Source organism: Pseudonaja textilis, chromosome 3 (assembly GCF_049901715.1).
Source record: "Pseudonaja textilis isolate UNSWEBS1 chromosome 3, rPseTex1.2, whole genome shotgun sequence".
NCBI classification, from domain to species: domain Eukaryota; kingdom Metazoa; phylum Chordata; class Lepidosauria; order Squamata; family Elapidae; genus Pseudonaja; species Pseudonaja textilis.
In genome coordinates this window covers 86571591-86808140 of record NC_141992.1, presented here as the reverse complement: position 1 = coordinate 86808140, position 236550 = coordinate 86571591, and the positions used below count along the sequence as shown (strand labels likewise).

At 36.1% G+C, this 236550-nt stretch overlaps 8 protein-coding genes across 25 annotated transcripts; 5 read left to right on the top strand and 3 right to left on the bottom strand.

The window, feature by feature from the left end:
* Nucleotides 1-9763: 9763 nt before the first annotated feature.
* WDR47 (WD repeat domain 47) lies at nucleotides 9764-57487 on the top strand. 4 transcript variants are annotated; one of them, XM_026700436.2, is made up of 16 exons: nucleotides 9840-10260; nucleotides 23277-23442; nucleotides 24856-24939; nucleotides 25760-25844; nucleotides 27144-27946; nucleotides 32419-32545; nucleotides 33890-34065; nucleotides 34258-34488; nucleotides 37288-37363; nucleotides 45128-45288; nucleotides 48346-48426; nucleotides 50836-51005; nucleotides 52146-52316; nucleotides 53423-53554; nucleotides 54554-54772; nucleotides 56029-57487. In XM_026700436.2, the coding sequence occupies exons 2-16, from the start codon at nucleotides 23285-23287 to the stop codon at nucleotides 56169-56171; spliced, it is 2817 nt and encodes a 938-aa protein (XP_026556221.1). In that variant the 5' UTR covers nucleotides 9840-10260; nucleotides 23277-23284; the 3' UTR covers nucleotides 56172-57487. The 4 variants fall into 4 exon arrangements, with proteins under 4 accessions (XP_026556222.1, XP_026556221.1, XP_087786426.1 ...); XM_087930299.1 differs by lacking the exon at nucleotides 9840-10260 and adding an exon at nucleotides 10511-10630; XM_026700437.2 differs by lacking the exon at nucleotides 48346-48426 and having other exon boundaries at nucleotides 9764-10260.
* A 2201-nt stretch (nucleotides 57488-59688) lies between these two features.
* Nucleotides 59689-83554, top strand: CLCC1 (chloride channel CLIC like 1). The gene is made up of 12 exons (XM_026700442.2): nucleotides 59689-59919; nucleotides 62422-62556; nucleotides 63257-63370; nucleotides 64697-64807; nucleotides 65855-66076; nucleotides 66897-67037; nucleotides 71038-71131; nucleotides 77893-77990; nucleotides 78081-78227; nucleotides 80134-80475; nucleotides 81343-81609; nucleotides 83285-83554. Exons 2-12 carry the CDS (start codon nucleotides 62425-62427, stop codon nucleotides 83312-83314), a joined length of 1698 nt encoding a protein of 565 aa, XP_026556227.1. The 5' UTR covers nucleotides 59689-59919; nucleotides 62422-62424; the 3' UTR covers nucleotides 83315-83554.
* Nucleotides 83555-96116: 12562 nt separating this feature from the next.
* GPSM2 (G protein signaling modulator 2) lies at nucleotides 96117-123664 on the bottom strand. 9 transcript variants are annotated; one of them, XM_087930287.1, is made up of 16 exons: nucleotides 123339-123511; nucleotides 116170-116453; nucleotides 111977-112055; nucleotides 110958-111179; nucleotides 109873-110008; nucleotides 109143-109285; nucleotides 108538-108661; nucleotides 107361-107476; nucleotides 105839-105994; nucleotides 104740-104848; nucleotides 104359-104488; nucleotides 102217-102287; nucleotides 100918-101091; nucleotides 100175-100328; nucleotides 99827-100044; nucleotides 96117-97850 (listed from the first exon to the last, which is right to left on the bottom strand). In XM_087930287.1, the coding sequence occupies exons 4-16, from the start codon at nucleotides 111176-111178 to the stop codon at nucleotides 97683-97685; spliced, it is 1920 nt and encodes a 639-aa protein (XP_087786413.1). In that variant the 5' UTR covers nucleotide 111179; nucleotides 111977-112055; nucleotides 116170-116453; nucleotides 123339-123511; the 3' UTR covers nucleotides 96117-97682. The 9 variants fall into 9 exon arrangements, with proteins under 9 accessions (XP_087786413.1, XP_026556225.1, XP_087786414.1 ...); XM_026700440.2 differs by having other exon boundaries at nucleotides 123296-123499; XM_087930288.1 differs by lacking the exon at nucleotides 123339-123511 and adding an exon at nucleotides 123101-123149.
* A 6137-nt stretch (nucleotides 123665-129801) lies between these two features.
* AKNAD1 (AKNA domain containing 1) lies at nucleotides 129802-144135 on the top strand. The gene is made up of 16 exons (XM_087930373.1): nucleotides 129802-130802; nucleotides 132098-132157; nucleotides 133333-133558; nucleotides 133653-133795; nucleotides 133897-133956; nucleotides 135172-135305; nucleotides 136011-136161; nucleotides 138335-138504; nucleotides 139225-139312; nucleotides 139485-139561; nucleotides 139843-139937; nucleotides 140042-140165; nucleotides 140481-140581; nucleotides 142805-142886; nucleotides 143154-143301; nucleotides 143808-144135. Exons 1-16 carry the CDS (start codon nucleotides 129879-129881, stop codon nucleotides 143949-143951), a joined length of 2727 nt encoding a protein of 908 aa, XP_087786499.1. The 5' UTR covers nucleotides 129802-129878; the 3' UTR covers nucleotides 143952-144135.
* An 802-nt stretch (nucleotides 144136-144937) lies between these two features.
* STXBP3 (syntaxin binding protein 3) lies at nucleotides 144938-180439 on the bottom strand. Its single transcript, XM_026700434.2, has 19 exons — nucleotides 180266-180439; nucleotides 175692-175741; nucleotides 168895-168976; nucleotides 167217-167293; nucleotides 164729-164804; nucleotides 163653-163753; nucleotides 161664-161812; nucleotides 159406-159496; nucleotides 158652-158776; nucleotides 155002-155106; nucleotides 154360-154417; nucleotides 153905-153970; nucleotides 152578-152658; nucleotides 150667-150805; nucleotides 149931-150037; nucleotides 149164-149259; nucleotides 148262-148347; nucleotides 148028-148176; nucleotides 144938-145808 (listed from the first exon to the last, which is right to left on the bottom strand). Exons 1-19 carry the CDS (start codon nucleotides 180321-180323, stop codon nucleotides 145711-145713), a joined length of 1794 nt encoding a protein of 597 aa, XP_026556219.1. The 5' UTR covers nucleotides 180324-180439; the 3' UTR covers nucleotides 144938-145710.
* On the top strand, nucleotides 180376-203887 carry FNDC7 (fibronectin type III domain containing 7). Of its 6 annotated transcripts, XM_087930295.1 has the most exons (14): nucleotides 180376-180638; nucleotides 188240-188258; nucleotides 188434-188691; nucleotides 189019-189128; nucleotides 190813-191067; nucleotides 194446-194706; nucleotides 195322-195579; nucleotides 195891-196145; nucleotides 196744-197001; nucleotides 197828-198082; nucleotides 198882-199136; nucleotides 201230-201493; nucleotides 202294-202323; nucleotides 203182-203887. In XM_087930295.1, the coding sequence occupies exons 5-14, from the start codon at nucleotides 190929-190931 to the stop codon at nucleotides 203247-203249; spliced, it is 2043 nt and encodes a 680-aa protein (XP_087786421.1). In that variant the 5' UTR covers nucleotides 180376-180638; nucleotides 188240-188258; nucleotides 188434-188691; nucleotides 189019-189128; nucleotides 190813-190928; the 3' UTR covers nucleotides 203250-203887. The 6 variants fall into 6 exon arrangements, with proteins under 6 accessions (XP_087786421.1, XP_087786418.1, XP_087786422.1 ...); XM_087930292.1 differs by lacking the exon at nucleotides 189019-189128; XM_026700100.2 differs by lacking the exons at nucleotides 180376-180638; nucleotides 189019-189128 and adding an exon at nucleotides 186807-186920.
* Nucleotides 203888-204556: 669 nt separating this feature from the next.
* On the bottom strand, nucleotides 204557-218305 carry PRPF38B (pre-mRNA processing factor 38B). The gene is made up of 6 exons (XM_026700433.2): nucleotides 217833-218305; nucleotides 211809-211877; nucleotides 209897-210048; nucleotides 209752-209812; nucleotides 207753-207976; nucleotides 204557-205766 (listed from the first exon to the last, which is right to left on the bottom strand). Exons 1-6 carry the CDS (start codon nucleotides 218166-218168, stop codon nucleotides 204923-204925), a joined length of 1686 nt encoding a protein of 561 aa, XP_026556218.1. The 5' UTR covers nucleotides 218169-218305; the 3' UTR covers nucleotides 204557-204922.
* Nucleotides 218306-218360: 55 nt separating this feature from the next.
* Nucleotides 218361-234371, top strand: HENMT1 (HEN methyltransferase 1). Of its 2 annotated transcripts, none has more exons than XM_026700131.2 (7): nucleotides 218361-218511; nucleotides 221383-221507; nucleotides 223558-223670; nucleotides 224468-224602; nucleotides 225457-225636; nucleotides 227143-227317; nucleotides 233313-234371. In XM_026700131.2, exons 2-7 carry the CDS (start codon nucleotides 221391-221393, stop codon nucleotides 233742-233744), a joined length of 1152 nt encoding a protein of 383 aa, XP_026555916.1. In that variant the 5' UTR covers nucleotides 218361-218511; nucleotides 221383-221390; the 3' UTR covers nucleotides 233745-234371. The 2 variants fall into 2 exon arrangements, with proteins under 2 accessions (XP_026555916.1, XP_087786424.1); XM_087930298.1 differs by having other exon boundaries at nucleotides 218376-218795.
* Nucleotides 234372-236550: the final 2179 nt, after the last annotated feature.

Genomic DNA, 236550 nt, shown 5'->3' with positions numbered 1-236550 from the left:
AGCACAAACTGCTCCTTTACTTCTTCACAGACTCCTCAAACTGTCCACCATGACTGCTGCTAGCATTAGATCACACCATATCCCATTTCCCTCAATATGTCGAAAAGTTAAATCGTAATAACCAAAGAATATTTCATTACTTATCCACGTAACTTTTTCAGTCAAATGAAAAATTTTTGGTTAGGCATAGAGTGAGAATCGTTGGAATGAACTAACTCTTCTCCCCCAAATTAAATGCAATATGTAAATGTAGACTCAATCATCCAGGCCAAAAGCATGTAAAAGAAGTTAAATCATGGCAATTTCCCTCAGTACGTTCCCAGAAATCTTCCCAGTGCTACCTCTAGTCTTCCCATCAGTTAATTAAATCAATTAAACCTAATTAAACTAAATAAAGCCAGGAATGCTTTACAAGGTGACACTCGAGCACCTTTCCAGAAAAATAAAACCTTGTTTTAACTGATTTATTTCATTAATTTAATTGATTTATTTAATTGATTTATTTCAACTCAAATTTTGCCTTTTGCATCCCAAGACTCAAAAGTTTTACTGTCAATCCATGAATGTATCTGCTTTTTGAGATCCATTGAGATTGGGCTTTTGCAGTTTGGCAACTTTAGGATGTGTGAACTTCAATTCCCAGAATTCCCCTGCCAATATCTGTCCATGTCCACATATCATAAAGTTGCCAAGTTTGAAAAACATTAAACTTATGCTATGATTAAAACTATAACCATGTCAATGTTTCTGATTAACGTAAAATATTTATAAATGGGACTCAATTACAGGTAGTCTTTGACTTACAATCATTTGTTTAGTGAGCATTTGATGTTACACCAGCACAAAAAAAAAAGTGACTTATAACCATTTTTCACACTTACAATCGTTGCAGCATCTCCATGGTCACATGATCAAAATTCAGATCCTTGGCAGTTGGAATGTACTTATGACAGTTACAGTGTCCTGGGGTCAGGTGACCACTTTTTGCAACCTTTTGACAAGTAAAGTCAACAGGGAAGCCAGATTCATTTAACCATGTTACAATTCAGTGATTCCCTTAATGACTGGGCAAGAAAAGTCATCAAGTGGAGCAAACTCACTTAACAACTACCTTGCTTAGCAATGGAAAATTTTGGCTCAATTGTCTTAAGTCAGGCATTGCTTGTATAAAATATTGCTGTGTATTCAGAGACTCTGTAGTATCTCAATTGGTGGCTGAGTAACTTGACTCAGGATCAGGTTTTCCACCTAAACAGCACCTGAGAATTCTGTGTTGGGAGAGGAATACATTCTAGTTTCTTCAAAAGGAAGACAGTTTCCTCCATGCCTGCTTCTCAAGTACTCTTCATGTCAGCCCTTGTAGCACTTTGAAAACTAACTGCATTCTTTGGTTAGAAGCAGAATAATTCAGTGTTAAACCTTTTCAGTGCTGCCATATCTTGTGAAATATATTAATTGCATTCCTGAAATTTTAATACTACTAATTTACCATGATTGAATGATTAAAAATTATTAATATCATTTTTATATTGGCAATACTCTAACGACCTTAGTATTTATCATTGCATCACTTGTCTTACCACATCAGCAAATTTACTGAGGTAACAAGACCTGGCAAGATCCTCTGAATATAAACATGTTTATGAAAGTAACCAAACGTGCATTATGATTTCTTTGAATCACTATTTTTTTTAAAAAAAACATACTTTAAAACTCATTGTACAAGAAATTGGATAAGCAAATCCAAAAGTCTTGTGTAGATATTACTCACATATTTCCAGATGTTGTTTACTATAATTCCCATCATCCTCAGTTTGGAATGTAGGAAACTATTAAAAATACCCCAAGGGCAATAATATGACATTTCTTCTATGTATGGTCCTCTTAAAAAAACAGACTTCCTTCACTATGACAGCTCCCAACCACACCTCAAATTGACTAAGATATGTCTTCATAAATTATTCTCCAACTCCCAGGCAAGGAATGCTTTGATATACTATAATAAAAGAGGGTAAAAATTCTCTCAGGTATAAATACGTTCTTAGAGCCCAACCCTGATTGAAAAACCTGATATGAGGTTTCTGTATCTCAGTTTTTAGTTCCCAGAAGATGAGAAGAAATGCTTTTTTATTTTTTTTATCTTTTATCAATGAGAAAAATAGGTAATAATATAAAGCTAGTTCAAATCAATATATTAACATTATTAAATATGGATTATGTATGTATATATTGTCAGGTACAAAATACCAGATCCACACAAGAAGGTCCAGTTAAACTGATTTATTGATAAACAGTCTATGCACAGGAATTTTCTCAATTAACGGTTAGCATCTACTTGGAGTTAGATAAGGGTCAATGGAATTCAAAGAGGTTGGATTGCTTGTGGAGATGTAGGGATTCTAGGCTGATCCCTCTTTTAATTCTGCCCCTGATTCTGACATTTCTTCTCCTACATCATATAGACGTTTTAAAAATTGATAAATATATCTCTTGAACCTACTCTTTAACATCAGGAGTATAAATATATTTCCCTCCTCGTGTAAATTTTTGAGCCCTAGACTCAAATCCAGAATTCTTCATAAAATGTCAGACACCATATTTTGAAAGTAATAAAGCTTTTCCATGCACATATCCCTACTACAGATAGATCTATAAAATAGGCTCTGCCCCAACCTTGAAAAAGAAATTAAAAATATTTCTACTTTATTTTTGTGACACTTGATCTAAGACATTTATGAAGCTATCTCATTATCATAATTATTGATAAATATATTTCTTTCTCTTGGTCTCCTCCAAGAAAGGGTAGCCTGGTCAACTTCCAGAATTTTGAGATCAAGCGATGGCTAGCATCTTCTTCAAAGCAGGTGGCATCACCCTTTTATTCATAGATACATTTACCATAGTCCAAACCCATATCCTAGTCATGTGACTGAAGACTTTCTTCAATAAGGAAGGAAAGGATGAAACATTTAAAATAATTAAAAATGTAAAACAATCCAGACTACAGCTGGAAAGCTGATGAGATATAGAACCTTCTCTGCTTCCTCAGAATTCATAGTTTAAGATGCCGTTTTGGATGGCATTTTGCAAGTGCCATAAAAATGAAAAAAAATGTTGACATTCTGGTGCTCTGAGTACCATTTAGGCCTGAACACATCTTCTCTCTGATTCATTCTTTGTCTTACATCAACAATGCTCTAGACATCTCCTGATTCACTTTACCTTCTAAAGCTCTTAATTAAATCAAGAAGTATCTCTCAATTGCTAAACTAAAAGAGGGCATTTAGGCGGAATCCCATCAAGAGCCACTGTCACCTCTTTATTTCTACAGGTTAAATGAACATTCAGCAAAATTGCTCATCATAACTCTCACCACACTCTGGAAACAAAGTAATTTTATTACATAGGTACATCCATCCTCCCTATCAACTCCATATCACAAAGCATTCTTACTATAATAAGAGACAGATAATCATTCCTCTATTCTCAAATATTGCACCAGTGCTAAGATAAAAACCAGATATCAGACCTCCAATATGATTCAGGCTATGGATGTGTCAGTCCTTTGACTTAGTCCAGATCAAGAAATCAAAATTATGAGTACTTGTACTACTTTTCTACTTTTTTTTCTTAGTTTCAGCAACAGAATCCTGTGATTCTGAATTAACTTCTCCACTCCTCATCTTTTGTTTCCAGAGAATTAGGGAGGGTCAATTCTGATATGCTTTCTCTAATTATATTCTTGCTTTGGACTCAGATTTCATTTACAAGACCATTACCTAGTCTGTAACAACTGCTCCTTCTGTTCCTCAAGGTTATTCTTACAGCCCATTACAGGATGAGACCAGACCAGCATGAAGTTATGGGTTGCCTCTCATCCTTCTTCAAAGGAAAATGTTAAAATATTACAGTTCCATAGCCTAGAGAATTCTACTGCCAATCCATTGATGAAGTCAAGCAGCCCATATAGAGGTGCCACTCAGAAATATATTTAGCAATCCCCACTTGTTCTAAAGCCTAACTTCTCAATCTATAAATTCAAATATCTGCAGACCAGTGAGTCTACATTCCTACTTAATTGATCTCCATTCTTTGCTTCAATTCTCCTATTATATACTCAGATCCCCAACCTCCAGAATATATTTGGGGTTCTAATTGTTCATCCATTCTATTATCCAATCTTATTTGTATTCAATTTAGCCATCTCTTGCACTCAGTCAAATTCCTGCCAACCATAGTCCTACTGATTGGCTGCACTCGAGAAGATCATTCTTCCCTTTCAAGACATTGTCCTACAAAGTCAGTTGGTAACTCTCCAATTTTTTTTCCTGAAATCTAAACTTCTCTTCATCAGAATTCATTCTTATATCCCACCTCTCTCCAAAACCAAACAGAAAATTTAGCTCTTTACTTTTGTTTTTAACTCTCTTACCAGTTTCTCTTTCTCACCTCAATTTCCTCACCAACAGGTACAAGCATCAATCAATGTCTTTCCACAAAACCCTGTTTGTTTCTAAAGCTATAATTAGTAATATCAATGGGCAATGTCTAACAATACAATGGTGGCCAATCTGGTGAATACACTTTGCCATGGCAGCTGCAGGCTCAGGTAGACAAACCACCTCTCTCTAGGAGTCCAATCCTGCTCCTGTCTGTGATCCTCTGCCATAGCATAGCTTGGCCCAGAACAACAAACCCAAACTGGTCTTTTTAAAAGACCTTTGTTAATGAAGTAAATGTTGGATCATTGCAACATATTTAAAGAAATTAGTTTCATTCGTAATGGGAGTGTCTGTTATATAATTATAAGTACATGATCTTGTTTAAGGCAAACCAGATTTCTTCAGCAGTAGAATATGTGAGAAAAGTTTCAAAACTGGAAATAAGAAGCTTTCAGATGGCAATTTCATGTACTGGCAAATAAGCCATCTTTCATAGCAAAAACAGAACAAAACAGAACAGAATAAACAGAGTTGGAAGGGACCTTGTAGATCATCTAGTTCAACCACCTGCTCAAGCAGAAGATCCTGTACCATTTTTGACAGATGGCTGTCCAGTTTCTTCTTGAAAGCTTCCAGTAATGAAGCATCTACACTTCTAAAGGCAAGCTGTTCCATTGGTTGATTGTTCTCACTGTCAGAAAATTTCTCCTTATTTCTAGGCTGAACCTCTTCTTGATCAGTTTCCATCCGTTATTTTTTGTCTGGCCTTCAGGTGCTTTGGAAAATGGGTTGCCCCTTCCTCTATGACAGTCCCTCAAATATTGGAACACTGCTATCATGTCACCCTGGTCCTCTTCACTAGACTAGCAATGCCCAGTTCCTGCAACCATTGTTCATATATTTTAGCCTCCAGTCCCTAATCATCCTTATTGCTCTTCTCTGTACTATTTCTAGAGTCTCAACATCTTTTCTTTAGTGTGGTGACCAAAACCGGATGTAGTATTCTATGTGTGGTCTTAATAAGGCTTTATAGAGTGGTACTAGTACCTCACGTGATCTTGATTGAATCCTCTCTTAATGCAGTTTAGGATTGCGTTGGCTTTTTTGGCTGCCCCCCCCCCAAAATAAAATAATAGAAAATACTACTTTGATTATAGCTTTTAATGTAAGGTCCTGCTTATTAAAGTATTAAATGTCTGACTATGGCCAATTAAAAATTATTTAAAAATCCAAGAGGTCAGCACTGCTGATGATGTTCATCCATTGTTTTTTAAGAGAACCTTGACATGTAGTGAGTAATGGACTGTCCATGGTGTGTTGGCAAACGGCTGATAAGGCCAATACAGGCATGAAAAGTTCTGCCCCATGTCACTGCCAGAGACGAGCTGAATGGCAAAATGGGACATCTCTTAGATTAAATTTTATTGTCTTGTATAAATTTGTGGATGATAGTTCTTTCATGGCCCACTTCTTCAAACTGCATACTTAAGTTGATTTCCATATATTTCTAGAATTCCCTTTGTGTTTTATCAGTATTTTAAGGCATATTCACTATGATAGCATAGATAAGTTTTCTCCCATGAACATATCCTATAATAAGAAGCCTCTCTGAATAATTGCCAATTATATTTACATCCCATTCTTTCAAAGAGTCCAAACCAGAATAGTGTAGAGATTTTCCTGAATTTAATTATAGTACATATTTGATCTGGATTAAACTGAGGCAGTTAATTGGGATAGGTCTGCACTTATAAATCTACTGCATACACACACACATGTGCTATTGTATCATAAATTACCATATACTGATAATCCTTGTTTAGCAACAACCTTGTTTAGCTACTATTTGCAATTATGATGATGATGATGATGAAAAAGCAACTTTCCAACCAATCCTCATATTCATGACATTTGTAGGGATATACATTAAAGAAAAGCTGAAGATCATAAGCATAGTCATGATTTAATTTAGTGACCATATCACTTAATGACCAAGTTGCCAGTCCAAATTGTGGTCACTAAACAAAGGTTACTATGGATATGATTTCAGAAGAGTTTTGTCTTCTAGCATGACACAAAACACATTTATGACAATTGTGTGATCCATGTCGAAGTGTAGTAAGGATGTTTATGAAAATTTTTGGACATACTGTAATTGTTCATTTGAGAAAGTATCAAGGTGGTTAATAGTAGTCATCAATGTGTGTGTGCGTGTGTGTGTGGTTTAAATTTATGGGATGTTTTTTTCAATTATAATTTTTCAATACAGTAAAAGTATACCAAACAAAAAGAGTCAGAAAGTAAGAAGAGCAAGTGAAGATGAATGAAAAGAAAAAAATAGTTATGCTTTCTGCCCTTCCTAAATTTATGGGAAAACGTTAAGATTCAGTAATATAATGCCAGTTCTCAAGAAAATTTAACAGATTCAGCAAAAAAAAAAACCCACCCAATTTATTTACAAGAAGAAATTGTGTTATGGAGCAAAAGGAAAGTGTGCATACTAAACATTAAACTAATTTACAGGTTCTAAAATTAATTGCTTGTGCCATTTTCTTAAAAATAAATACTCTCGCCTGTTTTTCCTGTAGTATCACGGAGGATACCTTTGGGACTTACTTCAATTACCAGTATGACTACACATAGTTTAAGAGCACATCTTGAAACACACCCACAGAATTACTAGTTGTCACAACTATTGAGGCACATTCATATTTATCTATTTGACATTCTCCAGAATAAATCAGTTGATGAAGACAACCTTGCATTTTACCATTAAAAGCAGGACACATTCATACTATCTGTAAATCATCTGAGCCTTTTCCATTGACAACTACTGTGATAAGACAAAGCTGAGACATTTTTGTTCCTGATGTTTAATATAAGAAACTTTATTCTTGAAAATATACCATAAAGCATTCATTAATTTTATTTTAAAAAATCAGTAGAAAAATTCAGGCACCAAAAGCACATATTTCCAATAAGGATGAGATATAAATCAAACAAAGTATTTTAAATACTGCCTATATTTTTTCAGTCTTCAGCATCTGAACACAATTGATGATGCTCCAGTTATCTCATACATCTATACAATTTGCGGAATACAGTGCCAAAAAAATTACTTTAAAAATATTCAAAACTCCAATTTAAAAAAGAAAGTATAAAAAGTCATCTTAATTAAAACTATCCTTTTTAAAAAGATATTTTCAGCATTAATTTAAATTAGTTTGATAGACAAACACAAAATAAACCCTAGACCTGAGTGTGTCGTGAATAGGAATTTCCAGAAGAATCCTTGAGTTTTTACAAGCCATATGCATTTAACAATAGCTGATAATACAGTCATAGAAAGGAGAGGAAACGGAAAGATCATACCCAGGATGAGAAAATAGCTTATATGAAGTAAAGAGCACCCAAGTCTCAGATACCAACCCCTTAGATAGGAACAAAACATTGACCTGTAAGCTTATACACTACAATAAACTGCTAAAGACTCATTAACTGTGACTTTTTAAATTTCATTTGACCAACTTGTTTCCACAAAATATCCTATAGGCATATTTTTAATCAGAAACAAAAAGCTGTCAGAAACTCAAAGTACCTCAGATTTTCAGATAAGGGAAAAGTACTTTAGAGAGGAAAACAGAGCAGTTCCACTGTCTGTGAGATAATGTATACATCTGTCCTCAATAATTTTATGTCAGATTTACCTTTAAAGGATACAATACCTACAGTATGTCTGTTTACTACAATCTCTAAAAGATGCTCAGATTTTAAGGCTTGTACCAGATCAGCTATTTTGCAGGACATTTTAAAGTCTGTGTGAAGAGGAACTATTTAGCTATCAGTTTTATACATCTTTCTTATATATGACTTTGCTAGTCACATGCACAAAAGAATTAGCAGACCTACAAATATTTAGTAAAATATCTCAAAGGATGGGAAATTCTAAAATATCCTGATAGGAATTGAACACATGTAGTGGGCATGGCATGGAAGGCTACCTTACCTTTCAAAGCATAGGAAACACAGTTAAATGGAATGCAACATCTTAAGAAAAGACACTCTTGATTGAATAGGATAGTTTAAAGTGAAACTGCAATGGATTTGGGGGTTTGGGTTCCCCCCCCCCCCAAGTTCCAAATTTCCATGTAATTCACATGAAAATTGGTCCCTTTTTTTTTGAGGCCAAATGCATAATTTTACACAACTAAGGGAAAAATGTCAGGTATGGATTCTAAAAAAGGCAACAACTCCCCCCTCCCCCCCCAAAACCCATCCCAAAACAAATACAAGTAATATCCACACCACTCCATACCCCCATGTTTAAAATGTTCTGTCCCCCAAACCACAGATAAACACAGGTTAGGAAGAAAAAACTGTAATCCAGCCAAAATACTATGGATGAGGGGTGGGTTGGTAAAGTTAATAAAATGGCAATGGCTGTGTTTTGTGCATCTCTGCAGCTTTTCCTTTTAAACTGTTTTGAAGCTTTACTAGAGTCTATATAATTACAGATGTACGGCCCTTCTTTTACAAAAACTAACTTCAAATGGAAATTTTTTTTAATAAAGAAGGGGTTGTGTGGGAAGAAACAAGAGGTGTGTCATCTTTGCTGCCTAGTTTCCCCAAGCCTGTTTGCTTCCCACTAACAAAGTTTGCAAAATCGAGTTCTAAGAGATTGCTTTGCTATCCTAAACTTAGGGTACGGAAGGATCAAAAGCATCACCTTTTTTTTTTAACCAGCCATGTCAACTATCCTCTACCCTGTGGTTCTGCATCCTTTAACCAGATCTGAGGTATCGGAAGCAAAACCTCTTTAAAAGTGGCGCCGCGCCTCGTAAATGAGATTTGTTTCACATAATCTGACTTTTTTTTTTAACCCTCCCTCCTCCATAGCAGGAGAAACTCGGTTTAGCACGGCGGTTAGATTGCCTAGTGCCCACTTCGGTGGCACATCACCCATTTCGTTTTTAACCCACGGATATTTCTTGCATGAGGACCCAGATAGTTTTAGGGGCAATAGGCTGACTCTGTAAACCGCTAGAGAGGGCTGTAAAGCACCGTGAAGCTGTATATAAGTCTAAGTGCTATTGCTATTCGCATTCACGCAAGCTTCCCCCGGGGTCTTTTGGAGAACGGCTAAGAAATACCCTAAATAAATCAAGATTCCTGCAGTGGGGAGCCTTCCCAAGCGACACGTTCCAGCCGGCCCAGATCTCTTTCGCACCTTTCTGGGGGGAAGGGGCCGAAAACAGATCCGTGGCAAGGGATAAAAGCAACGAACTGGAGCTGCTCTTTTATTGGACTGTTCCCATGAAGCCGCGTCCTGCCTGCCTCCCAACCCAATCCCTGCCGCCGCCGCCGCCCCATCCACTGTTCTGCCTAGACTTGGGCTCCGGTCCAGCCACCACCAACGCCTGGGAAACGCCGCTCCTTGGAGCTCTTCTATGCAGTCCTCGGCCGCCCTTGCCGCCCCTTTCGTCGCTTTTCCATTCAGGCGGCTGCGCTGTCACCCCGCCCAAGCCTCGTCGCCGGGCCCCACGGAACCGCTTTTCCCGGGCAGCGATTGGCGAAGCCGCTTGACAACCACACAGCCGGCCCGCCGCCACTCGGGTCTTTAGGAAGCGAGCAGAGCAACCCGCCGGCCACGGGCCCGCGTTTGTGGGCGCCTGTGGCCGCAAGCCGCGGACGGGCTCTTCTTCCTCCTCCTCCTCCTCTCCCACACCCCTGGGAAGCTCCTGCCGCCATTTTGTGCGTCTCCCTCCCTCACCCCGATTTTCTTTCAGAGTCGGCGGCTTGGGAAAGGCCCGCCCTGTAGGTGAGTCTCTCCTTTGGTGTGAGGCGATTCCCGGCAGCCGGCGGGTCTTTTTGCTGGCCGCCGAGGCAGGGCTTCGCTGAGGTGGCGGCGCTGAAGAAGCGGTTTGGGAAAGCCGTGCAGGAGGAGTTAGGGGGATGCAGAAGGCCCGAGGGAGGCCTTTGGGGATCGGACGTCGGGGCGGGTGGGAAATCTTGAAGGAGTGGGTGGGAGAAGGGACTGGCGCCAGTGGAGGAAGCGACGCGACGGGGAGGAGAAAGGCAGCCTCGGTGGGGCTGCGTGGATGCTGAACGGGCGGAAGGACGAGGCTCTTTAACTCTCCTAGTGACCTTGCCTGCCTTCTCGCGTCGGCCCCTGCCGTCCTGCCTTCCAGGTCAGAGGGGGTGTGTTTGTGTTTTGTGTGTGTGTGTGTGTGTGTCAGTGTGCCGTTGCTGCCCAACTTGTGACCGACGTTGATTGCGCATCTGAGACCTACTTCTTCTTCTCTCGCCCTTGTGCGCCTCTTTGCATTCTTTTGTTATTGCAGCATCTACACAGGAGCAAAAAATCTCCCTGGGTTTTAACAGCACCTGCTGCTCTTTGGCTATTCCCTACGGTTAGGTTACTACTTCGGTGATGATCTTGCAGGCTGGATAGGAAGGGGTTTGTGTTCGTTCGTTTTAGCAGGAAGGCTGGATATAAATAGGGTATATAAAGTTAAGTGATTTAAATGTGGGTTTGCCTTGTCACTGAAAGGGGGAGAAAGATGCAGTGTTTTGCCTCTGAGCTCTGCTTGTTCTTGGGTTTTCAATCTTGATTTTTCTAAGAAAGCAATCTATGGCTGCTATTGTCCACTTTGTTTCTTGTGAGTATTAAGAATTACGTGCCTGCAGTTTTATAGCAAAGATTGGCATCGTGTCAGATCAGGGCGGTTGTTCCAATCTATAGTATTGTAGCAGGAGTTCAAAATCACTTAAGAGATTCAGGCAGTCAATTCCATCACATGCTTTCAATAATCCTTTGTTTGCATGATAGAACTGCAGTAAAAAAAAAAGGGAGAGATGTATTAATGAGAATGCACATATGCTAAATTCAGGTATGTTTATTGTATACAAATAAAAATTGGCATTATGGTTATATGAAACTTTGAACTCGACAGCCTGTGAACAGATAGTTGGAAATGTTGTAGTGGTTGTGATAACACATTGATTTAATGGAATATCTTGTTCTTTGTTTATTCAGACTGATTGAAAATCTTACAGATGCTATGAATATAAAATTGTGCCACAACCCTTACGGAATATAATGTGCCACGGGTATATTTAGAATTATAGAAAACTAAATGCTACTGGTTATCCATATGAGTCTGTTTACTTTGGTACTGCAGTATACACACACACACACACACACTAAATTCATATAAACAAAAGATGATGTGCTTGTAATTTATTTTTCCCCTTCAGTGTCTACTAATTGTTGCAGATAAATAATATATCACCTTATACTGGTTCCTGTCCTGTCCATCTGTTGAACTTTAAATATTCAGGAGCTTCCAACCCTTTTGGGGCCATGGGCACAGAAGGCATTTTGAGAAAATATTAAAATGCAATTGCAGGAATTGGACATTCACAAAATTGCTGACATAGTAGACACGCCCAGTCATGAAACACTTCAGTCACAAAAAAAATCTATTGCTTTATCTTGTTTGAGATTACTTCCAGCAGTCTTGGTCACTCCCACCCCAGGACATAAAGATGCATCCATGCCATTGTGTTACTACTTATATTCTTATATTATTTCAGGAGCATCTTTCCCAAACATATACTATAATACATAGTTTTTACTTCTCTCATGCCCCCATGCAATCTAAATCACTCTTGGTCACCATGTTTCTTTCATCCCCTTGTCACATGCCCTGACTCCTATGCCTTCCTTACCCTAACTCAACCTTCTTGTTTCCTTTCATACTCTGTTGGGTTTTGCTGAACATGTCCCTTTACTCGGTGTTTCATTATTATCCTATTATGCTTAATAATAGCTTGTTCCACTGAATCACTTGCAGCTTAGTGCCAGTTTGGCCACTTCTATCCCTAAGCCACCTATGAAGATGTTTTATCTTATCTATCATTTCCTTCCTTTTGTTGAACTTGCTGTATAGAAGTGGTTCACAATAAAACACTGGTATTCAAGTTTCTCTCTTTAAAAATTCCCAAGGTTGTCTCTAAGACCAAGTGAAGTAGGGGAGCGGACAGATGGAACAGCAGTCCAACCCTATTGTTGAGTAGGAACTGTAGAACCAAAGCTGTTCGGGTAATTCTTTTAAAAGACCACTGAATGCGTATGAAAATACTCTCCATTGAGTAGACATTGCAGTGTCCAATCTGTAGAGGTGCAAGTTTATTGTAAGACAAAAGAGCAACTTTTTGGAGGAATGCAGTGAAATATATTTTTTTCAATCACCACTCTGTAGACTTTTTCTTGGGAGAACTGGCACCAGAAGACCCTCCTCTTCCCCTGCCATCTACAGTTTGGGAAAAGAAATGGGAGAGGTACAGTGAAAAAGTATGACTCTCCCACTGCCAAAGGCAAATTGTTGAAAAATTAAGCACCCAGAAAACAGGGGAATGTATGCGCCTTCAGTGGATCAGATACCTGATAAGATCAGAGTAGGCTCATGCCCTAACCATGCCTCTTTATGATATGTCATTTATCGATTATTCAGCAGCCTCTTTTGAAAATTGAAGCAAAAAGAATGAGTTCAGGCTGATTGCTGGGTGGGTCAATGATGAATTAAATATGGTTCCTAAGGCATTTCCAGTCTGTGATTTGCAGGACATGTGCAGGAGTGTGCAAAAGCAAAATATTACTTTATTTCATGGAGGAAAATATAGATGTTTCCTATGTCCAGTGTTGGTAAAGGAATTGGAACAAATTCCAGAAGTAATAACTTACAGACTTCTTTACTTTCATTATTCTTTCTTTTCCAACAAAAGGATGGAAAGAAATAATATGAAAGGATAAGGCTTGTTCTCAGAATGATAACTCTGAAAACTAAACAGAATTGGGACCACGTTTGGTATTTGGGAAGAAGCTAAAGAAAATGTGTTGAATCTTGCTCCGAACTCAAAACATTGCATGTATTGCTATTGCTGCCCTTATCTTTGTTTTGCTATAAATACCAACAGTTACATTCCAAAACCAAGTTTCTTTTTATTTATTACTAGCATTTTTGTCCTGCTCTTTACTTTAAAAAAAGGCTCTAAGTATTTTTTTTACAGTCAGAGGTAAGATAAACATAACACTGGGACAACATTATAAAAGACAGAAAGAAAAAGAGATGAATACACAAAACAAAAGGATTGGAGAGGAAAGGGGGAAACAAATCATTTTAACATCTTGGCAAGTAGTCAAGCTGAAAAAAAACATTATTTGTTCAAGGATTTACATGGTGACTGAATAGAACATTATCTACAAAGCTGAAAAAGATTGTAGAAGTTATATACTAGATTATAGATTGACTAAAAGATCCTAGCAATTAAATTATAATTGTCTGAAGAATTGTTAGTAAGATTTTATTCCTCTGTTTAGTTAGATGCTAGGATCTTTCAAGAGGGAAAGGAGAAGTGATAACTAAATCTAATTATGTCTGCCTTCTTTGAACTATTGGGTTATGTAGAGTCAGCTGAGCAGCTCCATTGGCCATGGATTCTAGCTGTCACATATTAATAAGGTAAAATCAAGTGAATTCAGATTCTGGTTCTTCAGTGCCCCTATTGATGTCAGCCCTACTACAAAGACCAGACTTTGAAATCAACTCCACAGAATATCTAAAACTATTTTTATTGAGATTGAATAGATAAAATTTTTCAAGCCTGTCTACCTGAGCCACTTCTGAATGTTATCAGGATACTGTGGGCTTAAAACCGCTCTAGCCTTGTTGCCTTGGCAGTAGAATCTGTATATCTCCATCAGGGTCATTTTCTTTACCCTCTACACTTAATAACAGATTTTTTTCAGTATATATTGTCTGAAGTAGTTGTATTTACTTTCTGTACAAATATTTTTTAAATTAATGGAGCAATCTCCAGATTCTTTAAAAGTCACTTGGAAGGAGGAATATTATAAATAGTTGGGTGCATCAGTTTCGTGTTGTTCTTATTATGGTGCATTTAAACATGATTTATTTAAATGAAGCAAGGATGCAAGCAGTCATATCATTTGTCGTTAGTGGTTTGTTCTCCAAGCTTGCTGTGTAGCTTCCGAATGTTTTGTCACCAGGCTACGTGACATCCTCAGAGGAACTTTTTCAGTTCTTCACCACTTTTATTAATATCAAATGTCATGTGGGTTGTGTGACTGGTAGGTCAGGCCATGTGACCTATTGTGTGATCAGCTGGTCATTTTGGGTGACCTGTCATGCTGTGTGACCTGTTGTGTGACTGGCTGGTCATGCCATGTCATCTATCCAGAAGTGGGCTGCACTTACATTACCAACCGTGTGAGTGCGTGCCCCTTTGGGAATGAAACAGAGCTTCAAACATGCAGCTAATCAGCAGAGGCAACATGGAACTCAGCTGGGCAGCATGGGCGGGGGGAACAAGCCAGAAAGTTAGTTATATATGGAAAGGATTGTGCAGGGGCAGGTGGGTGGGTGGTCAGAACTGCGGGTTCGCCCGAACCTGTGTGACCAGGCAGCAGCCCACCACTGCATCTATCATGTGACCGGCTGGTCAGTTTGCGTGAAGGTCACCCAGTGAAGAAGTGATTGGTGCCATCAGTTGGTCACACGATTTATATGGGTTTGAAGGCTGACTCCAAATCAACATGTTTATTAATAGATAGATTGGTTGAATATCAGGCTTCAATGAATTCATCAAATTCGAAAGTTAAACAGCAAGCTCAGAGAACAAACTACCACCAACATCTACCACCGGAGCTACAAATATTTTCTATCATTTTTAAATCAGAGCATTTGTTGTCTTCATTTCTATATAAGTATTCTGTATGACTTTGAAAGCATATTGGTGTTTCCATGGTGTCTACAGTGTTGGACAGATGATCTGATTTATTTCTGACTCAACTGTAGTATATATGAAACAACTACAAATTGATACTTTGGGATTCTATGGCTCCTTTTTCACATTAGAAGGAAAATATGCCTCAACCTTCTCAGGTGTCTGAGCTTCAATTCCTGAAACTGCAATGATAATCTGAGGGCTTTATAGCTCTTCCTCTGTAGTCCAGACAAAAGAGCTGAACTGAAGCTGAGTAGAGCTGTTGTCTATTTTACCTTCTGAAGCTATAAAAAGTGCCAGGCATCTTTCCCCTTTCTTTTTGTTCTGGGCATTGGAGTTGAAGGATTTTTATTGTAGTGCAACCTGCCTAACTAGGGCAGATGGGAGCAGTAACTTTATTCCTTGTTCTCAACTGTTCACTTTAGCAGAAATGAATATAGGTCATAATTTGTCTTTAGACAGAAGGTTTGTGGAATAAAAACAGTGGCAGTGTGAAAGTTTTTGTAATCCTTCTTGAGTAATCCAAATACCTGAAAAGTTTATTTTGGAATGTATTTTTTGTAAGTTTTCTGTGTTGTCCTGTTCCATATGCCTAAATTGTTAAAATATATTGCCCTATATTTATAACATAATAATATATCCCCTAATATATTGCCTTATATTAGGGGATACCCATAGTGAAGAACAAATATTTTATTTATAAGGAATGCAACAGTTTTATACACCCTTGTTAATCCAACTAGTCTGGGAGGCATACTTAAGATTGTGTAGGACTTTTCTTCTTGGTCCAGCTAGTTGAGTACTACCAATTAGGAAAGCAACAAATATGAAGGAGCTATTTTCCTTTAATAATTTATAACTATTTTTACAGCTTCTTCAATATATCTGTCTTCCTTTGATAATTTTATAAAGGTGCATATAAACTAAAAATATTTCGAATTCCCTTTAATTTCAGTTAAAGACCTAACTAAATGTGCAAATACTTTATATAAACTGAGCAAATGGAATCCTCCTATAATTGTGGTATGAAGAAGGCAGTGTCCAGTATACCAAACATGATAACATGATCCGCACTAAAGTTTGTTATATATTGAGTACCAAATATATGTGATCTGCATCCAAATTCACATTTTATGCACATCAAATTTAGAAGCCACTAATCTAGTAAGTGATCTGTGTCAGAAAGCTGTTTCAAAGGTTTAGATCAAGTCATAAATATTTAGATGACTCTTCTTATTTAATCCTGATTATATAAAAAGAGTAAAAGACAAATATTGGCTCAGTTATGATTGTATGTCTATTTAATCTACCTAGCAATAGAGTTCTCTAGAAGATAAGATAACTCTATTAAAAAAATAAATGAAAAAAGCACGGGCAGCAACAAACTAAATAGAAGAAAAAGGAATACATATAAAAAAATCACAATCCCAAATAGTGTTAAGTACTTGAATAGAAACTTCCTGCTTCCACAGTAAACATTTAATTATTGTAAATATTTAATTATTCCATCAAAATGTGAAACCTGACATTAGTAACTGAGTTTTAAGTAAACATAATAGTTAAAACACTTTAACATCTGCTATTCTAAAAGAAAAATCACATTGAAGGTACTCTAAGGCAGTGGCCCCCAACCTTTTTTGTGCCACGGCCCGGTACCAGCATCACAAAATGATCCGCGGCCCGGTACCAGCATCAGCACGCATGACAAGGCAAGGCAAGCCGAGCGACCGGCCAGCCAGCCGTCCCACACTTCTCCCCGCCACCTTCAACTCTTCCTTTGTACCTTTGTCGATGGGCTTCGCTTCGGGACGACTTCAGGACGGTCGCTCAGCTCCCTTGCCTTGCGTGCTGAAAGAATCCTCGCACCTTAGTTTCGTACGAAGCCCCCCCCCCCTTCGATGAAACTAAGGCGCGAGGATTCCTTCAGGACCCAAATGCCGCTTTCCAACCGGAAAAGCTCACCTGGAAGCACTTTCTCATCAAACAAGATGGCAGCGCCCACCGTCGCAACCCCCCCCCCCCAGCCGGCAATAACCCCCTTCTCTCAAGACGGTGCAGCAGTGGTCTTTTATGGCCGCCATAAAGAAGCCGGCAACTGGATAAAGAATGCACAGGAGGAAGAAGGAGTTTTTTTTTTTAAAGAAAGTTTTTTCTTGGTCAAACTGGGACCTTAAGGACATATTTAACACCTGGGAAAGTAATGACTTGGAAGCTATAATGTTCCCGATTGATGTTTTCAGCTGCGAAGAAAAGTGACGAAAAGGGGAAGTCACTCTCCCTCCCTTATGGAATTAACAAATTGACAAGGGAAACTAGCCTTTTGGTAGAAGGTAAAACAAACTCCTTTGTTATAAGTGGGAAGGGAGAGGCTTGGGAAAACAAATCTTTACTCTAAGATTTTGCTGGAGGAGATGCCTTGAAGATAAAGAGAATAGAAATTAATTCTAAGAAAGATTTAAAGCACAGATTGGACGTTTCTTCTTTCCCTAATTTGACTTCACTCCTAGAAGAGAAACTGTAAAAAGAAGAAGCTTGTACTCTGCCTGGACTGTTTGATGACTGTGGGACTTTGGGACTTTTGGGAACTGTTTTAAGTTTGGAAATAATTGATTGGCTTAATAATAAGAAGAGGATACAGAAAAAGAAGAAACAGTTTAAAATGGCTCTATCTCTTGATGAACTAAAAAAAACAATATTTAAAAATAAAGAAAGAAGGCAAAGATGTTATGGGAGAAGCCCTTTGTTTTCTAGATATGGCGCTTGTCATGTGTCAGCAAATTAAACAACAGCTGGAAGAAGCCGAGGAAGAAGAAGCCATTTTTAATGAACTAAACGGTGTGACTAAGAAAGAAAGGAGAAAGAGAGGAGCGAAAAGGAAGGACTTAAGAAATAAAAAAATGTTTATGAAAGAGAAAAAGAAGATGCAAAAACAACAGAATGCTAGAAAGCAAAAGGAAAGAGGAATGCAACAGAAAGGGGAAATCAAGAAGGCAGAGGTTTGGAGAGGAGGGGGTAAAAAGTTTAGGCGGGCTAAGAAGGAAAGGGAAAAGGGGGAAAAAGTTACAAAGATATAAGACAAGATGGAGAAAAGGAAATTTTTTTTAGGGATAATGGGTAATATATGGGATTTTTTTTTTTAAAAAAAGGGGGGATTCTGCAAAGTACACATGAGTATTGTAATAGTGGTATTTGTATTATAAGTAGATAATCAGAACTTTTTAAGATCTAATAAAAGACTAAAATATCAAGACATAACTTTAAAAGGTTTAATAATGAATGATAATAAGTTTTAATAAAATACTAAAGGGAATGTTTAAAATATTAGTTTGAATATAGAGTTTAATGGATTAATGTGTTGATTGTTATGGATTTATTATTGTAGTATTGGTTTCTGAAATAGTAGAATGTACTAAGCAGAATCTGATTGGGATTTAGGTGTTATTTTAAATTTTAATTTAGGGGAATGATAGAAAGGCATCATACTCTGATTAGTGATTCCAGGGGAAACTATTCTTTCTTAAATTGGAAATGAGACAGATGTAAATGGAGAAATGGACAAAAGATATAAAAATATTTTTCTTTAAAGCAAGATTAAATATATAAAACAGAATTAAGATGAGGCAAAAGTGGAGAGGAGTTATATAATAGATATAGAATGGTAAATAAGATGGGTAATGGTATATAAGAAGAGCATGAATTCAATTGAAGTCCATACAAAAAGAGGTAATCTGGGGCCAAGTTACTTTCTAGAAGAAAGTTTTATGTTTTTATGTCTATGTCTTATGTGTGTGTGTTTAATTAAGAATTAAATAATAAAATCTCGGAGGAAGATTAGATGAGAATAATTATAAACAAGCCAATTTGATGACTGAATAGCAGATAAATCAGAAAGGAAACATGATTGAATAATGATTAAAGAGAAACAATGTGGAATTTGGTAAAGGGAATTTACGTGTTTATATGGAAATGGGATAAATTATAAGTACGTGATATAAAGCAATATGTTACCTGCCTTGTAAAGATCTACAATGGAAAGAGGTTTTATGTTTTTAATGTTTAATGATGTTTTGTTTTGTTTGTTTGTTTGTAAAATCAATAAAACTTGTTTAAAAAAAAAAAAAGATGGCGGCGCCCAGCAAACCGGCGACCCGGTAGGAAATGTTCCACGGACCGGTACCGGTCCGTGGCCCAGTGGTTGGGGACCCCTGCACTAAGGAGCCTATCTAAATAAATTAAATCCTTTATTTATTACATGGTATGGGTGCAAGTACAGGATGTGTGTTGAAAATTTTGCATACTGAATAGCTGTGTTTCTTCAAAGTATAAATGAGACTAATTACCTGGCAGAAGAGATCTCTTGATCATTAATTACCAGATAGTTACAGGTTACCAAGGAATAAGATGTTATTTTGTTGTACTAATAATATTCTGCAAATATTTTTATTGCTTGCGAAATATTGTTGTAGTGGTTTTATAACATTTGAGTTTGCTAGCTTTTAAATATTTGTGGGAAAGATTATTGTCATGTAATTTCCATAGTACAAACTACCTATGTCAGGTAATTGTTGTGACTCAAACTTGTAAATATAATTTTTGCATCTTGAATTCTAATCCACAATTGTGTAAGATTCTTTAATCTCTACACTGTAGCAGTGAATTATTAATTAAGCAAAAAGCTGAAACTATTGTTTCTAATAGAAATCCAGTCTTCCATAGCTCCTAACCTTATGGAAGAATTTTACCACACACCTAATACAGTCTAATATTAGGGAAAATGTAAATGTACTTCATGTCTGTGGCTGGAACCCACTGCCAAATGGAGTGAATTTACTGTCTTGTGAAAAATGGCAGTTACACATTTTGTATGAAGACTGCTTTAGCTAGTTGTCAGTGAATTGATTAAAATTAGACTAGGTGCATGACAAGACATAGTTCCTTTACCTTTAATGACAATTATTTTATAGATGAGGTAATTCAAATTGTCATCTTTTTATTCCATTTAAGAAAGGTATAAATATCCTTTTTTGTCCTTTATGCATCTTTTGGCACTACTGCTAAAGTTGTTATTAAGTGTAACTATGGTATATTCTAGGTTGTGTGTTGTGTTAATTTCTGCCCAAAAGCATGTATGCATATTTAATAAAATAAGGTGTGTTAATTGCATTTCTTCACCTTAAAATTCAGTTAATTGGTCATATTTCACATCTGTAATATTTTCATTTTAAGAACGCCTTGAATATTTAAATGTGTCAGATTTCCATACAATTATTATTCAGCTACCAAAAAATCAGATTAAATTTTGGATCCACCAATGCTCATGGGTAATGTAGTGGGATGAAGAGATAGAAGAAATATAAGAAGCTCTATTTAAAGATCTCTTAGTTTTGAGTGCTAAAGGACTGTCAGATTGTTCTTCTGAGATTCCTATTCTAGACAGGAATATTTCCAGGGATCATATTGTTGGAAGAAAAATCTGATCCAGTTCCAAGCCAAGAGAAAGGCGCTGGAAATAAAATGGAAGCAAGCTGGAGGAAAGGAATTCTCTGTTTATTTCGTAGCCAGAAACTAGTGACAGCAACATGTTTCTGGGTGGCTGACAAAATGGGGTTGAGAGTCGGTGGGTTTTTATACATTCTTTGGGGCTTTGTGATTGAGATACCTGTTTTTGTGTAAGAATGTGTCCTTTAATATTTCAGTGGCTGTTGCCAGATTCCTATGGGGTCATGCAGGGGTCATGGTTGGTTCTACAGGCAAAAGGGAAATGCATATTCTACGTCAGTGATGGCTAACCTTTTTGAGCTTCTGTGCCAAAAATTGCGCGGGCGCCAGTGCGCATGCACTCGCGTGCCAGCACCCAGAATGCAATGCGGGGGCACCCTCCCCACGCCCCCTGCGCATGCACGCGCAATCCCCCTGCCACCCCCTTACCTGCACTGTGCCTCACAGATGATTTTTTGGCTGGTTTGAGGCCTTTTTAAGCCATAGGTTCGCTATCACGTTCCTAGCTGTTTATCTGAGCTAATCTTGTCAGCTTTGGCTTGCCTAATTATGTTGCTTATTTGGAGTCTCTTTGCTTATGAATAGATTGGCCCTGTCTTTCTGAATAGATACAAAATCTCCACTCCTGTGGACCAGTCTCTTCAAGTTTCTGCTTGCAGCCAGTTTCCTGTGGCAGGGAGATTGGGGCTGTTTTCTACCTTCGTTATTTTTTTTTCCCTCTTCTCCTTTGGGGAAATATTCTATCCTGCCTCTTTTCAATATTAAGAATAAATAATATTTTATTCTGGGGTGGGGTGGTCTTCCTACAATATAAATGTACAACACAAATGTCCCAATTGCTAAATGGGAAGTGAAATAATTAGGAAAAAAAAATGCAAGCAGCTATTTTCAACAGAGGAAAGCATCTTATTTGTTCAGATTCTGTGTTTTGTCATGCACAATGATATATACTCAATTTTCTTTAAATAACACCTCTAAGCTAGCTGCCCTTTCCTTTTCCTTTTGCCAACATGAGTATAAAACAAATTTCTAAGTATGAATATTTATAATTATTATAATTTTCCATGCCTTTATATATGAATGCAAATCAAATTTATTAACTTCAAAAGAAACGGTTTTGTATTTTATTTCATTCAATGTCAACACATATTTGGCGGGATTTGAAATGCAACAAAATTAATATATAACACATTCAAAAGAATGCTGTATAAACAATGGGATATAATAGGCACGATACTAAGTAATAGGACTGTGCAATGTGCCAAAACAGGAGTTGTGCACAGTGCCTTAAAGTAAATAAAACATCTCCCTCGAAAGTAGTAATAATTTCAAGTGCTATATGTTTTGTAAATTTGGTACAGCTACTTTAAAATTTGATCTAGCTGTCTTTCCCTGTGTGTGTTTGTGTGTGTGTGTGTGTGTGTGTGTGTATTTAGACATCTATTTTGCAAAATGGAATCCTGGAAAAAATGCAGCTGTTTTAAGAAAATCAATTAAAACACATTTTCAACAATGTTTAAATATCACTTTTGCAGTCCCCCACCCAAATAATCTTTATTTTATTTTATTTTATTTATCAGCCAAGAAAGGAACAGATATGTGAACTATAATTTCTAAAACATATTAATTGAATTGCAGATTTTAGTTAAGGCTTCCCATAGTTGGTATTGTTTAAAACATTTCCTGTTTCTCCAGTGTTTAAAAGCAGCATTTTTATTAACAATTTTGTATTTTTTTTCTTGGCTCCAAGCAGTTAGCTAGTTAAGGACCATAGAGTTGGGAATAGTCCCTGCGGGTTGCAAGGGCAAATAGTATTGGACCTGCTTCTGTTAATAATTCATATTCCTTTCAAGGATATTCCATTAATCTCTTTGATTTAGTCAATTCATTTCATCCAGTATCTTCCTCTTACTCCAGTTACTTCAACCTTGCCAAGCATGGGTATTTCTTCTACTTCATCCCCCACTGATACCATATGCCCAAAGTCTGATCTACGTATATTATTTTGAATATTATATACTGACCAGCTCTTTGAGTTTGCAATGGAATATAAATAAGGAGAAAATGTTGAATCACATTAAACGTGTCATATTCCCTTAAATTGAGAAGACAGATTTAATAGAACAAATGTAGTACAAAGTATTCATTTGCAATAAATGTGTCTTCTTCTGTCATGTTAATAATTATATAAAGTTAAGAATTGTATGTGTATTAAAATCTGTATATATGTAGCTATAATATCAGGTAGAATTTCAGTTTTATTAATGTCTAAATATTCTTTAGACTTCTTAAAAAGTGTTTAATCTTGTTTGTGCTACTGAATCCTTGTAAATTGAAACATAGCTTAGTATGTTAGCATTACTCTCGGCAAAGACACCAAATGTGAATTGTTGTATAAATGATTTGAATATATTGAATGGCAGCAATTTTAATTTAAGTTTTTTGTGCTTGTTGAAATAAAACAATGCCAGATGGAATTTTCTTAGGTTGGATCTGATCTGATTTGTAATTTTCTTTGCTTTCCAGCCTACACAATGACAGCTGAAGAGACAGTTAACATCAAAGAAGCTGAAATAGTCAAACTAATACTGGACTTCTTGAATTCAAGAAAGCTTCATATCAGTATGTTGGCTCTAGAAAAAGAAAGTGGTGTAATTAATGGCCTATTCTCAGATGATATGCTTTTCTTAAGGTATAAATTATTACATTATTAAATATGCTGCAAAATAAAGTGAATATATTTAATTAAGATGCTTTAATCCCTGTCAGACCCAAGGCATTTCCACATGTTCTGTTTCTACTCTCCAATGTCTTTAAACTATTTTGTACAATCCTCTTCACAGCTGCAGAAACCAATACAAAGAACTGGCAAGGAACACTGGCATCTGCTGGTGTTCTTCACTGAGCTGACCAATAGGAGAGGGCAAAAAAATGTCATTTTCTTCATCCACTGCCCCAAATTATTGCTGTTTTAAGAACAAAATTTCTCCCACTTTCTGCAAAAAAGAATGAAAATAATTGCTAGCACATTTTACCTTCCATTTTCAGTGGGTACTGTATATATTACATTATATATATGTGAAAATAATAAAGGCAGGATATAAAAGAATAAATAAATAAAAATATGTTTGGTTGCTATCAATTTTTCTGTGGGCTGCTTCAGGTACCTTTGGGAATGGAGGGAATGAGAAGAATTCCACACTCTACATAAAAGGGAATAAAAGACCTTGCTTGCTGTAAGTCCCCATCCACAAGACCAAATTCTTTTCAAAGTTACATTATGGACTACAGTGCAAAAAGGTTACAAGATCTACAAGCAGATAAAATAACATAACTCAAATTTGGTTTGAAACAATTTTTAATAAAAAATATAATTAGATTAAATTTTCTCTTTTGATACATAATGTGTGCAAGTGTATCATCTTGTACTAATTATAATATGTTACAAGAAGGGAGATTTAATTGTCTAAAAAAAATATTTAAAGTAATTTTCTTGCCTGCCACCAGCACTTTATAGCATTATAAAAAGAAGATTTGCTGCATCCTTTGTTATTTTTGGACATCTCTTTCTTTTAGGTTTGAAAAAAAAATAAAACAGCTACTTAAAAAAAATTATATAGTGATATGCACTGGGGAGAAATTCTAATACATTATACAATGAAAATTTTGTATACAGTTTTATCTTTTCAACTATTTTAGCTGTTGCAATTCAACAATTTTAGTTGTTGGACTGTTCCATCCATTTGCCAAGAATTTATATTGCAATTACATATAAAGGGATGTTTATATCCCCCTTTCAGCACAATTTATGTCCAACAGAAAAATATATTTTAGTGAGCTATCTATTTATTATCCTACAGAATTGAAAAAAAAAATTCCAGAATGTATTAGTATTTACATTGATACTGAATTATTTTAGACAAATTTGTTAAATATTGAAAGAACAGAAATATTTACCATGTGTATTGGACCAGTCTGGAGAGCCTTAAAGATTACCTGCTTTTATTGACTGTTTGCAGAGTTTTTCATCCTGAAAGTTGGCTTACAGTTGCAGGAATGATTTGTTTGTTCCTTAAGTCTTAGTTCAATTTTCTTTTCTTTAAAGACAGTTGATACTTGAGGGCCAATGGGATGAAGTTCTTCAGTTCATCCAGCCTCTGGAGTGCATGGATAAATTTGATAAAAAAAGGTAATCAGTTTTTAATGTTTGTAATATCACTAACTATAGATTATACTGAGAAATAAAAAACACTTAGAATAACAGAAAGGCTAAGTATATTGATGCCAAGAAGATGGCAGGAATATAATAACCGGGATAATTTTTCTTATCATTACAGAATACCACAACTGCAACCCTGTTCATATGATTAATGCCAGAATATCATAAATACAAGTATATTTAACCCTGGCAGATTTTGCTGGTAAATGGCCTGCAAGCTATTTCAAAAAATGAACACTTTGTTTCTGAGATTAAGGAGTTTTTAGACAAACAATTATTTTTAGTGCTATATATCTAATTGCCTGGGATCATAAAGCCATCTGCTGTGAAGTATTGATAGTTTTTTCCCCCTAAAAACCCTGCCATTGTGCATAACCAAATTTGGAACTGCTGTACAAAAGAAAAAAATAATCAAAGGATATAAGTGCAAGAATGCAAACACAAATTTAATTTTGAGATCCACTTGCACTTAGACTTCATATTTCTTAAAAATGAATTGTAGAACTTATTTGATGTGTTAAGTTGTACTGCATTTTTCTTTGACTGCTTATCAGTTGAACTAATAACAGTTAACCTTTCTTTATGTAAATAGAAACAAAATAACAGTTAAGTAACTTGTCATTGTTTTTGACAGCTGTTTAATTTCCCCCCAAAATTGTAAGGCAACAACTGTTTAATATTTTTTATTTTGTTTTCAAAATTTTAATCTAAATGCTTTTTACATTAAAATTCATAGAAATTTCTCTTACTGCTCCTACTTAATTTGCATTTCTATTTTTTTGTTCTACAGATTTCGTTATATCATACTGAAACAGAAGTTTTTAGAAGCCTTATGTGTAAATAATGCAATGTCTGCAGAGGATGAGCCTCAACATGTAAGCTGTGAGACTTATACATAACATCCTCATAGAAGAACATAAAAATCATTAATATGTCTTGATTTTTAGTCTGAGCAAATTCAATCTTAGCTTACCTTTATAATTACATCTATTCTTACAGCAAAAACTAAGTTCCACTTAATACAAAAATCCCCAGACATAATTTTATCACAAGGATTGAAGTTGTCATGTTAAGCAAGCTATCATACTAAATTCCCTCAAGTCGGACTAAGAAAACCTTGCTGATAATATCTTCTTTCAGACTCTTATTTAAGCATCTCCATATACTGAAATAAGACATGCAGTGCTTTATAATGGGCTCTTTTTTTTCATGAGGCTCTTATTCTGAAATGTTCTCCCCAGAGAAGCTTGTGACATGAAATTGGATGTCTTTTTTCCCCTAGTTAAATTCCCTTTTTTACCCGAGATTTTTGAGGTATGATTTTAATATGATACAGAAGTTTGGAAATACTTCAATTTCTTATTTATAAGTGAGTTTAGTTCTTATTCTTTAATTTTGACTGAAAGGCAGAGTATTATTGTTATTATGGTTAATCACACAGTCGGCCAGATATTCAGACTGGATTTGGCATTTTTGTCCATCAAGTCCTTTCCAAGGACCTGGGATAGGCAAATATCAAAGTTTGATGGTGTTAGAGATATCACAGGATGTAAGCCATTCCAATTTTGTTTGTTTATCATATGGCGATGTTACATTAGCCAGGAGACTACAAATAACGACAGAGTAGTTACTTGCTTTCCTTATGACTATTAACCCATTTGTTTCACCCTTAACACTATCTATGATGTACCACAGGGGGTGACCTAGCTTCACACCAGGCTATTCCAAGTAAAGCTGCCTTCTGCAATTGACTGATTATGACTTTGTCAATGCTGATGGTGTTTAAGTGGTGCTTGGAATTGCACCCAAGGTGCCTATTACTGTCAATTCTTTGTTTATTTTTATAAATTGGATTTATGGACAACCATCTATGAGACATGTGGTCTGACTGAAAAAAGTAATGCTCTTTTGTATGAAAAAGTAATCCAGTTTTGATACCAGACATATAAAGTATGTCTATAAGAAGTTGCTTTAAACTTGGTCTAAAACATGTATATGAGAAAGAAATACCATTAGATTTCAAAGGGAAATAAAATGCACTATTTTGTATTGGTATGATCCGGTAAATATCTTTAGCAGAACAAATGGATTGCAACTACCATATGTTTAATTGCATTGTGATAAATTTACTTTATTCCCTTAAGTAAACAAAAATGCTTCCCCCTCCTCCGCAGTTGGAATTTACAATGCAGGAAGCTGTGCAGTGCCTACATGCTCTAGAAGAATATTGTCCTTGTAAAGAAGATTATAGCAAACTGTGTTTACTACTCACATTGCCTCGTCTGACTAACCATGCAGAATTCAAGGACTGGAATCCCAGCACTGCACGAGTTCACTGTTTTGAAGAGGCTTGTATCATGGTGGCAGAGTTTATTCCTGCTGATAGAAAACTAAGTGAGGCTGGATTTAAAGCAAGCAATAATCGCTTATTTCAGCTTCTGATGAAGGGGCTGTTATATGAATGTTGTGTTGAGTTCTGTCAGAGTAAAGCAACAGGAGAGGAAATTACAGAGAGTGAAGTGTTACTCGGAATTGACCTTTTATGTGGGAATGGATGTGATGATTTGGACCTTAGTTTGCTATCGTGGCTTCAGAATCTGCCCTCTACTGTTTTCTGTTGTGCTTTTGAACAAAAAATGCTTAACATTCATGTTGACAAACTTTTAAAACCTACAAAAGCTGCCTACGCTGATCTTTTGACACCCCTCATCAGCAAACTTTCTCCTTATCCGTCCTCTCCCATGAGGCGGCCTCAATCCGCTGATGCTTACATGAGCCGTTCCTTAAATCCTGCATTGGATGGACTCTCCTGTGGTTTAACAGGTCATGATAAACGTATCACTGACCTTGGGACAAAAACATCTCCTATGTCTCACTCCTTTGCTAACTTCCATTATCCAGGAGTACAGAATCTTACTCGTAGTTTAATGTTGGAAACTACTGATTGCCATAGCATTTGTGAAGAATCACCTGAACGGTAAGTTGTCCTCAACTTTATATATTTATGCAAAGAAACTTGATTTTGAAGTTGTTTTCCAGTATAAATATTAAAATTTCTTTTTCCCTACAAAATTGCATAAATGTTTAATAACTGTAATAGGAGACAATGCAATAGTGATCAGTAATTTATTGATTAAATAATTGTTTAGTTATTAAGCATTATCAGTGCCTGGAAATGTTTGCAGTTTAATAAAGAAAGCCATTCCGTATGTCCAAGAAAAAACACTATACAATTTTACAATCAAGGGACAACAGAGGTGAAGGTCACTGAAAGAAGATGGTAGGGGATAGAAATCAAAACAATTTAAAATCTGGAGAAAATGTGTTCAGTATATCTTGCAATAGTGTATAGAAACAATAATGCACATGGTTGGGATACTACATTTTATGCATGTTGTTATTGTTTCTATAATAACAACATGCATAAAATGTAGTATCCCAACCATGTGCATTTCAACAAGAATAGATAATTAACCATTGTCAGATCATAATGCTTTAATAACAATGTATAAAAATATGTGTACGTAGGCTGAATTAAGCTGGGAGTTTGCCATGCTAAGTTGTTTGATTTTTGGAGCATTCTTCAAATTAATCTTTCTCAGCTGTTTTTCATCCTTCTACAGAGGTTAATTTGAACTGTGATAAACTATTTCTCCAATACTAAGATTAAACAAGATGTCCACCTGTCTTCTGTTTAATAGCATGTTGAAACTGTCGTTGATAAACCTAGACACTTTTCCATAGAGACCAACCCTTTCACCTGGCAATCTGGCACTCCTAGTTCTTTCCCTAGTGGATATCAGTTAAGAGCATTCAAGTGGTGTATTTCTGGTACAGCAAGAGATTTTTCTTGGAAGGCTGTACATTTCAGGATTTGGATGTGGTTTCTTGTGTAGAGGGCACAGATTCCCAGGATCTTCACTTTTGCTCTCTTGCCAAGAGGAGTTGGGGAACCTGTAAGGAGAACCTGATGAGGTGATACTGGTTTTATGTACTACCACTGGCAACTTGTTGGTTTGGAGCTAGGAAGTCCAGTGTATGCCGGCGTGAGGTCAAAACTGGGATTATTCATGACCTTTGCTTGCGTTGAGAAAAAGTCTACAAATAATACACTGGTTTAGTTCTTCTTGGGTAAACTACCACCATCTATATAGTGCAAAACAAGAAACCTCTTTAGTCTCAATTTAAAATAGTATAGAAAACTTGATGACTGCATTGTATGTGAGACTAGTCCTCAATGCTAAGTGTAATACACCGTATTAATATACACTGTTAATAACATTACATTAAAAACATATAACATAAAAAATAGTATTACTGCCTTCCTTCTCCCCTATGGATATGTCTTACATTCCCCCTCAGTAATAATTCTCAGTTAGAAAACTTCTCAACCAGAGTTTAACTTGTTTTCTGGACATACTTCCCAGGCAGGCATTTCATACTTTTTACCTTGTGCTGCCTCTGTACTCTGGTGCTGAAAATCATCCTTGGCAAAATCCAGAGAAGAATTCTGAATTCTTAAGTAGAGAGACACTTGTATATGTACCTGGCCTCGCAGGTCCTCCCCCAAGGACCTGAGGTACCTCGCATTGCTTACCTTACCACTGATCATTTAGTGGAGAAGCTGTTGGGATTTTTATACTGTCTGGAAATTTGTTTTCCTTCCCTCAGACATTACTAGCTGGTAGGAAATATCAAACAATCACTCCCCTAATATCAGGAAACTAGGACTAAACAAGAGAGATAAGTCTTAGAGACTTGGTCTATATAAGTTGTGACAAATGGGTACACTAAGAGGATTAGCCATCCATCAAAGCTTATTCAACCTGCATGGTTCAGAGGATTTATAAATGTCTAATAGCTATCAGGAGGTATTGTGGGGTTGCCGAGTGAAGCAAAAGGGAGCAGACCCACTGCACAGTGCAAACTTTTGGTCACACCTACCATTATTGGTTAGCCTTCTTTCAGAACAGGACTAAATCTGTGCTCAAAAGTAGTTTGACTGACATTAGGCAGATGTATTGTGATTGGTGGATAGAGTGCTGTGCGATAGAAGTCGCCTTCCTCCCACTTCACCTTTTCAGTGCTTATCACCTGTTAGGGGATAGATCCCAATTTCAGGAGGATCTCTGAATCGGCGGTACAAGAGCCAGGTGTCTGAACTGAGGAAAGGCCAGTTTGACGGATCTGGAGTTTCTTGTCCAGACTAGATCAGGGGGCTGCTCATACCAGTAACATTTACCAATAGGAATTGGACCAATTCTGCCCCACAGAAATCACCAGACTATATCACTGAATTAAGTGTGAATGAGCGTGTCTCTGGTCAAAAAAAAAAAAATGGTTTGAAAATCTGAGGCGGTTATAACATGTTCAGGTATAGGCAGGGGAACTGAAGAAAGTGTTTTTATGAGAACCTGGAAGAAAATAACAATTGCCAAAGCATGTTTGTCCTGCAATTAACTCAGATGAGGAAAAGTTCAGAGTCATAGAAACACAAGAGCGCAGAAACAGTGAAGAAGAAAGAAAATAATATGTTTTTAAAAGACATAATTTTGCAGTAAACCCATAAAAATACTGAAAGCAAGTTCTAATCCTATATATAGTTTATGGAAGATCAATGGCTGGTAACTCTACAAATACATAGATAATTTACTGTCAAAAAGCTAATTTTAAAGCTCTGCTGTCCAGCCATCAATATCACATTGAAAGTAGGATTTCCTGGCCCGTAAAATCTGCCAGTTGGCATCTGAAGTAGGAAATTGAACCCCTGCGACATATTACATAGAAATGTTAATATGTACAGAAGAAAATTCACAAATAGTAACTAACCTGAGTATAAATTAAAAATGTTTGTTTCTTTGCCCTTGGTGTGGTATAGTGTGCTTTGATTTTGTAAATCCAAATAGGTGAACAGTTACAGAACCCTATTGAGAGACTGAAATTCTAGTGATATAAGGAAAGCTGATCTGGAAGAAGTATTCAAACTATTCTAGTTGGAACTGTACTTCCTCTTGAAAGACGAAATGTATACTGAGCAGTGCTCCTGAAAAAGATCTTGCTTGCTATAGATGAGTACATTCAGAAATGCTCTTTAATTTGATATGGCTGTTAGACTAAATTTAATCTTTTTTGAAGGAAGATAATATTGCCATAGATACAGGTAGTCCTCAATTTACCACCACAATTGAGCGTAACATTTCTGTTGCTAAGTGAGACAGTTGTTAAATGAGTTTTCCCCTTTTTACAACCTTTCTTGCCACAGTTGGTAAGTGAATCATTGCAGTTATTCATTTTGTAACATGGTTAAGTGAATCTGGCTTGCCCCCTTCACTTTGCTAGTCAAAAGGGTTGCAAAGAATGACCACATGACCCCGGGGCACTGCAGCTGTCATAAATATGAATCAATTGCCAAATGTCTGAATTTTGATCACGTGATCAGGAGATGCTGTAATAGTTGTAAGTGTGAAAAATGGTTATAAGTCACTTTTTTCTGTGCCGTGTAACTTTCAGTAACTGTGAACCGTCACTAAATGAACTGTTGTAAGTCGAGGTTTCCTGTATCTTGTTTGCTTCAGTAGTGGAATATTGCAAGAGAGTCATATCAGATGCAGGTGGAAGAGTGAACATGATTTTGTATGAAAATGATCTTTCTGGATTTATCTTGAAGGCTTTTCCTTCAAGGTTTCTGATTTTTTTTCTTAGTATGCCATTTTAAAATATTATTATAACGTGCTTAGAGTTTTTTGTAATGAAAGATGCAGAGAGAGAAATGCCTTTAAAAACAAAAATTTCACATATATCTACTTAAATAGGGCAAAACAAAGAATCCTTTATGTTAATCCAAGGTGTCAGTCCAGCTGATTACTAGAAGCATCATATTTTTGTGAAGGTGCAGTCTCTTCAAGATTCTCACCACTCTGAACATTTAACAATAAATTATGTAAAAAGCCTGTGGTTTGGGTATTTTAGAATAGCAGTCACTATATAATAAGAAATTATTAAAGGGTAATCAGAGAACACAGCTTCTAATCCAATATTTCTATATGTTAAATTATTATGGGCAGTTCTATGCCACAAGCCTTTATGTTAATCTAGCTCTCTGCTATTTTCTAGAGAAGAAAACCTTCTAATGGTTGTCCTAAGATATAATGCTATCCAGTTCCAACCTCACATTTTACATGCACATACTTTATGTAATTTGCACACTCTGTAGTGTAAAATTTTGAGTCATTTTAATTGTGTCTCATCTCAGATCAGCACAATACATGTCTAGAGGTAGAAGTAAGAAAATATTATTGTATTAAGCATTTTCTACCTGAAGTTTAGATGTTAGGGCTTGGGTTTTTGGCAAGTAGTCAATCTATTTATCTCAATACTTGAGCTATAGTTTAGAGAAAAAAAACTTTAAAAAAAACAAGAATATATTTCTCGTCTCTGTATTTATAAAAGGTGTGAAACTCCTGTGGATTCCCATAATTCATCTGGTAATGAGACGACACACCAGAATTCATTTCCAGAAAAAGAGCCAGCAAATGGAACACAGAATCAAGGACCAATCAAGCAAGAAAAAAATGAGGTATTTTTTAAAAAACTTTAAATAAAGGACTTCTGAATATTTTGGTCTATGCTGTATTGATGAAATTGGACTTGAATACTACATCCAGTTCTGATCACCACAATACAAGCCGTACATTGACGAACTAGGAAGTGCAGAGAAGAATAACAGATGGGGCTCAGAGTTAAATCTTATGACAAACTGTTAAAGTATGTTTAGCTTAAAGAAGAGGAAACTACAAAAAGGCACGATGGAGTTTTTTCATACTTGAAAGCTGTCACAAGGAAAAGAGGTGGATCTATTCTCCATAGCTCTTGAGGGTAAGAAACTCCACGAAGGGAGAACTGGAAATAAAGAGAAAATTCTTCCCCATGAGAGGTATGGGTGAAACAGCCTGGGTTCAACAGTCATGGGATCTCTATCACTGGAAGTATTTAAGGAAAGGTTGGATAGCCAATGTTTAGGGGATGATATGAGAATAAATGCATTTATTTATACATAGGCTCAATTTTATTCATTTATTTTTCCTTCCTTCAAGGTCATTCAAGGTACATCTGATCTTTGTTCCTTATTTTCTACAACACCATCTTGAAATGTTTGGGATGGTCTTCTGCCCTTAGAATCACATGAATCTACCAAACATAGAAGTCTGCAATAGAAAAGATATTTTTTTTAAAAAAAATCCTGACTATGTATCAAATCTCCCAAATAAAAAAGTATTTAGCCTAGTCTTTGCTGAAATAGAAACAAGGCCTTTTCTATAAAAATTTGAAAAGTGTACATTTATGTGAGTTAAGATTAGTTCAGCATTTGTGGCAAATGATAACATGAGGACAGCATGAAGATAACCAATTAGACAGATGCCCTCCTTTTTTTGAGGGCCAAACTGAAGGATAAAGAACACAAAATATAGAATCCAAAGTTGCTTTACAAGTTCATGCTAAACACTTTTCCCCTCACTTTGTACAGAGCATTTATATGGCGCAATTATGTTTTCCCCATTTTTAAATCTGTTTCTTAGCCAAAAATCCAGCTTAATAGCAGTAGCCCTATGCCTAGGGTCAAGAGAGTAGTGCTTAGGGCAGCATTATACATAAGTTACTCCTTTTGGCTTACAGGGCATGCGTAGCACAGCTTATGCTATATGCTTGCCTAATTTTGGAGGGAAGAAAGCGCCTATGAACTTAGAAGTAGGGAGGAACTTGTCCAATGGGAATATATAATAGAGTGGTTACCTGCCTTCCTTTCTGTGCTTATGAGGTGATGGTAATGTTTCGGGTAAATGTTTGTCACTATATTGTATACCTCTAATAAGAATATGGTGGATATGTTCAGCAACGCTTAATTTTATTTAATCTGTTTTAGCTTCGAGATTCAACAGAGCAGTTTCAAGAATATTACAGACAGCGGTTACGATATCAACAACACTTAGAGCAAAAGGAACAACAACGGCAATTGTATCAACAAATGTTATTAGAAGGAGGAGTTAATCAGGAAGATGGTTCAGAACAACAGAATCTTACAGAACAGTTTCTTAATAGGTTTGCTTTAGTGATTTTCTATTTCTGGGTTGCCAAGTAACAAAATGATAGCAAAAATGTTGACAATTCATTGAATAATGATAGTTGCAAAAAAACATATTTTAACCTGATTTTAATTTTCCTTCTGACTGGATTTACTTCTTGCAGTTTATGAGTTATGAGTAAATAAGATTTTTTTTATATGTCCTACAGGTCTATCCAAAAGTTGGGTGAATTAAACATGGGAATGGATAATCTGGGAAATGACGTGCAGACATTAAACCAGAAGTGCAATGGGACCAAGGGAAATGTATCCATTCCCCCAGATTCTAGTCAGAGAATAGCTGATGATAATACAAACATTAACACAAGTACACCTCAAAAATTTGGCTCCAGTAATCAGATACCATCTCTTGAAGAATCACCTGTCCATGGAAATCAGATGTAGGTAGACAAATATTTTTGTCAATACTGTGCTTTTTGAGGGGAGTGCCTTGGAGTCAGTTTTTGATTGCTGGGGGTTGCATGGTCAACTCCCTGTAGGTTTCTTGGCAAGATTTTAGAAGTGGTTTGCCATTGACTCCTTTCTAAGTCTGAGGGAGAGGAGAGGTTCTCCTTTCAAAGGACCCATTTAAAATGTGGAGATTTAGCCTAAATGTAAATTGACCCAGGCTGAGATCTGCAAAGTGTGTTTGTTTGTTTGTGTAATATTGTCTTCAAGGTTGGAAGAGAAAGGCATTTGGGTTTTGAGTAGAGAGTATTGTCATTAAGGCCCAATCTGTATTGAGGTGCCCTCCCACGTGGATTCATCAAAATTAGATCAGTGGCACATGTTTTCAGTTCAGTCCACAAGGATCTGATGTGGGATTTCTGTTTCATTGGAGACATAATAAGCATTTATTATCAGCAGACACCAAAGACACAAAAATCTCAATTCTGGATTAAATATAATTCTAGCTAAATAGCAAGATACCGTATATACTCGAGTATAAGTCGACCCGAATATAAGCCGAGGCACCTAATTTTGCCACAAAAAACTGGGAAAACTTATTGACTCGAGTATAAGCCGAGTTTTTCAGCACATTTTTTGTGCTGAAACACCCCCCCCCTCAGCTTATACTCAAGTGAGATTCCCTCTGAAAAAAAAAAAAATGGTGTGGAGCTCCGGAGCTGGGCAGCCGCTTCCCTGCTTCCGTGTTTCCTTTGCAACTTGTAAGCATGGGGGTAATTGGAAGCAGAAATGTTGTTGCATGAGGATGTATTGTTTTTTCTTTATTTAACTGTTTTTAGGGGGAGGAAAAGACCCACCGTCATGTGAGAATGCTCAGACACAAAATCTATCCGCCTGAAAATAAGTGTGTGTGTGTATGGGGGGGGGGGGATTTTAACAGAGGGAAGACATAGGGAGAAGGCAAAAGCGACGGAAGATCCTTCAGGGGAAACTGAGGGGGAGACTCACCCTTGGTCCAGATGAGCCCCCTTCCCCGTTCCTAAGGAAGCAGAGGCAGCCAGCAAGGGCAGGCAAGCCCCGCTTTGCGGACTCCGTCTGTCTTCGCTCCCACCCACCCACCCAAAGCCACGAAGTCCCCCAATTGCACAGCCCAGAATCGCCCTCCCTCAGGGGAAGCAACGACGCCCGGTGTTTCCTGAAACAAGAAGCTCCGCCGTGCAATGAAAGCGCCCTGTCTCTAGGCTCAGAAAACAACGCGAGCCGAGGTGGCTTCGCTTTCCTCAGCCCTAGCTGCTTTCAGTCCGCTCGGGGGAGGAGGAGGTGGTGAGTGGCTCGTGATCTCAGAAAACAACGCGAGCCGAGGTGGCTCGCTTTCCTCAGCCCTAGCTGCTTCAGTCCGCCGGGAGGAGGAGGGGAGGAGGTGGTGGCAGCAGCTCGCGTTTCTGCGATCTCAGAAAACAACGCGAGCCGCTGCCACCACCTCCTCCTCCCCTCCTCCTCCCGAGCGGACTGAAAGCAGCTAGGGCTGAGGAAACGGCCACCTCGGCTCGCGTTGTTTTCTGAGATCACGAGCCTAGAGCTCAGAAAATAACACAAGCTCCTGCCACCACCTCCTCCTCCCCCTCCTCCCCTCGAGCGGACTGAAAGCAGCTAGGGCTGAGGAAACGAAGCCACCTCGGCTCGCGTTGTTTTCTGAGCCTAGAGCCAGGGTGCTTTCATTGCACAGCGGAGCTTCTTGTTTCAGGAAACACCGGGCGTCGTTGCTGCCCCCTGAGGGGAGGGCGATTCTGGGCTGCACGATTGGGGGACTTCGTGGCTTTGGGTGGGTGGGTGGGAGCGAGGACGGACGGAGTCCGCGAAGCGGGGCTTGCCTGCCCTTGCTGGCTGCCTCTGCTTCCTTAGGGGCGGGGAAGGGGGCTCATCTGGACCAAGGGTGAGTCTCCCCCTCAGGATCTTCCGTCGCGTTTGCCTTCTCCCTATGTCTTCCCTCTGTTAAAATCCTCCCCACACACACACACACACTTATTTTCAGGCGGATAGATTTCGTGTCTGAGCATTCTTACATGACGGTAGGACTTTCCCCTCCCCTAAAAACAGTTAAATAAAGAAAAAACAATACATCCTCATGCAAGAACTTTTCTGCTTCCGATTACCCCCATGCTTACAAGTTGCAAAGGAAACACGGAAGCAGGGAAGCGGCTGCCCAGCTCCGGAGCTCCACACCATTTTTTTTTTTCAGAGGGAATCTGACTCGAGTATAAGCTGAGGGGTTTTTTTTCAGCACAAAAAATGTGCTGAAAAACTCGGCTTATACTCAAGTATATACAGTACTTCAAATTCCTGAAGGTTATCAAGCTATTCCTGCACACTTTTAGAATTCTAGATTACAAAGTTTGTTTTATTTTCAATTCAGAAAGAAAACCCTGTTTGCTCTAAAAAGAATTTGAGTTTACTGCTGAAAAATCATGATATGTAGTTTAAAACAAAAGCGCAAAAAAGAATGGAGGACAGCAGCAGAAAGCAAAGGAAGTCAGAACAAAAGAAGGGACTTCAATAGATGATTTTATTGAAATTGGTCTGCAGTAATTTGGGTGTAATAATGAAAGTTAATTTAAGAAATGTATGTTATTTCCCAAATGCAAATATTTGAAACAAATCTTCTGTCACTCTTCTAGTGTTCTCTTTACTTTCAATTATATCAGAATGGATCATGTTTCTGGTGTCTAAATTTTAAAAAGATAAAAATCTGTTTATCTCACTATATTGGATTTAATTTTGTGCATTTAAAACAGTGTGACAGACCAAGCTGCCATTCAGTCACAACATGAAGATTCTTCAGGAAGTACAAGAAAACCAGGAAGTGATGAGGTAGGATTTCACTGCCATTTGTCCCTCTCATTTAGTTCCATAATCCAGTCATCCAGTCATTTGTGGGCTATCCACAGTATTCTTAACAGTCTTCTCTATTACCAATAAAAGATAGAAATATTCTATCTTGTTTCTTCAAAATCCAACTTTTGCTTCTACAGAATGTCACAAGGAAATCTTTACCTGCATGATTCTGATCTTTGTAGGTATAGACATGTCACAGCATTTGAAAGTATTTTTTAAGTTATTTATTACTACTATTCCACACCAAGTGCTAGTCTATGACATATTTATTGGTTTTACTGTTGGTAATTGATTCTAAAAGGCAGAACTATACTATTTCAGTGTCTTCATCATTAGCTCTAATGCTGGTTACTATAGCTGCTGTCATTAACTTGGTCTTTATTTACTTAATTTTAATTAGTTTAATATTTAATTGTAGTTCTATATACTTCCATTTAGCTTCTGGATCATTTTCATTTTCAGCTATCAAAATAATGTCATCAGTATAGCATAGATTATTGATGTTTCTCTCTCCAGTGTTAAACCATGCTCATTTATCCTAATGCAACCTCGCTCAACATATATCCAGTGTATACGTTTAATAAATACAGAATTTACATCTTGTCATGTTTCTTTGCTAACACGAATCCAATGTTTTACAATGTTTTAGCTAGATTATATCTTCCTATCCTGTACATAGATTTCTCGTTAAGACAATAAGACACTCTAGGATTCATATTTTCCTAGGGACATTTTATAGTTTGACATGATTGACCTGTTATATAGAATAGAATAAATGAGCTGGAAGGGATCTTGGAGGTTGTCTAGTCCAGCCCCCCCGTTCAAGCAGGAAAACCTATACCATTTTAGATAAGTGACTGTCTGAACTCTTCTTAAAAACATCCAGTGATGGAGCGCCCATGATTTCTGGTGTCAAACGTTCCTCTGGTTAATTGTCCTCACTGTTAGAAAGTTTCTCCTCAATTCCAGGTTGCTTCTCTCTTTGATTAGTTTCCAACCATTGTTTCTTGTCCTTCCCTCTGGTGCTTTGTAGAATAATTTGACCCCCTCTCCTTTGTGGCAACCCCTCAAATACTGGAATACTGCTATAATGTTGCCCCTAATTCTTTTCTTTAGACCAGCTCATTTTCTTTAGAATATTAAAGGATTGTCTGTGAAATCTAATTGATAATATTTGATCATTGATTGCATTGTACCCAGGTATTGTCTCTGATATCTTCTTTCTTTTTTTTGTAAATTTTATTTGAGTTTTCACAAAGAGAAAAAAAATACAAATAAAACATCTTTTTTGAAAGTAGCGTAATCCCGGGTTACATTTCTTCGTACAGACACAAATTCAGGTTCATGCTCATTTTTATATTCTATTCCATATCTTATTACTATTTTACATTTTCTGCATAGCTTCTCCCTTCTTTTAATTTTCTCAATTTTATTTTAATTATCTCATCTCAATTCAAATCATTGTATTTATATTTTTTGTCTGTCCTGTTTCAATTATCTATGATCTTTTCTCATTAAACAAAATTTCTCCTGTAGTTACTGATTGGAGTATGATGCCTTTATATCTTTTCCCTAAAGTTGTAACATTCAATATAATACATAACTTCCATTCAGATTCTGCTTGGTACATTCTTAAAATACACACTGTATTCTTAAAAAAAGAAAAAAATATAAATGTATATAATTAAAACAACATTCCATTCCAATTCAAGTCTATCATTAATATTAATATTCATTAAAGTCTTAACATCTTTAATATTACTTTTCAATTAAATATCATACTTCTATGGGAACAATTATAAGCTTTCCATAGTTAATTCCCCCCCTTCACTTATATTTTATAAAACATTAACTAATTAAAATGTTCCCGTCCCTTCCTAATTCAATTTTCTCGTTTATTGTATTTCACTTATTTTATTCACAAACATTTCCCTAATCACACTAACTATTTTATCCCTCATTTTAATCATACGTTGTTTCCAATTTTCTAAAGTTATTTCTATTACTAATATAACAATACAATCTTATGTACCTTTACAGAATCCCTTTTTCAGTTAGATTTTCACCCATTATCTCTAAATAGGTCCTGTTTCTCTATATCTTGCTCCGGTCCTTTGTAACTTCTTTTCCTTTCCTTCTTTTCTCTCTTCTTCTCTCTCCCCTTTTTACCCCCTTGTCTCTCTACCTCTGTTTCTCTCTTCTGTATTCCCCTTTTCTGTTGCTTTCCAGTATTATACTTATTTTTTGAATTATTTTTCTTTTCTTTGGTTGTTTTTTTAAGTCTTAAATTCTCCATTCTCTTTCCCCCCTTTCCTTTTTTTTTTTTTTAATAAATTTTTATTATTTTTTTAACATAAAAACACAACAACAAAACATAAAAGTATCAGCTCCCCCATATTTTTGTACACACAGTAAGTCGGTTGGTCCATCGGTTTTGTGCATTCACCTCATAGTCACAATTACAATTACTTTATATAATACTCTTATCAATACAAATTTATAAATCCTAGTATCGCTATTAAAGAAAAAAAAATTGACTAAACTTTTATTCGGTCATGCCTTTATGAGATAACTATATTTTAAATATTTTATTCTAAAACAAATCTTATAATCATACCAATTCTATCCCAAATATGAAAAAGAAAGAAACAAAGAAAACTATTATATAGATATAGTATCAAAAACCAATAAAAGGAAAGGGAAAATAAAGTCATTATTATTCCTTATTATCTAACTTTTATATTTTAATATTTCATCATTCAACCATTGATAGAAAAGATCCCAAACTAAATAAAATTGTCTATCTTCTTGCTCTCTAATTTCAAAAGTCAATCTACTCATCTCAGCACATTCCAAAATTTTCTTTACAACTTCTTCTTGCAATGGAATTTTCTCATTTTTCCAATTCTTTGCAAATACAATCCTAGCAGCAGTCAATACATTTACAATCAAATATTTCAACTCTTTACTATAAGTATCTGGTAGTATTCCCAATAGAAAAACTCCGGTTTCAAGTCTATATGCTTCTTTGTCATTTTTTCCAGCCACATGTGGATTTTAGTCCAATATTTTCTAGCATCCTCACAAGTCCACCACATGTGATAGTATGAACCAGGTTTCTGATGACATTTCCAGCATTTTTCGGATTTGTTCTTGAACATTCTTGCTATCCTTGTCGGGGAAAATGCCACCTGTAAAACATCTTATACAAGTTTTCTTTATAGGCTGTAGACATTGTCATTTTATAATTTTAACTATAATTTCTGCCATTTCTCTAAATCAATCCCATATCCAAAATTCCTCCCCACGCAATCATAGTTTCTTTAACTTGTTCTTCCTCAAGCTTAATTTGCAATAAATAACCATACAATTTTTTAATCACCTTTTCATCAGTACCCATCAAAATCTTATCCAAGTCAGTTTGCTTATCATAAAATCCTCTGCTTTGGAATCCTCATAGTACTTTGAATGTATTTGCAAATATGAAAACCAATTCATCTGTATACCTTGTTCTTCCAATTTTTGCATCGATTTAAGTTCACCCTTTTCATCTAATAATTCCCCATAGTTAACTGTTTGTTCCTTTTTATAAATTATAGGATAAGAGAACGCTTCTATCGTCGATAACCAAACTGGAATTTTCAAATAACACTGTTTTTTTATCTTCTCCCAATTCAACCACAGAGACTCCCGTATATAATGTCTTCTAAAATACCCTGTGTTTTAGTTCCCTTATACCATAAAAAGCATGCCAGCCCAACAACAAATCATGACCTTCTAATGTCAACAATCTGGTTTTCCTTAATGTTATCCATTCTTTAACCCACGTCAAGCTTGCAGCTTGGTAGTACAACTCCCAATTAGGCAGACCAAACCCTCCTCTAAATCTAGCATCCTGTAAAAGCTTTAACTTTATTCTTGCTTTCTTGCCTTGCCATATATACTTCAAAACAATTTTACTTAAATCCTCAAAATATTCTTTTCCAAGCCTAATTGGTATTGTTTGAAACAAAAATAAGACTCTGGGTAAAATGTTCATCTTGATTGTTGAAATCCTTCCTATTAATGACAATTGTAAGTTCTCCCATTTTTTCAAATCTTGAGCTATCTGTTGTTTAAGTTTAATATAATTATTCTCCTTCAATGTACTACATCTTGATGTCAAATATATCCCCAGATACTTAACCTTGTTTGTAACTTGAATTTTTAACAGTTCTGCCAACTCTTCCCTTTGTTTCAGCAACATATTCTTTGACAAAATCTTTGTTTTATCTCTATTTATTTTCAAACCAGCCACCTCCCCATAGACCTCTATCTTTTCCAACAGTTTCGAGGCTGTTTCTATAGGGTCTTCCAAGATAAAGACTAGGTCATCTGCAAAGGCTTGTAGTTTAAATTCTTCCTTTTTAACTTTCATTCCTTTTATAGTTTTATCTTCTCTGATATTTCTATTCAACACTTCCAAAGTCAATACAAATATCAAGGGAGAAAGAGGACAACCTTGTCTTGTGCCTTTTCTTATATTAATAGAATCTGTAAATTCTCCCTCCATCATTACCTTAGCTGTTTGTTCATTATAAATTGCTTCTATTGCCTGAATAAATCTTCTAGCAAAGCCCATCTGTTCCATTAAAAGTAACATAAATCTCCAATTCACGTTATCAAATGCCTTTTAAGCATCTAAAAATATCAAAGCCATTTGCTTTTCAGGATGCGCCTCATAGTATTCCAGGGTGTCCAGAATTACTCTCATATTGTCTCTGATTTGTCGCTTTGGCAAAAACCCATTTTGGTCTGGGTGGATAAAGTTATTCAAGTACTTTTTAAGTCTTTCTGCTAAAAAAGAGGAGGCGGACCTACTGCAAATCAAGAATTATAGACCGATTTCTTTACTAAATGCAGATTATAAAATTTTTGCCCCCTTTCCTTTTTCTTCCCCACATAAAATTGCTTGTTCATTAAAGATGGCTTCTTCTTTGTCACAGTCTTCTTGTTTTGCAGTCGTTTCTTATTGTTTCTCATAGTTCCAAATCTCCATTTCTAAGAATTGAAAAATGAAGCCAAAAGAACCCTTCCCTTCTTGTGCATCTTCTTTGTACTTTTTAAGTTCCATTTTCAATTCATCCAGAAATGGTGCCATTGTATAAATTTTTAAACAACCACCCAATTGATTTTAGTCATTCAAATATAATAACCAAGAATCCAAAGATCACCAAATAATCCAAATACACGCAAGCTGTTTCTTTTTTGCTCTTTTTCTTCACTTTCTCTTCCTGGGGCTCTACTGTTTAGTTACAAAGTTTCAGTTAAAATGTATCTTTTAGAAGTCTCCTTGAAGTTTTACTGTAGATTCTTTTTAATTCCAGGCAGTCTCTTCCCTTTTCCAGATCCTGCCCTTATTCTTTTTTTCTCCCTTCCTGCTTATGAAAAAGAAAACTTTTAATGTCCAGAAATCTGTATTATCCCTTTGGCATTTTGTTTTATTTTCAGCTTAATTGCCTTTGATGTCAAAGCAGATTTTTCCAATTTCTTATTTAAGTCTCTTAGTTGTCAGTATAGGGAAGGAGACAGAAGAAAAAAAAAGCCAAACCTTTCCCTTTTCACTTTCCTTCGCTGCTTCCGACTCTTCTTTGGGAGCAATATTATTTTTTGTAAGTTTAAATTCCAGGGTACCTTAGTTGTTGCTTTTACAATTTAACCCGGTCAGCCAAAACTTTCACTTCTTATCTTCCTCCTGCACATTCTTTTCCGGTTGAGTTCTCCTTTGTGGTGGCCATTTCTGACCACCGCTGCAACCGCCTTCGGGAAAGGGAGTAATGGCCAGCTGAGGAGAGATGCGGCTCTCCTCAACCCTGCTGGTGGTATCCCCCCTCTTCACCACCTCTACGGGGTGGCTTAGCCCCGAAACCAGCCGGCTTGGGGTACTCCAGCGGCAAGCCCAGACAGAAACCACACACGATCGCGGATTTCTGTCTGTCGCCAAAGCCCTTCAAACTGGAAGTCGCTATATTCTTTCTAATTATGAAAACAATACTGCTCCTTCTTTTTTTTTCATGTCCTAAGTACAGTGAGATCTTTGGACTGAATGTGTCAAATTCCAATCCATTTCAATTAGGACTTAACCTAGTTGTATTATAAACACCATTAATATTCCGAAAGATATTTAGCTCTTCCTCAGTGACATGTTGAGCACTACCCAAAATAAGGGGGCCATGATTCCACATTATACTGTAAATCTCTTTATCTGGTCCAACCATGTGGTTTTAGTTGAACAGCTGGGATTATCTTTGTACTTTGGGTGATCGTACTGGGAATATACAGGTTGAGCAGTGTGCTTCATTCTTTACTCCAAAGAACACCCCAAACATGCTGAAAGAGCACAGCAGGATACAGTCTGAAATATTCTGTCATTTATTGTTATAATAGAGTGACATCTAGTGACAGTTGTAATTGTCAGAAAAAACGGGCCCAACTCTCTAGTATCATCTGATCAGATCATAAATTTATATAGTCATAGACACTGATGGAATAAACATCTATACTTTGTAGAATTCTACATCTGGTGTATCATACCAGATTATGCAAAAAAATATAGCAGTACAAGATCACATATATAACATGTTTGATATGTTATACAATATATGATATGATATTATTTGTACAATAATTTGGACCTTCAAATTATTACCTGGTTCATATGATGCATAGTTTGGTAAAGGTATCACTGAAAGATAAGTCTATTTAACATGGAACTTTAAATCAGTTACCATCATTCTGAATATTACAATCCAGCTTAGGTATTTCTATACTTGCAGCTAAACCATTTGTTTTACTGCTAATAGATGGATATAAAATGTTTCCCTGCTACTGTATTACTTTAGTATTGATGGTTAAAATGAATAGTTCATGTTCCAAAAATGGCTGAAAATGCAGTGACCAGGTTAAATCATTTTTTTCATATTTGATGGTTATATTGCAAAGCTTCATCATTTTGAAACATGATTTATAATAGAATGAAACTAATTCTAAAAGCTGAATTTATTTTTTAATCTTCTATTTTGATTAACCATTACAGCTATCATTGTATATAATAGCTGCTGCAAAGATACTTTATAGTTCTTATTACAAAATATGTATATTTTTATTAGAAAGTATGTACTTTTCCTTCTGCAAAAGAATTAGGAGGTATATAGAGTATTGATGTCCAAAATAACTTCATGTTTGAAAAACAAATAAAAAACAATTTAATTTAATTTGGAAGTCATTTTTATATTTTGATTCTATATATTAGTTTGTTTCACATCTAAAATTTAATTTCTCTGAACATAAATTTAATTATAATTTAGTCTAAACAGAAATATTTAATTTTGAATGATCTGTTAAATAACAATGAGTCTTTCCCTTTTCCAACAGAAATTAGTAGAACTTTTTATCTTCATGATTTATACAGTGTTAATTATTGCTACTAATATTTACACACTAACTGGATTTCCACAGTGACCTACAGTTTTAAAATGATACAAGTTACTCAGTTATATAAACTAATGAAATATTAAAGATTCTTATCTAATCATTTAATTCTGTGATATATAACATTTACTTGCATTTTATTTTTATGTCTCATTTGCCTTTTTTGCTTTCTGAAAAGTGTTTAATAAAAATATAATTTTAAAGGCATTAATTTTTATACTTGCTTCCTAATAAAAATAAAGTTCATATTTATATTGCTGTTTTATACAGCAGGATGACAAATCAAAGAAACAATTCATTTGTATCGATACTCTAGAAGATACACAAGCTGTTAGAGCTGTGGCTTTTCATCCAAGTGGCACCCTGTATGCTGTTGGCTCTAATTCCAAAACTCTGAGAGTCTGTGGCTATCCAGACTTCCCGGACTCAAGGTACGGATAATGTATTGGATTTTTCTCATCACTTGCCATGTAATATTTGCATCCATGTTTGCTCTCTTCTTTTTTGTTGCTCTTTTCTCCAAATTTTTTTAACTTATTGAAATAAAAAATACCACTACAATATTATCTGAAGTATTTTATGTATACAGGTTTACTTAGATTTATTTTTCACACTCAAGAAAACATCATTGGGTTCAATGTTTCCTTTTGGTAACAATCTGAAATTCCATTAAGCAAAAAAACAATTTTGTCCATTTTTCCTTGGGGGATTTTTATTAATGCATTGACTAGGCCAGTGTCCTTGAGTCATTGAAGAGAAAGTAGAACTAGAACTCCCCAGTTTTTAGCCTGCTGCCTTATCTACTCCACCAAACTGGCTTTCTAGATGACTTTAGTAGCAATTCATAATTTCTTAAGGTTATTGTTGATGCTAGATGAAGCAGACTAAAAGCAGGTCTTTTTTCTAGTTATATCTTTCTTTAGGTGATTAGCTCAACACCCACACTCGCACACAAACTTTCACTAAATTCCTAATTAGTTGAATACCTTTAGTATCCAGTAATAAATAACTGCAACCATCAAATCATACTTTATTGTAATAATATGATATAAATGACTTTTTAACATAATAGTCTAAATAACAATCCTGTGAGGTGATTTATATTAAACTTCAGTTATTAAGACAAGCAAAATTTAGCTTTATCAATAAAAGCACCTGAACATTTGATAATAGTAAGTATTCTTACTATTTAGTTGCATTGTTTCAAGCACGTCCCATCTTATTTCTATTTCAGTTTATATTTTATAAAAATTTCCTCAAAAATTGAAATACATTTTTGAGCACACTAAGATTCATATACATTTTTCTGTACTTTTTCTCTGTTATTTCAAGACATTTATCTATATATATAAAAGCGAAATACCACTCACGCATCATCACAAAATCTCCAGAACCATAAAGCCTACAAACTTGAAATTTGGCACGTATGTTCATCTTGGCTTCGAGGTGCTCACTAAGAAAGGATTTTTCAAAATGACCATCAGAGCATTAATATTTCGTATATTATTATTAACATGCTCTGATGCTAAGGAGTTCTACTTCCACTCCCCACCTGAAAAGAAATCTGTTCCAAATGCAAAACACAAGCAGAGGAGAGGAGTTTCAGTTTTAGTTTCACAGCACCAAGCAGCTTTAGTACAGAACAGTTGAGGTAAGCCACGCCCAGGCTCATTTCTGTCTCCTTGCTCACACAGCAAATAATGTTTCAGTTTCCAAACAGCCCTGAACTCTCTCACACACTGACAGGACGCTAGCCAGATGAATACCGATGGATGCTGGTAGGCAGAGGCACAATCCCCCCCCCTTATTTTCCTCCCCACCCCTTGCCCAATCACAGAGTTTCGTAGCAAAGCAAGGGTACCTTGTTAGTAAAATATATACCAAAAGGCATAGTCAATTTGTCTGCTGCCCATTACTTATTAATTCAGAAAGTAAGAATTTGATTGGTTCATTTTAAGACATAAATTGATTAACTATCTTATGGTAGGGATTAGGCAGTGGCACTTTCATGCAACAATTTTTGATTTTCAAATTAGAAAATAAGTAAGGAAACATGACAAATAAGATGTTCTAATACACCTTTGTTGGCATGGACAGGAACATAAAAAATGCATAGTACATTTCCACCTTGTACCTAACTGTGATAAAAATATACCCTGGCAAATCTTTTTTTTAATTGAACTCCTATAATGTTGCCTTCACTTTATCCCTATCCCAAGAGTGAAACTGGTTACATTTCTTGATTTTACTGGTGTTACAAAATAATTAATCCTCACTTATCAACTGCTGATTCAGCAACTGTTTGAAGTTATGACTGCGTTAAAAATGGAGCCTTATAATCAGTCCTCAAAATTGTGGCTGTTGCATCCCTGCTGTTACATATTGCAATTAGGACATTTGTGAACTACTGCACATTTATGAAGGTTGCAGCATCCTATGAATCAGAGGTGGTATTCAGCAGGTTCTGACCAGTTCTGGAGAACCGGTAGCAGAAATTTTGAGTAGTTTGGAGAACCGGCAAATACCACCTCTGACTGGCCCCTCCCCCATCTACTTTCTGCTTCCCAAGTCCCAGCTGATCAGCTGGGTCTTCTTTGGTTGCCCTGCACAGGAGAACAGAGCTGAAAAGCAGGTTAGTGGGGTGGGGAGGGAATGGAGATTTTACAGTATCCTTCCCCCTGCCATGCCCACCAAACCATGCCCACCAAGCCACACCACGCCCACCAAGCCACGCCCACAGAACCAGTAGTAAAATAAAATTGAATCCCATCACTGCTATGATCACATGATCGTCATATTTAGCCTTTATAACTGGCTTCCAACAAAATAAATGGGGAAGCCAGCAGGAAGTTGCAGGATGCAGTAACATGATATTTCACTTAATGACCTGCAATGATTCACTTAACAACTTCAGTGGAACCGATGTCGTAAGTCATTGCAGTCACATGACCTTTCACATTATAATAGTGTTTTGGTTATCCAATTGTGATCAGAAAATGAGGACTCCCTGCAGTATCTTTCCTCTAATTTTGATACCAGCAATCAAAATATCATGCACAAATGACCGATAGCAGGGCTTGCAATAACAAGTTGTTCCATTAAAGTCAATGACTACTGAAAACGCATTTGGAATCATGGTTCATTTCTCATTTGTATCTTTCTTTAAAGTAAGAAATTTAGAAAGTAAGAAATGTATTTCAACAATTCCATCATTCTTGCTGAGTTTCTTCAATCTCCATTGTCTTGTGTGGCTGCCAAGCATGGCAAAGGGACCCAGTATTGACTGTGCCTTAGATTACATGACTTGCTGCTTCTTCAGTTAGTTCGCTGTATAAAATATTGGCCCAGTGTGTGTTTTTGTGTGACCCATTACAAGTCCACTTTCACCATGTAAAACTGAAAAAGTCATAAGTGTATTAACTCACATAGGATATCTTGTGAAGTATGTTCTTAGTCTCTTTGTAACTATTTGCTTATATGTTGTTTAGCTCCTCCACTGCTGTTCCTCAAAAACTCGTATTTGACTTAGGCAGATCTGCGCTCTCTTCTTCTGTAAAGATGACAACAAAGTAACTAGTATATTTATTTCCTCTTACCTACACTTTGGAAATTTTAGTTCATTGGGTGTTGGCGGGGGGGTGTTTCTTTTGGCTTTTCCATTATGTGCTTTCCCACATCTAAATATTCTGCCTTCTCTATGTGTTTGGGCTGTTTTTTTCTCCACGTTTTATAACTTAATACACCAGGACACTTTTCAGCTTCTGTATCATTTTTTTTAAATGCTACTTTAAAAATGTCTTGATTATATTAGCTCTCTGTTGCCATATTAGCATCCTCTTTTATTTGCTTAGTTATACAACCGAGTAGTAACATTGCGTCATTATTTTTATATACATTGTTTACATATTTACATTTTACAGCTACCTGTAAATGATTGTCAAATGTCTCTTTTCTTGGAACTGTATTGGTTAATATGCTTGTATAGAAAAAGAAAATAATGCGAAGCATTATTACACTTTCATTGGCATTACAGTTATGAGCCATTGTATTTGCATATGGCTAAATTTGTTTTCTTATACATTAATTTGTTTTGGCGTATAACACGTTGCCTTTACTATCTCAAGTACTGTACATCAGAAGTGGCCTAAGAAAATAAATGTTAGTCTTTCTTTCCACTGTATAGACCATAAAAATTTTTGGGACAGTCCAATTGTATAAATTAACCTTCGCTCCTATAATGTTAGAAGTGGATATGTTCTGTTGCATATATTCTAACTATAAATAAGTAAATAAATTCATTGTTTTGTTCTCTGAATACGATGGTGGTAAATTATGCTGTTCAAGGAAAGGGCGGGTATAAAAAAGCTCTCTAAAAAAATTGAACTTGTGCATTCCAAAAAATCCCAGAAACAGCTTTCACAAAGCAGTATTAATATGGATTGCATTTGATAGCTAGGTAGTGGATTTTATTTCAAAGAGTAGAATCATTTAATTCCTAATTCAGCAAGTTGTTGTCTCAACGGAACAAAATGTAGAGGCAGAAAGTAAATCCGTTTTTATTGATTGAACTGTGGGTGAGATTGATTTACATTAGCAACACAGATTTACTCTATAAGACCTACTATTCTGCTTAGATGCAGACACTTTTGGATTCCTGGATGTTATATGTGGAAAGACTTATAAACCATTGGTTCCTGAACATTGGATTTGGAAGGTCAAAGAATTCCTGCCCTGCATTAGCCCAGTGTTCCAAGATTTGGGTTCCATAGAGCTTTTGGGGAAAAGCATCCTATTATTTTTTTAAAAATATGTAGACTGCAACAGGATATGCAATTGATTCAATAATGTTTTATATGAGAATGATATTTTGATACTCTAACATGGTTCTAATGTAGATATATTGAGGTGAAAATAAGGGTAATAAATTGGCAATGCTTTCGTTTAAAAGCCAGCCTAGATAAAATGTTAAACAGTTTTGAAGCATAACTAATAAATCCCAAATTGGGAAAGGACAAAGATCAATAATTTCTTGTCAAGATTCCCCTTTTCCTCTTTTTCTTTTGATGCAAATATATGAAGCCTTTTATTTGGAATTAATAGAAATTTCAGCAAATGAATTTAGATTGGACAAAAGTCAGGCACCAGCAACATGCTGTAATTTGGAATTACATCAGGGAAGCAATGAAATGCTCATCTTACATATTGCTTCCCCAATCATTTTAGCAGTGCCTCCCTTCCATTTATTGTAGATCTATAAGACACACAAAGACTGATGGATCTTGTAGCATAAAACAATTTTTATCCACAGGATAATTTTTTAAAAAAAATTTAAAAATACATTTAGTTAAGTTTGAAATGAAAATAATTTATAAACAGCTAAATTAGATTGCAGTCCCCTTTATTCATCACTGATCTTTTTGAGCTTTATTTCTGAATGGATGTGCATAGAACTGTATATTGTTGATTTAGATTATAGAATGTGAGAAAGAAATTGCAAATCGAACTGTTCTAATCCCATCATATTCTTTCATGACATACCCCCAAAAGCTAGATATCAATGATGATGCTTCGTTTGCATTCTTTTTTCTTTTTCTTTTTTAAAACAGATAGTTGGCACATACATTTAATAAATTATTACTATTATTTAGAGGTGCTTGCAATAGTCAGATCAATGTTTAAATGTGTAACTTTGTTTTCATATTCACTAAAAATTAACTAGTTTCAACTCAACCTTTATGATCAGATACATTTCTGCTATTTATTTTTATTTTATATTTAAGAATTTCTCTTTTTTTGTATTTCCTAATACCTTAAATGTATTTAAATCATTTAAAATTGTTTTGGTGAAAATAATTACTCTTTCCCAATATTATTAAGTCACAACTGTTGTAGTTGGCTTTATTTGTTCACCCATGTATGTTCATGCACATACAGACACAGAGTGAAGAATATAATAATAATTTTTCTAATATTTTTAGTGGTAATAGCACTCCTAAACAACCCGTCGTTCATTTCAAACGGAACAAACATCACAAGGGATCGATCTATTGTGTAGCATGGAGCCCCTGTGGACAGTTGCTGGCTACCGGTTCCAATGACAAATATGTTAAAGTGCTGCCTTTCAATGCAGATACCTGTAATGCCACTGGTAAGTGCAAGTAATTACAAATTTTAATAAATCTGAACATTGGCAATAGTTCTTGCAAATAACATAATTGAGTCAAAACTAGCTGTTCCTTTCAATCCGAAACATTTTCAGAGTAAGTCATAGATAAATCCTAATTCTGAATAGCATCTTTCTGTCTGAATTTCTCCTTTCCTAAATTAGAACAGAATCAATTTCTGTCTCTATTCCCTACCACATATATATTAGATATAAAATTAGATTATAAATAAATGTTGATGAATGGCAAAATATTAAGAATATTTATTGTATTATAGATGACCTGAAATATCTTTAGGTGTTTTGTGTATAAAATGTTTCAGTCAGGTTTTGTCCGTATTCACACAATATTGGCTCTGCCTCAAACAATGGATAGTACTCATTACTTTTTCCTCAAAAATGAGTATTCATTGTTAGATGATACTCCTTTTCTTTCAATTAGTGCAGAATAGAAAAAGTAAAATGCAGCAGCTCCCTTATCAGAATAAGATATTTTGGGTTATCCATTATTAATCATGGCAGTTTATAGGTGTTTACTGTAATTATTATTAGATAATAATTTGTGCAGAAGAATGCCTTTTAGGGCCATTTGCGGTTTATTAACTTCTTTAATCGATTAATGGGGACATAGTTTTCTCCATTAGTCCCCTAAACTGAAGTTTACTGTGATTTAGTTTTATATGGCAGCCTCAAGTTATTGACAGACTCCTTTGCTATTTTCTACAATTGCACTCTCTTAAAAAAACAATATAATTGGAGTTTGGTAAACTTCATTTTAATTACCTAGGATTTTATGTAAATTTTGCTCCAGTGCAACATAAAGTCCACAGTTGGGAAAGAAAATTATTTCTCCTACTAATTAAATGTTTATACAGATTCCTGCTATGCTGCCAGGTAAGCCTGACAGAGTCCTTTTCAAAACCACAGCCTGCCCTGGCTGAAGTTTGCTAAAACATAGTAACTATATAGTTTGAAAAATTTAGTAGGCCTATTTGTTTCTTAGATTTTCAAAACTAAGGTTTTGCTTATTTTTACATTGCATCATAAAATTCCTTAAATGGTTAGTAAATTTATTCTGTACTGAAAATGTATTTGTTTATATTTCTCCTGTTTTGATGCTTTTAGGACCAGATCTGGAATTTAGCATGCATGATGGAACTATTAGAGATCTAGCTTTTATGGAAGGTCCTGAAAGTGGTGGTGCCATTTTAATAAGTGCTGGAGCTGGTGATTGTAATATTTATACCACAGACTGCCAGCGAGGGCAAGGTCTCCATGCTTTGAGTGGCCATACTGGTATGTTATCAGTTCATCGGAATCATTAGCTTTAGGAGTTGACAGAATTGGATAAAATATTAACAGGAACAGAAGATAAGTTTATTAAAAGATTATATTGCTATTTACTAGGTGTTAAACTAGAAGAAGAACCAGTTAAAGAAACAATGATAGCATGGGCAACAATTTTTTGGATATGCTATAGAATTAGATAAATGGCAGAAGCTATGGGATAGGAATTATAAATTAACAATATTGACAACATACAAAGAAAACTTGTATGTTTTATAGATGGCATTTTGCACCAGTAAAATTAGCTAAGATGTTTAAAGATAAATCAGCTAAATGCTGGAAGTGTCACCAGGCACCTGGAAATATTACCATATGTGGTGGTCTTGTATAGAAGCTAAAAGATATTGGACAAAATACACACATGGTTGGAAAAAATGATAAAATACATATATTTGAAACTGAAATATTTTATATTAGGAAAGGTACCTGAAGATTACAGTAAAGAAAAAACATATTTAATTATACATTTGCAGCAGCCAGAATTGCATTTCCTGAGAATTGGAAAAGTGATAAGATACCGAGAGAGGGAAAAGTAATTGAGAAAATATTTGAATGTGCAGAGGTTAATATTGGTTAATATAAAATAAAAATAAAACAAATTAAAATGGACTAGATGAATATAGAGCAGTAAGCTAAGGTTGTTTAAAAAATAATAGATATATTAAATAATAGCTATAAGAAAATGTATTGTTATATTGGCAAGAAAGTATTAGTTATAATTGTATGCACAAGATATATGTACCCAGTCGACACACAGCTGAAATGAAATGGAATTACTGTAAAATATAAAATAAAAAAATAATCATTAACTTTACAATCTTGCTTTATGAAAAGTTTAATAAAGTTTAAAATGCATACTGCATGTTAAAAACATAAAAAATTACAAGTATCTCTTATAATCTCCCTTGCTGTGGCTTAAAAGTAACTATTTCTTAATTAGACCACTTAGAGGGCTGTAAAGCACTATGAAGTGGTATACAAGTCTAAGTGCTATTGCTATAGGTGTTAATAGCCTTTTAAAAATGCAGTGAATACAAAATATCTCTTATATGCAGGTCACATTTTAGCACTTTATACATGGAGTGGATGGATGATAGCATCTGGATCCCAAGACAAGACTGTGAGATTCTGGGATCTCCGAGTACCAAGTTGTGTTCGAGTTGTTGGAACAACATTTCATGGAACTGGTATGGACCTAAAAACACTTATTGTTGGTAGCTGTTCAAAATATTTGTGCAGAAAATGGAGATTGTCATGGTAAAGGAATAGCTTCTTCATAAATTTGAGTAAATACTGGGAATCTTTAATTAGACACCTAACGCTATTATTAGAGGGCCATTTCAAATAATTCTATGGAATGTTTATTTTGTAAATTGTGTATTTAATGGTCAGTATTCCAGTCTCGTAAGACACCTTTTTTTAATATGTAAAAGAACTTGTTTAAATTTTTTACTGGTGTTAAGAATAGAAGTCACCTAACAGCTATTTGGGTTGGAAATATATAAACCAGGATAGACATTTTAATACTGTCTCTTTAAGGGAATGCTAAAATTGTAATTGGGTGTGGTTACTCAAACGGCCATAAGATGGGAGCCAGAAATCTGGGTTGTTTAGTCTCAGGAAATCTCAGAAGAGAATGTGAGTGAATTTGTTTCCTTCTGTTGGAGAGAGTTGACTATTACTGATCATTGATGTAAGTCTGTTACTGAACTGTTTTGATACTGGACTTTGATATTGGAATTATCCCTGGATTGAACACTGACTGCTTTAACTGTGCATTGACTTGGACTGCTTGTTTGGACCGTGCTTGAACGTTTATTGGCAGTAAAAACCTACATTTACTGTACAGTGTGTCTGTATGCTATTTGTGTATTATTCAAACACTACTCTCACTACATCTCCCTGTATGCGCTCATTCTCCTAACGGGGAATTACCTCAACAAGTGATACATGCTTTTATTGACAAGCATGTTTAGCATTCTCAAATCAGTCAAATGTTCCTGGTTTTATCAAACTTGCAAAGACAGAATCAGATCTTTCATTATTGTACAGTTGACCCTATATTAACACCAATACGATTGTTAAATACATTGGATGTTGTTTTGACGAGTATTTTAGAGAATCTACATTAGAATCTTGATTTGAAATCAAGTACATAATTGAGTACATAATGGGTTTTCTTTCAGGCAGTGCTGTTGCATCTGTGGCTGTAGATCCTAGTGGTCGCCTTCTAGCTACTGGACAGGAAGATTCCAGCTGTATGCTTTATGATATTCGTGGTGGGCGGATGGTTCAAAGTTATCATCCTCATTCCAGTGATGTCCGTTCTGTTCGCTTCTCCCCTGGGGCTCATTATCTTCTCACAGGATCATACGACATGAAAATAAAAGTCACAGACCTGCAAGGTAATTTCACTTCTGAACAATTTCTAAATAGTACTAATACTCCTCATCTCTATCTTAAGGTCAATTTCATAAGTTTATTAATTAGATTTTTATCCCACCTTTAGTATTTTTTATAAATAAGTCAATGCAACGAACATGCCTAATACTCCTTTAACTTCCTATTTTCCACTTAGCAATCCTGGTGGGTTTGGCTGAGAAACAGTGAATCTCCCAGACAACTTTCATACCTTAAGCGGGACTTCTTTGTTTCTAGGCCAGCATCTTAACCACTATACCAAATATTTATCCAATTCTGATCCTTATATAAAATATGATGTGCCATTATAAACTATAGCTGTATCTTTTAATTTCTGGAACTCAATAGTAGAATTGCTAGTGATTTCCGAAAAGATTTGGTTACAGCTCATTGATTTTAGCAGAAATTCCTTTAAGTAGGTTGTAAGTGTGGACAGTTTCTGTAACAATTAAAATCTTAATTTGTATTTTCTCTTTTGTTCAGTACAACGCAGTGTAAAAAAATTACTTTATGTTTAAAACATTGTTAAACATTATACATTTTATTGAATTAACTATATATTATATAGTTTTAAATGTAATTTAATTGCAATCCATTATGTTTTTGATGATTTAGTGGTAACTTCTGGGATTGAAAAAAAAACCCATAAGTATATGTTTAGGTAGTATAGTTTATCACTTATTTTTAAAGACCAGATATAGAATTACCTGTTCTGTAATAAGTGAAATGAGTAGAAAGCAGGGGTGGAATGCTACCAGTTCTTCCCGGTTCCAGAGAGCCGGTAGCTCTGAAGAGCAGCAGACACAGAACCGGTTCTGTGTTTGCTGCTGTTTGGCCCACGCACCTGCCTGAGCTCTTACTTGTCCTTTATTTCCTGCTTTTTCAACCTCAGCTGCTTTGCGCAGCACAGCTGAGGTTGAAAAAGCAGGGAAAAAGAGGCTTTTTGAACGCTGCACACCTGCGCACAGTGCTTTTCAGCTGTCCGGGCGGCAGAGCCTAAAGTTATTTTACAGGCGCACAAAGCGCACATGTGCGCGCAAAACATAATCACCGAACCGGTAGTAACACTAGTTGAATCCCACCCCTGGTAGAAAGCATAATCCATCTGATCTGTTTCGGAGTGCAACTTTAATTAGCTTGAAGTAAACAGTATTAATAAAGTTTATGTGCAAAGATAAAGTAAATGGCAGTGCTATGCAGACATCCTTTAAGCAATATTTATTCTAATTATTTTTCATAGGTGATCTTACTAAGCAGCTACCAACTATGGTAGTAGGGGAACATAAGGACAAAGTGATTCAGTGCAGATGGCACACACAGGATCTTTCCTTCTTATCATCTTCTGCTGACAGAACTGTCAAACTCTGGAGTTATAATGGCTAAAGGCAATCTGTATGAATAAAGCATAGATCCACAAGACAACTGGAGTGTCTATAAGAAAAGCAGCACTTGAGCAAGAAGATGCATCCTACAGAAACTTGGTTGTTATGAGATGTTGGTGTGTTGGTGTGGATTATTATTTTTTAGTGCTTTCTATGTGATCTCATGCTGCTACGACCTACTGTAGTCTTGTTGCTGAGGTTTGTTACAAGAGCTCTTGCAAAGTCAATGTGCACTCCAAAAGTTAAATTTATTTATGTGTTTACATTTTGTGTTATTTGCATTCCCTGGTCTTTGTCTCAGTGACAATATTTTTTAAAAATTCAGAATGAATTACAGTTCAAGGAAATTCACATGCACTATCATAGCATCCACATAAGTAAGTTGTTATGCCATGCTGTACAATGTTTTGGACCACTTAATTAGTGGTCAAAAACCTTACCCATGAAAGTTTCATTTAATAGATATAATAATGAACTCTAAAGATGGTTAAAGAGGAGCTGACTCTTGATCATAGTAACTATCTAGAGATTGAGATATATGAAATAATTCTCAGTCTGAGGCTGTACTTTGTTAAATTATGTTCAAAATTCAAGCTTTTAGTAGAAAAAACATTGGTGTGAAGACACATTATCATTACTGAATGCGAATGCAACAAAATACCTCTATGTAATGTAGGAAAGCAGGCACACTATTAGGTGTGGTTGGTACAGTTATTTTGATATCAGTGGCTATAATCCTACAGAGGCACGTAAGTGAAAGTATTGTGGTATGCAGTTAAGAATTTTTCTGAAGTTGCTATAATTACTAATTGCATTGTTGATAAAAAGATAATATATTAAATTGCCCATTCCTCAGCATTGCAAAACAGTATAGTAAAATGTTTCAAAATATCCTCTGGTTACACACAGTTTTCTCCTGGGTATATATAGAATACCATACCAATTTTAAAGGCAATAGCATGGCTTGAAATGCTATGCCTGCATGATAATCTAAAACTAAATTATTTCCCAGTTCAGAAGTTTATTTGGAACTTTTAATTTCTTGCACTGACTATACAATATAGTTGCAATTTTATTTCTATATTTAGAGTATTATGTTCATGTATTGTTTTATATTTTCATATTGTACATTTATATTGCTTTTAAATTAAAATTTTAACTATTTGGATTATTTATTTGAAGTACAATTTAAGGCTTGGTTCTAATTAATATATGCTGTGCACTGTAGCAAGATCTTTTTGAACTGTCATTAAAAAAAAGTTGAGGTTACTATAGAAGTGTATATGTACTTAATTCAATAAAGAAAGTGAAGCTACATATTTTTCTTCCTTCATATGGTAACAACTACCATGTATTCTTGCATATAGAGAGGTGCATGAATAAGCTGACAATCAAATTTTTATCAAAATAACATGAGAAATGCATTACTTACAGATGGGGGTGTCACATTTTTCGTGCTACTTTGAATAAAAATTAAAAGGCTGCTTCTCCTTGGATAAAAAAAGACTTATCTGTGCATATATACTGGAAATATCCATACTTTTAAAAACTTTATTATATAAACTCACAGATAAACCCATCCCCAGCCCAGTTGAAAATTACAGACCAATCTCCTTATGCTGCGTCACCTGTAAAGTCATGGAATCAATTATTAACCAATCCATTATCCTCCACTTAGAGACAAACAACCTACTCTCTAATAAACAATTTGGTTTCAGAAAAAAACTATCCTGTAATCTGAAGCACACTGCAAAAACATATGGACTACACAACTCGATCAGGGCAAAGCAACAGACGCAATCTACATAGACTTCTGTAAAGCCTTTGATTCAGTGGTACACAACAAACTACTACTAAAACTAAAATCTTATGGTATCTCTGCATACCTGCATAACTGGATAGAAGCATTCCTGTCAAACAGACAAAAATGGTCAAAATTGGGAGCGTCCTATCAAATTCTGTACCTGTCAACAGTGGTGTCCCCCAAGGCAAATTACCTCTGTGATCATATTAAGAGCAACTGTGTTCTCTTCACTGATGTAAAGCTTTTCAACACTACAGACAATACTACCACCCTCCAAAAAGACCTTGACTATGTATCAGAATGGTCAAACAAATGGCAACTTCAAATCTCAACAAATAAATACATATTGGCAAAAAAAAAATCAGAAAATAAAATACAAGCCAAATAGTCAAGACCTTGTTGAGGATCCAAACTCTGTCAAGGACCTTGGAGTACTCATCTCTAATAATCTAAGTGCTAGAGCCCACTGTAACTACATAGCTAAAAAGGCATTAAGAGTTGTTAATTTATCCTACATAGCTTCTTCTCTGGTAATATCACACTATAATACAAAACATTTGCTAGAACTATACTTGAATACAGCTCATCAGTCTGGAACCCATATCATGTATCTGATATTAACACAATTGAAAAAGTCCAGAAATATTTCACAGGAAGAGTTCTCCGCTCCTCTACTCATTGCAGAATAACTTATGCCACCAGACTTGAAACTCTAGACCTAGAAAATCTAGAACTATGCCGCCTCCGGTCCGATCTAAATATAGTATATAAAATCATACATTGCAATGTCCTACCTGCAAATGAATACTTCAGCTTCAATCATAACAATACAAGAGCACACAATAGATATAAACTCAAGGTTAACCGCACCAAAATTGACAGCAGAAAATCTGACTTCAGCAACAGAGTGGTCAATGTCTAGAATACTCTGACTGTGGTTTCTTCCCCAAAACTTTAACCTTAGACTGTCTACAATTGACCTCACCCCCTTCCTAAGAGGCCTGTAGGAGGCGTGCATAAGCGCACCAATCGTGCCTGCCATCCCTGTCCTATTGTTTTTTATTTTTCTTATAAGTACCTCTCATGTATTCAAAACTATGTTTATTCTTGTACCTGTATCTTGTAAGCAATTGACAAATCAAATAAATACTACATAAATAGTAAAATGCAAATTTAGATATCAAATGCAAAATATCAGTAACCCTATCTTTTAAAAAACTCATTTTACAGCTAATATCAAAATGCCTGGTGAATAGAAAAGACCTTTTATCTGATACCAAAATGTCCAGAAAACACCCCCCCCCCAAAAAAAAAACTCCAAGGAAGATGTGATTTATTTGGCGCACCTTATCAAAACTTATTTTTATAGTTGCATACCAAACAAACACAATTCACTTTGAGTAGATACTTTAAAATAGACCCTAATTCCAGGTATGTACAGCATATATATATAGGACAGAACCTTTTAGCAAGCTTGGTTCTCAAAATGATTTCATCAATAAAGATTAAGGACTCCGTCGAACCCGGAATACGCTGTAATCCTAAAAGCCTCTTAAATTAAGAGACCCGTTCTAGCAAAAGCATAGGACTGTAAAAAAAAAGGGGGAATCCATTTTTCTCCCCTGATATTTAGCTTTCCCCAATGCCATCTTCCTAATAGCAGCGAAGTAGCAAAAGCGAGGTCGCAAAGCAGCCATCCTGTGATGATGTGGATAAGCAGTTCCTGTCTTATCTCGTTCAGTCACAACTTAGGACCCAGAGCAGAAGCATCCAGATAACTCCTGAAACTTTGCTCAGCAACTCCTCCTATCTCGGCAACCGGACATATTAGATTTCCCGAAGTGCAACGCTCGGCGTCTACATCATCATCGTCTGCCTTTCAGAGAACCCAGCAGGACGGGCGACGACGCTCCCGGGCGTCAACGCAGGGCAGAGGCGATTTTGGGTAAACGGGCGAGGAGAAACAGAAAAGGCGGCGAGGGAGCTGGGCGGGCTCAGGCCAGAGGCGGGGACGGGGGTGGGTGGTGGTCAGACGAGGGAGAAGCGGGGCGCTTTGCGCTCCCGGGGGTACGCCTCCCCGAGTGAGGTTGCCACTCCCTACCGCTTCCCCTCTTGAAGGAAAACATGTCCGGCTGGGCGCTGTCAGCACGTTTTCCCGCCCAGTAAAGGGGGCTTCGGCTTTTAAAACGGGCCTGCGCGTGTGGCGTGCAGCCAACTTTTCGGGGACTCGTAGGATTTTGTGTGGGGAAACGGACGGAGGTTTCTCTTTATTTGCAGCCAGGCATGCTGCATGCGTTTCCTGCGGTTCCTGCAACCTTGCCCCACAATTTCCTTTCCCCAATGCCATCATAAAAAGGAAAAGGACCGATGGTACATTTATTTGACGCATATTCATAATACAGGTAGCCCTCGACTTACAACAGTTCATTTAGTGACCCTTCAAAATTATACAATGGCACAGAAAAAAAAAAGTGACTTACCACCCTTAGGACCATTGCAGCATCCCCATGGTAATGAGATCAAAATTTGGCCACTTAGTAACTGCCTCATTTATGACGGTTGCAGTGTCCTTGGGGTCATGTGATCACTTTTTGCAACCTTCCAAGCAAAGGCAATGGGGAAGCCAGATTCACTTAACAACCTAGCTTAATAACTGCAGTGTTTCGCTTAACAACTGGCAAGAAAGGTTGTAAAATGGAGCAAAATGCACTTAAAACGTTTCGCTTAGCAACATAAATGTTTTGCTCAATTATGGTAAGTCAAGGACTACCTGTACTAGTTATTGACTCCACCAATTGAAAAGGATACAAAAGGGCATTGTTTATTTGTACTTAAGTCTCCTGAATGGTTGGTAAATATGTTCATCTATTCATCGAGTGACACCCAATGTAGAAGACCCAATAAAAGGTCTTCTACCTTTTATTTCGAAGTTCAAGGTAGTGCAGGGAGAGCCCCTTTCTCTTGTATCCTGTGACAACAACTTTGTGAGTAAGTGTGGCTGAGCAAGTGTGACTGGCAAGGTCACCCAGGGACATTCCGTGACTGACTTGAAACTGGCTATTTTATACAGGAAGTCCTCATTTAGAGCCTGACTCATTTAGCAACCGTTCAAGTTACACCAGTGATGAAAAAGAAACTTTACAACCTTTGCAGGTTTGTAAAGAGAAGGAAGACTTAAGTAAAACCATAAGCACAAGCATGGTTTCACTTAGTGACTGCTTAGCCTAATGACTGAGTTGCCAATTGTGATCATTAAATGAAAGTAACTATAGGCACATGAGGTTGCATTACGACTTCCTTTTTATTATTATCATTTATTAAACTTTTATGCCGCCCATGTCAGGGAGGTGACACTCCATTACTAATTTTTCCTCTTCATCCATCCTAACTTGAGGCTCTTCAAAGGAATAGAACTTCTATTACTTATTTTATTATTAAATTAAATTAAATATATTATTTAATTATTATCCCACCATTATTATTTTTATAAACAAGGCAGTGAAGGCAGTGAATATTCCTCTCTCCTCCTATTGTCCTTTAAAGATCTGGAAATCTGACAAGATTTCCAAGATTTTGTTCTTCCCAAGAATGTTTATTTGTGCAAATTCCCCCTTTTAAAGCAACAAAATATTTATATCAAATAACCATCCTCCGATTGTCCTCACAATAAAAGCACCGTGAGGTGAGATAGGCTAAAAGAGGATGACTGGCCTAAAGTCACTATTGAATAGCCAGGCTCATCTATACAACTTAACCAAGAAGAAAACACGTCAATGTTATTACTTCATCACCCAGAAAAAAATTAAGAGCTGGAACTTTGGTTCTAAAGTCCCCTACAATGTCTATTCTGAGAAGTTTATTTTGTAAGATTAATTACAGATAACGAAAGTGAAACAATAAACACAAATCTTACTTTTGTAAATGTATCCAGTCTACCAGACTGAAATTATTCTACTGATAGAATGTATTATTTATTTCCCGGGGTGGGGGCAAACTTTTTTCTGCTCTTTTCACTTGTAGTTGGCTTGTCTTTTCCTATGCACAATTGAAATAAAGAATGTATTCTACATTAAGCTCTTTCTAGATTTCTTTCATTCTAGATACTAAATCGTAGTGAAAATGAAAGCTGTTTAATTATTTCTCTTTCAATAGAGAAATCAAATATGGGATTGTGTGATGTTCACACAACAGCATTGTGGAAATGAATAAGGGTGGATTCTTCCCTGTTCAGCCTCGCATATTTGCCAAAAGGATGAAACCAATATTGTTTATGTTAATAAGTACACAAATAATATTCCTCTTTTGGGCAGAGGTTGGGTCATGCATTGCTATGAGATAGCTTGTAGCCAGACAATTCAATAATTTGGATAATATTGAGCACTAGATGGTTGAATTTGTCCTGAAACTCGTGCATTTTTAAAAAATCATCCAATGTGCTCCCTGACAGAGAATGCTACTTTATTTGCTCCTGTATCCAGTCCTTCTGATAGGGAGGAGTGAAGCTCAGAATGATGAATGGATTGATCCAACAGACATGTTGAATTATGATGCAGCATCAGGAACAATGAGAAAGCCTGACGAGGTAAACAGAGATATTGGAGTTGCTTTGGATAATAACACAAATATAATAAATATTCTTTCTTTATGATGCAAATTCAAAATCATCTCTTTAGTGTTGAGGTTAGGAGCTGTTTACCTTAGATATCAGGAATGCCTCCTTTCTTGGAGGCACAAAGTCATCAAATTCACAAACTTGAAGTTGAGCTTTAAAGCTTTGAAAACAATTTTAAGAATTCTAAGAATCCACAAAAGAGAGGTTGTGAAGAAACTAGAATTGAATTAATATTCAGGTCTTCCATTTCTGTTTTTTAAAAAATTAACTCCAATACCATAAATCATGTGTACATTAACCACTCACTCAAAAAAATCTATGTGGATAGAAACATTTTTGTATGTATTATCATTGTGAGCAGCCTTTCTGCATCTTAGTCACGCCCCATTCAAACGTATAGTTTTGACTACTATCAGGAGAAAAAACATTTCAAAGTTCCTGACTATGAAGAATTTTTTGATGAACATCTGTGAGCTGTGGACAATTGTCACCATAATCAGGCAGGAGAGACCTCAATATGATCATAATTGACGTTGTCCAATTTGCTGAAACTAGTATATACTTTTGTCGATCTCTACCTTTGATATATATCTAACTATATATTTTTTGTAGAAATTAGCAGAATGAAGCAGTTTCACTGTTCAATATTAACAAATGATTAAAATTTCAGCATGTGAATAAGGATGATTTTGAAAATAATAGATTACCATCAACAAAAGTGGCCGAAGAAAATCTAATTGAAATTTCCAGATGCCAAACAAAACTAGATGCTGTAACTCATAAGGTTAGTTTACATGCATGCCAGTTGACTATGCATATTTTAATAAAATATTGCTTACTTGTAAATTGAATAAATTCTGACCTTGTTAAAATATCTATTTTATATTGTTAGTAGATAATCTCCCATATTTTTAAAAATAACTGCTGTTAATATTCATTTAAAAATAACTGCTGTTAATGTTCATTTTCAGCTATAAACAGCTGAAATTTTTTAGTATACATTTTGTTAGACATTTTAAAATAACACATCAAAGAAAAAAACAAAGAAAAGGGATGGAAGACAAATACAAAAGAATAAACAAGAGATTTACAAATATAGAAGTTATAATTTTAAAGCATATCATTATTTAATTGTGAATAACTAAAGCTTAAAAATTGCTATTAAATCTAAAAAAAGATAAATATAAAGAACTGTGGTCAGCAAAATATAAACCACACAATTATGAATGAAAATGAATCCTATCTATCCATATTTTTTTACTAGTCATGTTAATGTATTTTTTGTCTTGTTTTCCTTGTTTATTTTATTCTTTTATTTTATTTTTGCTTTGTTGAAACTTCCTTTTTATTTTTGGGGTTTTTTTTATAGTTGTGAGCTGCCTAGAGTAGCCCCATGGAGAGATAGGTGGCAAATAAATGTAATATTAATAACAACAACAATAATAATAATATTCAACAGATCTGGAGGTTTTCTAGACTAGACAACAATTTCACCAGGATGTATAAGGACTCCTGCCTTGAGCAGGGAGGTTGACTAGATGACCTTATAGGTCCCTTCCAGCCTTGTGAATCTATTTTCTATATTACTAAAAATCGGCTCTGATTTTGAAATCCTATAAAATTGAAATATAGATTTTATGCATAAAGAAACCCACATTTTGGATGTGACACAAATCCATGTATTGTAATCTAGAAATGATTTTCAATTTGAATATATTCTGTGTTAGATTTACTTTTAAGATATGAAATTAGTCTGATATTAAGCATACTCCCATAACTTGGTTAGTTGTTCTTCCATAGACAGAATCAAATATCCTTTCTAAGGAAAGACATATACTATCCTTGCAGCAATTCCCACATATACAGCTAATTCAGTATACTTTGAAGGAATGTATGCTTTGTACGTTATACTATATGATTTACTAAAATATAATCAAAATATCTCGGGTTGAAATTTCAATTTTGAGATTTGTTTCATTCTGGTTTGAATTATTTTCCAAAACTTTTGAATTTACAGTATTACTATCAGATGTGAAAGAATAATCAGATCTGCTTGTTATATTTCCATCAATTTATACCAGAGATAATTTTGGAGGACTTTTTTTTCCAGCTTGATGAATATGAAAAAATATATAAAGTAAAATTACATGAAAGCTCCAGCATTCATGTTTTTAAAAGATACTTGAACAAGATTTTAAATGAAGTTGGAAGACTTGGACTAGTGAGTACCTAAGAATCAGTTAAGAATTTTGAGCACTTTTATTGATATGTGTATTCTCTCATTGCTAAGTACATGAGCTTGAGTGACTAACTGTCCACCTAAAAATAACTGGTCTATCTAACAAATTAAATGGCATACATCAGTCAAGAAGCAAGCGACAAAAGTACAGAGGAGTTGCTTGAAGAGGCCTTAGTTTGCCTGATTTACATGTTTAGCAATTTGAGATAGAATTGATCTTTCCTTAATATAATATTTGGGGCCTTCATAACTATGTATGAAAATCCCAGATTTCTTCCTCTTGTCATGTTAGCTCAGGGATTCTGGGAGTTGAAGTCCACAAGTCTTAAACTTGCCAAGTTTGAAGACTCTTGACTTAGGATGATGCTGAGGCCATTAAGTAGATGCAGAAAAGCTTTTTGGGTGATGGACACTTTTGGAATCCTCTGGTCACATTATGAGTAAACTCGCAAAGTACTTGCCAAGCAAAGGTACAAATATTTACAGATTGATGCTGCAGTGAGTTTACTGAGTCATGAAAATACTTGAAGGTGAACTCAAGTTTGTAACCTCACTGAAGATAATTATCTGAGTGACTGAGCTGAATTTACTCCTGATTTATTATCTAAGTTGCCCACAATGCCTGGGTGGAATCCAAAAGTAAATGTAAATGATTCAGAGGCTGGCACTTTGGTTGGCTTTATGGTAGTTTCTCATTTAATACTTTGCTTTAACAATATAAGAATACTTTAAAAGTTTTAATTGCTTTCAGGGCACACTTGACTGGTTCCTGCTACAACAACATCCAAACTATACTGTGATTGCGGATAGTAGTGTAGCATCTTTAATGTTCAGGGTATTTTGTAGCCAAACACACATTTTCTTTAATCCTCATTCTGGAGGGTAGTTTTTGATGACTATGCTTGACCCTTTGAAAGGCCACCCAGTTAGAATTTAGCATATGACTGACCAGCTGTGATCTCTTTGCATGTATTTATTCTGAAAAAGAGTTTTGGCTGATTTGGTTATTTTGTGTGTGTTTTATTTTAGCCCAATGATAATACCAGGGAAGTGCATTATGATGCAGAGATCATCCTCAACAGACAATCAGTTAATGAAATTAACAAGTTCCTTAAGGAAGAAGGCTGGAAATCTGCATCTCTAGATGAAGCTGTTAATAGTATCTTGATTGGTTGTAGACCTCATGATTATGAAGCATGGAAATGGAAGTTTGAAGACACATTTGGGGTTGATCTATATAATGTCTTCATGGTAAAGGAAGCTTTCTGAAATACAATGTCTTATGAATGGTAAATCTCATAGCATGAGTAACAAAATGGTTACTGTTCTTACCCCTACTGCTAAATTAGTTTTAACAATAGGAGTGTGGTGGCTCACATAGTTAGACCCTGGGCTGATGTTTGAGACCTGGTTGCTGCAGCAGGATGGGGTGAGCTCCCATCATTCGCTCCAGCTCCTGCTGACCCAGCAGTTCAGAAGTGGCAAACACAAGTAGATAGATACATTTCGGTGAGTACTTTAACAGGGACATGAAAGGAGCCCTCAAACAGATATCCCTTGGGCAATAGTGATGTCATACTTTCAATTAGCAATCTTTTTAGTGCTCCTGATATGACTATATAGTAGTTTTAATCATGAACAAGCTACAAGAGAAATGCACATCATGCTAAACAGAAATCAACAAACTACACACTAATATGAGAACAACTTAATTTTTTGTGATTTTTCTCAATAGTGATGAAGCGCCTCAATTTTTTGATTCATTTATTCAAAAATGACCAAAAGAAGAAGAATATGAGCTAGATAATTTTCTTGTCATAGTTTTCCACTGGAAGTTCAATAGAATTTGTGATTATTACACTGTCTATTTGAGAGTGCAAAAACTAAGTGAGACGAAGCATCTCCCAGTTCACAATGCATTATCACAAGTTATAAAAGATGGTAATAAATCATACTTATTAAATTCAGTTTATTCAGCATATTTTTAATCACAAGGTAGAATTGTGTCTATTGAAATTAATAGATTCTCACCAACTATATTCCTGTATTATTTGTTATTTTTCTCCAAAAGGTTCTTTTATGTTTAGCAAGCATCTCAGTCATTATTGCAACAGAATTATGGACACGTGTTAGTTGGTTGACTCAGATGAAACGTCTTATGATCATCAGTTTTCTCATCAGTTTTGGATGGAACTGGATGTACCTCTATAAGGTAAACAATTTTACAGAATTTATAGAGCCACGGTGACGCAGTAGTTAGAATGCAGTACTGCAGGCTACTTCTGCTGACTGCAGGATGCCTGCAATTTGGCAGTTCGAATCTCATTAGGCTCAAGGTTGACTCAGTCTTCCATCCTTCCGAGATTGGTAAAACGAGAACCCAGTTTGTTGGGGACAGTAGGCTGACTCTATAAACTGCTTAGAGAGGGCTGTAAAGCACTGTGAAGCGGTATATAAGTGCTATTGTTGTTATTGACGAAGTGTGATTGGACACACAAGGAATTTGTCTCTAATGCATAAGCTCTCAGTGTAAATTTATTTAAAAAAAGTACGGAGGAATACATATATATGTATATGTATGTATGTATGTATGTATGTGTGTGTGTGTATATATATATATATATTGTAGATTTTCACGGGTACAGGTATGTAGGTCTAGGTGTGTTCGGGTCTTTTCCCATGTAAGTTTAAGAGTATCTTGGCGACGTTTCGGCAAGGTCCCACTCACCATCCTCAGGCTGGTGCTTTCGGCTTCGTGCCAGTGCAAGCAGTGTGTGATCGGAGCTGCTGTCTCTCTATAAATACTGGTGGTGGGTGCTGGTGTTCTGGGCTGGTTGGCTGCACTGCTGCCTCTTGATTGGTTGATGGAGTTGATGTTGGTATAATGGGTTGTGTGATGGCCTTGTGAGTTTTGTTGTGGAGATATCCTGGATCTTGTGCTGTAATCTCCTGGGTCGTTTCTTTTGTAGTGATCTTTTTTCCATTAGCCTCTCATGTTTTAATGGCTTGGGTAATGGACTGTGTGATGGGCTTGCAAGTTCTTTTGTTGTGGTATCCTGGGTCCTGTGTTGTAATCTCCTGGGTCGTTTGTGTTTTGATCTCTTTTCCATTAGCCTCCTGTGTTGTAACGGCTTGGGTAATGGGTTGTGTGATGACCTTGTGAGATTTATTGCTGTAGTATCCTTGGTCTTGTGCTGTGATATCCTGGGTCATTTGCTGTGTTGCAACTTCTTGAGTTCTTGTGGTGTAATTTCCTGAGATTTCTGATGTGATATCCTGAGCGGGTGGCCGTGATGTAGCATTCTGGGTTTCAGTCTGGCTTCGAGTTTGGGGGCTGGGTCTGTGTTCTTGACGTGTGTCAGCTTGTTTGGTTTCGGGGTTGGGATGTGTGACAGCTGGCGAAGCAGCCATGGTCTGGTTAAACGCCTAGCTGACAAAGACCACCTGAGAACAGAACTACACACCCTCACTAACGTATTAATTTCCAACGGATTCCAAAGAAACACAATCACCAACCTAATCCGAAAAGAGATACCCCAAAAAAACCAAGACACAGAACAAGACAATGGTATCACACTCCTCCCCTACATCAAAGACACCACAGACAAAATCAGCAAAATTCTCCACAAACACAATATCAGGACAGCCTTTGGCACTGACCAAAAAATAGCCAACATCCTAAGAAACCCCAAAGACGAGATCCAACTAGAAAACCAAGGAGTTTATGAAATATCATGCATCAATTGCCCAGCCACATACATTGGACATACCAACAGGAGAATAATTGCACACATCGCAGAACACAAAAACGCAGTCAGAAGAGAAGAAAATACTTCCTCCCTCTTCCAGTACCTTAAAGCCACAGGACATGAAATTAATTTCGAAGGAACCGAATTAATATCCAACACTGAGCACTCCAGCAAGAGAATAATCAGGGAAGCCATCGGGATAGACGGGACGACCCCTCCCACCTACCAGACATCTGAAAGTTAGCCCTCACCAACAAACGAGTCCCAGCCACAAAAACCAACACCAGACCCGAAACAACACGGGACACCACCGTCAATCCTCATCATACCCAGGCCCAGGCCCATCCTATAAACGAAGGACAACCACCATCCAGAAACCAAACCATGGCTGCTTCGCCAGCTGTCACACACTGAAACGTCACCAAGATACTCTTAATCTTACATGGAAAAAGACCCGAACACACCTAGACCTACATCCCTGTACCCATGAAAATCTACGAAAACATATATATATATATATATATGTATATGTATATATATGTATGTATGTATGGTATTCAGCTTTGTTCGGGTATTTCAATACCCGCGAAAACTTAAGGATATATATATATATACACACACATATATATATATATATTTTCATTCATTCTTAAGTTTTCGTGGGTACTTACATGTATGGCATTCGGCTTTGTTCGGGTATTTTCCCACATCATTATAGTTGTGCTTTTAAAGTTGCAGCAACGTTTCAGCAGAATCTCATCTGCCATCATCAGGCTTCCGTATAGTGTTCGTCTGTGAGTCAGACTTTCACAGCCATTTCTGTTTATATATGTTTGGCCTCAAAAGAAAACTTGCACATTATGTTACCCGCTGTTTAATTGTATAGTCTCAGCAACATAGGTAGGTATCAGTTAGTGCTAATAATGAATAATGCATCCCACGTAATGGTTGCATTATTCAAACTTCCACTATTCACACTGATATTTCAATGGAAACAGAGCAATTGTCCAGCTTGATTGAAACATGCAATGAACTTTTAAAATATAAATGTTAATGTATATTAATGGAAAAAAGAATAAAAGATTAATAGAGTATACTTGCAACTTAAATTTATTTTTAACTAAGTCACATAATAGTTTATTCTTTTCTAATGGAAATTAAATTTCTTATATAAATCTCATAAATATGTAAGATAAATAAATCAAAAGGGGGAGGAATCCATAGCAAAAATGTACCTGTTATCTGATGTATTCTGCGGTAGTTCTTCCAAATGAACGTCATGTTCTTTGAGTTTTTCTTAAAGACTTTTCTTTTCTCCATTTTGCACACAAGGCAAGGGGTTTACATGATTAGCACATACAATTACTATCCTTGCATTAACTGAATTTTGGCTCACTTTAAATACGACCTGATACCAAATTATAATTTTCACTAAATCAAAAAATCACAGTGTTTGAACTCACATTAATCACAACCTATTTTTATTCTGAAATGATATATGTGTTTCAAACTGAGGAACTTGTTTTGCCACACACAGTTGGTTTTTTATTCCATAAGAGTGACAGGCAGTAGAGCAGGGCTGCTTCAAGATTTGACTGAACTGTGCTTACTTGTTATAATGTAGAATTTATATGTGTTTGGTTACCATGAAACATATTTCCCTACCCCAAAAATGGTAACTAAAGGCATAAATGGTTTAATAAAATGCCGCTCTTCCAAAATACATTAGTTTAGCAACACAGATATGATAATTTTGCTCTGCAAAGTAAGCTCGCTAGGTGACATTTGCCCAGTCAGTGTCAACCCAACCAATCTCATAGATTCTGGTATGAGGATTGGAGGAGGGAGTATTATCTACTCCATCCTGAATTCCTGAAAGAAAGACATGGGTTATAAGCCTAATCAAAAGATAAATGAAATAAATTCTTAGTAACTAGTAACCTAGCAAAATGGGATACTGATGTTGAGCCCATCACTGTGACGGTGGGTTGAGCTGCTGCCATGAATAGTTTTTGCTGATGTGGGAAAGGATACAGAATATGTAAGATAGAATCTTTCTTTAATAATTTTTTTCTTACGTTTCATCATGTTTATCTTTTTTTCACACCATTTAGTCTTAAAAGGTTAGAGGCTTTGAGATCCTTCTCCTTTATTCTTTGCACATGCCATTTCTAAAGAGAGCTATTCTCTTCCTAGGAGGGAGTGAAGAAAGACCTAGTTTGCATGATCTTATTGGTAGGTGGAAAAGAACAGACCTACCAATTCCAACATTCACTCCAAGCATTGCAGACATAGAACACAACTTCCACGTTCTCTTATTAGCCTCAACAGTGATGAATCTACATTGGATCCATTTTCTTTTTAAGGCACATTTTAAATGAAAGACTAAAAAAAAATAGATTCACTGATTTTATTCAAGAATTGTTGAATTCTTTAGGAGTTTTTTTGTTTTTTGTTTTGTAGAAGGCCTTTGCTCAACACCAGTCGGAAGTGGCCAAAATGGGAAATGTTGATAAAATATGTGTGGAGAAGATTCGATGGACGGACACCTTTTGGGGTAAGTAGCTTGTCCTCTCTGTTCTGCCATTGTAACCTTTTCTTGCCCAACTTCTTTTTGAAAATACACGTGTTTTTATCACTGTGTTGCTTTTTATTTCACAAAATTTCAAAGCACGTATATGAAAAGAAAAAAATCAGAACAGTAAGGCCACAAATAAAAAATAAGACAACAAAATGAACCAAAAGCTGGAGGGCAGAGTTGGTATTGTGGTGGTACGACTCGCGATCTGGAGGCCGTTGATATTTCCACTGTTGGAAGGTCCAACTGGACCTAAACCGTTTGGTAGAGATGGCGACTGAGAAGGGCACATCCTGTCGATCCCAGGGACACCGCAAAGTCCCTGGTAGATCCAGGAGAAGCCCTTTTTTCCGGCTGCAGAGAGGCAGCCATTTAAGCTGCTGAAGCTGGGACAGCTCCGGAATGGAAGAAAGTTTATTTATTTTTTATTCATTTATTTGGTTTGTCAATTGCTTACAAGATAATAGGTATAAGTAAAAACATAGTTATGAATACATGGATACATATAAGAAAAATAAAAAAAATGAAAGAAACAATAGGACAGGGACAGTAGGCATGTTGGTGCACTTATGCAAGCCCCCTACAGACCTCTTAGGAAAGGGGTGAGGTCAATAGTAGACAGTCTAAGTGTGCTGTCCAGCCAGTCTTTGGGAATTGGATAGTTAGTTAGCAATTGTGAGCTGTCCCCTTAAGGGAATGATCATGGTAAATGTAGTTAAGGTATCCTGGGAAATGTAGTCCATGTCACGAGACCACCTCTCTTATCCTGATTGGTCACTAAATTGACCCTTGATGGGTTGGAGGAGGTTTCTTCACTCTTGCCTGACTTCACGGGCTCATGGTAGCTGCTCTACTTCTACCGCTAGGAGATGGCAGGAAAGGGATAAGGAGATAACTATCTTTTTACCTAGAAGATAGATATGCAAAGGATTAGTCGTTAAAGAAGAACTTCATCACAAATGTGAGTTATGAGGATACCTATGAACCAATAATAAAGACTTTGTATGAATGTTTTGTTCAGTTTATCTATCTGGATCTGTACAGAAGACAAAATCTACCACTGTACAGAATACAGAACACTAAGGTTAAAGTTTTCGGGGTTTGGGGAAGAAACCACAGAGTCAGGTAGAGTATTCCAGACATTGATTACTCTGTTGCTGAAGTCATATTTCCTGCAATCAAGTTTGGTGCGATTAACCTTGAGTTTGTAACTATTCTTTGCTCTTGTATTGCTGTGGTTGAAGCTGAAGTATTCATTGACAGGTAGGACATTGCAATGTATGATTTTATATACTATATTTAGATCAGACTGAAGGCGGCGTAGTTCTAGGTTTTCTAGATCTAGAATTTCAAGTCTGGTGGCATAGGCTATTCTAGAACAAGTAGAGAAGTGGAGAACTCTTCTTGTGAAATATTTCTGGACTTTCTCAACTGTGTTAATATCAGATACGTAATGTGGGTTCCAGACTGATGAGCTGTATTTGAGTATTGGTCTAGCAAATGTTTTGTATGCTCTAGTTAGTAGTGTGATATTACCAGAGAAAAAGCTACGTAGGATTCGGGTAACAACTCTTAATGCCTTTTTGGCTATGTAGTTACAGTGGGCTCTAGCACTTAGATCATTAGAGATGAGTATGCCAAGGTTCTTTACAGAGCTTGGATCATCAACAAGATCTTGACTATTCAGCCTGTATTTTATTTTCTGAATTTTTTTGCCAATATGTAAGACAGAGCATTTATTTGTTGAGATTTGAAGTTGCCATTTGTTTGACCATTCTGATACATAGTCAAGATCTTTTTGAAGGGTAGCAGTATTGTCTATGGTATTGAATAGCTTTACATCATCATTGAAAAGAACGCAGTTGCTCTTAATATGATCACAGAGGTCATTTATGTAGAGTATGAAGAGATTTGGTCCTAGAACACTGCCTTGGGGTACACCGCTATTGACAGATACAGAATTTGATAGGACGCTCCCAATTTTGACCATTGTTGTCTGTTTGACAGGAATGCTTCTATCCAGTTATGCAGTTGTCCAGAGATACCATAAGATTTTATTTTTAGTAGTAGTTTGTCGTGTACCACTGAATCAAAGGCTTTACTGAAGTCTATGTAGATTGTGTCTATTTCTTTGCCCTGATCGAGTTGTGTCATCCATATGTTTTTGCAGTGTAAGAGTTTCAGATTACAGGATAGTTTTTTTCTGAAACCAAATTGTTTATTAGAGAGTAGGTTGTTTGTCTCTTAAGTGGAGGATAATGGATTGGTTAATAATTGATTCCATGACTTTACAGGTGATGCAGCATAAAGAGATTGGTCTGTAATTTTCAACTAGGCTGGGGTCTCCCTTTTTGAAGATGGGGATAACCATGACTTGTGACCATAGTTTTGGCAAGGAGTTGGAAAGAAAGTGTGTCAGTTTGGTGAGATAAATTTCTATTTTCTAGTTTTTTTGAAGAGAACACCCTAAAAGACTGAAAGTGAAATTAAAAGTGAAGATAAAAGTGGTTAAGTGGTGAGATTAAATACAAGTTAAAGGTTTTTTTCCCCTTTTTATTGGAACTGGGATTTTTGGTAAAAGCTTCTCAACTCTATACTAGACTGTTTTTTTCTTTTAACTCTTACTTTTTAAATAACTCCTTTGAAACTCTCTTTAATTAAAATATTTTTATTCTTTTCTTTTTTAATTATTCTACTTTTTTTTCCTTTATTCCTGGCTTGAATATTTGATGGGAAGTGAAAGTGAAGGGAAATAAGTAACACTACCATCTAGAGGCTTGGATATATTGTTTTTCTTTGTTTCTTACTTGTTGATACATCTGGCATTATGTTCAAGGACTCTGAGCTTTTATTGAAAAGATAGTGGGACGAGAATGGAGATTGTTTACACAGGTGCTTTTAATTGGAGTCTGGAATTGAAATGGAAAGAAGGAAAGATTGAAGTGACCTTGAAAAGAGAACTGGAAATTTTGTTTTGAACTAGTAAAGAGCCTTGGACATTTAGTGACAGTGTTTTGTTTTTTGACAGAATAGTGTTCTATTTCTCCCTTCTTTTTTTCCAATTCCCCTCCAGTTGAATTTTTAATGTTTGGACTTTAGCCTTTTGATACAAGAATTAGAATACATTTTTTCTCCCCCTCACTTCTTTTTGTTTTATTTTTTTCTAACAAGGGGAATATATAGACTTCTGGCTCTTAAATTTATTCTTTTTAAATTTTTTCTACTTTTTAAAAACCTTTTTACAGTTTTTTTCTCTTTTTTTTCTTCTTTATATAATTGGAACCAATTGGATTAAGGTATACATGTGCCTGGAGATTTTTTCCTTTCCCTTTTTTCCTTAAAATTTTCATTGGTGTGGCAGTTGTTTGCTCCTGTATTTTCCCCCTTTGTTCTTTTCTTCTATCAAGCATTGCAAGATGAGTAGAAAGATACCAGCACCAGCTTCTTCAATACCAACTTCTTCCTCTTTACCATCTGGAGGACAATGATCAATACAGATGATGTTGTAACATGAGAAGGAGAAGGAAGTGACACTGCAGATGATTATGCAAGGAATCCAAAAGATACAAGTAAAAACAGATAATATTGAAAAGAGAACAGAGAGCATTGAAAAGAGAACGGAGAATATCGAGCAGAGAACTGAAAAAACAGGTGAGAAAGTTGCAAATATCCAACAGATGATGATACAATATGATGACAGAATTAAGAAAATTGAAGAACAGGATGTACAAAGAGACAAGAAAATTGGAGATATGGATATTTGATTGAGTGAAGTTGAATGAGACAAGAGCAGGATGGGATGGGAAGTTGACAGGTCAGAATATTTCATAAACTAGAGAAACTAAAATTTGATATAATCTGCTTAGAAGAAGTGCATATTAAAAAACAACATGAATATAAATTAGAAATACAATTCCAGCAGAAGAAATATATACAGATGATGATGGAAGGATTTTGATGGTGAAGTTAATAGACAATAATGTAAAGACACTTTTAATAGCAATTTATGCTCCAAAGGATAATCAAGAAGATTTTTATAGGAAATTACATATGAAAATAATTGAACTGGACTATGTTAATATTTGTATGATGGGAAATTTTAATGGAATAATTAATGACAAATTGGATTATAAAACACAGAAAACAAATTGGATTATAAAACACAGAAAACAACAAAGAAAACTATAAAGACATTGCCAAAATCTTTCTTTCGAATGATAGATGAGATAAACTTAAAAGACGCATGGAGAGAAAGAAATGCGGAAAATAAACAATATACTTTCTATTCAAATAGAAATGCATCATGGTCTAGAATAGATATGATATGGATGTCAACATAATTGCTTTCCAACACACACGATATTGAAATAGAAACAAGTACTTGGGCAGATCATAATCCAATAACAGGAATATGGAAAGGACAGAAAAGGAGGACTTTAAGTAACACGATATTGAAGGAAAAAGACTAAACAGAAAATTGAGAGAGAATTGACTTTCTTCTTTAAAGAAAATAAAAATGAGGATACATCACTACAGAATCTCTGTGACACAGTGAAGGCCTACACAAGAGGCTTGATAATGGAATATACAAGAAAAAGAAATATAAAACAGAAAAAAACATTCAAAACATTGGAAGACGACTACAAGAGGCTGGAAAAAGAGTTACAGAAATTCCCACCAAAAAAGACATTAACAGAAGCTCTAAAAAAAACAAAACATTGGAAAAGCACCAGGTCCAGATGGATTGCCAATGGTGAGATATTGAATGAAAAGGGTGAACTTAAATCTATGCAAGCACTAGAAGAACAAAGTATAAAAATGAATTGGTTTTCATCTGCACAAATACAATCTAGATTTGATAAAAGATTTTAAAACAGAAGGTTTTTATGATAAATTGACTGGTTTAGATAAAATTTTGAAAGGTACTCATGAAAAGGTAATCAAAAAACTTTATGGACATTTGCTAGAGTTTAAATTAGAGGAAGAACAAGTTAAAGAAACGATGATTGCTTGGGGGAAAAATTTGGATATGGGATTGATTTAGAGAAATGGCAAAAATTGTGGTCTCAAAATTATAAAATGACAATGTCAACTGCTTATAAAGAAAATTTGTATAAGATGTTTTATAGATGGCATTTACCCCTGACGAGAATTGCGAGAATGTTCAAGAACAAATCGGACAAATGTTGGAAATGTCATCAGATACCTGGCTCATATTACCATATGTGGTGGACGTGCTTGGATGCAAAAAGATACTGGACTATAATCCACACATGGTTGGAAAAAATGATAAAACAACACATAGGCTTTAAACCAGAGATATTTTTATTGGGAATTACACCAGAAATATACAATAAAGAATTAAAATATTTGATTTTAAATGTTTTAACATTGGCTAGAATTGTATTTGCTAAGAACTGGAAAAATGAAAAAATATAATATAATCTTATAAAAAAATTAGAATAACTCGTGTAAAATGATGAACAATTGGTTAGTCAGATGAATGATTAATAATTGATAAATATATAAGCATATGTTAGGTTGACAACGTGAGAATTTATATGATTTGTGAGTAATGCCTAAAAAAGAATAGCACAAAAGAGTGTAACCAACTGACACACTGTTATGTATATAACGGAAAGATGGTTTTATGTTTTTTATGTTTTGTATGTATATGTCTGTCATAAAAAATAAAAAATTCTCATTAAAAAACAATGAACCAAAAGCTATAATTGAAAGAATTTCCAATTTTTAAAAAGTGATTTGAAAGGAAAGCTTTGGATGATGAAATGTCTAATAGCTTTGGGGTGAAGTGGGGGAATAGTTTTGGACAGATAATCTTCTGAAATACTTTTCAACACCCTGACAGAAAATTTAGGTAACTGGTTGTACTGATTTGAAACAAATTTATAGACCTCTAAGTGGATCTGAATAATACTTGGATCTCTTCAAACTCTGACGCCTTTTATTTCCAGTTACGCCTCAGTTGCCAGAGAAAAGGAACCCTTCCTCCAAGGGTCTTTTTTTAATAGGGTGACTCTTCTATTAGCTTGAGAACAGTCAGCCCTGCTAGGTAGTACAGATAAGAAACACAAAGCATGTGTTTGTTGGAGGTATTGGCCAGGGTGGGATTCAAAAATTACAGCAACGGGTTCGCTACCCAGTTGCTGGGTGGACGTGGCCATGGTGGGCATGGCCTACCAGAAATTCTTGTTTCCAGTTTCTGTTGGGCCTCCAGAGCCTGGAGGAGGCTGTTTTTGCCTTCCCGAGTGTCTGGAAGTTTCCCCCGGGCCTCTGGGGTGGGCGAAAAGAGCCTCCCCCAGGCTCTGGAGGCCCGCCAGAAGGCAGAAGCAGGCCTCTTTCCAGACTTCTGGAAGACCTGTTTTCCCCTCCCAGAGCCTCTGTGCGGACCCTGCAGTTACCTGCATTGAAAATGGGCCACATGGAGACTCCAGGGAGGGGAGAGGTGGGCAGGGAGGGGCCAGCCAATTGGTTGAAATACCAGTTCGGCGAACCAGATGTAACTTTAACATCTGGCTCACCCGAACTGGTCCGAACCGGTAGAATCCCACCCCTGGGAGTTGAAATCCATCCATCTTAAAATTTGCATGGTTGAGAAACAGTGCTGTAAAGTATTGCTAATGTAATTGCAAATGTAATTTTATTTTAAAGCAGTTTAATTTTTATCTTTAAAATTTAGTTTTGGTTTGACTGAATGATTTCTTGCCTTTTGACTACAGAGCTTTTTAGAACTTCATTTACATACCAAGATGATCCTTGCCAAAAGTACTATGAAACCCTCCTGGTAAATCCGATTTTGTTCGTTCCTCCAACAAAGGTATTTTTTTTTAGTTCTAGATGTTTTCCTTTTGTTCTGTAATGAAGCTTGTCAAAACATTCCAATATTTGTTATTGTCTCCTGTTTTAGGCCCTGGCTGTTACATTTACCAATTTTATAACAGAACCACTGAAGCACATAGGACAAGGAATTGGTGAATTTATTAGAGCTCTCATGAAAGAAATTCCAGTACTTCTACAGATTCCAGTGCTGATCATAATGGCAGGAGCAACATTGGTAAGTATTTGCATAAAGGGGATTCATCTGGAATCTTGGGCTCTGAAGTCCCACAGTACAAGCTATAAGCTCCCAGAGACCATTCAAGTCGACTTGAATGCTAGGAAAAAAACATCTTATTAGCAAGATCAGTTCGGTAGTGGAACTAATTATTAAATTGTGTTTAGTCCCCTTTGTTTGACATGTTCAGTTGGATTTCCAGGCCCATTCCAATTCTATGATCAGCATCTATCTTGTGTGTATGACCTACAATGGCCCCAATGAATTCAATATGAGGAAAATGGATGTAATTTATAGTGGAATTGGATACCTGATGTTGTTAAACCACCCCCACCCCCACCTGAATTTCTCATAGTGCCACTTATTACTCAAGAGGTTAGAGTGACAAATCATGTACAGAGGGCAGTTTGAAAGCCATTGTTTTTTGAAGAAAATCCACAATCATGTTCTAGGTAAATTATCCTGGACTGGGTGCCTAGTGGCTCACGTGAACATTGGGTTGGAATTTAGCAAGTCTTTGTTTGAGACCCAAGTGCTGCTGCATGAGCTCCCATCATTTGCTCCAGCTCCTTGACGAGGACATGAACCCCAAGGGCTGTCCCCCAGATGATGGTGATGTTACTGGCTAATCGTTTCAACCTGTAAGGCGCCTTAAATGGTGCCTCTAGCATGAATGGGATGGGATCCTGGACCAAAAACTGACGTAGTAATTAAAATTAATGCAGTATACCATGATAAAAAATGATTTGGTTGTTGAATCTACAGGGATTTTTCTAATATTGGTTTACAATTTATAATCTACAAGGTTCAGATAAATATAAAAAAGATTAAGAACTCTTAATCTTTTAAACAAATAAATGCCATTTAAATATTCTGGATAGTAAAGATTGAAAGCAAATATTTGAGAAAATAATATTTAATAAGAAATGTTAAAATATATAGTGTCCCTGTTTGGATACATGTGGATCATGTCCAACAGAGCCCTTCTATCAGCAGAAATTTGGTTGCTGGATCAAATTCTCCTTCTGCACCTTCAGGTCATGTCACCAATTTCTCTGGGATTTATCCAGTTTCTTTGGAGGGCCCTCTAAAAAGACTTTTGTGGCATAGCTGGGGAAGTGTGATGACCCAGGGCATGGCACAAAGGCAACACAGTCCCATAAGTAAGAAAAGTCCCTTTAATACTTCCAACTTTGCCCCAATGTCCAGTTACCTTTGGCTGGAGAAGAAACTTCCCAAGAACAGTCTTTAAGTGGAGGAAATTCAGTCCGAAAACAAAATACATATAAACTATAAATAAAAATCCACACAAACCACGCTGCAGCAATTAACTGGACAGGGCAGGATAAGGAATTGCAGACTTCAAAGGCCAACAAAACACACAGAGTTGGGAAGATGCCAGGAACCCAGATAAGCCTCATCAATAAAAGATAACTCACAATTTGCTTCCAACAAATTGCTGTATGCAATCTCCCTTTTTAAATACTGTGTTCCCAGCTGCAGCTAATGAAGGGAATCAGGGCCCTTTTCTCCCCTGTAAGCCATGTAACTCATGTTTCTCCCTTCTCCCCCTTCCTCCATTCCCCCCTAGGATGAAGAGGGGGTGGGCCTGGATCTTCCTCTGAATTCCCTCTGCCTTGCTCTACCTCTCCCCTGCTCTGCCCAGTTGGACTTTGCCCTTCCCCAGTTTCTTCCACAGGCACTGGAGCCACACTCCCATTCCCTGTCAGCTGCTTGGCCTCCCCCTCAGAATCAGATTCTGACAGGGAGGGTGCTGTAATATAAAAGACAGGAAAGTCACTACTGGATAATAGAAATCATTGCACATAACAATGCAAAGAGTTTAGTAAAAGTGAAGATTGGAATTGCAACATTTCGTTTGGGAGCTTAAACAATTCTTTTCTAGATTTTCTGCTATGGGGCAGGAAGATCTGTCACTGCTCTAAGAAGTTTACCATACCAGGAAAAGCCACAGCCTCCTGCTCTTCCCCCAAGGGATAGAAATCAATCACCACCAATGCTGCAGCTAAACCAGAATGGGGGAGATGGTAAGGCAGGTTACTTGACTGGAAACACAGAATCCATCCCAGGAGGTCCTTACGATAGAGGAGATGCATCAAGAAGAGAAACCAGAGAGACAGACAGACAAACCAAATCCGATGGCAACCATAAAAACAACATAGAGGTTGTGCGAGCTGGCAGTACACTAGATGTACCAGCAGAAGAGCATTCCAAGTTGGCAACTAAGGTAATCCGAAGAATGTCAGTTTTAATTCTAATTAAATTGGGTGTGTTTGTGCATTATATTTATCCACTAACCCAGGAGTCCCCAACCTCCAGGCTGCAGCCAAGTATCAGGCCATGGCCTATTCATAACCGGGCTGCATGAGCAGTGGCCTGGTTAGCATGCACATGCACATGCACACCAGTATGTCACTTACACAGCCCGGTTCCCCTCTTCCCTCCCTTCCAGCCAGGCCGCCGGGCCACCAAGCTGCAAAGTTGGAGACCACTGCATTAACCTACTGAGCTTAGACCACTGCACATCTCCAGACATTAAAAGACAACATCCATAAAGCACAATATAGTTAAAAGGAATGATGCTGCAATGTATTTTAGTTGACTTCAGAAAAATATTATTGACTATATATTAGGAAGAATGTAACCCAGTATATGTATATTTTGATGACAGTCTCACTAACTTCAGTGGGATCTGCTCCCCGATGAATTGTCTAGGAATACATCCTTACTCGGTTACTTATGTTGTGGATAAATATATGTTTGGGAAGAACAAAAATTGAACGCAAGCAAAGTGAATAATTTCTAATAAATCAATTTGGAATTTGTTTGGAGGGGAAAATATGCTTGTCTAAAATTAACTCCCTTTGAAAAATTTTAAGTAAGACAGTTTCTATATGGTTTATTGAAATATATAAAAGATGTGAATAATTGAGATTGAAATGTGTACGTGTCTGCATGCGTCTTACTCACTAGAAATTTTGAACCTTATAATTCATTAGACTCTTCATAATCATCTCTTTCAAGTGGCTGCTATTAGTTTATGTAATGTTGGTTGTTACTAAAGTAACTCATTGATACTAGAAATCTCTTACAGACTGAACTGAATCCAAAAGAAGAGAATCAGACTAATGATGTAATGGAGAAAACCAACACAGATTCAGACCTGGATAAAACAAATATTGTTGAACCTAGCCAAGTGCCAAAGCATTCAGAAAGTAATGGAAATGGAACAAAACATAGCAGCAGTGAAGATGGGATTGTGAAGCAAAATGCTCCAGAATTTCAGGGGAAAGAGAACAGCTCATGTGGATTGGAAGAATACACATTGGAAGAGAGGGTTATAGAAACCTTGAACCCATCTGTAAGTTTAAAATGGATTCACTCTTGTGTATCTTAAAGCCAATTTGGCCTCCCATAACAAGGAAATGGTAATGAGTAAATGTACAATTGTTCCTGTGTGCCTAGAATCTATTCCTATAGTGATAGGAAGACATGCATGGAAAGGCCAATAAAATTTTTTTTCTAGAGTAAGAGGAGATTGTAAGTTGTTTAATTTTAAATCTTTCAAAAGAGTTAAAAGAAGTGAATAGTTTGAATCTTTCCCTTATTTACATAGCTGTTCTCCAGCTGTCTTTAATGATTCACTAGGAGAAGAAACAAGTGGATCTGTTGATAAGTGCCATTTTTTGAACAAATTGTATGTGCTATAGTAGTTTACTCATAAAAAATATATAAATTCAATTTATTAATTAACTAGTCTAGGTAGAAATGCCATAGCAGTATTTTAACAATATTCATGGACTGATTTCAGGCTCCAGTTGTGGAATTGGGTGGTGTAATTAATTTAATAATAATTTAATAATATTTAATATTATTTAATAATAATTTCTGAGTTTCACTCCTTCATAATGAAAGAGTGGCGAGGTGGCTTTTTTCCAGTTTATACACTTTGGTGAGTTTCTACTTGAGATAATTAGGAAATATTTTAACAAGTGTGGAAAGTGGTTTTGGTGATTTGGGTGCGTGTGTGTGTATATGTGTGCGTGAAGACAAATTGGCAGAAATTAGTTTTCTCCCCCTTTCAGCCACTGTCATCTTCCCACTGTAGCACAGTCTTACATGATTTAAGTATTTGCTTTGAAAAGACAGCAGTGTGCTTGGTGCTCTCTGCATTTGGTTTTTACCAAACTAGGTATAATCAGCGTACAGATATTACCTAGTCTGGTAATTAAACTTCTGCAAGAAAACAACCAAGCTTATTTAGCACTAAGGACCCTACAATTCAACCCTGAGCTACAAATATTGTCTTCTACCAGTACAGTAAACACTTTTCCCTCTTGTGAAATTAATGATCTGACAATAGCAATTCTTATGAAATTTATGGACGTTCTAGACAATATGCTGTTTTCATACCATATTATGAAACATGTGGGGAAGATTTCCAAGACTTCAGGTGTTGTTTATTAATATACAATGACTTTCTGAATTTCTGGAAGAGTAGCTTGTAACTTAAAAAGTTGAGCAGTTACTTAGCCCTTCAGTGAGATTCACTTCTAAGTAATTCTCTGTAAAGATTAGAGGCTGACATTTTTAAATTGACATTTTTAAATGAAAAAATATGTTGTGTAACACTCAACTGTATCTAACAAGGACTTCACATGTTTGGAATATTTAACTTTCTGTGTCATATTTTTCTGGTTCAGTTTCCACTCCATTGCTCTCCCACTTGCGGGGGTGGAATCATTTATCTACAAAGGACTTAAGATACATCTTAAGCAGGAAAGAGAAATTATTGAAGAAGAAAGATCAGATTGGTAGCCATACTAGCCCTCTTCTGTGATAACAGATTTAAAAATAGATGACTAAAGAAACTATTCAAAACTTTAGTATAACCTTTTCCCCTTCTTTGGACTGTTGAGGGCAACAAATTCATATTGTGGATTAATGAATGCTTGACTCCCCAGTGCAATAGAGGTTGTGGCTTGTGAAGATATTTGGCAGAAGGCCTTTAAATAATTGAAATCTTCTCCTTACAGGAACAGTATCAGAGGAACACTGCTTCCTGACAGACCTTTACCACATAGAAGTTTTTTTAAAAAATAATCATAAAGAAATCATCATTCTGAAATGAGAAAATTATTCACTTCATAACCCCAGTGCATCTTGATTAATCAGGATGTTTTTCTCCTGACAGCTCCAAGGCATTTTGAAAGGATTTTATAGAATTATGTATTAAACGTATAAAACATGCAAGAATGTTGTACATATGGCTTGACAACAAAATAAAAGATTTACTATATATGGAACTTTAGTGTAATTTGTACTGTGTTCATAAATAGCCCAAGGAAGAGTTCATTTTAGTTACAATCCAAGAGCAATCATAAAAATGAAATTGGACCATAAATAGCTTAATCAAACTTAAGTTAAGTTTTGGGAAATAGTTGGGATTACTAATAAGAGTGAAAAATATTGTGTTCTTGTGAATGTCCTAGTCCATAGAATAGAATTTAATGAATACAAATACTCGAAATCTGGAGTACTGCATGGCATTCTACAGAAGTTTTTTGGGGGGACTTTTTGGGGTGTGAGGAGCCTGGAGAGCCAAGCAGAGAAGAGGGGAATCCCAGACGACAGAAAGGCGAAGAGCAATCGCCAGCCGGCACGAAGGGAAACCCCTGAAACCCGTAGTGAAAGTGCCTCTCATATGGTGGACCCGAATCCACAGCTGAACCGCAAATGAGGAGGAAGTAAGTTTTGAAATTATTTCTGAGAAAAGGGTGCTCCAGAGAAGGGGGATATCCCCATAGAACAAGCGGTGATTCAACAGAGTACAAGCTGTGAATCAGCAGCTTTATAGACAGAAAGAGATTGCCACTAAGAGAGGGACTTAAACTTGAAGTGAAAACTCTATGAAAGCTGGAAAAGGAGTGACTGAGCAATTTTTAGGAGGAAAGACCCAGCGCGACATTAAGGAGAGAGGAGAAGAAGATAATTTGACAGAGGCTGGTTTGGAGATCGGAAAGAGACGGTGAAAGAGGAGGTGAGAGAATTAGAGAAGAAAGGACTGGATTTATTGAGCGAGACTTGGCAGGAGCATTAAGAGAACATAGTGGGAGAGAGAAGAGAGCCCAACTGTTCAGATCGACACAGGACAGCAAGATCGGAGAGGAAAAGGGGAAAGTGGAGAACCAGAGCGGAACGTGTGATTGTAATTCTAAACAGCCACTAATTTTGGAAAACAAAGGAGACTCAAGGAGAATTGATAGTCTCCATTTAAAACACCCAGCTGATTAGTCAGCCTGCATTTAAATTCCCACTCAGCTGATTGGACAACCTCTACTAAACCCCCACCCAAATCTCACCCATTCCAAACTCCAAAGTAGATGATTGGTGAGCTCATTCAAATCTTCTCCATTCAAATCTATCAAGTAGCAACGCTTCCTCTTGAAAACAAAAACAAAACAAAGCCAAAAAATGTGGCTTTAAGGAAAAACAAAGGAACTTTACATTACAAACCTCCAATGTTTCACTACCTCCACTATTTAAGTACCTCAAGACCAAATATTTCTAGGTAATGCTTTGTCTAAAATAACTGATTTATCATATAATAGTATAACAATTGTTAAATGACCACTTTACTGATTCATTGAATTGATAGATATTTAATACTGTATCATTGATTATCTAGTTGATTGATTGACTCTTAGTAATAAGTTGATTGATTCATAGTAATAAGTATCCTTACTTTTGATTTGTTCTCTAATTTATCAATTAACATTTATTAATTACCAATATTCATTTAATAACTGTCTACCTAACACATTAATTAGCTATTGTAATTGTTTAGTGTACTATTGTCATTGACCATGCCGGCCAGAAACTCCACAAACTCCAAATCCTCCACTACCAAAGAACAAAAAAAAATATCTCTACCAATGACCTCCCAAATGTCTTAAAACCATCAATGAAAGCGAATATAACATCAAATGCTACCTATGGTGACAATCAAGCCCACCTGGCCTGCTAAAACTTAAACAAAAAAGTAGCTGATCTCCTAAAAGCATCATCAATTCCCTTGTCTATGTCCATCATGTTTTCCTTTTTTTTAAAAAAAATACTGGTTTTTAAAAACAAACATAAACAAACAAAACATAAAAACATGAACCCATCTTCCATATGTGTACATACAGTGTGCCGGTTGGTTTACAAATTGTTTTGTGCTTCTATTTCATAGTCTTCAATTACAATTACATTGCATATAATCTCGTATTTTCAATGAAAAATTAAATACCTTAGTATTATTAATCAATCATTTGACTATACTTTAATTCATTCATGTTTTACAAGATAATCATAGTTTACTTAATTTTATAACAGTTCATATTGTCACCTCAAATCTATCCTAAAATCATTTTGTAGATATAATAAGAAAGAAGTATATCTTTATGTATTATTTTCTAAAAGTCTACATATTTCATTACTGTATTTTATTATCTAACCATTGATAGAAAAAATCCCAAATTTTATAAAATTGTTTATCCTCTTGTTCTCTAATTTCAAATGTCAATCTACTCATTTCAGCACATTCCAATATTTTCTTAATGATTTCCTCCTGTGATGGTATTTTCTCATTTTTTCAGTTTTTAGCAAATACAATCCTAGCTGCTATCAACATGTTTACAATCAGGTATTTCAAGTCTTTACTATATATTTCAGGTAAAATTCCCAATAAAAATATCTCTGGTTTCAAATCTATGTTTTTTTGTCATTTTTTCCAACCACATGTGGATTTTAGTCCAGTATTTTTTAGCATCCGCACAAGTCCACCACATAGGGTAACATGAGCCAGGTGTCTGATGACATTTCCAACATTTTTCAGATTTATTCTTGAACATTCTTGCTATTCTTGTCGGGGGGAAATGCCACCTGTAAAACATCTTATACAAATTTTCTTTATATGCTGTTGACATTGTCATTTTATAATTTTGAGACCACAATTTTTGCCATTTCTCTAAATCGATCCCATATCCAAAATTCTTCCCCCAAGCAATCATAGTTACTTTAACTTGTTCTTCTTCTAATTTAATTTCTAATAAATATCCATACAATTTTTAAATCACCTTTTCATCAGTTTTCCTAAGCTAAACAAACCAAGCACCCTGCCTGACAGAGTTGATAACATAGAATCGCTCATGCACTCAGTAGGAAAACGCTTAGCAACACGTTTTGAAACAATTATACAAGAAAGCCTAATCTCTCTTGAAAAAAAAAATACAGCACTGTTAAGCGAATACCTATCAGTTCAAAATCAAATCCCAACTCAACAACCACTACCACAACTACTACCTCAACTACAATCACAACTACAACCAAAAATAACCTCCAAACCACAACCACAAATAATTACTATCCCATCAAATAATTCCACAAATGATATCCCCTTACTCACCAGAGACATCATGGAACATGATCAGAAACATCCAAATCCCATCGAATCAGATGACATCACCAAAGTTCGCAAAAACATAAGCAACTCCAATACAACAAACATCTCCTGATGATATCATTGAAATAACCAGAGATGGCCTTGAGTTCAAATACAATGACGGCTCGGTGGCCCCAAAATTTTGTAGAGTAGTATGCAAAAATGAGTCCAACAAATGTATATTCATTCATACAATAAACACCATTTCAAAAACCAATCCCAACCCCCAAAAACTTCACTCAAGACCAGACTTATCCATACTGCAAAGAATCCACTCCCGTGAACTCTGCAACGAACTCAAAAGATGTCTAGACAATGGAGAGAAGGACCTGTACATTGACTACTGCGCTGATTGTATCAAAAGTAAGTCACACAACCCACAACTCCGCATCCAACCCTACTTCATCCAACCCACCATCACTCAAAACTAGGCACGTATGCCCCTAACTACCTCATTTCCAACTACAACTGGCTTTAAACGCAAGCTAGTCAATGCAAGAAGTCTTGTAAATAAAATACCTGAATTTCTCCTCTTACTAAATACGGCTAAATTCGACATTATATTTGTCTGTGAAACATGGCCCAACGCATCTCTCCCTGACTCCATTACCACAGTCAGAGACTATCATGTTTACCGATCAGATCGTGATATCCGTAGAGGAGGTGGTGTTGCTATCTTCTATAAAAAGTCCCAACATCTAAAAAACATCCAAGTTACCCAGGAGCTTGCTCTTCCTGAGACCATCGTCTGTGAACTGTCCTTAAATATCACATTTCGATTCTTATTATGTTACAGAGCCCCTGATTATGACATTGAACATGTAAACAAGCTAAATTCACTACTAAATGGGCAACATGGTCCACACACCTTTTTAAAATAAACTTTATTGATTTTTTATTACATTAAAAACATAAACAATATATCACTCAATAACAGCTATTTGTGGTGCTTATCATATAACAATCATTTGTGCAATATTTACAGGCATTAATTTGTGCATAATTATATTCTTATTCTATCTATATTCTATATTTAATAATTACCTATCCTTAATCTCTCTCCGATCTATCCAGCTATATCATTGTTCCCATACCTTATAAAATATTGACGCTTCCTCATCTTTTAAACTCAGCATTAATTTATCCATTTCAGCACAATTCATAACTTTTTGTATAACCAGTTCCTCTACGGGTGTATATGGCTGTTTCCAACATTGGGCAAAGGCGATCCTGGCAGCAGTCAATATGTGTAATAATAAGTATTTTGTGCTATTTACATATTTTTTTTGAAGATCTCCAATAGGAAGAGTTCTGGTTCTAGGTCTAATTGTTCATTGGTGATTTCCTGTAGCCAATTTTTGATTTTAAGCCAATATTTTCGAGCCTCTGGGCAGGATCACCACATATGATAATATGTTCCCTCTTTTTTTAAAATTTCCAACATATAGGATTCATTTTAGGGTACATTTTCGCTAATCTTGAAGGGGGTAAGTGCCACCTATAGAACATTTTATATGCATTTTCTTTGTACGCTGCTGATTTTGTTAATTTGTGATTTCTATTCCATACAGTCTCCCAGTCTGATAACTTTATGTTATGACCAATATTTTGACCCCATGCGATCATACATCCTTTCACTATTCTTCTAAATCTACTTCTAGGAAATACTTGTAAATTTTGGTAATATTTTTTTTTTCTGGGCCTAATAAGATTTTGTCTAATTGTTGAGGTTTCAAGTATATTCCCTCCTCCTTTACGTCCTTTTTATATCGGCTTTGTATTTGAAGATAAGCCCACCAATCTATTCATAGCCCTTGTTCTTGGAGCTCCTGTATTGATTTTAAGTTTCCGTGTGTATCCAATACGTCTTTATACTTTAACATTTTGTTCAGGTCTAAATTATTTGGGTGGATCATCGTTTCCATTGTAGATAGCCAGATTGGGATTCTTATATAGTGTTTCTTTTTAATTTTGATCCAGTTGCCTATCAGCGAATCTCTAATCAGATGTCTGTGGAAATAATTTTGTTTGGTGAGTCCTGTGTCCCAAAGAAAGGCATGCCATCCTCTCTGAAGATCATGATCTTCTATAGCTAATATTATTTTATTCTTTAAATTAATCCAATCTTTTAGCCAAACTAATGTTGCTGCACTATAATATAATTCCCAATTTGGCAATCCAAAGCCTCCTCTGCTCTTCATATCTTGTAGTAATTTCATTTTTAATCTGGGTTTTTTACCCTGCCAAATAAATTTTGCTGTCATTTTATTAAGGTTATTGAAAAAGGTCTTTTCTCATTTAACTGGAATGGTTTGGAATAGATAAAGAAATTTTGGCAATATAGACATTTTTATGGCTGCTATTCTTCCTAGTAATGATAGTTGCATTTTCATCCATAATTCTAAGTCTTTTTTTGTTTATAATAGCTTATTATAATTATTCTCTATCGCCTTACAGTGTGCTGTAAGACATATTCCCAGGTATTTAATTTTTCTTGTTGTTTGAAGTCCAAGTACTCTTTCTAATTCTGTTGTTTGTAAATTTGTTAATTTTTTTGCTAAAAGTTTTGTTTTCTGTCTATTAATTTTCAATCCTGCCACCGCTCCATCTCTTTCTAATTCCTTAATTAATATTTGTCCTTTTTCTATTTGGTCTTCAATAATAAAAGCCATATCATCTGCAAATGCTTGCAGTTTATGTTCTTCATTCCTAGTTTTCAATCCTTTTATTTCAGGATTTTGCCTCACTCTTTCTAAGCATACTTCTAATGATAATATGAAGAGCAGAGGGGACAGCGGACAACCTTGTTGGACTTCTTTCTCTATATTTAAAGTTTGGGTATTTTCTCCATTTATTTTGATATTTGCTTTTTGTACTGAATAAATTGCTGTTATAATATTCTCAGATTTGGTGCTGAAATTCATGTCATAAATTTGCTGAATCATAAATTGCAAAAAAGTTTGTCAAAAGCCTTTTGAAAACAAGGGCTACCTGTTTCTCCGGGTGAGCTTCATAATATTCCAGACTATCCATTATTATTCTTAAATTGTTCCTAATTTGTCTATTTGGGAGAAATCCATTTTGGTCTGGATGTATGTAATCATTCAGAATTTTCTTTAATCTTGTAGCAATAATGGTAGTAAATATTTTATAATTTACATTCAGCAAAGAAATTGGTCTATAGTTTTGTATCATTCTGGCATCTGAGTCCCCCTTCGGGATTAGCGAAATTAATGATTCTCTCCATGTGTCTGGCATTTTAGCAGATAATAATATCTCGTTGTATAAATCCACCATTATTGGTCCCACTTGTTCTTCTATCACTCTATAAAATTCTGCTGGGAAGCCACCAGGGCCTGGGGTTTTGTTACTTTTCTGGGTTCTAATTTTTTGTTTTAATTCTGTCATAGATACATCCTTCATCAAAAATTCTTTCATCTCATCTTTAATTTCTCGAGTTTTTGTTTTCTCTTAGATATTTCCTTATCTGATCTTCATCTACTCTCTTTTTTATACAGTTTCTCAAAATATTTATGTGCAATCTCTTTTTTCTTCTCTATTGTATGTTGATAATTTCCACTTTCATCTTGTAGTTGGTAGATGGTTCTTTTCTCTTTCTCTTTTTTGAGCTTATAATTTGCTTAGTTACTTTCAAGTTTCTAATCAATTCTTCCTGTTCAACTAAGTTGAGTTTATGTTTATAGAGAATCAATTGTTCTTGTAATTTAACATTTTGTGGGGTGTCCTGTAATTCGGATTCTGGTTTCTTGATTGTTTGATATAAATTGTTTTGTTGAGCATGTTTTTCTTCATTTTTTTGTGCAGTGTAAGATATTATAATTCCCCGTATGATGGCTTTCATGGTGTCCCATAAATTTTGGATAGTTGTGTCTAGGTTATTATTTTCTTTAAAATAAAGTTAGTTCTTCCTTAAGTTTCTTTATAAAATCCTCATCCTTTAATAATTGAGAATCTAAAGTCCAACTTCTCCTTGATTTTTTTCTTACCTTTCCAATTGATTTTAAGAGGGTTGTGGTCTGCCCAAGAGTTTGGTATAATTTCTACTTCTGTCACTTCTTCTACTAAATATCCACTCATCCATGCCATATCAATGCACGGCCATGACTGGGGGATTTGAATAGAAGATAAATTGTCTCTTATCTGGTTTTAATATTCTCCATACATCTATTAAATTTAATTCTTTAATCATTTCTACACAAATTTTAGGTAGTTCTCTTTTCTTTTTTCCCTTCCCTTCTTATTCCCCCCATTAAAATCTTTTTGATAATCTGCTAGAGCATTACAATCCCCTCTCATACAAATATTTTTCCTTTCCATTTCAATGATTTTAGCATATAGAGCTTTATAGAATTCTTTTTGATTGGCATTAGGGGCATAAATTACCACCAATAGATTTTTTTTTAAGTTTATCTGTATTTCTATTGCCAGAACTCTTCCTCTGGGATCTGTAAATATTAAATTTGCCTTTATCTCTTCTTTAATATAAACTGCTATTCCATTCTTTTTTTCATGATCTGCAGAAGCCGTAAACTTTGTCCCTATTTTTCATCTGTTTTTAAAATGTGTGTTTCCTGTAAACAATATCTGCATTTTGTTTTATCAACTTTGCCAGAATCCTTTGTCTTTTTGTCTTTGAGTTTAAGCCATTTATGTTAATGGATAAGAGTTTCGCCTCTTTTTCCATAGTTCTAATTCTATCTGGTTCTTTGTCTCCTGGTTGCTCTTCTTTCCCTTTGTGTTATGTTCGTTGATTTAAGGTCTTCTCTTTCTTGTTGTTGCTGGTTAGTTTTTCTTACTTCTTGTTTTTCTTCTTTGTTTTTTTATTGGTCTTGTTCTTCTTGAGAGTTTGAATCTAGATCTTCTTTGCTACGTTGATCTTCCGAGCCCGCTAGTTGCTTGCTCAATTCTTGCGCCTTTTCTAGAGTATCTATTTTAATCTTCTTTTCTTCCCAAGAGACCAACATTCCTTCTGGGATCAACCAAAGAAATAGAATGTCTCCCTTATTTAACTATGTAGCCAAAAATGTGTAATCCCTTCTCTGCTCTCTTACTCTTCTAGGGATTTGTTTGAGGATCTCAAATCTCCTTTCCTTTGTATACACATCTCTCCCTGACTCCATTACCACAGTAAGAGACTATCATGTTTACCGATCAGATCATGAAATCCGTAGAGTAGGTGGTGTTGCTATCTTCTATAAAATGTCCTTACATCTAAAAAACATCTAAGTTACCCAGGAGCTTGCTCTTCCTGAGACCATCGTCTGTGAACTGTCCTTAAATATCACATTTCAATTCTTATTATGTTACAGAGCCCCTGGTTATGACATCGAACATGTAAACAAGCTATATTCACTACTAACATGGGCAACATCCTGCCCACACACTTTTATCTTTCTTGGTGACTTCAATCTACCTTATATTAACTGGACCCTAAACGAATGTAACACTGAATCCATACATGCAACCTTCAACAATGCTGTAACAAATCTGTGATTGGAACAACTAGTAACCAACAATACTAGACTTAACAACTGCCTCGATCTCATCTTCTGCAATAGTTTGAATTCAATTTACGGAATACAAATTAAAGAACCCTTTTCCAACAGTGACCACAACGTAATTGACTTTTGTCTCAACGTGTGTCCACACAAAAATCAACACAATGATGTAATCCCCAATTATAACTTCAAAAAAGGAAACTATGATCTTATAGCCATAACAATAAGGAAGCTTCAATCCAAAAAGAGATCATTTTGGCGGAAAAACAAATCTGGTCACGTTGCCAACTTCAAAAGCCGATACAAAAATTTATGCCACCAGATAAAGACTGAATGCACCAATTATCACATTAAACAAGAAAAACTTCTACACACAATTCCACCTGCGCTTTCTACAACTTTATAAACAACAAACTAAAAGACTCAAGGTCCATCCCACCCCTGAAAGGACCTAAGACTGCAACGATGACACCATTAAACCCAATCTCTTTAACACATTCTTTGGCTCAGTATTTGTAAACAGCACTGGATCATGCCCAGTATTTCCTAGTTGAACCACAGACATCCACAATACATATTGATTTTACAGAAGACAATGTTGAAAAAGCACTACTCAATCTAAAACCATCTCTATCTATTAGACCAGATGAATATGTGCCTACTTCTTAAAAAAGCTATCCACTGCCATAGCCGAACCTCTAAGCATAATCTTTGAAAAATCTTTAAGGACCAGCTCCTTGCCAAAACTATGGTCACAAGCCATGGTCATCCCCATCTTCAAAAAGGGAGACTCCAGCCTAGTTGAAAATTACAGACCAATCTCTTTATGCTGCATCACCTGTAAAGTCATGGAATCAATTATTAACCAATCCATTATCCTCCACTTAGAGACAAACAACCTACTCTCTAATAAACAATTTGGTTTCAGAAAAAAACTATCTTGTAATCTGAAACTCTTACACTGCAAAAACATATGGACTACACAACTCGATCAGGGCAAAGCAATAGACACAATCTACACAGACCTGTAAAGCCTTTGATTCAGTGGTACGCGACAAACTACTACTAAAACTAAAATCTTATGGTATCTCTGGACACCTGCATAACTGATAGAAGCATTCCTGTCAAACAGACAACAATGGTCAAAATTGGGAGTGTCCTATCAAAATTCTGTACCTGTCAACAGTGGTGTCCCCCAAGGCAGTGTTCTAGGACCAACTCTTTTCATACTCTACATAAATGACCTCTGTGATCATATTAAGTGCAACTGTGTTTTCTTCACTGATGATGTAAAACTATTCAACACCACAGACAATACTGCTACCCTTCAAAAAGACCTTGACTATGTATCAGAATGGTCAAACAAATGGCAACTTCAAATCTCAACAAATAAATGCTGTCCTACATATTGGCAAAAAAATTCAGAAAATAAAATACAGGCTGAATAGTCAAGACCTTGTTGAGGATCCAAACTCTGTAAAGGACCTTGGAATACTCATCTCTAATGATCTAAGTGCCAGAGCCCACTGTAACTACATAGCCAAAAAGGCATTAAGAGTTGTTAATCTAATCCTACATAGCTTTTTCTCTGGTAATATCACACTACTAACTAGAGCATACAAAACATTTGCTATACAGCTCATCAGTCTGGAACCCACATTAAGTATGTAATATTAACACAGTTAAGAAAGTCCAGAAATATTTCACAAGAGTTCTCCACCCCTCTACTTGTTGCAGAATACCTTATGCTACCAGACTTGAAATTCTAGATCTAGAAAACCTAGAACTATGCCGCCTTTGGTCCGATATAAAATCATACATTGCAATGTCCTACTTGTCAGTGAATACTTCAACTTCAACCATAACAAGAGCACACAATAGATACAAACTCAAGGTAAACCGCACCAAACTTGATTGCAGAAAATATGACTTCAGCAACAGAGTGGTCAATATCTGGAATACTGTACCTGATTCTGTAGTTTCTTCCCCAAACCCCAAAAACTTTAACCTTAAGACTGTCTACTATTGACCTCACCCCTTTCTTAAGAGGTCTGTAGTGGGCATGCATAAGCGCGCCAACGTGCCTACCGTCCCTGTCCTATTGTTTCTTTTTATTTTTCTTATATTTCATGTATTCGTAACTATGTTTATACTTATAACTATTATCTTGCAAGCGATTGACAAATCAAATAAATGAAAATAAAATAAATCCATAGGTTAGAAATATGAAGAGGTAAGGAACACTTGGAGGCTATAAATGAAGCGTTCAATGAGACTTCCAGGGAAGATAAAGTGAACTAAAGTCTTGGTGCAAACAGCCAACAGCCACACAAAGATGAAAGAACTGGCAAGTAGCCAGATTCTTTGGAACCTCTCCAGGTAAAGAGAGAACAAGAAATTGCCCACGTGTGCTCCACAGCCACTCCTCATGAGGTGACTGCAGGACTCCTTTTTTGGAGGGTTCAACTCCAGAAGACAAAAGGATTATTTGACAAAGAGATCAGTCATCTTTCTTGCAACTACATTGGACCCTTTTAAAAGATACGTTCACATGCCTCACTTCTTAGTCCTTTGAGAAATTACCCGTTACCCATTTTAAAGTGGTAGATAAGGACAGCTGAGACTAGAGGAAGCTTGCTTCCCATTATTCAGGATACTGCTTATAAGCGCTATGTGCCTTGAGCTGAAAGCATTGTTAGAGACCACACCCACCTACTTCACAGTCTGTTTTGTTGCTCCCCTCTGGGAGAAGGTTTCAAAGTATTTCTAACAGAACTACCAGATTCTTTAACAGCTTTGTTCCCCATGCCATTCTTCTGCAAGATTCGTTTTTCTCGCCATATACATGTATATATCCAAACTAGACTTATTTCTCCGTGTCATATATGCGGCTGTATGCATAATTTTGTATTTTGTCATATTTATGTAGTGTATATTGGAGGTGGTGGCCCCTTGAGAGCTGTATGCAATGAAAATTCATTTTAATGTATGCCAATTAGTACAGTATACATTCAAAATGACAAAGTTATTCTAAGTCTTCTACAGGCCTTAAATGACACGTTTGAAAAGTTATTGGGTGAGTTCATTTTCAAATCTGAACAAAATAAAAATTAATTGCAAGTTTAAACAATTTGAAATAAACAGCAAAAAAGCTAAGATTTTAATCTAAAAAAGATTTCCCAAAGGTGCCTCCCCGCCCCCACCCCACCCCACCCAAGGGAACAACTTTCTTGGTTTTTTTCTTTGAAAATGTTTTGCTTCTCATACAAGAAGCTTCTTCAGTTCTGACTGACTGGAGGGAAAGCGAATGAGAAGCATAACATTTTCAAAGAAAAAACATCAAGGAAGTCAAGTTACCTTTTGAACAAAAGCACCCTTGGGACAACCATAAATGAATGGATGATTGAGAATACGTATCTAAGAAAGTTATAAGCCATTTAAAGAGCCAGATAAATCTGAAGTTTAAGATTTTGAAATTAACTATTAAAAAGAAGCAGCTTCTTATGGGAAACAAACTTATTCTGGCACTCCTGGCTATTAAGTCATAACAAACATTTTTCAGTTATGTTTGTTGAAACTACTGGAGGGACTAAAGATTCCAAGGAGGGGAAAAAACAGAAGTCTGTTTTTGGTGTCAAGTAATACTGTGCCTTACAAAATGACACAAAACATTATAAAGAAAACATTAAAGGAGATCTTTGAAGAACAGAATCAGAAATTAGTAAATATAATAGCAACCCTGTCAGTGATATCTGCTTCTATGGATATACTGTGTTCAAAAGATGTTAATGAAAAAACAGATGTGTAACAAATTTTATCCGATAACGTATAAAATGTAGAGCTACAAATGACAGGCAAAAAGAATGTTTTGAAAAATGACGTTTTACTGGATATACAAAAGAAACTGGATGAAATTTAAAAATTAAAAAGAAAATACAATAAATTGAGACAATGATCTGGAAAATATTTCTTATTGGATCTACAAGAGTTATTAAAACCTTGAATAAATCTGCACAGTGGGATAAGAATTGAAATCTACAATACAGGTAGAACTCAACCACCAACTGTAATAGAGCCTGCCCATTACAGCTGAGTCATGGCAACCATTAAGGAAAGCACCCACATGGTTGTCTCACAAATCCCCATACTTGCCCTTTCTAACTGGCCATTAAATGACCATGTGGATCATTAAATGGCATACAGGTTTCTCAGGCCTCAGGGAGAACCTGGGAAGCCTAGCATAGGCCCTGCCCCAGACATCCCAAGACCTCCTCTGCCCCAAGGCACCCCATTCTCTGCTTCATACCTCTTGGGGCCTGTCCCCTCCCCCCAACAGGGTCACACTTCTCTCCACCCACCCCCATTCAATCGCTCATATACTTTTATGGGATAAGGGAGCTGGGGTGCTGCATCATCTCTACAGTCAGTCATAAGGCGAACAACCACAGAGGCAATGTAGCGGTTGTGCCTTCAGAACCGCCGGCCATAAGTCGCTTTTGGGTAGGGTCCACTTGTAACTTCAAATGGCTAATCATAAGTTAAGGATTGCCTGTATGTGATTGAATTAAGGGCTATTGGAAATAAAGGAATATAAAGTTTATTTCTTTGATCAAGTTTAAAATGAGACGTTAAAGTTCTGTCAACACTTATGGTCTGTTTGCTGACATCAGGATTGAAAAGTTTTATGGATATGCTTTTGAATAAGGGATGAAATTATGGGATGAAGAGAAACCTGTAACCTTACAGAGAGTAAAAAGTTATTACATTTGCTTATACTTAGCTAGAAGTGACTTTATATATTTTTTCCTCTCTCTTCTAGTTTATTTAAGTTTTTATTACTGTAATCAAAATTCTTAATATTTTTTAAAAAATGAGACAATGTGACAATGTGAGACTAAGTGACAATGAAGCCTCCTTTTTATGACCCAAACTGAATTGGCTTCTTTTTCTTGCATCAGCTTAATACTGTTTTACAGATAAAAAGATAAAAAAACACAACAGTATTAAAAAATTTTTTTTTAAAAAAACACCATAATTCTGTTCATTTTAAAACCTTCTGAAATATGTAAAAGTTAGGAAAAAAATGAATTTATTTCTACAGTTTACATATTTTAGCAGAAAAAGTTGTCCTAAATTTGTGACAAAAGTACCTTAAACACAGATTCCATTAATAAAGGAAAACAGTATATTTACATAAAGAGAAATGAACAGAAAAGCAGACAGTATGGAAATAAGACTATACAGCTAACTTTCAACAACCAGTATTCAATATCTGATTTTAAACAGTGGTAGTAATGACTGTACCGTATTCTATGTACATATACTGAATATTTTCAATATATATATATTTCCCCTGAAGGCATTATATGTAAACTATCTGTTGCTGCTTTACATAACCATCCCTTGTTCTTTCAAATGAGCTTAAGTCCATTAGGTAGAACTTGGCCTCTTTAAATTAGATGGTGGAAAGACTCTCTGTTCATCCATTCTTTTCTCCTGTGATCTCAAAATAAGGCTGAAGAAATCTTCATCAGGAACAGTTGGCCCTTTGGGAATGTTTGGTGGTGGTTCACATCTCTGGTCATCTAATCGAGAGCCCTAAAAAAAGACCACATTAAAACCATTACTTTACAGTTTCAGCTAGTCCATTTTTTCCATGGGAACTCCACTGGCATCCATTTCAAACCTGAGTGTCTTCCAGAACCATTCTGAACAGTTATTCCAAAAGACTAGATGACTATTATTTTAAATTTTAATATTCAACTGATGAATAAACAATTACATGTAGAAGAAGATCCAGAAGTCCATATAAGAAAGCGAAGAGGCTGGCACTGAAATGTGGCCTGCATCCTTACATACACCAAGTCATCTGCCCGCGAAGGGATCAAACCCTTTAACTTTAAATTTCCCAGTTGGATAGTAACTTATGGGGAAAAGACTGCAGTCCTACACACTTTCTGGGAAGATGGTACACCAATTCAACAGTACCTATTTTTAAATATGAATGGGATGCTCCAAGATACAGTAATATACTGTACTCCTCAAAGCACTGCAGCTGATAAGTTGCCTGACAAACTGAGCATCCAGGAAAACAAATGGAGTGGCACTTGCCACTTGAGAAGAGTGCAGTTACATCTGAAATAAGTTTGAAACCCACTATCCAAATGAGTTTTCACTAAAAAATAAATCTAACTTAATTGTGTTGAATGGTAATCTGTTAAACTTTGGAATATGAATTATCCTCTATACTAATATCAAATCCTCTAAGTGCCTATCCTTTATCCAGGCAAAATGCATTAATAGAAAAGAAAAAAAGTATCAAAGGCTGAGGAAACCCTAAATCCTACAGAAATACAAAATAATTCTGAAAACAAGACTTTTGAAACTTTTATGTTAAAATTACATAAATCTTTGGCCACTTAGCACACAAGTGGGGATTTTGCATGCATTCATAGTGAGCATTTCCATTTTAAACTCATTTATGTGCTGAAACGTATGTCTGTTTTCTCTTGATAAATATAGGCTTTTGTTTTGCTAATAAAAGGGGAAAGAACAGGATATCCACAGGCAGATAACAAAATACACAATAATAACTATACTCAATCTGTCAAACACTGAGCTATGCTTCATTTAGATTTAAAATTCATCTTTACAAACTGTTCACTACAAAAAACACATTGCTTTGAACCTTGTATATGTATAACTCATTATATATAATATATATAACTCATTAAAGCAGCCTGACTTTTTTCAGGTTTCTATATGGCTCACTATAAACAATATTTTTACCATTATTGTTTTTGCTCAAATACCCCTCCCCAAATTGGATATATATACTTTCTATGCATAAATAGTTTTAAAATTTACAACAGAAACTCAAATTCATAGTTCACTACGATGCACATTCATTTTGCTGCATTAAATTTATGGTTGTGCAATGATTATAAAGATGGGTGCATCAAAATGTGCAGTTCTTATCTACAATTCATTACAACCATGCAACTGTTTTAATAAGTCACAACAAGGCTGCACTTGTACACCTGATGCATTTCTTCAATAGCACAGTCCCGTTACCTTTAACATGGCTATTCAAACTTCTTATTAAAAATCTGTTGGCATATTACCACTTAAAATGCTTAACTGAGAAATACAAAGGGTAATAGCCATCTAAGCAATTCTCAGCAATTGTTTAATGCTTCAGAAGAGGCACACATTTTTACTTACTTATTAATACAAAACGAAGTAGAAATATTATTTAGAGCCCCATTACAATTTAAGATAATATCTAGGTTAAGAAGTTGGTTTTAACAGAATGAGGAATTGGCAAATGTAATCTTCTCTTCTATTTTTGATCCCCCTGCCAAAGAGTTGAACTTAACATTATCACATAACATTGCTTAATTAGCATTAAAAAGATTTTAAATAAAATTATATGTCTTTTTTTAATACTTCCAAATTTATTGATTCAACTGACAAAAAATACAACCAGGAGGCTCTTTGAAACAACTACTTGCTTTAGAATGTCTTTTTAAGAATACACACCACACAGAATATCAGGGCAACTAAAATCTCACCTGGCATTTTATTAATATATCAAAGAAGTCATCATCTGGTTCGCTGTTCTTGCTAGCCATCAGGTGACCAAGAACGGACTGACTATTATGCTGATTAAGACGAAGTCCAGGTAAATTGCTGGCACTGGCTCGCTGATCATCTAAACGTCTACTCTGAGAACTAGCAAGCATATCTAAAAATTCATCTGTATGTGGAGAGAGCACTGAAGCAGAAAAGGCTGCAAAAAGAAATTACAAAAAAACATTATATGTCGAAAGCAGCAAGAGGTGCAACAACACACTGGTTAAAGCAATATCTAACTTAATTTAAAGAGATTGCAATATTATGTAGGCTTTATAATTAATTACATTTTTGCATAATTCTGGGTGCTGGGGCAGAAGCTGTCACTGTCAGTCTGTTCCTGTCCTGGAAACAATATCGCTGATCATCCATTCGGTTGCTCTGAAATCGGCTCAACAAGTCAAAAAAGCCTTCATCTCCAGGGACTTCTAAGCTGCTTTTCTTAAAAATGATAAAGTACAAAAGTAAATATAAATAATACTAGCCATTATACTAGCAGAATTTTAACTCAATCTACATAATTCAGATTAAGTATTATTATGGGAAAGAAGTGAAAAGGTCCAGTGAAGAAACACTAAAAATATTAAGGCTAGGAAGTTTGATATAATGCTATCTCAATATAAAAGAGCATTTTCACTTAGTATCTCACTTTATCACCAAATATACAATTCATGTATACCAACAAAACTAATCTATTTTGTCTTCACTTCTAAATGTTTATTCATACATAATTATTTAACTGAATTAATTTCTAACTTGTAGTCTTGTAATTAGTATGAGATAACCTAAACCTTAATTATATGCTGTGAATCAGTTATAATTGGAATAGCAGGTAAGGCTAGTAAGTAAGGAAATAAATAAGTATACAAGTATTTTCATTTTAAAAAATTAGGCAAAGCAATTAAAACTGGCATATTTCTAAAATGTTTTCAGTAGCAAAGTTCAAATATCTATACATCTATATCTACATGTGTGTACCATATATTAAATAAAATACAAAGTTTTAAAATGTTTAATTCTTCACAAATACCTTCTGTGAATTTAGTCGATGGTCAATAGAGTTACTAGCATCCTGGAGAACTTTAGAAGAAGTAATATTTTTGTATTTTTTCCCTTTCAATCGATTTACAAAGTGCAGTTTTGCTGAAGGTTTGGGAACCAATGGTTTCTGTTTAGCTAGAATTTCACTGTTCCAATCTTGAACCTAGGAAACAGGTAACGTTGTATACCAAAATGTTTTCCAGAAAACAGTTTTTCACTATATGAAATACAAGTTAATTTAATTTTTCCATCTCTATTAAAACATGGCTAATTTATTCATGTTTGCAAAACTAGTCCTTTAACCAACAATGCACGTCAAATTTGCCCATAATTGCAGAAAAAAAATCCTTATCAGCAAACTCTGTTTCCAAGGTGCTAAACATGAGACTGGCAATCAAGCCTGGGGCAATCAAGCCTGCACATCGATGTGCAGATTGTATATAGATACAATGGCTTTGTTCATCCCAATTCTTTATAAAGTTAATGTAATCCTTAAAGTATTTTGCCAGTGAAACTTGGAAAGCTAAAGGTTTTCTGCAGGTCTCATCTCCTTCTTGCTTCTTGCTCCTTCTTGCCTTTGGGATCTGAACAGTAGAACTCCAAGAGGGAGGGGAGTATGAAAATGTCAAGGATTGGCTCAGGGATGACACTCAACATCATTAACCTCTGCCCACAAATGCTACTAACAAATGCTACCAAGGGCCCAGAGCATTTGTCAAAAGACAACGGGTCTGACAATCCAGCCAGCCTGATGGCCAGCGAGCTCTCCCTCCCAAACTGAAAATGAAAGAAAAAAGAAACTACTGTTGGATAAGCTTGGATTTAAAAAGAAAAAAAAGAGCAATCTATGGGTTGCAGGAAGAAGGGAGGAGGGTGTTTTCAACTCCATTAAAAGGTCAACTCTAGATAAAGAGTACTTATAATTTGTTGTTTTTATATATTATCATTTTGACTGGTAGCTCATTGCTTTAATTTAAATGAATCTATAAGAAACATACATTTATTATAGGAAGAACTACTGCCAGACACTGACCAAGTTAGTTGTAGTAAAATTTTCACATTTACGATTTTGCACAATTTAATCTAGGAACAAACGAACTCCATAAGGGATAATGCTTTTACTTTCTTTCATACCTGTATTATTACAAAATCAATGCATTCTCAACTGTAAATCTGGACCCAATATTATGATGTGTGTGTGTGTGTGTGTGTGTGTGTGTGTGTGTATTTTACACACACACACACATTTAATTTTTTACAAAGCCACTTCCACTTAAAAGACACCAACCTTCTCAGGTGTTAGTTTCATAAGTTCCAATTTTTCCATACTATGGCGACGTCCTAACCTCTGTTTAGTGCCTAGAATTACAAAAATTAAGTAATAGGTTATTTTGAAGAAACATACAAAGAACAACTTAATGGACTTATTAACTTATAATATTTACTGAAGATGATCACCCCACTGAAACTAATAACATCTCTTCTAAATTTGACTGCAAAAACAAGAAGACATTTTAAATGTTTTAATGGAGGCAAAAGAAACCATTTAAAATCCCAAATGCTGAAAGAGATTACTCCTGTCCACTTAACCTGAAGAGTAAGCTAGGTATCTCCCTTCAGGCACATAATTTTCAACAACTGCTGAAGTAGGGAAGGGATATAATTTGTTCTACCTCCAACATTTTGTCTCTGCTTACAATTATTTTTTGCCACAAAGTTCAATAGCTGCAAGCTGTCTTTAAAATAACATATAAATTGCCTTGTATACTTTTTTGTGTTCCTCATCAAATCTTAAAATCCAATCCAGGACACATCTACAAATCATTTCCTTAGCACTGATAATGACCCGTATTTATTATTGAACAATATGGCTCTTCTAATATTTCATTTTTCAATATTTTTTGTAAGAAATTTGTAGAAGAATTATGAGGCTAAGGTCTCACACTAGCTTCATTAGCTACAAAGGTTAAAAATATTTGGACAAATATATTTTTGCACAAATTAAAATAGGAACAAACAGAAACTATATAGAACATTTCTATGGTGGAAACTTTTATACTAGTAATACTGAGTTTCCTCCATATCTATGATGGTAAGTATTACAGGATCAATGCATTATTTTCTTTTCTTTACATTTAGCAGAAACATCCAGCAGAATTCACATCTAGTATTGCCTTTTAACTTGAGAGATTAATTCAGAAATGGTACTTGACTTTTATCAAAGTTCTGGAACATTTTCTAGAACCCAAAAGAAAGGGAAGTTCTTACTAGGCATTCCCTCCCTCTATGTCACCATTAAAATATTCTATCCATTACTATTTCTCCTAATAGACATATCTGACAAAATTTGTATAAGCTCACTTTGGCAATTATTTTAAGAATACCCTTTAGAAGACACAATCTAATTTATTCAAAATATTATTTCGATGATACCTAGTTCCTAATATGTATCTTTAAAACCATTTCTATAAATAATTTCTACATTATTACTTGAGAATGAAGTGACTTGTAGAAATAGACAAATTATGTTTTTGTTAGCAGAAAATAAATCAAAACCAGTGTAGCCATTCCAGAAAAAGCAACTTGTATGGATATAAGCCAAGGGACAAAGGATTTACACACACACACACACACACATTTTATACCATCATTATTTATAACTCTACAGAATGTAATATTCTAAAATGATATACAATAAAAATATGAGTGATGAAAAGCAAGGAATTATATATACATCATTATGTTTACAAGGAATTATAACCCAAGATTTGGAAAATCATGACTTATTGTTAATTAGCAGTATACTCATTTTCAACAGATTCCACTTCTGATTAGTATCCATGGGTACTAGAAAACTTTATTGGTTGCTCAAAGGGATGAAGGAACCACCATTGGGAACACAGAAAAAGTATGAAATAAGAGCAAGTCAATTGCCATAAGTCTGTTTCCTAAGTGCCTGGCAGCGCTTACATGTATCTACTTGTATGATTTCACTGAGCCCAAAAAGTTTATTCTCGTTTGAGAGGTAAATGTGTTCCTGTAATGCAGGCACTTGCAAAATAGGACTAGTAAGGCCAAATGTCTGTGGGAAGAGAAGATATCCCACTGAATAATACAGAAGAGTTTTGAGGAACAGCTGAGGTAAGAGAAGGAAAAAAATTAAGAAAAAAATTAAGTAATAAAGCAAAATGACAATTGGCTCAAAGAATGAAATGTGCTAAAAATGGGGTAGTTAAAAACACAACGAACACAATGGCACAGCTAATATGATGTGCATAGGAAGCAAGGTTCTCACTAAACTTTAAAAGCTCTACAATGTTTTGAATGTAATCCTTTGCAGGTGTGTGTCGCATTTTGGTAATCATAGAGAAAACAATAAAGAATTGAAGGTTAATAAAGAAGAATACTAAAATTTATTGGGCATATTTACCATTCAAATTATAATCTGGAATCTGGTTTTCAGTCATCATTGAGTTGTTTGTGCTGAAACTTAGACCAAGTACCATTTGAAGATCTGAGAGATTAAGTTTAGCTGTTAATTCTCCAGTCTTATCTCCAACCTGCAATCAAAGATATTACATGTTTTATGTAAATGATTTTATTTATTTAAAATATGTGAATCACACTCATCAATTTAAAACAATCTTAGAGTGACTTACAAAATAGAAAACCAAAACAATCCTTTCCCCTCAAGCTTTCAGTCTGTTTTTCCTTAATTTTATTTAGTCAATTTATTCCAATTACATACAGTACATATACTGTTTTATTTGAAAAATGCACACAATGAAGAATTAAAAATATGTGCACATACCTCTCTTGAAATATCTAAATGCTTTTCTGCATAATGCATAGCTTGATCATGGTTCCCCAAAGCTGTGCATGCATTCCCTAAACTCCAGCATGCTCTTCCTTCACCAATTCTGGAACACAGTTCAATAATATACACATCAAATACTCTAGTTAAAAATAAAAGAATGTTTTTAAATACATTTAAATATATAAATGATTTTAAATAGATATGTACAGGTCAAGGACCCTTGAAGACCTTAATCATAGTCTCCAAACTCAGAATTCTAGGAATTTATTGTTGGATTTAATCTTTTAACAGGATAAAAGCAAATATAATTTGTAAGATACGTTAATTTTCATTTATCATATTAACTGTAATTTAATTACATATATCAAAATCAGATTTTTGACTTGTTTTGCCTGTCTCAATGTAACAGCATTAAAATGTTTTTAAAAATTATAGCAATATTTGCATTAACAAATTGTCATGCAACTACAAAGCTTAGATATAGAAAGCATACCAATCTCTGTGATAATGCTAATCAATACAGAATAAATATTACTTATTAGAATATTTTAGAAATTAAACATTACATAACTTACTGTCTTCCCTAATTCAAAAATGCTTCATTTTCTGTTGAAAAAAGCTTTCCAAAAATTCTATAATGGAGAAATTTTAAAAGATGACTTCCTTCTTAGTGCCAAAAAAGTTGCATAGTTGAGCCCATATAAGAGTAACACTTGATTTAAGAGAATCCTTAACTTTATAAATACCTACATCTCAAACAATTGATAGATTCATGGATTGGGCTAAAATTGCTCATTCAGATTGATGTAAGAATGTAAAATGGGCAATACTGAACCAGTTTAAATATCTATTTTAGTCTACCAGTTTTTCCACTTTGCATCCAAATGCCAATAGAAAATCTAAGTTTTGATTTTTGCTCCAAGGAACTAATATAGGAGCAAACATCTTCAACAACAGACATTATTATTGCAATTAATAGTACAATCCTATATTAAACTGTTTAGCATGGGAATCCTGTCTATATAAATAAGGCAATATTCCTATAGAAAACAAAAACTGTATAACTATATAGCAATTAATTTAAAACATTTACCTGTCATTTAGTTCTTCAGCAATTGCTAAGTGTTTCAGATGATAATCTATGGCCTTCTCATAATCCTGAAGTAAGGTATAGGTATTTCCAAGACTGTAACATGCCTGTGCTTCCACAGCCCTATCTTTAAGCTGCCTTGCAAGCTGTAATGTTTTCCTAAAGGACAAACAGATACAATATTTACTTATATGATTCAAACCACCAGTCAATGTATCAGAATACAGTAATGTACAGTAGTGAGACCCACTGGATCTATTATAAACTTCAATGCAATATATAAAATGGTTCTTTAAATAATCTGGGGAAAATATTTAAAAAATTAAACAAGTCCTTTGCAAATTGGTATATATTATGGCATACATTAATATTGAAAATGTTTTACTGCCATTTACCTTATCACCAATTAATATGATAAATAACAATCAGTGGCATATGTGGAAGTGATGGGTAATCAGCATGTCAGGAAAGCTAGTCAATCATTATGGGCATTTATTACAATATTTCCTTTAGCTATTATTCAATTTTCTCAATTATCCAGCATGCATCAGCAACAATGTCTCATTTTCTTGGTGTTTTCTAAAGCCAGCTTGAACAACCAGTATTTCCATTTCCAAGTAGTCTCTATCTGCACTGAATGATTCCAAGCAAGATGCTTAATGTGCTTAATTTCCTACCCTTACAAATTAAGTCAAGTTACATTGCTAAGGAATATAAATGAAATACTACACAGAGTAATCAGATACCATTGAAAAATAAGGTTCATTTGCAGAATTACCAGGGAGTAAATTTTGCAGATATCTATCACCTAAAGTTCTCAGTGTGTTTATATATCCAGATGAGTCTTTCTGTTTCCAGTCAGCTAAAGAAGCCCTGTTTCAAATGCCATTACACCTGGATTCAAATGTCATTACACCTGGCTTTATGAAAATGAGAGCTTTCTCCATTAGCCATTTTAGAAATATGTATCTTGATATAGACTATGTATTTACTTTTGCTGAGTTTCTCCAAACAGATTATGACTGTTCTGTTTTATGCATTTAAGACAGCTGAAATATATGCACAGCTATTTCTTTTAATGGAACTGTTCTAATTATCTTATTGTTTTAATAGGTTATTTATAAACCACTAATAAACCCTTCCTAAATACATGACTAAGCACTGAACAACAAATTTAAACATCTTGTCTTAGGCTCTCAGATAGAATTTATGTCATATTTTATTTTCAATAAAAGTTATTTTCTATTTAATACATAAAATAGCAGTTTAGTGCCATTTTGTACGTGTTTCTGTAGGAGGGAGCCTTACTGAATTCAGTGAATCAGTATAGGACTACAGCCTAATTGTGTGGCAATTCTGTCTCTAGGAAGAAGCTCTGGTAAGTATACTGCATATTCATAGCTCACACACAAGAAATGCCTAACTATACAGACAGATATGAAAACTTCAAAGATATGATTTTAAGATCTCTATAAATCAGAGTAAATGTATTAATAATATAATATAAAACAATACTCAAACTAACTTATAGTATTCAGCAGCAGTTTCAAATTCTCCCAGGAAAATATAGGCATTTCCAAGATTACTGTAGGCTCTTCTTTCTGCAGCTCTGTCACCAAATTCTTTTGCAATCAAAAGGCGCTGGAAAAGAATTACCCTGTTAATTATTGTAACAATGCTCAATGTTATTGCCAGAATAAATCACAAGTGAATACTAAGATTCACTCTTTTTCCCTTTCTAAAACATATTTTTACCAGAACATTATGTATGACGAGTCCTCAAATTAGACTATAAAAGAGCCTGCCCATCATTGTTGTAAGATACGTTGTAAAATCGGGTCAGACATGTGTGACCTCATTTTAGGATTTTTTTTTCACAGCAGTTGTTAAAACAACACTGTACTTGTTAAGCAAACCAGTTTTTTGCCATAGGTGTAGTTTTGCCAAAAAACGGAAGTAAATGCTGGTTTTCACCACAAGCATCATAAAATGCAGTCATGCAACACTGCAAACAGATGTAAATTAGTCCTGGTTGCCAAGTGCCAAAAATTCAGTCATGTGACTGCGAGGGGAGAGGACAACCACTGGAACTTCAAACCTGGGACCTAAGTAGCCCCCCCAGTAGGTCTATCACAACTTCAGACAACCACTAAGCAATCAATTCTAAGTCGAGGACTACTATATACAGAAAATATTTTTAAAGTCCTCTGTCTCCAAAAGCAGGCTAGAAGGCACCAACGTTCCGTGTTTCATTGTATGCTCTGTGATGCAACGTGATGTCATGCCGGCCACATGACCATGGAACCGTCTCCAGACAATGATAGCTTTTTAGCTTAAGAAACAGAGATGAGCACCACCCCTAAAGTTGGTCATGACTAGTGAGGTAAAACCCGTGGGAACACCTTTACCTGTCTTCAACAGTTCAAAAAAGTATCTGTTTTTCAGCCCAATAATGCACTTTAAAATATCACACGCATAATAAATCTATATCAGATAATCTCCTGTTTACTATTTTAAAAGGGTACATTTTAACTTTCTTTTATAAATGTCATAGAAGATATTTCCTTCAATATCCAGCTTTCTGTATATATTTCATATGAGAAACCAAGGAAACAATAGTATATGCTTCACTAACATTACTTTTTAAACAAATAATATAAACTACAATGGACCAGACACACCAACATGCACTCTTCTTATACCTGTTCATGAGTAGTAACAGCACTTCGGAAGTTGCCCAGAAGATAATGTGTATTTCCCAAGTTTCCATAGGCACGTCCTTGGGCAGCTCTATCCCCCAACTCTGTTACAATTGTCAAGTTTTCCCTATTTAATATTCAAAGTTTTAAAAAGCAAATTACTAGGTTTATAATGGAAGAAATGTACAAGTAACAATTATGAAAAATAATTATTTTGCTAGTTCAAAAGAAAACATTTTATGCAGATTGATTTAATGTTCATTTTATGTTACTATTTGTCATCCTCTTAAGGTGATGTCCTTAAAGCACCTGTGATTTCACATGCTATAAATTATAGTAACAATATTGATGGCTGCTATCCAAGTTCATATTTTTCTTTCTTAAACATTCATCTTATTTAAGTAGTACTGCAGAAGAAATAGTTGGAATTTTAAATTACACTCAGTTTTTATCTAAATTTGATATATCTTCCTATTTATATGCCTTAACATCATAAAATTAAAAGTGCTTTAAAAGAATTAAAATAACACATTTTAATGCATTATAAAAAGGATGATTAAAACTGTATCCACCTTCAAAGATTAATCCATTACTAAAATTTTTCTTACTGATAATAATCTGCAGCTTTCCGCAAGGCAGTTTTAACATCATCTGGAAATTCTCCTGGATCATGGGTACCTGCACAGGCAACACTTTTACCTTTGGAGTGATACACATTTCCAAGATTATACAAAGCTCTTGCTTCTCCCACCTATAAATACAAATAAAATATTTTCTTAAAAGTTCTTATGATACATAGCTACTCACATAATTGAACAGAAGAATCTCATTTCCTGTTGTGAGAAAACAGGTGGTCATGTATATCACCTTTTGCAATCTTCTGACAAACTAAGTCAATGGGGAAGTCAGATTCACTTATCAATCACGTTACTAACAACTCCAGTGATTTGTTTAACAACTGTGGCAAGTCGTAAAATGGGGCAAAAGTCACTTAATAACACTCTTGCTTAGAAAGGAGATTATGGGCTCAATTGGGATTTTAAGTCAATTGGGGTTTTAACCTGTGGGGATTTTTTTACTTTTTGATAATTTTTGATCTCCACAATATTACTTCAGGAAGAAAGATGACAAGAATATCTTCTGATTTTTTCTTTTTTAATTTGGGTCAGGGAGACAACATCTAAAGATACCGTGGCAACCCACTAATAAGCTTGAAGAACTTTATCAGAACAGTATTATTCTATTGCTGATATCAGGTTCACCTTAAATGTGTAGCATTCTTCAAAGAATGCACACTGTGCTTTTTCTTTCAATATTGACTGTAGTGATTTTTCTTACCTTATCACCTAGATCTCTTGAAATATCAAGGTGCCTCTGACAACAAACAATTGCTTCTTCAAAATTCCCAAGGACCTTTAAGGTATTTCCCAAGTTGCCACTAGCTTTAGCTTCTCCTAGCTGATCTCCAATTGTTCTGAAAATTGAACATTTAGTCAGTCCTCCTGCTTTTCTGTTAAAAAATCAGCTCAATCTTGAGTAGCAGAAACAGTTTTATTAAACTTGGCAGCAACTATATGTTTATTGCACATAAACAATTTTACCCCCAGCCTTAATGATCCTAACTCATTATAATCGTTATTTTTCCTAGTTCATTTTTTTTCAGACATAGATTTGCAAATCTACTAGTATTTCCAACTAATGTGTAATCATTAGAAAAGGATAAAAAGGGTACAATAACACTTTGTGATCCATACTGGGGAAAGATTATATTCCATATACACAAGTGCCAATGAAGGTGTTTGGACATATTTTATATGTTTGGCTAAACTGTACTTCACACATACCCAATTATATAGTATAAAATATATTTTAAAAGTAATTTAAGATTGTTGTGAGGGTTTAATTTGTTGTGAATATAAAATAATGCCCAAGATAAATTACACACCATTCTCCTGAAGGATTAAACTTTCCTAGCTATTATTCTGAGTGGTTCCTCATAACAAATTTTACTTACATGACTAAGATGATCTGCCCTGTTCAACAGCTAAGTCATATGAGATGGAACAATTTTGGGCAATATTTAAACGAACACATTTTTAATAATTATCACAAAAAGTGATATCTAGATAAAGTATAAATTATAGCAGTTGGAAAAAATATGAGGCTGTTATTATGGGAGGAACAATGAGTGTTAAGGTTGGCTTGGAGAAGAAGTTACATAGTCCTGAAATAAAGGATGGGTAAGAAAGAAATTCAAAATAACCCCCCTTGAGTATGTTTAGTGTAAGATGGGAAAAGGCTTTCAAGAATTTGTCATTCCACTTTACTACAATAAAGAGCATTACTGATATCCATGCTGCGATTGTTTCTTGAACTGGCCTATCTTGAAGGGCTGACATAAAAGTATCAAAACCTGCATTTACCTTGCAAGAGTTAAATCATGGTGATGATATTCCAAAGCTTTTGCATATTCATGCAAGTAGAAATAGGCATTGCCCAATTGGCTATAAATAGCACTGAGTGTTTTTAAGTCTTCTGTTCCAACCTGAACAGCAGCTTCAAAGAAAGATACCCCAGCTCGACAATCCCCTGCTTTACATAAACGCTCCCCTTCCAAGGCAAGTTCCAGGCATGATGCTTCCATTCTATAAATATGAAACGTAAGAAAATTTGTGTTTTAAAATAATTATTTCTTCTAGTAGTCATTGAAGCAAAATAGCAATGTATTAAACTTATTTCAAATTTGCTGAATTTCAAGTACTTATTGAAGCATTTATTTTTGCATCGCAAGTTTAAAATATATTATTAGTCCCAGTTAGAAAAGGAGGAAGGCCATTGGATATTGGCAGTGGGTAGTAATTAATGAGAGGGAAAAGTGTGCTGGTGAAATACTATATGTAGTATTGAGTTATCAACAGCAGCACAGGTAGTCCTCAAATAATAACCACTTGTTCAGCAACTATTCAAAGTTAACAACAATGCTGAATGAATGGTATTTATTACCAGTCCTTGAAATCTCCTATGCCTCATGGTTACATGATCATGATTTCTTTCGTTTCCTGGAGCTTCTTACAAGCAGGAAATTTTCCCAGACAGAGCTCTTAAAATCTACCGGAAGGGATAGGGAAACTAGCATGAAATTGCTCCTGTTTTTTTGCCCACCCACACTCCATAGCACCTATCCACTGCAGCCCACCTTCCCATGTCACCGACCTATTCTTCGGAGCACCTGCTAAGAATGGCCCTTTGCACACCCACTGGCATGCCACTCCTGCCGCTTCCCATTTATCAACCTTTGCAGTCCTGGGGCTATAATAGGAACCAGGACTGCTGGGATTGCTGTCACTCAATAATTCCAGCAGTCACATGATGTTACAATTTATGACTGCATTGCTAAGCAATGCAAATTTCAATCCCAATGGCCGTTGTAACCAAGGGCTACCTGTAGTAATGGCATTTAAGGGGCTTTCTTGGTTCTCATTTTCCTGGTCTCCATTCTCCTCTTTGCCTGGCTTGAAACTCTATATAGGATTATAAGCAAATTTGAGCAGAATTAAAAATCTTTGAGGAATGGTAGCATTTAAGACACTTTTGGAGCTAGACTGCACCATTCACAGGATCCAGCCATTAAAGCTCCTAGTCAACCATCTTTCTACTTGTAATAATAAAAATGCCAGCATCTGGTTTACTGTTCAACCAATCATAATATCTTTTTTAAAAGAACACTGAGCAACTGTCACATTGTATGATGGAACATGTAATTATCTTGCACATATTCTGAATATCATCACTGCTCACTTCCTAATCTTTTCCTAATGCCCGATGAACTTTTATAAAAATGATCTTTCATATCAACTATTTAATGTGCAAACAAATACCATAACTATGTTAATGTTTTTCAATCTTTTATTTTTTTAATCACCATGAAACAGATCAAATAGTGTATGAAGCTACTATTTCTACTTTAGTATAATACAAAGAATTTGTTAAATTAAAGATGACATAAATGTACACATAAAACTAGCACAATTGTTTAAAGGAAAAGCTACATTTTGGAAAAGCTATAAAAAAGTCATACATAACTGGATAAGAAATTAGGGCATATATAATATACATATAAACTATATTTCAAATGCTCACTTGTAAAAAGAAAAACATTCTGAATAGAAGGTATATTCAGTATTTTGATAAAGAGTTTTTGATAAAACCACAATTAATGATCACATATAAAATGAAATTACTGAAAGAATACTATACCTCTTAGCTTTCGACATTCCACAGCCTAAACACATCGACATGATAGACATTCTTAGCTTGTGCAAGAAAAGTAAAATTTATATTTTGCCCATGAAATGTCCCAGTTTGCCTATCTATAACAAAGCTATAGCATTTCTCAGAAACAGCCAAGAGGTATTTTCTTCCATTTTATTAAAATAACAAAATTGACTACAGCACTGTTATAATTGCAATAACAAAAGATTTAATCCTCTGTTAATGTTAACTAATCCTCTCCTCTCCAGAGAGGTTCTCTCCGGGCACCTTATGTTAAATGTCACATCCAATTAAAATGATATATATTCCACCCCATACCTAAAAGGTACAATCCTATTAATGAAACAACATATTGTATATATTATTGTATATTGTATATACAATATATTGTATATACCACTAATTCATTTTTAGCTTGAGAGTATGTATATATGTACTGTATGTGTATATGTTTGTGGATATATATAAACATACGTACCCAAATGCTTTTTAAAACACTTAACTTAAAAAGTTGTAGAAGTATCAAGGTCTACACTTATACACTGTATAAGAGACAGCTGCGTAATAGAATAGCAAAGAAAGAAATTGTAATTTTCACTGTATTAATTTCCAAATCACTTATGTCTTAGTTCCTAATTTTAAGGAAGACTCAGGCAAAGTGCAATAGGTTTGAAACAGAAAATGAAAACATTTTCAAGCCTGGAAACTAAAAAATAACTTTTTAAAATTTTGTCTTGAGAAAAGGGGAAAGGGGGAGAGAGAGCAGGTGCAGTACCTTTAAAAATGTCACATGAAAGGTCAATCTGTCCCCTATCATTTCAGATTTTAGGACAAGGAATACCATATTTAAGCTAAAGAAAAAGAGAATTATTTTAATACCCTGTTTCTCCAACAATACGGCCTCCCCCAATAGGAAGTCCCAGCATGTTTTATAGGCATGAAATGAAATTAAGCCCCTCCCCCCAAATTAAGGCCTATATTAAAACATGCGAAATGGGGGAATGGTGGGGGGGCTTGCCGTTAGGAAGCACTTTTGTTGCACACCCGGATAGGGCGTTGCCTGCATTGACCCCGATACGAAGTGCCCCAGCAACGCCGAGGTCAACATCCAAGCTGTTGCCGCCCGCCCGAAGATACAAGGGGGGGGGAATTAAGTCACCCCCCAAAAGATGGCCTAGCCCTTTTTTCGGGGCTCAAAAAAAAAAAAAAAAAAAGACCTGGCCTTATTATATGAGAAACACGGTATTAGGAAAAAAGTCCAACCATTATAACTATTTGATGATAGAGCCAATTTTCATCCGCCACAATTTGCTGAGTGCATTTAAGTAGGTTTGGATAAACATTTGTAATCCATTATTAATTGGAATTACTGCACAAACAAGAGTTTGAACTTTTATCTAAATGGCTCCCTCTAGCCTTATGTATCTACGAAAATAGCTTCCTACTCTGTCTTTTCTATGAACAATTATTATTTAATCAAGTACTCAATAATTTAGGTAATGTCGGTTAAAGCTCTGCAGTACTTTGGGTTTCAAGTAAAAATATAGTACAGGACTGCACTTTTTAAAAACATTGTCTTTTCCTGGGACTGAATAGCTGCCTTATACAACTGAGCATCATCCTTTAAAAAGGTTTTTAGTAGAGCTATCTGTACATTGGCACTCTCCAAAAAGTGTTCAGTCTTTGAATGTATATAAATCTGAGGTCCTGCACAAACAAGTGTATACGGTACTTTAAAAAAATTGCTCCATTTGTTTATATAAATCAAGACAAGCAACAACTTATCGCACTGCAGCCTTGTTTTGGATTCTAGTTATATTGATATTATGGATGCAGTATAAATATTTGCACAAGACTGTTACTCAAGATGTTTGGTTTTGCATCTAACAATCCACTCATTTTACCCAGATCCTTTCATATAATTTCCTGTATTTATGTTCAGATGTCATTCAACAATTTATCCTGCTTTTTTAAAAAAATACTATTCAATATTTTAATTCTTCTCAAACTTTATTTATCCATTTTATTTGAAAAGCTGTAATTTCTATTACTTTAGAATAAAAGCTAGTGTCATTCAATAATCATTTAAACCCACATGGTTTTGAGAAACAAAACCAAACAAGTTGTGTTATCAAGCCAGTGGCCCTTTATTAGAGTGAACAGGTACAGCAGGTTTAAGTGTGATGATGATGCACAGGAACAAGGAATATATTCCTACATTATACACACACACGCATATTTTTCCATCTTCCTATCTGGGAAGACATATGTGCTCCCTGATGAAACAAGAAATAAAAAATATTCTCTTTTGTGAACTGAGTTCACAAAAGAAATTGGAATCTTCTTGTATCTTCTATTGAATCACAACTTTTAATTAAACCCAAAACTGATCTAGGTGTCATAAGTATTCCTCTCAGATTGCTATCTTTGCTCTGTTTAAAAAATTGTCTTTTCCATTCTTTGGCATTGCTATGGAAGAACCAGCTAGATCTCCTTAAATATAAACTGCACTTTCCTTCAATTGTGTGGCTCCATGACAGCCCTGAACATGCGGCTTCTTTAAGGAGACTCTCACCAGAATGGCATTTATTACTATGCTTGATAAAAACCATATTTTTGATTCTGGATAAAAACACTGCACATATTTTAAGCACCAACACTGTTGATTTAGAAGATAATAAATAAAAACATACAGAAACAAAGGATATATTAATAATAAAAGAATAGACATGATTCATGTTGTGACTAAAAGCATAAGAGGCGAAAATTCCAGTGTTTTTGAACTGAACTAACATAAGATTCAGCCCAGAAAATATGGTGGGAGAGGCTGGAGCAAGTTAAATCAAATCCATATGTGGAAACTCACTATTGCCGATTTTTCTTAATAACTTTGGCGAAAGTCTACAGGGTTCTTGCTTTTTTAGAAAAATAGGTCCATATGATGATAGTGCTACGAGTACAAGATTAATTTTATTCTAGATGAACAAATTAGGGATGGCTAATGAAAACAGACTTCCTTTCACATTAATTTAATCTTAAAACAATATACCAGGTATACGTGTTAAATATCCCTCCTCATATATGGAGTTCCATAGCTTGGCTCAGCACAGGTAAAAATAAGGAAGCTTCAAACAAAATTTGAAACATTAAAGAAAAAAAAGGTATTGTTAAGCTTACAAGCACCTGAAAGGCTCAATAATGGATGAACATTAATTTTGAAATTAAAATGCAAATAATGAGATAATAGTGGTACTAATCATACTATACTGACCCTCTGAAGTATTTTGAATAAATAAAGTAAGCATTCAGATGCAAGCCTTAAGTTTATTTTTCAATGTATTAAAAATTAGTATATATGCCTACCTGTAACGAACATGAAATGAATTATCTTCACACATGTTTAACAAAACATCTTCTTCCATCAATTCACATTCTGGGTGAATTTATTATCAATTAGGCAGCATGTAAGAAAATCACCAGGGAATGAAAAAAATATTCCCATAACAATGTCCCAATACGTTATCAAGACTTGGAGTTTATAAAATTCAAATTCTTGTTGCAGTATTCTTTGATTAGAAAAGGAGATTCTCATCAGATATCACTTCAAAAGTCATATTACAACTTGAATCTGTCGCTCAGTTGTAGTTCTGCAAAGAGAGTAGAAAATGCTGTTTCCAATGTCATTTGTATAATGAGTTAAATTATTATTTTTTTAAAATGAGATGGCAATGCTTAGTGAAGATATAACAAATGAAATTCTTGTATAAACAAAGCTTACAAAGCAAACCACTTACATAAGCAATTTTAATACACTGCTCAAAAAAATAAAGGGAACACTTAAACAACACAATGTAACTCCAAGTCAATCACACTTCTGTGAAATCGAACTGTCCACTTAGGTAGCAACACTGATTGACAATCAATTTCACATGCTGTTGTGCAAATGGAATAGACAACAGGTGGAAAGCATAGGCAGTTAGCAAGACATCCCCAATAAAGGAGTGGTTATGCAAGTGGTGACCACAGACCACTTCTCAGTTCCTATGCTTTCTGGCTGATGGTTTGGTCACTTTTGAATGCTGGCGGTGCTTTCACTCTAGTGGTAGCATGAGGCAGAGTCTACAACCCACACAAGTGGCTCAGGTAGTGCAGCTCATCCAGCATCCATGCGAGCTGTAGCAAGAAGGTTAGCTGTGAGGTGCTACCAGGAGACAGGCCAGTACATCAGGAGACGTGGAGGAGGCCGTAGGAGGGCAACAACCCAATATCAAGACCGCTACGTCTGCCTTTGTACAAGGAGGGACAGGAGAAGCACTGCCAGAGCCCTGCAAAATGACCTCCAGCGGGCCACAAATGTGCATGTGGCTGCTCAAACTGTCAGAAACAGACTCCATGAGGGTGGTATGAGGGCCCGAGGTCCACAGGTGGGGATTGTGCTTACAGCCCAACACTGTGCAGGACGTTTGGCATTTGCTAGAGAACATCAAGATTGGCAAATTCACCACTGGCGCCCTGTGCTCTTCACAGATGAAAGCAGGTTCACACTGAGCACATGTGACAGACGTGACAGGGTCTGGAGACGCTGTGGAGAACGTTCTGCTGCCTGCAACATCCTCCAGCATGACCAGTTTGGCAGTGGGTCAGTAATGGTGTAGGGTGGCATTTCTTTAGGGGGCCGCACAGCCCTCCATGTGCTCGCCAGAGGTAGCCTGACTGCCATTAGGTACCGAGATGAGATCCTCAGACCCCTTGTGAGACCATATGCTGGTGTAGTTGGCCCTGGGTTCCTCCTAATGCACGACAATGCACGACCTCATGTGGCTGGAGTGTGTCAGTAGTTCCTGCAAAACGAAGGCATTGATACTATGGACTGGCTCGCCCGTTCCCCAGACCTGAATCCAATTGAGCACATCTGGGACATCATGTCTCGCTCCATCCATCAATGCCATGTTGCACCACAGATTGTCCAGGAGTTGGGGGATGCTTTAGTCCAGGTGTGGGAGGAGATCCCTCAGGAGACCATCCGCTACCTCATCAGGAGCATGCCCAGGTGTTGTAGGGAGGTCATACAGGCACGTGGAGGCCACATATTCTACTGAGCCTCATTTTGACTTGTTTTAAGGACATTATATCAAAGTTGGATCAGCCTGTAGTGTTTTTTTCCACTTTAATTTTGAGTGTAACTCCAAATCCAGACCTCCATGGGTTGCTAAATTTGATTTCCATTGATAATTTTTGTGTGATTTTGTTGTCAGCACATTCAACTATGTAATGAACAAAGTATTTAATAAGAATATTTCATTCATTCAGGTCTGGGATGTCTTATTTTTGTGTTCCCTTTATTTTTTTTGAGCAGTGTACATACATGCTCAACACTATTTTACGGATTAGTTATAAAATAACAATTTAAAGAGACTGGTCATAGAACTAGGTTCTCTTTTGTTCTAACTGTGTTAAAAACTTTATTTGGAAAAATTGTAGCAAAATATTTTTTAAAATTTTACATATTTTAAATTTTATTCTGATGAACTGCTGCAAGGAAACTACAATAGTAGAAAAATATTAGAATGAGGACTCGAGATCACACTCTTTCACATATTTCCACTAGAATTGTACACAAAATGGAAATATGCTTTGTTTCAACCCAGAAACAAATACTATGATTTCTGGAAATTCCACTCAACTTCGGCAAAAAAAAAACCTACAATGTTTTTGTTTTTCTGTCTTTTGGGCAAAACAAAACCTACATGATATTATTTCACTGATCAAGGCTAGTACAAATCAAATTTCATCTGTCATTGCCTTTTGCAAAGGGGTCTGTTCGTTTATTACTCAGTAGAAAAAGAAGTTCCCAGTAGAATATTTATTTCTAGCCAACCTGCCAATCTATTTTGCTTTCCTCCCCCTCTACCCTCAGCTCCTATAGATGTCCAAATAGCAAAAGAAGGGAGGAATGCAGGCTCTGGGGCCCACGCAGGACACAGCAGCTCTGCAACATCCCAATAATACAAGAGGCTACATTACTTCTGCTGTGATTATTAAAAACATACTCCAAACACAATCCATTGGTTCTTTACCACTTCTGTTTGGAAGTATGTTTTCATCCATCTCTGGAATAAACAATAAAACAATTGTGTTTTATTCTATACCCAAAACTAACATAAATGTTTTGGTTCCGGCATAAACCACAAGAAAGCACTTGTTCTGTACAGGATAGTTTATAGAAAAAAAATGAAATATTGGCAATGTGACTAATAAACACTACTACTTCCTCGACTGAAATTCCATCCAAACTATCCTGAATACCAAACCCTCAAACTATTATTAATCATGCTACTGTCTAAACCAGAACATATTTAGTATCTACACTGAACAAAGTTAGACAATAAAACACAATATCATTACTGTTTTCCAGAAAATACGACCTATCCAGAAAGTAAGTCCTAGCTTGATTTTTACATGTGCGCCCAATATAAGTCCTAACCCCCCCCACCAAATAAACTCTAATGAAGACCCAACCCACTTGAATGCACGGGTAAAAATTAAGCTCAGGTGGGGATGGGGGGTGGAGCTGCCCTACTACTTACTTACCTTCGGACAGTTGTACCCAGGCCTCATATACCCCAAGACCTGCCTTGCTGGCCCATTTCTTCTAAGGCTGGCAAGGCTTTCCTGAAGATCCAGAGCTCTGTTATAAGCTGCAGAGGCCTTCAAGAAAACCTTGCCGGCCGCAGAAGAAGTTCCTAAAGGCCTCTGACAGTGAAAAGGAGGCTGGGGGTAATGCACGCAAGTGAGGTCAGTGAATCCCCTGAAAATAAGACCTGGTGCCTTTTTTGTGGAAAAAAATATAAAACAGGGTCTTATTTTGGGGGGATGTAGACTGACACCTCAGAACAGTACCAACATTTTTTATCAAATCCCAGATTTTCAGTTCCCAGATCCGAATCAGAAGGCATAGCCATATACAGAGGGACACTGTATATCATGACATCATCATGCAAATGACATGAGTTATGCATTTGTATCAGACATTGTGATGTGAAAACAATTATATAAGGATATTGTGATACCATCATTTTGACATCACAGTGGTATATAACAGATGTCTATGCCAGAAGAGTATCATAGCCAGTAGTATGAAAATTACTGATTACAGGTAGTCCTTGACTTACAACCATTCATTTAGTGACCATTCAAAGTTACAAAGGCATTGAAAACAATGATTTATGACCGTTTTTCATACTTACAACCATTGCAGCATCGTCATAGACACATGACCAAACTTCAGATGCTTGGCACCTGATTCATAATTATGATGATTGCCAAGTCCTGTAGTCATTTTGTGACCTTCTAACAAAGTCAATACGGAAGCCCAATTCATTTAACAACCATGTTACTAATTTAACAACTGCAGTGGCAAAGAAAGATTGTAAAAATGGGCAAGACCACTTAACAACTGTTCCCTTAGCAACATAAATTTTAGGTTTGACTGTGGTTGTAAATCGAGGACTACCAGTGGTCCAGGGAACTAAAAACATCAATTCCTACCCCAGCATATTTTTTAAATTCTGCATTCTTCAAAAATGATTCAGAAGTACAAGCCTGAAAAAAATGCAGACCACACACAACTGCATTCCATTAATTTCATTAATGTAGCATTAAGTATTTGCTTAAAGCTCATTAACAACTTTTAGTATCCCTTTGAAGGATTGCAAGATCAGCAGTTACAAGACAATTTACATGAGAGAAACTGTCAAACAAGCACAATTGAGAGAACCAATCAAAACATGCTGTACAACTTAAATACCTGATTCTTAAAACACATATTATACTGTGAAACACAAATGTAATTTTGCTGATTTTAATTATACCTTTATCAAATTTATCAATTTTCTATGTATTGTGTGATAGTCTATACCTAGAAAATAATATATCGCTGAAATCCTAAAAGTTAATTACTACAGCCACTGTTTGTTTACTGACCTCATTTACTGACCATTGGCAAATAATGTATACTAGACAAGAATGTATTCTAGAGACTAATACTATGGAAAGTGTACAAGAGAATTTAATCTGAAAGAGACAGCAATCTTCAGAAAAACTCAGTCACGAGTTTGCTCAGTAATCAGTAATGACTCAGTAATCAGTAATGACAAAGTCACTGAAATGAATTGTGGTCACTAAATGACAAGTGGGTCTAGTAGGAAGCAAGAAATAAGAGATCTATGATCTAGTGATTAAGGCACCAGGCTGGAAACCAGACTGTGGAGACTATGAGTTCTAGTCTTGCCTTAGGCACGAAACTGGCGTGATATCTTTGGGCCAGTCACTTTCTCCCGGCCCTACTCACCTCACAGGGTGGTATTCTCAGGAATATGGGAGGAGAAAGGAATATCAAACCACTGAAATTCTTTTAAAGCAATTATACATCCACATCAATCTTGGTTATTTATCATGCAACTGTAAACTTAATTAGGATTAATTCTAACCCTAACCCTACAACCAGCAATCTCTCTTGAATGGACCCAGTTGAGAAAAGCTGGTCACAAAATGGACAGTTAATAACTGTCCTACTTAGCAATGAAATTTTTTGCTCAATTATGGTCCTAAATCAAGGACTACCTGTATAGATGGAACAAAGGAAAATATGCTTTAAAGGATTGCAATTTATACTATGCCATAATCTTATTTTTTTTTAATAAAATGTATATTGGTATATGTCACCAGATAAATTTTCTAGAACATTATAAAGGCACTTCATATTTATGTTAGAAATGTAAATAACAAAGGGCCTTTTTATCAACTTTGGTGGCGATGTAAAAAAGTTAGAATTTTTTGAATTTTGATACAAACATTGAATTAGAGGATTTAAAGATTAATACACAATCAGGACCAATTTTTTTTTCTTTTGTGATTGGACAAACAGCTGGAAAAAAATCAAGGAACTTCATTTTTGTGCATAATTGCAGAGATAGCAAGATTCAGCATTACCCACATCAGAGAAAGAGTTGGTAAAGATGATGGAACTTGCTGAGATAAGTTGATTTCTTGGATAAGAAAAAACAGTAAAAATGGCAAACGACTACATTTACTGTTGACTGAAAACCCCTCACAGTCCTTTTGCATAAAATAGAAAAAGCATACTTGTTTTGGTTTTGAGGATTTATGGTTATGATTATTGGACAAGATGGATTATAGAAAGAAGAGACTTATGTTGTAACCATAAAGTTCAGAGGTAAATTTGTAGCTGTACTGATAACTTCTGTAAAGTAAGTTGGAAGCTACAAATAGTCCTTGACTTAAAAACAATTGAGACTGAAATCGTCAATCATTGAGCAAAGTGGTTAGGCAGGACATCATGTGACTACTTCCTTCAACAACCATAATCCCTGCACTCCAGGGTTAAAAACCTTCCTGCTGGACATTCTGACTCCTATGGGGGGATAGGGGCTAAATTCTCTAGCAGGCAACCCTTTCACTGATAAAAATGCTGGCTGGAAAATGCCTACCCTGAAATCCAAGCATGATTTTAGCACAGTGTAGCATGGGGCATTTGCAGCCAGCCAGAGATAAGATGACTCCCTCTTGTTTCCTGAGAGGTGACAGCAAAAAGATCCCATATTGCATCCATCCTAAAATCCAAGCTCACTGCAAATGCACCATGATGCAAACACTCTATGCCAACATTCTGCTTGGACTTTTCCAGCAAGCCCCCAGAAATCTGGGGGAGTCCTCTTGGCAGTGCTAGCAACCTTTTCTGCCAGCTTCCCTATTGACTTTCTGGGGAAGCTGGCAGGGAAAATAGCAAATGGCAATGGCAATCTATGATCACAGAGTGGTTGGCAACTAGCTGTAAGCACAAACAGGTTACCAAGCTCCTAGGTACAGTTAAGAGAATGCTATTAAGCAATCCGTGCAAGAGGAATGGAAAAAACATCTATTGGATCCTAAAAACATCCTGTCATAATATCCATTCAAGCCAGGCCATCCCAGCCCTCAAATTTGTTTAAATGCTGATGGGGGAGCGCCAACTTTCAGAAGACAACATAACTATAAATCATTTCCAGAGCAAAGAAAATCAGACGTGCCAGCATTAATGGGAGAGGACTCTCTGATGATTTTCATCGAAAACATACGAGCCACACAGCCTTCATTTTCTCTTTCCATTTTGGCATATATATAATTTTCTTACAGAGACAATGCCTATGTCCCCAAATAAAGGTGAACCGCATTCCCCCCGCCCCCGAGGAGCATCTGACTAATCAAAAGGCAGCCCATTCCTAACAAAACTCACGCGAATCCATGCCTGCCCCCCCAGTACGGTTTTCTTTCAAAATGGCTCCCCTTTTAAGTATGCGGACTCCCAAACATGGGCAGCCCCTCCTCCTCCTGCATCCCACTATCTTCAGGGGGCGGCTTCTGCCTTCTCCATTTTTTCCCCCCTCCTCCACGCACACAAACGGGACGCTGCCACACTCCCCATTTATACCAGGCTCAGCGGTGCCCAACGAAGGGGATTCCTTTTCGCTCACTTTCATTTCAAGCTGCCTCGGGTGGCTCGCGGGTGGCTCTCCCCTTCGGTCTCCTGAGCTCACAACACAGGCGTCGCGAAAACACCCCCGCCCGAGAACCAGAAAGGGAGGGGCTCCCCACTTTTGCTTTTCACCTGCCCAGTCAAGGGCGCTCCCCCTCCGCCTCCCTGCGTGACGAGAAGGGGGGGGAGAAAACGGCCATCCGCGCGCTCAGAGAGCGCACGCGCCTCACAGCCATGCCCTTTTCTCTCGTTTTAAGGAGCCGTCTTGTCTTTTAATCCGGCGCTTGTTCCGCCCGCCACGCTCCCCTCGGCATCTTTCGCATTGGCCAATCAGAAGAAGAGGGTGAAGTTGATGAGCCCTGTCCTTCCCCCCTCCACTTTTTTTTTGAACACCGTAGGGCTCCGGGTCACGTGGGCTTTCCCTACAGTTTAATTTGTATTCCAAGGGGCGGGGGGGTGGTAGAGAGATTTAAAGCGACAGCTTCCGTCACATCGGTTTCGGGTGATGGGAAGGGTCCTCAGCAAAGGAAAGGATGGTTACTTACTTGTATTGAAAGGATCATGCAATATAGAATCGATCGACCTTTCGTCACTTTTTTTAAACGGTGTTAGGACACTCTGACGCTCCTGCATAGGGAGAGTAGAGTACAGATAGACCTCGAGTTCATTTAGTGACCGTTCAAAGTTACAACGGCACTGAAAAAAGTAAGATGACTTTTTTTTCCACACACCTACGACCATTGCAGCATCTCTGCAATGGTCACATGATCACAATTCAGAGGCTGGCAACTGATGGTTTATGATGGTTGCAATGTCCTGTGGTCATTTGATCACTTTTTGCAATCTTCTGACAAGCGAAGTTAATGGGGAAGCCAGATTCACTTAACAACTGTCACTAATCTAACAACTGAAGTGATTCTTTTAACAACTGTGGCAAGAAAGGTTATAAAATGGGGCAAAACTCATTTAACAAATGTCTCACTTAGCAACAGACATTTTGGCCTCAGTTATGGTCATAAGTTGAGAACTACCCGTATATGAAGAAGTCGTTCTGGATCATGAGAATGAAGCTGTTGACAGCATCTGTGAAAAACAACCATGTTTTAAGCTACATTTCCTCTAATTTCTGAACTAGTTTGAAAAATGAATATACTTGCAAATGAAGGCGCATATGCTTGCTTCGTTCTTTGGGACATGTTTTCAATCACCTATATGAGTTGAGAAATATGCACCCCCCAAACTTATTATAAATTAGCTTTAAGTTTCAGGTGATCGTTACACGGGGTTCTTTTATGTATGCATACTTTTGTGATATCTTTTATGGTTATTTCATTATTTATATATCCTTAGGACTTTGGTCTATTGTCACCAAAGGTGGTATTCAGCAGGTTCTGACCAGTTCTGGAGAACCGGTAGTAGAAATTTTGAGTAGTTTGGAGAACCAGCAAATACCACCTCTTGACTGGAGATTTTACAGTGTCCTTCCCCTGCCATGCCCATGAAACCACGCCCACAAACCGGTAGTAAAAAAAAAATTGAATCCCACTACTGCCACCATCCAAAGTTGTAAGATGGGACAGTTAATAAGTGCTAAATAAATACAGTACAATACACCTATTAAATCCTTTTGGAGGATTGCTTCTAGAAAGTAGATAACCACTTTTCAAGAATTGTATTTCCTTGTTCATTCACTAGATACTATCCTGCCTTTTCTTGGAACCTGAGGTGATGTGCATAGTATTGTCCATTTTTTTTCTCTTCAACAGTAACCCTGTGAGGTAGTTTCAGACAATATAGTATTTGCATAACACTGATTCACCAAACCACTTGCATTTTCGCCTACTAATGAGTAACATGGATTCGGTGAGTTGGGTTAATTTTTAAGTACTAGTATGAGCTCAGCAAGCCTAGCAGTAATGCTTAAGTATGGGTTCACTGAAGCCGTGTAGCTGAGGATGTAGTTGGACTTTGGCTCTTTTTTCTTTTAAATTACAGAAGGTGTGTTAATTAAATTGGTATAGCTAGAAAAAGGGTGGGGCAATAAAAATAATCACAGTTACTCACCGACAGTTCTTGGCACTATTTCAAAATAAATGTATTCACCCAGGAAAAGGTGGGGCACAAAATCATCTTTAATACTTGCTTGACAGCCAGAACATGTTCATCCAAAAAACTTGCTGTAATCCTGCAACATATCTGTGGCATGGGTGTGGTTAACATAAGAGAATGATATTATTAAATGCTTAACAGGCCATACATTCTAGATAATTTGTTATATATCCCCTTCAGCCATCCAATATATTCTTCCTATGATGCAAGTACCAGAGATTCATAATCCTTTGTTACAGTGAGTACTGTGTTCATTCAAAAATTTAGCTGCATTGCTAAAATAGGTTACTAGATACCTTTTAAAGTATTTCACTGAGAATTTAATGTTTCTGAAATTTTCTTTGTATCAGTTTACTTGTGACACCTAATAAACAAATCCTGATTCAGCATGTTTGAACACTCCCTATATTTCAGGTAGGGACAGATAAAATTTTATGGTCTCTTGCCAAGTCAGTATATTTTTGCCCAACTATATATACATACAAATAGATTTAAATATTAGGGCTCCTTAAAGTGCACAGCCATCAGTTTCTTACTGTGTATATGAACTTTGTATCTCAAATATTAACGAATTGAAAGGAATTTTAAGTTCTGTCAAATGTAGCTGAGAAAAACAACTTCATTTGTTCTTTAATTAGAAAAAATATAACTGTTAAGAAATGCAGCTTTTAATTCCTAAAGCATTCCTTCAGATGAAAAGGGCTACCCTATTTGCATGCTGTTGATAGAAAAAATGTGTCTATCATGGGGTATGCATTGGATAGTTGCAAACATAATCAGCATATTTTTTTTCTGCTAAACATTCAAAGGGAGAAAATGTATAGACAGGGACAAGGCATTTATCTTTTTTACTTCAGTATTTTTATGTGACACTGTTTCTATTATACTTTGTGCAAATAACAGTGTATGTGCAAGGCTTATTTCATATTTTATGGTACAGCAAAACTGCTCCATAACAGATGTACATATGCTTGTCACATTGCTACTTTCCGCTTTGGGAGTAAATTGTACTGTACATGGTGTTAAGTATACCACCCAAAAAAATGGCCCAAAAGGGGTCTGTGTGGTGGTACGGTTATATCATTGGAAATTAAATTACTAAAAAAAAAAAAAGCATCATCAGCATCAATAATCAACAGTGTTTATTATATCAGATTTTTTTTACTAGTTTACATGATTCGGCCTTTCTGTTGGCTGGCATATTCTTTGGGAAAGCCTCTCTGAAAAGGCCATTTCTCAAGCTCAGGAACTTGCTATGCTTTTGGTTCAAAGCAGTAATAAGGTTCTTTTGTTGAGGTCTCATGGTTTTTAATGCTAGTTGCAATTATAAGCTTATTTTGCAGAAGAGCAAAGAACCAGTGATAAATACAGGGAGATATTTTATAGCTATACCTAAAATCAGAAAGAATCTGGTAACACTTCTTTACCATACCTTACCTTCTTTGCCCTCCCCTCTCCTCTTCTCTCTTAAAAATTAATCAGAAATATAGCATGTTGAAGGTGAAGACAATAAATGTAAAGTTAGAAGCTGAGAAAGGCAATCTTTATTCTATTGCTTTGTAACATGGTTTCATCCTGCTCCACATTCTAGCCTTCCTCAACTTCGTTTGAACTGGGAGGATTCTTAAGTAAATCTGAAAAGAAAGCTTCTGCAGTATTTTAGTTCCTTTAATTTATTTATAGAATATACTCTGACATATTTATCTTTGGATATGAATACACTGAATTTTGCACATCATCTTAAAATATATATTCCTCAGATTGCTTTCTTTGTGTAATATAGTCACTTTTATCCTAGATAGTTTGATACTATTTTCCGCTTTGTTATTTTTCTTCCATTGCCAGTGACTGCTTTTTAATTTTTTAAGAAATATTTTTTTCTGCGGTATGTAGTACATCCTCATCTAACACAATTATGGATAATTAGAAAAAGGTCAAAATTATAGTTTGGCCTCTCCAAAATAACGATTACCTCAGAATAGCACATTTTAGTGTAAGACAAAAGTTTTTGTCATCTGCAGCTCATTACATCAGATGTATGAAATGTCTTGACTGAGGTAATATTATTAAATACATTGGGATGAAGTAGAGGGAAGGATGGGAAGACAGGGTACTTCTGCAGAAGAAAATTTTATGGGAGACAGATTATAGTGGGAACAGGTATACTACTTCCTTGTCCATTATCAGATTACATGTTCTAGCATATCTCTGTTGGTAATAAGTGCTTTTTAGTGTGCAAACGGTTGTTTTATGAGAAGATTATATTTCACTAAAACAGGGAGTAAAATAATTAAGAAAACTATCTTTTAAAAGGATTTTCAAATTCTGACAGGAGTGCCCATTGATATCATCCTTTTGTTGAAAGGTGTCAAAATGCTTTTCTTTCGAGGATTCGATTTTCCCGCTGGGAGAGCTCCGGCGCAAGGATATGGACAACTGCTTGAAAGCTGGATCTTTTTATTTTTCAGGAAGGCGGAGAACAGCATGAAGTCTGCGTTCCTGGGCTAGCTAGCTTCTTATGGTAAGCCCCTGGTTTTTTATACGCTTTTCTCCCTTTGTAAGTTGATTTTGTGTGAGTGTTTGTATTTGTGCCTAATGTTTCAAATCCTGTTTGAGTTTGTCTTTATTTCCGTCGGAGGGCAAATTCCGCGGGGTGCAGAAGGCAAACTCCGCGGGGTGGCCAGATTGTATTATTGGTTTTCTGTAATCTCTTTTAGCTTTAAGATATTTTCATATTTGTTCTGTGGAATCTCCTGTCTGTCCCTTTTGTAATTTGTATTTTGTGTCTTTTGTCTGTTTTGCTTATTTGGTATGTCCTGTGTTTGTAAGAGTTTTCTAAATTATCTTTTGTTTCCTTTTCCTATTTGTCTAGTTTTCTTAATTACTTAGGCTTTTGTCTATAGGGATTCTTTAATACTTTTTATTTGATTCCTTTTCCTATGTAAGTTTGTTTTCTGGCTGACTTGATGTTCCCCTTGGGCTTTTCCTGTTTTTTGTGACACTACTGCCTTCATGAAATTCCCTTTCCACACTTTTACAACTTCTAAATTTATATTCCTAGAAATTACCTATCTAGAGATAATTCATGAAGGCTTTATGGTGCAGAGGTCTGCTCATGATCTTAGGAAGCAGTTCCAGATGGTGTCTGGAGTAGTAGTAAATAATTAATTTTCACAAATAAATTATTTAAAGTCCTTACAGTGAAGATAGACATGTTTATGAGAGCCTCAAATGTTATATTTCACTTCTAAACACATCGAATTAGTCCCAGTGAAAATAAACATTAGTAGATAAATAGATTAAGCTGAATTTTATTTCAGGCTTTCAAAATGTTGGCTTGTTGCTCTTTATTCCCTTTATGCTATCATTGAATAATGGCAGGATCAAAGAAGCAAGTAACAAGGTGAATAGTTGCATTATTAAAGATATTGTACTTCTCCAGGTCAGCTGTGTTTAGTATAGAGTTACAACTGAGAAATAAAATACACCTAATAAAGAAGAGCCTTATATTTTGGTTACAACTAAACTAGATAACAGAAAGTTGTGTGAATTTTTTTTATTTTGCCTGCTATAACTATCTTTGTTTCTTGAAAATTAAAGAAATATTTTCCTATAGTATGTGAGTATAAGGATTTATTATTGATTTACTATTACGTGATATATATATATATATATATATATATATATATATATATATATATATATAGTATGTAATTTATATTTTTATTATCTAATGAAATTTCTTATTTTCTGTATATATTGAAGTCATTAGCACAATACACATATATGTACAGAATGACTTCTTTGTGTATTGGAAGAAAGATTAAAGTGTCTTTAAAAAAGCATGTAGATATTAATGTTAAATTTGTTTGCACGTTATAATTATGACCTAGATCCAAATTAAAATTTGTCATCCTGGTGTTTTTCAAAATTGGTACATTAATGAGTTGATTTATATAGAAAATAGGAATGTTGGAGGATATTTTATATAAAATAACTATTTTGTGTTGCCTCATTTTTAATCACATGTGAAGCTGCAATTCAGTTGACATAGATGATATAATTGTTCTGATATACATAATTTTCAACAGATAATATGAATCTTCCAATAGAACTTTGACCATCTAATTAAACTGTGTAAAGAATTGTAGGTATATTTGTCTTTCAACCCAAACTAGATCCTTGGGTTATGACATAGACTTTTTTGGAACAAATGCAAATGTCAAATGATGTATCTATGAAAATTCTACAGAAAGGAAATAGGAGATTTACAAGATTTAATTGTCTTCTTATAGATGACTCTGATTATTAAATTTGTTCTCTCAAATCTTACAGAGCTGGAAATCATGCAGAATATGATCAAAATATAAGTAATTTCAATAAAACAACGTTCACTCTATGAAAAGACGTGAATAGTATATTATTTGATATGCTTTACTCTGAAGACAATACTGACAATGAGCAAGAAGATTTGCCTTATGATGGAGATCTACAACATAGAGGTCAATTTAGTTATGATTCACATAATTTGGAAGAATTTATTTCTGTAGAACATGTCTCCCCAACTGTTTCCACATTGACATCTTCTATCAGCAGTCTGACAAAAGAAAATTCAGACTGTAAAAAGCAATTGTCTCAAACGAAAATAAATATGGCACTGTTGACTCAAAGAAATGACATAGAATTTACCATGAGCACAGGAAAGGAAGTACACATTGGCGGTTTTACCAATTCAGGAAGAAATGAAGAGTTTTCCAGCTCAAAAATGTCAGATGTCCTTTTACGTCATTTTCCAGCAGAAGACTTAACATACCAATTAATTGATTCTGAGACTATCCCAGAGATATCATTTACTGACAGTTTCGATGAAACAGTACTAATAAAAAATAAGATTTCAGAAAATACAGGGATATTTTCCTCAGAAGAAGAAATAAAGAATAGTGAAAGGAAAGTAAGTTGTAACTCAGTTTTAAAAAATTGGAATTTGACCCAAGATAAGCTATCTTTAACCGACAATGATGATCTTGTTTGTAATAGCAAATACTACAACATGAATGACTCACAATTGCTAATTCAGAAGGAACCTGGAATTAATGTAAACTTAAATTATACCTCTACTCGCAAAGAGTATCAAAATCAACAATATTTTCTGAATAACACTGAAAATTTTCCTAATCCCCAATGCAATGAATACCAGGTTTATTATAGACTTCAAGATTCCTCTGAGATTTCTCCCAAAGTCAGAGAATTGAAAGGAAATAATGAAAGCTTTGTATTTTTGGAATCTAATACAATCAGAAATCAAGAAGAGGAAAATGGACCTTTTGAACTTGATCAACAGCTAGAGGTAGATTAAAAGTGATTTGTGTGCATATAAACTAGGTCCCCTTCTATATGGATAAATTCAATCACTGATTTTTGAGTTGGATCTCCAAATCAATGCTGGAAAACTACTTTAAACATTTGTTAATTTAAATTCAATGCCAGGGAGATTTTCCTGGATTCTTGATTGGGGGGAGGGATGCAATCCTAAACGACTTTTGTAGTCCTATTAATGGAACATTTCTTAATAAATATACATACAATTATACTGCAATAAATGCAATGTGAAATACATGTGTTGAAGAATATTGAAATGAACTGAAATTTAATGGAACTTTAACAAATAAAAATTACACATTAAGAATAGTTTCTGATTTTCTGCCAATTCCTCCGCCCTCCCTTATTTTTTTAGAGTCCATTGCTATCCTGGAATCAATCTTAGAAATCACGTGACTGTGGAAATAATTTTAATTGTTCTTTATCATAATAACAAAGTATATTTATGCTAACAATTCCTAGTTTCCAAATGATTAATCAATTATCTCCAGTATAAATCTCTAGCAATATTACAATAGTAGCTAATTTATGACAATATACTAGCTTAGGACTTTCCTTGCATGTGGCATTTTCTTCAAATTAGCCTGCTAGTTTTTTAGCCATGTTACATATTAGAAAGGGTACATTTTCCAATCTTCGTTTCTAATTCTACATTTTTAAGTACTTTCCCATTACATCATTTCATGTTCATATTTTCTGTATTCTGATTTTTTTTTTTAGGTTTTAATGTATGCTGCCTTGAATCTGTCCATTTCGAAGGCCAGATACATTTAATAAATAATAAATAAAACTACAGTAGTTGATATATGTTGTTCTCCTGTTTAATGGCATGTGTTTTATTCTCTGATTTTTTTCTAAACCAAATTCTTTTTTTTTCTTTACAGTTCTTCCAGTACTTGTTAGCAGCTTACTGAATATATGTCTCCTAGAAGTTAGAATGCTTTTGAGTATTCTGTCACATGGATCTGTACATCTGCACCTATGGATGCTCAAGTATCCATCAGTCCCCAAAATGATACCTGCAACCATTCAAAATTAATTATGTTTTAACTCTACACTTTTTCAAATGTATGAAATCTTTAGACATTTTTAGGCATTGTTATGCAAGATCCCACAAGATGTAAGAGTAAATTATAAGATTTAAGGTGATTTGGGGAACCTGAAATGATTCTGACTACTGTCTTACATTATTGTAACAGTGCAACTAATGTTATGCTGAAAATATTAACCATATTCAAAAATGTTTTCCTGTACCTTTTCAAACTACAGGTGCTGACAAGGCAAGCTGAGGTTCAAAATCATATCGATCATCTAAGATTTAGTCCTAAGGTAAATCTCTCAGAATAAGTAATCAATTTCATTATTGAGGATAATTTCTTAATAAAATATTGTATTTTCTTTTTCTAAAGCCCTATCAAATTATATGATAGGGTACATAGTTACCAATAGTTCTATTATTGCAGGGTACAGTGGATAATTAAATTGAATACAAAAATATTACAATCTTGTTCAGAAAGAATGTTTTTGCCTGGCAATGAAAATATATTGACATAGATGAAAGTATGTTTTCCTAGGGAGAGTTTTCCATAAATAAGGCACCTCAGTTGAAGAAACTTTTGTATGTTTGATACCCTCACACTTCTGTTCAGAAGAGGGCTTCTGAAGGTGAGTAAAGAGTCCACATCATGTACTTAAGAAACTCCTTGAAATATTCATGGGCCATGTTGTGAGAACCTTGCTATCACTGTTGCAAATCTCAGTCCACATTGCCAAATTGTGTTTTGTGGAGCAACTCAGCACTTCTTGATTTCTGTAACTAGGATTGCTGTAGTATATGATTAATATATTTATAATTTTATTTTTTCAAAAGTTGGGTAGGAAAAATAAAGAACCAATTAGCTGTTATCCTCCATTCTCTGTTTTATTACAATACTGATGTCTTAAATAATGCCATAATTTGTTCCCAACAGCCTACTTTTACCTTATTCCCTTAATTCATCTCCCTCCAATTGTGAAAATCAGCCCACTTTTTTTCTCCTGTTTCAAATAAAAACATGTTTGTTTGCTTTATTCTTCACTATTCAACATCTTTCAGTCATAACATTTCTCTTTCAAAGCATCCTATGATCAAAATTATTCACTGTGAAATCAGGGATAATAGAATTAATTCCCTAATATATTTTTCCCTTAGACTTATTTTATATTGTTTTTAGAAATATTTTATCTATGCTTGCCTTGTTTTTTAGGACATTGCAGATTCTGTTAAAGTATGCACATAATTTTAGCGTTGACAAAGTGTAGTAATGTTTAGCTTTTAACATGACATTATTTTATCTCCTGATTTAGTAAAAGTTTCACTAAAAGTTGTTTTTTATGTGCTTACTTTGTAAGCCACACAGAAGATTTTACTGCAAGATGTATATATATAAATATTTAGAATAATGGAAATATGGTAATGTTTAGAACTTTTTTGTAATTACAAAATTGTTTGATGCTGCTAAAAGGATGAGGTAACTAAGAGAAGCAAGTCAATGATTTCTATTGTTAATGCTGATTTTGTACTTTTCAGTGAATGTATATTTTCACAGATACCTCCTTGTTCAAATTCATATACGGCAGAACTTAATATTGAAGCACAAAGTACTGGAATAGCTTCCAAAATGTCTGCCTTTTCTCCTGCAACCATTCCCATGGAGCACATGCTTGATTTTTCCCAAGCCTCTCATCCAGGTACTTTAAATAGGCTTTATAAAAAAGCAGGTTGTTGTCTAGAGAAAATTTTTCCATAGTTTTTATTTAATCTTTTTTTAATTTTGTTTTGTAGAATCACAGTCCAAAAATATAACTTCTTCATTGCCATTAGTTGATACAATAAGACAACCATCTGTGAATACTCCTTTTCTGCAAAATATAACAGACGACACGGAACAGATATTAAAGAAACAAACTGAAGAGCTGAAAGCAAATGTAATGCCAAATGTTAATTTTTAAATGTTTGGAACTTGACCTATTTTATTAACATCTCATCTGCAAGTTCAAATGCAATGTATTTCTTTCCTTTTTTAAAGGTTGAAATATTTTCTGAGTGTATTAAACAGAATGTATTTTCAGTCCAAGAACATCTTCAGGTAAATTCAACTTTATATATACATTTAAAAGACAGGAGCTCCATTTGAAGATTATCCAGTTCCATGATGTAGAATGTAGTTCAAGAGGGGAGTCAACCGATTCTCCAAAGTATCTGAGGGCAGGACAAGAAGCAAGGGATGGAAATTAATAAAGGAGAAAACAACCTAGAACTAAGGAGAAATTGCCTGACAGAACAATTAATCAGTGGAATGACTTGCCTCCAGAAGTTGTGGGTGCTCCAATACCGAAGGTTTTTAAGAAGACATTAGACAACCATTTGTCTGAAATAGTATAAAGTTTCCTGCCTGGACTGGGGGTTGGATTAGAAGACCTCCAATGTCCCTTCCAACACTGTTATTCTGTTATCTGATTGTTTTTAATAAGAACTACCGTATTTCCCCATGTATAAGCCACCCCTTTTTTCCAAAATTTTCAAGCCCAAAAAGTAGGGGGTTGGCATATACAAAGCAGGTACACTTTTTATACGTGAAAAATGCATAAAATAATAAAGTAGGAATAAACTGGTTTTCCAGCAGTATGCTATACTTTTTTGTAAAAATTGTACGTGATGATACGATTACGAGTGCGAGTACGCGATAGAAATGCATACGCTAGGCATCGGCCTGAATGCTTCGTTCCTACTCTCGTTCTGATGCGTAGATTGCTAGCGTCGCCCGCACCGCTTTCGGCGTCATGACCGAAGTTGTAGATCTAGACGTCGAATTTTGTTTCTTTGTAAATTTTCTTTCTTCATAACTTGTTTCTCTAATAAAATATTTTTTTCAAAACTTCACAGTCCAAAAATTGGGGGGGTGGCTTATACAAAGGGGGTGCTTATACATGGGGAAATACGGTAAGTTTAATTAATTAAGCAAGCAACCCTAAGCTGAAGGGAAAATTACATGGCAGAGACTCATCATTCACATATCCACGATTTATTCTGCTTTGACATATAGCATTTCCTCTCTACTTAAACTGGTGTGTTTTGAATTTATTTTCTCACTGAAACAAACAAGCATGAAAAGGGCGGTTTAGAATGTTTAATGTCATTCAGATTTAGTAATTTTGTTTATATTGTTTCTTCCAAAATTATTGGTATTATATATCTCAGGAGAATTTGACATTTCAATTTCTATTAATGGAATAGATTACTTGAATAGATTTATAGTAAAATTAATATGGAATTAAATGATTTTATTATTTTTTGGACTAAGTTTTTACAACTTTTAAAAGAACAACTGGAGCAACTGGAACATAATTATGTAGCTACCAAGGAAAAACATTATGCTTTGCAACTTCAGAATCATAAGCGTTCATCAAGAACTATTGGAAAATTTGATCCTAACAGGTCCAGTATTAATGTTTTAAAATAACATAACTATTAATTTTTTTACTGTACTACTTTGTTAATATTGCAATCCGATCCTCTGTACCTAGAAATAAAACCTATTAATGCTTGATTTCAGTTAAAATACATATTTGAAGCCTTTCCAAATCCAGTATGATCTTTTTTGTTGGATCAAAACTTAATACTTTATAATTATAAAATAATTTTAAGTATGAATAGCTCAAAAACAAAATGTAAAATAACTGAATAGATAGCAAGCAGCACACTCCCTGTTGAATGTAAAATAACTGAATAGATAACAACCAACTCACTCCCCATTGTCACAGATAAAAGTGTAGGAGTAAGAGCAGGTAAATTTTCTGTACAGGTAGCTTTATTGCTATTAAAAGATGTACGCAACACAGAAAAATATGGCTAGATCAAAACTACACCATTACTATTTCATAGTATAGGGCCCATTTTTCTTCTCTATAGAACTATCAATTTTCTCCTTCAAACTAAACTTGCTAGTCTAACTAGTATTTTCATCACTGCAGACATTTTTACCATTCAACTTCACTGTTTTCAACCAATATTTAATGTTATCTCTCATAAATGTATTTCAATTTCCAATTTCTCATTTATTTTTCTGTTGTATATCGTACATCTGATAATGAAAGAACAGAGCAAAATTAGTGATATATATTTTGTATATTTTGTATTTAGAAAAGTAGAAGGGGAAATATTTAAACTTGGGATGTTTCTAGAAGATATCAAGGAGAAAATTGAGAAGACATTCGCTTCCTATTCCTCAACATATATATCATCACCATCAATCAGATCCCACCCATCTCCTGTTTGTTCAAGTTATTCTGTGGTAAGCTGTCCCGTATTTTGTAATTCTTAAAGACTGATTTGTGAATAAACAAAATAATGTAGTTTTCAATCCAAATACCATTAATACCACTAAATGTCAGAAGACAGTGACCCTTATAAGTGTTTTGTTTTGGTTAATTTCATCAGGAAAATTATTTTCAAAATTATAGCCTTTTCTTAAACAAAAGTACTTTCTTAATTATCCAGGTCTTATCCAGGACTTCCTATCCAGGAAGTGCCAGCATGTTTTATAGGCATGAAATCAAATTAAGCCCCTCTCCCCAAATTAAGGCCTATATTAAACATGCAAAATGGCGGGGGGGCTTGCTGTTAGGAAGTACTTTTGTTGCATACCCGGATATGATGCTTCCTGCGTTGACTTCGGTGTTGGTGGGACATTTTGTATCGGGAGACCTTCCGCCACCGTTGCTTTCCCTTCTCCCCATGCTGCTGGCGTTTGGCGCGGCCACGCGTGGCCAGCCAGGGCTCCTCCCTGCAACCGGAGCCTGGCGGAGACACTCGGCTTCAGGTCCTCCTGTCGCCGCCTTCCCTTTGCTTTCAAAGGCAAAGCCAATTCTTTTAAAAACGACGCCCTACTACCGGTATGACAAAACCTCCCCTGCCCGAGAGGGCAGCCCAACCACATGGGAGGCGAATCTCCTGGGGCCGCAGTGCAGGATCGGCCCACCCCAGGAGAAGTGCCCAGCCGCCATTCCTGCCTGGCGCCGCGCAGAGCGCGAAGAGCTTTGCCTGGGGCGCCCAGTGCAGCTGACAGTGGGGCCCTCCTGCCCGGCAGCGGAGCTCTCACCAAGGCAGCGAGCACCTCCCCGCCGGGCCCTCCGCTCATCCTGCCAGGGCCACACCAGAGCCGTGCGGGCTGGGCGGAGCTGGGAAAGCAAGCCATGGGTACACGCCTGCCTGCCAAGCGAAAGAGCCTGGCCGACCCAAGCTTGGCTTCTTTCCCAAGACCCTCCAGCCCAAACCCAAAGGGGCCACCGGGAGAGGCTGCCCAAGGTAACGATAGCGTCCACCCATCTGCAGACAGGGAGGCGAGGCAACGGCAGAGCTGCTTCCCTGGCCGGCGGGTCCGGCAGAGAGAGCCCGAAGCCGCCTGTCCTTTCCACCCCTTGCCCATCCCATCCCCATGCATTTCCAAATGTGCCGGCAGCTCCAAACGCTGCAGTGGCACTTACTCAGCGGGGCTCAGCTCGGAGGATGTGGTGCAGCCATCACCTTGCCTCCCTGTCCACGGATGGGTAGGTGCTATCACTGCCTTGGGTGGCCTCTCCCGGTGGCCCCTTCGGGTTTGGGCTGGAGGGACTTGGGAAGGAAGCAAAGCTCGCGTCAGCCCAGCTCCTTTGCTTGGCAGGCGGGTGCGCACCTGCGGCTCACTTTCCCTGGCTCTGCCCAGCCGCATGGCCCTGGCGGGATGAGTGAAGGGCCTGGCGGGGAGGCACTTGCTGCCTTGGTGAGAGCTCCGCCGCTGGGCAGGAGGGCCCGCCTGTCAGCTGCACTGGGCGCCCCAGGTGAAGCTCTTCACGCTCTGCCCGGCCCCAGGCAGGGATGGCAGCTGGGCCCTTCTCCCAGGGTGGGCTGATCCTGCGCTGTGGCCCCGGGAGATTTGCCTCCCCACGTGGGGTTGGGCTGCCCTCTCAGGCAGGGGAGGCTTTGTCATACCGGTAATAGAGCGTCGTTTTTTAAAAAATTGGCTTTACCTTTGAAGGCGAAGGGAAGGCGGCAACAGGAGCGCCTGAAGCAAAGTGTCTCCGCCAGGCTCTGGTTGCAGGGAGGAGCCCTGGCTTGCTGCGCGTGGCTGCACCAAATGCTGCGGCGTAGCTCTAAACGCCGCAGCAGCATGGGGAGAAGGGAAAGCAATGGTGGCAGAAGGTCTCCTGATATGAAGTGCCCCACCAACGCCGAGGTCAACATCCAAGCCGTCGCCGCCCGCCCATCCGAGGATGAAGGGGAGGGAATTAAGTCACACCCGAAGACGGACTAGCCATTTTTTCAGGGGTCAAAAAAACATAAGGCCCGGCCTTATTTTGTGAGAAACACGGTAGATATCTATAATCTTAATCAGCATTCTGTAAGCAAAAACAGAACACTTTCAATATATTTATTTTTGCATGTTTTAAATAGATGTGCCTCCTATATTTCTCTTATGCTTATTTTAGAGTCCTTTGAATACAAGTACCAATGAATCTCCAAAAAGAAACATTGCAGGACTAAATATTCCCCAAAATGAGAACTATTGGAAGAATAAAAATCACCCTATAGAAGTAACTCCACAAAAGGCATATAAAAAAGCTATACAAGGTCATAGCAACCATCTGTTCCACCAAATGTAAGGTTGAACTTTTACAATAATAACTGAAGATGATCATTAAATTTAGTAGGGATGTCCCTCTGGCTTAGTTGAGATAATATTCCAAGTAAAATTATAATAGATGATTGCTTACTCTCCAAAGATAAATGGAAAAACAGATTATGTTATGTTTTGAAAAATAAGCACTAACAATGGATAGCAATTGAGGTATCTCAATCAAATAGCTAAAATTTAGACTTGCATGAAAGACTTATGCAAAATTTAGATTTGCATTAAAATTATATAAATATATTACCATACTTAGGATTCAGAGTGGTTTTATATGTGTAAACCACAACCCAGTATAAATTAACAATGTTGGCTTTTATCTTCAAACACCAATGGGCATAACATCAGTCTGAGGAAATTTAACTGTTTTCCAAGGTAGTTTACTTGTATCAGCTTTTCTGGAACTCATATTACTTGTTATACTGATTTGTTTTTCCTAAATGTATGCTGTTACATAAGTTAAGTGATTGCTGCTGAAGATTTTAAACTGTTTTTTTAGATTAAAAGTTTGTTATAAAATAGCATCCACTGCAGCTTCCTTTAATCTGTATCTAAGATTGGGACAAATATAATAATACACTTCAAAGTTGAAGAAACTTGCTATCAGGGCTGAAATTAAGCAGCACTTCATTAGAAAAAAGTATACCAAGGAAGAAATTTTTAAAGATTCATATTTTGCTTTTTCCATAGTCATCTAGAACTGCAGAAGAAAAATATCCATTTAAAAATGATGGCATCTATGGACAAAGCAAGACAGCAAACAAATAAGCATATTCTTGTAAGTCAAGTTCATATTTAATCTGCTTAATGGTTCAATAAATTATAGTTTAATTATGTAATTACATACATTGGTACATTGCTATAAATTAAATGAATGTGCTAAGTTGTCTGGCATTCTTATTGTTTAATTTATTAGCCACTCTATATTTTATTTTACTTTTATATTTAAGATTGAAGAATTTGACCAATACCACAGATCCCATAAAACAAAACAGAATTACAACAATGAACAAGAAAATACAGATAGGTAACTTCCCAAAATATATTAAATTTGCTATTTTTTCCTTTTTCATATTCTTTCATTTTTAGGCATTTTTCTCTTGAACCAAACCAAATATTGTCCAATATGACAATTTCACTATATAAAGTTCAGAGCTTTTTATAAATATAATTATATCTACTGGTGGTAAATGCATTTATTCATTCACTTATTGGTCAAGTATCAGAATATCGAGCCAATTAAGTTCTGATCACCTCGGATAGTAATCTGATACTATACAATGCTAATATTCTTTTCATTTCCATCAGGAATTTAAACGATCTTCAAATAAGATCTCCAGCTCTAGCAAATTTAATCAGCAAAGAATCTAATGAGGTTGATTTAACTTTACTAAATGAACAAGGTAGAACAAGATAAAAATAAACATTTGTGTTTTAATAAATAATTAAACCATTCGAATAAGAAGCATCCACTAATCAGTTTTTTAAACTGTAATATTTTCCATAGGAAGGTCAGTTTCAGATACCTTTCTTGAGAAAGTGAGACATTCTACTGATAAGCCTAAAATTATGCATCCTATATTGAAAATGCAGTTATCAAGAAATAAAATATGCTCCTGTTATTCTAATAGGTTAGTATTTATATTGCTATACATAATATGAATCAACTTAGCATACTTAATATAAAATGCAAGAAACACCCCAAGTTAGTTTACCTTACAGATTTACATTGCAAGCCTACATATTTACTTAGAAATGAAGTCAACTGAATCATATATACTGTATACTCCCAGATTATTAGATTTCAAGAAAAACTTTTCTAGGAAGAAGATAATTAAGATTAGCAAGATTTATTTCTGTATAAACTTGCATGGGATTGCATCATTACCTGCTTGATTGCTATTAAATTTCAGTTAAGTCAGTGTTATATTTTCTTTTTAATCTAGAAATAAAACAACAGAACATAGAAAAGCAACTAGAGGACATTCCGATTGTGAAAGATTTCCAGTCTTCTTTGAACGAAAACCAGTGGATTTAGATGTAACAGGTATATAAGGAATTATTTAAATTCAGTTAAAGTAAGATTGAAGTTCTCTCAAAAAGTTGCTCTCCATCAGGAATAGAAGAAAGGGTTAGGATTTTCAGATGGCCTTGAATCTAGTGTATATTAAACAAACCTTGTGGTAATTTCAATCTTCAGGTCAAAACAAATTTCTTATATCAGAACTGCATTTAGGAAATTGTGATACTCACATCTCTCTTATCAAAACACCAAGCATTTAGGCAGAGTAAAGTAATTCTCCATGTCCCTTGATTTATCCACAATCTCTTAATGAATTAGGGTCTCTTTCTACAGACATATAAACATGCCACTTAAGATACCAGTTGAAATTAAATCATGGAAATAATTCACTGGGTCAGCTAGTTCTTAATGACAAATTTAATTCCACATAAGAAACATACATTTTTCCGTCTGTGGCCTTTCAATAAATGCACGAACAAAAATGGGTCTAAAGAAAGCTATTTGGGAAGCCAAATAATGACTTGTCCTGAGTTTGTAAGGTGACAGATCTAAAGTTCCAAAATACAACTTTTATCACATCCCCTTCATTATTCCAAACTACCGTTTAATATTTTCCCTTTAACAGAAAGGCATTTACATTGGTAAATCTAGCCATCCTACCTTTGAATCTGATGGAAGGGCAGCCCAATAATATTCCTTTACAGTAGATTGCCTTTGCAAATGCTTATTGGCAGCTGCAATCCTGATGAACTTTTTGCTGTATCATGAATAATGCTCTATATTACTGTACTCACAACTTGCTAGGTGTAGGACTTGCACCAAATTCAGTACTGTTATTTCTTATTAAATAATATTGCACAGAAACACTAAATAATATTCACAGAAATATTACTTTACAGAAATTGCTTTAGTGCATTTGCAAGAAAAAAACAGCGAGTTTAAACTTTTAAGCTTGAAACAACTGGCAGGCATTTAGGCTATTAAAATTATAAATTTCTAAAGTGAGTTATTGACATTGTTTACATATTTAACTATTTGGATCTATGCATATGACTATTTATATCAACATTTTAGAAATAAGCCTATTTGATTTGTATACATTGCTTAAAAATAGCTTTATGACTACAAACAAAAAACTGAAAGATACCAGAGTGTTAATTAAATTAAATTAATTAAATTAATTAAATCAGATAGATAGAAGATGAAGTGATATCTTTTAGCTAGGGAAAGGCCTAAATTGGTCAGTTCAGTTCATGCAGCAACCAATTTTTGCCATATTAATTAATTACTATGGTTAATATTGGGGCTATCTTGCAATGTATTATGTAATTCAAGAGTTATATTAGATAGCTATAACTAAACTATACCTAAAATGTTAACAATGAACCACAAAGCTCGTGAAAAATTCCTGGGTTTAGGAATATGGTAACTTGCCTGTTCTGGATGAGACAGCCCTCCCTATGATGGATCAGACCAATGCGTGAGGGTACCCTTGGATTAAGCACTATCTCTTTAGGTTCAATTGATTGCTTTGCATTTATATAACTAATCAGTGGAAACAGAGTTTGCAGCAAGATAGCAGCAAAAAAATCTTTATACATTTCAGTTTATACCAGTAGTCCTCAATTTACGACCATAATGAAGCCTCCCCATTATGGATATGTCGTGATGTTTACAAAGTGGGTTATCATCTTTTCTGATGCGGTCATTAAGTGAATGACTGGTCATTAAATGAATTTGCAGTCTTTAAGCAAATCTATTGTTTACTATGGGGCATTTTTACATTTCATAGTTTTCAGCAAAACATAAAAAAATCTGTCACTTGAATCTAGGATGCTATAACTGCTGTAAATGCGGTCACATGACAGAGGGGAATTGTCCATCAAAGCTTCAGAGCTAGGTTGTAAGTACCTTTTAGGAGTCCATTGTAACTTCAAGCAGTTACTAAAGATCAGTGATAAGATCTCCATGTGTTGCAACATATTTTGTTTTGCTATAGAAAAAGTTGATCACAATAAAGAAGAATTTGGCCCATATTATGTAATATAGGCCTCAATAGTGACATACCTTAAATCTTTTCATAGCCTTTATAAGTTGCTATCTCCTAACAAAAGATTGTGTACTATCTTCCAAGCCTCCTTTTCTAATAATCAAAAGGCAGCATTATAATTAAAAACATTTTGATATTTAGGGCAGGAACTGCTGATACGTTTATTTAATGAAATATTGATTGATAATTATTTTCAGGTTCTTTGCAAAATAGCATTGCCCATCAAAGGATTTGTAAAGAAGAACAGAGGGAAGATTTTATACACAGATTATGTGACAGGTAAGGTCTGCTACAGTTTGAACCAATCAATAGCCAATTGTGCAAACTTGTACTTCGGTGAAACGTTAATTATGCAGATATATTTAACTTAAAAGGGAAAAATTATAATTGTTGGATGTCTTTTCAAATGCTTGAAAGCAGCCTGACAAATAATGCATAATTAACTTCTTGATTTAAATTGTTGGATTGCCACATTTTTACATTTTGCATATCAAACATGGAATGTACTGTATGAACATTTTTTATTTTCTTTTGCTGTCTTTTTAGACAGAATCTATATATTCCCCAAACCCGCTATTCAAAGATGCATGATGGCATTATCCTTTCACCACAGTACCTCTCTGGTAGTAATATTAATGGAAGGAAGTCAGTCAGTAATAGGAGAAAAAGGCAAAGTAAAGACATAAATAGCATGGTAAGACAAGATCATTATTTACAAAATAATAATTTAGTAGTTGGTGGAAAGTTTCAGAAATTTATATTTCAGATGTTTTAGGGATTTTGAGTAGTCATGCACTCAGTCCTGTTTTTTAGGTCACTGGAAATATATCTGTTGGAACGAATGCCTCCTTATATTTGGTGGGCCCTGACCTTGCTTTTAAAATCCTGTAAAATTAAAATCCTGTTTTCTTCCTTAGTCACTGGATATGGCAGCAGTATGATCTGTTGGATAAGTCGTCGTCTCCCCCCGCCCTCCAGAATTTTATGTGTTTGTATGTGGCTGCTTTGGTTTTTTTTTACTGTTTTGGTCTATTAAGTGGTTTTTGTTGACTTTTTATTGTTTATTGGTGAAGTATTCTGCCCTATGTTGTATGCTGACTATATATATGTGTGTATAATATTGAAATGACTAGTTAAAATATATTGTTTAAAGTAGTTAACAAAATATATTTGATGATTATTAAATTTTGTCTTTAACAGATATTAAACTGCACTTTGGATAATGCTATACAGATGGCAAACAATTTGAAGACAACAACAGAGCATATGATGCAAGCTGTCTCAGAAGATTTAGCCAAGGTGAAAATTCAGACATTATCCAGTGGCACAGCTCATCAGTACTGACAATGTATTTTGAAGACTAATAAACTATATCTAGAATAGAGGTATTCCATCCAAAATTAAAATAGATTACTGGAAAAAGAAACTTCTCATGTTGGTTTTGATGTATTTAAATTCTGTGTCCAAATAAGTATTTTTACAGACCATCTTAGATACTATGTGGTACACCACATAGTACCTTACTCTGTTTCAGATCATAACTTTTATTTATTTATTTATTTGATTTGTCAATTGCTTACAAGATAACAGGTATAAGTATAAACATAGTTATGAATACATGAAATGGATACGTATAAGAAAAATAAAAGAAACAATAGGACAGGGACAGTAGGCACGATTGATGCGCTTATGCACACCCCCTACAGGCCTCTTAGGAAAGGGGTGAGGTCAACAGTAGACATGTTTTAGTTTCCTGAAAAGGTTAATGGTTCTTTATAATAAAATATTATGCTGACAAGCAATAAATGGAGATAGTCAATACTGATACTCATATTTACCTCTTAAATGCACTTGCCATGTTTCAGAGGTATCTTATTCATTCACATCAACACCATCCCACTAACTTCCTGTACAAGCCAGGAAGGCAGGGATTCAAACAAGCAGCAGTGAACAGTCAAGACAGCATTGTATTATTAAATAATAAACCATAATGCCATCAAACATGGGTCTTAAATTAATGAATTACCCAATGATTCTGGTAACAAATTCGGAACTGTATTTTCCAAATGGATGTGCTAGTGAAGGATAGCATCATTTAAATAAGCAATCATGTTTTTTTTTTAATCCAATATGTACCATTTTGAACATTTTAAGCTATCAACTACCCCTGTATGCCATTACTCTTCACCTTTTGTTCTCCTGCTCCAATCAATACTGAATGCTGTTTGAAAGACTCCAGTGAGGCAATTTTCCAAGGAAAGAAGAGGGGAGGGAAATGACCAACTGGTCTGTACTGCAGTCTTTAAAGATTCTCTAGAAACACAAGACAATACATTTTCCAATGTTCTTTAATTATGGTAAAGTGTTTATTACATACCTGAATTTTATCCAAATACCATAAAAGATCCATGCACTCCCAGACACCCATATTTTATAATTTATATCAAATGTCTCAGAAAAGAAGTTTATATCTGTAGTTTACTGCAAATTGTTTTCAGTGAAATTGAAGTTGCATAGAATTTTGTAGCTCTACACCTGTTAATTGTGAAATTGTGTTACACATTTATATTTTAAATTTCTTCATAGTTTAATAACATTTTGCAAACATATATTTAGAAACAGACATGTTTCCATGATAGAAAGTGTACACATTATTGACATTATTAGCATATGTACAAACATGTTTTCCAAGTCGAATGTAATACGTTGTAGTGATGAACATTCTCTACAGTGAACATTTCACAACAAAAAACCAGTTACTGTATAACGCAAGCACAATATAAAACAAAGCTGTTGCATGCACTTCATTTTTACCATCTTCCCATTCCCTACCACAATGAAAAGCAGCAATCTCAAATTATAAAAAACAATTCTAAATAACACTTATTTGTAAAATATGTACACAGAATACAGCCCAGTTTAAACTGAGTACTTATAAATACCCATTGATTTCAAAAAGAAGCTGCAAAAATGGTTAAGCTTTCTTCCACTGAAACCAGGGGACTTTAAAATGCTTATGTCCAGCTAGATTACATCCATAATATCTATAACATGATTTTTTTATCTGTTAAGTTAAGCAGAAGTGAATGTTTCACTATGATTTCTACTCATCCTTCAAATACACACTATCCTTTGGTTTTGTTACAGTAAGTGCTTTTACATCATCCAGAAGTCTTCTAGGTGTCACAGTGTGAGTGGATCCTGGTAAAAAAAATGCATTCATGAACATTAATTTACCACATTCATCACTGATAGCAGACTAGATTAGGATTTTTCTAATGTGCAGAAGAAAAACATGATAGAATTTTCATTTTAAAAATGAAAAACTTGATATAGTTCCATTAGAGAGTAAGGCCAAAGCAATTGCAGGGGCATCCATAGCAATTTTTTAAATAGATGTTTATATTGTGCCTTATTATACTTATAAGTATATACTTATAAATAACTCAAGCCAACAAATTTACTAATATTACTCCTCCTATTTTCCCCACAGTAACAACCCTGTGAGGTAGGTTGAACTGAGAGAGAGTGATTGGCCCAAAGTCACCGAGCAGCTTCATGACAAAGGGAGGACTAGAACTCAGAGTCTCCTGGATTTTAGCCTGGTGCCTTAACCACTAGATCAAACTTGATTTCTAAAGTAAAGAGCCCAAGTTTATCAAGCAACATTCAAAAATTTGCACCCATGACAATTTATCATTTTCCCACTTGAACCAAGGTTCCAGGGATTAATGTTCAGCAGTCTAAAATAAGTTTGAAAATCCTCAAGCAAGACTGGAAAATGTGGTCTAAATATGGAACTGGAACATATGTAGTCCAGATCAGGAATTCAGAAATAAGGCAAACATTGGTAACTGCAGCAGTTAAATGTGAATAGGAAAAGTAAGGACTTAGATGTTCAGAAGAACTGGCAGACTGGTTAGACATGCAATGGCTTCTGTGCACCATTGCTCCTAAATTCCAGCATGGTATCTGATTTTCCTAGTTTATTTCTTTCCCCATTTCTTTAAGATGCTTCTACCATTGGTGGTGCAGTGATTAAGATTATAGGGGTCTTCAAACTTGACAGCTTTAAGACTTGTGGACTTCAAGTCCTAGAATTCCTCCTCCAGTCATGTTAGCTCAGGAATTCTGGGAGTTGAAGTCCACAAGTCTTAAACTTGCCAAGTTTGAGGACCCTTGGATTAGAATGTAATACTGCAAGCTAACTGTGCTTATTGCCAGGAATTCAATCCTGACTGGGTCATGGTTGACTCAGCCTTCCATCCTTCCAAGTCAATAAAATGAGGATCCAGATTGTTGGGGGCAAATGGTGACACTGTAAACTGCTTAGAGAGGGATGTAAAGCATTATGGAGTAGTATGTAAGTCTAAGTGCTATTGCTATTTGTCAATTGCAAGGAAAAACCTGGCAAGTGGAACAGCACAGAGACCATACAAAAGAGAAGGGGAGAGAAAGAAAGGCAAGATAAACCAGCCTTGTCCTACTCACCCCTTTAGACCAGGCAGGGGTCCCCAACCTGTGGTCCGTGGACTGGCACCAGTCTGCAGCACGCCAGAAACTGGTCCGTGCAAACAAGCAAAGCCCCATCCGTGGGATGCAGGCAGCACACAAAACCACTCCCCCTCCGGTCTGCGGAAAAACCTCTCTCCACGGAACCGGTCCCTGGTGCCCAAAAGGTTGGGGCCACTGCATTAGATCTGTCTAGAATTTACCTTAGCAGAAAAATGGGAAGATTGTGAAACAGAAATCAAAAGAGTATGGTCATAAATCATAAGAGCTAATTTTTTTTTGTGGCAGCTGTTAAGCAAACGCAGCAGTCATATGTGCAAATGCCATGATCATTAAGCAAACGCAGTGGTTCTAAGTGCAAATTCATTGTTCGCTATGGGCACTGTTTTGCCGAAAACAAAAAATGCCGGTTTGGGCCAAACCACTGCAAAAGACAGTCATGTGATTGTGGAATGCTGCAAACAACCATAAATGTGACTATGTTGCTAAGTGCCATGGGAAGTGGAGCTTGGAGCATCTTGGGAGTAGGAAAGGCCTTGGGAGGATCAGGGCAAGAGGGCTTCTGCCTGTGCTAGGTCTCCAATGCCCACCCACCCAGGAGGCACCCTGCATTCTGCTTAATGATCCACACATTCATTTAACATTTCATTAGGGAGAGCAGGGATGGGGAGATAATTTGGTGAGATGTTTCACCTAATGACTGCCATGTCATGCGTCACATAATGGGTAGGCTCCATTACGGTCATATCTCAAGAATTATCGGTACTCAAAAGATAGGCAGAATGGCTTTCCCTATAATATGTTTGTGTTGTTTCATTTTCACTGTTTCTGTCTTTTGTTCTTTGAAAATCCCCCCCCCCCTTTTATATATATTAAAGCAATACAACTATTCTTAAAAGAAGGCTTACCAATAATAACTTCACAAGACTTGTATGCCTGAGAAACTTCATAAGCACAACGTGTCTCTGAATACGTAATACCTCCAATGATAAACACAATAAGCTTTGCACCACCCTTACGTTCTTCCAAGTAACTAGTTTTGGGTTTATGACGAGCACTGGAAAGGGAAGTACATAGAATAGTTCAAATTAATTATCAGGAAAACAAGGAGCAATTGTGCCAACTACATTTAAATTCCTAACCTCACTGCTCCTGAGCCATTCCAGGGTGCCGGGCACTGGGAACAATAAGGCCACTCTTTTGAATCTAATTTATTTTCTATAGCATCCTAGAAAACAAAAAAATATAACCCTGTTATACGATTTGAAGATTCACATTACCTGTAGCCAGCAACCAGACTTAAAGCCTGTATACAGTAGGAAAAATGTCTTAGATTAATGGGCAATACATTGACAAAAGATTGGAACAGAAGTTGCCATTTATGAATCATTTTATCAATTAAAAGACATTTCATAGTTACCAATAATTTATGTTCAACATTCCAAATATTTATCACTTCATGTTTATTTCAAGACAAGGCATCTTGTTCATATAACTACATAATTTTCTACTTGTACACTGATATTAGGAGGAAGACAGTGATTTTAGATATGTGGTCAGTTTAAGGAATTAAAAATGCTGTATATTTCAAACAATATTTATTAGTGTTCAATGTATGTGTGCGTGTGTGTGTTTGTATGTTTATAGTGTTTGTGTGTGTGCTTGTAATGTGTATACCTTTCTACGTATTAAATGTTTGAAGAAAAGCACTTCTTTTTCAGTATTTTAAGTATTTAAATATATTCTGGGACTTTTAAACTATTTGGATTTTTGAAAGTACTTTCTGCATGCTACTCTATGATGATGATGATGATGATGCTAAGAACTGCAAAAAAGTGTGTGTGTGTGTCCCCAAATATGCCATTAGTTAAGTGTTGTTAAAGAGAAATGGACATTTGTAGTCTTTCATATTCTGCAGAATAACATTTTTCTGTAACCCAAGGTTTCAGCATGGCTAAAAGGAATTGTTCCATTAAATATACACATACACATTCACATGCTCTCTTTAAAATTTCTGCTTAAGCATTCTTCATGAAAACTTTACCTCCATGACATCTTTAACAATGGGTGTCCATCTAGAAAGCTGAAATGTTCCTTCTGAAGAGCGAGTCCTTCTTGACGATCTTCGTTGCGTTGCAGACTAAAAAGTCAAATGTTTATTATCATCTAAGAAATCAGATATTCAAACAAAAATCCACAATAGGTACTGCTCCTAAGTTGCAATTTAGCTAACTGTTTGCTTTGTTCTTCATAAACCTAAATTATCTACCATAGCCAGAGATTCCACTAAACATTTCTCTTTTAATGTTCCATTTCATTCAATAAGAAAATATATACACTCCAGCTTCAGAGTTCAAACGTTCTGGCACAATGTAGTAACATGGAACAGGTATAGTTGTTATATAGCTTTCCTATCAACTATGAATACATTGGTTGCCCTCAGATAAACATTACATCTGAGGTTTATCTCCATAGTCATTTTAACGAAATAATTACACAAACTTTTTATTAGGTTATTGAGATCATCTTTATAAAACTTTTTGGAATGCTTTCTTATATTATAAATTCAATGTGCTCAACAGATTTTTGTACTATTACTCTACATTCTGGGGGAGAAAATCTCTGTGTTTCAAGCTTTCACTGTCATTAATTTCATAAATTGTTCTCATTAAGACTGCTGACAGAGCAATTTGGAAAATTAAATGAGAAGAGAAAAAAATTGCAAGGATGAGAAACTGAGACTAATGTACTGTATGAGAACCTTGAAAATAAGTAAGATAGTTTTCAGGAAAAATAAGTTGTATTCCTTACTGTAGTGAGGACAGGCACACCAAGGTAAATCCAATTATTTATCATGTTGCTGTCATTTTCTATCTGTACATTTTGGATCAACTTGTCCAAATTTTCTTGGGTAGTTCCTTTTTGATAAATGTGACATTTTGAATTAGTAATCAACAACAACTATGTAGAATAAATAAGTTATGTTAAGCCATCAAGGAAAATGTTATATGCCATAGGAACTTTTAGCATGGTGAATGTTTCCGTCATGCTAGAGTTTATCACCCTTTCCTAGTTATACTTCTCAAACATAATAATTCTGATTTTAAAGATTTTAACAGATTTATCATGCTTTCTCCTCACCCTCTCTGAGCACCTTTGCAGTTGGACTTGGAACATTTGGACTAGGAAATGGTAGCCTAATGAGGAAGGGAAGAATTGCACCCAAAATGGTGCTGAAGTCCTTTTTCTAAATAAGCTCAATGACTCTTATAAAAGTGCTTTCTGTAGACAGACAAGATGGGAAACTTATTTTTCTGTGAATTTCTCTATTTCTGAGAATAATACAATCTCATGCTTTCTTAGAAATCTCACCAAATTAGTGTATATTGCCAAATTAATTTCGGTTAAGACTGCAATTAAATTATCCTAGGATTCAAAAAATGATGTCGCCTGCAGAAGCACTATCCAGCACAACCATGTTTTTATTTTTATGCATTCAGAAACATTTTGTTCCAATAACCTTAACGGAATATGAAGCAAACCTTACCATTTGTGCTGAAGATATACAGAAGAATAGCTCTTATTTTATCATAGTTATCATGGCTTTTATTAAGCAGTACTGGAAGGAGAACCCGCATTGAGTCTTTCACTTTCTGTCCCTCAGCATCTGTTCCAAGAGCCAAATCCTAAATTATAAACAAGAAAATACAGCAATGCTTTTAGCATAATCTTCACTGTAATGTTACAATGATTTTTAAGCCTTTATTTCAGCCAAATAATTTTGAGGAGTTTCTTGTCACATTTAAATTTTTGGTGAAAGTCCTATTTCTTATACATAACTATTACTGGATTATTTTGCTAAAGTAGATTCCAAAAATTCTGAAAATATTAGAAGCAAATAGAACAGAGCTGCATTGGAACAAGTTTTAATTAATCTTGAAGTACATTATAAGAAATGAATTCACTTTATCTATTTTATAAATAAATCAAACCATTATGTTGCTTGTTCTCTTCGTACCCTTAATTAAAAACTAACAATGGGATGCTGTGGCAATTTCATTTCCAAAAGTTTGTGATCTGATACAATTAAGCCCCTTCCAATTATCTATGAGCTAAAAAGATTGAACAACATTTTTGTCCTAGAAAAGAGTGCACTGTTCCAGTCACATCAACCTTTACATATGCTAAGTGCTACTTCATCTTAAGGTAAACTCTGAAGCAAAGTTGAGGGCTGAATTTAGATCCCAAACCAGGGGTGGGATCCGACAGGGTTAACTACTGGTTCAGTGATTTACGAGGTTCGGTGATTTACGATGTGCTTCCTTGCATGCTGTGCACGCGCTTGTAAATTGTCATCAGCTTGGTGCCTGGACAGCTGAGCAGCGCAGTGTGCAGAGAAGCAGCCTTTGGAAAAGCCCTTTTTTCCTGCTTTTTTAACTGCAGCCGTTCCTCGCACAGCAGCTGAAGTTGAAAAAGCAGGAAATAAAGGTCAGGTAAGAGCCCAGGCAGGCGGGTAGGTAAAAACATCAGCAGACATAGAACCGGTTCTATGTCTGCTGTTCTTCAGAGCTACCGGTTCTACAGAGGTGGACAGAACCGGTAGAAACCCACCCCTGCCCCAACCCATTCAGAAGTATCTGAACCCCATCTCCAACATTATTCAGTTCTCGAACAATCTTCTCATGTTTTACTAGACAAAATAGGAAATCAGCACTTCCTGTTGTACTTCATCCTATGTAGACTGCCTTAGAAAAGTAAGGATCCCTTTTATAATACTATCAGTTCAGTGGTATCTCTCTGGGAGGTAGATGGGCAGTTAGATAGATGGATAGTGTCAGGACTGCCATTCTGCTACTTTGCCAGATGCCAATCTGCCACACATTATGGAGGGAGGGAGCTGCAGGGAGGAAGAGGGTAGAGACTGAGATGAGAAGAATCGAAACTACTCTTGGTGCTGTCCCATGGGAGCTGCTGAGTGTTCCAAGGTCATGGATTGGAAGGCAACATCAACTAGCCCACCAAGCCAGGGACTGTTACCAAAACAATTTGTTTAAGTGTATTGGACAGTTTGAAATAACCATGGGAAAGGTGGGGAGAAAAGTTAACCAGAGCTTTGAGGCCTGAAACTTCAGATCTGACTTTGCTACTCTGTAACCACTTGGCTTTAGTGTACTTTGGCTAATAATGGATCCGAGTCTTTCTTTTCTAATTGACCAAGTCGGGATAGCCAACTGATGAATGGATAGATGGATAAAAAAAATAATTTAGGCTAGGATTTGTCTAATCCAAGGGCATCAAACCCGACGCATTGCGGGCTGTATTGTGATTTATCGAGATTTTTGCCCTCGCGGAGCTGGGGTGTCATGGCCTGCATGGGCTGTATCTCGCCCATGGACCGCGTGTTTGACACCCCTGGTCTAGTCTAAACAAACTTGGACATTTGAATGGTTTCACATACCTGTTCCACTTTGCACAACTTTTCTATATTACTTTTAAATTTATTCATGCAATCTTCAGCTATGTTAAGGTGCACAACTTGCTGCAAAACAGAAAGGGGAAAAGCTATTTTTTTAAAATTATGCTAAATTAAGTTTACAATTCAAGAACAATTAACAAATGCTTGTATTTCCTAAAACCAATATGCTAGTATTTGGATTAAAGTAAGAACCAATCACATTATTCATCATTTTAGACAGAAGTGGTTGTAAGTATAATGAACAAGACTTATACCTGTAGTTGTAATAGTCAGGAAGAAAATAAAGTCTACTGAACTTTGAAGGGTTTCTCTAATGAAGACATGCTTACAATGATCATGACATAATGCAAATTATTGATTTTTTAATGAAATTTAGAATATTGTTAATAGAAATTCATGAGGGTTAATATAAACAACTGCAGCAAACTAGAAAGTTCGGAGTCACAAAATTTTAAGCATTAAATCCATGAGATTCATCAACAGTTATATAATCCTTTGAGATCTGCAGAGGCATTTAAATGACTAAAATCAAGACTAAATGAACTGTGATCTGCTCTAACAATAAATATACATATAAATATACAAAATCTCTTTAATTCAAATTTAAAATTACCTAAAAATCATGGTTTTGATAAGACAATAGTGTACTAATGCAGATACATCTATAGTCATGCTTTTATCTCAGCATAATTTGGGCAGAGTTTTAGGCCATTATCAGGATTTAAAAATAAAGAAGTCAAAATTTACAATATGATATGAATTATTGAAGTTCAATCATTCTGCTGTTAACTATATAGATCTTATAAGTTAAAACTGTTGGCCAGCTCTGAAAATTGGTTTTCATCTTCACACCTATTAACAAGGAAATTTCACCAATTTTATAAAATAAGCATAATAAAAATGACAATTATTATTGATGCATAAGAAACTCTGATAGCTGCCAGTTTTGTTATTACAAATTACAGTATTTATGTGTGTAATGTGCTCTGGTTAACAAAAAACACTGGAAAACCTTACAGTGAATAAGCATTATATTCAAACCTGGTCATTGTTAATATAGCTAACAAAATTTTTATAATAATTACCTTCATATAAATATCATTCTGGATAGAAGTACTGAATATAGATGTTTATAGTATTTTGTACTTTTTTTTCTCAGAAGAATGTATACTTTCAAGTTTGTCTCTTCGTTCACTTCCTCCCTCTGCCATTTTCTTTTCTTTTTTTTTTAATGCTGATTTATTTTATTTTCAACTACATTTTTAAAAACAGTGTTTTCTTCCAGTTTGTCATATAATTTTCTGCTTACCTTAGTAATCTGCTTGCGAAAGTAGGGCATCTTTTTCATAAGTTGGGCCAGATTATTTAATGATATCTGGGGGAAAAGCATTTGTAAAGTCAATTCAAATATTTCACATTTCTTTTTGTCCTCTTAATTTTTTCATCCAAAGACCAGGAAATAACATTATCACAGATTACAAGAAAATTAGTAAGGTCACTGTCTTGTAGATAAAGTAACAATACTGCTGGAAAATGTTTTATGGACTTTAAGCCTACCAAGGATTTTAATCATTTGTCAAAATAGATAAGTATTAAGGGCATTTCATACATCTGAAATCCAAGAACATTTACATTTCAGTAATTCTCCTTTCCACATATCCTTCAGTATTATGTTGTTAGCTATCTGTTTAATAAAGAGTGTAATATTATTACCTTCTTTATTATATGCCTATTATATATTATACAAACATAAAAAAATCTTACTTTGCCTTCTGATGCTTTCCTTTTTGAAGAAACTTCTTTCATAAGTTTTGGTATTTCTCTGAAAGTTTAAAAGAAATCTTATTAAATATACATAGAACAGTTGTCTACAGTATTATTTGCTTAATGACAAGCACTGTTTTAGACTAGCTTTCTTCAACCTTTTTATCCAGGAGAAATGTCTGAATAATTTTCAGATCTCAGGGAGCAGTGGAAGTTGAGATGTGGCATGTAAAAGACTCGCACTAGTTCAGAAAACGCTTAAATTTTTTAATGAGCACTGGTTTAGAGAATGTTTATTTTTTTTCAATCATGATCTTTCATAGAACTGGAGTGCTTTCTCATGGAACTCTAGAGTTCAGCAGAACCCTAGCTGAAAAAATCTGTTGTAGACAAATATAAATTTATGTATGTAGACAGGTTGGTGAAGAAAGTATTTTTTAGTTCAACCAAAATAACAAAATGAGGAAGACAGGTTATTTCACCATCAAATAACTTTGTGAGGTGTTTATATTTTAATATATCTACAGAACACTTAGGTTCCCAACTCTTGGTAAAAAGTGCATGTGCATACACACAATCAAACTTTATGTAACTGTTATTCCATAACTGTGCTTACAATGTTTTAGAAAAAGTGACACTTACTCCAACACATCTGCAATATGTTTGTGCCTGATTTTTACCCAAAGATCATCATCTTCCTCTAGAATGGCTTCCCTTTCTTTCCCACTTGCAGCATCAGTCTTATACCTATGTTTAAAAAGCAGTTTATTAATTTTAACCTATGAAGCTCAAGATGTAAAATATTTTTAGCACAGATATTTCATAATTATGGAAAAGCAGTATCACAAAGCTCTTATTTTGAATACATATCAAGAATCACACAAGTTGCACTTTTCATGAAGTGCTGTAATTTTAAGCATTGCCTAAGCCCCTAAGTAAACAAGGAGGTAATAGCCCATATGTAAAGTTTATGCTGAAAGCATAATTATATTAAGTTGCAACAACACATATAAAACAGCATGAACTGAAATTAAACAGATTCCCTAAACTCAATTATAAATTTATTTAGAATGTCTAGCTTCTCCTTTAGTACACTGAATTTGACACTGCTCAGTTCTTTAATATCCTGTTCTGCACAGAACATTCTATTTTACATAAATAAATAATCAAAATATTAACTTCACATGCAATCACAGCAGGCTCTGATAGTGTAACTATTTAATTCACATATATCTATAACTAACATGCTTAGCGTTACATTTCCAACAATTAAGCAGATTACTAAAGACTGAAGGAATACTACAGAGCATACTAAAGTTATGCCACGAAACACTTTATATGGAGAGAAACTCACAGAAATTGATTCAACCAGAAAGCAGTAGAAATACAGGAGGGGAAAATGGAAAGTTAGTTTTAACAAAAGTTAACTCATGGCTGTAACACTAAATAAAGTACTGACTTCTCTTGGAGCATTTCTTCTACCATAGTTGTATGCTATAGTTGCTCACTAATTGCTTTATCACTATAGTTGCTCACTAATCACTTGTTTATATTTGATATACAGATATTAGAGCTAGGCAAATTCAAGATAATTCCTTATGAATGCACAGGATTGTGTAGGAAGCTCCTTTTTTCCCTGAGTTGTGTAGTTCCTTCTAAAGCTACTCCTGGCTGCACCTGCACATGGGTGAATGTATTGTCACTTCACCAGCAGGTACAAAGAACTCAGAGCAAATAATGAATAGCTATGCAAATCTTGGAGAAAGACACTGCTGTTCTACTAATTCAGAAAGAGGTAGTTCATAGCCAGTCCCCTGTGTTCCAAAGGTCTCTTTGGAAACATTTACACAAGCCATACATACCAACAACTTACTCTCGGATTTCTGCAGTGAGATCTGAGGCCTGGTTAGGTATCATTTTAAAAACATATTTAAATGATTTTAAGCTGCCTTTAGAAACAAAAATGCTATCAATAAAATGCTATTATGTTTGGCTGTTCCAGGAAATAAATTAAAATACATGTGGAAGTTCTCAAGAAAACAAGTCTTTGCATTCTAGTAGTTAACAGAGATTGAATTAGTACTGCTATTGCATAATGACTTGTGGATCATTAATTTAAATTATGCCACAAAGAAAAATATCTCAGCAAAGGTATTGCTTCTATTAAAAGAGCTCTTTAGAACAATGTTCCATGATCTGTTGCCCTCTAAATACATTGGAATACATTTCTTTGAACTTTAGCCAAATCATGTTTGGCTGTTCTGAGAAATAAATTCAAATACATGTGGCAGGTCTCAAGAAATAGATAATCCAGGTTAGTTCAAAACACAAAGCAAGGCATTTCATAAAACATAAGTTTAGTTTTCCAGCTGTAAATGTCATTTCAACAGTGAAATCAGCAGTTAGTATTCCCAAGGAATACTTTATAGGCTATTTTTTGGCTAAAATGAAAATATGCACAAAAGTACATAGAACAACTTATATTGCTGGGATGCACTAGACATTAAGATACTGCATTGATGTAGCCTAATCATATGCTATATGCATCCTTTACTCAGAAATAAATCCCGCCATGCTTTCTAAACATTAATCACTACTAGCTGTTTTTAAGATTATAGGCTTAATAATTCTTTTCATGATTATGATAAAATCAATGGATGACAATATGGTGGTGAAAGTTAACCCCTTAGAAGTATCTACAGTTAGATTATAATATGATAATACTATGACCTACAATGTGATCTGAGTTTTGTTTAATTTCAGTAATTAAACAAACAAACATCACAAAATAGTCTACTTTATTGGACATATTAAGACATATTAACTGTATTTGTTGGCAAAAATATATTAAAGTTTGTAGAAATTTAATAGAAATACCTCCTGCACCTGCTGATCAATCCTACACGTTGACTTGGAAGCAGCTTGGCATACTCCTACAGAACTGCTGCAACTCATTTATATTTGGGAGTTGTCTGGCACAAACTGCATATTTTAGATCATGCTACAGTTCAACAGAGTTAAGACCAGAACTCTGACTTTGCCATTCCAAAGGGAAAAAAAACTTCCTCCATTTTAGCCATTTTTCCATAGTTTGATCGTTGTCATTCTATATGATTCATGTTCATTTAAATTTCTGCTTCTGGATGGATAATCTAATATTACTCTGTAGAATTTGCTGGTATGATATCAAATGCACTGTATCCTCAATGATTAGGAGCCGTATAGATTTTAAGACTGCAAAACAGCCTCAAATCATGATATTCCCACTACCATGCTTTATTTTTTTTAAAAAATATATTGATACATTTTCCTTTTAAAGAACAACAGCGTGTTGTCTGGGCACAATTAATTTTAATTAAAGCTAGAACAATAACCAAAGCCCTACTAATAACCTTAATAAACTTATCAATACTAATCACAACATAATAATACCATTAATTTATCCATCTTGCAAACTTTCCAATACATATTTTTATTATCTTTTTAGATTCTGTTTAGTTTCTAACCTCTGCTTCATATTTGTAGTGAAGTTATTTTGTTAGAATACAATGTCTTATGTGATTCCCTCCCCCTCCGGAACATAACATTCACTTTAAAAGCCAAAATACCACTTTGTTCATCTGCCCATAAAATATAGCCCATGATCATCTGCATGGTTTTTGGCAAACTTGAGATGGGTAACAATGGACTCCTAGACAACAATGTTTTTACTCTTTGGTATCTTTCCTGGCATACAGTTCTTGTTTTAGTGTTTTCCATGTGACTCAAACTACTTACCTTAAGAAAGCTGACTAATCTAAGGCTTAACCTTAGCATGAGTTAGATGCTCAGATTGTGCTAAAGCAGAGGTCTCCAAACTTGGCAACTGTAAGACTTGTGAACTTCAATTCCCAGAATTCCTCAGCCAGCTATGTCCACAAGTTTTAAAGTTGCCAAGTTTGGGGACCCCTGTCCTAAAGGGTTCACGTAATATTCTCTCATCATGTAGGCAGAAAGTTTTCTGTTGCCTCTAGTGTAGAACCTACCATAGGTTTATTGCTCTTTAAATGAGAAAAATTGCTAAGTTTCCACCATAAGTAGCATGCCAGAATATCCCCAGCCCCACTTTGGAAAGAAAAAAGTCAGATTGCACCACAAAGCATTTTACTTCTTTGGATATTATTCAGATAATAAAGGATAAACAAAAGAGCTTGAATATAAAATTGTATGTTTACGTATGCATCTTTAAGCTATTACAGTTTGAAGCTACAAATGTGATCCATATATAAAGATCAAAATAAAGTTATACTTGCTTGTATGTATCATTTTCAATTGGTAGTAAATCATAAGCCATTGCCTGAAAAGTGAGCTCATGAAGCACAGTAGACACAGCGTCAAAGCCACGATCAATTATTAACAGCTGGGAATTAGTCTTGCCCTAAAACAAAAAACAAAGAAATCCTGACATACCTTTATGGCAAGAGGAACAGAAAGTTGATTAAAATTTAATGTACAATTTTGTCTAAAAGTGCTAAGCCTCTTTCCTACATAGCTGTCCCAAGCAAAGAGAAAGCAGAGACGAGAAATGAAAGCAATGGAAACTAATGTCCAGAAGACATCAGACAGCAAAACCAGTATGTTCCTTTACTACCCACAACACGCTAATGAAAATAATGTTCAGAGAGAACAGGATTTGATACTCTGTTCCGTTCTCTATGAAGAACCCTTGTATGTTCTTTCAGACTGGTGCTATCCCCAAGTCAGTTTTCTTTAAATTGAACTGCAATTATATGCAGACATTAAGTGGTCTTAACAGTGCAATTATGTTTTTTCCCAGCTGGTTGTTTTTGCTTGGTTTTTTTTTTTTTTGCAGCTTCTTAACCATGAGTACAATTTCATATTCCACTGACAGAGGAGCAAAAACTCTTTTCTAAGAGTATATGTCAAAATTATTCAATAAAAACTGCTACAGTAATAGTACTTTTCTTGCCCAGCTACACTTCCTAAAGATCGAGAGAAAGAAGCTATTTATTATCATTTGAGAAAAAAACTGAGCTTTCACCTTACCTTTACTTGACTTCGCTCATCAATTTTATAATAGTTTTCAAGCTTTTTCTCGACTAGCTGGGCAAGCTTGCTGGCATTATCCAAAGGTTTACTGAAAAAATGCAAGTATTTCTCTTTAACATTATTAGGTCATTAATGGATCTTTAAAAGAGCATTCACTCAGTAGCTGGAATAATTTGTCCTGCAAAAATACTACATATTTATGCACTGGAGATTGCTTTAAACCAATGTGGACTGTACAGATTAGTGTTATTCAAATTTAAATTGTAAATTAGGAAATGTGTAGAATTTTATTTGAAAGGTAACAGGTGGGGCAATCTACAGTGTATAGCCCTTGACCTATGAACACAATTGAGCCTGGAATTACTATAGTAAATCATTGTGGTGAGGCACCCAATGGCTGCCTTGTTCATTAGCTGCAAGTCTGGCATGCTTAATTGTGATTTGCAAGCTATCTCCTGGGTTGTCAAGTGGAAAAAGTCCCAAGTAAGGAGCACTTCCCCCCATCTCTGCTGGTGTTGTGGTTAGCCGGCAGCAGGTGAGGACAGCTGAGGAGAGCGAGGACTCAGATGAGTGGCCAGGACCATTAGGAAGTGGACTGCTGCCTTCAGAGATTGTGGGGGCTGGCAGCAGCAATGAGGAGGTTCCCGAGGAGCCTGTGCCAAGTGCGCATGCATGCAAGGTTGCTCGCAGGAAAGAGCAGCTGCAGTAGCATGGGCGACTTGGGAGTAAGGCTGCAAGGTAATGGCCCCTCCTTCAAGAAGGTAAAAGTCAGCTATGAAGCAAATGTTCTTTGTAGGAAGCAAAGACGTTTTGAAACTCGAGCCTCATGGACATTGCAATATCTTAAGTTGGTATTTGAAGACTCTTGGGTTGTAAAATATTTCTTATCTGTCATTCTTGGCAGCCTCGCACAGTTTTGGCGAGGCTTGTACTTATCAAAGTTAATTAGTTTGCAGCAGCCTTTTAACCGGGGATTTGTAAGAATCATTAAAAGGTTTCTGTTCCCTTTGGTTTGTGTTTGTTTTATTGGAAAAGGGTTTGGATCAGAACAGCTGGTCACTCTATATAGAAGCACAAGTGGCAGCAATTCCAGCTGCCCCATTGCTTGGCTGAACTTCACTGCCTTGAGTTGTTCTCCAAGCCAGCTTTCTTTTCTCTCTGCAAGGTAGTTTACTTAGTTTCTGCTAGGAGGCATCCCATCTTATCTGTAAGCCCTCACAAGGTGCGTAAGAAATGGGGCACGTGCAATATGGGGAGTGATGCTTTTAAAGCAACACAAGAACAAGGCTCCAGTTGTTCTCCAAAACCACCCATTCCATTTTTTCAAGAACTGGGGTAGACCAGAAGGTTTCTAATGGCTTGCAAAAGAAAGGGACGCTTACTTGCAAAAGCTTAGAGGAGTCTGGTTGCAAAGGGAAAAGGAAGCCCACATGCAGAGGGAAAGGGCCACCAGCTTGGAGAATGGATTGAGGTGCTGAAGTTCAGCTGGGCAGCAGGGACAAATGCTGCTACTGCTGAGTACCACTGTGCAGGGTGGCCTAGATGGGACAGAAATAAGCATGCAGGAGTTGCAATGCTCCTACAGTCATAAAGGCAGGAATACTGTTAAGTGCCTGAATTTTTATCACATGATCATGGAGGTGCTGCAGTGGCTATAACTTCAGGCTAGTGTCATCACTCCTTTTGTTCATTCATAATTTTGAATGGTCACTGAACGAAGGTCACAAGTTGTGAACTACCAGTAAATGTCAACTGCTCTGGTATTTAACTGTAGCTATTTGCTGTTAATCAGATGAGTTGAAAGGATGGAATTAGGCACAGAAGTACTATTCATCAGCCACTTGAGTAGGATGACACATTTTTCTAAACCAAACCTCACAACTTGGAAAACAAAAAATGTTAAGAAGTATAAGATGACACTAGGAATCTGAATTAACAATTCCACCCAATATTTTGCTTTTGGTACAAAACTCTCCCTGGCCCCAACTAGTCCTGAATTTCCTGACAGTCAAAAAAAAAAAGCTTTTCACTTACATCATAACTTGACAATAGAACTCACTCTTCTGCACATTCAGTGGATTTTGAAAGCAGTGGTATAGAAGTTTAACAAATGCACAACAAATTTAAGATCCCTTTTCAGATTCCAGAATAATATACTTTGCTTCCAAATTGCTTAGGCATGGAATTCCATTTCTATTAAGCTAATATAACCCTCAATAAACCGGCAATGGTATAAAAACTGCTTCCAGACTTACTTTTTATATCTGACCCCTGGATTTTCTTCTAGAGTAGCACATAAGGTAACAATTTGCTCAGCAATTTGCTCCATTGCATTATCATTTGTTTTCTCTATGTTGGGACTATAACAGCGGTAGAATGCATTTGGGACATCAAGAGTAAATACCTAAGTCAAGAAACAGTTTTAACAGTTGTTAAAACAGCCTGTTAAGTCTATACAGTGTCAAAAGTATCGGAAAAATATAGGTCAAGCATACAGGAGAAAGACAAACCAATGTAATCTCTATTATGGGTATTTTTAAAGACAATGATGGCTGACAAATGGTCCCAAGCAAATAAGAACCCACAATACTAAAATATACATCTTAAGTTCTGCTAATATACTGGTACTAATACTTGAGGGGAAAAGCCAGGTCTTGTGGAAGGGCAATAGGATCGGGACCATATAGATTTCATGGACAAAAGAAACACATTTCCTGAAGTCCATTAGAAGACTATTTCAGAGAAGGATCCAGAGCATGGCTATCCCTGAGATCTGGCATGACAGGTTAAGACCACTGGAGTCAGATAAGTAGCCTGGCCCCATGTTGTGCAGGACTTTAAAAGTGATAATAGACACGTTGAATTGAATAGAGGAGCATACTGGGAGCCATCACTTCAGCAATGAGGTCACATAGGTGAGCCTTGATGTACCTGAGACTGCGTGCACTCCTACATTTTGAATAGGTGGAGTTTCTTAATACCTTTCAAGGGAAGCCCTGTATAGAGTGCACAACAGTAATGCAATTAGGAAGTTACTAAAGCATGAATGAACATGAGCTGAGCCTTCTCATTCAAGAATGAGTGCAACTGATGTAAAAGGTGGATTTGTGCTAGGACTCTTGCAGCCACGTTTGCAATCTGCTTCTCCAACAGGAGCTATGAGTCCAAGATGTTCCTCCCTTAGCAGTCTCAAAGCCCACAATAGCTAAATCTTCTTAAGATTGAATTGAATCATAGTTTGTTCTTCCCAATCCAGACCCTCAGTGTCTCTGGGCATTGAAATAAGGCATTCTGGTTGGTATATTACAGTGGGATATTATATGCAAAACAACTTTGGTACTCTCAAGTAAAACTGAGATTCTTAAAAGGTTCTTCAGTCATCATCAGCACTGCTTTGCACTTAACTGTATTTTATCTGATTCATAATTACAATATTGGTAAACTATGGAATAATTTTACTGTAGAGATAATCATAGGCCAAATATTTTCAGAAAATATACTATTTTCACTAATGCATTACTCCTCACTGTCAAGAGATTCGTGTTTAATAATTGAAACATATACTAAAATCAGGATTTAAAATTCCATTCGCAGGGAAATCTCTCACAAGTTATTTGTAGGTCAATCACTCTCATGTAACTCAAAAATTGTTGTATAATACTCCACGTTCCTTGGAATAAGTATAGACAAATATTAAATTTAAAGAATATATATGCCAAATAAGAACCACTCTTGCAGTTCTAGTTTAAAAAAAACATAGCCATAAAAACTCTGTTAGGTTTTCTGGTAAACAAAATGCATGTTAAGACTGCAATAGAATACAGCTGACCTTGAAAATAAGCCCAGTGAAATAACTGCTTCTACCACTATGTAAATACATTTACCAATCCCTAATTTTCCATTGTTTTTCAGCTAATGAAAAATGGGGAGGGGGCCAGAGAAGAGATGTTATCTATACAATGCTTCTTCCCTGTGATCTTAAAAAGAATCTAAAAGGAACATAAGGAAACCATTTATTATAATTAGACATATAATTAGTTTTGTATAATGCTAAAAATATGTTTTTATGAGAAAAATAGGTCTAGATGTGATTTGAGTAAGTTCATATATTTTTCATTTTAAATTATTTTGTAGTCTTGCAAAAATATAGTCTTACCTCAAAGCAATCAATTTAGCTACATTTAATGTTTTGCAATGGATATAACATTTAAAAATAAAATAAAGAATTAGAGTATTAACTTTACCTGAGATTCATTAGGAATGAAGTTAATATTAATTTCTTTGCATCTTCTGATAGCTTTTGAACAAGATGACTTCATTTTATTGAAAAGTTTGTCATCACAAACTAAAATGGGAAATACATATATATATATATATTACATGTTTTCAGTTTTTCTGCAACAAGTAAAATGCTTCACTCTGTAAGTTAAAAATACTCAAATATCTCTTGAAAATATCACATTTTTCCAGAGCTACTGAGTTTATGTAAAATATTCCATACATAGTTGCAAACTACAGATAGTTCTTGACTTACAAAAAGTCACTTAAAGAGTGAAGTTACGATGGACTCAAAAAGGTCATTTACAACCCATCACTGAAGATACGCCTGCCATACCACTACTGAAAATATGTGATCACATTTCAGGTGCTTGGCACCCAGGATTTACGACAGTTACAGTGTACTGTGGTCACATGATCATGTTTTGCAACATTCTTTGCCATTTTCTTGCAAAAAACACCTTTCAATAACCTGGATTTCGACTTATGACATATCAACTGTTTAATGACTATGGTAATACGCTTAATAATTGTCTTGAAAACAGTCACTTAGTGTCTCGACTTATGACTTTAATGACTACAAAATTCTGAACTCTATTATGATGCTAAGTGGAGGACTACCTATAGTTTAAATGCAAAAACAGGCCAAATTGCAGACTAAAATATTTAATTAATTATTTTCATACTGGAATATTATGGTTTGTCAAAGAATTTCATATCCTAAGCGTAGCAGAAAGTAGCCAATACTGTCTTGTGCAAGAAATGAAAGTAAATTCTTCTGCATACAACTATTGTTCCAAGCTAACACGCAAACCCTTATGACTCATGCTTGAAGTGTTTAGATTTCCCAAATAAAATAATTTCTTCAGTGTCACGTGAAGCTCCAATAATCTAGTACCACCCTGATAATCTACAAACAGTTAATTTCTCCTTGTTTTAATCACCCTCACCCAATTTTAACAGTAAATTAAAATGCCATTGTCTAATCTGCACCAACAGCTATAATTGAAGATCAGTTATTTTTCAATCTGTAAATACTTACAGTCAGTGAAGTAGACATAGGCTGCTTTGTACTTGGATGATTTACTTGAAAAGTCATTTATAAGTCCATCTACAGACTGAATCATGAAGAAAAAAATTATTTTTGTTTGCTTATTCTTAGAACAAATCTATAAAAAACATTTAATAAACTATGTTCTTCTAACCCAAATTTTCTACTAGTTAGTTAGCTAGTTGAGAAACGGTTAAAATAAGTCTGATATGAATACTCAGGTTATTATTCCTTATGCAAGGAGTTTCAAGGTCAGGAGGAAGATGGGGAGGGGAAAGAACACAAAAATTCTGGCAAACGAGCGCATTTGTAAACTTATTCATTTATACAGTTTATTTGTATGGAAAAACCAGCATACATTTAATGTTTTGCAATGGGTGATTACATTTAAATGAAAAACCAGCAGACATAAAAGGGGGAAAGACAACACATTTACAATGAGCACTTGTACAAACCAAGCTATGATAATATTGTAGTTTAAAATCCTGTGTTAATGCAACTCAGTGTAAATTAACCATAGGACTATGTTTAGATACTGTTAGTAACTCTAGTTAATTAAAAATGAGAAAATAATGCTTCTAGAACTTTCCTCTAGTACATGCCATACAAAGAGAGAGAAGGATGTAAGCTGCATCCTGCCTTGCCCTAAGCAGCTCAAAAGCATGCAAATATGAATAGATAAACAGTATTATTTTGGTGAGAAGGTTAACAGCGTTCAGTGTGCCCCGCCCTATAGTCATGCTGGCCACTTAACCCCGGAAATGTCTTCCGACAAAGCTAACTCCCTCAGCTAAGAAACAGAGATGAGCATCGCCCCCTAGAGTCACAATTGGATAGGGGGAATCTTTACCTTTAGTTTTAAACTGCATTTACAGCTGTTTGCAACATTCTATAGTTATGTGACCACAATTCACATTGTTTTTTTTGCCAGAAACTGGTGCTTATATCTAGCTTCCTGCAAAAAATGCCCACTGCAAAAAATGGGTTTGCTTAAACGACTATGATGTTTGCTTAACTACTATGGTGGTTCATTTAATAAGTGTTGAAAAAAAAGTCATAAAATCAAGCTAATCACATGACTTAACAATCAGTATGGTTTGCAACCATAATTGTGGGATTAATTACTTTTGCAAATTGAGGGCTATACGTATCAAATTATGTTTTTAACATGGGGGGGGGAGATGAAATTACGGGCCCTCCACATGTTACTGAACTATCACCCAGGGGTTTCAATTAGCAGAGACAATGATGACAGTTGTTGGAAGGCATAGCTGAAAAACATCTTGAGACACAATTAAATCTAGTATTATGTGTAGAATTTAGCATAGGATTGCAATCATACATCTTTCACAGATATAAAAATATGGCCCTAAGTTCCACCAATTCTCTCCTTAATTGCAGGTCCTCTACATTATCATGTTATTCTATGTCAGGAGTGTCAAACTCGATTTCATGAGAGCTGCAATAAGGTTGAGTTTGACCTCTGGTGGCCAGGGTAAGTGTGGCTGGGGTAGCATCGCCAGCTTAATGTCATTCGAGTTGGGGGCTCCTGTGGTGGCCCGAGTGCTCTGCCAGTGAAAACAGGCTTCCAATTTCTGTTTTTGGCTGTGACGGCTTCCTGCAACCTTCTTCCAGCAAAAACAGAGCTTGGGCAAGCTGCACACAGGCCTCAAGAGCTCCATTTTCAGCTGCAACAGCCTCCCACAACCATCTGCCAGCAAAAACGGATCTCGGGAGGGCTGCAGAGGCACTACAGGCCACTCCTTTACTGTTTCCAGGACATCCTCTTGGGCCAGATCTAAGCACCTTGTGGGCCAGATCCAAACCCCAGGCCTTGAGTTTGACACTCCTGTTCTATGTAATCAGCACATGATGCGAAGTAACAATGTATACCTTTTGTAAGGTTATAGAGATGTAGTAGGATCTATGACTCTACAGCACACAAACAAATAATGTATGTAGGGCATTCAAACAGAAAATAAAAAAGACAGAAAACTCCTATAATAATCTATGTTTACTGATTGCTGCATCCAAACATATTGTCAAGAAAGGACTAGGCTTGAATAGACCTTAAACTGGAACTTAACCCATCAGTCAGCAAGTACATAACTATGTGACCATAATGTAATGTCATGATCCCTACATAAAGTAAGGAGAAACAGACTTATATGGCAGAGCACTAGTAACATTAGACATGATTTTTTAAACTTGTCCAACCAACCTAGACAACTCCAGATACCACAGAGAATTCCCCTCCATAGAAAGTATATGGGGCTTGAGTCAAGTGACAGATCTTGGGAATGGCTACGATGCTCTGTGATATGTTTTGACCAGAACTATGTTTAGCACCCTCATTCCTTGCATTATAAAAAAAAATCAATTAACTGCCCAAAAATGTCTTGCTTGGTTTTTTTTTTCTGGACTGCTTAAAAAAAAGAATAAGAAAGAACCATGAAGAATAATTCTTCTGGAAACTGACCTTTGTTGTAGGTGTAATAAGATAAATGGCTTTCAGGTGAGGGACTGGTTCACGGTTTTTGTAAACATTCTCCACCGCTGTAAAATAAGATCTTAATTATGAGAGTTACCCTAAGTACACTTGCATGCAAAATTTAAAATACAGACATATGTAACAGACCAATATACAAGATGAACTAAAGTACAAGCTGCTAGATTTTTTTTAAAAAAAGTTGAGAATTTGAGCTGGATGTTGGATGCAGATTGGTGGAATTTCTCTGGAGGAAGGAAAAATCACCGAGAAAGTCCAGATAGTAACTCTTTGTAAATAGGCTGAAGGGAATGTTATTTTGCAACTGGCTTATGAATTGAATGGCTGGGAGTTGAGGATTCCATTAATCCTATACCGTAATATACCCTTTTAAGGACATAAAGCTCAATTCAGCTTCATTTTTCCCTTCACTTTTGGATATATTTTTTACTGTACTGAAAAATTAAGACTTTTCAACTTGGCAAGGTTTCATTGTATTCATCAGGTGAGTTGTCTTCTGGAAGAAATATGGTTTCAATATGATTTTAAAAGCTCTAACTTTTTTTTATTACCAACAAGGATACTTAGAACATGGACATTGAAAAGTTAACAACAAATTAAGGGTCCAGATGGATTTTGAATCATAGTTTTGAATTTATTAGATGAATCATTCCTGTGGGAAATGGAGATTGTTTGGGTTTTTTTAAAGAAAAAACATGATAATGGAAAACCTTGAAAGTTTGACAGAAGGGAGAGATATACAGTAATAAATTTGTATTGTTTACAAAGAAATTTAAAATGGAACAAAAATCCTTAATAGATATTTTTGAATACTGGTCTGTAAACTTACTTGATATGATAGATAGAACCATGTACCAATGAAATTACAGAAGAACAAGCTACAACAGTTAAATTTGAAATTAATTTGAAGATGGGCTTAAAACAATGAAAAGGATATGGAGAAAGATGTACCAAATACTGAAACAAAACTAATATCTTACTCCCTTAAAGGAAATGTACAACTGTTAAATTAGAAAAATGATTTGGATAGCTTTTTCTTACTGTATCTACAAAAGAATAGAGTTAAGATCTTGAAGAATTTTATGAGAAGAGACAAAAAAAGTGTGAGAGGACAAGCTTTACTTATTACATGAACAAGTCTATTAAAATTTTCAAAAAAAATTAGCTTTAAAAAAGTTGAACAAAAAACAAGTTCTGAGACTCTTATTAAAGGGGTTAAAATTAAGAGTCTTAACAATTCAGGGAAGTAATAAAAGGTTGACTTATTCAATCAAGGTTAAAATATCAAATTAGCTATATCTGGTTTCTCCTATTAGATTTTTGCTGATACAGAAGGAATTACAAGATTTTTGGACTTTTGTTGTAAAGAGATGAGTTATATGATAAAAGGAGTTTATGTTGTATTTAAAGCTATTAACATTGATTTACTTGTTGGTATAAAGGGGGACATGCTTTATGTTTTTCCTCTCTTTTTGCTCTTTTTTTAAAATACTTGGTTCTTTTGTATTTTTATTCACTTTTATTCTTTCTATTTGAAATTCTTAAAATAATTATGTTTTAAAATTTAATACAGTTTTTACTTTGCAAATGTATTAACTGGCAAAAACAAGTTCTGATTAATGATTAATTCTGCTTAGCAGATGCTTACCAGTTATCCCTTCTGCAAGTAGGTCTGTCATTTTACCACATGATGAAAGCAGCTTAGTAGTAAAGTCATCTAGAAGAATTATCTTTGTAAATAAAAGTAAAAATCAAATCAGTAGTTCAGACAACTGGATACCATCTTAGACTTCAAATTATTTTTTCGTAATATACTGTCAATCTTTGAGGTTGAGTGGACTTGAACAACAAAGTCATGAATATTAAAAATATTTTTATTATAGGATTACAATGCCATAATGACAAATCAATTATCTGACCCTTCCCTTGGCTATGGCTCTTTCTCATATTCATCAAAGCTATTATCACCACTTATTACATCTATTATCAATATTAGAATGAGTTTACACTGAACTCAATTGCAAGTACTAAATTTTTCACTAATATACCATAGGCAGAGATAAAATGTACACACCAAGCTTTTAATTCCCCAAGTGTATATAATACAACTATATAATCTACAGTGTTTAAACAACTGCTTGATAGCAAGACAACATATAAATTTAATCAGGCTATCTGGATTCATACTTTATGCTAAACCATAATATGGATTTAATGTATAATACAATCCAGACCACAATACCTTATTCAACAAATTATGGATAAATCTTTGCAAATGAGACCAATGTGTGTATGCAACAGCAGGATTATATTAAAGAAATACTACAAAAATATAACTTCTTGTCCCACAAGTGCAAGTTAATGAATATATTTGCTTCAGAGATCCACCAATTCAGATTCTATTACTATGAAAAAGTAAAAGTAGATTCAAATACAATTGAACCATGTAAGTCTCCCAACTGTGATTGCACAACTGCGGCATTGTGTCTGAATACTCAGTCCCATGCCAATTTAATTCATTTTTGTGTTGGATAATAATAAAACAGTTTTTAGATGCTTGGATCCATGCGTGATAAGATTAGGTGATGTATCAAAAATCCTGGTCCAATTTTTTTTAAATAAAAGCAAATGCCATGATTGGGTCCAGAAAAAAATCTATTGTTTCCACGAAAGAAATAAAATTATATATTCCATGTAGTGAACAAAAAAAAAAATCTGTGTTGACTGAATTTGGTTTACCATGCTATCCAGCTATTTGTTTAAGTACAAACCAGCTGTTCTGTTTCAAAAGAATATACATCTTAAAGGTATACATCTTTGTTTGGTTAAAATGTCATATTTCTTTGGCATTAGCATCTGTAATAACTACATCTTTATTTACTTCATTTTCTATAAAAGAACTGACACTCTTCCCAATTAAACATCTGGACTTTTCTTCAGATATCTATGTATTTTTATATATAAATTTTATTGAATTTACAATTAAAAAATAACATAACAACATTACATATGCAACAGAGAGAGAAAAAGAAGAAAGAAAGAAGGGAAAGAGAGAGGGGAAAAAAAAAAAACGCTCGGTCTTGCGACCGAAAAAGGAGAAAAAGAAGTATAAAAGAGAGAAAAAAAACAAAGAGACGGAAGAAAAAAGAAAATACGTTAAAACCAGACAGATATTCTTTTTGACAGTCTGCAAGATCCAATTCTCCTACCTTACTTTAAATATACACATCTTATCACTATTTATGCTTAAATTACCCATTATTCATTGAACAGTTTATCTCTGATATAACCAATTATACCACGCATTCCAATTATTATCAAATGCTGAAGACTTTATTTTTAAGAGCTATGGTTAAATTGTCCATTTCTGCGCAGTCACATATTTTCTGAATGACCAATTGATCTGTAGGTAAACAGGATGATTTCCAGCACTGGGCAAATGCTAATCTGGCCGCAGTTAGAATATGAATTATTATATATTTCGTCTTTTTAGGAAAATGTTTATCAGAGATCCCTAGTAGGAAGAACTCTGGTTTGTATTCGATTTGTTCTTTGGTTATCTCCTCCAGCCATTTTCTAATTTTTTGCCAGTATTTCTGGGCTTCTTTACAGGTCCACCACATATGAAAGTAGGTTCCCTCTATGTTTTTACATTTCCAACATTTTGGACTAGAGTTTAGGTTCATTTTCGCTAACCTCGAAGGGGGTAAGTGCCATCTATATAACATTTTATACATATTTTCTTTGTACGCCGCAGATTTCGTAATCTTAATGATTCTATTCCAGATCTTTTCCCATTCTGTTAATGTAATGCTTCTTCCAATATTCCTACTCCACATTATCATGTTCCCTTTCACTATCTCTTGCTCTAATTCTACCTCCAATAAATATTTATAAAATTTAGAGATATTCTTTTTATTTGATCCTAATAAGATTTTATCTAAGTGTTGTAATTTGCTATAGATTCCAAACTCTTTGATATCTTGTTTGTATCTACTATGGATTTGTATATATAACCACTGATCAATTTTAAATCCCTGTTCCTGTAAGTCCTGTCGAGTTCTTAATTTTCCTAAAGGGTCTAATAAAACTTTATATTTAGTCGTTTTTATTATATCCAAATTGTTGGGATGAACCATTGCCTCCATTGTTGAAAGCCAAATCGGAATTTTTAAATAATGTTTTTTACATATTTTTTTTCCAATTAGTTAATAGTGAATCTCTAATAAGATGTCTATGAAAGTACGCCTGTTTAGTTTTCCCAACATCCCATAGAAATGCGTGCCATCCTCTCTGAAGGTCGTGCCCTTCCAAGACTAGAGTTCTTTTGTTCCGTAAATTGACCCAGTCTTTTAACCATAATAAGTTGGCTGCCCAATAATATAATTCCCAGTTTGGAAGTGCTAGCCCACCTCTACTTTTTGCATCTTGTAAGGCCTTAATACTGATTCTAGCTTTTTTCCCTTGCCAAATAAATTTAAGAGTTACCTTATTTATATCATCAAAAAAATTTTTTGGTAATTTTATTGGGATTGTCTGGAATAAGTAAAGGAGTTTTGGTAAGATGTTCATTTTGATTGTGGCAATCCTGCCCAGTAAATGTACCTCATTCCAATAATTCAACAGCTGCCCCAAATTTAGGTAAATTGTATTTGAATAATCTATTCACATTTTATTTTGCCTTGAATTACAGATAGCCCTCCATTTACAACCACAATTGGGCCCACAACCTTGGTCTTTGAGCAAAGCAGGGAAAACAATTCTAAGAATGATGGTATGATGACCCAGGGTGCAGCATGAAAACAACACAAGCAGAGACCAGGTCTAACTCCCCTTTATTGCTCCAAATGTGCCCCCAAACGTTCCCACGTTCACAAGCCCTGGAGCAAAGCTCTCACATGAACCTTCAAAAGCCTCTGGCTGCAAGTAATCCAGTAAGCAAAGGTAGCCACAGAGCAATCAGGGCCAGCAGTCCAGTAAGCCATGTTAGGCAACCAGTAAACAGAGCAAGAAGTTCAGCGAAGCAGGCAAACTGGTAAGCCCCACAAGACAGAGCACAACAATCTCCAGACATTGGCAAGTGCACCCAAGACTCCTCAGATTCAATGCTTGTTCCGGACATATGTTCCTCCCACTGGCACTTCCTTACATCTCAGTCCCCAGGTATGCCTTGTGAAAGGGGGTGGGGCATTCTCCTCCCTCGTAGCTGGCTCAATCTGCATTGATCTCATCGTCTCTCTTCCTTCCTGGCTCTTGGATCAGAAGAGGGTAATCCTTGCTCTTCTCCTGAACTCTCCCTGTATGCAGGCCTTACTAATTCAAAACAGCCTTGCCTGGACTGATTCTGCCTTTCCCCAGTTTCCTCCAAGGCCAACAGAGCCGCCCTCTCAATCTCTGTTGGCTCTTGTTCCAGCTCATCTTCCCCTGCAGATTCAGACTCCATGACAGATGACATTGGCTAGTATTTTCACAAGATCTGAGGTCAATTCCTCTAGCACAGGGGTGTCAAACTCAATTTCACTGAGGGCCGCATTAGGGTTCTGTCTGATCTTGGGGGACCACAAAGGGTTGTGACCAGCTCGCTGTCACTTGTTGAGGCTCCATTTTTGACCACAATGGCCTTCTGTAGTGGGCCTCCATTTTCACTGGCAGAGGCCTGTAGGAGGCCATTGTGGTTGAAAAAGGAGCCCGGCTGGGCCTTGCATCACCTCCCTGAGCTCTGTTTTCTCTGGCAGAGGCACCACAGGCCAGTCCTTTGCTGTTTCCAGGGCAGTCCCGCAGGCCAGATCCAGCCCCCGGTCCTTGAGTTTGACAACTCTGTTCTAGCACACTGAGAAAGGAAACATTAATGCTGGCCTTCATTAGTGTTTTCCCCTTCAGAGGGGAAATGAAAAAGTAAACAAAAGCCAGCATTCTAAGCCTTTCACAAAGTTGGTGCTTGAAGGGGAAAATGCTACGGAAGGCCAACATTTTGAAAAGCTCAGAACGTTGGTCTTCCCTAGGATTCAGTGTTTTCACAAGATCTAAGGTCTGTTCTTTCAGCACACAGAAAGAGTTTCACCTCCCTGAAAGAGGAAGGGAGAGGAAATCCCACAGCACATTGGGAGGAATAGATCTCAGATCCAATGTCACTCTGCCTGCAACCTTCTCTGCTTATTTTCCAATTGACTTTCTGGGGAAGCTAGCAGAAAATATTGCAAATGGTAATTACATGATCACAGGGACTCAGTAACTGGTTGTAAATGCAAACAGGTTGCCAAACACCCCAAATATGATGTGGGGGTGGGGTGGGGGGAAGGCTGGCATTTGTAAAGTACCTGTTCTGAAGCTTTTGTGACTGGGGTCATTAAATGACTGGTCATAATTCAAATATTACATGTACAGATAAACATTAGAAGTACTCGACACAAATATCTAGTCTCTTATGATTTCAAAACATAGTTCTCACTTAACAATGGTAATGGGGACGGGCAATCCGGTCTTATCGGCTGGAGAAAAAACTCTCCCAAGAATAGTTTGTAAAGGAAAGAAATGCAGTTCAAACCCAAAGTACATATAGATTATAAATAAAAACCAACACAAACCATGCTGCAGCAATTAATGAGACAGGGCAGGATAAGGAATTGAGGACTTCAAAAGATAACGAAACACAAACAGTTGGGAGGACGCCAGAACCCAGTTAAGACTTGACAAACCAAAATAATTCACGCTTTGCTTCCAGCAAGGAGCTGTACGCAAACACCCTTTTAAAATCCTGTCTTCCCAGCTGTGGCTAATGAAGGGAATAAGGGCCTTTTTCTCCCCTGTAACCCACATTGCTCCCTTATCCATTCCTCCCTCTGTGCCCTAGGATGAAGAGGGGATGGGCCTGCGTCTTCCTCTGAATGCCTACACGGACTATGCCCTTCCCCAGCTTCCTCCATAGCCACCAGAGCCGTACTCCCATTCCCTATCAGCTGTTCGACCTCTCCCTTGGAATTGGATTCCAACAGCGGCATAACAGCTGGTTTCCCTATTGACCTTGTCAGTAAACAGCAGTAAAAATCACAAATAATAATCACATGATGCAGAGACATTATGAGGGCCATAAGTATAAGGACCTGTCATAAGTCCTCATCATTCAGCACCGTTGTAACTTTGAATGCTGTTAAACAAGTGGTTCATCAATAAGAACTACCTATAATACCAACCAGTTGATTTATTTGTTTATTATAGCATTTATATGGACACCCAACTCAAACCAGATGACTCTGGGCAGTGTACAAACAAGATGAGCAAAGCATAATCAGTCAATACATATTTTATTAAAATGGCAATCAGAAATGAAATCTTCCTCAACTGGAATTCAATTCATCCTGATCTCAAGACACCAGTCTTAACCAAGGTGATATTCATCAGGTTCTGACCAGTTCTGAAGAACCAGTAGTGGAAATTTTGAGTAGTTTGGAGAACAGTCAAATGCCAGCTCTGACTGGAGATTTTACAGTATTCTTCCCCTGCCATGCCCACCAAGCCATGCCCACAGAACCGGTAATAAAAACAAATTGAATCTCACCACTGGTCTTAACTATCTCTTTAAAGCCCTGTAGGGTTAAGACCAGTTGTATATTGGGGTAAATACTATTCCTTCAGGAATTTCCAATTTTTCCTTAAACACTAGGAAACAGAATGTCAAGCTTCAGCTCAACTATGCACTCTTCAAGGACTTTTCTGTTGACTGATCAAACTTCTTCAGCTCCTCTTGTGAATTGAAATAGATGAAATCACTGCTTCTCCTTTCTGGACCCTTATACTGACAGAATAAGAAGGTGACTGTCCTTTAAGCACCCTGACATTCCACAGGATACTGAATGGCATTTTCACAGAACTACGAGATGACTCCTAATCCCATCACGCCAAAGTGCAACAATTCTCAACTGTCAACACAAGTGAAGGAACACAGTTCTAACAGGACAGTCCATCTACCCTGACCATCAGGTGTTACAGTAACAAATCACATCCATGCTGCTGTGAAGGAGAGGGTCTTCTCTAATCTACCTCTAACAGATCCATCTCCAAACAGCTGAGTGGTAGCCCCTGCCAGAAGCTATTGTACAATTTCAACTGTAGCACTATTCTGCTGTTACAGCCAACCTCAGTGTTGCTGTTCCCACTACTTCTCCCTACAAGTCCAGACCCAGATCCAATAGGAGTTCCAGCAAGCTATCCCAAGCAGAGTAATTCCCACAGACCTGGATGAAGATGCCATAATAAGTGGTCAATAATGCAGATGATTAGCAGTTATAGCCATAGGACTTCCTCCAAAGAACTATGGACCCATTATACTCCTACAAAAGCTTCCAATTACCACCCTTTCCCATTACACATTGAGATGTACCTTGAATTAATTATTTTTAAAATATACTATATAAGTCATAGATAAACCAGTTCAATTATTTTTCTTACCTTCCATTCTTCTTCTTTTCTACAGTCATCAAACACTGATGCTTTTAATTCTAAAAGAAAAAAAATATTATTATGGCTAAAATGAAATAGAGAAAAGAAAGGTTTACAATAGAATGAACTACATTAAAAATAACAGTCCCATGCAATGTCATATATAGCATTAAAGAATTAAGTAGTCAGCATTACAAAGTGCAGTGTAGTACAATGTACTATAAGGTACTGTAAAAACAAGAAAAATTATTAATATGTTGGCATCTTATCCTAATAATCTAATTAAACCTGACTTATTTTAACATAGATACAATAAGAAAGCATGGCTTTCATATTCTGCACATCTTATTTCTGGTTTCCAATTCCAAATCTGCAGGGCAAGCACAAAAACTTTAGGTCAATACTAGAAGAATAAAAAAAAATCACTGTGTTTGCATGAACTACCAGTGTAGAACTTGGATAATGAACCTATATAAGAGCTTTGTAACTTGAAGTCTACTGTACTAAGTGAATCTGAAACAGTCCCTGTTTTGAATTACAAAGAACTAAACTTAATTTACAAAGTAATATACTCATCCACTGACCTTTACTGCTAGTATGTCATGCAAATGAAGTAACTATATGCAAAACTGTAGGAAAAACATTTCCTATAGAATCATTTATATAATTGCTACTAAATCTAAGAAGTCAAGCCTTAACCTTCTTTATCTCTTCTCACTAGACTAGAAAACAAAGCAATGGTATAATTCTTTTTTTTTAGCTTTAAAATAGACTTTATTTACAAAAGATTAAAACACAAACAAACATACAAATATGTAAGAATAAAAAATATATAACTAGAACAATAAACATATTTCTTTCTATTACATTTGATATTAAGATTGATAGCTCACAGTAAACAGTAGTAAGTAATCATTGGTAAGTATTCCTTATCCCTTATCAATTACCTATTAGTTAATAAATATTATATTATTCTCCTATTACTATTGGATTATAACTGTATTGGTTAATTGAATGGAGCCTTCATAATATTTATATAATAGACAAGAAGCTTGAAATCATTATTATTATACATTCAATATATACAATGTGTCCTGGGTTCATTTATCCTGTACACCCTTTTTCTTGCGCTCTACCCAGCTGTACCACTTATCCCAAACCAAATAATACTCTGACTCTTCCTTCCCATTTATTTTGAGTGTGAGCCTCTCCATTTCGGCGCATTCATAGCTTTTTTAAAATAATAATGTGCATCGGTGGTACATCGGGCCTTTTCCAATATTGCGCTAAAGAAATTCGCGCCACTGTTAATAAGTGGATGATCAGATATCTCACTTTGGGAGGGTATTCCCCTTTAATCATTCCCAGGAGGAACAGTTCCGGTTTCCACTCCAGTCCACATTTGATAATTTCTTCTATCCATATTCTTATCCTTGTCCAATATTTTTTAATCTCAGGGCATGTCCACCAAGGATGGAAATAGGTACCAAGAGCAATGGTATAATTCTATCAAGCCAGTTATACTTTCCTGAATGACAAAAAAATCCTGAAATCATTTAGTTGGTCTCATAAATTGACTTTTATATGGTCTTATAAATACAAAAATCATGGAATATATAAAGTGAATATAAACTTATCCATTTATAAATAGGATAAAGACCTGCCTTTAAAATCATGAACATATGGACTATATGCTAATCATCCTGAAATTCAATAGAGCAATATTAAAAAATCTGCCTAAACAACTTAGATGTTACAAGACAATTCATAGCTTATTTCTTTAGATCACAAATATGGCCTGTGCAACAACATATCAAAGGATCAGTTCCTTGGTTTTTAATATTTTCAGAATGTTTGCATCCACAATGTAGGTTATGATTATTTTAAAACAACAATCAAGTACCAAACATACAAGCATACACTTTTATCAGCCAGATGGACTTTGTTAATTTCCCATTTTTACATACTATGTTATATTTATGTATTTACCAGTAAATGTATCATATGGAAACTAATTATCATAAAGGGTTTTTTATTCTTGCAATTGCAGCTTTCCTATAATACTTTCTGAATTAAAGTTCTATATTACAGTAGGGTGTTTTTTTTTCAAACTGGGATTTTGCAAGAATTTGAATGGGTTCCATGAAACTAAGGGGAAACAAACGTTCTATTCTCTTGCAGTTTTTCCCACTTTCCTTAGTCTTTCCTTAGTCACTATGAGGCTTCTCAGCTGACACTCAGTACACATTCTTGATAAGGGGTTCCAAAGATGTTTGTAACAGGTTCTCTGATGTAAAAAAGGCTTGATACAATGCTGTATCCTTAATCTTTACACAAAATCATAATTATTCTTCCAGATCTTTTCTTTCAAACTTTCCAAGGGGTAATGCAATTTGGCTTTACTGTCAATGAAATTAAATGAATGTATAGCAGGCACTGTTTCTCCTGGCAGTAATTATTTTTCTAAATGTACTATAAAGTTGCAACCATTTATATTTCACTTTACAATTTATCATAAGAGGAAAAGTGTAATTAGCCTTTATCTGCAAAACATTTGAGTTCATATATTGGAACAACGCAGAACAGAAAAGGAACAAGAATGCTCTGAGAGGAAGCAGAAGCTTCTTAGTCCATCCCCTTAAGAATTTTTTCAAGTTCATTTCTGAAGGTAAGCATGTGCCTGTTTCCTACCGAGTTACTGGAAACACCTGCAATTAACAATTCTTACTTCTGTTTTTTTTCAGAGCAAAAAGGTATATCCAAAATAAGGTATTGCCATTTTTAATTAAAATCTATGTTAAAGCTCTTCCAAACTAAACCAGCAAAAGGCCAAGATTTGTTTTGGGGAATCTACATCAGATTAATGTATAAATACAGAAAAGGAGCAATTCTTGTAAATATGTATGGTGAGATATCTTAATTTTGCTATGGCATTTATTTAATAAACTGCAATTAAATTAAGGTAAGCATGTTACATGAACACAGCTAACAAGTCATATCTTTTTTAAAAAAGGAAACATCATAACAGAAGTAAAGCAATAAGATCAGAAAAAACAATGCGACAACCATACTGATATGTGTGCAACATGTTTTCATTATTTTTCCTCAAAACAAAATGTTAAGAAATATGTACAAATACCACAAATGCATTCCACAGGGCACAATCAGATAAAGGATTCTTTCATTTAACAATCCTTCAAGTATGACCCTTATCTTTAGTTTCAGAAGAGATGACCAAGTTGAAAGCATACATAGAGCACAATCTTGTATGTAGAGCTTTGAAAATAAATCTAAATAAATAAGAGCTGAACTTTAAATCGACCACCAGACTTCACCCATTTCACTTTACATACAATTCAATGGCTTAATTCCATTCCAGGATAAGAACTGTCAGTTGCAAATAAAATATTATCATCATCTGAAAGCAGTCGCCTTATGGTGTGTTTAGATTCTGATTCAGTTTGCTTCCCAACTCTGCTGTACAATGTGGTTGAAAATTGACCTAGTTTATCTTCTATGATTGCTCTAGATAAAAATGTCATCAATCCACCTACTGCATCCTGAGCTCCTTGAAGGCAGGAAGCATAAATGAATTTTTAATAAACATTCTGTGGCACCTTTAGGTTTTTTTTTAACCATTATTAAAAATGGTTGCATTATTCCAAGGAAATAAATTATGGTTGATCAAGGTTCAGGCATATGTGGAAATACACCATCCATACTGGGTTCTTTTCATTTATTAATCTCTTCTGCTTCGGAAAAAGCCAGGTGCAGATAAATTAAATTCTAAAATGCCAGTTCTAAAATAGCACCATCAATTTCTATCTTGAACTCTTCTCTTTTCCATCCTAAGTCAACCATCTGATTATCATTTTCTCTACCACTGCAGTAGCAACCTGCCCAAGCTGGGTAATACATACTGCACTCTCCATCCCTACTAAGGATGTGAATGAATTTAAAAGACCTTGGGCTTTTTTCATATATACATGAAATATGTGTGTGTGTGTGTGTGTGTGTGCATATATATGTATACACACACACACACACACACACGTCAACCAAAGCTATTTCCACAGCTCAGATCAGTATATTATTTTTTAATAACTGGACGACCTTTCAAAATGCAAGCTTAAAAAATGCAAGAGAAGATGCATCCAAGTATGCCCCTCTGAGGGACCAGAAAGAATGCGAACAGGAGTGGCCGTGAGAAGAAAGTGTGGGAAACCGACTTTTAAAGGACGGCGACATGCTTAGAGATGTAGCAGGTGAAAAGCTTCCCGAGGCGAAAAAAACCTGAAGCCGCATCGAGGGCTCCAGACGCCCCGGGGCCGCGACCCCAAACGAAGGCGTTAAACCCATCCCAGCCCCGACCCACCCCCCAACTTGTCGCCTCACGAAGACCGATCCTGCATTTGCACGTTTCCCGGTCTCCGCGCCCTCGGCGACTGTGCCAGGCAGAGGACGCCCGCCCAAAGGCCGTCGGGCAAAACCCGCCACCGCAGGCTTTGCTCAGCGCGGAAGGAAAGAAGGAGAGCTCAGCTGCTGGGGAAGGGAAGTCAGAAAGAGCGGGCTTCGACACTCACTCTGCCACACCAAGCTCTTCAGCCCCCGGTCCCCGCTCGCTGCCGCTGCCGGCGCCATCTTGCCTCTGCGCTTCCCAGGGCTGTGACGGCAAAAAAGAAAAAAGAAAAAAAAATCCGCACTCCCGGACAAGGGGGGCCATTCAAGCCCCGGCGCGCAAACCCCGCCCCTCGTTTCAGCCAGCCCCGCCTCCGGCCTTGCAGGTTTGCGGCCGCTTTTCCGGCCGAACTTACTGGTGACGTAGGTGCCGCAAGAAGAAGCAGGAATCCCAGCCCAAGCCCTGGGGAATTCAGATGGGTGGAAGCCGGCCGCGGAGCGGACGGTGGTTTTGCTCGCTTGTCTGTCTCTATACCCATAGGAAATGTTGACTAAACGGTCTGTATACCTATATGAAATATCAGCTAAACCTGAGCCGTGGTTTGCCGAATAAACGCTGGTGATCTGGCTCACCCGTGAACCTCTCATAGCGTTTGGGGTCTCGCAATCCGCGGAGCCCCACACCATTCAATCACATCTTAGTCGAACGTGATGTGCAAATCCAGCATAACTGAAGGGTACTTTTTTAAAAAACCAAACCAAAAATCAAACAATCTCAGGATTCTTCTGTTTAGGATGGTTTAAGTTCTGCCTTGCTAATTCGCAGTTAAATGGCTACAAATTCTGCAAGGTGTGACCTCTATGGCTCATTCTGTGCAGATGGACGTGTTTTGATGGCGATTTACACTTCAGAGCTATTATTGACATCCAAATGTGAAGACTGGTGATTGACAGTCACATTTTTATTCCAAAAACATCAGATTTATGTGGTGTGGGAAGCCCGCCCTCTAGAGAATGAAATATTTTGGAGAATATTAAAAGAGGAAGAATATTATATTTCCCCAAAGGAGAAATGGAGAAACAGGTTCTTAAAAGGCAGAAACCTCTTCTTGTCATAGGAAAGCCTCAAGCAGAAGAAACTGGTCTTTTGGAATGGACATTTTTTAATCCATTCAGAAAGACTAGGCTAAACTATTCATAAACAAAACACCTTCAGCCACAAGCTCCCACAGAAGGCTGAAGTAGATGGTATTTAAAAAAGAGGTAGAAAAATAAAGACTCCTAAAAATCTACATTCCCCCACCCAAATTCTAAGGACAGGGCATGACCTTTAAGACATAATAGGATTTACCTGCACCATTAGAATAGCAAAAGACAAGGCTCACCACATTACACAACCCCCTGGAGCATCTCAATCACCAAACCACAGAACCCTAAAAAAATCTACTCACTCACCCAGCCAATTGGTCAGCCAATCCAGAAACATGCTGTCACTGAAGTTTCTGGAAAACCAAATAAACAGACCTTTTTTCCATGCGGCCTGCCTCCATTTAATTTTCAACGTCTTTCTCCCAGCTTAGAATCGGACCAATTTTTCTTCCAACAGTGGGCTAGGATTCAGGTTTTTGCAAACAGGTGTGATCTGCTTCTTTAATAGAGATATAGGATCCTTGAGAGAGAGAAGGGTTTAGAAATATGAAATATAAATAAAAATATAATAAGTCTGTGATAGTACAGACATTGCATATCTGTGATTTTATTATTGGTTGTGATGTGCAATTTGATAGTATCAGATGGAGGCCATATTAAAAAAAATATCTGTGATAGTACAAACACTGCATATCTGTGATTTTATTATTGGTTGTGATGTGCAATTTGATAATATCAGATGGAGGCCATATTAAAAAAAAATCAGTTCTTGGGGATTTGCATAGATCTGACTCTTACTGAGTATTACATTTTAAGCTTCAGGATTCTTTTGTTGTTTCTGGGATGTGGAAGAAGTGTAAGGAATACAGCTCCATGGAGCCTTTCCTCACCTTGTAATACCTTGGTGTACCTTGTAATTACTGTGTAGTGAAATGGCGGTTGACCTGAATAGCTAAGGAAGTACATTGTTATAATGAGGGCACTGAAAATGCAGAATTTTGAGTCTGCTGATTGGCTGATGAAATCACTTGTTTCTCCTTCCAGAATCCCTAAGATTTATGTCCTTCCCTGGGTTTAATTGATGGGGTTGGCCTCATCACATGAATATAAGTGCTTGCAGATGGTCACAAAAGGTGGTCACATGATCCAGGAAAACTGCAACTGTCATAAACATGAGTCAGTTGCCAAGTATCTGAATTTTGATCAGGTGACCATGGAGATGCTGCAATAGTAGTAAGTGTGAAAAACGGTCATAAGTCACTTTTTACAGTGCTGTTGTAACTTTGGACAGTTACAACATTAATTGTTTTAAGTCAAGGACTACCAGTAAAACCTTTCCATAATAATACCAAGCAATTGAGAGCCTTTCCTTGATTGGGTCTTATTTCTCTACAAGCTTCCATTTGGGACAAGGCCTTGTAAGAATTTGCTATAACCATTATTAAGGAGTGTTAAATCAGCCCCCTCCAATGAAAAAAGCTAAAGGTGGTAATAATATTTTTTTAAAAATTTATGATCTTTCTAAATTTTGAACAGTTTTAAAGAGTTATCTTAACAATTACATGTGGCTAAATTTCAGCATTGCTACTGTATGTATGTGTTGCAGAGCAAAAAGGAATACAGCTGAGGAACTGATTGATGGCAGATGTTATTACTATCTTAAATACTACTAAAACTCTTATTGTTGTCTTTAATTGGATGAAACAATGCAGCATATGGCAACAATTTTTGAACCAAAGTACCTCAAATGGGATAACTTAGAGAATGTGTCCAAAATGCCAATGGAATGAAATTTGGGGGAATTGTGGTTGCTTTTGCATGACTGAGCTACTGCTGCTGATCTTCATTTTCAATATTCTGTGACAGCTTTCCAGCCAATTTTGCATGCCCTTGCTCCCTCACTCCCCCTGCACCAGCCAGTTACCTGCCTGCATCAGCTAGTTACCTGCCTTCTGGGAAGGAAGGGAGGTTTCTCATGTTTCCTGGAAGCTTCCCACAAGGACACTCAATGGGGAAGCTGACAGGAAGTCAGTAGTCACTTCCACCCTCGCTGCTTCTTTTTGCCCACCTGTGGTCATTCTATTTTTCTATTTGGGTAAGGAAATGTCTCTGAAACCATGACCAAGAGGACATGGGTTGTCTAGTGCTAATTTAAAATTGGAAAGAAATGATATATTCAACTTGGTAGGCTTCTCTAGTATTACCAAGTCTCCTGCTGCATTGGAAATTTTTAAGGGAAGTGTATTGTGGGTGTGATGAAATTGATTTTTGTAGCAATTGTGATCTATTAAGAACTAAGTTAATCTCTGTATGATCAGTTTTTCCTTTCTTTGCATCCCAGGAGGAAGCTTATCCCATATTTTTATACAAATCTTGATGCCTAGTAATATAGCATGTAATTTCCACAGCGCTAGTATTTTCTCATGGATTGTGAAGAATTCCAATGTGAGGATACCCAGGACTCCTGAACACTTTTTAAAAGGTAGCCCAGGAGAGGATTCAATTAAGATTTTTCCGTTAAAGAACTCTTGAGTCTGCTATTGTGGTTCAGTCTCACCTAGCATTTACATATATGACATTCCTGGCCACAAGTTAAAATGCTTTTTATCCACAAGGCCAGGTTAACAATAATTGTCCCTTTTGCCAATAATGATCCTGCATTTGTTCTGAACCACTGCTAAATAGTTTATTGTGAATGTACCATTTGCTAGAGGCGAGGGGATATTTCTTTTATTGCTTTTCAGCCTTCCCTGGGAAACCATCCATCATTCAGATCACTCCTACTTAATGGGTGGGATTTTTTTGGTCAGAACTGCCTGTCTTCTTCAGGCTGATTTGTCTCAGCCTATCTACCCCTTTGCAAAATACAATGCACCCTCAAATTACCAGACCTGCATATGATGAACTGATTTTCTGCACCAATTAATTTTGTTTTATAACAAAGTCATTATGGAAACAATGCGACACTGAGGATTTTCCATCTGATGAGATATTTGTTAACCAAAACATTTTGAATAGAAATTCGTACAATGATGCAAAGGATCTTAAATATTAATACTGCTAAAAGCAGAATTATTTTTATTGGGACTTAATTTAAAAAGACTCAAGGTAGATTGATATGTTAGATGGTAATTGCAGCAAGCTTATTTGATGCATAACAATGGAAGAATAATATTCCCACAGTGGAGAAATGGATTGTGAAAATATCGGAATTAGTAGAAAGAGTAAAACTGACCTGGTTTTGTCAGAGAACATCTTTTTCAAATGAGTGGAAATCTTATATGGACTTTTAGCTGAAAGTAAAAAAAAAAAAAGACTGGATGGCTTATGGATTTGAAGATTAAGATGGTGGCTAAAATGGCAACTGAGGGATCCGCAAAATATTCAAGTGGGAGGAACAATAAGATTGTAATTTTCTATTGAAAAGAAGGACGGAAGTCACTTGCATATCTCTATGAAATGTTCCAATAAATATAAATAAACAGTGACATCGGTTAATAATAGGCACTCCTTCTTCTAAGTAGTGAGTTAAAATAAGGTTCTACTGTAATATGAAAAACAAACACGCCCCCAAAAAAAAAAAAAACAGATGACAGCAGAAGCAGCTCAGAGGGTAGGAAAATGAACTTTGCCCTATTTGCAACCACAGTAGCTAGTTTCTATAGAGCTGGACAAATAACATTTAGTAGGGGCTGGGGAACCATCTCCTTTTACTTTATGGCTTAAAAGGAAAAGGACAAAGGGTGAATAAGCAGGAAAAGACCAGTTTCAACATTCCTCATTACTTTCTAGATGTAATTTTTGTGTCAAACAGTGGGAAAAGCTGTCTTCTTCTCCAGCAGAAATAGTAGAACTCTGTATTCTTTTCCTGTGTTTTGGAAGTCTAGAAATAAATTTGTGTCCAGATCCGGAATTCTAGGCAGAAGTTTTGGGCTGCACTTGAGAACGATTAGGAATGTACTATAAAGTTAAATGATCAGGCTCAAGTGTTATCGGTCCTCAAATTACCACAACAATTGGAACTCGAATTTCCATTACTAAGCAAAGCAGAGGTGGTATTCAGCAGGTTCTGACCAGTTCTGGACAACCGGTAGCGGAAATTTTGAGTGGTTTGGAAAACCGGCAAATACCATCTCTGACTGGCCCTGCCCCCATCTATTCTCTGCCTCCCGAGTCCCAGCTGATCAGCTGGGTCTTCTTTTGTTGCCCTGCACAGAAGAATGGAGCTGGAAAGCAGGTTAGTGGGATGGGGAGGGAATGGGATTTTGCAGTATCCTTCCCTGCCCGCCCCCCCCGCGGGCGGGTGAAAGAGGGGGGGGGGGGGGGGGGGGGGGGGGGGGGGGGGGGGGGGGGGGGGGGGGGGGGGGGGGGGGGGGGTGGGGGGGGGGTGGGGGGGGGGGGGGGTGCCGCCCACCAAGCCATGCCACGCCCACCAAGCCACACCCACCAAGCCACGTTAGATATGGTAACTGCAGTATCTTATATAATGAAGCATCCTATGGATCAGTTTATCAAAAGTCTTTTGATTTATTTTTATGCAAATCTCACACCACACCCTCAGACTGATAGTAAAAAATTTTGAATCACGCCACTGAAACAAAGGGCAATACCATCTGACTACATAGCTCAGCAACAGCAATCCTTGCAGTCCCCTTATTATCGTTAACTGAATCCCTCCGGTCATTAGTTAAGGATCTGTCCCAAATTAAATCATTCCAAGATTTATCTCTCCCAGCCCCAAATTTTGGTAAGGTAAGTCCTCATCTTCAGGTGTATCCCCACACCAACTCCATTCCATGTCTGCCCTTTTATCTGCTGTGCACTCCATTGTCCCGCCAACTACCTTTCGGCCTTCAAAGTCTTCTTCCTATCTGGCCTTTCATGGGGCAGCTCACGGCTGCACCAGCTTCCTTCTTGAGGCCACACCAGCTCCTTGCTCAAATTGTGTGTTCTTGTCCAAGTCACATGTGGCCTTCTGGTGAGGTTTTGCAAGACTTCTGAGGCAGTCGTAAGTGCAGGGAAGATGGCACGCAGCCAAATTTTGATCACATGACCACAGAGATGCTGCAATGACCATAACATCAGGGACCGGACGTAACTATCCATTCGTTCAGCACTACAATAAATATCCAGTGAATAAAGAGTCATAATTCAAGGACAATTTGTATATTCTATTTAGATAGATAGATAGATAGATAGATAGATAGATAGATGCACATACACACACATTTATTTTGCTTCATTCTTTTGAGGAATACATCATACACTTCTCTTTAATAGGTATATAATTTCCTATTGTATATTTCATATGAATAGAGTTACTTGTGAACAGACCTGTTTTATTCACCTTGGTCTTCAATATATTGTCAGAACTGACTTTTGAGAAAGTAATTTATGGACTAAGATGTTACTATGTAAGATGTCAGTTACTATGTATGCATTCCATAATGTTAAAAGAAGGAATATCTGTACCTGAATAGATGTAGATTTATTCTGTACCATTTTTACAAGCTACTTGTAACTGGAGGAGGAGCCACAAACTTGGATACAGAAACCAACAGATAACTTTCTTAGAAGGTGAATTCTGTTCTAAGTGGTAATTTCATTCTGTTGGTGAGAAAAATAGATACAATGTGTGGAGATTGTAAACTGTTCCTTTCCTCTGGATTGTTTCTGATAAGTTTTAAAATGGTGAGTCTGTCTTCTTTATTTCTTTACCTCTTCCAGGCTGGTTGTTGTTGTTGTTGTTTAAGAAAACACTTTCAGTCTTAATATTTGCTACATTTTCTTTTCATTTATGAGACTTTTAAAATTCTGAAATGATGCTGATTTTTTAAAAACTATTTTAGGTTAAGATCAATAGTTAGTGTTAATTGATTTAGACTTTCTGCAACCTCCGATCCAGAAATATTTTACAATATATTAACTTTTTAATCTTATCACTCAATTATTTATTTGCTTAGCAGCATTGGGTGCTTCATTTTTATGAGATAGTGCAGGATGAAAATGCACCTTTATTATAATGTTTTAACTCAACTCATAATTTTAAAGACATCCTTTAAAAAAATTAAAAACTCACTTTAATTAAACCTCTTATTATTTCTTTGCAGCTGTAATATAGTTGTTAACCCAAAAATGAGTTTTAGTTTTGTGATTCCTGTATACAATACTTATTTAGAAGCTTGAGCTCAGTTCAATGTATTCCCTAGTATATTATTTTGGTGTAATCTATTGACACAGCTAATCAGAAATAAATCAGCAATTCAATTCAATGCATAACTATTCAGCAATTAGGTTTGGTGAATTATGCCTGGCTGCCTCAACTGCATAGTATATTTTAGTGTTTGCAAGTGTCAGTTGGTCTAAACAGCAGGTTTAACTGGTCAACAGAGTGGTCTGGAGATCTTAGCGATCCAAACATTTTGGCTTGGATCCAGTTATGGTTGGTAGACAACAAATCATACATAACAAATGATATCCTTTAAAGCACCATAATGCTTGTGACAATTGTGGCCATAAGAGGAACATAGGATAGAATGAACATTTGGAATTTGGGAGTTTGCATTCAGATCTTCTAACCTAGGGGAAATGGTAGGATTGTGTTTCGGTTTCACATACCTGTGTGTCAACAACTGGAAACTTTCCCTTCTAGAATAACAGACAGATTTTGAAAGGAAAGATTCATTAGTAATATGAACTTCTGAATATTAGCCCATTTGATTCATATCATTATAATTATCATATGATTTAATTAATAAACATTATTATTATTTAGATTGAGGGTTTTAAAATAGATTCTTATATGTAGATGTGAAGGCTCTTTTAATAGACTCTTGTGTGCATAATATTGAAAACTTAACATTCATAAGGAGGGAATAACTCCTGTTGAAATATTCAAATGTACATTACTTCTGTGAAAATTCTCAAGTATTCTGCCATTATATTTTATTTTTAAGGAAAATATCTCAGTGCTTGTTTCTATTACTAATTTTCCAAATCTTTCTTTACAGATTATTTCTGCTAGCACAGGTAAAAATAAAAAAATATTTTCTTTTGCCATTAAAAAATGATATTTAAAATCTACATTTTTGCTAATGCTTTTAGAACTTAAGAATTGAAAGACTTGCACTGCATTCGAATATTTTCTAACCTATAACCAGGAAAATGGGAAAAACTGAACATGACTTTTGCATCTGTTTTGCAGGCTTCACAGTATCTATTTATGATGTGACATCAAAAACTATTTCTCTTCGTTGGTCTAAATTTCCAGATGCCTCTTCTTACAGAGTCACAACAACCCCTGTCAACACTTTGGGTCATACTCTGATGGGCCATTTCAGTGATGTTACACTTGTAGGTACTTTGTCATCATTGGCCCCCAACACAGTTTACACTGTAACGGTGGATGCTGTTGATAAAAATGGGGTTATACTAGCTGAAACACTGATAAAGCAGTTAACAGGTTAGTATCAGATAGTTTAAAAAATGAGAATTGGGTGACTGGGAATTGTGGGAGTTATATTCCTATTCCCCAGGATATTTGCAGAGTGCCACATTGAAAAAGGTTTGGGCAGTCCATAGCAATATGCATGGATCAGCAGTCTTAACTAATTAAAGGACTCTCTCTCATCTTGACTTAACCCTCCATTCAGAAGTCCAAGAATTGGTCTCTACTGTGCTACTGACTGTGAATCCATCTTCCTTTCGCTATGAACAAATGGAAATAAAATGGACAACATTTATTGTATAAATTGTACACTGCTATTCCTCCCACAATTTTTCCTTTCAGATCTATCTTCTTAATGCTAATGGGTATCCGCCTTTTTGGATAAACCAGACAGGAAACATTACTAGATGAGCTTATTCTTCTTTATTGTACGGCTACATTAACAGAACCTTGTAAGTCTGAAGGTACATACTTCTCCTCACCATTTCTGATTATTTGAAAAATTAGGCTGGGTCCTTCCTAAATTTCTTTCTCTGTTACTTCATGAGGCCCCTGTCTTTTTTGTCTGATTGTTTCCTAGGCAGCATTTCTTCCCTTCGTCCTTCAAGGTCATTCACACATTCCATTATAATGGGGGTTGATGAAAAATCGTATCAGCAAATCCTATCCACTGCATTTCCGCCTTCACAAACTAGGTTTGAATCCCAAACCAGCCAATGAAAATTTAGCCAATTAGGATCTGGGTGGTTAGTTTACAATTTACAATTTTAAAAGTTGTGTTTAGTTAACTTTGGGTTAACTGTCTTGGGAGTATATTTGATTCATCCTTTTCAATCCTTTCTCGTGGGCTTTTTACAATTCATCAGGCAATTAGCTGCTTCAGTTTTCAATCCCAATGACAAAGCATCCACTGTATTCTTTGAGGTATATTCATCTCTTTCTTTAATTAGAGAACTGTACAATAAAACCATTAAATCCATAGAGGATTTCTGTAATTAAATAAAATGAAATGCACTATTCTAAGTTTTACTTGCCTACAAATCTTTACTTTGTGAACAGAAGATTTAAATGTGGTTTTGAAGAAAAACATTTGCAGTGAAGTAGAAAGTAGACATTACTTCCGCTACTATACTTCCTTTTTCTGAATAATTTCTTACTAACGCAAACTTTTGTTAAATAAGCATCCCTGCAAAAACATTTTGGGTATGGGTGTTGGTGTGTGTATCTGAATAACTGGTTAATAAGCACTGAATGAAAGAATGTACTGGCTTACAACAGAAATATTGTTCAGAAAGAATTCACCTTTCTTGTATTAGAACAGCTCCAGGAAAATTGCCAAGGTTTCTGAAACCCCATTTATTGTGAAATTGCTGACTGTTTTGAGAATGCAGTTTCTTTTTCTTTTTTCCTGTCATTTCCTTCACACATTCTCTCTTCTCCTGCCTATAATTTTTTCTCTGTTCAGAAAAAAGTTTTCATGTACAGGCAATCATCAACTTACAACTGGCAATGGGTGTGTGTGTGTGTGTGTGTGTGTGTGTACACACGCAATGGTTGAATGTAATAGAATAACAGAATTGGAGTCGGAAGGGACCTTGGAGATCTTCTAGTCCAACCCCCTGTTCAGGCAGGAAACCCTATACCATTTCAGACAAATGGTTATCCAATCTATTCTTAAGATTCAAGTGTTGGAGCATTTACAACTTCTGGAGGCAAGTTGGAGTGTCCCACGGTTATGTGATAACCATTTGTGATTTTCCCAGTTCACTTCTGACAAGCAAAGTCAATGGGAGAAGCTAATGTCGATGTAACGATCACATGATTTGCTTAACCATGACAGAAAAGGTTGTAAAATCTGCCATAATTCAATTAATAACCACCTTGCTGAGCAATGGAAATTCCGGTTCCAATTTGTGGTCATAACTTGAAGACTATCTGTGTCGTCCCCAGTGTGGTGTGGTCTTCTATTAAGTTTCTAGAATCAGACACTGCTAAGAAAAACACATATTATGAACAAAGTAAAGGCATCCAAGCTTTCAGAGTTCCTATCTTTGAAAGAAGCATCCACATTCAGCAACTTTCAATATGAGGTGTCTTGATTTTGAAATGATTGAGGTTCTCCTCCCTTTATTGAAGCTCCTGAGATTCCCATCATTGACCAAGCCTATTCAAAATTGAGTACCAGTATCACAGTGGAATGGGCAGCTGTCACAGGGGCATCCAATTATCTTCTGACAGCACAAGATGGAGATATGTTCATAGAAACAGTAGTCACAAATTCACCAGGGACTGTGACAGGATTGAAGGCCGCTGTGCTGTATAAAATCACAATCCGATCTATAAATACAGGAGGAAGAAGTCAGCCTTCCCCTTCAAAGAAAGCAAAGACAGGTACTTTTTGACTTTATTCAGACACTATACTAGTTATTAAACATCAAGGTAACTTCTGCAACCAAACTAGGGTTTGGGTATGGCAAAGGTTTGGATATGGAGGCAGAAAAATCCTACAGAATATATGGGAATGTTTCTCTAATGCTAGTTATCAAAACAAATATATTGTTTCCTGGACTGGTGCTATAACTTCAGAGGGTGGGCATGTAAAAGGAAATGATACAGTTGTTTTAAAGAGTTGCAGACAGGGAGGATATGTACTTTTTGTCTTGAATCCAAAGTGCTGCATAGCCTTGCCAAACTGCCTCAAACCACTTGTTTAATCTAGCTTCAGAAGGATGTTTGTTATGGCTTTAGAGCAGGGGTATCAAACTTGCAGCCCATGGGCCGGATGTGTCACACGCTGGCCATGCCCACCCCTGGTTTAGCAAAGGGGGAAAAGTTGCGATATGTCACGTGACAACAATGTGATGTCGTGAGTTTGACACCCCTGCTTTAGAGACTTTAATAGCTTTTGAATAAAAGAAAAGTATCAATGCTATCATTAATTTATATTTATAGTTGTTTTTGTATATATGTATCTTCACATATAATGATTGGGTGGTGAAACAGCCAAGCAAAGACCCTCTCTCAGGTTATTATTATCATTAATTTGATCTGTGTTTCTTGACTTTTATATTATTAGAGCTTGCAGATCCTTTGCATTTTTGGCTATCAGAGACTGTCAGCATAGCGCAAATTATTGATTTTATTTTATGTTATTATTATTATTACTTTATTTTTATTATTGATTTTTTTTGCTCCAGTTTTAAAACCACACTCATCTTCTCTAAATTTACTTTATCTTAATATATATCCAGTATGGATGGGAGAGAGTTTAATTTCTGAAAATCAATGAACCTATTTTAAAGACCTTTCAGTTACAGGTGGTTGTTGCTTAACAACCACTCATTCATGACCATTCAGACTTATGAACATGCTGAAGAAATGGTACTTCCAGCCACTTCTTAAAGTTTGGGACATCACAACATCTCCATAGTCAAAGGATGTCCAGGTCCATAGTAATTATATCCAGGTGCTTGATGCCCAGCTTGCAATTACAGTGGCACAGCATCCTGCAATCATATGATTGCCATTTGCTATTTTGCCAATTTCTTACAAGCAGTCAACGGGGAAGCCAGCAGGAGGTTGAAAATGATGACAGTGTGTGATGGCCTTGCTTAATAACCCATGATAATTCACTTAACAACAGCAACCCAAAGTGCCAGAATTTCCATTGCTAAACATCACGGTCATATGATGTCATGCTTTATGACCAGGTTATTTAGCAATGGGAATTCCAGGCCTTAATTATCATTATTAAGAGAGAACTATCTGCATTTAATAAAAAGTTAATTTGTTTTTCAAATATCTGTGTTATCCCAGTTCAACTCAGTTGTATTATTTAGAGGCTTAAACAATTTCTGAATCTTCAGAGAAGATTGTGTTGCAGCAGAACAAAAATAATAAAATAAGGACAGTATATGTGTTCTGGGTCATTGCAATACATAGCTGCATAACTGTGTGGCACCAGAATGGTTATTATTGCTTTACGTTATATATTAATTTCATAATTATAGCTCACAACTGTATACTATCTGAATCCCTCAGGACTGAGATGATCAATACATTTTTATAAATAAACCAGTGATAGAATTGATCGCCACCAGCTGTGGTAATGACAAATTCATTTGCTTTAAAAAGAGATTAAGTAAATACAGTGGTCATAAGGACAGGAAACTCAAGGCCTTTCAGATAAAATATAACTCTCTTTAAGTACAGCCACAATGGCCAGGAGCGAGGGATACTGTGAATTACTGTTCAGCAACAGCTGGAAAACACAGAATCCATTCATTTACTAATGTCAGCGAAGTTAGTTATTTGTGATTACTAGATTTACTCATAGAACAAATCATTCCAGAGTTGAGGCACAAATAAGCAGCCACAAATTATCATGTTTTGGATACATTATGGGAAAATGCTGATGAATAGTAAAGTAGATGGACAGTAGCAGTACCAATGGTGCACTGTTGGAAGATCTGAAGGGCCCAGGTAGGGACAAATCCCACTAGAGAAGATTTATGGCACATAATCACTAGATTTAATGGTTGTATCTAGAATCAGAAGGATGCAATGGAAGCCAAATAAATATGAAAGAAAATAATGTTTTAGGCTTTTTTTTTAGTAAATGAAGGTTGATTAAATGTTATCGGTATATTTCCCCGCTGAATATTTCAAAAGTCTTCTTTGTCTAGAGAAGGAGATTTAATTAATTTGGCCAAAGTTGCTGGATCTAAAACAGAGATTATATGGATATAAGGCCCAGCATTATATTCAGATTTCAGAAGTTTGAGTGTATTTCACAATGACTTCCAAGTGCTAGTTTTGAAGATGAAAGACATTGTTAAATACATGACTGGATCTATGTTTAATTTTAATTAGTTTAAATTGAAATGCAGTTTAATTCATTAACTTGGTCTTTGTCCTACTTGTTAGAGTGTAATTGTATGACACACAATTAAAAAAATCAAGAATAATTCTTAGCCCCTCCAAATGTGTCACAGGGCTAAAATGTTGGCATAGAATTCTTGCTTAATTACCTAGTGGCAACTTTATGATTTCTGAGCAAGTTGTTGAGAATATAGTGATAATGAATGGGTTAGCCAAAGGAAATTGAAGATGATTAAATGATAAAGACTAAGATGTTTTCATCACAGTAAAAATATCAGTGGAGCCTTCTGATTAACAGGTTAATTTAAGAAATTTACTAAAAGTAACTCATCAACTGGTTAGGAATATTTATGATGTGTCTATTTCATATTGGAAAGTTTATACTGCATAAGATGGAATGTAGTAATGTATACCATATAGGCCCCTTGAAAAGATTTAGAAATTTCATTTGGTGCAAATCACACTATTGTATAGATGTTGTTAAACAATACTCTAGTCTAGCTTGGGCCAACTGTATTGGCTGCCAGTTTATCTGTAGTTAGTGTTGACTTATGCACTTTACAGAATATATTTTCCAGTTTGACACTTTCCCATCATTTATTCTTGTTTGTTAAGAAATTAGGATCCATAAATATATTGGACTCTTGTGTCCATGAATTGTAGGAGAAAATATGAGTTTTATAGATATTTATAATGGATAACTAAGATAATAGATAAGTAGATAACTGCATATTGCTATGTTAGAATATATATGCCAATAGTATATACAAATATTATCTAAGAAACATCACTACCATTACTGGCTTAGACTTATTTGTTGCCTTATTTCATCTCCATTTGCCCATGTACCAGATTTTACTAAATCTAATCTGTATTTCTCATTTACAGTGCTGGCTGCACCTATGCTGATAGCAAATTCTCCAAGGTGTAACAATATTGTGGTTAGCTGGAATGCTGTATATATGGCTGCTGGATTCTCTGTGTCTATTATAAGATCAGATGGTTTAGGTAACATGTTAAAAGAAAATACCACCAACAACTCCCTGACATTTTCCAATTTAGATCCAGGAACTCTCTATACCATCAAGGTATATGCATGGGATATTAATGGGATACCTGGAGATGATTTCACGTACAATCAAAGAACAAGTAAGAAGTCAGCAACTTTTTGCAACAAACAATTGAATTTCAATAAATATAATAATGGTTAAAGAAAAAGATTCTTGCGTATTGTTCATGGATTTAGCAGCAAGAATACTAGAATAACTATTGTGTTTTCAATGTTACTGCTTTCTCTGAAGTGTTAATACCATGGGCTTTTGTGGTTGATAAACAGATAATGAAAATATAAACAATTCTTACAACTGATCTTCAAATGAGGCAATTTAAGCAAAATTATCACCGAACATCAAGGAGAGCTTCAATCAGATGTTTGCGGTTGCCATTTTGGCTACTATGATTTCTTAGTTGCAAACATCTTTGATAAAAATGTAAGCATTCATATAGACTGGATTTATATCTCACACAAAATGAGAATTTGCTTAACAATGTTAAGTTAAATAAGCCACATTTTGATGGCTTTCCACAGTAAGCCAAGCCATAAACCAAGATTTGACAATTGTTATAAACTAAATCAGAACAGAACAAACTGTACCATAATTTTAGCACAATGGTTGAAGCAGATTATAGAGTTACAATTAAAAGCACTTTTTAGTTTTGTTTCTATTCAAATGACAGTGGGATGTTGTTAAAAATATATTCCAGGGCCTCATGCACCAGGAAACGTTCAAGTGGTTTTTGACAGTGGGTCTTTGGGAGCAATGGTTTCTTATATGCCGACAGAAGGAGCTTCCAGTTACAGCATTGCAGCCTATAGCAACACTTCCAAACGAAACTGTAGTTCAATTTCTACTTCCTGTACTATATCATCATTGGAGTGTGGGGCTGAATATTCCCTGGTGGTTGTAGCAAACAATGAAGCTGGTTCTAGCAGTCCCACAGAGGCTGTGATTTTCAAAACTGGTAGGTGAACATGCACAATCCAAAAATTATAGCACCCAGGGAAATGTAAAACAGAAAGATATATGGACTATTTTTAATGGAAATAAAATATCCAAAATAGTGCACTCCTTATAAAGCGATTGACATCTTTAGTACAGGTGGACCGATAAAAGCAGACATTCTATAAAATCACATTATATCACATGCAATAGATGAACATTCTTCAAACATCACATTGGTTGGCAATTTAATAAAATGGCTGCAATTGTTATTGTCCTGAGATTTATTTCATATGAGTAAAATTAAGGAGAGTTTTGTCAAAATCTTTACAGTCCCTTGTGCTCCGGAATGTATAACCATTGAGGAGAAGGAACCAGTCAGTTTGACTGTATCATGGTCCAATGTTGACCTGAGTGATTATTATGTGGCTTTTGTGAAAAGTGATGATGGCTTGGAGGTGCACTGCAACACATCATGTACCCGATGCCTTTTCCAATCAGATTGTGGCTTTACCTATTTCATTAGTGTCTTTGCCTATAACAAGGCCGGGCAGAGTCCTTTAGGTGACATATTTAACTATACTACAGGTAAGAGTCAGTTTATTTCTGTATATTGGATAGACTTTGCACAAAGTTAGATATTGCATTAATAAATGATATGGGCAATAATTACACAACTGTCATAGCCAGTGCCAAGTTTTCATCCGTAATGGTGTTAAGCAATACAAAAACAATTCCATCTCTGCCCCGAGGTATGAATTGTTTAGATGAAAGAACCAGGCTGGTGTCAACCTGGTTTTAATTCAAGGATGAGCAATCATTCTTTCCCCCTTGTTGAGGTTTTTAGTTCTGCAGGAATCATCTCTTGATTATAGTATTCATCATATGGCCTGAGTTAAAAGGAAGAAGTAGACCGGTTGTGAAATGTCTTCAGGAAATCAGACCGAAGGACTCCTGAAATGCCTGCTTCCCGTTATGATTGGATGGCTGTTTATATTAGAAGATCCTTGATGACCCAACAGTAGTACCAAGAGTTGTCCAGCAATTATTTCTTCTATCATAATATTACAACATAAAAACCCATGACTAAATCTTATTTGGGATGTTTGCATTGCAATAATTTGCTTTATTATTTTTTTAGTATTGCCTTAATCCTAACCCTGCCTTCTTTTTTTCTTCCTTTTAGCACCTTGCTGTCCTAGTAATTTTAGCCCAGTGTTTGTGTCTAGTGACACCATTCAGATTATCTGGTCTCCTGTCCGTGGTGCTGAAATGTATGAAACCAAAGCTATTACCCTGACCAGTGAGTTACTATGCCACGATACTGCCACAACATGTACCTTTTCTGCCCTTGAATGCAACACTCAGTACAATATCACGGTCTATTCATTCAGTGAAATCAGAGGCAGCAATATGTCATGTGAACCTAAGCAAGTGACAACAGGTATGAGTTTAGCCTTTATTTTAAAGCAAGACATCCATTATAATAAGATGATATGAGACTTGAAAATAAACTAATAATTGCTATCTTATGATGGCCATGTTGGAAGTAGCAGAAGAAAACAACTATACATACATTTATCACATTTCAAAGTACTTTTGAGAGGGGGAATATACAAGAGAACAACCAAAATAAAAATGCTTTGCATTTTTTTTTTGAAAATTTGGATATTGTTTTTCCCTGTGGAAACTGTTTCTTATTGTCTGTTAAGCATGATCACCACAAAGGAATGTTGGATGATTTTTCTTTGTTTGGTTTTTGCTCTAATAATATAATATCAATATACTTAAGCATTTGATTATATTATTTTCATTAAGTAAAGTATTCTTCAAGTCAGCCTGGATTCTTAAAAACTCAATAGGCATGTCTACATAGTGTTCTTGATGACATTATAGAGGTGAACTTGGCCATTGTTCCTTTTTAAAAAATATTCCAGTCTAGTTACAGCCTTGATCTTCTATACAAGTATGACCAAACTCTGCTTAGCCTTTGACAATGCTTAGTTCAGGACACCAATGATTATTGGAGATTTGTTGTAAATTACTGTTGAATTCAATAAAATACAATAAATAAATTTTAGAGAAGATTATGCCACAATTTGAAAGAATATGGTTGCATAGAGAGGACATTTTACAGTATGTGTTTTTTCGCTGTTGTATTATTGAACTTTCAGTAAAATTCCAGATGTTCTAATGTGAATCTCTTTTAATACAGTATATGTCACAAATAAGAATGCCGTTTTTTCTCTGCTCTTTCTATAATCTTTCAGCTCCATGTAGTCCAGAAATATTAAACATCTCAAAGGACACTCTTTCTATAATTAGTGTGCATTGGCATACCAGTAGTGATGGAGCAATGTATACTATCACAGTAAAAGGAGAAGCAGGAAAGTGGTATTGCACAAGTTTTGGAAATTCATGCTCTATCCATAACCTTCCATGTGGGTCCACATTTTTTATCAATGCTGTAGCAAGTACAGAAGCGGGATACAGCTTGCCTAGTTACAGTGTCCCATTAGAGACAGGTAAGGAAAGTATTGCAACAATACAATTGAAGTCACCAGTGTGCTGTATGCACCTATTGAAGTCACCAGTGTGCTGTATGCAAACGTCAGCTTCCCCTTGCTTCAAACAACACCACAACAGGTTTGTAGGCCAAAATTATAAAGGGCCTCCTTACCATAGATATAATGCGCTTGTTCAGCATCAAACTGGTTGTAGGACTACAAGAACACAAACTTGTTCTTAAACAGAGAATGTAGCTCCACCTAACATGTATAATTCTGAAATAAAGCCAACAACAATATAGTCATCCTCAACTTTCCACCCAAAATTTCTGTTGCTAAGTGAGAAGTTAGAAGAATTTTGCCCCGTGTTGTGACTTTTCTTGCCACAATTGTGAAATGAATCTGGCTTCCCCGTTGATTTTGCTTGTCAGATGGTTGCAAAAGATGATCCCGGGACACCACAACTGTCATAATTGTGAGTCACTTGCCAAGCATCTGAATTTTGATCACATGACTTTGGAAAATGCTGCAACAGTCATAAGTGTGAAAAATGAGTCACTTTTTTCAGTGCTGTTGTAACTTTGAATGGTCACTAAACAAACTGTGATAAGGACATGTGCCTTTTTTTTCCCAAGCAGTATTGAAATATTTATAGAAAGATATATGTTATACAAGATTTGATGGATCTTTTATCCATGTTACTATTTATCAGCATAGTTTATCAGCCCTTAAGAAATATAGCTGTCTATACTCTATATAGTATTTAAAAGAAGGCTAGTATCAAATGCTAAACATTTTCTTCTGTTTTTTTCCCAAGATCCTTGCTGCCCAGCTGATCTTTCAATGACTCAAGTGACACAAACCGTAACAAACATCAGCTGGTCTTCTGGGACTGGTGCAAAGTCATACATAACCATTTTGGAATCAGACCAAAGACAAGCCCAGTGTCACACTCTCCAAACCTCTTGTCTCCTGGGATGCATTACTTGTGGAACTAACTACACTGTAACTCTCAAAGCAGTTAGTGAAACAGGCTTGATATCTGACTGCATATACAAAGGATTTTCTTCTAGTAAGTATATAAAATTGCTGATTAAAACTGCTGTTGAAATATGAGAATATAAAACTTGTTGTTTGCATGCAATTAGTAATTTATGTTCATGGGCTTGAAATCTGAGAATTGTTAGTGAAGAAGAACGTACAAGGAAGGGTCTTTCTGGATCCTTTCCTCTCAGCTCCCGTTTTTCTAAAGAATCACTGATATTCCAGAAGAGATTGATCTTCAGTGTCTATCCAGGCTGTCATCAAGGCTAGTCCTACTTTGTGTGTGAGTGGTTATAAAGTGGATTGTTTAAACGGAATAGGGGAATCAGAGATTCCCTCACAATGTAATCCCTTATATCCCATGCAGTCTTTGGTAACTTTTACAGAAGTCCAAGAATGCAGATAACCTTCGGGTAAGAACGGCAATTGGGATCAGAATTTCCAATGTTAGTGATGTGTAGCATTGCACAACCACATTGCTTAGCAACACTAATCCTGGAAGTTTTGGTTGCCATTGTAACCAACCAGGACTGAGTGGGCCATCAAGTTGGAAGAGGCAATAGTCCCAGGCATGAAGCATGTGAGAGTGTACAAGTGCCATGGACAGATGTTGTGGAGCGTGTGTGTGTGTGTGTATGAGTGCCATAGGGTGGTCTGCAAGTGCTATGGGCAAGTGCTTGGAAGTACAGGTGAACTGATGAGGGCCTCAAATGGGTGCTAGGGAGTGCTGAGGGCCACTGAGGGCCATGGGTAAGCTGCTGGGTGAGCACTAGGAGAACACAAGTCTGCTAGCGAGGGCCATCAGTGAGATGATGAGGTTGTGGAGGGACACTAAGGGAGATAGGTTGACTGGTGGAGGCTGCAGGTGGATATTACAGAATGCAGACGGAAGAGGTCTAAGGGTAGGCATGCTACAGGACTTAGATGTGCATGGGGATGCTATAGAGTATGAGATCCCCGGGATCTTCTACTCTGTAGTGGGGCTCCTTGGGGTTAAAATGTGGTGGGATTGGTTTGTGACCTTCCTTGCCAACTTCTCCATTGACTTTGTTTGGAAGGTCACAAATGGTGATCACGTGATAGCAGGATGCTGTAGCTATTGTAATTGGGAGCCAGTGCCCGAATCATGACCATGTGACCATGGGGATGTTGCAGCCGTTGCAACTTTGAGGATTTGTTATAAGTACCATCCTAAATTTGGCCAATGAATTAGTGGCTGAAATCAGAGGGCTACCTGTAAGAGCAAGAGTCTTCATGAGTTTCCTTTCATTATGACACTTTACCTATATGTCCCTTCGTAAGAAATAGGTGCATGTCATACATAACTAAGTCAATTTTTATGTTTGCAGGCTATGTGATGCCGGATTATGTGGAATAAGAAACCTTTTATAGTTTGCTGTCCTGGCTTGCCTGCCTGGACTGTCCCTGCAGTTTTCTTAGTGATTCACCATTGTCATCTTTGTAATTTGTGAGAGAATAACTAGCCCAAGGTCATTTAGCTGGCTTTGTACCTAGAGGGAGATACAATTTCTCTGTTTCTAGCCTGGTGACTTAACCGCTATCCCAAACTGGCTTTTTGGAGGCTGCAAAAAGTTTGATCAAAGAGGGGTGTTATTACTGTGGTGGAGAAAATGGTTTCAGGCTTGTTTCTTTACTTTTACACTTTTGGGAGACAGGCAGGATTAAGGGGGAAAATAAGTCTTTTAAACTCCTTTGAAAATGTTAGCTCATCCGCCTGCAAATAAGGCATGTGTGAATTTTATACAAGTTGCATGTTGCTATCACTTCTAACATTTATAATGACTTAATGGTTATAAAACTAATCAATTCCAACATATAATACAGCTTGAGCCTGAAAATGACCTGTTTGGGAAGCTGTAGCAATTTTTTTAAAAGGCAACGTTCATATTTGAAGCACAGGCCAAATAACTATACATTTCCATTTCCACACATACACATCCTACCTCCTTTCTTTTGACAAAATGAGAGTAATCTCAGAACACCGTTTAAATTTTTGCTGATAAACTGTATAGAATGCTTTTAAATGTCAGTAAGTGGTAAGAAATGTTATTCTACAGAACCTGTAAGTCACTAAAACTGCAATTTATTTTATTTTCTCAGGTGCTTGCTGTCCATCTGGGGTTAAATTATACAGACTGGGCAACAATAGCATAAGAGTATATTGGCGCAGTTCTAAAGAGTCAATAAATTACAGCACAGATCTGTATGGCTCAAAAAGAAATTTCACCTGTATATCCACTGGAGCTCTGACATACTGTGACATCACTGAGATACCTTGTGGGGATGTCTATATGGTGGCAGTGTCACCTCTAATTGATCATAATAGGGCAAAGCTTGCATTTTGTCCTAAGAAAATGTATTCAGGTAAAAACTTAAAAGGCATTGCAAAAGTAAAAAAAATGGAGACAGCATATGCAGGGAAATAAAAATACATAGTATTATTAATCTGGTTTAAGATGATGGCTGGTAGGGGAATTCTGGCAATTGGAATCTTAAAAATTGCCAAGGTTGGACACCCGATTTACACAATCTGGCATATACACTATTATCATTGCCAGATTGTCAGCCCATCTTTGTGATGGTTGTTAACAGCATGGCAACTCTCTATATGTATAGGCAATTATTTTGTAATACATCATTTTCATTCTAGAGACTAGCTTCTCATTAATCTAGTCCATGAAAGCTTGTAATATGTTGCTAAGAATTTTGGAAAAACTACCAGCACTTATTTAGAAGTGGCTAGTGTTAGTGTTCTATTCAATTAGACTCAAATTTACCAGTTTCTGTATCTATATTTTAAATCAGTGGATTCCTGATGACTGCCTGGACAGTTTTCTTGCCAAAGTTTTTCCAATGAGGTTTGCTTGCTTCCTGGGGAAGTGTGTGTGACTGACCCAACATTACCCAGCTGGTTTTGAAACTAAGGCTATCAGGACTATCTCCTGTTTTCTAGGCTGGTACCTTAACTACTAAACTCTTACCCAGAATTATCCTAGATTAATTTCAAATATTAATGTATTTACAAGTTTATAAAGTTAACTATTGATTTCATTTTATAAAACTCATTCAACAATTTAAAGCTTTTAAAAAAATAAGTCAATGTAACCTTTTTGAGAAGTGTTTCCTCTCAGTTAAATACTTACCGTTGCATGTTTTTCTTCTAGTGACATGTTCTGGAAACTCAGTAGGAATGGGTAAGTGGATTTTGAATGCCCATTTTGGTTGTTAGTGTACTTAAGCTAAACTTCAACTAATTGGATATTTAGATGTTTTTATCAGAAACTCATCCTATCTGATCCAATTTGTTTTAACATTGGTATGGTCAAGATTGTCTATCGATCTGTGTTCAGAACTACATAAAATTTGGTATGCAGTATACTACAAATGTTAAGTTAGTAAAATCTCAACACTTGAAACTTTTAAATGTAGCTGAAGGGAATGAACTAAATATGACAAGAAAGCCCCAGTCACTCTGCCTAAGCCAACCTCAAGACATGCTATTTAACTCCAAAGGAACCAAAAACCATTACCACTCCCCTCTCTCTATATATATGAGTGTCCATGAAGCTATCATTTTGGCTTGACCTGAAGATAGTTTCATTTTTAAAAATTTCAAATGAATTTTCTGAATTGCCTTCCTTTTTATGACTAATCCTTACCATAAGTGAGCAAAATATTTTAAATCTGAAACATTCTGCACTCATAAGAGATCTATCCAGCATTACTAGAACAACTGCATTGTCTAAACATTGTTTTGCACTCAGAACTAGTCAAGTTTCAACAGTCTGTTGGGATAGCACCTGGGACATTAGAAAAGCAGGCTGAGCTTGGACTGTTTCAAAGAATAAACATTATATAGTATATAAATTATCCCTACGTAACTTGAATAGAGAAAAATCCATTGCCCTGAAGACGACTAAGATCTTAGCACTTCTATTACAAAGTAAAGCACTGGATAAACAGTTCATAAAGGGTCAAGTTGAGGTAGAGTATAAAAAAAATCAGCATCTTAATGATTGGATTTAAATGTATATTTTTAATACAATTTTCAGTGATTTACAGAGGAAGAAGTGCAGATCAGCATCAGGTGCTGAGTGAAAAAACTGAAACAAGCCCGTAAGATATTTAAAATTGTCTTTGAACTGGAATGTAATGCTTTTTATGCCTTTTCATTTTGTATCAACCTTACCACTGTACTTTTTTTGGTCACTTGTTTCAACAAATGTGTACCATATATTTTAGTCAGAAAACATGCTATTAGAATCCTCATAAAATTCCACCATGTAATTATTATTGCATATTTATATCCCTCACCCAGCGTGAACCATTATGGAGATTTTAATACTATAAAAATGGTTTTCCTATATTTCTTTGAGGATGACATGCAGGTTATTTTCACTATATAAAGATTACTATTAATAACCTAATAAGCATTATAAATGTACCAAATTAGTTCTCCATTCTGTTATAAAACCACCGAGTCAATTGGCTTGTTCAGTAGTTTTGCTTATAGACTAGAGGTCTACTCTTTACATAATGAACTGCAATTTCTAATGTTTATGCAAGCCCAGGCTGACTTGTTTTTCACAATGAATTGGTGATAACCACAAATAAATTAATCCAGTCTTTATTCCAGATATTTCTTATACAGGCCACTAGAACAAATCTACCAAACAGATATGAACTTTGTGATATGATTTATCTTTCAGTTCGGCATTTTGACATTATCTCACAGGTAATAAAATGTTTTAAAATTTAGTTCCTGTTGTTAGAGAAAAGTTCTTCAGCTCAAGCAATGATCACAAATCTTTGATTAAAAAAACATTATGCATTACGAAAGGAACACTATGAAGATGTTTTATTTTAAATGTCTCGTTTATAAAAAAAAGATCTGACAGTCTGAAATTTAAAGTCTGGTATTTGACCTTATTTTGCTATCCTGCCTCCCTCAATACATCTTTGTTAGCCTAAGGTTGTTTCTTGAATAACAGGGCAAGGGCATAACATAACAAATGAAAAACATAAGGTAATTTGTATTGAAAGAATCTTTACATGAACAATAAACACTAGCCATAAAATATATGTAGATATGGTACATAGATTTATCAATCTTAAATGTCCCTGTGAGGTAGCATTGACTACTACATAAAACTCAGCCAAATCTATATCCCTGCCTTAAATTGCTACCTCCTCTGAAAAGTCTAATTATAACACATTCTTAAATTTCAGTTAAAATGTGATTTAAATGTGTTCCCAAGACAACAGTTCTAGAACTGCAACCTTCATGGATGCTGAATGCACATAAATATTTTAGATATAATACATGTTCAAGACCCATCCTTAAAAAGCTTCTGCCATACTATTATGCAAAGCACAGCCATGCTAATGCAAAGATAGAAACCATAATTCCACATCTATAAAACAAAGTAGAATTAGTGGCAGTTTTATTGCCGTATACAAATTTAACCAACATGGCGACCATGCCAAAGGAATTACAACAGTTTCAGGACATATGTACAGATTGTACATTTCAGAAACAGTTGAACATTTTTTTTAAAAAATGCACAAACAGATTTGCATCATGAAATTAACTAAACAAATGGACTGGAATAGCCAACACTTTTAATGGGATTACAAAGGCACTTCCCTACTCAAAATAGGAAATGACAATCTGCAGCCTAGAGGGAGGTTGAAGAAGAGTGCTCATCAACTACTGCACAATCTCAATTTTAAGAAAAAATAAGCAAGATTTCAAAACATTTATAGGATTCAATGTGATCCATTTCTGAATATTTATACAGTCTCATCTTTGTTTTTAGATTGTTTTTCTTGATTCTCTTGTTCTGTACTTTGGCTCCTTTGATGATCGTGTTTATCTGAGTGGTCCTTATCGCTGTGGTCATATCTGTGGGAACGTTCTTTGCTTTTGCTACGTTTTCGTGATCTTTCTTTACTAGGACTACGGTCTCGTTTTCGAGTCTTTTCACTGCTATCAGTTCTTCCTCTGCTTCGGCTTCTGCTCTGCTTGTTTGATTTCTCTTTACTTCCACTTTTATGTTTACTTGACTTATCTTTACTCCTGCTTCTACTATGCTTGCTAGCATTTCTACTTGTACTTCTGCTCCTATGCTTACGATCCCTACTTCGGCTTCGGCTATGCCGCCTCTCTTTTTTGGCATCTCTTTTTTCATCTTTATGCTTCCTTTCATCTTTTTCATCTCTGTGCCTCCTTTCATCTCCTTCATTTTTACCTTTTCTGTCTTTTGATTTTTCTCGAGAATGATCTCTCTCTCTAGAGCGATCTCGTTCTCTTTCAACACCTCTCTCTTTGTCATGGTCACGCTCCTTCCTTTTATTTCTTTCATTTTCTTTCTCTTTCTCTCTCCTGTCTCCTTTTCGATCGCGGCTTCGACTTCTGTGCCTTTCCCGGCTTCGCCTACGGTCCAAAGCGCGATCAGAACTTCGAGACCGTCTCCGTTCCCTCTCTCTCTCCTTAGCTTCACGCTCTAATCTTTGTCGCTCCCTTTCCCTTTCCAATTCTCTATCAAAACTGGATGAACCCCGTCCTTCTCGATGATGACTTCTGCTTCTTGATCTTCTAGGTGACCTCCTAGGACTCAAGGATCTTCTTGGAGACCTATAATAAAATGACAAAATGCTTTAGAAACAGTTTTTTCATAATAAGAATTTAACTGTAGAACATTTAATCTTTTTCATCTATTGGGTTGTCAATTTTAAGAATCAAATTTGTGCATTATTAATTTGTTATACCTGATGTAATGTGTAAGAAAATACCCAGAAGCAGGGTGCAATCATTTGATCAACCTCTGGTATCTCCTGATGTCTACTTAGCATAATTAATTGTATTTGTATATCACCCAATCCCCAACAAAACTGGGTAATTATTTAATTTACATTACTTTATATGAGTATTTAATTGTCATCCCCATCAGAAGACACAGGTCACCTTATATAAATAAAAGAACCCAGAACCATAACATCACAAAACTGTTATTTTAAAAATAAAGATCAATCAATAAATTGAGATGCAATAGCAGCCAACATATAAATTATAACAGGAAAAAATGCTGGAAAACGATTGCTTTTATTTCTTTTATCAGTTAAATCAAAGATGGGTTTATCTTGAAGTGGACAAACCATAAGACCAGGCAGCCACATATAAGGCTACTTTTCTGGTTCCCATCTCTTTAGCTTCATGAATAGTGGATATCTACCACATGTCTTAATGACTTGAACCTGTGGAATGAGCAGATTCTATTTGGATCACACGGTCCCAAAGACAGTCAGGATCCAAGCTATGAAAAGCTTTAGAGATAACTAACAACTAGCAATTTGAACTGGATCAAGGAATCTACAGGTGACCAATCTAGTAATCAAATAAGTTGTGTTACCCTGCTGAACTGGATTTCATCTGTCATCCATTGCTCGTTGAAATTGTTGAACAATAAACAACTTGAAATGGAGCATGTTGCAATATGGGTGATGAGGATATGAGTAATTATAGCCAATACACTCAAAGAATGGCTCTATTTGTTCCTCTAGGTGCCACAGATTCAAAAGAATCTACACTTCAGACATGCTCAGTGAAACTCCATCCAAAATCCAAGTCATAGCTACTAAAATTATTTCCAAATAATTACACATTCAACTTGAAGCTTTTTGACTTATTCAGTCCCTGATAACCTTTAAACACTAGGTATGATAAACTCTGCTCTCTAAAGAGAGGTTTAATAAGATCCACAGGACTGTAATTCCCAATATATAGGTCCCAGAATAATCATTTACAAGAGACAAATGGTAATTTTTGGTCCAGATTGGCAAAGATCTAGATGAACTATTTCTTTTCAGATATTTTGTGACTAAGTTCCAACCACCTTCACCCAAATTTTCCCTAAATAAGTGGGCTGAAGTTCAAACAGGATCACACAAATCCTATGTAAACTTGTGAGACACAAACTGAGCAAAAGGCACCAAACTACTAGTAAATATAAGCAGTTTAACCTCATATAATGGGTGCATGGAGGGTCAGCAGCTGCCTCAGCTGGGCATGTCACATCATAGCAATGGAAGAAAGAAGATAATAAAGATCAGGTTGGGGAAGTCGGGATACAGTGTCAGTAGAATAGAGGGCAGAAAAAAGGGCAGAGACAAGGGTGGAGGCATTGAAGTGTATACTGCAGTTATAAATGACCGGTTGACAAGTACTCAAATGTTGATCATATGACTGTGGGATGCAAGAACAATCACAACTTCAAGGACCAGCTGAAACTACCATTCATTCAACATATCCTAACTTTGAACGGTATTGAACAAATGGTAATTGAGGACTACCTCTACATGAGCAGGTGTTCAAATTAAATTTCATTTCAACCATAAAAACCTAATAACGAAGTCCATTTATCAAATCTTAACTACGATATGGGAATATGTACTAATCTTACAGAGGAGCTGAGAAAGTAACATGAAGCAGTTTGTTAGTTCAAAATGGTTATTTGTGTAATAGCAGTAGACAAATAATATTTACAATAGCAAAATAACACAATGATTATGCCAAATTACTAGAGAACGATTAAATAATTATTTAATAAAATTAAAATATAACCTTGAACGTCTACGCTCTGTATGCCTGTCTGCTTCTTCTACTCCCTCTTTGCCATCCTTCTTGATTTTTCTAGGTCTGGCTTTAATTTGTTGATCAATGTTCTTTTGCACGGGTACAGGAATTCTCGGAAATAATGTAGAAAACCATTCAAGCTTAGTAAGAAAAGAGCGCAGCATTTCTCCAATGGTCATCATGCAGCCACCACCTGCTTTCACATCAAGGTCCTTCAAAAAGAAACACAAAACACAACACACATTCTGATTGTGAGAAGCTATCTAAAATTTATCTAGAAACAAATGCTACTTATACTGATTGCCATATTTCATATGCGATGGCTTAGCTGTTTTTGCTGATAATTAAGCTGTTATATGAACTTCATCTCTTGCATCTTTGCATTTTGCTATTTTACTGGCTGGTAATTTGATTTAATACCCAAGCATGCAGGTATAGACTGTTCCTGCAGCCAGGCAGTAAAGGATCCATTTCTTAGTAAACCAGGTTGAAATATTAGCATAACTGAGTTGTATTCTATTATCACATATGGTTATTCCATAAAGGAAAAGTAATTTGTTCTACATTATCTGGTATTTTGCGGACTATTGCCACAAATTAGAACTACCATTTATCCATACTTAGGATGACCATTCCTGTCTAAAAATGATCAGAAAAGTCTGTAGTATAAAATGGACTATACCTAAATAGGAAGCAATAGCAAACCAACTGCCATGAAGCAGTGAGTTTTCTAATTTAGAGTTATGCAACAAATAAATAAAGTAACAAATAATTGGAAACGCATAATCCATGATGACCATTGTCTCGGAAAAGGGTCATTACCGCATGAAGGCCTTCTTGCTATGCCCTCTCACAGCTCAGGACATGTTAGTCAGCTATTGTCAGGCCCAAACCTATAGTGCAAGCACACAAGGAAAGTGAGATTTGTTATCTAAAACAGGAACAGAAAATCTGTATGTAAAACTGCTTGCACTCACACACATTTAAGTGTTCAGAAATACAGTTTTTCCAAACAAAATCGTTGCAAAGATTTTCTTTTCTAAAGAAGAAAACAACACATTAGCTAAAATGTAGTTCCTGAAAAATATAAATAGAGATCAATGAATTCATAAAAACATTTATATTTAGGCATATATATATATATATATATATATATATATATATATATATATATATATATATATATATTTATATTTATATTTATATATATATATATATATATATAGATGCTTTTACATCTTCAACACTGGCAAACTGGAAAAAATGTTAACATATGAAAGTGATTCCTCTTTATTCATGCAGTTTTAGTTAGTTTGGTGAAAAACTGAGCCATGAATTAGTTATTGGTAAGAACTGAGAATGTGAGACATTAATTAATAAATAAATGTGCCAGTGTTGTGTATGTGCATATGTAATGAATGAAAAAAAAATCCATCTAAATCTTACTTTGAGAGACTGCATCACTTGATCTCAATTACCACTGTTATGGTATAATATTGTATACATGGGTACTATAACTGAAACATGTTCATGATAAAACCCAAAGAATTCACATCAGATCTGTGTTGCAGGGGTAAAAAAAGAATTCAGATAAACTAATGTATAGGCACTAGAGGAATTTAACATTTAAGCAAGGTATGTATGGAGTTCCTAACTGTTATAGATTTTTTTTGAGGGGGGGGGTTAAGTTCATTGCACAATTCTGCAAGTGAAAACACTGAAGAATAGAATGTAAAAGTCTGTTTTAAAAAGTGACCATTCAAAACTACCAACATACTGCTTCCTAACAAAAAACACATTTTTTTGAGTTCTGAGAAATGATTAACTTCTAATAAAGTTAGAAAGCTAATCCAAATTTGCACATCATTAAGGATGGTTTTTACTGCTAAGATTTGCAGTTAAAGATTATTTTTGCATTCCATAAAATATTTTAAAATATCAGAAAGAAAAGAAAAAAGAAAACAAAGTATTACCCTTGTTGACATACCTCCTCATCATCGAGAAAGGATTCAAACCAGTCCCATAAATCTTTTGGAGGTTGTGTGTACCTGAAATACAAAGTAATTGTGTAACTTTAACATTTTTCCTCTGTAGATAAAACTTAGTTTGTAATTAAATACAAAACTACTTACCTAATATACATGAATCCAAGGGCCCTAATGTATGGGGAATCTATATGAGTTATTAGTCCCATCACTTGCTTGCGGGTAAGCTTCAAAGTAAATAACTTGTACAAGAGGCAAAAGGCGGTAGACACTATACCTCCAGTTCCAACTCCTCGCACCTTTCAAAATGAGAAAAACAACAACCCATAATTGATTCAACAGAGGAACAATATAGGTGAGGGTTTTTTGTAAATAAATTAATTTTTTGTGCTCAAATTTTTAGGAGAAGGAAGAACAGATTCAGGTGTACATAGTACAAGAAGCTATACCTTCTCTCAATGAAATTACATTATTGCCAATCATTCAACTGTGACTAGCCTTACATTGCTTAGGAAAGAAATATTTTATTTCCTTATTTAGATTTACATGGTCATCCATTTTGTCAGAGTGAATGTGGGTGGCTAACATTAACAATAAATGTATAAAAATAATAACTAAATAAAGAACAAAAACTGTCAACACATGAAACCTTCACACCTTTGAAAAACTTGAACAGACATGTACACATAACTTGTTTGTATGTGTATTCCTCTTAGAATAAGGGATGTTATGTATGCATGGTATTTGCTAAATTGGCAACTCTAAAATGAAAGTGACTCACAGTAAATTATTTAGGTTTTTAAAAATTAAATTTTAACTTATTGACTTATTATTTACCCAAAGCTTCATTATAAGTGTTCCTTCTTTAAAAAACTGAGGACCTAGAATTTAATAAAAACTAGCATTTTATTAAATATAAAATACACATTAGCACTGCATTTATCATTAGGAAAGATTAATCCTCTTAATCTCTATTATAAAAATAAACAGACTGTTAGTTTGAGCTCCAAGCTTAGCAATTTGGTTGCAAACATTTCGTCACCATTTGAGGAGACATTGTCAGTGTGTTTTGAATTGTGCTCATCTCTCAGAACACAGGTCTTTAAATACATAAGGTATCAAAACATGTGTAACTCTGAATGGTTGCTAAATTAATAGTTGTAAGTCGAAGATTACCTGTAGATCAGTCCATTAAAAATTTTGTTCATATTTTTGTCAAATTTTTGTCATATTGAACGTATTATTTCAGAGTGAGATTTTCCTTATATTTATTGTTATGAAATGAAATGTGTTTGAATATTAGTAGCTTGAGTTGGTAGTTAGCCCAACCTGAGCTACTAATACCTGAGGTATTTAAAGACCTGTGTTCTGACAGACGAGCACAATTCAAAGTGCACTGATGATGTCTCTGCGAATGGTGATGAAACATTTGCAACCAAACTGCCAAGCTCAGAGCTAAAACCAACAGCCTAACTACCAACTCAAGCTACTAACACATTTCATAACAATAAACATAATATGTTCCATGAGTTATGAACAAAACTTTTAATGGACTGAACTACAGGTAATCTTTGACTTACAACCATTCATTTAGTGACCATTCAAAGTTACAATGGCAGTGAAAAGTTGGACTTATGACCTTTTTTCATATTTACAACCGTTGCAGCATCCCCATGGTTATGTGATCAAAATTTCAGCACTTGGCAATTGGCTTATATTTATGGCAGCTGCATTATCCTGGGGTCATGCGACCACCATTTGTAACTTTCCCAGCCAGCTTCCGACATAGCAAGTCAATGGGGGAAGCCAGATTCGCTCAACAACTACATAGTTCACTTAGCTGTGGCAAAAGGTCATAAAATGAAGCACAGCTCACTTAATAACAGCCTTGCTTAGCAATGGAAATGTTGGGCTCAACTGAGATCATAAGTCAAGGACTAATTGTGCTAATAAACTGGTTGAAAGCTTGCAAACTGAAGTTTTTTATAGATCATTTTGAAAAATTAACTTTTTTTTTAAAAAAAGCTCCAAAATGCAGAAATCACGTACTTCTACTTACCCCTCCACACATCCCTGTTTGACCTGCAGTTTTTCTGCTTCCCTTCTCCCAAGGCTCAACATGGGTAACCTGTAAACAAGTAACAAATTAATTAAATTTTACCTTCATATTTATATTTGATTTTCTTCTGTCTGACATAATGCCATTATAATTTTATCTTCTGATTAAGCATATTGTTTCTGTATATGCCAAACTTTAAGAAATTTGGACATGCCACAATCATCATCGATTCCATGAAAAAGTGATGAAAAAGAACATCACCAAAATGATAAGATTATGCAACTCACTACTACATGATGCAATAGTGATTATCAATTATTACAACATCCCTTGTTTGAGCAAACATATCAGGTCTTCGTAAGTAACGTGAATGTAATTGCAAAATACTGATCAGAGATTTGAAGAGTCTTAAAATGTTATAGAAAGGTTTAGGCATTGTTTAAAATAAAAACAAACCAAATAAAGATATCAATAGCAACTTCAAGCTAATACTTTGTTAAAGTGTTTGAAACATGAGGAAGAAGTTGTTTATAAAAATAAAAGTGGTATAAAATAAATACATAAAATAAGCTATTACGCCACTTTTTAAAAGTGTAAAGAAAAAGAGAATAGGATTTGTAGCAGCAGACCTAAGCAAAGAGATATTTGTATAGTTCAAAGTATGAGAAGAAAATGGAAGAAAGCTTTAATCCCCCCCAACACTATTCCTAATTTAGTCCATTGAGTGCAGAATGTAATAGGTGATAAAATAAGTTTCTCTCTCCCTCTCCCTCACACATACCCCTTACATGTGGCTTTTATTATTTTTAAAATATCTAAATTTGAAGCACACTTAAGTATGTAAACAATTTGTAGCCATTTCTGTTGAATAATTAATTGTAAATCAAGAACTGATTTATAAATTGCAAAAATAAGGAAATATTCATAGTTTGAAATTGAATGAAAACTATATACCCATGGTTGAAATAAAATTTAAAGTTATTTGCAGAAAAATTCACCAAAATAAATAAATCAGTAGAACACCCTTGTCTGATAATGTTAATGTTTGTTTCCCTCCCATATTATCCAGTCATGCTTGTATTTGCTTTGGCATTGAATATAATGACCCAAATCATTCTCCAGTTCTCAAAAAGCTCTTATTCATAACCACTTTCTGATTTTGACAAATATACATTCCTCACAAAATATACATTCCTCACAAAAGAACATATACTATTTTCTATAAGCAGATAGCACATCTTAAAATTTATCAACCCATTTCTGCAACTTTAGCAAACATTCTACTACATATATATAAATTCTTATTCTAACTTTCCTTCATTTAGTGATAAATGGTGGAAGTTGTTCACTCCATTTTCCTTACCAATGGTTCCTCTTTGATGCATGAATTTTGACAACCATATCTACATATTGGCTGCATTATACTTTCATTGTCATATTTATAAATAGGGATTAATTTTTAACTGGTCGTTTAGTGACTGCTTGGAGCGACAATAGACCACCACCCCACTCCCCAAAGGTACTTATGATTTGGCTCTGACAGTCACTCCTTGCATGTGACTACATTTTGGTTACCTGGAAAAAACGCTAGCAATTATGGCTGCTTGTAGTATCCCATGGTCAGGTGATTGTGATTTACATTTTTGCTGAATATTGGTTTTTACTTCTGGTTTGGGGCAAAGATATCCCACAGCAAACAATGGGTTTGCTTAATGATCACAGCAAAACAATTGTAAAAACATGTCTGGTAATGTGACCCATTTTATAACCATATTAGGCAGGTTCCTTTACAGATGTAAGCTGAGGACTACTTATACTGCAAATCATTCACATTTTCAATCAACAGCACATCAGCTGCACATAAAACTACTGTTGCATTCACATTTCTTTCTCAGATTTAATGATAAACACATTAACCAAAAGATTATCACATACCTCTGCTGAATGTTGAACCATTGCTATGTAATCTATTTATTTTTAACCATGCATCATATGCCAGACTTACTGTATTTAACACCCAACACTTAACTCCATATTTGTCTAGAACATTCCATAATTCAAACTTATTTTATTTATCATATGCATTTCTAAATCAACACATATATAATATACTGTTGAGTTCATGTACTTCTCAATGACATGTTGAAAAGCAGCATCCACATTTCTGAATTTTTTCTTTTTGTCACCTTAAGAATCTTTCATTTAGAATTCTGTCAGGCACCTTCTCAGAAATACATAAGAAAATCTCCCTGTAGTTTTTGCATTCACTTTTGTTAGTACTTCCCATTGCAGTATGGTAAATTCTTCCACTCAGAGCTTCTTTTGAAGGCGAGATGGGAGCTATAAATTTAATCAATAAATTCTTCCAATTGTCAAGATCAGAGACAGTCTTCAAGCACACTTTAAGGAAATCATACAAACAAATGATCGGTAAACTACACCTGTTTTTTAACACTTCTCCAATTATGTCATCTAAGACTACAGCCTTACCATTTTTCAATATTTTGCATTTTTCTTTTCATCATATCAGATATTAAAATTTATTGAATTTGTTTCAATTCTATTCTTTAATATATTATTAACACTGCAATACAAATCTATAAATTCTTCTTCCACTACTTTTGCAGCATTTTTCTATTATTTTTTCTGTATCCACAGCATCTTTCTAACAAGTCTCCTTTTTCCTATTAAAATTACATGCTTCTGTGACACACTACAATGTAATTATTTTCATTGTATTCAAAATTGCTTCCATATTGTTTTCTTACACTGAATTTCCATTTATCTGTGGGATGACTAATTTATTTTCTAATGGTTTATTAAAGAAAGGACTTATATTTTTTCTTCCTCCAGTTATTCTTTCATTTGCCTTTTTATGTCCATTTTTCCTTAAAAGCAACCAACACTAACCTAAAAATGGCATATCCTACAATCAGAATCTTTCATCACCCATCTTCCCTTCACTGAATCCCTCAAACTTTTTATCATAAACAATAAAATGATACATGTTTTTAGATTTATTGGTAGTCTTCCAACAAACCATGATTTACATTTTTGCCAGAAACAGGTTTCTGGCAAAAACTGCTTCTAGTGAACAATGGGTTCATTTTACAACTATTGCAAAAAAGGCAATAAAATTAACTCAGGGATGTAATGATCTGTTTTACTTATCAAGAATCATGGTCATAAATGAGCATACGTCAAGGACGGCATCTATATATGCATTATTTTACCATTAAAGTCCCTCTCTATGACCCTGTAATCCCTTAATTCAGGTTAGAATTGGGACAACACATATGTATAAAGAAACCTAGATTCAATATACATATATGTATGGCATTCAGCTTTGTTCGGGTATTTCCCGAACACTACAATGACATGGGAAAATACCTGAACAAAGCTGAATGCCATACATGTAAGTACCCGCGAAAACTTAAGAAAATAAACAAACAAATGTATGTATGTATGTATGTATGTATGTATATGTATATGTATATGTATGTATGAAACAAACATTTTTCAATACAAATAATTGTCAAAGACTAATGACAATGTTGGGGCTTTCAAATGGCTCAATTTTTGTATTCATTTTTGTTCTCACATATTTTCATGACACTTTTTTCTGATTTGCATTCATTCAGAATGTCACATATTTTTTTCTCTAAACTCATTTCTGGTGCCTTCATTACTACTATCAATGGAACATAATGCATAGTTTTACATATACCCATGCAATCTGAATATTAACTCATCCTTACTGAAATAGCTCTTACCCTTTAATTTCATAATTAAACTATATCTTCACTTCCATACATGCCACCTTAATAAACCTTCCCCCTTTCTTACTTACAAAACACTATGTTCTTTCATTTCATTCATATATACATACTCTTTAGAACAAGAGTCTTCAAACTTGACAGCTTTAAGACTTGTGGACTTCAACTCCCAGAATTCCCGGGCAAGCATGACTAGAGGAAGAATTCTGGGAGTTGAAGTCCACAAGTCTTAAAGCTGTCAAGTTTGAAGACCCCTGCTTTAGAACTCCAAGTTGCAATCATAAACATATGACTGTCACCAGATGGGACTCAGTCTGTCATACATAAGGGCTTTGATCCATCAAGGCTTTCACATAATTCTTGTCAATAGGATAAAGGAGGTGTCATCTAAGTTGCCAACCTTAGTTATCACAACCAGCATTTTCTCTTGAGACTAGGACAAAAGAGTTCTGACTGATTCTGACCAATACTGCCCCAAACACTTCCACAAATCCAGATGTATGGAGTAGGTTTAGATAATTCTATAGAAGCTAGGATCTCCAATGTAGAGATTACTTTGGTATCCCATATGTTACCTGCAACTTAAAAATATAAACAGGGCGTACTGACATGCATTCAGGATATTCAGTTAAAGCAACTGAAATTTAATAGAAAGTGCTAAGAAGCAATTCCTCCCGTGTAATGCTAATACAGTAATTCTGACTTTTCACATTCTGAAGGTAGGGGATAAGCATTCAGAAAATAGAAAGACTTACCTAATTCAAAGTTCAGAATACCTTTTGCACCAGATTTTTTCAGATTAGATTACAGGGAAACAACAAACTAGCAAATCAATCTTTGAATGTCTTCTCAAGGGTGCAAATTTAATTTAGCATTGTACAGGTAGTCCTTGACTTACACTGTTCATTTAGCGACTGTTGAAAGTTGTGCACTGAAAAAAGTAACTTATGATCATTTTTAACAGTTATGACCGTTGCAGCATCTCCATGATATATAATCCAAATTTTATAGCTTAGTATTGTTTGTTTTCCTAGTAACTATTTACCTAAATTTTAATCATGTCCGTGTTTTGCTTTTCAAGGCCAGTAAAAAGTCAGTCAATTTTTTTAGATGACCTCAGTGGGAAATGATCTTTACTAACAATAGTTGCAGCCTAAAAGCTGAATATCTCCCTTGCCCTTCCCTCCACAGCAGAAATTGATAACTGGATGCTAAGAAAACTTGTTAAAGTGTTGCCCCTAAAAACTAGAAAACATTATCTGGATTTCTGTTTAGGCACCCAAATATTTTGGACTAATGCTCTGGAAGGGGAAATATACTAGTGTTTGATCTCTTTTTTTATTTTTATTTTTGCTATTTGGTGACAGCTGTGCACATCTACACCCAAAAGGGGTAAAAAAACCTCTTTAATCTGGCAGTGTGAATTGGGTTACACTGCATCAGTGTCCAGCTAGCCATCATAACACAGAATGGTAGTATCTATGCTAAAATTACTAGTGTAATCTTATCCATATGTAAATAAAATCAAGTCTCACAAAGTTCATTAGTGCTCTCCCCCCCCCCCAAAGATAAGCAGTTACAAAAATGAAACAAGAGTCAATCACGATGATATGTCGGGTCATGTGGTAAAGGTATAGTTTTAAACCAAGAACTCATTCATCCATTAAACTTATCATACAGCTTGATGTGGTCATACTCCTCAGGGGAACTACTTCTCACAACAGTTGTAAAATTAGATTCCAATATCCGCTACTCTGCGTTTCTGGGAGGAAAAAGTAAAATTCACTCTCACTTTTAGAGGTGTGGAAGCAGCATGGAGCGGGAAAAAAAACGGTTATTAACTTTATCTTCATTCCATTCCAGAACATTTCCAAAAGGATAGGTTCCAACACAGAAATGGGGGGTCTGTTCTTCCGACACCTTCCCACTCCGAAATAATACAAACACAATTGGGGTCAGGAAATAGGTCGAGAGGTTTACACCTCCGTCTTGTAGGTTTGGCTGCCCCTTTTGCATAAACACACCGGCGTTAAGGCCCCCTTCGCTGATTTCGAGGTAGGAAGGAGAGGAAGAGCAGTTCCTTTTCTAGCCTCTTTCTTTCAGAAGGAAATGGGAAGGGAGGCCCACCCAACTCCAAGGCCGGAGGCCACAACGTTGGGCCTCCAGAGACAGGCTCGTTTCGAGGATCCCTCTAGCTTCGTCCCGTTCCCCCAAGTGACCCATTTCCTATCCCGCGTCGCCCGCTCACCTTGAAAAAGATCTCGTCGACCACCTCGTGGTAGGTCTTCAGCTCGTAAAGCTGTACCTTGAAGTAAGGGGACGAGAGGATGTTGGTGAGGATCATGGGGTTTAGGTTCATGGTCTTTTCGTTCCCCCACAGAGGCAGAGCGTTGCCTTGCTTGCCCGAGGCGGCCGGTTTGGGGCCCGCGCTCTGGAGCGCTAATGGGGGCGACAAAACGGCGCCGGCCTGTGGATTCTGCTGCTGTTGCAGGATCCCCTGGTGCTGCTGCTGCTGCTGCGGCGACTGGTGAGGCGGCAGCGGATGGCAGTTGCCGGGCCCCACGAAAGGGCAGTTATTAGCCATAGCGGCCCCAGCGAAAAACAAATCGCTGGCGCCAAAAGAGCGGGCGACTAGGCCGCTCGAGTAAGGCGGGCTGAAGCCTTCCAGCTTGAACGCAGAGCGACTCCGCCAACCGCCGACAAGATGGCGGCTCCCGCGGAAATGAGCAAGAAAAAAAAAATCCTTCCGGGACTGAGGCGGCCAATCACAGCCCGTGGGAGGCGGGGCTATGAAGAGGAGGTGGTTGGGCCGACTCCGAGGGCGGCTCGGAAAACCCGTGGAGGAGCAGCAGCAGCAGCACGCGGTGTCTCTTCGGTTGGGCTCGGAGAGCGCGCGAGGCTGAAGTGTGCTTAGGCTGTTTCGTAGGGTGAGCTGGGCCCAACCGCCCGCATATTGCAAAGCCTAGCGTTTCGCGTCGTAATTATAGGATGCCATTGGATTAATTGAGAAGGCTACGTATCCTGTGACTGTGTTTGCAGGACATTGCTTGCAGGAATTGCAATGAGGCTGACCGTATGGTAGCCGAGGGCGTTGTTGTAAACTCAGCTCGGACTATCGATGTTCTTCTGTCTTGTCAAGCACCTCCAACACCGCAATTGTGAACTGTTAAATTGGTAGTGCAAGGCTTAGGTGGTGTGTGCAAAAACGCGGGTATTTATTTGAGCGCCTTTAAGTAAGGTGTTAAACGCATTTGACTGATAAGGTTTTTTTAAAAAAAATGATATAAAAAGATTCCTTAAAAAAAAAAAGGCATACAGGTTTTGAAAACTAGAATGATAAAAGTCTATGGAGATTCTCATTCAGGTCAGGGTTGTCCCAAAAATGCTTTTTCCAAGAGGCAACTGGATTTTCTGGTTTTTCTTTGAAGGTGTTTCGCTTCTCATCCAAGAAGCTTCTTCGGCTCAGAGCTTCTTGGATGAGAAGTGAAACATCTTCAAAGAAAAAACAAAAGACCAGCTACCTCTTAAAAAAATTACCTTTGGGACTAGAACAGAAGTCCCCAAACTTGGCAACTTTTAAGACTTGTGGACTTTAACTCCCAGAATTCTCCAGCCAACAGCTGGCTGGAGAATTCTAGGCGTTAAAGTCCTCAACTTGCCAACTTTGGGGACCCCTGGAGTAGAATGATAAAAGATATCTGGAATCGGGCTCATGGTGTGCCTTGTCACTTGTGAAGCACTAAAATCTCTTCAACCTTTGCATTTGCTACTTTTTGACCTACCACTCGTGTTAAAATCTCATAGAACATAGAATAGCAGAGTTGGAAGGGATCTTGGGGGGGCATCTATTCCAGCCCCCCTGCTCAAGCAGGAATCCTTATATACCATTTCAAGCAAATGTCAGGTCTCTTCTTAAAAACCTTAAATGTTGGAGCATCCACTACTTCTGAAGGCAAGCCTTCTTCCAATTAATTGTTCTCCCTGTTAGGAAATTTATCCTTAGTTCTAGGTTGCTTCTCTCCTTGATTATTTTCCATCTGTAGAAATAATTGGAAAAAACTAGAAAATTTGCTGCACTTGACCACACAGTAGATTAGTATTTATAGCCATCAAGAGGAGAAATTGATTATTGAGAGAGTGATATAAAATGGATCCAGTTGCCTTGGACTGGATCAAATTAAATGGTTTGTACTTAACAGTTCAGATTAGAAAAAGATAGTCACATTCACGTCTTCCTTGTGATTATAGATAAAATCCCAGTGCATGAGAAAGGGGGAATGGTTACACAGCTTGGATGAATTCATTTCTTTGATAAGAGGGGGGGAAAATAGAAGGAGATATAAAATAGAAAAAAGAGGAGACCTAGGTGGCAAGTAGATGAGATAGGTCTGGAGATTAGCCTACAGAGATGAAAGGATAAATCTATTGTAACCATGCCACATTTTAGAATCAAGAGTTATTTACAGAGAATGAGGAAATAACAAAAAGATACTGAAAAATATAACACTCCTGATTATTAACTCTAAACTTGCAAGTCATTAAGTGGAAGGTGTCTCAGTGAAGAAATTGAAGGATGCCTTGGGAGCGGCAGAAGCCACAACGGAGACTGTATATAAGTCCCAGGTTCTGTTGCAGGGGACACCACTCCTACCTTTGAGATCAAAAATCCAAAGTCTTTAGGTTTAGTGCTTTTACATTAGAATTCAACTGACCTAAACACTGAACATTCCAAGATAGTGATTTGAGGAATTTTGTTCAATTTTATTTTGGCTATATTACTGTATAGCATTTCATCTTTAAACACAGTCACTTTAGATTTATCAAAATTATCTGCTATTCTATAATCGACTATTTCAGCTTAAGTAAACAAAACCATATCATCTGCATAAGGCTAAAGTAAAATATTTTCTCATATAGAGGGTGGAAAGAAATACAGTTCATTTAGTTCATATAGCAGATCATTAATAAAGTAATTAAAAAAGGAAAAGTATCCAAAACCTAGGCTTGCTTTGTTTTTATTTCAATTCACAATTGTTTTAAAGAGGATACGATGAAGAGGAAGGCTTTCTTTTGTTCTGTGTGAGAAAAAAAGGCCTAACTAGATACAGAAAATGAAACTCAGTGATCCCATCTTGTTAAAAACCTCCAAAGAAGTTCAGTGTCAATTGAATTATTTTATGACATACATAAATAAGAGTTTAAGGTTAATTCCATAGGAAAAAGGAATGTGAAAGAAATTTAGATAACCATAATGACAATCAAAAGAAAGCAGATTCCCATATTTGTATATATGTATGCAGGTAATTTATATAGCCATGAAATATACTTGGATCTCAATTTGCACAGGAATTTCTGAGACTACAGGCATTCCTCAACTAATGATGAAAATTGAACTCAAAATTTCTGTTGCTAAGTTAAGACATTTGTTAAGTGAATTTTGCCCCATTATATGACCTTTCTTGTCATAATTGTCATAATAAATCCCTGCAGTTGTTAGTAATACGATTGTTATATGAATCTGGCTTCCCCATTGACTTTGCTTGTCAGAAGGTCATAAAAGGTGATCACAGTACCCTGGGTTGCTGCAACCATCATAAACACAACTCAGTTGCCAAGCATCTGAATTTTGATCACATGACCATGGGGATGCACATGACCATGGGGATGCTCAGTGGTCGTAAGTGTGAAAAACAGTCAAGTCACTTTTTTCAGGGCCATTGTTAACTGTCACTAAACGAACTGTTAAAATTTGGAGACTACCTGTATAGAATTTAAATAATAATATTTTTTGTTCTTAGTTTTGAATATGGATATAACAGTGAAAAAAGATGACCTTGTGAAGATTATTACATTTACACCACCATTGTATAAGCAACGTTACCATTTTATTAAGCAGTTGGTGGATAAGCATAAACCTAAAAAGGTTAGTATGTGTTTCCTAGTACAATTTTTTTCAGTATGGCTAACTGCACTAGAACTCTAATCCTTAAAGTTATTACTTTGCTGTGATAAAATACAGTTGAAAAAAATTGAATTAGGGATTGTAATACAATAGGAAGACTCCAAACAACTAATGTAGGGAGTATTTATGTATTTGTCACGAATAGTATAAATTGTATTAGATTTCCAAACTTTCTTATTTCATGGAACCTCTAGCACAGGACTGTCAAATTAGGTCTGGATGTGTCATGCGCTGGCCACGCCCCCGCCCAGTTTCGTGAAGGGGAAAAAAGTCCTGATATGTCATATGACACCACCATGATGACACAAGTTTGACACATCTGCTCTAGCAGTTCCCAAACTGTGCAGTGCAAGTACCCCAGAACAATTAGACAGTTCTGTTTAGTAAAAATATCTTGTTATGGTTCTCCAAGGCATCTCAGTGCACAGATTGGGAACCACAGCACTGAGGGGTGTACATTTTAAATATTATGGTTATTATTCAAGTAGATGCTGTGAAAAAGCATTTCAAGAAAACAGTAGACCCTTACTCAAATCAGAAAAATAAAGAGTAGTGGACTTCTGGACCTTGGTTTTTCTAATTCAATCTGCCTTTGGATTATGGATTTCCTGTCTGGCTGCTCACAGAGGGTCAGATTACGTAATCATACCTCTTCAGCCCTTATTCTTAACACTGATATACCACAGGGTTGCGTGTTGAGTCCCTTACTCTATACACTTTATGTGCATGACTGCATTCCCACTCATGCTAGTAATACTATTGCTAAATTTGCAGATGATACAACAGTGGTGGGACTTATCTCCAGGGGGGATGAGTCTGCCCACCAAGATGAGGTAGACCGGTTGCTTTTGTGGTGTGGAGACAGTAACTTGGTCCTCAACACCAATAAGACCAAGGAACATATAGTGGATTATAGAAGGAACAGATCAGACATCCAGCCCTTGCTTATCAATGGAGACTGAGCATAGAGAGCATTTTAACATACTGTACCTCTGTATGGTTTGCCAATTGCACAGTGGCAGATAGGAAAGCAGTCCAGAAGGTTAATGTCATTGCCCAAAAGATCATTGGTTGCCCTCTCCCCTCTTTGGAAGAGCTTTATAACTCCTGCTGCCTTAAGAAAGTTCAAAACATTCTCAAAGATCCATCATCCTGGGAACCCTTTTTTTGAATTATTACCATCTGGCAGACGGTACAGAATAATAAAAACAAGTACAAATAGGCTGAAAAACAGCTTCTATCCCAGGGCAGTAGCTCTTTTGAATTCTGCTGTATAGTGCAATGTTGGTGTGGTGTCGGGGGTTTCCAGTTCAACGTGTGAAGGGTGAAGGATATGTGTTTGTGTTTATTTTCATGGTCATGGTCATGATGTGCACTGAAGATGGTGTTTGGTTTCGTTGTACGAGGTGCAATGACAATAAAGTACACTAAACTAGTGGTTAAATAATATAATCTGAAGTCACAAGTAAGCTGTTGTTGGCCTGATCATAGTGTATTGAAAAGCCACAGCTGAATCCATTCATAACCTGCAAAGCCATAAACTATGGATTTAGAATTCACAGGAAAGCTACAGTTGCACAGCTTGCTAAATTAAAAACAAACAACATTATAGGTTCATGGCATAGTAAGGGTTACTTGGTTATTGGGTTAAAATAATAATTGCTTAGTGGGATGTGTGAACCTTTCAAATTAGAAATATTTAATCTGGTTTTAGGTAAGCAAGATTCATTTTTAAGAGTTGTATATGTGTGCATGTTTGATGGATTTTGCTAATATATGCATGGTGATTTTTGCATATGATTTCTTTATAAATATAAGTAGTGAGGATATTGTCCACTTAAAAATGTTACAGCATTTTTTCCCAATGCTGTAGATCACAGTCCTCTGTCACCATATAATTAACTTAATCAAGCCTAGCATTAAATCAGCATTCATTTTCATTACATAAGAAAACAGTATCGAACAAGTCTTATGTGTGATATTAGGAATTATATTAATTTCAAATTAACAGGTGGCAGACTTGGGATGTGCTGATTGTAGACTACTCTGGATGCTGAAATTCTGCAATTGTATTGAAGAACTTGTTGGGCTAGATATGAATGAAGAGGTGATGAAAGAAAACCTGTAAGTTGAATGTGTAAGTTATTTTGGGGAAAACAATGTTTTGTGCTCCAAACCAACTAACCTACCTACCTACCTACCTTCTTTCCCTCTCTCTGTCACTCTCTGCTAAGAAAAGAGTTATATTTTCCATTTCTGAAATGTTCTTTAAAAATATTGATATGATAGGTAAGTGTCTAATTGAGAGTTGATTATAACATTTTTGAGTTGAGGGAACAAAGAATATGGTTGTTCGTTTATGATCTTTCTCACATATACAATCTGCTATGCATTTCATTGCTATAAAGATCTCTAGCACAATTAATCAAAAAGTATTATTTAAATATTTTTCTTTCCTGATAATACCATTTTTGCACTTGTTTTGCTATTTTTAATGAGTAAGGAAAACTTACTATCATTTTCATTCCTCTCAGGAAAATAATTAAATGGACAGTAGTTCAAAAAATAATGTTGTATGAAAGAAATCTATTCAGTGTCCACAAATTAATAATATTTTATTTAATAGTAGTCCAACATATGTCACAAAAATATGGCAATAGACCAAGGAGATCTGTTGGTATCCAAAGAAACAGTATCCATGTCATTCATAAATCAGCCAGACATTATTCAGATTGTACCTACAATGTACTGGATGGGGGAGAATATTAAAATATTAAAAGTATTTTTTATTTATAGTCTTCTTTCATGTTGAATGATGGAAGCTGAATTATACATTCCTGATTTACAGGACATGCAAGATGAAAAGGGAGATGAATAGACAAAAACAATACTTTCATTCTGTGCAATTTATTTGCTTCCAGGTATTCGCTGTCTCCCCTTCCTAGTGACTATCTTCAGCCAAGTGAAAGACAGCTGACAGTCACCCTTCTTCAGGGTTCAGTTGCTCACAAAGATCCTTGTATGCTGGGCTTTGATATGGTAACCTGCATTGAACTGTGGGTATTACTTTGATATTTCATATTAGTTGATGAATGTTTAAAAAGCAAACTCAGATGACTAAAAACACAATTTTCTTTATATATACTACTAAAATTCTTGTTCTTACACTCTTTGATCCAAGGCACCTCAGATGGACTAACTTACAGTATGCATCCAAAATCTGGGACCCATGGCTCTTGTGAAAGAAATTTTATAAAACCTTTTATGACATCCAAATTATAATAATACAGCTTATTGACCTAATGCAAAATATCATAAACCATTTCCTGTGCTGATGTTTGATTGTGTTATGCAGTTCAATATGGGTTGTTTTTAGCTACATCTTTGAATGTATCCTGCCTTTCCCAGTGAAGGTAGAATATTAGAAGTTTTATCATTGTTTGAAGGCATTAAGGAAATTGGTGAGGAAATATCTCTGAAAGAATGATCCAGAGGATCATGGGTTATCTAGGATATTTATAAATTTCTATTTCCTGGTTCTTAGCAAAGTCTCATAAATAAGGAATGTCTTTTCTTAGTTTTTCAGTTTCTTAGACTATAGAACAATGCAAATATGATCTGGAAGTAAAGAAGTATAAAAGCACAATTTTTATACTGGCAGTGCAGTATATTAAAGTTAATTTGTAATTCAGGACAAGCAGGACAGTGATTCTATCTCTCCTACTCTTGTTTTGCTCCTGTGCCATTGATTTTCCATCTATATCAAAAAATTTGAATATTGGTGATCAATTCTGTTCTCTGCATCAATTCATTATAACAATTGCATTGAAGTCCTGGAATATTGTTAAAGTAAACATATTTACTTGATCTGAAAAGTAAAAAGATCTTTTTTACAACTTTGTACTTACAGAATAGAACACCTAGAGGCAAAAGAGCTTGAGAAATTTCCAGAAGTAGTATTTGGTTTCATGTCTCCAGCCATGATCATAATTAGCACACCAAACTCAGAATTCAATTATTTACTTCCAACAGTATCATTTAGACATCCAGATCATAAATTTGAATGGAATCGAACACAATTTCAGAACTGGTAAGTTCCTTCAATCTTGTATAGATTGTGTGGTGAAAGAATAAAGAACAAAGATGGATATTTTAATGTAAAACTAAAATGCAACAAAACAAACCATTGCTTTTAATAGTTACTATAATTCTGAATATATGGAGATTATCTTTTCTTCCTTGCTTTTATGTTATTTTAAAAATGTATATGCTACTCTTTTCCCAGGTTTTCCCAGCCTTGCACTACTTTAAAATCAGCCATGAAAAAGGACATTAAAACAGTACTACTATAAATACAAACCATGAAAGCCTAACAGCAACCAAAATCATTAAATGGTGTTTTGCAATACATTAATATTAAATATTGAACTATTATAGTAAAAGGCTTGGGAGAAATAGAAAGTCGTTGCCTAGTGCTAAACAGAGAAATAGTAAGATACTTAGTGTTTCACTACAGTTGGGAAATGCTGCCTTCCCTAAAGATGACAATATATGAGTAGAAATATGTGGGAATAAAAATCTTCAAATAATTTATTCTCACAAGATAATGCAGTTAACACGTTGTATGTTAACACCAGTACTTTGAATTGGAAGTAGAAATGAAGCAGGAAATAATGCAAATCAGATCAGACCAATCTCATATTTTACTGCCATTTTTGAAATGGCAACAGTTAAAAAACAAACACCACAGGAGTGATAGCATTTTGTATTTAGGGTTAACATATCTAGTTGATTTAACAATAACTCCAATGATTGGAAAGTAAGTAGAAAATGATATAACAGGTCAATCCCATCCATTCTATATATTTGTGGAAACCAAGATTTTAAAAGGCATGTACAAAAGTGAAATTTAACATCTTAACTTTTCTCATAAAATTAAATTACTGTCTCATGGGTCACGAATTACTGCTTCGTCATAGCTCCTAGATTCAACATACCAAAATTCTTATCTGTGAAAGCCTGTTCACTGAGAGGTTTGAGCCATTTGCTGCATGTTTAATAGTATGAAGAAGAGATAGCCACTTTCTGGAAGTTGCTTCCTTTCTTGTTTTGAGATTACAGAATTAAGAGTTGTTAACGTCAGCCTTATTTGCTTCCAAATATATTGTAAAAAAAAATGAACAAACAAATCCAAAAAGAGACACTGCAAAACTGGGGAGACAATTTTTTGATTACTGGCTTTGCATGTAGAAAACATGGTAAAATGGTAACTTTATTTCTAGTAGTCACTGTTGTCCACCTCACTGCTAAATCAGGTACATTTCCATTGCAGTGATAATGGAAAAGGAGAAACAGAGTGCCCTTCCCACCAATAAACCTTACTCTTCTTTCTTTCTTGACCTGTTTTCATAAGCATGACCATATATTGTTGTGACGCTAAGTGAATAAAATTATTTGTTGTATTGGGCTGTGTTTTTACTGTCTAGCTGTAGTTAAGATATTTAGAGTAGACATAGAAGGTTGGAATGTGTGACGTGCTTGTTTGTTAGAATAAACCCCTTTAAACTTCTTAACTTTTCTTTCCTCATAAATTTAGGGCTGTGGATGTTGCTGCTCGATATGATTACACAGTAGAGTTTACTGGAGTAGGAGCATCACCTCACGGGAAGGATGTTGGATTTTGTACACAAATTGGAGTGTTTATAAGAAAAAACCTAAGAAATATCGAGCCTGAAAGATTTGAAGAATGTCAGAGAAGAATTTATAAAACTGTAGGTAGTTCTTTTTCTTTTGTAAGATCAGACAATTTTCATTTGAAGGAACTATTTTGAAACATATAACAATCAAAATACTGGGCTTCTGCCTCTTTATATCAAACACACTTTAGATCAGGGTAGCTGTAAATGTTAAAATATCTACTGGAAAAGAAGTTCAATTGATTTCAGGTTGTCTTCCAAATAAATATGTCTCGAGAAAGCGAGACTATGGAAAGTCTTTCAGATATGTCAACTGGAGTTTAAGAACTCCCATTATTCTTAGATAATTTAAACCAAAAAATTTGGATGTAATGAGATTACTACCAAGACAGATAGTCCTCAAATTATGACCAAAATTGGGACTGGAAAATTAATTAGCAGAGTCATTAAGTGAGGCAACACATGATGCACCTGATTTTACAAGCAAATCCCCATGGTTGTTCAGTAAATCGTGATTGTTAAGTGAATCTGGCTTCCCCCATTGATTTTGCATATCTGGAGCCAACTCAGAAGATCAAAAATAATAATCGCAAGACTGCAGGCCTTTGCAATAATTGTAAATGTGAGCTGGCTCCCAATTTTATGATTTTTCCAGGCTTCTGCTACTGATTTTGCCTTGTGCAATGGACTGTGTTTGATATTTCATCATCAGTTTCAGAAACCACTCTATGCAATAGAGCTGCTAGCACCTGTTGATGCATACATAGGGAATATTAGAGTTACTGGAAAGTTCACTGCCCTTGCAAAACTAAAGAGTGATAACTGGAACTAGAACACATGTAGCAAACTACTGTAATCAACATAATCCTACTGAATTGCATTTATTATTTCTGTTCAAAGATGTAATTTCTTCTGGCATAGATCAGTTTGATCTGTATGCCCTTATGTGAGGTTTTGATTCAGAACCCCGTGTTGTGAGCTCCCAAACAGCATCAAAGGCCTCCTGCCAGATCAGGTGGTTTCTCATTTGTCATCACAAGTAATTTGTGACTAAGTCAGGAATTTCAATCTATATGACATTTTTAAAGAAAATAGTTCAATCGCCAAATGGCAATTGGAATAAGGATTCAAGAGTAAGGAAACACAGGAACAAGAGTCATGAGCTGAAATTCTGAATGATTGATCCCAATGAAGGCTGAAGGCAAAGTGATTACATAAATCTATCTGCAGGCAGTTGTCATCAGTTATTTCGATCTGGCCCTTTGCTTAGTGAGGCGCCTCATTGAGTAGCATTGATGTGTAAGTTTGTTGCTGAGGATTGGGGGTTATAGCCATCATCTGACTGCTCCAACTGATCAAGAGATGTCTGTGGTGGATCAGCCTCAGATGAATCATGGCTTGATGATTCTTGAGGCTGACAATCTACAGCAGGGGTCTTCAAACTTGACAGCTTTAAGACTTGTGGACTTCAACTCCCAGAATTTCTTTTCCAGTCATGTTAGCTCAGGGATTCTAGGAGTTGAAGTCCATAAGTCTTAACCTTGCCAAGCTTGAAGACCCTTGATTCACAGGCTCAAATGGAACAATGTCGAGAAATAGAAACCTAAGCAAGAATTTATACTCCCCCCCCCCCCATTTTATACAACACTAGAATGTAACACCTCCAATTCGCTTCCCAGACTTTACCCCTTCCTCCCCCCGTTACTTATGGCAGCCAAAAGATGCAAAGCAATAGTAGAAGATCTTGAAGGCTGACATTTGGCCCTCCTAGAAAAAAGACAGTCCTACAAGAGAAAAAGAAATATAAAAGATACTAATTAATAATCAGGTAAATAAAATGGATACATTTCTAGGGTTTATCAGGATACTTTGTACAAAAGGCTTTGATCAGCTTAGGGGCTCTAACATCTTTTTCATTGACCCACTCAGCTTGGGAAGAAGGGAAGTGTTTCCAAGCTACGAGATATTGGAGCCGACCCCTCCATTTGCGAGAGTCCAGAATTTCTTTAACTTCAAAATGTTGTTCACCTTCGATCAGCAATGGTATAGGAGGATCAGTTTGGGTCCGTCTTAAACCAGAAGTATGTTCTGGTTTTAACAAACTAACATGGAAGACCGGGTGGATTCGTTGAAGAGTTTTTGGTAATTTCAGTTGGACTGTCACAGGATTTACAATCCATTCAATTGTGAAAGGACCCACATATTTAGGACCAAGTTTCTTCGAAATGGGTGTTTCACTCCTTCCAAGAAATGTCTCCAAGTCAATAGAGCCCAGCAAAAAAGATTCTTTTTCCCAGACGGCCCACCTTCTTTCGGTTTCAGATAGTTTATGGGAGGTATAGGCACAGGGTTGTAAAGTCCCTTTCTCATTGATTTGAAGTAATACCGCTCCAACGGCCACATCACTCACGTCGGCTTGGATCATGAAAGAGCATCCATGTCCGGGTGCTTTAGCACTGGTTCTGCAGCAAACCGTCGTTTCAGCTTTTCAAAGGCTGCTTGGCAGTCCATAGACCACTCCAATGGCTTGCTAGGTCCTGGCTTCGCCTCCCCTTTAGTTTTTAAGAGATTTGTGATAGGCATTGCTATCTTAGCAAAAGCCGGGATAAATTGCCCGTAAAAATTGGCGAATCCCAGGAAACTTTGAAGCTGTTTTCTGGTGTGTGGGGGCCCCCATTCCAACACGGCGCGCACCTTCCCTGGATCCATTTCTATGCCCTCATGCGAGATGCGTTACCCCAAATAGTCAATTTTCTCTTGATGGAACTCACATTTGAACAGTTTAGCATACAACTTAGCAGCTTGCAGTTTCTGTAGAACTGACCGCACTAGTTTCACATGTTCATCCCAGGTTTCCGTGTAGATGAGGATGTCATCAAGGTAAACCAAAACCCCCTTGTATAAATGTTCATGTAACACCTGATCGATCATCTGCATGAATACGGCTGGGGGCCCCTGTAGGCCAAATGGGAGAACGTTGAATTGGAAGCAACCCATCGGGCAGTTGAAAGTGGTCTTCCACTCATCTCCTTCCTTAATTCGAACTCGGTAGTACGCTTCTCTCAAGTCCAGCTTCGTGAAAATCTTTCCCTTGGCCAGGTGGGCCAGCATGTCCTTCATCAGGGGAAGGGGGTATACGTTTTCCACGGAAATAGCCTTCAAATTTCTATAGTCCACCAACAAGTGCTCGGAGCCATCTTTCTTTTCATGGAACAGCACTGGGGCCACTACCAGGGGTCTAGTGGGTTGGATGAAACCATGTTCCAAATTTTTATCGATAAACGATCTCGGCTCTTCTAATTCCCGTGGTGTCATCGAATGTAACTTTGGTTTCGGGAGCTTCACCCCAGGTAAAATTTGAATACTACAATCTGTTGACCGATAAGGGGGGAGCTCATCCAAGGCCTTTTCACCGAACACTTCATTTAAATCCCAATATTCCTTCAGAATTTTCTCCTCCCACTTCAAGTTCTCGGTACCTGTGGAGGCTAACTCAACCGGATTCTGAAGCTTCGGCTGAGATCGCCCCTCCCTTTCTGGTCGCTGGTTGGTACATATGCGCAACGACCCCTTCCTCCAGTTAACGTGGGCGTTCCACTTCTGGAGCCATGGTAATCCCAGTATTAGCGGTTGCTCCATCCCAGGGGCCACAATAAAACACAGGGTTTCTTTATGCTCTCCCATGGTCATTTCTCTGGGTTTCATTATGAAGCGTGCAGGGCAGCCCCCCGCCACTGATCCATCCAATTGGCAAAAGGCTATGGGCGTTTTTAAAGGCTTTAGTCTTAAGCCCATTTCCTCTACTACCTTCGTGTTGATTACACACCTTGTGCACCCAGAGTCTAGCAAGGCTAGCATCTCCCCTTCAGCCCCTGATGTGGGTACCCTCAATTTCACTGGAATGGTCATAGGGCCCTTGTTTGGACTTACCAGGAAGTCGTCTTCCGAGCTGGATTCACTCTCTTCAGAGGAGGTAGGAGGTCCCAGCTCCTCTCCTTCCGGAGGGGCGACCTCTACAACCTCCCTCGTCTTTAGCACAGTTTCACGAGGCTTCGCTGGGGGTTTTTCAGGCTTCCTCCCTCCTTTTGGCGCCCCCTTTGGTTCCAACTTGGCCCTGCAGTCCGCAGCCCGGTGACCTTCCTTCCCAAATTGGAAGCAGGCAGTGGGTTTGGGTCTTACCGCCACCCCTCCCTTCTGGGGCTTGGGGGCCTCTTGAGGACGTGGGAGGGAAGGCTTGCTCCACCCAGAGCCCCCCCCGGCGTCTGCTTCGGGTTAGATCAATTTCCACCTCTTCTGCCAGCAAGTACCACATCTGCAAGTCATTGGGGTCCCTTCTGGCAATGCATCTCTGGTATACGTCTTCATTTAATCCATCTTTAAACGCTTCTATCAGGGCTCCCTGGGACCAGCCTCGGATATGACACACCAGTTGTCTAAACTCCTGGGTGTAATCGGCCACTGATCTCCGCCCCTGATTTATGGTCTTCATCCTGATCCTGGCCTTTTGCTCCGCCAGTGGGTCCTCAAATCTCGCCCGCAGCGCAGTCATGAACAGGTTATAATTCAGCAGCTGGGGGGCGTTATCATTATGCAAAGTCACCATCCACTCTGCAGCTATTCCCTCCAGAGCCCTGGTAACACATCTCACTTCGGCTGCTTTTGAGGAGAATTCCTCCCTGTATCCTTCCATATAGCTCCAAACTTGTGCTAGGAAAAACCCCAAGTCTTTGGGATTTCCCCCATATTTTACTTCTAACGGGGGCAACTTGGGAGTTCTACGCCTTCTAGGAATTTCACCTCCTGCTGGGGGCCCCGGGGCTGCTGCTGGCTGTGGCGCTGGCTCAGGTTTATGGGGGTGGGGGCTGCTCGGCTTCTTCTGGCTGGGGCTGCTCCCCCTTCTCATACCTTTGTGCAGCGTGAGGTTGTCCAAATGCCTCATTGAGGAGTTGCCTGGCTTTGTCCAGTAAAAGATCTCTTCCCTCTCTTGCCATGGCTCCTCTCTTCCACACTGGCGGGTGGTGGTGATTCGGGGGGGGGGCCTCCTCCGGATCCTTCCAGCCAACTCCCAATGACCATCTGGGCTTCACAGCTGGGTTCTCTTTCAGATTGAGCTCCGCTAACAATTCAGCTTCCCGTACCTCCGGTAATAGCAAGGAATCTTGCCCTCCAATGGCACCCAGGTCTTCCTGGTCACTAGTTGGAGATGACATGATGTTCAGATCCCTTCGGAAGATACTGGATATTTTCTCCGGGTGGGCTGGTAGAATGAGATTCAGAATGTCAGGTAGTGCTCCATTCAAAATTCAAGAAAGAAATACTTAGACTCTTTAGATTAGAGAAAAGATATCTTTTACTGAAAATGAAGTGGTAGCAACAATAGAATTCTGAATCTGAGGAATTAGGCGCGCAAATCACATATACAAAGTGATGGAAATGTTCCCACCCCCAATAGTTCAAATGATTCTTCCAATTAAAAGTTGTGAATATGATCATGTGGACATCTTCAGGTGGTGATGAGGCCTCTGTCTGTTGACCTTGGCATATTTTGATAAAGGTTTGCAGCTGTGCAGAGAAAAGAAAGCTAAGCGAGAAATAGAAACCTAAGCAAGAATTTATACTCCCCCCTCCTCATTTTATACAACACTAGAATGTAACACCTCCAGCTCGCTTCCCAGACTTTACCCCATCCTCCCCCCATTACTTATGGCAGCCAAAAGATGCAAAGCAATAGTAGAAGATCTTGAAGGCTGACAGTGAGGTTCTGAAGCTAAATTGTGGCCCATGGCAAGTAGACACTAAAAAAGAAAGACACTTTGTACTCTTTGATGTTTTTCCATCAGTTGAAGACCTCTCGGGAAGGAGCTGTACCTATTGTGTACTAAAGTGGGAAGGGCATCTACACAGAAAACTATAAAGAATTAGTTGTTTATAACTTGATTCTGAAGTATTGTAAACTTGCCATAAAGTTTAATGTTGAATATTATAGTTTATAATAGCTAAATATGTAAAAGCTTTTAAATCATTTAATGTGCTATATAAGTGCCTTGAATGTTGTTTTTTCTTGAGAAAGGTTTTCAAAGTCATATATCCAAGCCTTAAAGATGAAAAGTATTTGCAGAATGCAGTGGTCAATGAAGTTTTTCGAGCAGCAGAGATAATTGCAAGGAAATACCTGGACTATAGAAAATCTGAATATAAAAAGCACTGTGAGACTCTCATTGGAACAAAATACCAATTTCAGCAATCTACTTTCCAGATGTATTTGGATGATTTTCCTTTCTCTGAAGCTGATAGTAAAATTATGCAGCCAATGGCTAAGGGAAATGTTATCTATGTACCTCTTGCAAAAATATTTTCTTTTTCCAAAGTCAATCAACTTTGTGGTACATTTGAAAAACTCAGTAAGCTTGTAAGTGGCAAAATTACACTAAGCCATGATGGTTCTGCAGTGATGATTGAGATGGACCATGAAGATGAACAACAGGATGGTGATCAGAATTAAAAAGAACAGTTCCTGTCATGAACAGAATAGTCTCATAATTGAAATACTAGTAATTGCTGGTTTAAAATTGGACTTAAATACTATAATCAGATGTGACATTGGATTATAGATGGTTGAGTAACTTCTTAGTCTCCAAGAGTGGCACTTGGTTTTGTTTTTCACCTGAGGAAAGTGGCTTGTTACCAAGGGGCTGTTGCCCACAAAGTGGATGAGGTAATATTATACTAGGTAATACTTAAGGGTGAAGGAACCCTTCCTTAAAAATGTAACAAAAAATAAAACATTCAAACTCAAGTAAGCAATACAACTTTTCAAATAATTGGAAGTACAGTGAGAGTGCAGTTTACTCATCCATGTGTTTTACTATATAACTCTGAATAAGTTTGAATGAAAAGATGTCAGTCTAATCACAAAGCTAAAAAAGGTGATTGAAACAAGTTTAAAAATTGATATTCCTAATTTTAATACTGCAAAAAATAAAATTTAAGGAGTTTTGTAGTAAAATATAGAGATTGCTGTACAAAAGATCATTAGTATATACTAGATAAAATGAAGTATTTGCTAGTAATACACTGAAGTATGGTAAACATTGAGTACTTAACTAAATAAACCTCCTGTAATCATGTATTACGCTTTTGTGCTTTTTCTCCAAATGTCTTAATATTTCTGTGCTACAAAATAACTTGCTAACATGTTTGCGTGATTGATTTGCAGAGTCTGCGGGGATAACTATACAGGTAGTTTCAATCTTGCTTTCAAATTATATCAGCAGGAATGACAGAAACTGATCCTGTCACAATTCTTTTTTGTGATGGACATTCTAAATCTAAAACATTGTTAGTGGTAAGATGCAGTTCTCACTTTGGTGTCATTAAACTGGTTAATATCAAATATTTCCCCTCAGTTACAATAAAATATCTTCATCCCCGTATCTTCATATTTAGAAATATAAAGGCTGCTCTCTGTACATTTTGTTGGCAAAATTGATCTTTCTATAATTAGTTTTGAAATATTGCTGAGATTCCCAGCAATGGCGAAGCACATGAATGTTTATGCTATTCCAGTGTGGCAGTGAACAGTTCTATTACCTTTATCCACAAACAGCATTGGCATTTTTTCCTAAATACTGCTACTGTTTCTCAACCTTCACAACTTTAAGTTGTTTCAAGTTTGATTCCCAAATATGGCTGCAGAATTTTGGCACTTGAAATCCGCATATATTAAAATTGCTAAGGGTATGATACTGTATTATATAATAATGCTAATTTTATCCAATCTTTCTCCTTTCCCGTATATCCCTGAGAAGAGTGGAAATTAGCATGGTTTCAAGGGAAACTTCCTATAACAGTTTATTTAGTGACTATTTTTACAAGTAAAACACATAGGATTTTATTTATTGTATATTTGTATAACTGGCCATCACACATGAAAGTCATTCTGGGTGGCATACAATATTTTAAAATATTATAGAATAAAAATGTTCAAATTAAATGAAAATAGAATGCAAAAAATGTGACTCATAATTAGCTGTGTCAAGAATCTCTGATGGCATGTGACAGGGCTTTCAAACTCCCGGTCCGCGGGGTGGATGTGTCATGCACTGGCCACGGCCACACCTGATTTAGCAAAGGGGAAAAAAAATCCTGATACATCACATGATGCTACCGTGACGATGTGAGTTTGATATCCCTGGCATATGACATATAAATGTGGCAAACATAAATCTAGTAGAAAGCCAAATTCAGTAAACATTAAGTTCGTTTCTGTATAAAATGCACATATTAGAACATCAGAGTCTCTGGAATTGGTACCATCAAATACTTAATTCTGTGCCGCATAGCATCCAGAAGCCATCAGGAAAGTAAAAACAGCAGACAGATCTAAGAGAACCAAGACTACTGCCTTTCCCAGACTTGTCTTATAAAGGACATCAGTTAAGACAATTAGTGGTTCCTCGCTCCAATAACCAGGAGTGGAAAGTGGAGGGGAACATATTTAGATCATTAACAGCACTTTAACCACCTTCAGGTGAGTCTAAAAAGGAGCAGTAGGAAATGGATGATCCTTTTAAATATTAAAAAGCTTAAGGTGGTTTTCCCTAAGTGTGCATAGTACTATTGTTCAAGTATCCAGCATCAATCCCTGCAAATATTTAAAGCATTTACAATATTATGTTCCATGTAGTCAGTGAAATCAGCCATGATAAATATGATCAAGAAGAGGCTACATGGCTACAAATATCCACATCCTCAGACCTTACACTCTAAAATGGATTTATAACACAAGACTGGGCCAGACTATATCTGACAGGTATTTGTATTGACATCAACATAAGCACACAGAGGAGCTATTTTACCTCCAAAATTCCTTGAGTTGTGTATCCTGCATATAAAATAAGGAATAGGTTTTGCATAGCATTTGGCTTTATGGCTGTGGCTTTCTTTTAAAAAGCTGGTTAACCAGGTTATTTAATATATTGAGAGAAATACATTTCTTGGCATATTTTATTGAGAAGCTCTAGTTAACTCTGTCTCTTTAATTCTCCTTTGCTAAAATACTTCATGGTTGAGATATTTCATTAGCCAAGAGTCTCTCAGAGGTCTCTGGGAATTGGAAGATTTGTCAGTGATATGTGATGTGATGTGATGCAAGTTCCATCTTTCATGTACATGCATGGAACATTGCAATGTAGGTACTAAAAGACATGGAGTTTGCTTTGTATTGCCTTCACACACCCCACACACCCCCAATGCATAGGCTCTCTTTTGTTTAAGGAATTTTCAATTCTGGTTTTTAATTTAAGCCA

Excerpts from the sequence above, each read along its gene's own strand:
- STXBP3 (XM_026700434.2), bottom strand. The coding sequence starts at position 180,323 with ATGGCGCCGGCAGCGGCAGCGAGCGGGGACCGGGGGCTGAAGAGCTTG. Across the intron at positions 168,977-175,691 it reads GAAAAGAAGAAGAATGGAAG|ATAATTCTTCTAGATGACTT; the intron begins GTAAGAAAAATA and ends TTATTTACAAAG. Across the intron at positions 158,777-159,405 it reads ATGAGCGAAGTCAAGTAAAG|GGCAAGACTAATTCCCAGCT; the intron begins GTAAGGTGAAAG and ends TTTTTGTTTTAG.
- HENMT1 (XM_026700131.2), top strand. The coding sequence starts at position 221,391 with ATGGATATAACAGTGAAAAAAGATGACCTTGTGAAGATTATTACATTT. Across the intron at positions 223,671-224,467 it reads GAGGTGATGAAAGAAAACCT|GTATTCGCTGTCTCCCCTTC; the intron begins GTAAGTTGAATG and ends ATTTGCTTCCAG. Across the intron at positions 225,637-227,142 it reads CGAACACAATTTCAGAACTG|GGCTGTGGATGTTGCTGCTC; the intron begins GTAAGTTCCTTC and ends TCATAAATTTAG.
- WDR47 (XM_026700436.2), top strand. The coding sequence starts at position 23,285 with ATGACAGCTGAAGAGACAGTTAACATCAAAGAAGCTGAAATAGTCAAA. Across the intron at positions 52,317-53,422 it reads TGCTTTGAGTGGCCATACTG|GTCACATTTTAGCACTTTAT; the intron begins GTATGTTATCAG and ends TCTTATATGCAG. Across the intron at positions 54,773-56,028 it reads AAAAGTCACAGACCTGCAAG|GTGATCTTACTAAGCAGCTA; the intron begins GTAATTTCACTT and ends TATTTTTCATAG.
- CLCC1 (XM_026700442.2), top strand. The coding sequence starts at position 62,425 with ATGCTACTTTATTTGCTCCTGTATCCAGTCCTTCTGATAGGGAGGAGT. Across the intron at positions 62,557-63,256 it reads CAATGAGAAAGCCTGACGAG|CATGTGAATAAGGATGATTT; the intron begins GTAAACAGAGAT and ends TTAAAATTTCAG. Across the intron at positions 66,077-66,896 it reads ATCTATATAATGTCTTCATG|GTTCTTTTATGTTTAGCAAG; the intron begins GTAAAGGAAGCT and ends TTTCTCCAAAAG.
- AKNAD1 (XM_087930373.1), top strand. The coding sequence starts at position 129,879 with ATGCTTTACTCTGAAGACAATACTGACAATGAGCAAGAAGATTTGCCT. Across the intron at positions 136,162-138,334 it reads TTTGTTCAAGTTATTCTGTG|AGTCCTTTGAATACAAGTAC; the intron begins GTAAGCTGTCCC and ends TGCTTATTTTAG. Across the intron at positions 139,938-140,041 it reads AACTTTACTAAATGAACAAG|GAAGGTCAGTTTCAGATACC; the intron begins GTAGAACAAGAT and ends TATTTTCCATAG.
- FNDC7 (XM_026700100.2), top strand. The coding sequence starts at position 186,861 with ATGTGTGGAGATTGTAAACTGTTCCTTTCCTCTGGATTGTTTCTGATA. Across the intron at positions 194,707-195,321 it reads CACGTACAATCAAAGAACAA|GGCCTCATGCACCAGGAAAC; the intron begins GTAAGAAGTCAG and ends AATATATTCCAG. Across the intron at positions 199,137-201,229 it reads ATACAAAGGATTTTCTTCTA|GTGCTTGCTGTCCATCTGGG; the intron begins GTAAGTATATAA and ends TTATTTTCTCAG.
- GPSM2 (XM_026700439.2), bottom strand. The coding sequence starts at position 116,228 with ATGGAAGAAGATGTTTTGTTAAACATGTGTGAAGATAATTCATTTCAT. Across the intron at positions 105,995-107,360 it reads ACTGCTGCTGAATACTATAA|GAAAACATTACAGCTTGCAA; the intron begins GTTAGTTTGAGT and ends TTTGTCCTTTAG. Across the intron at positions 104,849-105,838 it reads GCTGAAGAACTAAATGACAG|AATTGGTGAAGGAAGAGCAT; the intron begins GTAAATGTTTTA and ends ACTGTGTTCCAG.
- PRPF38B (XM_026700433.2), bottom strand. The coding sequence starts at position 218,168 with ATGGCTAATAACTGCCCTTTCGTGGGGCCCGGCAACTGCCATCCGCTG. Across the intron at positions 211,878-217,832 it reads TCGACGAGATCTTTTTCAAG|GTTACCCATGTTGAGCCTTG; the intron begins GTGAGCGGGCGA and ends ACTTGTTTACAG. Across the intron at positions 209,813-209,896 it reads CTTGGATTCATGTATATTAG|GTACACACAACCTCCAAAAG; the intron begins GTAAGTAGTTTT and ends TTTGTATTTCAG.